The 288,358-nt window shown below is 38.5% G+C and overlaps 9 protein-coding genes and 1 non-coding gene across 20 annotated transcripts; 7 read left to right on the top strand and 3 right to left on the bottom strand.

The window, feature by feature from the left end:
- Positions 1–11,013: 11,013 nt before the first annotated feature.
- LOC131327264 (GDSL esterase/lipase At5g33370-like) lies at positions 11,014–16,370 on the top strand. Its single transcript, XM_058360331.1, has 5 exons — positions 11,014–11,485; positions 11,610–11,737; positions 12,735–12,977; positions 14,421–14,673; positions 15,928–16,370. The coding sequence occupies exons 1-5, from the start codon at positions 11,239–11,241 to the stop codon at positions 16,158–16,160; spliced, it is 1,104 nt and encodes a 367-aa protein (XP_058216314.1). The 5' UTR covers positions 11,014–11,238; the 3' UTR covers positions 16,161–16,370.
- A 14,084-nt stretch (positions 16,371–30,454) lies between these two features.
- On the top strand, positions 30,455–104,499 carry LOC131327263 (lysine-specific demethylase JMJ25-like). Of its 4 annotated transcripts, none has more exons than XM_058360328.1 (14): positions 30,455–30,753; positions 32,013–32,186; positions 32,293–32,408; positions 33,826–33,925; positions 34,017–34,158; positions 34,725–34,788; positions 34,875–35,787; positions 42,193–42,522; positions 50,808–51,650; positions 52,066–52,138; positions 52,232–52,317; positions 59,690–59,809; positions 60,340–60,393; positions 104,330–104,499. In XM_058360328.1, exons 1-14 carry the CDS (start codon positions 30,526–30,528, stop codon positions 104,345–104,347), a joined length of 3,261 nt encoding a protein of 1,086 aa, XP_058216311.1. In that variant the 5' UTR covers positions 30,455–30,525; the 3' UTR covers positions 104,348–104,499. The 4 variants fall into 4 exon arrangements, with proteins under 4 accessions (XP_058216311.1, XP_058216310.1, XP_058216312.1 ...); XM_058360327.1 differs by lacking the exon at positions 104,330–104,499 and adding an exon at positions 67,727–68,026 and having other exon boundaries at positions 60,340–60,392; XM_058360329.1 differs by lacking the exon at positions 104,330–104,499 and adding an exon at positions 61,971–61,992 and having other exon boundaries at positions 60,340–60,392.
- LOC131328151 (small nucleolar RNA snoR100) lies at positions 40,232–40,337 on the top strand. The gene has a single exon (XR_009200429.1). It is a non-coding gene; the product is annotated as a small nucleolar RNA snoR100 (small nucleolar RNA).
- Positions 81,594–112,903, top strand: LOC131327262 (lysine-specific demethylase JMJ25-like). Of its 6 annotated transcripts, XR_009200251.1 has the most exons (16): positions 81,594–82,320; positions 82,980–83,153; positions 83,260–83,375; positions 84,728–84,827; positions 84,921–85,062; positions 85,673–85,736; positions 85,824–86,769; positions 87,666–87,995; positions 90,712–91,554; positions 92,076–92,148; positions 92,240–92,325; positions 96,081–96,200; positions 96,755–96,807; positions 103,055–103,146; positions 105,439–105,608; positions 112,336–112,475. XR_009200251.1 is itself a non-coding variant. In XM_058360323.1 (15 exons), exons 1-15 carry the CDS (start codon positions 81,709–81,711, stop codon positions 112,430–112,432), a joined length of 3,696 nt encoding a protein of 1,231 aa, XP_058216306.1. In that variant the 5' UTR covers positions 81,594–81,708; the 3' UTR covers positions 112,433–112,903. The 6 variants fall into 6 exon arrangements, 4 of the variants coding, with proteins under 4 accessions (XP_058216306.1, XP_058216308.1, XP_058216305.1 ...); XR_009200252.1 differs by lacking the exon at positions 103,055–103,146; XM_058360323.1 differs by lacking the exons at positions 103,055–103,146; positions 105,439–105,608 and having other exon boundaries at positions 85,824–86,124; positions 86,185–86,769; positions 112,336–112,903.
- Positions 112,904–124,159: 11,256 nt separating this feature from the next.
- Positions 124,160–129,731, top strand: LOC131327261 (GDSL esterase/lipase At5g33370-like). Its single transcript, XM_058360321.1, has 4 exons — positions 124,160–124,720; positions 125,891–126,018; positions 126,965–127,207; positions 128,945–129,731. Exons 1-4 carry the CDS (start codon positions 124,306–124,308, stop codon positions 129,431–129,433), a joined length of 1,275 nt encoding a protein of 424 aa, XP_058216304.1. The 5' UTR covers positions 124,160–124,305; the 3' UTR covers positions 129,434–129,731.
- Positions 129,732–135,549: 5,818 nt separating this feature from the next.
- LOC131327259 (uncharacterized) lies at positions 135,550–168,056 on the top strand. Its single transcript, XM_058360320.1, has 13 exons — positions 135,550–136,013; positions 137,239–137,410; positions 137,503–137,720; positions 141,399–141,459; positions 143,495–143,567; positions 144,342–144,419; positions 147,393–147,550; positions 150,425–150,593; positions 157,145–157,607; positions 157,758–158,147; positions 159,565–159,768; positions 160,844–160,977; positions 167,623–168,056. Exons 1-13 carry the CDS (start codon positions 135,591–135,593, stop codon positions 167,792–167,794), a joined length of 2,715 nt encoding a protein of 904 aa, XP_058216303.1. The 5' UTR covers positions 135,550–135,590; the 3' UTR covers positions 167,795–168,056.
- A 1,675-nt stretch (positions 168,057–169,731) lies between these two features.
- On the bottom strand, positions 169,732–245,567 carry LOC131327258 (protein PIR). 2 transcript variants are annotated; one of them, XM_058360318.1, is made up of 30 exons: positions 245,346–245,567; positions 244,081–244,153; positions 242,569–242,633; positions 242,254–242,331; positions 240,451–240,570; positions 240,293–240,363; positions 238,682–238,774; positions 236,292–236,361; positions 236,085–236,149; positions 234,608–234,803; positions 234,358–234,516; positions 232,578–232,664; positions 230,085–230,300; positions 227,706–227,917; positions 226,401–226,548; positions 225,157–225,325; positions 223,656–223,732; positions 221,145–221,315; positions 219,199–219,275; positions 219,000–219,102; positions 217,349–217,468; positions 217,106–217,249; positions 216,287–216,436; positions 213,458–213,601; positions 200,968–201,055; positions 199,063–199,190; positions 180,095–180,302; positions 178,289–178,461; positions 171,849–172,055; positions 169,732–170,126 (listed from the first exon to the last, which is right to left on the bottom strand). In XM_058360318.1, the coding sequence occupies exons 1-30, from the start codon at positions 245,397–245,399 to the stop codon at positions 169,932–169,934; spliced, it is 3,861 nt and encodes a 1,286-aa protein (XP_058216301.1). In that variant the 5' UTR covers positions 245,400–245,567; the 3' UTR covers positions 169,732–169,931. The 2 variants fall into 2 exon arrangements, with proteins under 2 accessions (XP_058216301.1, XP_058216302.1); XM_058360319.1 differs by lacking the exons at positions 236,085–236,149; positions 238,682–238,774; positions 240,293–240,363; ... (3 more) ...; positions 244,081–244,153; positions 245,346–245,567 and having other exon boundaries at positions 236,292–236,317.
- A 4,033-nt stretch (positions 245,568–249,600) lies between these two features.
- On the bottom strand, positions 249,601–254,695 carry LOC131327256 (probable serine/threonine-protein kinase PBL25). Its single transcript, XM_058360316.1, has 5 exons — positions 253,949–254,695; positions 252,145–252,338; positions 251,848–252,037; positions 251,040–251,425; positions 249,601–250,820 (listed from the first exon to the last, which is right to left on the bottom strand). Exons 1-5 carry the CDS (start codon positions 254,055–254,057, stop codon positions 249,792–249,794), a joined length of 1,908 nt encoding a protein of 635 aa, XP_058216299.1. The 5' UTR covers positions 254,058–254,695; the 3' UTR covers positions 249,601–249,791.
- Positions 254,696–255,592: 897 nt separating this feature from the next.
- Positions 255,593–266,536, top strand: LOC131327257 (protein LUTEIN DEFICIENT 5, chloroplastic). The gene is made up of 16 exons (XM_058360317.1): positions 255,593–255,868; positions 256,146–256,311; positions 258,303–258,519; positions 258,628–258,699; positions 258,832–258,942; positions 259,156–259,347; positions 259,484–259,645; positions 259,762–259,857; positions 259,942–260,043; positions 261,222–261,254; positions 261,330–261,410; positions 261,522–261,604; positions 262,748–262,879; positions 265,471–265,531; positions 265,655–265,720; positions 266,099–266,536. The coding sequence occupies exons 1-16, from the start codon at positions 255,775–255,777 to the stop codon at positions 266,267–266,269; spliced, it is 1,839 nt and encodes a 612-aa protein (XP_058216300.1). The 5' UTR covers positions 255,593–255,774; the 3' UTR covers positions 266,270–266,536.
- Positions 266,537–268,926: 2,390 nt separating this feature from the next.
- On the bottom strand, positions 268,927–274,723 carry LOC131327255 (auxin efflux carrier component 5). Of its 2 annotated transcripts, XM_058360315.1 has the most exons (6): positions 273,933–274,723; positions 273,570–273,655; positions 271,526–271,683; positions 270,621–270,697; positions 270,386–270,463; positions 268,927–268,943 (listed from the first exon to the last, which is right to left on the bottom strand). In XM_058360315.1, the coding sequence occupies exons 1-5, from the start codon at positions 274,634–274,636 to the stop codon at positions 270,391–270,393; spliced, it is 1,098 nt and encodes a 365-aa protein (XP_058216298.1). In that variant the 5' UTR covers positions 274,637–274,723; the 3' UTR covers positions 268,927–268,943; positions 270,386–270,390. The 2 variants fall into 2 exon arrangements, with proteins under 2 accessions (XP_058216298.1, XP_058216297.1); XM_058360314.1 differs by lacking the exon at positions 268,927–268,943 and having other exon boundaries at positions 270,206–270,463.
- Positions 274,724–288,358: the final 13,635 nt, after the last annotated feature.

Genomic DNA, 288,358 nt, shown 5'->3' with positions numbered 1-288,358 from the left:
AGCAAAAGATTATTTCCTCTCAATCAACTAGACATATGCTGCGAGTTGTTTCATTTCATAAACAAACTCGAACGCTAGGAAAGAACTGTTGAATGAACAAGCGGCTCCCTCTATTGCATATTATTTAGTTATTATTTTAGTATTGCTTATAAGCATGGCAATAATATTAAATGTCCAATCAATTTTTTTTCAACCTTATAGAATTAAGAGCTTATTTACACTAATGACAAAAAAATTAACTTTCTGATATGTTTTGGTCTTTGCTATTTTTTTTTTTTTTACTTTTGGTCATAATTTTTAATTTCTAAGAGTCCTCTCATCGAGACAATTGATTAATTCAAAAAATATGACACGAATCTAACAAAAATATAAAAAAAAATAGAAGAAAGGCCCATGAAATTAGTAAATTAACTTACAATTGAAATTAAACATAAAAATGTTTAAGGGAAATGCTTTGAGAAAAAAGGGAAATGTCTAATTATTAAAAGACATAACTATTAATTTAATTATTAATAGATGAGAAGTTGTGACTTCTCATTTAAATTGGCAAGTTATGACTTTTCAATATTTATTTGTAGATGAGAGAAGCTGTGACCTTTTAATTGTAACCTTACATTAAAAGTTTTAAATTTTCAATGGCTCCTTTAAACCATCTAAAAAAACTATTCTTCTCATACACAATCATTTTTACCAACAATTATTATTCCTTCATTCTTTTTTCTCTCCAAACCAGTTTATATAAATTCGTAAAGAAATTCAGCAGGGATTTCTTCAGAATTGCTATCTCTGCAGAATACGTAGGGTTAGCATACTCGATTCGAGTAGGGGCAAATATCAACTTAAAGAAAATGATTCCATCGTGCCTCAAAGCTTAAAATTGCTTTGATCTTTCCTTCTACTCTGTCCTAATTTATTTGCCCATTAATGCAATTTATGTCATTTTTTAATTGCTTATATCGATAATATTTTTCATGATTTTAAAAGTCTTGTATAATAGAACTGATCAGGAATTATCAAACAAGAAACATACTGATTTTGGAGATCTATATTAAAAGATGTAAGCGATTGATAGTGACACAATTATCGAAAATGAACAAATAAAATGGGATGGAGGGAGTATTTTGCTATAATTTCCCAGCATCACCCTTATTTATTTTTATTTATAAATAATAAAATGAAGAGGATTAGGATCCAAATCAGTTTGACAATGGTCAACCAAATACAACGAAGTCAACTCAACACATACATAAATAAAAAAAAGAAAGAAAAGACAAGTCAACTCAATATGAAAAAATCATTACATCATATATGAATTATAAAATACAAATCACGGAACACTATGTCAATTATGTGAGAGTCCACGATATAACTACACTCAATAACTCAGTCACTGTAAACCCAACCTAACTACAAGCCCCCATCAGGAAAAGAAATAATCCAAACGGAAGAACGCTCATACGCAAATCCGAAACTCAAACTTCTAACCTCTCTGTGAGACAAGTCAACTCAATTATTTGAATGGGTTTAGTTCCGAAGTTGGAGAAAAAGTAAAGAGAATGCAAAGGTAGTTGGAATTGGAATTGGAATTAATTGCTATTCCCATTGACAAAAAAAAAAGGGTTGGTCTGGTAGTGTTATTGCATACCAATAAAAGACATACATCTAATAATCCAAACATTAATGCATTCAATGGCCGAAAAAAAAGAGTTGGGCACACCGCTTTTTTTGGGGTAGGAGAGGACGGCCAGGGCTCAAGGGTGTCTAGGTCAAATTACGCACATATTGATTAATTTTTTTCAGTTTGGTTCAAGACAGGTCATTCGAGTGGAATAGGGAATTTATAAAAAATTAATTTCTTGTGACTTGTGCCCAAGAGTCGAACCTTGAGCAACTATGTGGAGAGCCACCCGAGCTAACCCTTCAGCCTTCAGGCTACGCTCCACGATATGTTCAATCTGTACCTTCCGGCTTATAGTTCGCTTGAACAGGATGGTTGGTTGGTGGATTTGATCACCACACAATTGATTGAAGTTTGATCATTTGGGGTCAGGCTACAAGAAAATATTTTTATGTGAATTCTCTAGTCCCGGCGTGGATGGCTTGCCTTTGACTGCACCGGAGAGAAGATTAGTTGACATGAGTGTAACCTGAATACAACCCCACGGATCCAAAAAAGGGGAAAAAAAAAGTTCGTTCTCCCATAGTATATGAACAGTATACCCCCTCATCTGACAACATATGGGTCCCACATGTGTCCCCTGTATGGGTCCCATATGTTATGTAAGAGGAGGGAGCATACTATTTATATACTTTGGGAGTATTGAGTAATTTTCGTCGTGGGAGTAAATAATCGTAACCTCAAACTGCAGGAGTACTTCGTTACAAGTCTGGCTGTGCCTTTAGTTTTTGTCACATCTTTAAACTTTTTGGCAATGAAATTATTTTCCTACCGGTCAATGGTGAGTACCTTCATCAGATTTCTTTCAAAGAGAAAGTCTTCTTTACGGAGGTGCGGTAAACACTTATTTACAATACTCAATCGTGATCATCCAAAAGTGTTTTGGACGGTTAAGATGTTAATAAAACTTTTTCGGGGAAGAGTTAATTATGACCGGTCATAATTAAAAACGAATTTCAGCCATTGATTACGCGAATAGACGATTGAAATTGGTTGATGCTGTAAACAGGCTATTTACAGCACTTCCGTAAATAAGACAGTCTCTTCTTTCAAACTCCTCCAATAGCAAATGCAAGCTCTAATCTCTCCAAAGCCTCGGCAGCCTTTAACATTGTCTCTTTATTTCTCTCCCTCCACATCAATAAATAGCTGCAGCCAAGGGTAACTTTTAGAATGTAATTTAGAGCTGAAATTCCCTCAATGTGGCCACAAACTAGGGGTGCTCTCAACGGGTAAATCGAGCTGCCCAAACCGAACCGATGTATGGTACAGATCTTAATACGTGAATTTTGGTGGATCGGGTTTGATTCGATTTGGACGGTTTGGACAGTTTTCTACTATATGAACAGCCGAAACCACTCAAACCGTAACAGACCCGGACGAACCCGACAATACTCATAGACGGGTGCGGATAGAGAAAATGACGAATTGCCCAAAACCGTCTTTGGGCAGCCGACCACAAACAAACTCCATTTTCCTCGATATTTTTCTTTCCCACCATGTAGCCCCAGACTAGATAAGAAAACCCACACTCTTGACAACATATACTAATGGGATTCATCCCCAACTTGGCACAATAGCAAATCTATTGCTAGCTAATGAGCCTATCCTTGGTTGATAACCTGCCAAGTCAAACCATCCAACAAATTAAATTCCAGTGTGGGACATGATGAGCAAAGTAGACACGTTTAGGCTGCCTATGGACAAATTTTTGGGCTACCTTTTTGGGCTTTTTGAGCGTCCCGAAATACTGAATGTTTGGACTACATGTAGATAGCTTGTCTAGATGCCATGCCCGTCAAATTTTGGACCTTTCTCAACCGCCAAGAGAACTAGAGAAGTCGAACATTACCTAATCACCAATACATTATCCACGCACCTTGTTTTTATCAAACGCTGAAATTAGCCCAAACAGTTTATCTTCTACTCCAAGACAACTTTTACAAAATAAAAAACCCTAAAAAGTTTGTCCAAAGACGCCCTTACGCAAGAAACTCAAGGATATACGTCTTTCAGAGCCCTCCAGGCTGATCTAGCAAAGTAATTTTCATCCCCATTGGCACTCTAACTAGTACAGTAATACAAGTATTTTGGTGGGAAGTGTGTTATTAGGAAATAAGTGTCCCCTGTGATGGCAAACCTAGGTCTAGGTCAATTCAAACCCACTTTGATGGATAATGGAATCAACATAATGAATTCAATTATTGGTCGTCACAAATCAAAAACTATAAAGTGTCCCCAAACTTTCTTGTTGTTTAGCAAGTTTGTACCGATTAGGGCGGCAAACGAACAGAACTGCTCACGAGCATCTCAAAGCTCGGCTCGATTCGTTTAGTAATCGAGCTCGAGCTCGAGTCTTAGACTCGTGCAGTAAATGAGCCGAACTCAACACTCTAAAGAAAAAACTCGGCCGTGTCTGCATCGACTCAGCCCGTTTGACACCTCTAATCAAGCTTACGAGATGAACGATATCAATACTCCATATTTTTGTGTGGATTCAGATGGATTCACAAAAGTCCAAATGTAAGCAGGAGAGGTGCCGTCAAGACGCTTTGTTCCTGTATGGTTGACATTATACACTCCAAGTCAATATCGATCGAAACACATAACTTTGTTCGCTTGGAGTTCTCGGAACCATCCGTCAATAAATTTTTTCTCCACTTATTCCTCTCATCTCTGTCTATCTATCTACGTATCTATCTATTTCCGTTTATTATCTCAAAAATCTCGCTCAAAATCTCTACCAAACAACTTCTATAGTGGCGCCCCCCTACTTCTCTACAATTTCATCTTTCAGGAGCACATTAGGTACTTCGATCATGTAACTTCTCCCGATAAATTTAGCACAAAAAACCCACCACTTTTTGTTGAGAGAGAGAGAGAGAGAGAGAGAGAGAGAGAGAGAGAGAGAGAGGTGGTTCTCCTAGCCAATGGGGCCAAAATCTTCAACTGGTCCGCAGTAGTAGCTCTGTAGCAGAGTGAGAAAATTCCCTTCATTCATTTCGTTGCCTTTAGGCAGCCTCAGCCGCTCTGTACTCTACTTGTCGACCAAGTGAACCTTTGTACAAATTACTTACCGTGAAAAGTAGAGAGTTTTCTCAGAAAACCACTCCCATTTTTATATGCCAAAAAGTCTACAGCACAATACTCGACACACAACTGTGGCTGAAGCCGTTTCGAAATTCCCCATGCAGACAACTGGCCGCCTAGCCCAATAAATCCATAGGCCACACCACATCACCCAAAATGGTTAAGTTCAAGGTACTAGTAGTACTCCCTCCGTCCCCTTTTTAATGTCCAGTATTCTATTTTGGGCTGTCCCTTAATAAGTGTCCATTTTGTAAAGTTAGTGGGTAAAAGTAGGTACATTTCCCATTTTGCCCCTAAAAGTAGATTCCATTTTGAAAAGTTAGTGAGTAAAAGTGTAATGATGATGTTTCCATAGAGGGTAAGTATAGAAAGTGGAGGTAAAAGTTGATGTGAAAGATGTAATGATGATGCTTTTTTAATAAGTTGGAGTTACGAAGCGGGACACTTAAAAAGGGACGGAGGGAGTAGTTTAGATAGTTCCTTATATACCCAGGATCACCCATGTAGATTTTTGATATGGGACAAGGTGTTACACGTACGTTTGATGTATGTGGACATTCAATAAGCCCTTCCTTTGTGGTTAGGAGGCATTGCGGATCTAATAAAGATAGCATTTCCTAGCGAGATCAAGGCGGTTTGGACCGTGAGTATAATCTAGTGCAAACCCATGTGTATTGAACGGCTTCGAATTTGGTTGTGTCCAGAGCAGTGTTTTAAAGCTGCGTTGGTAGCATTGCTGCATATACACACAAGTGCACAAATACTAAGAAAAGTATAAGGTCCCACGTACATTGCACAACTAAGTGCGTGGGACCCACACCGGTGCGAATGTGTGTAAAATGGAGCGATTATTCAGTGCTTCTGGAGCACATTCACGTGTTGTTCCAGGACCTTCTTCACCACACATTGGCGTGAGGGCCACAAATTTGGTGGTGAAAATGCTTTTGAAAGCACCACGTGGCAGTTACTCTACCGACAAGTAATAAATTGTCGTGTAAAATGGGTGGGATAGTAGTATAACTGAAAATTTAAAAAAAAACTCTCAAGGCAGCCTCCCTGTAGTTAGTACTTGTCAGCAAAACAAAATAGAGACCAAAGGTACAAATGTCTGTTTCATTTTTCTCATAATACAACTATTGGAATTTAAGAGCCTGATCAAATGGTTGAAGAACCAAAATTGACAGCTCTAGGGGGTTGAGTCTTTAGTTCAGGGAAAAGCACAATTGGATTTTTTTTTCAAAATTTTTTTTTTTTGGGGGGGGGGGGGGGAAGGGGTGGGGTGGGGTGGGGGTGGGGGTGGTGGTGGTAGTGTTATGTTAATGCCATTGCTGTAAGAGTGGTTGCCATTATTGTTGAGCTTCATATCCCCACCAAACTCTATGATTCCCTTACTTAATTTACATTATCTTACATGGGTGTAATTTCCAAAAAATTTCTTACTACTTTTCTTTTCCAATTTTAATTGGAAAATTCAGTGTGGGGCTTTGTAGTTTGGTTCATCAATTTCACAATTTGGAGAAATAAACACATATTTCATTCAAGTGTTATATAGGGAATGACATAGAGTTTATCGTAGTGACACGGATTTTATTAATCATGGAAACAAAAACTAAGTTAGCTTCAAACAGATATAAATCACGTGAACAACGGCAAAGTTAATTAGCTTGGTTTTTCTTAGGTGCTTCGGAAAATGCCGGCCTTTCGTAGGTGGCAAAGTCAAAAAAAGGGGTAAATAGGTCAGAAATTTCTTTCCGTGGGAATAACTATTAAATGCAACAAACAAATGCTAAGAAGTTAAAATTAAATGCAATAAACCTGGTGGGGACTTATAGGTGGATGTTTTTGGGGAGACAAATTAAGAATACCATTTAAAACCTGAGTTCAAAGTTTGGTGATGGAAAATATCCTGAAGGGCGGGCTGCACTACAGAATTTCTAAATTCAATGTTTTAAGGGAGATTTTTTTGGATGATAGAGGGTAGTTTTCTAAAAGTGCTAAAAGTTTTCTTACAATAGTATATTGTGAAGAAAAAAAGCTCATTTAGTGATTAAAAAAACACTTTTAATGCTTTTAGTACTTTTAGCAAAAATGAAAAACTAACCTTAAGTGGGGAGAGATAGATAGAGAGATAAGAGTAATACGTGAAAAGAAAATGTATTAAAAACCGTGTAGAGAGTGAACAGGGGGGTATTTGCTCGTTTTGGGTCTCAAATCTCTTGCGCAAGGTCCTCGATATCCAAACTGAACAAAAAGATTTTGGTTTAGTATTTTAAGAGTCTTTTTGCTGGGGGGGGGGTGTTTGCTCGTTTTGGATCTCAAATCTCTTGCGCAAGGTCCTCGATATCCAAACTGAACATAAAGATTTTGGGTTAGTATTTTAAGAGTCTTTTTGGTGCGGTACAGTTTTGGTTGATTTAATTGGATATAATCGAGGAGGAAAATTGAAAAAATATAGAGACATATACCAAATTTGAAAAAAGTTCACTACCGATGATCTTCTTTGAATTTTTTTTTCCAACTTTAGTCTATGCTTTATATACCTTTTCGATTTTTCACATTGTGCAAATGATGTGACATAAGAATTATGAAATAAGAAATTTTTTTAATAAAAATTAAGAAATAATTTAAAAGACAGGTACTTTGAAAATCGGTGAAAAGTTTGTCCAAAAGGAAATCTTAGATTTGTACCATCTCCAACACCATGAAAAGCAGTACTTTGCACTACAGATCTCCCAAACCAATATCGTGTCGGACGCAGCGGGATTGACCTCCAGAATTAGTTAAAATATACGTAAATTGATCCAAACACCTAATTGTCAAACATTAATATTGCCTTTGTTGCACTACACGGTGTAGTACGGCGAATTCACTACAGCCCCTCTCATCACGAGGGTAAGATAGTACTAGTAGAAAGTGATGAGACTGATTCGGGAGTAGCTGAAATCCAACCCCACCTCATTTATTTGGATCACATGGCATCTTTATTAAGGACCTCCTATATGATATTTATTCAAGGACCTCCTATAAGTTCCTCACTCATAAATCAGTTTTTTTTTTTTTTTAAAGAGGAAAAACTCTACAGCCAAGGCACTAATTTGACCCGATTGAGTAACCCAAATTTTCAGGGAAGTTAGCTCGGCCACAGCAGTCACGGCCCCTTACTCACTGCAAGAGTGCAAGGTACTCATCCTGTGAGAAATTGAACTCCAAACCTTGAAGAGTGCTCTCAAAATCTGTACATCCGCCCGAACTACTGGAGCAACCCCTAAGTGCATATAAACTTTCTCTTTAAGGGGAAGCTGGGCGTAGTAGGGTCAAAATCTTCATTTAATTGCTTTGGAAAAAAACCTTGCCTATCAAAATGACAACTATTGCTCCACAAGTCGTGAATTAAAATATTCAATATGACTAGTATTATTACTATTTTTTTTTTACCAAAGTATTATTACTATTTCATATGGACGAATAGATAACTTGATTTCTGTACTGAGAGGATGTTGGACGTGTCATTTAACCATGTCCTTCGTGCTGGGTCTGCTGTGATTTTTTGAGGGTCTAAAGTGAAAACAAAAGATAAATGATTATTTGTATAATTTCATATGTATGTGCATATTACTACTTTTTTTCCTGGACGCGAAACCACCACGCCACCATTAGCCAACCCAACGGAGAAAACCCTCAGTGCACAAAGTCACAAACCATCCAACCTGCCGCCTGCTCAACCCAAACCGTTAGGCAAAGATCAAGGCGCCCAACAACGACCCGGCAGGAGCCACGCCGACCATGCCACCCCACCGTCAAATCTACCTTGCTGTTAAGCGAAAATCAAAAAATCCAAGAGTAAACCGACCGGAGATCGATACGGGAAAGGAAGCACGACCAAGAAAGGAGCGCGACGGGGAGATGCCGTGACAGAAAAATCCCAAAAGACATAGACCATATGTGTTGGAAAAAAGGAGAGAGGGAGAAACCATACCAAAGCGTCAACCTCGTCGAGACTTAGGGACATTTCCGCTAAACTAAAAGTCGACTACTTCTTGTAGCTATTTGTAGTCAAGTTGTTTCCAGTAAAACCAAAAATTGTAGAAAATTTGTTGGGGTTATAGGAAGAAAATGTGTTGAATTTTTAAGTTTAGTGAAAACAACTTAACTTTAGTATGAACAGCTTCGCAAAAGTCAATAAATTATAGTACTGAGGCGAAATTTTTTCAAATAAGGACAAAAACCAAAAATCCCCCGAACAACTCTATGAAACAGGGCAGTATAGTACTCATCTGTTTTCAGCTAAATTTAATCCAAAATCATGAAATATTTCAGTTATCCCTATAGTAAGAATTTAGAATTTTTAAGAGTTCTTTTTTATTTTTCTTTTTTTTTAAATAGCAAGGAACCAAAAAGAAGAGTTCAAAATGGACCGGATTGGTGCACCCCGCCCCCGGCCCCACCTCCCCCCCCATCCCTTTTTGTGTAGAGATCTAGGCTAGCTATATCATATTCCAAATCTGGACTATCAAATAATCAATGAGGTCCTTTTAGCTTTCTGGTAATAAAAATGATTTGAAAGATCATGGAAACAGTAAGAGTAATCAATGCTGGAAGAAACATCTTTTGGCTTAATAAAGCAAGCAAGTTATGTCACAAAATGGAGCTGTCACAAAGCAATATTCATTAAACAAGCTTCTGACCTTGCAATTTGCATTATCTAAAAGACCTCAAAACCGCCCTACAAGGTCAGATGGAAGGGTTCAAGACCAAGTCAACTAAGGTTATTTGGCTAAATAAGCTGGATGGCTTATTTTTTTGTTCTTATTCAAATTTTTTTCGCATTTGTTAGTTTTTCGTCAATTTTTTTGGAGATTATTGCTTCGTCTAGACAAAAAAAATCTAAAAAGTAAAAAATTACGATCGAAATCTAATTTTTTTAAATAAAAACAAAAATGAACCAATTTTTTCATCTTTATTAAAAAAAATTTGGATTTCGATCGTAATTTTTTACTTTTTAAATTCATCTTGTCATGAATAAGCTATAATCCCCAAAAAATTGACAAAAAACTAACAAATGCAAAAATAATTTGAATGAAGACAAAAAAAATAAGTCATTTAGCTTATTTAGCCCAACGGGGCATATACACTCCCTCCGAGCTACATGTCTTGTCCATCTTCCGACATGCGTGTTATTCGTAAGTTAGAACTTACTTCCTTCGTCCCCGATTTTTTAGTCCCTTTTCGGGATTTAATTTCAACTTAATAAGAGGACATAATTATTGCTTGTGTTGGCCAATTGGTTTTTCAATTTTATCCTTCGATCTTTTGGGGAGTACATTGATGCACAAAATTATGCCTTTATGATATCAGTCGATTTTGGTTGATTTTTCAGCCATTTAGGCGCCTAGATAGGAGCCTACAACAAGATGAGACTCTCACTCCGAAAATCAAGGCGCCAGCAAAAGAGAAAAAGCGGGTCATTTTTAAATTCAAGGTTTCCCTTGGAATTAGAGACGAAGGGTATAATGGGAAATTCCTTGACATTTACCCATCTAGTTTTAGAGTGGGACAAAAATTTGGGACATCCAAAAGTGATAGCTGGGAGTAAAAATGGGGACGAAGGGAGTATATATTTTCCATTTATAATGTCTTTCATGATTTTGAATCAAATCCGTATTGCATATAAAACTACAATATGACTTTAAAGATACGAACGGTTTCTTAAAATTGTCCGGGATAATTGAAGTGGACAAAATTTTGGGATGAAGGGAGTATTATGGTTCTCTCCAGAAGGAGATAAAACCAAAACTCTCAAGAATTCCATTTTGAAAATTTTACCATTATTGTTCTTAAGGAAAATCTAAATGTGTCTATTTTTTATCGGCAGAGAAAAATACTCCATCTAAATGCGTCCTTGAAGGAGGATGAATGGTTTTGGCCTCTCTATATTTTTTATTAGCTGCTGAATATGCATAATTAAAGTTGCTTTTGGAGAATTTTATTCAATGTAAATCTTGAGCAGTATAGGCATATCTACATATCTGTTATCGGAATTAGCCACCGTACCTCTGGTCTATAACTATGAAACGCTTACACGTTCGTTAGAACAAATGCACATTCGTTTGTTATTTCCAATGTGGTAGATAGATAAAAGCATCTATCTATCTGCACGGACCGACTAATCGTTTATCATAGTATAATTATATACAAATCAAAGCGTGATCCATTTGCTTCTGTAATGGCCTTGCCACATCTGACCTGATAGCATTTTCCAAAAGCAAGTTGCACTCTACACAAGTCTGTCATGGTGATGAATTTAAGTCTGCCAAACAACCCCTGCACTGGAGGTAGGAAAAGCAATAAATATATGGTCTCTCCTTTGCAACCCAAACCTTATATATAAGGGGCACCCCTCCTTGTTACATCCTCATTACAAGAAGTTTTGCAAGAGCTGTTTCTAGGGTTATATCTCCAGTCCAATTAAAATGGAGAGTTCAATGACTTTCAGCTCTTGGATGGTTTTATGCATGGTGGTGGTGGCTTTGGGTACTCTTGCCCCTCGTGTTGAAGCCAGGGCTTTCTTCGTTTTCGGAGATTCTCTGGTCGATAACGGCAACAACAACTATCTGGCGACCTCTGCCCGTGCCGACTCGCCTCCTTATGGCATTGACTACCCGACTCACCGCCCAACTGGCCGCTTCTCTAACGGCCTTAACATACCCGACATCATTAGTTAAGTTTCGTATATTTAATTGCTTTAGCTAGCTAGGGTGTATAATTACCCTTTTCTTTGATTTATTTTACACCAATAAGCCACATTTTTGTTGTAAATAGTAACATTGGTGACTACTTTCAGGTGAACAAATGGGAGCAGAATCTACATTGCCGTACTTGAGTCCTGAGCTCAGGGGGCAGAGGCTACTCGTGGGTGCCAATTTCGCATCGGCCGGGGTTGGAGTTCTCAACGACACTGGAATTCAATTCGTACGTAAATTCAAACTTGCTAGTCTCAGACTCTCAATACGACGCATGTCGCCATTAATACTCCATTTTTTATTTTTTTTTATCTTCATTTCATGTCCCAGCTTCCTTGGATATTTTGGATTAGTACTTCTTAAATTTAGAAAAGACTGATGAGAAAAAAACTTTAAAGAAAGATTTCTTGCCATGTGCCATAAAAAGATAGACCTGTCATTATGAAAAACGATGATTTTATTATTATGTTAACTACGTTTGTTGACCATCCATATTTGGAATAGACCTGTCCTTATGAAATCACGGAATAGACCGTTCATGTCACGTATTTTGCTAGGAGGAGTGCTATAGACAAAGAAAATAGACAAAGAATTGACCCTTAAAGTGTACTTGAACGGCTCAGATTTACTGTGCAGTGCATCTGAACCGTTCAAGTACACTTTAAGGGTCAATTCTTTGCCCATTTTCTTTGCACGTAGCATTTCTCATTTTGCCAGTGCGACAAGGACGACAATTGACGTGATACCCGAAACATGATCACCAATTGCGGTAACTTCCGGCGCGTATGAATTGTCCCAACCTCTTTTTGATTTTAGAACCTAATATTTGCTTGACTGTTTTTTCTCAAAATCTACTCGAGTCCGGTATAAAAACTTTACGGGTGTGGAGATAAGAAAATATTTCAATATGAAGTCGATGCGAATGTGATAAAATTCTTTGAAAATTGACCAAAAAAACATCGTCAATATTGGCTTAGAAATGGTAGGATCGCTCCCCAATGCAATGCCATTTGTCTTTTCAAGTTAAACTATTCTCTCCGTTTGCTACATGTCATTTCTCTAATGCTAAGAGTACAATGAGGCCCACGTGACAATGTACACCCTTTCGTTTGTACCAATAGTAGGGCTCTAAACTTGTTAAATACATGCACGAGACATATACATGGAAAAACCCAAGTACGAACATCGATTGACTCCATGAATTGATGTTGTGATGGATATTGCAGGTGAACATAATCAGGATGTACAAGCAACTGGAGTACTTCCAGCAATACCAGACCAGGGTGAGTAGTCTGATCGGAGCCGATCAGACCCAGAGGCTCGTGAACCAAGCGCTCATACTCATCACCGTCGGTGGCAACGATTTCGTTAACAACTACTTCCTGGTCCCCTTCTCCGCCCGGTCCCGCCAGTTCTCCCTCCCTGACTATGTTCGCTACGTTATCTCCGAGTACCGAAAACTCCTCGTGGTATATATGCATTTTCCTTTATCACTTTCACCATTTTTTCTTTACGAATTTTTCGGAAAATGCAATAGCGAGAACAACCCAAAGCCCAATATAGTTCCTTTGGCTCGTCGGTCAAGAGTTTTCGGGCCAGCTTACCCGAAACTTATCGTTCCGAGTGATTAATTGCCAACCTTCTTTATGTCATGGTAGGGATAAGATTGTCCCTTGACTGAATGACTGGTACAGTACTCAAAATTAATACTTAACAACCAGGCATTGGGACCAATCCAGTATGGCAAAGAGTTTTAAAAATTTCCCCCACTGTGTATTTAAGTAGAAAGCGTGTTGGGCATGTGGGTATGTCAGGCTCGAGGCAGTACGGGTTTTGCCATTTCACTTGTGCATGTTTTGGTGGGTGTGAAGGAATAGTTACTTTCCACTGCTTCTTCACGTGGTTAATTTAGTGCTGCTGCCTCCGTACCGAAATGTTTGTTCGGTCCGCAAAACAAAAACGTGAAATAATAATATTACTTTTTTTTCAAGAAATATTCGGAAAAAAGTCAATGATTTATTAGATATTGATGGGTTATGTAGATATCAATTTACGAGACATCAACTTTTATTTTCAAGAAAAAGTTTGATTTTTTCTTAGAATTTTTTTTTAAATTTTCGTTTTACAGGCCGGATAAAGATTTTGTGACAGGAGTATCACTCATTAATTAACACATTTATGAAAGTTTCTCTCTCTCCAAATCTGTTAAATTTACCTACCGAAACTTTGTGAAGTTAATGAAAAAGCACATGTATAGATAGGTAACAACTGCATAAGAAAATAATATTCGTACTTCAAAATTAATGGAGGCACTCTAAAAAACAAAAGAAAGTGGCTTTGAAATTACACTGATTTTAGAGTGCACCCATCAATTTTTGAAGTGCCAATATTATTTTGGATAATGGAAAGTGCAAAATCAGATAGAAGCACACTTGGATTTGATACTTAATGTTAGTAGAAGGGAAGAACTGGGACTAGTTACTGTTCTTAACAAGTCCCCTCACCAATTTACAGAACTAATTCTTACGTCCACTGGCCCGCGGTGAAAAGACTCAATTGTGGATTAACGGTGTTCCGGATTCTTAAAAAAGAAACTTTTAGAAAAGAACGATAATTTCAAGTTCAAAAATTATTTATTTATGCAAATAATTTTTCTATCAATATAGATTGTGTTTGATAGATCACATTGAGATCTTTTAAACGATAAATAAAAAAATTTATTATATTTGAACTTGAAATTACATTCTTTTAAAAAAAAAGATTTAAAGAGAAAACGGAACGGCACAACATATAAAAGGGACTGTTTTTTTTACACCTCAGATGCTCAGGCCAGCACGGTACTTTATGTTAGCGATACAAGCGTACTGCTTTCGTTGCTCCAACATTTGTTATTTAAGTCTTGAAAACTGCAGAGGCTGTATGAACTGGGGGCTCGACGGGTTCTGGTGACGGGCACGGGGCCGATGGGATGCGTGCCGGCCGAATTGGCGCAGCGGAGCAGGACGGGTGAGTGCGCCGTGGAATTGCAGCGAGCCGCGGCCTTGTACAATCCGCAACTTGTACAGATGGTGGGTGGAGTCAACGACGAAATTGGAGCTCAGGTCTTCATAGCTGCAAACACAATGCTGATGAACACCGATTTCATCTATAATCCGGCAGCATATGGTATGCAGTTCATTTCTCTCTATCACTTCACGATTTGGATACTATGCATTAACTGAATTATTCGATACGCATGAGTTCCACACGAGAATTTGTGGAGTCGCACACATTGTTCGGTCATGGACACATTTGTTTGGATCTGTGCACTCTCGTCACTGACAAGTATCAATTTGACGACATAGAATCATAGTCTTACATCCCCGATCCAAATAAGGAGCTATAGTCTACCTTCTAAAACGAAAAGAAAAAGGAAGGAGAAAGTGGATCCATGTTCGATGGAAACCTACTGTCAGACAAAAAAATCAACACGCTTTTACGAAAAAATAAGGATGTTTAGGGTGCGTTCTCCCTTCTTTTTTTTGGGTAGAACGCACGCTTATCTTGTTTTGTTTTTTGATTGTACTGGTAGCCAATTTATTGAGATCTGATCTGTATATCTAACAAAAGGGTTAATAATTGATTGGCCATCAGACAGAGAGAAGAGGGACCACGGGATTTTATGTCATTTTATCTTTGGATGTCTCTTCCATATGAACAATACGGACCCCATGCAGCTACTGCAAAATTAATTGACAAGGATTATTGCAGCTTCAAGGGTTCTCTATGCCCTGTTATTCAATTGAGAATTATCTTTTTGAGAAATGAGTCTATCCCAGAGTTTTAACTTGTTGTATAAGGTGACGTAGCCGTATCGGTGATACAGCCATATATCGGACTGTACTTGTCCGTATGGACCGTATCTACTAATATGTAAGTAAATAGCAATGTCGGAAGTCTAAAATCCCGGTTATGTAACGACTGTTATGTAATGTCTGCTGCGATACATAACAGCAATTATAAAAAGTCCTGGTCTATTCTTATTTTTCCATTGATTCGATAGGTTACATTTCCAAAATAATGTCCTTATTTGAATTTTTTTCACATTTGTTGGTTTTGCACCAAACTTTTGTGGGTTAATGATTTGTCCCCACGAGAGGAATCTAAAAAGTAAAATTTTGGCACTTTACCCAAGTATTTTGAGAAATAACCATTTTTAAGCAAAAGAATACACAAAAATTTGGCGCAAAATTAACAAACGCGGAAAAATTTTAAATAAAGACAAAATTTCCAGGTTTAAGTTAAATCTAAGAGAACGCAGCCCGAGCCTGTGCTTATTCCTTGCACTAACAACTTATCTCTCTCCACTAATTTTAAATACTTCAAATTTTGATGATTGGCTACCCAAATTTAGTAACATGAATTACAATGACTGTGCAGGGTTTGTTACATCACAGATAGCATGTTGCGGGCAAGGCCCGTACAACGGGATTGGGCTTTGCACGCCCCTCTCCAACTTGTGCCCGAACCGAGACATCTACGCTTTCTGGGATCCATTCCATCCGTCCGAGAGGGCTAACAGAATCGTTGTGTCCCGGATCCTGACTGGCTCGTCCAAGTACATGAACCCGATGAACCTCAGCACCATCTTGGCGTTGGACTCCAACACCTAGCCGTCTTCAACTTTTTTCTCCCACTTTTATTTCTTACTCCATTGCTATTATCTCTTGAGTGATCTTTTCCTCCTATTCATATGTTGTTTGTTGGTTTGTTTGGTCTAGTAGAATGTGATAAAAACTAGAGGGGTGTGATTTTTAATTGCATCAATATGGCTATCATTTTGTTTTAATGAATAGTACTCGTGGTTTGGTCTTCGAATTCAATTGTATTTCTCTAGAAGCCTAATCAGGCCGCCTTCGGGGTTTTTTTGTTTTTGTTTTTTTTTGGGTCTTTTGTTCTTGGTGATGTTGAGAAAGTACTTGTTTGGAACTGTTATGATTGTGATGGATGGACAAGGCATAATTTATGAGGAAAAATTGTGATTATCCAAATTGGGTATGTGTCTCTTTGAAGTTTGAACAAGTGCAAGCAATGGAATATGATAACTGGACGGTAAATTTGCTTGGTTTTGGTGACGAGGTCACGACGTATGTATTCCAATGGATCCGGGGATTCTATAATGCACCCTTGTGGTTGCACTGCAGAGTCTACGAGTTCGTATTTCAATATCAATCTGTTGGTGGCTATCACACCGCGGCCACCAACTGAATGAAGTGAGTGTTGTTGCCTAACTTTTCAACCCACAACTGATTTTGTTTGAAGTTGGTTTGAAATCAACAGTTATTGCTATAGAAGCAGAAAAGTCTGCAAAACTGAATGTTTGGATGAAAGGGTCTAACCAAATTTTTCAAAAATAAAACATCAACAAAGATTCTCTCAAAATAAAAAATATCATCGCATTGTTATTTTTAGCATGATTTCGTGTACAACTTTGATCACAATCGTCGAGGATTTCGAACAACGGAAGACTTCCCGAAAGAATTTCAAGCATTCCATTCTAAGTTGTCGAAAATCACCAAAAGCCTTGCTAGCAGCAAATCAATCGATCAACGCCCACGGCAGTTATTACTGAGAGCTACAAAGCCTGGCGTTGAATCAAATTTGGTACTAACCTGTAGGCCAATAACTTGCCTTCGTTTCAACTTCATTGTTTTTTTTTTGGATAAGTTCATTTTTCATTGAGAAAAAAACAACCATACCAAGACCAAGGGCATTCCCTTGTAACCTAATATACAAAGGTAGTTACTGACAAGCTAAAAAAACACATCAGAAGAAAGCAAGGACAGGAACTACTCCAGAGCTAGTTCAACTTCGATCATTGTTGCTCACTCTAAGGCCGACAGTGAAGAAAGATAACCGCACCATTTGGACCCATGAATACATGTAACACCCGAGGTGTTTAATTACGTTGATCATGATTTCTTAAGTATAAGTAAATCACAAATATTGGCCGGTCACGAGCCGTGATTCCCTATTAAGCGGTTTAGGAATAGCGGGTCGTGACAATACATCCCAATTTGAGCCCTTGTGATTCCTTAAGTAATAGATTGGATGTATTCCCAATGATAAAATAGATGATGATGTCTGAAGAAAGTCATTGATCAAGTACCGATTCTCTAATGCTCAAAAACATTTTCTCAAACAAGCCTTCAACCAAAAAGAGAAGAGTCGCACACCATGCTTGATTAAACTAAACCTCGCGTGCACATGTTGCGAGATCTGGTGGGCACACAAATATATTTCGAGGACCTAAGATGAACTTCGATCAAAAATAGGTTCCTAATAAATTTTTACGAAAATCAAATAAAAAATCAATGAATTAAATTTTCAAAATCAAATACATGTATTCAATTCAATGCGGAAGAATCCCGAAAAAAGAGAATAATATATTACTCCTACAATATTAAATGAACATTTTTTTTTACTACTTATAAACTTATCGAGAGCCCCCGCTTGAGACTGAATTAATTCATCTACTTTTTTCTTTCGCTTTATTTTTTCAAATTCCAGGCATGATTCCTTAAAATCTGCAAATCCAAAGAAAATTCCACTGTCAATTTTGCCATCACTTAGAAATAAACATATATAAACATTAAGCTCTGGACCTTCTGGTCGTGGTCCCTTCTTCCAAAAAAGGGGATTAGAGTTTGTTTGTAAATTTTAAGGGGAAAAAATACGCATTAAAGTTATTAATACACCAACCACTTTGAATTATTTACAGGGGCCCCAAAAATCACAGGATTTAGTTTGTTTTTTTTGGATTTTGAAGAAAGTTTTTTGGGTAATGAGTGAAGAGAAATAAATAGAGAAATGAGAGTAATACTCTCTCTGTCCCAATTTAATTGTCCCTTCTGGGGGTTCGTGTCACTTTTCAATTGATTATATCTTTTAATTTATAATATTTTATGTGATTTCGAAAATATTGTATTATAAAACTAATCGAGATCTACCAAAATAAGATCCATATTCGATATGAAATTCATTACTAATTTAAAGATATACTCCCTCCGTCCCTAAATAAGTGTCCGGCGCGCAAAACTAGGAGTTAAAAATGAAGCATTTGTTTCGTTAAAAAAATCAATTTTTTTCACAAATCAATAGATGGCAATGAGTTCTATTATATTGTGAAAAAAAATTAAAATTTTTAATAAAAAATATGCATGTTTTGTAAAGCTTAATTTTGCGCGCCGGACACTTATTTAGGGACGGAGGGAGTACTAATTTTTTACCCGATTAGAGTAGGTTGTTCTTCTAAATAAGCCACTTAACTTCTTCTTTTTTATCCTTATTCAAAAAAAAATCGCATTTGTTAGTTTTTCGTCAATTTTTTTGGGAATTATTACTTCGTCATGATGAGAGGAATCTAAAAAATAAAAAATTACATTCGAAACCTAATTTTTTTGAATAAAGACAAAAATAAGCCAAGTTTTTCATCTTTATTCAAAAAAAATTGGATTTCGATCGTAATTTTTTATTTTTTAGATTCCTCTTGTCATGAAGAAGCAATAATTCCCAAAAAATTGACAAAAAACTAACAAATGTGAAATTTTTTTGAAGAAGAACAAAAAAATAAGCCAAGTGACTTATTTAGAAGAACAAGCTTGAAAAGAAACTTTTACCGGGGACCATGCGCAAAGAGTGAGGTTGGGCGTTGAAACCCAAAACGAACAAAGTCTTTACGTCCCGTGTGATCTCCATTTACTCCAGTTTTTTTCTTCAGAAAATTAGAGGCCGGTCCTAATTTTTAGGTTCGGTTTCATCTCAATCCTGAATATTATTGCCTAACCTAGATAGGCTCGGTTATGTTACGTATTGACTTTTTTGCCCGTGTAAACTTGTTAAAATAATATTCTCTCTCTCCTTTTGATCTGCAGGAGAATCGAGATCATCCCCAAACCCACCACCTCGATCTCCCCCACTGCTTCCCCTCCTCCTTCTTCGATTGCGGGTTCAGTCTCGAAAACAGCCAGCATTCGAGAGAACCGAGAAGAGATTAGAAAGTTCGACCAGCGTCATCGAACATAGTCGATTCGATAAGGAATATCACGAAGAGAGTTCAGTTGCCAAAGAGCATTGATGTTCGCTCGAGCGGGTACCTGAAGATTGCTCTTCGCGGCGGTGGAGGGAATGGAGATCTGAGTCGAGGTAACCGACGTGGGTTCTTGCTACTCTCGGTTCTACAACTTCGATTTCGGGCCTGATCTCAAAAACCACGGTGCATCGGAGTGCTCGGAAGACGATGTAAATCTGGGGGAGGTAGATGACGATGGAGTGAGGCATTGCCTGATGTAAATCTGGGGTTGGGATCGATTAGTTTTTCTTGCACTTTGTATCCGGGTGAGATCAGTGGAGATAATTACACCATTTATCTTAATGGTGAAATACGTATGTAGTTTTTTTTTTTTAAAACTGGAATACACGTGCACTTGAAATGAGTTTTGCAAATGTATTTTTTGAAATGTGTTCAAATCGCACTACAAATAACTATATTTGATGATTTTTTTTTTCAATTTTTGTTGGCGTGTGTGTTTTTTATAAGAACTGTATATTGTTCATGAGAACTATATATTTTTCTATGAGAACTGTTTTTGAAAATTGTGTATTGTTCATGCGAACTGTGTATTGTCTATGAGAATTGTGTATTTTTTACGAGAGCTGTGTATTTTTCTATAAGAACTGTGTATTTTCCATGAGAACTATGTATTTTAGTGTGTGGTGAGACTATTTGACGGTGTATTTTTCAATTAACATAGCCATTTCAAATGAGAACTGTCAATGATAATTGAGTTTTTTCTATGAAAATTATGTTTTTTTTTTATGAGAACTGTTATTGTCCATGATAATTGTCTATGAGAACTGTGTATTTTTCTATGAGAACTGTCTATAAGAACTATGTATTTTGTATGAGAATTGTATATTTTCTATAAGAACTCCCTATGAGAACTGTATATTTTATATAAGAACTGTGTATTTTCTATGATAATTGTGTTTTTTTATGAGAACTGTTATTGTCAATGATGATTGTCTATGAGAATTGTGTATTTTTCTATGAGAACTATGTATTTTCTATGAGAACTGTGTACTTTAGTATGTGGTGAGACTATTTGAACGGTGTATTTTTCAGTTCACATAGCCATTTCACATGAGAACTGTGTTTTTTTATGAGAACTGTATTTTTTCTATGAAAACTATGTTTTTTTTCTATGAGAACTGTTATTGTCCATGATGATTGTCTATGAAAACTGTTTATGAGAACTATGTATTTTCTATGAGAATTGTATATTTTCTATGAGAACTCCCTATGAGAACTGTATATTTTCTATGAGAACTGTATATTTTCTATGAGAACTGTGTTTTTTCTATGAGAATTGTCATTGTCAATGATAATTGTTTATGAGAATTGTGTATTTTTTTAATGAGAAATTATGTATTTTCTATGAGAACTGTGTATTGTAGTATGTGATGATGCTATTTGAACTATGTATTTTACAGTTCACATAGCCATTTCACATGAGAAATGTCTATGAGAACTCTGTTTTTTCTATAAAAAATGTGAGCCCAATTATTATTAAAGCCTTCTCTACCATAGAATTCGGCCTTCGGGGTCAACCCGGCGGCTTCTATGAGGAAGGTGGCGCAAAGGAGGCTCGAGGGCTTGTTAAGGAAGGCGGCAAGGGCCGACGAAGGGGAGAAAACGAAAGGCCTTTTCTGGTCCCCCTGAGCCGGGGGTGCTTGTGGGGGGTGGGGGGGGGGGGGGGGGGGGGGGGGGGTGTGCCACGATGAAACAAGGGAATGATAGGCCACCTTTGACTAATAAAAAAGAAAGGAAAACGTCACTAAATCGACAACAATGGCCCTCGTCCGATATCATTTAGTATAAAGCGCCATATTCCTCCCCTAAAAGTCGTGAAATGCTTACTCCAGTTAAGCAGCAGGGATAGAAGCCAGCCCTTAGACGCTACTTCTTTGATGCCTCCCGAGCAAGATCAGATAATTGTGTTATAAGCTCGGGAGAACTGGGTCTTCTTATTATTTTCTGCTACGCTTATACACAAGTTCCATAAGTGTGAGCAGTACGAGCGGAAAGGCTCCCATACTGTTTGGTGTAGGGTAGGGGGCATAGATGCCAAACAAACCTCACCCCTCTCTATCTTAGTAGAAACGAGAAAGCGTTGCATAGGAAGCCAAGAAAAGAAGCGGCAGAGGCAGCAGAACAGAGATGATTCCCTAACGCTCGGCGGCTGCCATAAGAAAAAGTGTATTTGTGAAGGCAAGGAATAAGCTTGACTAGGGTATAAGAGAAGTCGGTAAGTCCTAGCCAGGCCCAGGAGGTAGTGTAGGTTAGAGCCCTACTCATCCCAGTCCGTTAACCAAACATTGAATAGATAAGAAAGACGCTCCGGGAGTAAAGCATGTATCGAAATAGACAGAATATTTGTTTTCCCTAACCAACGATTTTGTGGTACAAGCATTCGTTCGGAATCCGCCCTGTTGAGATGATAAAGCACTTGCCAATGCCTGTAACACGGACAGCCACGAGAGGAAGATCAATCACCAGCCGAGACCAACTCCTTCGCCCGCTTTTTGGTTCATCTCTTCCATATTGCGTCTTTCGTTCGGTCTTTGCCTTCCCGACGGCTAAAGTTCGGTTAAGAAATACTGGATTGAAGAATCATGGATCACAAAATCACATAACAAATTGGGAATGTCTTCCTCGCCGGTTTAACAACTGGTCATCTTTCGGCAATTCACGTCACCCCAGTTAAGCCTCACCGTGGTTGCTCACACAAGAACTCGTTGCTCGAAAGATTCTTGAAAAGATCGAGAAAGTATTTACACGCCTCAGGCAGTCTCTAATCTTCTCTCACGAAGTACTATGGAAAGTTTATCAATCGGCGAGTGATTGTCCTTTCACTACCTTCGTTCCTGTCTGAGATGTTTTTTTTTTATGAGAATTGTTATTGTCCATGATGATTTTCTATGAAAATTGTGTATTTTTTTATAAGAACTATGTTTCTATGAGAACTATGTATTTTAGTGTGTGGTGAGGTTATTTGAATTGTATATTTTTCAATTCACATAGTTCTCAGAGAACTGACTATGAGAATTGGCAGTCCAGTTCACAGAGCCAAGGGCATTTTTGTCCGAAATAATATCGGTCAGAAATTGTATCTAAAAATATAAATTTTACTAAAAATGGATACGTAGACAAAAAATTAAGAAGAATGGGTAAAATAGTAAAAATGTATGAAAAGTCAAAAGAAATTACTAAAATAAAAAATATATATTTGTTAAGACTATTTGAAATCCAATCTTAGAAAACTGGGCCGGCTTAAAAATTTCCCTTTTTTCTTTTTCTTCTGCCCCTGTTTCATTTTGACCCGCCCATTGGGCCTGTGGTCCGTAGTGTACAATACAATGTTTGGGTTTTAAAATGGAGCCGAGTGTTTTGCACAATTTTTAGAGGGCCTAAGAGCATTTCCAGTAGCTTCGAGCGTATTCTAGTCAAATTGGCTAGGAACTAGAGTTTGTCCGTGTTCGAAGGTAAGACGCAACGCGTTTTAACACAACTAAAATGAATTGCAAAACTATTGACCACCCCCCGCCAACCAAACTGTTTTCTTTGCCCGTGTCCAAATGTACGGCGCAATACATTTTGAACACAATTAAAATGAATTGCAAAACTATTGACCCCCCGCCAATGAAATTGATTTATACTGAAAGATTTTTTCTTAAATTAGGATCAAACATATTTTTTTCTTACCCTTTTGTTTAGTTTACCGAAAAACACACACACCAAAAAAATTGTAATTGATCAACCGATACGATTGTCTAGCAATAATTTCATACATGCAATTTTATTGCTTTTTATCTTTCCATAGCAAAAAAATAGTTGGAATATGAAAGGTTAGAGAATATTGAAAATATGATAGAATTTTCTAGCCCTTTGACTCTTCTCAGCGATAGAATTTATGAGTGATAAGTTTGAGCCGTTAAATTTATATATATAGAATTCAAATACTGAGTTGTTTTATTATATAGATTACCTCAAAAACTAATTTAGCTAGCCATCAAATAATTGAAGTGCTCAACAGCCAAGGAAATTGAGCTAGGCAAATCAAAAAAACATTTTTATACAATAGAAAAAAGAAAAATTCCAGACAACTAAAAAAAAAAAAACCCGAGACGACGTCTTCATCTCCTTTTACCGCCACCACCGTCTCCGGCACTTGAGCACCTCCATAGCAACAACCATAGCCATACCCACCTCTCTCTCTCTCCAAAAATCACCAGGAAAAATCAATAGCAAAAATTATATACACACAGAAAAAATCACCATACCCACCATCCATATCCATCTCTGGTGGCAAATGACGGCGACGACGTACATACACCAGACTATAGTAGATCGTGAAAGCCCAGATGGCGACAGTGACAATCGTTAAAGCCCCAACGCCTTCAGATCTGTGGGAGAGAGCGAGAACCGAGCGAACAATGCCTCGCCCCTTGTGGCATGGTACTGTAGCTCTCGATCAAAGTACCGAGCTCTAAGCTAGTCTGTTGGGTGAGAGCTTTTGAGGGTTTGGCTCTCCTCTCAGGCAAAGAATACGGAAGAGAGGAGGCTATTTAAGATGCTCTAAGGTGTGGACCTTTTGGGCTACTTAGCCCAAGGCCAACCCTGGGTGGTGAAAAGTGCGTGGGTTACAAGTAATGGAGGCAGTTTTTTTCAGGTGGTGATGAAGGAAGAAAGAGAAGAGCCGGAGTGCAATTTTGTTCATCATCTCTCTTATTGATTGAAATGATGTAGGTCTCACCCTTGTAATACACTTTGGTGAATTGTTTTTTTGTTTTTTGATCATAATTTTATTTTAAAAATCTATTTCATCAAGATGCATCTGGTACAAACACAAAGGTGAGGGGAGATGATTGGGATCATATAAAAATGGGCCGATTAAATACAACTGCGAATTTACTGCATATAACTCTTGCTACATAAAACACCAAAATCTTATAACAATTTGCTACACACAACCCAACAAATACCCATAAACTTCCTAAATTATCCTTTCCACCTTGCTAGTCATCTTCCTCCTTCTCCTCCCCTTCCCTCTTCCCTCTTCACCCTATACCTGTTCTCTCTTCTCTAACAAATGGGAAATATTTCAAATAAAGACAAAATTCTCATATTTAAGTTAAGTCTGCGTTCTTATGAACTTAAATTTAACTTAAATATAGAAATTGTCTTTATTTGAAAATTTTTTACATTTGTTAGTTTTGCATCAAATTTTTGTAGGTTATTAATTCGTCTCGACGAGAGAAATCGAAAAAATAATTTTTTTCGTTTATTAAAGTATTTTGAGAAATAACCAATTTTTAGCAAAAAAAATCAAAAGTGATTATTTCTCAAAATACTTTGGTAAAAGTAACAAAATTTTACTTTTCTGATTCCTCTCGTCGAGACGAATCAATAACCCAAAAGCGATGGGGCAAAATTAACAAATGCGAAAAATTTCAAATAAAGACAAAATTCTCAGATTTAAGTTGAGTTTAAGTTAAGTTCATAAAAAGACAGAAAGCGATGAATGTTTGAGCAATGGAAGTTGGTTTTGGTTGCATTTTGAAATCCTTTCAAATACGGAAAGTTTGTTGACACTAGAGCTGGGCAACAGATGCGAAACACGATAATACGACACGAACCGGACACGAAATTAATGAGTTAGGGTTGAACATTTATGACACGAAACACGAAAATGACACGACTCGAGAACATGAATTCTAAATAGGTCGGGTTCGGGTTGAACACACGATACACGAAATTGACACGACCAACACGGTTATTAATCTGTATCACTCATTAACACGAACACGCACACACATATATATAATATATGGTATATATGTAATTCTATATAGAGTTGGGTAACAGACACGATAACACGACACGAACTGGACACGAAGTTAACGTGTTAGGGTTGAGCATTTCTGACATGAAACATAAAAATGACACGACACTATTCATTTGGCAAATACCATTTCTTTTCACATTTGGCAAAAATTTAAGAAAAAGTTACCATTTGTGATTGAGAAAGGGAAAAATAGCTAAACGGGTGCAGTACCCTTGCCATATTTTTTTTGGCATACGACACTATCCATTGCTCAAAAATGACAATAGTATTTGAAAAATAGCAAACATGGGTGTTGTAACAACCCGAAAATTTTATTAATAATAATATCATTTAATTAGTGTTATTAATAATAAAATTAATTCTTTTCCTTAATAGGACATATATACAAGCATAATTATCATATTCTAATTATCATGTTTTAATTTCTTTTTAATTACAAGCATGCATGCATGCGAACTCCTCCCATCTCTCTCTTTCCTACTCAGTCTCTACTTCCTCCCTAGTCATAAATTCGTCCGTATTTTCGTCCATCTCCAACCCAAGAAATAGAGTTTTATTTAAATACAAACTTGTCACCCTCTTCCAAATTCTCCTATAAATACCCCATTGACTCACGAAATTCACCACCACGATATTCCCCACGCCCCACCAGTCCAAAAGAGAGAGAAAATTCGAAAGAAACAAAGCTCCAATTCATGGAGTTCTAGAGAGAGAAAGAAAGAGAGAGAAAAGTGGGTTTGCGTTCCAAAATCAATTGAAACTTAATCCGACCATTCCAATCCCTTCCTACAACTCCTAGCATCACCAAACGTCGGCTAATTTGATCCCAAAGTTCCCCGATCGAAAAAAAAAAATCGAAGTCGTCTTCCCCGAAATTCCAAGTTTCGTTTTAAAATCAATTCGGCCCGAACCAAGGTATTATAATTCATTCCAACCTCTCCTCCAAGTATATTAAGTGTTTTTAAGCTTAACCCTATGCCCTTTATGGTCCCATGCATTGGAAACGTGAGAAAAATGAAGAAGACCAAAACTGTCCCGAACCTTGCGGCCGCAACCTGCGGACCGCAAGAACCAGAGCGGAGTTCGCGGCTGAGGTCCCAACCGCAAGGTCAAACCGGTCCAACCTTGCGGTTTGATTTGTTTTGGTTTGAAATGATTTTTCGACATCCCGAACACCATTTTTGACACCCGGATTATTTTTCCTAGACTTTTCACACCTCAAAGATCATAATTTGTTAAGATCATATTTTTTTATTTAATTATCTATTTATTAAATTATTTATTAGTTATCTATCAAAGTTTATAAACGAAAAATCTTTGCGACCTTCCAAACAACGTTTTAACACCCAAACTAATTTTTTCTAGACTCCTTGCATCTCAAAGATGATATCTTGTTAAATTAATATTTTTCTTATTTAATTTACTATTTATTGTTATTTCTATAGCGTTTCCAATCAAAAATTCTTTACGACCTTATATAAACCTTATTATTAATGCCCGAGTAATTTTATTTAAACTCTCTACATTCTGAAGATGAAATTTTGTTAACCGCAACATATTTTAATTAGTAAATTATTTATTATCTATTTACTTCACTTTTGGCCACTTTATTTAACGTTTTTATTTAAATTAATCCCGCGACCTTTCGAACCCAACTTTTGACACTCAAGTGGTTGCATAGGACCTCTAGGACTCTTATTCAGGTCATGTTAATTTTTTAAATATTTTTTACCTAATTAATGCATTTAATTAGTTTTTAATTAATTTAATTACTTAGAAATAATTAATGAGAGCCTAGAAAAATATTTTTTTTAAATTCTTTTAAAAAGCTCTTACTCTTATTATCATATTGGCCATACGAGATTAAGGGCAACGACCCATTTATAAAAGGTTGTGTGATTGTTTGCTTGTAGTTTGTTTTAATTATTATTCGTTTTAATTATATATTGCACTATTATTTGATTTGAATGATAGATTGGACCCTAGAGACATGAGGTAGTATGCAAGTAGAATTTACCTAGACGATGCTAGGTAATGGATGAATTAAAAAGTTTTATTTTTAGATTGCCTGCAGGCTTGATTTTGAGATGTGATGAGTTGGATGTGATGATTTGAAACTGGCAAAGTAAGCCTAGTGATTAATTGAAACTGGCGGGTGTCCAGTGATGAATTGATACTGGCAAAGTAAGCCCAACGACGAATATGATGATTGTGAAGTGGTATATAAGATAGGCGAACCCTAGTTATTATTCGGGCATGATAAGCTTTCTTTTGTTGTAATGAGAGGGATACACACTGGGTACATAACTTAGGTGCAATCCGCGACAGCAAAAAAAAAAGTGAGCTCATGGGACAGGGCATAGCTAGCGGTTGGGGAAGAAAGATCCCGCGGAGGAGATCTTAGATTACACGTCAAGTTAATAGATAGTAATAAACTGTTTATGTGGAACAAACTCTGTTTTATTTTTCGCACTACTATTATCCTGCTGCTTGCTAATTGTAAAGTAAGAGGGGTAGTTGGGTTGGATTATACTATGGGGTGAACTCTTTCACTCAGGTACGGATTGCCTGGCTTCCGTGCCAGATTTTGCAGAAAATCAGGAAGAGACATAGAATCCCGAAAGTGAGCAATTCTATGCAGAGGAGAATCCAGAGGTGGGAGTCGAGCCAGAATATGCTTAGGATCCCTATCAAACCTAGAAGACGGCTCGATTATTTTGTTTAGTTTATTACTACAAAGACTAATTTCAGTATTTCTACTATGATTTGTAATAGATGAATATTTAGGATGAATTATCCGTTTTGGATTTTGAATTTAATTTAACTAATTTTCAAAAATTAATATTTTGTCTCCGATTTTATTTCCGAAAATCGGGGCGTTACAAGATCTATCAAATAAGAACCATATTGGATATAAAATTCATTACCGCTTTAAAAATATAACTAGTTTTTTAATCCAGTTATAATAGAACTGGGACAAACAAATTAGGACGGAGAGAGTATTTGTTTGGATTGTTTTTTGAAAAAAAATTCTCCACTCAAAAAACACTCATTTCCCTTACTTTCAATCATTATTCACCCCTATCTCTAATCATTATTCTCATTTCTCTCTATATCTCTCTCCAATCATTACCTTTACTTCCAATCATTACTCTCATTTCTTTCTCTACTCATAACTCTACAAAATTTCTCAAAAATTATCTTAAAAACTCATTCAAACACAGCATAAATGATTTTATTGAATACCTATATGTATCGGTTTGACCTAATTTTTCGCGGGAAGTCTTGAAAAAATATTTTACATTTAATAAACGGTTCGAATTATTTGTATGGAGCCCGTTGTGAGCCCTATAAAAAATTTGTGCGTGATCTATGTTGATTTTGCCTGTGTGAATAGCACAGTTCTTTCAAATACTAGTTTTTTTTTTCATCATCAAAGAAAAAAACATTCCTTTTGGTGGTTTCGATTGCAATTTGAAATAGTGGAGTAGTAAAATTCAGCACCAAAACCAAAAACAATGGTTTCGAATTAAATATCAACATGCCAAAAATAAAAAATGAACTTTGAAAATCCCATAAAAAAATAAAAAAACCTTTCGGTTCATTGGCTCACCACTCCCCTCCCGCCCAATTTCCCCATCCCAAGGTAAACTCTTCCCCCATCCACCGGCACCAATTGGCCCCGTTCAAGAACCTTAAATAAGTGCTGTACTTATTTTTTTAAAAGGTAATTTTAAGTTCAAAAATAATGTGTTTATGCAAATAATTTTTGTATCAATATGAATCTAGTTTGATATATCTCATTGAGATATTTTAAATTGTGAATAAAATCGAAAAACTATTTTTTATTTTACATTATTTTTGAGTTTGAAAATGTGAAATAAATTGATTATTTTTTAAGAAGGTTTCTGGTTAGGCTCTGTTCCACTTTCTCAAATAAATATTTTAAAAATATTTACTTATCTTCAAACTTAAAAATAATGGGCTTACGAAAATAATTTTTTAATTTTTTTTGCAGGATTTGATAGATCCCGATCAAATAAGATCCATATTGTATTTTTTATTTTAGTAAGCCTGTTATTTTTAAGCTTAATAAAAATTACAAATAAGTAGTTAGGCCTCATTTGTCTTTAAAAGTGGAACAATAACTTCTTATTTTTTTGTCTTTGTTCAAAAAAAATTTGCATTTGTTAGTTTTGCGTCATACTTTTGTGACTTAAGCTCCGTTTGTTTCGATGTAAAATGTTTTACAATGTAAAATATTTTTCCATGTAAAATATTTATTAAGAAAACAAATTTTAAATTTTTATTTTTTGGTGTTTGGTTGGCACTTGAAAATATTTTCAGAAATCAATAAAAAAGCGTAGAGAGAGAGAGAGAGCACTTAAGCGGAGCATGACTGACGATTGAGGAAACTAAGTAGTGAGAAAATTGCAACAAAAGACAACGGGTTCGATTTGGAAAATAACTTACGGAAGATTTAAGGGTAAGTCATTTTCATCCAATTAATGGAAAATGTTTTACATGTAAAATATTTTCCTCATTTTTTACATAAGCAAACACCGAAAAATAGGTAAAACATTTTACGTCCAAACAAATGGAGCCTTATTGATTCGTCTCGGCAGGAGAAATCGAAAAAGTAAATTTTTTTAATTGAAACTTATAATTTTTTTCATAAAGACAAGAATAAGTAAAAAAGATTGACTTATTGACTTATTTTTTCTTTATTTAAAAAATAATGAGTTCCGATCAATTTTTTTTTATCTTTTCGATTCCTCTTTTTTAGACGAATCAACAAGTCATAAAAATTTGACGCAAAACAAATAAATTCAATTTTTCTTAATAAGAACAAAAAAAATAAGTCATTCAATTTTTTAATCCAAATCGACATTATTTGTAAGGGGTAAACTGCCACGGCGCACGTTAGAACAGGTTACTCCGCTAGTGCCTTCACTCCAGTTTATGCTATAAAACCCTAGTGAACCAAACTTTTTTTGTTTCCCTAAAAACCATTTATCGCTCCCAAAAACCCTAATAACTTTCCATTCATCAATTGCTCGACACGCCATCGATGAGAGGGAAAGACCGAGGGGAGAACAGCGATACGGGGATAGGGAGGTCTACTAGGGCTAGGGTTATGGTTAATGTATCAGGATATGGCGATGAAGAGGATGATGAGGGGAGTAGGAAGAAGGGAAGGCGGAGGAGAAGGAAGTCGAATGGCGTGGGTAGGGTTCCGAAAAAGAAAGGGGGAAACGATGAGGAAGCCCGGGATGGTGGTGGGAAGACGGATGAACAAGTACAGAATGTGTTTTTTTTTGCTTTCGTTTTTATATCCGCACTTACCCTGCTTGGAACTCAAGAAAAAGAAAGGAAAATTAAATTAAATTTTTTTTTCTCCTTGTGTTGTTTGGTTGGAAGCAAAAGAGAAAAGAAAATAAAAATTTCAAGTTTATTGAATAGGAAATTTTCCCACCAATTTTCTCTCTTTTTCCTTCTCTTTTCCTTTTCTTTTCTTAAATTCCAAACAGAGCTTTTTGTCTTTTTTCAAAAAATATAGGTACTTGCTTTTTGTCTTTTAGCAAAAAATATAGGTGATACTGAAAAAAGAGTATAGATATAAAAAAAACAGAGTTTTTTGTCTTTTAGCAAAAAATATATGTACTTACAAAGACTGAAAAAAGAGTGTAGATATAAAAAAAACAAAAAATATAGGTACTTGCTTTTTGTCTTTTAGCAAAAAATATAGGTACTTTCAGATATTGAAAAAAGAGTATAGATATAAAAAAAACAGAGCTTTTTGTCTTTTAGCAAAAAATATATGTACTTTCAAAGACTGAAAAAAGAGTGTAGATATAAAAAAAACAAAGCTTTTTGTCTTTTAGCAAAAAATATAGGTACTTTAACCCTAAAAATGGAGTGTAGATATCTAAAAAGAGTGTGAAAATCACTCCCTTATAATATTGTAATATTGTTCTTTGTAGACCGCACCTGCATTGTACACCGTAACAAGTGCACAAACACGTACGCTGACACACTGAGATTCACGGTGGGTCGGGTCGCACATATACCGCTCCCGCTGTGCGTAGGACTCACATTTACACTTGCATACATTGCACATTCACTGTGATGGATGAACAAGTACGGTTTTTTTTTTGCTTTTATTTGTGATATTTTGTCCCTTTTTCGGTACGCCATGCATTTGGGGACCTCATTTTGATAGCGATGGGCAATGAGGCCATGTGCCTTGGTGACACGTCATAAGTCATCATCAAAATGTGGTTTCCAAATATTGTCACCCTATCATTATAATGGTTAGTTCTGATTTTCTGATTATTTCTTACGTTTCATTAATGTAGACATGTAGTAGTATAATGTGCTCTACTTCATGTCAAATGAAGCATATTCTACTGTTGCAATGGTGATAAATTACATGATCACATAATCACCTAAGTGTAGTTGCCAAATATGGTCACAATGGCGTTGTTCTTTTGGGTTACTGAATAAATTTTTAGTTCTGGTTTTCTGACTATTTTTCGACATTGTTTAATTCGATAGGGGAATTTGATAGAGGCAAAAAAGAAAGGAAGTGATGAGGAAGAGGATGGTAACTCTGATCCTGCAAATGGGAGTGGCACAACGAGTCAGTTTGGTCGCAAGGTTTCAAGAGCTTCAAGGGAAGAAAAGGAAGATACCAAGCGACACAGGGCTGGTTCGAAGACTGATGAACAAGTACAGAATGTTTTGCTTTCATTTATGCTATTGTCCTTTTTAAGGAACTGAAGGGTTACTAGTTCTGGTTTTCTGACTGTATATCTGAACTTTCTGGGTTCGTTAGGGGGTTTTCATAGAGTCAAATATGTGTCATCAGTGCCAGAGGAATGACAAAGGAAGGGTTGTTCGGTGCACCAGTTGCAAGACAAAGAGATATTGTGTTCCCTGCATGAATACATGGTAATATGTGATATATTTTGCTTATTTTAGGGCTAGTTCCTATTTGTCACAATTCACTCTGTAATTTATCTATGGTTGCTCTTAGTCCTTGAATTTCGTTTGTGGTACTTGTAGCATTTCCAAAACTCATACTTCAAATATTTCAACTTAAAGCAAGTTCACCCATTGGTGTCAAAATAAGAGTTAGGGGTTGCTCCCTCCTAAAGTTTCATGTTCGAAACTTCCTAGGTGCTTTCAACTCTTATGGGGGGCCAAAGCATCGGGAGCTTTGCCCCGGCTTTAATTGGACTCCCCGCTAGTGGATGATGGGTTTGGACCCCATGAATTAGTTGTGGTGTGCGTAAGCTAGCCCGAAACTTTGCCAAATGTATTTTTTGGCATCAACTAATGGTAGGTTGGACTTGAATTTTGCCATTTTTTTTTTCAAATTAGCACCTTCAATGACACTGGGTGGACTTGCTCATAGAAAACACGAAGCACAGCCCCCCCAAATATGTTTCAAATACCCAAATCTTGCTTTAATTCTCTCTTAAAGCCTTTCCAACCACTCTCCAAAACTCCAAAATGTATTCTTTAGTTGCTCCAAGCTCCTAAAATAGTGAAAAAGGTTGAGAGAATTGTCCTCCATTTTTTTCACTTTATTTATTTTCTCTGCTCTAAGCATATCAGTTTTCAACTATTTGTTGTGCAATGATAGAATGTCAGTATTGTTAAAGTTATGTCGACCATACCTTTTAGATGTGACCAAGTCTAACTACAATCAACAAAGGTTGAATATATTTTTGAATTTTGGAGGGAGATTTGTAAAATAGTTTTTGACAGAATGTGGAAAAATTTCTGAGGGAAAGTTGGGGAACGGGTGAACTTGAATAGTAAATTGAAATGGGGAGTTAGAAGCAGACGATGAGATTTGTTTTTGGAGATGGGATGAGTTATGAGTAGAAAATTCAATGCCCATGTTTTTGAATTAGACATTATATTTTGCATGTCAGAGACAGATTGGAGGTGCTCTCATTTTTGAAATTTGAAGTGGGAGATGTGTCCTTCAAGTATTTAAGTAATAGTTTTTATTTGGTCTATACCACTTTTTAATGTACATTGCATTGCCTATTTATTTGGAAATCCAAACTCTTTAGAGTCAACCACATATTTTAATAAGTTACAGTTCACGATGCAAAAGTATAAAAGTGCAAATTTGGTGCTTAATTTTGATATATGTGCTGGCGATGCTCTTAGCAACATGAATTTCTGCAGTGCAAAACTGGCATTGCCATTTCTTCTTTAGTTAGCAATTATAACTTGCATCTGAAAGTAAAGCTCTTGTCAAGTATTCTATCTCTTGAAGATATTATCTTTTTTTTTTTTCTGATACGGAAATTTTGATTGTGGATATCATTGGTTAGTTAACTGTATGTAGGTATCCGAAGATGACGGAGGAGGATTTTGCCAATGCTTGTCCTGTTTGTCAATACAAGTGCAATTGCAAGTCTTGCTTGCGTTTGGAAGTGCCATTCAAAGTCTGTCTTCAGCGTACTCGTGTGCTTTATTGTTGTCTCTTTCAGATGTATGTAAATGGATCTTCACATCTTTTTCTCTTTTATGGTGTAGTTCCTGAAGAAGTCAGATCTGGTGCTTGAGGATGAAGAAAAAATTCAGCACGCCAGATACATTTTACAGACACTACTTCCATTTCTCAAAGATTTCCACAGGGAACAATTGAGGGAGAAGGAGATTGAGGCTAAGATTCAAGGTATCTCCTACAATTCTGAGATATGGTGGGCATCCTGCTTGAGTGGGAGGCAAGCTTCTTTTTTTAGCATCGTAGTTACTCTTGACCTGCGTGCATCGAGACAATTTTGTGGTGTCAATGATAAGTATGTTTTTTGGAAGTAGGATTTTTTTTTCCTCAAGTTTAGATGGCTATAGGGCTCTATTGGGAGTTGGGACGCCAAAAAAGTAACTGATTTTGATACCTTTTACGGTTTGTTGGAATGCAAAGAACTGACAAGGAAGCTGCATCTTTTACACATATTAGAGTTGCCTATGCACTTTATTGTAAGAATGTTTCTGCGTTGGTGTTTGTTGGATGTAAAAGCCATTTTTCTTGGAGAGAAGTGAAGGGATCTTGAGATGGAAAAAAATGTTCTCTAAGTTACATAATCATCCACGGAATTTGGATATTCTGTTTTGTCCTAGTAATAAAGTTCTGAATCAAGAGTTGGTGTATCGAGTAATGGGAATGTCTAATGTTTCAATGTCTGAATAAAATCCTGATATATTCTTTATCAGCTTCATATTTGTTGTTTGTGTGAGCAGATTTATCATTGTCAGACACGAAGGTACAAATTGCTGACTGCCCTGAAGATGAGCGTGCCTATTGGTAGGTTGTCAGGAACTAAATTAGTTATGCTTGAGCTGTTTTCATTATTTAGTAACTAGCTTGAGGTAATTGCATGGATTGTGCAGCGACAATTGCCAAACTTCTATCGTTGACTTTCACAGAAGCTGTCCACACTGTTATTATGACCTGTGCCTTATTTGTTGCCGGGAGTTCCGTGATGGCAACCTACGGGGAGGTGAGGAGGAAGTTGTCATGAAGTACATTGACCATGGACTGTCTTACTTGCATGGTGGGAATGATAAAGAGAAGAGTGTTACGCGGAAGAGTTGTAGGCGGAAGATTGGCAAAGACAAAAACCTTGAGTGTAGGCAGAAGAGCGGTGAGGACCTTGAGGGTAGGCAGAAAAGCGGTAAGGACCTTGAGGGTAGCCAGAAGAGTTGTGAGGACCTTGAGGGTAGCCATTTGCCGTCTTTAAGGAAAACAGAAACTTCAGATATACCTGCCGGGCCGAGCAGCATGGACGATGTTAAGTTAACATTTGAGTGGAAAGCCAATGAAAATGGTAGCATTCCTTGTCCTCCAGTAAGGATGGGTGGTTGCGGTTGTGGAAACTTGAAATTGAAGTGTCTGTATCGAGAAGATTGGGTCGCTCGGTTGTTGATGAAGGTAGAAGAGATCGCTAACTCAAATGACCTTACTGATGGGCCTGAAAGCTCTTCACTAGTGTGCCGCTGTTCCAATGAGGCGGGTGAAATTGACGTGTTTAATAACAATTTAAGGAAAGCATCTTCTCGAGAAAATTCTGCTGACAACTATTTGTTCTGTCCAGCTGCCAGAGATATCCAATGCGAGGATTTGAAACATTTCCAGTGGCATTGGCGTAAAGGTGAGCCTGTGATTGTCAGCGACGTGCTTGGAACTACTTCTGGTTTGAGCTGGGATCCGATGGTTATGTGGCGTGCGTTCCGTCAGATAAAAAATGTCAAATATGGCCAGCTTTTAGATGTGACTGCCCTTAATTGTTTGGATTGGTGCGAGGTCAGTTTTCTTTTTCTACATCGGTACTGCTTGTAAACTAGATGCTATATAACTGATTTAGCGATGGGATTTTATTGTCTATTTGATTTGATTCTTAGGATTTAGTAAGAGCATCTCCACGGGTTTGCGCTTTTTATTTTTCAAGTCAAATACATTTATTTGCTTGGTACAGTTCTATTTTGTCAAACTTTGGCAAAATTGCTCCAATGGGTCCCAAGCCATATTATTTTTTCCCTTAAACCATCATGGCTTTTGGATCACCTGAATCATTGCATAGAGATTTGAAAAAAAATGGTAGCAACACACAACTGGTGATATGGCTATGAATGGCTTTGCCATTTGCCCATTTCTTGTGCCAATTTTTGCTTGAGAACTGGCAAAGCTATTTTTTGGCTTGAGAAATGACTGACCATTAGAGGTCGTTTTTTTGAGGCCTCATGTCAAATCATGGGTTTGACTTGAGAAATGGCTCATCCATTGTGATGCTCTAAGGCTACTGGGACAAAATCCTAATCCGAGAAGGTGCATTGGTCAGGCCTAATTGGTTTTATGCTATGTAATTGTTTCGGATTTGATATTTCACAAGGATATGCCAACCAGTTTACCATGGCTTCAAATCTGAACTAGCTTATTGCTTTCTGCCTTCCGTTCTTTACATCCTAATTGGGTAAACCCACGCAACGAAATGTTATTTTCTGCACGCAAAAGATTGCCTCATGTCAGTTGCAACAGTAAATTTGAGATTCGGTGGCAATTTGAACTTCGTTATGCTGATTGTTATGATAGCGTCATTTCTGTCTTATGTTTCAGTTGAACATACTCCCTCCGTTTCTAATTGTTAGCCCACTATTCCATTTGGGATGTTCCAAATGTTAGTCCCATAGTTATTATAGGCTTGACTAGGGGCAAAGCTCAACCAGGCACACCTATGGTGCTGTTTAGGATTCCAGACGAGGCTACGTAGATAAGAGGAATAGGAAGAGCACATCTCTTCACCTCTTTCAATCTTGCAAAACTGCAAGACAAGGGCTTAAAAAAACCCTAGTAAGGTAACCAACTACTGTCAACTCCTCCAGTCGATCCTAACCAGTGACGTGAACTCCACCGTTAAACCAATTACTTTGACGATTTAATGTTCCAATCTTCTCTTCTCCTTCTTTGATCTCTTTCTTCTTCTCCTCTTTCTATGTTTGGTCTTTGCTCTGTTCTTTTCTTCTTCATTTTGAACTATTGTTTGTTCTCTGTTTTGGCCTTTTGGGTATATTCTTTTCTGTCCCTTTTTTAGGCCAGCTCTTTAGGCGTATTGGATACGCTGCCTTTATTATGATACAATCGAAACTTTCAAATCATTCCAAGTTTTGTAAACAGTTTAGATTTACGACTGTATATGCTTTGGGACCTTGGAATATTACTGGAGCCTAGTTTTTTAACTCTACCTTTTGCACTATGTATTTTCTGTGTTTTCTATTTGAAAGATTATTGTATGCCCCCTCACTTCTAACAGCTTAAACGCAAAATTTATGTCAATTGTATTTTCTGATGCGTAGAAGAACAGATATTTTTTTGGTAAATTACTGTTAAGGCAAAGTGATTTTTGATTTGTAGAAAAGTAGATGTTTTTATGGCCTTTTAAATGGTGCATTTAGTAAATTTTATTGTCTTAGTGTTTGTTATTTGAAAGTATTTGTGTATACTATTTTTGTTCTATATTGCTATTTTTCCTTGCCTAGTTGCCTCTCTTCAGTAAAGCCCGCGCCTTGTAGAACGTTGCAGACTTTGTGCTACTGTGCGCCGCCCTAAATAACTGTGGTTAACTCGTCTTGGGAATTCTAAGCATAAAACTGGTAGGTGTTGTAACCTATCTCATCAGTACCTGTGCTTGTATTTCTTGAGTTAAAATAAGGGGCCATAAAAGAAATGATGCCTTAAGATTTTATTAGGTGCAATGGTTACATGTCTCTTTAAGAGGTGGAATTCCTAATATTCAACCAACAATAAGGAACAATTTTTTTAATTTCTAATGGTATTATCTGTTTTAAATATACTGCATTCCTTTGTTGACGGCAAAATCATTAGTTTGTTCCTATTTAGTTGGTAGTTTCTTTCTTTGTTTCTTTTTACGTATTTTTGTTCTCAGTTTCCGGTTGCTCGTCAAGGGAAAACCTAAAATTTAGGAGACGGGTACAACTATTATAGGTTTATTTGAGTATTTCCTTTTTTTGGAACTGATGTTTATTTCAGTACATGGTTATGATGTTTTTAGTATTGGTGTTACACAAAAGCTGTTATTAATGGGGATAAATGATTGCAATATTCAATGCAAAATACTAAGTTTTTAAGAATTGAGTACTAGTTTATGTGCCTTTTTTTTTGCTTGGGGCTGGTTCCGCTCCCACAACTTTTAACACAAATTTGGACACTCTATCTCAACCATTGAAATCAATGGCTGAGATGTTGCACTGTCTCCCCTCTATCTCACTCACACCTAATCTCTCTCTCCCTACCTCCCTCCCCTCTCCACTCCGCACTTCCATCTCCGGCCAGACCCATCTCCGGCGAACCCCAACTTCGCTCGACCCGCTCCACTCCCCCACTGTCCCCCACCTATTCTATTCGGTCTAGGCTCGAGTTCTATCTGAGAATCACAGACCCGAAAATCTGACCAAAACTATTTTCTGATTGCCGAGTCTTGTGCGGCTTCGAGAGAAGATTTCAACGCATCAAGACCCATCGACAACGGAGGTGTACAGAGGTTGCTAGCGCCATTCGACGGAGGTGCTGCTTTTCTGTCCGTAAATTTGCAGTGACAAAATCTGGTCAAAAAATCTTTCTGATCTCCAAGTTTTGTGCATCTCGACTAGATGAAGAGATTGGTACCCAACCTATAACGGAGCAACGTAGCCACCACACGAGCTGTTCGACTACAGCGTGTGTATGACGTGTTAGATGGGTTGTAAGCCCATCTTTGATTTCACCCGCTTTAGATTCAGAGACCTGACAATTAATTGCATTGGGATTTAAGGGGTTAAGGTCTTTTCTTGACAAGTAATTTATTGAAGATATCTAATTTTTCGAAGTGGAAAGTTTTTTCCTTCACCCTTTGCTGTAAGAATTCAAGATGCATTTGAACGATTTCTGTAGCTTTTGGGTATTTTGATAGCTTGTGCGGTGCCTTCTCTATTTTATTCAGAAACATAAAGGTCAGGATTTCGTTTAAACACAATAGTGGAGTTCATCGGAGATGGAGGTGGGGAGGGGTGGGAGGGAGAGATTAGGTGCGAGTGAGATAGAGGGGAGAGAGTGCAATAGCATCTCAGTCATTGAATTCAATGGTCGAGATTGAGTGTTAAAATTTGTGTCAAAAGTTGTGCGAGCGGAACCGGCCCCTTTTTTCTTTTTGTCATGTTGTATATAAGTGTTAGTTTTGGTATTAGATCTACAATCTGTATAGTGGAATATCTAGAATGTATGCCATTATCTATGTTACATGGACTCGGGTGCGAGTGTTGGGTGCGGGTGCGAGTCCAAGCGTCAGACCTTCCTAAACTTAAATCTTAGGATACGTGGATATGTATCCCCAACTTGGGTATGGGCACGGGGACACGTCCTGAACTCTTATTTGTATTATATATTGCATAATTTTCTCAAATTATGTACCATAAAACTATGTTTACAAATGTATTTAAACAAGAATGGGTTAAGAAAATTGTGTTTTTGCTATTTCCCTATTTCCTGTCTATGTGAAATACTTGAAATATTGCTTTTCTTGCTAATTTGATATTCCTTTTCTGTAAGTATCTTAACAACTAGAGGATCCGAGTGTCCAAAAGGATACGGGTGTTCAAAAGGATACGGGTGTCGGACACATCGACATGGGTACTTGAGCCAAAATGAAGGATCCATGTAACATAGGCCGCTATAGAACACACATGACTAGGTTAATTCAGGCATTGTTTTTAAAATAGTACCAGTTTTTTTTCTTCTCTAAGGGATAACTAGTAAACAAAGAATCGGTAATTCGTCTATTTTTATTGATTAGCATGAGTTGTACTTTGATGTTAGGTTAGAAATGCCTTGTGCCTTGTTTGGATCAAGATTTTGAAAAAATTCCCCAAATCCAAAAACACTCATTACTCCTACTTCTAATCATTACTCTCATTTCTATCTCCACTCATTATCCCTATTTCCAATCATTATTCTCATTTATCTCTCTATCTCTCTCCACTCATTACCTCTATCTCCAATCATTACCCTAATTTATCTCTACACTCATTACCCCAAAAAACAAAACCAAAATTTTTCAAAACCCCATCCAAACAACCCATTAATTTCATGCCTAATCTAGACAATTCAAGGAGTATAGAATACTTTGCAAATAGGAAGAAAATTATTTTCTAATTATGGACAGTGTAGAAGTAGTGTGCATACCGTTACTCTGGACTATCAATGAAGAGCATGGTAATGTACACAAAAATTGAATTGGATCTCTAGACCTGCCCTCTTTGATGCCATTTGGCTTTGATTTGGAGGCATGGTTCTGCAGGAAAACAGGTATAGTGGGGCTCTGGGAGTAGCCACTTTGTGCATATTTCCAAAGGTTTGGTCTGTCTTCAATCCTCCCCCGCCCATACCCCCAAAGGTTGGGGACTACATGGGCTCTGTTGTTGTTGTGGACAGTGTAAAAGTATCAAATACTAAGCTATGAGTATCCGACAATTATTGGTATTTCGTATGGGTATGTGATATGGACGCAACACCCTTCTAGAAGTATCTGTGCTTCATAGGACATACCTTGTTAGCACCATTAGCCCGAGGAAATGTTTAACAATATTCATTATTCACCATTAGCCCACTCTTGTATATTTTTTGACAACTTAAGTCACTGCCATATTTCCTACATCAAAACCATCAGACCAAGATGATTGCTACAATAATTTCCGCTGAACCTTGGAAAAAAACAGGGGCAGTGTTACACATTTCGAATGTCTCTTCATATGAAACTGTACTTCGTGATAAATTGGAGACTATTAATGAGTTGGGTATGGATGACGAGGTATTGTAAATTAAAATATGTTGTAGAGCAAGTTAAAAGATCCGTTAAAGAACAAATGAATGAATTTAGCATGTTATCTATTCCAAATTCTAGAAAAGGGGAACCCAGTTTGGCAACTCCATTTTTGTCAAAATTTTGCCTTTCCAAAATTGTCCAATAGGCCGCCTATTCCCCGCCTATGCGCTAGGCGGTGGTCCAACGCCTAGAGTAGGAAGCTGACTAGTTTGCGACTAATGCACTAGGTGCCCCTTTTCCGCTCGACTAGCGCCTAGCAATTTTTAGAACATTGTTGAAAACTATTTTTTACATTTTTACTTGCCTTTCCAGCGAGTAGCAAAACTACCAAAAACCACAACGGCAACAACTCAAAAACACACTTCACCAGTAACTGTCCATAAACACACTTAGGGTGGTTTGATTCATCTGTCATTTGATTACATTTGATACCCCCATCACTAATTTGTCTAGCCGTGAACATGGTTCTTAATTTTGTAAGTTGCTCTTTCCAAATTGCTAAGTGAAAGTTTCATTGATTATTCACAATGTTTTATGTATTCCACTGATCTCAAGTTTGTAAAACTACGGATCACTTCTACTCTCCTTTTTGGATAATTTATATTCTTGATTGTGTTACTTCATTGCATATTTGCATATAGATAGTTGAAGGTTTCTGTATAGATATGAGACAAAACAATAAATAAGGGGGAGTGACCTATTGATTATACTTTTATTGGAGTAATTGAACGGAGAAAGAAGGTTTCCGATAATCTGAAAGTAGGAAAACTTGGTTACTGGGTAGTTTTTGCGGAACAAAAAAATGCATTACAGAAGTAGTACCTTGGCTTGTGGACACTCGTACATGTATGCACGCACTTACGTGTGCGCCACGCTTCAAGATTGTATGGGAACATCAAATATGGAGTTTCTTGTGCCACCTCAGAAGTAGTACCTTGGCTTGTGGACGCTCGTACATGTATGCACGCCTTTACGCGTGCTCCACGCTTCGAGTTTGTATGGGAAAATCAAATATGGAGTTTCTTGTGCCACTTGGGTTATGTGGTCATGTGGTGAAAGACATGTATGAGTATTTGTGGTGTTACCAATTATGAATGAAGGTTACAGAGTGTAATAATTGACGCAAAACACTAATTGTGTAAAATTGAATAAAATTACTATGATAGAGGTGATGACACAAAAAATGGAGATCAATGGCAAACGTGCAAATCGCTAATGTGGTTGCATGTTGCAAATCACTAGTATTCTATTGATTGTTTGACTTTCCTTTTTGATGAATTACCGTTTGTATTTTGTATCTTGTGTGTAAATTTTGTTGACTTTGGTTTAATATCTAGGTTGAGGTTAATGTCCATAAATTTTTTCGAGGCTACCTAGGGGGTTTATCTGATGGTGAAGGGTGGCCTCAGATTCTTAAGTTGAAAGCCTGGCCCCCGTCGAGCTTATTTGAGGAACGATTGCCTCGACATAATGCTGAGTTCATCAGTTGCTTGCCTTTTAAACACTATTCACATCCTTGCGATGGCTTTCTAAATCTCGCCACAAAGTTACCCAAGCATTCTTTGACGCCAGATTTGGGACCAAAGACGTATATTGCCTATGGAGTTGTTCAGGAGCTGGGTCGTGGGGACTCTGTCACCAAGCTTCACTGCGATATGTCCGACGCGGTATGCTTTATTCATTGTGTGCCTCATTATCATTCAAAGTTGCAAATTCTTTGTAGGTAGGGTGGGTGCTGCTTTGATTTTCTTACTGACTTATTGGAAATAGAATGGTTCTGCATCTGAATAAGTTAGATTAAGAACGTCAACCTAGCCTTTCATTTTGGTTAACTGGAACTTGACGTAACAATTAGGATCAGGGCTGGTTTCTGAAAAAGTCCAGCCACAAACGTGGCCTCATGTTATGTTTTAGAAAATATCCCACTTCGCTGGAAACTGAGGCTCAAGTTGGTACTACCTTTACTAGAAGTTGTTGAAATCCCTGTATTATTATACATAACTAGATAAATGGGTTGTGGTATCAGAGGTTGACAATATAACGGACAAGGTATGGTTGATGATTTACACTTTTGAATTATCCTGTCTCTGGACCATGAACCATTGCTGGTTACTGGTTAGTTGGCCGTACAGGGATATGGAAAGAAATGTAAATGGTGTAAGCTCGAAATATAAATTTTCAGTAGTCTCAACAACGAACTAGGGGGGTAATCTCTTTAATAGGGCAATGCTAGTACTATGTTATGAAACAGTATGTGTGGTTACCAGCACATGGTACATGGGCTCAGGTACGAATATCAGTTGCTAGTGATTGTCCAAGCATATGACCTTTCCTAATGTCTGTTAGGATGTCTGTATGGGTACAAGGACATGTCATGAACACACATTGGTGTTATACTGTATACAGTTTTGTGGTGTGAATTATTTAGAAGTACTTGAAATTAAATGTATTAAGGAAATTATGAAATTGCTATCTCACATGCATGGAAAGTTCTGAAATGTTTCTTCTTTAAGTAATACTCGTTTCGTTTTTTTTTCTTTAAATATCGTAAGAATTTAAAATCAAATTGTTTAATCTGGTTAAGGACGCAGTACTTACCAAACCCAAGCAGCAAGTGCCAAACACAATGCAGCCAATTCCCAGTCAACCAATATTTTGGACATTATACGTGAATAGCGGTTACACAGTTCCCTTTTTATAGTTATGGGTGATGGAGACTCGTGAGAAAACATATATGTTTTATTATCTAGTCTATCTTCATTTTTCCTAAAGAGATAAATGCGCACCATGTCAAAGTTGACTTGAGGGAATATTCATTTTTTTACTAGTTGGCAAGTTGGTTGATTTGATTTGCCGTAGGATTTTCAACTTAATGACCCTAACATTCTTTACGTGTGACAATCTATAAGAATCGGTACGTAAAATCCCCATGAGACAATATATACATGCACTAGTCTAAACTCACACCTCGCAATGGATAAATTCCACTTAATCATTTCTCTACTATTTGTCCACTGGCACATCTATCTAACATCTCGTAAGATGGTCAACCAACATTTTAGAGGTGCCACATGACAATCTCATGTCATACTTTCCCTTTAACATTACCTCTGTTTTTCCTTGTTGAGTTATAATCTGGCCCCAATTCCCAACTATATTTAGCCTCCCTCATGATCACCCAAATATTGTTTAGCATCTCAATTTTATATCCGTATCTTTTGCTTGTAGGCAGATGAGGTTAATTTGATGAGAATGCTTCATATCAGGCTTTTCTGTTTTTTTTTTTTAATTTAATTTAATTTTTATTTTATACTACAGTTTGTATCTTTTTTCGTGAAGCTGTGATTTGTATATTGGATCCTTAATCTACCAAGTCTCCCCTCTTTTGTTGTGTAATTGTTACACATTATGAATAAAACGTGGACACCGAAATTGAGACCCAAAAAGTTAGGGTATTTTTCTCATTACGTTATACTTATACAAATATAAAAAGTAGTTACACATTAGATCCTTATCTCCTAATCTACTTACATAAGAGATGTAAACTACAACTAATTACATATAAACCAATAACTTAACACTCCCCCTCAAGTTGGTGCGAAGATATCTATCAAACCCAACTTGAACTCAATGGGGTGGAAACTCTTGCTACCCAGCCCTTTTGTGAATATGTCAGCCAGTTGATCTTCAGATCTCACAAAAGGCATACATATCAAACCCGCACTCAGCTTCTCCTTGATGAAGTGCCTGTCAATCTCTATATGTTTCGTTCTGTCATGTTGAATAGGATTATGAGCAATGTTGATGGCAGCTTTATTATCACAGTAGAGTTTCATAGGACCATTATCAGTAATTCCCAAATCACGTAACATGGTTTGGAGCCACAAGAGCTCACAAACGCCATGAGCCATAGCTCTGTACTCAGCTTCTGCACTAGACCTGGCGACCACTGATTGCTTCTTACTTCGCCAAGTAACTAAATTTCCCCAAATGAATGTACAATAGCCAGAAGTAGAGCGTCTATCATCCATAGAACTAGCCCAGTCAGCATCAGTAAATGTCTCCAATCGTAGGTGTCCATGATTAGAGAACAAAATTCCCTTTCCTGGAGCTGATTTGAGGTATCTGAAGATACAATAAACTGCATCCAGATGCGAAGCACGAGGGTCATGCATAAACTGACTAACAATGCTCACTGCATAAGTGACATCTGGTCGAGTGTGAGCTAAGTATATCAGTCGACCCACAAGTCGCTGATATCTCTCCTTGTCAGTGCACTCCCCCACATTACCACTAAGATGGTGATTCGCCTCAATAGGAGAATTTGCAGGTCTGCATCCCAACATACCTGTTTCTTCCAAAAGATCAAGTATATATTTCCGTTGAGAGAGAAAAATACATTTATCAGACCTTGCCACTTCCATGCCAAAAAAGTATCTTAGTGATCCCAAATCCTTAATCTCGAAATCTTGAGCCAGACTAGATTTGAGATTAAGAATTTCATTCACATCATTGCCTGTAATTATTATATCATCAACATACACAATAAGGACAGCAATCTTACCAGCACCTCCTTTGATGAACATAGTATGATCTGCATGGCTTTGTTTGTATCCAAACCCTAACATAGCCTTGGAAAATCTGCCAAACCACGCTCTAGGTGATTGCTTCAGCCCATATAGGGCCTTCTTCAATCTACACGCTTTCCCTTCAGCCTCAGAGGAAGAGAAACCTGGTGGTACGTCCAGATACACCTCCTCTTCTAACTCACCATGGAGGAATGCATTTTTCACATCAAACTGGTGAAGGGGCCAATTCAAATTAGCAGCACAAGAAAGCAGAGCTCGCACAGTGTTCATCTTTGCTACTGGTGCAAACGTCTCCTCATAGTCAATACCATGGGTTTGCGAATTTGATTATTATCAGGGCTTTCAGGCTGTTTGTGCTGTGGATGCTACTAATTGGCTAAAAAGGATGGAGAAAGAGCGTGTTTATGACTTTCTTGCTGGTCTTGATTTGGAGGTTGATCCGATTAGAGTGCAGGTGTTGGGTCGTGTTCCGTTTCCATCATTGAGAGAGGCCTATTTTATTGTTCAGCAAGAGGAGAGTAGGAGGGGTGCTCCCTCCTAGTTCTGATCGTTCTGCCCTGGTTGCTACTCCTCAAGGTCATTTTGGTTCTTATAGTGGGCTTATTCTCCAGGGTGGCAAGTCCCAGTCTGGTACTAGCAGCGGGCCTCCTGATCGTGCGTCACTCCAGTGTGATTATTGCCACAACACTGGTCATACCGGGGATTTTTGTTGGAAGCTACATGGCAAGCCATCTCGTGGCCGCGGGGGTGGCCGCGGTGGCCATGGTCGTGGTTCGGTGCGTTCTCGGGCCTAGGCCCATGTTTCGGAGTCTACAGTTGGCACCTTGCCTGATTCTGGGTTCAGTTTTGGGATTCAAGCGTCATTTGATCATGTTGGTGGTTTCTCTCAGGGGGAGATACAAACTCTCAGGCACCTTATGGCTCGGGCTGATTCTCCATCTACTATAGCTTCCTCTTCCACAGTAGCTCCTACTTCATCCTATTTTGCTCACACAGGTATCCCGGCTAGTGCATTTACTGCCTCTTCTGCTATTCTTTGGATTATAGATTCTGGTGCCTCAGATCATATGATTGGGTGTTCCTCTGTGTTTGATTCTTACTCTACTTATTCTGGTAAGGATAAGGTTCGAATAGCAGATGGGTCATTCTCTGCTATCTCAGGGAAGAGTTCCGTTCGCTATTCTCCCTCGATTTCTCTCTCTTCAGTTTTACATATTCCCAACTTTGCCACTAATCTTATGTCTGTTAGTAGCCTTACTCGTTCTGCAAATTGTTCTGTGACCTTTTTTCCTACTCATTGTGTCTTTCAGGAACTGGATACGGGGAAGGTGATTGGCAGTGGTAAATCACATGGTGGCCTCTATTTTTTGGAGTCTGCGCCTCATCCACCCATGTCATGTGGTCTTGCTTTGCAAGCAGATACGGGTGCCACTCTTACTGTGTTACATCAGTGGCACCGTAGATTAGGTCATCCCTCATTTGGAATTTTAGAGAAACTTTTTCCTCATTTAATAAAGTATTGTCCTAGGAGTCGGTTTTTTTGTGAAGCCTATAAGTTTGGAAAACATAAACATTCATCTTATGCACCTATTAATAAACGGAGTGCGTCTCCTTTTACAGTTATCCATTATGATGTTTAGGGTCCTTCTCCTGTTACCTCTCTTAAAAGTTTTCGGTGGTTTGTCACTTTTATTGATTGTTATTCTCGTGTTACTTGGGTGTATTTAGTCAAAAAGTGACGTCTTTTCTTGTTTTAAATCTTTTTATGCCATGGTACGCACTCAATTTGATACGAATATTAAAATTCTCCGTAGTGACAATGGGACTGAGTATATAGATAGGAATTTTAAGGCATTCCTAGAAGAAAATGGCATTCTTTATCAGACGACTTGTGTTGACACTCCACAACAAAATGGAGTTGCTGAACGCAATAATCATCATCTTGCTGAGGTAGCTTGCTCTCTTTTATTCACCATGAATGTTCCAAAGTTTTTTTGGGGAGAGGCGATTTTGACTATTACTTATCTTATCAATCGTATGTCATCTAGTGTTCTCAAATTCAAAACTCCTATTGAGAGTCTTCCTCACAGTTCTCGTGTCACCACTCTCCCACCGCGGGTGTTTGGTTATGTGTGTTTTGTTCATGCCCCTCACCCCTCTGGGGGCAAGTTAGGTCCTAAAGCCTATAGGTGTGTCTTTATTGGGTACTCTCCTACTCAGAAGGGCTATAAATGTTATGATCCTCACTCTAGAAAGTTTTATGTCTCTATGGATGTTACTTTTTGGGAAACAATGTCCTTTTACTCTCCCTCCACTCCATCTCTTCAGGGGGAGCATCGGCAGGAAGAGATGAGGGAGGAAGAGATATTTACCTCCTTTTATAATCATGGTGAGGGGGAGAGGAAACATTTTAGAGAGGAACCAATATCTGCTGAAAGAGCAACTCATGACATTGGTGACAATATTGAGGAACTACCACAACGGTTGAAAGGGTCTAACTTAAAGACCTACATTAGACAGAAGAAAGGAAGGTCCTCATGTGTAATACCACCTTGTCAATTACAATCCCTGCTCCAGTTTCGGATTCCTCAGCTGACTGATCTGGTAATGAATCTTCTCCTATTGAACCTCCCTTTATTGAGTCTGATAATTTTCCTATTGCTCTTCGGAAAGGTGTTAGGTCATGTACTCAACATCCTATCTCTCAATTTGTCTCTTATGATCGGTTATCTCCTTCGTACCATGCCTTTGTTTCATCTATTTCTTCTATATGTATTCCACAGAATTGGTAGGATGCATTCATAATACCTAAGTGGAAAGGAGCTATGGTAGAAGAGATGACAGCTTTGAAAAAGAATGGCACTTGGGAGCTAGTACCACTTCCACGAGGAAAGAAATCAGTAGGATGCAAGTGGGTTTTCACTGTTAAGCAGAATTCTGATGGTACAGTTGAGAGATACAAGGCGAGACTTGTTGCCAAGGGTTCTACGCTCCACTCAAGTTAGCAAAATACACAGCAATAGAACGATAATTTTGTTCCAATGTTCGGAGCCTCTTCCTCAACTCAAAACATTGTGCATCATTACCTTGCTGAGAATAGGTCTGAGCTGCAGTAGTCCAAATCTGATGTGGAGTATCAAGCAGCAGGAAAGTATGGCGAATATCAGCTCTCATAGAGTTAAATAACAAGGTCATGACTAACGATTTCCGAGATTTAAACTTCTTGAGTTCGACCGCCTCAACAGGTGGAGTAACAGGGCCCTCAATAAATCCTGACATTCCTTTGGCCTCAATAGCCAAAGTAAAAGTACGAGACCAAATCAAATAGTTGGTACCATCCAACTTAATATGGCAAATATCCAAAGAAAAATTATCTAGAGTCCCTAAACGACTCAACTCGTCATTTGTACTAGCGGAAGCCTTTTTGTTTATCCTCTGACATTTCAACACACCCAGATTATGACAAACGATGTAGAATAATACAAATAGGGTTCCGAAAATACTTGATTATTCTGATCCAAACTCAAACCAGTGTAAATAACTCTTACCCAAGCCAAACGAAGACAACCAGATCTGACCCAACTCAAAAAACACAAAATAAACCTGAACTGGAGGTATGGAAGTGTAGAGCGACGTCGGAATTGATTGTGATCAACCGGGGTAAAGTCTCGGAGGTCTGGCGAAAGATGGAACTGTCTTGAAACTTCAAAAAAAATAGAACGGAAAGGTGTTCTACGGTGGCCGGAAAAACATGAAGCAAAGGTTGGTGATTTGCAGCAAAGGTCGGTGATTTGCAACTGGGTCTTCAAACAAACGTGGACTTCTGAATGAAGATCTGTCTTGTCTTCTGGGTCTTCAAACAAACGAAAAAATCTGGTGATCGACAAACAATAGCTTTTGATCGATGTGGATCAACGCTGATAGATAGTCAAGAATCAACAAGTCGTCTACTGAATTCGGTATGACTGAAAAGCTCTGATACCATGTAAAACATGGACACCGAAATTGAGACCCAAAAAGTTAGGGTATTTTTCTCATTACGTTATACTTATACAAATATAAAAAGTAATTACACATTAGATGCTTATCTCCTAATCTACTTACATAAGAGATGTAAACTACAACTAATTACATATAAACCCATAACTTAACACTATTGTTTCCATACCATGCTTCTTTTTGGGCTTTCCGGACCAGCTTACCTTTAACGTATTCGACCTAGGCCTTTCAATGGACCGGATCGGATCTAAATTCGAAACTGCTTGAATCCGTTCCGAACTTTTTTTACTTCCACAATTTTTGCAGAAAGGTAAAAAAAAAAGATTAAAAATGGGGGGAGGGGATCCCCCACACCACCTCCAATCACAACCGCCACCACTTTCCACCTCCTCCTCTCATCACCACCTGAAAGGCTGAAACCCCTCTCCTTTCTCTCTGTCTCTCTCTTAAAGCTCTGGTGACTGGTGTGCAAAAATCAAAGGCAAACCTATTTTCACCACCAGCTGCTATGATATTTCTGGGAAAAAAATTCAAACTTTCGAGCTGCAAATTGAGACAGTTAATAGTTTACAATTGAGACCATCAATTATTTGGCCAGACAGTAGATTGAATCAAAAGAAAGACAAAACCGCAGCTCGATCGGATTGTTAGATTGGGGTTATGCATAGGGCTTTTAAAATAAAGTTTGGATCAGATTGTTAATGGATTTAATCCGATATAATCCGTATCTGATCCGATCTGCGTTTGAATTACCAGATCCGTTTTGGTCCTTTAGAAACTCCAACCATAACTTGAAAGATTGCTTCGAATGAGGGAGCACTAACGTGAGATGGTCAACTGAATTAAAAGGAATATTAAGTGAGGTTTTGGTATGTCCTAAGGAAGTGGGGCCCCATCAAAAGAACATTTCATGCTAGATGGAGATGCAATGCTAGGGGAGGGGAATACTTAAATTAAAGTGAGACGCTTCAGTAAGGAGATGAATTTATTAAACCTCTGTGATCATTCATGCATGCCTGGACACGACAAAGAGTCGAAAAAGAATGTGTAGCAACCCGTATTTGGTGCAAACACAAATCTCGGTGTAGGTCCTGCAGGACTAAGGATTTTTATTTATATGAGCCTGGAAGGTATGTAGTTAAAATCAGTTACCTATAAATTTTCTGGCTTAACAAGAATAAGGTCTTTGCAGTCTGAAATGGTAAATGCCATCTTTTTGGGCAGGAGCAGTTTCTTCCACCCCAACCCATAAAAAAGAACCTCAAAACATGGGCGATAGTTTGTGTTTAACCTCATCACATAGTAGATTAGTCTTGATTTTTGTTTTAGGGGGAGTTAACTAATATTGGAGCTCTCTGTTTCAGGTGAATGTCTTAACGCATACTGCAGCAGTGATGCTTAATCCGGAAAATAATGCCACAATTGAGAAGTTAAAGCAACAACATATTGCCCAGGATCAAAGGGAAATTTTTCAAAATGGTCAGATATTGGACCCAACAGTTGAGGAGAAGTGTGTGCCATCATGTATGGAGAACCATGTTTCAATTTCCTCCGAAATTGAGTTGGATACAACTTTTACTGCTGAATTATTTGATAGTCATGATAACCCGAAGGGTTGTGAAGTTACTATTGTTGATGCAGCTTGCCAGCAACATGTGCAAAATGGTACATCTGTGCTAAAGGACCAAGAGTATACATCAGGATCAAAGGTAGAAGATTTTGGGGGTGTGAAGGAAGAAGCCAAAGACGCTAGTATTTGTTCTACCTACTCAAGGAGCAAGATAAGTCTACGTGGTAGAAAGAGGAAGAGTGGAACATCTTATCCAGGTTTGGCGAGGAAGCGTAAGAAGGGAAGTGCTGAATTTGCTGTTTCAGAATCTCTAATAGGGGAAAATACTTTCACTGGTGAAAGAATGGAAGGAAATGGTGAAATGGAATTGAGAGAGAGTAAGGCTGAGATGGGTCCTGCTGTCCAGCAAAGCATATCTGAAGCTTCTGACACAACTGAAAAGGCAAAAGGGGATTGTGATGAAGTTGTGGATTGCTGTGGGGTGGCATATTTTGGAAAGGATTTCGAAGGATTGGAAGATGCAGATGGAGGTGCTGTTTGGGATATCTTCCGACGACAAGATGTTCCCAAGTTACAGGAATATCTTAGGAGACACTTCAGGGAGTTCAGGCATTTTCATTGTTGTCCATTGCAGCAGGTTATTTCCATTGTATTTCATCCATAACTGCACATATCATGAATTGGCGGCATTTCTTGAACCTTCTCCTTCCTCTTTTGAAATTGTAAAACTAGACATGAAATGGATGAGATGGATTACCAGAAGAATTGATAGTTTGTGGATGTAATATGTTTTTAATTGATCGGTAAAAGTCAGTATGGTTAAAATAGTTCGATTAACACCTTGGAAGAGGAGTTGAATTCCTGACCTCGTTTCCCCTCGCAACTAAGTGGACCCCCTGATGCCGTCGGGCCAAAGGCCTCTTGGCAATAGCAAAATGTGTTCATGTGCTGTCTTTGTTCTCTTGTCTCATTCTTTATGAAGTAGTTATTGTTAATATCCCTGTATCATTGTCAGACATTTTGAAATTATATTGACTCATTTTATGTAACAGGTTGTGCACCCAATTCATGACCAAACATTTTATTTGACTCTGGAACACAAAAGGAGGCTCAAGGAGGAATATGGTTTGTGTCTCATGTTTTCAACAATGGTGTTGAACTAATAATTTCAGTTTCTTTGCTTAGGCAAGTCTTTTATTTTATTTTTTTGTGTTGAAGGGATTGAGCCGTGGACTTTTGTGCAAAAACTTGGAGATGCAGTCTTTATTCCAGCTGGCTGTCCGCATCAATTTAGAAATCTGAAGGTAATATAGATTTTCTGTGACGAGTGACGACCTGAATTTTTACAAAGCAACGAAATGACACAAAGAAGTTGGTTCCGTTTTTAATTGAGGTGATGTGGTCTCCGAAATATATGGTTCCTCTAAAAAAGTCTAAATACCCACCACGAAATCTGCTCAGTGTAGTAAAAATAGATTGAGCTGTGAAGTATAGAGTACGATGAGAATTGAAGGTCTCAAATAAAGATAAGATCGATAGGTGCAGCTACGAGTCAATCAAATTGTGAGAATCTCTATACCAAGTCAACAAATCCTCGTACCATGCAAATCTTGGTAACATGCCAAGCACCAGCTGGGATCAAACTACATGCGTCACCTGTATCTCCTTCAATTAACTGACTCTCTCTGTCTATATATATTGGTCTAGTTTTCGGAGTCAACAACATACATGGAAACTGCCTAATTTTTTTTAACACCTTTATATTAAAGATGCTGAAAGCTGTTCAATCTCAGATCTACATAGATCTAGTTTTCTCGTATGAATCGGGTCACAGTGGCGGAGATCTGGGAAAAGAGGGCATAACGTGGTCGTCAATGTCCGAAGCAGATGAAGAGGCTAACTTGGGTGGCCACTTTCTCGCTATCTCTTTCTGCCAGCGAGGCAGTTTCAGCAAAGAAATAGTAGGGTCTGCTCTAGTTTCCTTACCGGTTGCCAGAGTGAAACAGACTCATCAACAGAGATGGACCTTTGTAGCACGGAGCGGGAGCGGGAGCGGGAGCGGGGGCGGGGGCGGGAGCCGAAGCGGGGGAACGGAGGCACCTAGTAGCTCCTAGGATTGGAAGCACCTAAGGAGCGTATATAGATTACATATAAATACATATATTAAGTATCTTTAAATACTTAACCATTGAAGGAAAAATAATTACTTATGAGAATTTTTACGATCTTAAAGGGTAACTATAGGAAGTTAGATATTTTCAATTTGCAAAACTTGTTGACTGATATGATTTTCATATTTTTATTTCTAAAATGGCATAACTCCTTTAAAAGTAAGAGAATAGTTGCCTTAACCGCTTGATAAGCTCCCATCTTAGTTAGGAGCGAACTCCCATCTCGAGGGGATCGAGCTCCTGTCAAGCTCCCATATTGGGAGCGCCGATTCGAGCTCTTGTCTTGGGAGCGTGCCCATTTTAGAAGGATACTACTACTAAGAGATGGACACACATGTCATACAGTCGTTCCATGACAATGTTTGGAATAGACTCTCTTTTGTTTTTCTAAAATAATTTTTTTCTTCCTAATTTCACTTGATGTGGCTGTAGTTGGAATGCCATGTCATTTTTTTCAAGATTTCTATATAAGTTCTCCTTGCATATCACTGTTAAAGACAAAAATATGATTGGTTTTTTATTTATTTTATTTTTATACTTTTGGTAGCAGCATCCTTAGTCTCACCTAAGTGGATAGTTTAAGGCTCCATTCTTTTTAAATTTTATGTCTAAAACTTTTACTTTTCTAAACTTGTTTAATCTTTTGTCGTAATTGTTGGGGCTAATCATTCGTCATGACGAGATGAATCATAAAAGTATAGAAATGTGGACAGATGTTGGAGAAAGTTCATATTACGACACTCAAGACAAACTGAAATAATAATATTACAAAACTACCCCTATACACACACACACACACACACACACACACACACACACACACACACACCAAGCTCCTAATGAGGGATCCCTCATTTTGTTAAAATGAGGACTTAATCAGAACAATTTTTCATAAAATTGCATTTAGAGCGCTTTTATGAAAAACTGCTCGGATCAAGCCCTTCCCGTTCATATTTTTTGCCGATTTTGCCGCGGGTACCCTTAAAATCACATTTTAAACACATTGAACGATTGATATCAGAAAATTTTGATCGGGAACAATGTCAAACTCATGAGATTCTTAACTTAGCAAGTTAAGGGCGCCCTTAATAGAAGGAGACTTTATGTGTGTGTGTGTGTATATATTCCACTTTTTATGAGGGATCCCTCACTTTCCATAAGTGCGGACCTCATAGTTACCGACAAAATTTTGATGATCCAAACCATTCAATGTGATTAGAACATGATTTTAAGAGGTCTCGTGAAAACTCAGCAAAAAATATGACCATGAAGGGCGCCCTTAACTTAATAAAATGCGGACCTCATGAGTTTGACATTGTTCCCGATCAAATTTTGATGATCCGAGCCATTCAATGTGTTCAGAAGAATCAAAACGTGATTTTAAGAGTATCCGCAAGAAATCGGAAAAAAATATGATCGGGAAGGGCTTTATCCGAGCAGTTCTCAATAGTGTTTTTTATGAAAAACTGCTCGGATCAAGCCCTTTCCGGTCATATTTTTTGTTGATTTCTCGCGGATACTCTTAAAATCACGCCTGAACACATTGAATGGCTCGGATCATCAAAGTTTGATCAGGAAAGGGGAGGTCCACATTTTACAACTCTAAGGGCGCCCTTAGGTGAAGTTTTATATGTATAGTCCCCTTCTTATAAGGACATTCTTAACCTGTTAAAATGTAGACCTTCCTTTTTCCGATTGAATTTCGATGATCTGAACCGTTCAATGTGTTTAAAACGTGATTTTAAGGGTAATCGCTAGAAATCGGCAAAAAATATGACCGGAAAGGGCTTGATCCGAGCAGTTTTTCATAAAAACGCTATAAATCCATTTTTCTGAAAGCTGCTCGGATCAAGCCCTTGTCATATTTTTTGTCGATTTCTTGCAAGTATCCTGAAAATCACGTTTTAAACACATTAAACGGTTTGGATCAATACCATTGAATCGGGAAATGGGTGGTCCGCATTTTAACAAGTTAAGCACGTTCTTATAAGAAGGGGACTATATATATAAATATGTATGCTTTTAGACATTAGTTGCCCTTAAATTTCTAGGTTTCCGTTCCTTACTATTAGAAATTCCTTGGGTCGTTCTACACAGGAGCGCTGTGTTTCAATTCATTGCCCTCTTCTTCGGCGATCTCTCTTCCCCGTCGCTCTAAGGTTTCTTCGTCGAAGAAGTTCTCTCAATCGTTTTTTACTCTTTGCGCCTGCTGCCCTTTCAATTCTCCATCCGATGACTCCGATCTATTTGTCCCCGTCGCATCCTTGTCCAATTCCTTGACCATCGGTGATTGTGGTCTCTCTCTCCAGTGATTGAAAAAGCGCAACTAGGCAAGGGTAGGCGTGAGGCAACCCTGTCTCGCCTCAGAGGTTCAAGACGAGGCAAGGTTGCATGAGGGGACCGACTAGGTGATAGGTGAGGCGTGAGGCGTGAGGCGACCTTCTTTTCTTTTCCTCTCTTAGTTCCTTGAAAGATTAAGTGGCATGCCATCACTGCCCACTGCCAACCAACATAATATATATATATCGGGGCGGTTCCGAGGATATCTAGAAAAACATCTCAATCTCATAATTTTCGATCAAATTTTTATGATCCGAACTGTTCAATGTGTGTAGAATGTGATTTTAAGGGTGCCCGCGAGAAATTAGCAAAAAAAATAACCGGAAAAGGCTTGATTTGAGCAGTTTTTATTTGAATCATTTAATAAAAAAACTTTTCGGAACTGTTCCGATTAAAGCCCTTTCCGGTCATTTTTTTTGCTGATTTCTCGCGGGTACCCTTAAAATCACGTTCTGATCATATTGAGCAGCACGGATCATTAAAATTTGATTGGGAATTATGAGATATTTTTATAGATATCCCCGGAACATATATATGTGTGTGTGTGTGTGTTGAATTGTTGGTTGTTATGCAATATGGTGATGATAAGGAGTGAATATTTGTCGTTTATGTAGTATATCTTTGTTTTTTTGAAAAGCTTGTCTGGCTTCAATGAGGCGCTCTCCGCACCTCTTCTTTTACGGGCTTTGTCGCCTCACATTTTTTTAGTATGTATTATGTAAGTTTTTTTTGCACAAATATATGTTTTTAATTTGCTGGTGTTGTCGAGGGATAGGTATGCTATGGAAAAAGGGGGAAATTGTTTTTATCAATGTTGATGTTTTGGGTTTTTTAGTTCTGGATAACTAAAGGATTTCAAAGCATATTTCAAAAAAAAAGAAAAAAAGAATTTTGTATGTATAGGTGATTGATTGTCTTCTGCTTTAGTTTGTATTTATCTCTAGATGGGTACCTTATCGATTCAGGGATACCCCAACCCATTTGGTTCGGTTATGGAATAGCTCTCCTCTCCTTGTTCGGTTATTGGGGTGGATTCGGGTAGCGTAGAATTTTTGGTATCGGGTACGGATATCCCAATATCCGCCCCGTTGCCATTCCTATTTTCCATGTTTTGCGGGTTTGCCATTTTTTATCCCGACATGCCACTTTGAAAGAGCACAAGGGGGATGCAAACTGTATACAATATAAGGAAGTTTTTGTTTTTGAACAAATTATAACACAAAGTAAGGAACTAGCCCGTCGCAAAAGGTGGCCATACAAGCGAAAAGACTCACTCCATCTAATGTGAACACCTAATGTAAGGGGCTCAAAACACAAGGGACAAGGATGGCAAGAAGCCAACCGAGAAACCTGAACACCTAATGTGAAGCGTAGTCCCACATTGCTTTGGTACCAAAGCAATATGAAGTGTATTAAGCATGAGCGTGAGGCCACCCTCACTTCAATAGTTAGCTTTTGGGATTGAGTTTCACCCAAGATCGTGTACCATGGTATCAGTGCTAGATTTTCGGATATTTTTCCCCTTTGTTTGTGCCATAGTTGCACTTTAATTTGTTATGATCCATATGTTCTGGATCATTTGTTGACTCTCTGTTTGCAAGTTGGGGGTCACACGTGCGAGGAGTGTTGGAATTTGTCCCACATCGATTAATTATCACCTCGAAAACTAGTATATGAACCTTGGCGGCTTCTCCCCTCGTTGCTAATTGGTCTTGAGGTGGATGCTTTAACATGGTATCAGTGCTAGGTACCAGATATGTGTACGGTGCGTGTCTTTAGCCTGCATGCGTCAGGTGTTGCCGAGTGAGTACGATGCGCATAAGGGAGTGTTAAGCAAAATCCCACATCGCTGATGAGCGTGAGCCGTGAGGGCACCCTCACTTCAATAGCTAGCTTTTAGGGTTGAGTTCTACCCAAGACCGTTGTAGACACCCCAATTTGGCTTGACAGATATTTCGGGTCCCACCTTGCGGACCGTCCCAATGATGAGATGAATCACAATTGTTGTGATTGACTTCACATAAGCCCGAAGGGCTTTGTATGTCTTTGTTGCCCCTTAGCATGCTGAATCCAGAGCCAAAAAGCCTAAAGTGTCAAAAATCAAGTTCAAAGTAAGATAGATCCCGCGGCCAGTAGATCGTTGTGCCGGCCGCCACTTCCTTTCTTCCCTTGTGGAATCTGTGTTGCTAAAATCTCCCTGAGAGATTGTTTCCTCGCCCGCAAGATATTTCCTTCAGCTGCCACTTCATTCTCACGGCCGTGAGATTTGCTTGCTCCAGGGAATGTTCTGTCGGAGTTTGATCCAAACCCTAGCTCATACACGCTGCCGAATATACTTTGTGCGCACGAAAGCTATCACTTCAACCTAGTTTTCCATATCTAATACTCCTAATCCAATGGTTGTGATTGATTCGTGTGCCCTCTTTAAAGGGGTTAAGCCTAGGCTTTCTAGACACATTCATATACTTCAACCTCCGAATTCCCGTAGCTCATAGTACTCCATACTCCCAAATTTCGCCCATACACTCTTACAATCACCCTCTACAAAAGCCCTAACTCTCCGCGAGCCATTGTAATTCGAGGGATCAAACCCCCAAAAACCCACATTGTCCTAGGGTTTTGTGAAGCAAGTCAACAACAATCACATCAATCCGAGCCCCGAGGCCTCTAAGGGATCAAGGTGGGAAGGCCAACCGGCTTTCGGTATTGTTTAATTTCTGTATTTCAATTCATAGTTAATATTTTTGTATTAATCTGACTGTTCGAATTCTGGTGTGGGGAGGAACACCGGCCGGAACATGGTTCCCTCGGCCGGTATATTTATCCAGTGACATCTGCTGGCCGCGAGATGTATTTGCTGGCCAACAAATGTATTTGCTGTGACAGTGTTGTTTATATTCTGTTGTGTGAGATGCATGATCCTATCCCCCGGTATCCCGTGTGTTTTTTTCTGTTATTATTATACACGCTGTTTAATGGCTTAATTAATCAGATTACTTGCGAAATTAAATAAAATAATAATTAATTTCTAGTTGAACAAGTATGGGCCAACCTTTGGTTGGGCGGAGAGGGGTGCCTAACACCTTCCCCTCACCGTACCTTTGGCTTCCGAACGTGGAATCTCTGCCCGGCTTCTTGGTTCCGAAAACCAAGTGGCGACTCTTAGATTGTGATGGTTACTATGTGGCGATGCCTCTAACCATGGGGGTGTCCTCAGTGCCATAGAGTTTCGATGCCTAGCTGATCACTGAATGGCGATGCCTCTAGCCATGGGGGTGTCTGCAACCGTGTAACACCCAAGACCACTGAAAACCAAAGAAAATAATCTTAAAACAGCACAAAAATAGAACTATGAAAACACAACTATGACACCACCCACCTGAAGCACCCTAAACTAACCCCCTCAAAGCAAATGAAAATAAGAAAAACAAGAACAAAAAACCCATAAATCCGCAGCCAACATGGCTCTGTATAGATCTTCATCGGTTTCCTTCATTTGAGCTTCTGACCAAAGCATTCTTGTAGGACACAAACGTGCAATTAATCAAACCTTTCCCCTCTCCTTACGAATGTTACCACCCTCATTCACATTTGGGATCACCATTTGATTTAAAGGTAGTTTGGACTTTGGTGGTTGGAGGATTTCAGTGAAAATTGATGAGATGAAAAAGACCTTAGGGGTTTATGGGTTAGTGACTTCCTCATATTACTAGTACTTTGTCAGATTAGATGCTGTGTGAGTACCTACCCCGTATGATATGTATATGGGTACCTTGCACATGCCCAGATTCATCTCTTTTATTGTATAATAGCTGTAAGCAGGGCAGGGGTAGGCTGTTGCTGAATATTGGGGTAGTATGTCCTGTTTGGGGAGGTGGGGGAGGAGTTTTCTATGGGAGCAGGGTGGGGTTGCGCAAACGAATATTAGACCTGTCCCATTTCTTTCCCTAAGCTTGCATGGACGAGCATTGAGAATTGTTATGCACCTCTTGAATTGAAAGACTATCAAGCAATCAAGTTGGGAAAATCTTTCTTTACTATTCAATTTTGTGCCTGGAGTTGAGAGAGAGCTCATATGTTTAAATTGTCTGCTCTATGAACCTGTTTTGCATTTGCATACATTTCCCAATTGGTTTTCTGATTTCCTATCTTTTCATTTTTACAGTCATGCATAAAGGTTGCACTTGACTTTGTGTCACCTGAAAATGTTCAAGAGTGCATCAGATTGACCGAGGAATTCCGCATACTTCCAAAGAATCATAGGGCTAAAGAAGACAAGTTGGAGGTATGCAATCTCATTCCGTAAACTTTATATGAATTTTAGTTTGTTTTCATGTTTCCTGTGTAGTAAGAAAATTCTTATTTCTTATTCTAGGTGCTTGTCTTTTGAGACAACTGTACAGTTTGATTCTGATACTGAATGCAACCCTGCGTAATGTGTATCGTTAATTTTATTTTGGTTCACTATAGCATCTGTATTATGTCATTATGTATTTGGGTTTACCCTGATGATCCCCGCCACCATTTATCCATCATGACCGCTTGTCATCATGTGGCTTGTGTTGCACTGTTAACAACAAAGGCTCTCAATTAAATTCGTTACTGCATTATAAGACTGGAATACCACCTTCAAAAATTCTTTACTTTATGCATGGATATGCACCACTTCCCTGAACACACTGCACACCTATGCTTGATAATGTGTTTGATTACTTTGATAAGGTATGCGGTCCCACTATGACATTAGAGGATTGTAGTTGCATATTTTGTATGTTCATGTTGTGCAAGAGCTAAACATTTGAGCCTTTGGGACAGGTGAAGAAAATGAGTCTTCATGCAATGAAAGAGGCTGTGAAGATTTTGAGTGGGTAAGTGATGAGAAATGCGTTTGTTGCTTTTTTTTGGTAGTAGATTATGTTATGTGTCTCCATTGCCCGATTCTCACCTCCATTGTATTACGTGACGCCTTTTGTTTTCATATAGGTTTATTGGAATGTTGAAATTATTTCAATGTGCATTGTTGTTCGTGATGTTGATGCCCTGTTGTTAGATTTTAGTTCTTTGAGCAATGTCTCACATACCTGGAAATCATTTTTATTGAGAATGTAGGAATTTCCTATTCTCTAGATTAATTCAGCAACTTCCAAATGGGAAAGAAATTACATTCCAGCATTGTACTTTCTTCCCCATCTGTGTGGAGATTCTTGTGCTTTCTTAGGATAAAAACCTACATGGGCGCAAGGAATGGGAGGACCTTAATTAATTTCTTAGCGCGTTGTCCAAAGGGAGCAATGTCATCATCAATGCCCCAACCTATTGTATAGATGGAATATAATTGTTTGGACTCCTTGACAAGTATGTTGAACTCGTTGGTGAATCTGATTTGGTCCAAGTTATCATGGACATTGCTCAGTCTAACCACACAGTAATTGTGCGCAGATAGCGGTGTGGGGCCCACTCCAGGTCCCACACAAATGATCCGAGCCGTTCATTAAATGTAAAATATTTTTTCATGGGCTTTCATGAAAAATCAGCTCAATCCGACACCTATAGATTCTCGACCCAATCATCTAACCTTTCATTATCCTGAAATCTGAATGAAAAGTTAGATGATTGGATCGAGCACCTATAGGTATTGGATTGAGATGATTTTTCGCGGGGACCCTCGAAAAATTGTTTACATCTAATGAACAGTTGGGATCGTTTATGTGGGATCCGTAGTGGGCCCCACACCGTGATCTGAGTACAAAATCTGTGTGGGTAGCAACGTTCTATATATATAGGCTGGTAAGAATCTTTTCTCTTCATAACGAAAAGTTTCTACGTTCTAGATTATGCGACCCATTGCGTTGACTTGATGTTGGACGATATATTTAAGATAGCACATGGATGATATTTTTAAGATAGCACATCTTAAGGTGGTTTTCAAAAGGGGCATCACCTTGAATGGTCTTATTTATGCCTGTTTAGCTCTACTCGTGGAGGCATTTTACAGGAGAAAGGGATATGATTACGCATGTAAAAATGAGATTTGCAACTCTTTTCCTCACTTCTTCATCTATGATTCATCTGCAAAAGAACAATTTGAGGAAGATGTTCATTTTGGAAGAATGGACAACTAGCAAATTGGCAGAAGAGCCACAGGGAGAAAATGTGGCAAAATACATTTTGATGCGTTCTTGAAATAATGTTGTCTGCGCTCTTATGGCCTCAGTTCCTATTGTTAAGGTGTTGAACTTGGTTGATACGAGAAAAAGTCTGCCATGGGATACATTTATGTGGCTATAGAAAGTGCAAGAGAAAACATAACCAAATTATTATGTGAAAAAGTTGTGAAATATAGACATCTTTGAGATTATTGACCGTTGGTGCTCCAGTTGCATCGTCCTTTGCATGCAGCTAGACATTTTTTGATTCCGGAGTTTTTTTTTTTTGTAAAATCCCAGAAGCTGAGCAAAATTGTGAGGATGTGACAATAATGAATAGTTGAATGACAAAGATGCTTGCAGACCAAAGATACTCAAAATAAAATTACTTATGAGATGATCATTTACATGAAAGCTGAGGGACTCTTTGGAATTCCACTGGTAGTTCGGCGAAGAAGTACAAGGGCACCAGGTTATCCATATAAATGATATATTCAATCAAAAAACCAATATTTATCGTAACATTATGCCTAATTAGTTGCATTTCACAGCTGATTGGTGGGTTAGGGTTGCATTCCCAAAAAATTTCTCAAAGAGTTCTTAGCTTTACATGGTGTTCCTCCGGCATTGAACAAAATTGGTGTGTGTTTGAACATGCGAGTAACTACCTCAAATTTTGAACATTCTTATTTTCTGGTAATTGTTTTTACTTCTTTGTAAAAAAATAATATTTCTCGTTGTTCCTGCTACGCCACAGCAGAAAAGAAAAGAAATAGGCTACAACAAAAATGTGTCAATGATCCGGTGTTTAGCAATATCAAGTATAATAGGGCATGAAAACGTTATGATATGTCTAATCCCATATCTTTAACGGATGATAATGAAAGTAATCAGTGGGTACGTGGGAGGATGGAATGATGGATGGACCATTAGATGGAGATGATGAACCAAGTGTTAGGTGATATGATACTTTAACATGGGGTGATGTGGCTGGAGCTTCTAGAGCATGAGATAGTAAGAGCATCCGCAATAGGTATGTGATATTTGTGTGTCGAAATGTTTGTTAAAGTGTGTATTAGGATAAAAATTAGTCCCACAAGTGTGTGCTAGACATTGCTAACTTAGGAGTGTGTTAGAGCATCCACAATGAGTTTGATATATTTGTGTGTTAAAATGTGTATTAGGACAAAAATGGGTCCCACAAGTGTGCATTAAGAGTAGTGGGCATTTATGTTTTATGGTTGATGTTTGTATTTATAGAGATGGGACCCACTTATTGTTTGTTAGCTTCTTTGCCAAACTTGGCACACATGCCAGCACACTACTAGATTTACCACACTCTAGCACACAAACTAATTCAAGCATTATGGCACAAAAAATGCATTTTTGTTGGCTAAGTCTTAATACACACAATTAAAACACAAGTTACTAAACCCATTGTGGATGCTCTAACTAAGTAACTAAAGCAACATCATGAGCAGGGCCGGCCCAATGGGGAGGCCCAAGAGGCCGCCGCCTTGGGCCTCCACATTTTGGGCTAAAAATGGGGCACCCCTTTCCTAGATAAGTATATATATTTTCTGTGTGTAATAATAATACAAATTCCTTTGATGGTTCAATGGTAAAGTCTTTGCTCTTTTACATAAGTTGCCTAGGTTCAAATCCTGATAAGGTACTTTTTTGTAGTGTCTTTTTGCCAAAAAAAATTTCCTCCTATCACACAAATTGGGGCTGCTGTGATTCAAGCTTGAGTCTACTGATTATTATTGCAACCGTACAAGCCATTAAGGCCAAAATATTTACCATGTTAAATAGTATGAATGAAAATTATATAAAGAAAAGTATTTTTGTTTATTGTTTTTAAATTAAAAAATTTATGTAGGGCACTATTCCACCACTTGGCCTAGAGCATCCAAATACCTTGGGCCGGCCATGATCATGAGCAAGATCAAGGTTTGCCACATCAAATACATTTCAATTGTTAGATAAAAAGAGTTAAATTCTGAAGAGACGGAAGATGAAGAGGGATACAAATCCGTGGATGATGATGAAGTAGATGTGGATTTACTAGGGGTTTATAGTCAGGATGATTACTCAATCCTCCTTAGGATGAATGGAAGTGCAAGTGGATACTCTATTGCTTAATTTTATTCCAACTATCGGAAGCCTGTCTTTTGTTGAAAGTTTGTCATTTATTTCTCCTCTATGCAATAAGTGTTGGCTATTTGACATTCGTTGATGTTTTTTTTTTATGCATTGGCTTATTATTTGGTATTTGAAGTATTTGGTGTATGTTATTTTGCTATTTTCTCGCCTTAATGTGCCTCGTTTTATTAATTCCCGCGCCTCAGCTTGGACCTCATGCCTAGACGCCGATAGACCTTTGCACCTTGGCGCGGCTCTCGCTCGTAACAACTATGGAGTAACAGGACCAAAAAAGGGTTGTTCTAAATCTATGAAGAATGGATACTCAGAAACTAGTCACGTGCAAGGCTCGCTAGAAAATAGTTTGGCTGGGTTCGAGCTCTAAATGTTAGGCTCGAACTCGAGAAGTGTCCGATCAGCTTGAGCTCGGCTCAGCATAACTCGGTTGAAGTCCCACGCGCATTGGCGCGTGGTGTGATACAAAGGAGTTGCTTGGGCTCTTGTTATAAAGGAAAGGTGGCTTCATCATGTAAGTAAAACTTCCGATGTTGGACTAAAGGCCAAAGAGGAAGAGGAAAGACACCTTTGTCCCACATCAGTAAAGGCAGAGAACAAAGGCATCCCTTTCCTTTGTAAGTAACCTTCTTGCTCCAAGTTCCACACTGGTTGAATGAGCCAAAGCACTTCATTCCTCATTAACCCATATTAGCAATAATTTATTACCAATAGTAATTAAAAAGTTTAAATCCTATGAGTCTTAGCTCGTGAGCCAACTCGAGCCGAGCCTCTATTGGCTCGCTCGTTTACAAGTAGATCTATAAGTTCAAGCTCGAGCTTGTTCAATTAGGTTACGAGCCTTTTTCGAGATGAGCCTTGAGCGGCTCGTGAGCGGCTCTGTTAGTTTGCAGCCTAGTCATGTGTGTGTATTGGGCATGTATTGGATACCGATACACTCCCAATATGCCTCGGTACATATCGGATACAACAAAGAAGTACTTCATCAGTCCCAAGTTGTTTGTCCAATTTTGGGAACCCAACTTTTTTAGGAAACACAATCTTTGAACCTAGAAATGTTCAACTTTCCAAAAATTGCTCCTCAATTTTTTTTTAAAGTTACATTATTTTAGAAAAGCAAGGGTAAAAAGGGAATTTCCACCATCCAAAAAGTCAAATGAACAAACACAATTTGAGACATGCAAATTGCTACGGAGGGAGTATCTGCTATTAAAATTCAATATTTGTAATTTTGGATACTAATGGGATACAGAAAGGGGTAAATTAATGATTATAGGGGGCAAAGCGTAAATATAGTTAATAAATAACCATTAGATGAAATACAAACATAGTATCAAGTGAGTAAACAAACCCTAAACCTAGCCATGTCATTTGTTCATTCATCGGCTTTGCAGATCTCTCTTAGTGATGCTATGTACTTGTAGCACGCATACTAGCATAATTTATGTGCACTGTTACACAATCACCTTGGACAACATACCACTTATTCACTGTTTCTTTCTTTGTTTGTAGTTTATAATAATGAGTGTAATAATAATAATAAGAAGAAGAAGAAGAAGAAGAAGAAGAATAGATATATTTACATATAGACGTATAGATGTATGTAGGGCTGCAAATTAGCCGAGTTGTTCGCAAACAGCTCGGCTCGAGAAAAGCTTGTTCAAGCTCAACTCGGAATATAAATGAACGAGCTCAAGCCCTACTTCCCAAGCTTGTTTGATAAACAAGCCGAACACAAGCCATTTAGAGCTTGGCTCGGATGAGTTCACGAGTTGGACCATTTATGTAATATTTACAAATATTTTTCGTAGTTGGCGAGGTTTGGACTTATGTACTCTAAAATTAGTTATCCAACACGTTCAACTGCTAGGTGTTGCTTTTAGTGCAAGGGCACTACATGCTTGATGTACAAGGGAAGAGGCGGGTTTATATTAATGTGAATGCGAGGAGTCCTTATATTTTCGATGTGGGACAAGCCGAAGAGTAAATGCAAGTGAAGAGCTCCTCAAAAAATTCTTTTACATGAGTTCCACATCGGGAAAATGCGTAAGTGGCATACGAAGAATTCTCCATACGTAGAGCTCTCAGCCCATTTTTCCACCAACTTGTTTTCCACGTGAGTACCGAGCTCAAGCTGCGACATAAAATCACGTGTTGAGCTCATACCTAGATTTTATAGGTCGTTTTGAGCTCAAGCCGGGGTTGAGGCAACATATTTTTCTTCGTGCCGAGCTCGAGCAATGTAAAACTCAACTCGGCTCAGCTCGTTTACAACCCAAGATATATGTATATATACTACTGTATTCATGTACTAAATAAATGGTATAGTAGTGTGTGTGTGTGTGTATATATGTATAGATATATTCTTTATATTCCACATAGTATATATTACACCACACATAATACATATTGATCTTTATTTTTATTTTTTTTGGCAAATTTCAAGTTCCTATGATAATGACTTCTCGGAAGTTTATGTTTGTTTGTATTCTTTTTCTTTTGACTAGCTTTTGGTTATTAACATGGGCTAAATGCTTGTTTTTGCAATTCAGCTACTCTTTTATTTCTTCTAACTTTATTCTTTCTATGCCTAGTACATGACTCATACTCCCTCCGTCCCAAAATCTTTGGACTTTTTCGATATTTTTGCCGTTCTTTAAACTCTTATATCTTCCAATATGTTTCTCCAAAAATATGCAATATGGATCTTGTTTGATAGTTCTAGATTAGATCTATAATACCAAATTTTCTAAGTTATATAAAAATTATCATAAATTGGGAGATATACGAGTTTAAAGAACGGCGTGAATATGGAAAAAGACCAAAGATTTTGAGACGGAGGGAGTAATTAAAAACTATATAATTTTATAGATTTATCCCCGCCATATATGTGTCTTTTTATATGACGTTTTTCTGTATCCCCGAATTTGTATTGTGGCACATTTATAACCTGTATAATTAGGGCTACAAATGAACTTGACTCGTTTAGTAATTGAGTTGAGCTCAAGCTCGAGTTTTCAAGCTCGTTTACTAAACGAGCCGAGCTCAACACTCAAAAGCTAGGCTCATTTAAAGAAATTGTCTAGGCTCGGCTCGTTTGCAAACGAGCTCGAGTTTTTGGCTCATTTAGTAAACAAGCCAAGCTCGTTCACTATAAAGCTCGACTTGCCTCGACTTCAACCCTGCCTGCATTCGTGTCAGTGCTGCCTGATTCTAGGTTCTGTGAACTACCCTTGGAGAATAGGTTTAAATGTACTCCAATATCTATGGAGCCTTTGGCATCACTTCTTGGGGTTGATTGTGTAACGTACCTTATAAAAGAGGTTCAAATGTACTCCAATTTCTTTGAAGTCTCAACTCTATTAAATTGGAAGCATTACATTGCTTATATAGGTTTGGAGTTTCTAAACAAATAAAACGGTTGACTTTTTAAACGAAAGGGAAGTGTTAATTCTTTGGACTTCTAGAACTTATATGATACTAAATAATACTCATGACTGCATAGGAAATAAATAACTTAACCCATGCAAAAACCTGTGGGTGACCCTAACAGCCCATATCCAGTCTACCTGCGTAGGATTGAGATAATGAGCTTTGAATTGGCTAACTGTGTGAGGGAGAAAAATAAATGATAGTAAATGGTTGTGTAGAGACAGAGTAAAGTTGTACGTTTTTGGGAAAAGTAGAAGCCATGCTTTTTGTCTAAGCATGTCTGTTACGATCTTTGTGGGGATTTTAGCTAAGTGATTCGTATTTTAACTTCTGGCTTCATGTTTATTTTGCCTACAATTGCTGTTGCAGCTGTTTGCTGACCATCTAAATTTTCTGATGTTGCAGCTGTTTTTCTTATCTAACTAGCATAATTGCTGAGTCTAACTCCTTATTCTGATCCGTAGGTCTCCGATAACTGAGGAAGTCAACCACCAGAAAGAAGAAAAGAAAGAAGTAAAGAAAAATGGGAGGAAAAAAAGGACGAGAGCTAGAAAGTTGTAGATGAAATGTGACAAAAAGGCATATCCTTGTTCTGTATTGACTCCGAGGACTCCTTTTGCTGGAGAAGAGCTACTTTGTTGTCTGTACTATTAGTCTATTACCAGTTGGGCTGTGATTTGAAACGTGTCTTGACCACTAGGTTGTTTTGGTATCAGTGAACTGCTGAGTTCCAAAGTTCTATACCCAGCCTGTTCTATGTTTAATTTGCCTTTCTAATTTTTGGGTGTGTTTGGAAGGGTGGTTGGGGATGTTATCATGTGGCCTTGTACTTGGGAACTCGACTTAGCAGACATTCCCAGAAGGAATGCGTTTAGTATTTTGGGTAGTTCTTGGTTCCCAGCATTCAAATTTTTTGTGGTTTGTTATCATCATATCAACAGATCAGAATGCGTCTTGTAAATTAATTATTCGAAGTGCTTGAATTTCGTATATCATGTAGAATTCATAACACCACGATCTTCACATAGAAAAACCCCAAACTTTTAAGCTTTCTGTTCGGACTTGCTTAAGCATACGGGATGTGCCTGAGGGAAATTTTCTGTTATTGATGGAGAGAGGACCTCCTCAAATACTATGCATCGGGCCATCGGCCCTTCATAATGAGAATTGAACTTGTAATCTGGATCTATACAATATCATTCATTCTGCAACCATTTTTCATATGCGCTTTATTTGCGCACATAATGTCGTGGGTTTTCTTTATGGGTTCTCACAGTACTCACTAATGACGTATATGTTGTAGATTCGGAAAGCAGCATGGGATATTTCACTGTTAAAGCTTCAGCAACTCCAGTTTTTTCTTCACATAGGAATTACTTTTTCTCCTTCCTTCTATAATAAGAGTTGATTTGCCGCATTCTTTTTATCATCACCACCTATCAAGACAGCATTGTATTAGCCCTATTGGGCAATTCTCAGTTAAAGATAGAAAGACACGAACAAGTTTTCATGGTTGGAAGAAAAAGGGGCAAAAAGGTGAGACGGAAGAACTTGGAGGGTGAAAGTTGATAGTATAAGATGACTGATGGATGAAAGATGGTCAATATTCGAGCTCTGGGTAAAGTGATAAGAGCAATGCTAGGAACACTACTTTAAAATACAACTTCGGACACAACTATATCCAGAGTCATCCGGACACAATTATATCCAGAGTACTTCGATGCATATGGATCCATATACATCGAACGTTGTGTATAGGATTGTGTTATGAAGTTGTGTTGAGACTTTTTGAAGTGATAATGGATTTTTTTATTTTGTGATTAGGCTTGGCCCGCACGAGGGTGGGAGTTTAGGCTCAGGCGTATATTGGTTCGTTGAATCGTGGATGGATTCCACGTCCTTGGTGTTATTTTCGATTTACCATGCATGTGATATTACGTGTTCTTTTTTCCACTGATGGGGAATTTTCCCCAAGCTATCCTCCAAGTGGAAACGCCACCCACTGTTTTAAACAAATCTTTTGGTTTGAATTGCCAGCTTGTAGCCCAATGTATTTTCTGCTTGTAGCCCATTGTTTTAAATGCCACCCACTGTTTTTAACAAATCTTTTTGGGGTTTAGGCTCAGGGTTCAAGTCCTATTGTGAGCATTTGTGGGTTTAGGGCTATAGACAGCATTTGAATTTTCCGTAAGCTAACTTATTAACTTCCCTCTAATTCCAACTGATGTATAACGTGTGTGTGTGTGTGTGTGTGTGTGTGTGTGTGTGTGGGGGGGGGGGGGGGGGGGGGGGGGGGGGGGGGGGTGAGGGGGGGGATTAGAAGAGGAATTATCACTTACATCTAGGAACGGAGTCAGGAATTTCATCATGCAGGGGTGACTGTGCATGCGAGAAGAAAATATAAATACACATGCATAATCATGTAAATACATTAAAACTTAAAATAACGTAAATATATAAATCAGTTTAACTAATTGGATCAATCTTGATGTATGTGTCTTATTTTTCTTTATTGTTCATTCATCTTCTTCTTTTTCATTCATCACAACTGGACGAATTCGGTACATGGCCTTTCATGTTACTTGATTTCACCAGTCGAAAAACAAAGAATTAGTAGAAGTCAAGAATAACAATTGGGGACAGTCGAAAAACAAAGAATTAGTAGAAGTCTAGAATAACAATTAGGGGAAAGACATACCTACAACTTAAATTTCACCAAAATTACTTAGGATTTCCAAAATATCTTCTCCTTCGTCACTATTTTCTCGAAATTGACTTTGAAGTCTGAACAATTGGGGATGTTTGTGCCAAGAGAGAGAGGGGGGATTTGGTGTGGCATTGAGATTTTAGGGCAAAAAGAAATAAAAATGTAAAACTCTAAACCCATCTAACGAAAGGTGGAAGTTTATTACTTGAATATTCACAATATTAACCCTATGGTTCTATTTTTTGTTATATTTTAACCCTCAGCCTTTAGTAATTAATGTTAGTATCCTTGTATTTCAAAAGTTACTATTATATTTTTTTTTCAAGATTCTACAAAAGGGCGAGCCTATATATTTTCATAGGATTTTTTATTTATTTACATATAATAGTAGTATTTCTTTTTCTTCTTGCAGGGGCGACCGCCCCTACTGGCCCCTCCCTGGATCCATCCCTGCTTACATCACGACAACTTCAAAAATTGAACTCTTTGACCCCTGTACTCATGTTAGAGTAAAGGCCTGGTTGGATGCGGGGAAAGAATTGGGGGTATTAGTTATGAAGGGGGATAAGATAGTAGTAGGTATTATTTAAAAATGGTGGGCTCACAATGATGTGACTTTAATGGAGGGAAGATTAAATAGTAGTTGGTTTGGATGAAGTATTTGAGAAAAGGGATTAAATAGAACTTGATTTAAATAGGGGGTATAAGGAAGGGTGGATGATGTAAAAAGCTATCAAATGACTATTTTGCCCTTACACAGTCCCAAACTTAATTATGTATTACGTTATATATATATAATTACAAATATAATTAATCTCTCACACTTTAAACCGTAATATTCAATTTTACTAACAAATTAACTAACTGAATAATATTAAAAATTAAAAAAATCATTTTTAATTTTATAAAATTTGGTTATTTTAAAAAAATCAATTTTTTTTTTTTGGGAAAAATACATTGTTTAGTAGTTGAAAAATGTGTCCAACAAATTTGTTTAGTGAAAATGTGTCCAACAAATATGTTTGGTAAATTTTTTTCTTATAAATAGCAAGGTATCTCTTCTTCTCATCTCAAATCTCATCTTCATTCACAAAATTAGTTCTTTCTCTTTTTTTTTAATCATTTCCATGGCGCACATGGGCTTAGACCGAGGTGGAGGAGGAGATCTTACTAACAAACCTGACGACCCTTGTAGATGATGGGATTTGGAGAGGCGAGCATGGTGGGTGGTATCCCACCTACTTGGAATATCTTGAAAATTAGATGCGAGCTTCTTTTCCCCAAGCAGGTATCTAAGGAAATCATATCGTAGGGAAGATGAAGAAATGGAAGCGGGATTATTACTATGTAGCCGATATGCTTTGCCGTCCTGGGTTTGGGTGGGATTCAAATGAAAACAAACTTGTGGTAGAAGATGAAGTTTGGAATGAATTAGCTCGAGTAAGTAAATATTATATAAAGTCTTGTTCAGTAAATTGAATTTTATATAAAGTCTTGTTCAGTAAATTTTCTAAAATGTTTTCCCTTACTTTATATAGGATCGGCCTCAAGTGAGACGTTATCAGGACATGCAATTTCCCAATTTCAATTGATGGGGCTATATTTTTTGTCGTGAGAAAAATTATAAATTTGAAGTTGAAAGCAGGTGTTCGAATACAAAATTCGCAGTTGTGGAATAAATAGATTTGCCTTATGGCCTCCTATAGATGTTGTGTGAAAAGTAGTGTGTTTGATGTTAAATTAGCTCATTAACTTTGTAGAGCTAATTATATTCCTTCATTTTTATTTTATTTTTTTGACAAATGTTCGCTTGTATTGAAATAATGGCACTTCAATTTATCCATTGTTTGGAAACATGAGTTATCTTGATAAAGTTCAAACTTAGCCAAAATGAAACAAGTGCATTCCATTGAATTGATCCATTGAAAATCTTAAGAAGGGATGAAATTAATACAATTGACATTTAATTATAATAACTCCATAAACAAAAGCCACTATTTGCATCTTGTTCAAATATTCAAAACCAAATATTATTACAATACAATTCTAACCTACTAATTTCATCACAATGAACACAAATCAGTGCACCAACAATGATGCCCACAAGGAATGTGATAAGCACCCGACAATACAATTATGGGTGCTCTAGTTATCTAGTTTTAGTTCAATATTTTTGTTAACTTTATCATTTTTAATTACTTTTGTGCGTAGGACTTGTTAATCCTGTTTTGCAGGAAAATCACTTAATAGTGAGGTGTTAAAGCATAAAGCATATCCAAGACGTGTCAAGACCCGGAGGTGACCTGACGGCTCTCAAATTGGCAAGGCAGAGCAAGAGACCAAGGCCTGGACTTAAGCACGTTGGTATCGGTACCATTTAAAATTTGGTATCGGTACCGACCACTCTTAAAGCTAGCTCCTAACGCCTTCGGTATTGATACCAAGTAATTTAGTCTATCGGTACCGATTGGCTCAGTGGCAACTCCTTAACTGGTTCGGTATTGAAACCATTCAGTTTCTCCTATCGATACCAAGGGCTTACGAGGGAACCTTCAGAGCATCTCTTGAAGAAATGCTGGGCGCGTACCAAAGAATAGATTAGAATAGATTTTGCTTACATCATTGTAGATCTAGATTTGGTTTTGTTTTTGAATGTTCTTCAATTTCAGTCTTGAATCTTTATTTTCTGTATTAATTAGTTAGATTTTGATATTGTCGTCTTTATAAAAGTTGTAGTGAATCTTCCGATCTATCTTTCAGTCCAATTTTCTTCTAGTGTTGTTAATTTAATTATGTTAAATAGATTTTCGCTTGCTCCTATCTCAATAGATATGTGCGAGTAGTTTACCAAGGTTAGGTCATGGGGTGATTAGCACCTCATGGCTCAAGTAGAATTGCGTTTTTCATCATAAAGTTTAAACCTTTGGTTCAATCATCGATGTGGGGTTCGGGTTTATTTGTCAAATCGCTAAGATGTTAATCTCCTTGATCATGTGTAGGTAGGAGCATCGCCTACCTACAACACATGATACTTGGAGCTCTGTCGCACGAGGCATTTGCTAAATAAATTCTAGAGCTAGCTTGGTATTCGAACCATTCTATTTTCCGATTCGGGAACCTTAGTTGTGTATCCTGAACCGCGTATTTGGGTGAGAAATGCAGTTTGACTTGAGTTGTGAGTGTTAGTAATTCCTAGACCTAACCTGTCTTTTATCTTAGTTTATTAGCTTTTCAATTCAGCCCATTTTCATTTCCACTACACACGTAAAACCAAGTTGGCTGTCTAAAAGCTGAAAGCCCTCGCTTGCATCTACAAATCCAGCAAAGCCGTATTAATTATTCCCTTGGGTATGATCCCGGATTTCCGGATTATCATGCTTCAACTGACGTATTAGGCCCTACGCTTGGGGCGTTATCGGATATATCGGAGCGAACGAAGCAGAATGTAACAAACCTACGTTTACATTTGTTAGTATCGCTTGATATGCCTTTTTATATATGTTGGATTCACACTGGATTCAATCCAGCCACGACCCTGGGTTCTGGGTTCAATCGGAACAATGGAGCGGGGGGGGGGGGTGTTGTTCATATTTTACAATGAAAAATTTGTGTTACATGTCCAAAACAACAAATCCATGAGTTAACACACCAAATCGCAGGTACAGTAGAAACCCACACATCAATGTACTCGAAAACCAACAAAAAAACTCATTACACAACATTATATCGGTTAATCGAACATCATACCTGAGTTAATCGAAGCTCAAATCAATTGCACTCACCAAATTGCCACCAAACCCTCTCGTCTAACAAAACCAGATAGGGTAGTGGCAGAAATGGGTAGCTAGGGGTGGGAGAATGGAGATAAGAAAGGGTGGAATCGTCAAGTTTCAAGGGAGATAAATTATGGGGAACTCAAACCCTAGCCGAAAATAATTCTGCCGAATCCCATCTTCTTCGGTATTAGCCAAAAAACAGGATAAATAAAAACCCCTTAGTTTAGGCTTCCCAAACTAGGGTACAAAGTGGGGTCCAGGTGCTATTCAGTGGTGAAAACTAATCCCCCAGCTAATAACGCATCCAAACGAGCTTTAAGATGTTAAATTTTTTCCCCCAAAATAATGGAAAGTGGCCCATACACAATTAATGAAGACTAGACCTTGTTCGGTTGTGGGATTTGGATTTTGAATTTTAATCATTATTCTATTTCTCTCTCTACTCTTTACCCCTATCTTCAACCATTACTCTCATTTTTCTCTCTATATCTCTTCGATCATTATCTCTAGTTTTAATCATTACTTTATTTCTCTCTACTACAAATCCAATCCAAAATCCCAAAATGAACGTTTTCACTTACGATGTTCGTTTTGGGATTTAAGATTCGGAATTCTTTCTTTGTGCATGGTTTTTCAATAAAAAAAATCAACTATTATTCTCATTTTTTTATCTATCTGATCTCTTCACTCATTATCCAAAATTTCAAAATCAAAATCCCAAAACGAACATGGTCATGAAGAGAGAATTCCAAATCTAAAAAATCTCAAAACAAACATGGTCCATGTGATCTCTATTTATTACTCCTGTTTTTTCCTTCTCTTTCTTGGAAAAATGACGGCCCAATACGTGTTTTGATAATTAATACCAGTCAAGGACATGCTGAGAACATTTGTTAATGCTGAAAAAGCCCTTAACAGGTATTAATTATCAAAATACGTCATTGGCCATCATTTTCCCTTTCTTTTGCCCTCTGTTTCACTTTGACTAGCCTGTTGAGCCTGTGGTCCTTAAGTGTTCAATACATTGTTTTAGGTTTTAAAATGGGCCCTAGTGTTTTGCACATTTTTTAGAGGGACGTCCTAGGTGGTGGAGAATCATTGGGTTACAAGTACTGAAGGAAGTTTTTTTGGGTGCTGATGAAGGAAAAAATTTCAGTGCCGAGTGGGTACCATGTGGTTCTTGGTTGGCACATTCAAGCCGGCCATTGCGTTTTTGGACGGCTCTTATTTTGGAGAGAGAGTGTTGGGGTGAGATGAGAGAAAGAGTTTCAATCCGAGCCGCCCAAAAGTATATTGGACGACCCAGATGTGCCGAGTGGGTACCACGTGGGATATACCCACCCGGCACCTAAAAATTTCTCTTGATGAATAAAGGAAGAGAAGAGAAGAGCTGAGACAAGACAGGTGGCTAATGGAGGAGGTGGTGGCATTGGTGGAGGTGATTGGATGGTGGTGCCGGTGGCAATGTGCTTGCTAGTCAAGTATGGAGTCATGGGGATAAGTGGAGGCGGTTGACACCACAATAATTTTAGAAGATTATGTGATTATATATAAAGGCAAATGCTAACCAATGGCCTCGGGGCACAAGTTAAGTTGTACTATATATGGAAACATTTCTCAACACTTTCCCGTTTTTCATTTCCGATGCTTTCCAAAAAATTATGCCCAGCCAATTCCTAACAAGGTTATATGGAATGAAGATTTCCTTGTGCAGATTTGGAGGGAAATAAATTTTGATAACCTTGTTTGGCAAAACAATGGAGGGAAGACATAGCTTATATTTTCTGTAACCAATACAAGTGATTTTGTATACAACTTGGAATTTTAAAACAAAAGTGCTACACACATAACGGTTGTGTAAAACACAATACACAACCAATCTCTAACCGTCCAGTGCTGTAATAAATGGCCAGGATTCACTCAAACTCTTTTCCATAAAAGTCAGACTTTTTCTTGGAAGAGTTTGTTTAAAATCTAGACCATCCAAATACATCTGGACGGTCAGAATTACGCACACAATCAACACAACGGTTGTGCAAGTAGCATTTTTTATTTTAAAATACATCTTTTTTCTACTTCATTTATTTGTACAGATTTGGGAGGGAAAAAAGTAGAAGATGAAGGAACGATTCCTCGTATTACCAAACATAGGTTTTTGTTTTTAGGTAAAAGGATGGGGGGGGGGGAATTTTGTGGATTCTATTCTCATTCATGTCCTTGTTGACTTTCTTTTTACAAACTTTTATTAATATTTAATAGTAATGAAATCTTATTGTTGAAGAATATTCTATACTTAACGTACCTTAACATGTGCCCGGGGGCACTTGTTAGCCGGACAGATATACAAAATTATAAAATTATCTTCAAGTTATATAGGCCGACTATCACTAGATATTTTTTCATTACTCCTTTCATGTAGAAAGATAGATTCTATAAGTTCTGTTTTGATACATGAGGAAAAATAAAAATAAAAAATAGTTCAAGGTCACGTTGATGGGCCAGGTGACAAAAGGTGACAAATAATGAAACATGAAGTCTAAAATGCGAATATGCAAACTTAACTTTGCGTTTTATGCAAATTTTATTGTATTTAAGATGTTAGATCAACACAAAAGGAAAGAAACCTAACACCAAACCAAATAAAGGAAATCAATGTGCCAAGGCAATTAATCTTTTTTGTTTTTTTAGTAATACTAAATTTTCAGAAAACCTGTTAGTACCGACCACAATCCCACCAAAATGGTACCGAGGGCCTCGCCGGATCATCTTCGGCCACCGGACGGCCGATTCGAGCTGTCCAAAAATTCTAAAAAAAAATATGAGGGGGTTAGTGCGAGATTCAACAGCATCCGATATGTGTAGTATGCACGAAAAAATAGGATGTTTTGGATCGAGCATCTACACACATCGGATGCCGTTGATTCCCGCGCAAACCCCTCGTTTTTTTTTTTTATAAAATTTTTGGACGGCTCGGATCGGCCGTCCGGTGGTTAGAGACTGCCCGGCGAGGCTGTCGATACCATTTTCGGTGGGATTGTGGTCGGTACTGATAGCAGGTCTCCTAAATTTTGAAACTCGTAAAATCGTTTAGGACAAAAAGGGGGAGAGAGAAAGAGAGCGAGAGGGGTCAGGACAAAAATGATTTAATCCGAGCCCCTATAAATCTTAGCCGTTCATTTGTTCGGATAAAAATCTAAGCCATATCTAATCCAACCTGCTATCACCTTTTACGTCGGCCTAAGTCTTAACTTGGTGTCATTAGCAGCCAAACACAAAATTGGTTTTCGGATTAAAACTCGGAAAAAAAATTATTCCAACTAAGGCTGCATATGAACCGAGTAGCTCGCGAGCTTAGATTGGCTCGACTCATTAATCCTTGGCTTGTTAAGGGAGGCTTGGCTTGATTAAAGAGGCTTGGTTAGTAAATGACTAAGCTCGGCTCCTTAAGGCTCGAGCCAATATCGAGCTCAAATTTTTGACTCGTCTAGTAAACGAGCTGAGCTCGACAAAGCTCGTCTCGGCTCATTTGCAACTCTACTTCCCGCATTTTTTGTTGCATTTTGAAAGGGAGCCGATAATGCCACGAAGCATTTTTTTACTGCCACGACCATTAAATGCTGTCCTTGACAAATGGACTTCCTTGTCCTTTGCTCTCAAAAGTAGTCAGAGCCTTAATTTAACATTCCCAAATTGCCCTTTCCTAATTCTAAAAATGCATGCCATTCTTCTAGCTATACAAAACGTCAAAAGTGAAGACCCCAAAGTCTTTTGACAATGACAGCTAAGCAAATCCAACCTTACATAAAAACTCGGCCTTTTCCGTGTTTCAATTTTTTTCTTTTCTATTGTTTCCCACTTTTTTTTTCTTTGATTGGTATTGCCCCCACCCCTAATAAACAAACACAAGATCAAAGGAGTCTCAATTTTAACTTTTCTGTTCAATTAAAAGAGAACAAACATATCACAATAGGAAAAATTTCATGAAAAACATCTCACAATAGGAAGGCTATTTTTTTTCACCAGAAACAACTAGTGTAATCATTCATTCCAAATTCAGACTAAAATTCTGAAATCAAACCTCAAAAAACATTACCCAACAAAGTATCAACTACTAGTACTTTTAAGCTCAAGAAAAACAGAAAATATCATCTCTCTTGAAAATATAATCCTAAGCACAATCCTCAAAAAAAAAAAAAACATTCCCCAATGAAATACCAAATTCCAGTGCTTTTAAGCTCAACAAAACAAAAATATCTCTCTCCTGGAAATAATGGAAGCCCATTTCAAAGACACATTCTTCAATTGAGCACTTCGTTTGTCTTCAAACCACAAAATTCATTACCTGCAATAATAAAATTCAATTTAGTTGACTGATTTTAAAGAAATAGTACAACAAAAAAGTGTACAAAAAAAAAAAAAAACTTAACCTCAAGTCATCAATCCAACAAAAAGTAGTCGAGGGAAGTAGGAAGTGAATTTCTGCCGAGCACATCCACATTACTCTCGTTGTCTTCAAGAGTAACTATATGATCAGAATTCATGATATTTGCCTCACTTTTTCCCTTGCATGTTCGACTATTATGACCAACACATTTACAAATGCTACACTTTCTTGTTGCCTCCACAATCTCAAATTGTGAAGCGTTCCGCCTTGTAGAGGTAGTATCTTTCTTGGACCCCGATGGACGCCCTTTATGAGGTAGAATATTTGGCTCAAGAAGCAATGGAACAGATGGATTTATAAGTTGAGAAATTTGTTGCTGAACACATTCCTTTTGACTTTGAGGCCACTCTTGATATTTATCTTCTAAAACATGATCCAGCCTCTTGAATTCCCCCGCATTAGTTTCTCTAACATCAGGAACAACCAAATATCTTTTATCAATCCTCCACTGTGTGTGTATTTCATCAAGGGGTATTACCTTACCTTTCCAACCAATCATCTTATGCGCACAAGGAAGACCCATACTTGCCATGAAATGTCCTGTACATGTTGAACGCATTGTCCCATACTTGACCATTTCATATTGTTTAAGTAGTTCACCCAAAGCAAATGACGACACATTAGTGATAAGTTCCTTAAAAAAAATAGATATCGCATTTGTGGGGTATTCAAATCCTTTCACTTGACAGTTGCGCCTTTATCTCATTAAACTCATTGTCAATTGCAAGGCATATCTTGATCTTTACTTGATGGAGATCACCGGTTGAAACTTGCAAATATTGTTTCAATTTTGCATGTGCACCTTCTGCTCTTGAAGAAACACGATTTCCAAAATGAGAACAATTTTCAGTCCATGCATGCACAAACCGCTCCTTGAATGGAAGCCATGTCTTTCTAATGTAACACAACACTTTTTCCTTCTCCCTGTACAATAGCTCAAATAATTTCCAAGCTTCGTTGAATGCTTGTTCATCTTGAGAGCTTATCACTTGGTTCCAAGTAGTCAAAAATGTGGTCCAGTTGTCTTGAGTTTCAAAGTAAGACTTGCAATTTGCCAAAATATTTTTTTCAATGTGCCACACACACAAGAGATGTACAGTTGATGGAAAAACCACTTGTATTGCATTCATCAAGGCCAATTCCCTATCCGACACAATCACAGAAGGATGGTATGTAGGACCCAATATCTTGCTGAAATTTTGCAAAGCCCAAATATAGTCTCCTTCTCCCTTCTTTGCCAAAAAGGCGAAACAAGAATAGAATGAACTATTAAAACTTGAAACTCCAATTATGTCAAGTAGTGGCATCTTGTACTTATTTGTCTTGTAAGTGCAATCCATCACAAAAACATTTGAATAGCTTTTGGTCATTGTGATTGAAGAAGGGTGTGCAAAAAAAAGATGCGTCAAATGCCCATTTTGGTCGTATGCAACATCAAAAATAAAATCACCTTGACAAAACTCTTCAAACAATGCCTGGATCACACTTCGCCCTGCTAAGTGTTCCTTTCGAAGTTTCACCTTCGTGTTGTAGATTGTTCTTGATATTGCTTGAAGCTTTGGATTCCTTTGTCTCAGTGAAGAAAGAATTTGGCGCGGTGGCACTCCCGATTTAGTCAGATCTTCAATGGTTGTAATCTCTTCTTGTGACAAATGACGGCAAGAGGGATGTCCAGACATGTCACTTGAGGGTTCGTGATTGTGTGAGCTATTTTTTTCTTCAACCTTCCAAAATCCATCCTCTCGTCTCTTACAACGAATTTCAAAAGGACAATTTATGAGACAAGTTGCAGTTTTTCTTTGTCGATGCTCTATGGGAACCTTCCATTTATTTCGATAACAACCACCCCTATCACACCCAATGGTCAAATATTTATCCATTTTGGAATTTTTGATAGATATTGCATATCCTTGCATTGAGAAAAACTCTCGAAGAGTATCAAGTAGTTCATCACGAGACTGAAATTTCCAACCAAACTGTCCAACCAAATTGATTCCTTGTTGATCAATTTGATCACAGGAATTTCCACCAAGACTTTCAATACGTTCGTCAATATCCATGATTATTCACAAAATCGACCTACATAAGAAAAATGTTTTAAAAAAAGATTATGGTATCTTATGATGACAAAGAAAATTGAAGTACATGCATAAAGACGCACAAAAAATAAGGTTTACTTAAACATTTTTTTCACAACAATAAAGCCATAAATATGCATAAGAAAGGGAAAAAAGTCTCATAATGGACAAGTTTAGTACAGACCCAAAAAATTGGTACCCTATTCCCTTTGTATTCTGCCGCCCCTGGGGCAAGCTACCGGAGAATGTACCACGCCATCCCAAGTTCAGTATAGAATATGAATGGGCCACTAATAAAAGAAATAAATAGGTTTCTGTACACAAAAAAAGAAAAGAAAAAGAGAGTACTCCAGTAGAAAGTACTGCATACCTTGAATATGATAAGGGCTCCTGTCAATTTTGTACTCCTAAAACCCTAGCCATGGAGATGTCAAATCGAAGAGAAAGAAACAAAACGTAGAATAGGAATGGCAAAAGCCTGTTGAAAGGGGATACGTAACAATTACTCCATGTAGGAAAGAAAATCAATAAAAGGGCAATTTGGGAATATTAAATTAAGGCTCTGACTACTTTTGAGAGCAAAGAACAAGGAAGTCCATTTGTCAAGGACAGCATTTAATGGTCGTGGCAGTAAAAAAATGCTTCGTGGCATTATCGGCTCCCATTTTGAAATCCTTTCAAATATAAGTACGAGGGGGTATTTTCACTAACAAAATACATTAAAAACTTAACGCATTTTACCATATCGTTTCCACTAATAAAAAGGTTTTAGCATTTTACCATATTTTTCGGCTATAGTAACGTTACTCACAAACCTGTCAACAACTAATTCACTACTAGAAATAACTTGACCTTTCTCAATAATTTATTCACTACCGGAAATAACTTTACATTTCTCAATAACTTATTTATTATCGGAAACAGTTAACAAATTCTCAATTACTCCTACAAATTTTTCACTACCGAAAACATCCCTAATTCAACACCAAAATGTTTTTTTTTTAATTAAAAGAAAAAACACATCCCTTTTGGCGGTTCTGATGCAAATTTGAAATCCTTTCTGTAGTAGTACTATATTCATCACCAAAACCAAAACAATGGTTTCGAATTAAATATTGAAAATCCCATCAAAAAATTTTAAAAATTAAAAAACCCTTTCGGCTCACCACTCCCCTCCCGCCCAATTTCCCCATCCCAAGGCAAACCCCTTCCCCCATCCAACGGCGCCAGTTGTCCAAGTACCCTTCCAGAACACATACGTGCGCACCACGGCGCACGTTAGATCAGGCCACTTCGCTCGTGTCTTCACTCCAGTTTATATATAAAACCCAAAGAACCAGACTTTTCTCCCCCAAAATATTTATCGCTTGCAAAAACCCTAACTTTCGATTCTATTGCTCGAGAAAACCCTAACTTCTGTTTCCCAAATTTGGTTCTTCCAATGGATGGAAGCGCTGATGTAAAAGTAGAGGGGAGAGAAGAAGCCGGCGGTTTGGATGAGAGAGACAAAGTGGGTGGTGAACCGGTGGTTAACAACGGAGAAGGCGTGAAGGAGGAGGAGAATAGCGACCCGCCGTCGACGGGAGAGGAAGACCGAGGAGTTGGCGGAGACGCCGATGTAAAGATGGAGGAGAGAGGAGACGGCGGTTCGGATGAGAGTGACAAAGGGGATGATCAATCAGTGGATGATGATGAAGAAGGGCTGAAGAAGGTGAATAGTGACACGCCGTCGATGAGAGGGAAAGACCGTGGGGAGAACGGCAATACGGGGGTAAGGAGGTCTAGTAGGGCTAGGGTTACGGTTAATGTATCAGGATATGGTGCTGATGAAGAGGACGATGAGGATGAGGGGGGTGGGAAGAAGGGAAGGAGGGGGAGACCGAAGAAGAGAGCGGGTGGCGACGAGGAAGCCCGGGATGGTGGTGACGATGAGGGGAGTGGGAAGAAGAAAAAGAGGGGGAGAAAGAAGTCGAACGGTGGGGATAGGGTTTCAAGAAAGAAAGTGAGGGTCGGTGAGGAGGAAGAGGATGGTGTTGGGAAGACGGATGAACATGTACAGATTTTTTTTTTTTTTTGTTTGTAGTTGTGATATTGTCCTTTTTAGATATATACGGCACCAATAACAAAGTCCGCAAGCACGTACATGAGTCCCACATAGACTGCACCCGCATTGTGTGTGGGCCTGTGGGGCTCACATTTACACGTGCACACGTTGCACATTCACTGTGGGTCCCACACCCTCATACACTGACACACTCGCATTCACTGTGGCTCCCCCCCCCCCCCACACACACACACAGTGCATTCCCTGGGTACACTCATAAGTTGGTAAACACATTTGGGGACTGCGTTTTTTATATCATGCGATGTGTCGTTGAAGTATTGATAAAAGGTGCTCCAGTTGTCATGGATTTGGCACATTTTATTAATTGTATGATGACACATCTCATGATTATCAAAACATGATATATGACTCTGTTGGGTAACTAAATGGTTACTTGTGGTTGGATATTATGACTGTTTTTTTGTTTGATTTTGTTTTGGTAATTAGTTTTTATGACTGTTTGTCATGGCGTGGACTACTTTCTACTAAATGGTGACATGTTTATCAAATCAAAATGTGGTCACCAAAGATGGTCACCTAGCATTGCTTGTTTAAGTAATAACTGGATGGTTAGTTCTGACCTTCTGACATTGTTTTAATTCATTAAGGGGGGTTTGATAGAGGCAAAAAGAGAAGCAAGAGATGAGGAAGAGGATGGGAACTCTGATCCTGCAACGGGGAGTGGCACGACGAATCGGTATGGTCGCAGGGTTTTAAAAGCTTCAATGGAAGAAAAGAAGGATACCAATCGAGTCAGGGCTGGTGGGACGACTGATGAACAAGTACAGAATGTTTTGCTTTCTTTGCTATAGTCCTTTTTGGGTAACTGAATCGTTGGTTAGTTCTGGTTTGCTGACTAATTTTCTGATCTTTTTGGATTCGTTTTAGGGGGTTTTGATAGAGTCAAATATGTGTCATCAGTGCCAGAGGAATGACAAAGGACGGGTTGTTCGGTGCCACGGTTGCAAGACAAAGAGATATTGTGTTCCCTGCATGAATACATGGTAATATGTGATTTTGTTACTGCTTATTTTAGTGTTTGTTCCTATTTGTCATTAATCATAATTCACTCTGTTATTTTTCTGTGGTTTCTCTTATTCCTTGAATTTCGTTTGAGGTTACTTGTAGCATTTCCATAGAAGATACTTCAAATATTTCAACTTAAATCGAGTTCACTCATTGGTGCCAAAATAAGAGCTAGGGGTTTCTCCCTCCTAAGGTCTCGTTTTCGAAACCTCCTAGGTGCTGTCAACTCTTATTGGGCCAGGACATTTGGGTCCTTGCCCTGGCTTTAATCAGACTCCCCGCTAGCGGACACTAAGATTGGACTCCAGGGATTAGTCGAGGTGCGAGTAAGTTGGCCAACTTTGCCAAAAATTATAACTTTGGCACCGTAAATGACACTTGGTGGACTTGCTCTTAGAAAGTATGAGGTACAACCCCCAAAAATGTCTCAAATACCCAACTCTTGCATTAATTTTCTCTCTTATAGCCTTTCCAACCACTCTCCAACACTCCAAAATATATTCTTTAGTTGCTCCAAGCTCCTAAATGGAGACTCAACCAAAAATAGTGAATACGGTTGAGAATTGCCCTCCATATTTTTCACTACATTTATTTTGCCTGCTCTAATGTAGTGTATGACTTTTAAATTATATGTTGTGCAATGATAATTTGTTAGTATTGTTAAAGTTATGTCCACCATACCTTTTAAATGAAACAAAGTGTAACTACGATCAACAAAGGTTGAATATATATTTTTGAATTTTAGAAGGGAGATTTATAAAATAGTTTTTGATGGAATGTGAAAAAATTTCTTGGGTAAATTGAAATGGGGAGCCAGATGCCGACGATTGAGATTTGTGTTTGGAGATGGGATGAGTTACGAGTAGAAATTCAATGCGCATGTTTTTGAATTTGACATTATATTTTGCAAGTCAGAGACAAGCCGGAGATGCTCTCATTCGTGAAATTTGAAATGGGAGATGCGGCGTTCAAGTGTTAATAGTTTTATTTGGTCTTTACCACTTTTTAATGTACACTGCATTGCTTATTTATTCGGAAATCCAAACTTTTAAGAGTCAAACCACATATTTTAATATGTTACTGTTCACAATGCAAAAGTATCGAAGAGCAAATTTGGTACTTAATTTTGATATATGTGCTGGCGATGATCTTAGCAAACATGGATTTCTGCGGTGCAAAACTGGCATTGCCATTTCTTCTTTAGTTAGCAATTATAACTTGTATTTGAAAGTAAAGCTCTTGTCAAGTATTCTATTTCATGCAGATTTTCTTCTTTTTTCTGTTACGGGAATTGTGATTGGGTTATCATTGATTTGTTAACTGTATGTAGGTATCCGAAGATGACTGAGGAGGATTTTGCCAATGCCTGTCCTGTTTGTCAATACAAGTGCAATTGCAAGTCATGCTTGCGTTTGGAAGTGCCAGTCAAAGTCTGTCTTCAGTGTACTCATGTGTGCTTTATTGGTGTCTCTTTCAGATATCTGTAAATGAAACTTCACATCTTTTTCTCTTTTGCGGTGTAGTTCCTGAAGAAGGCTGATCTGGTGCTTGATGCTGAAGAAAAAATTCAGCACTCCAGATACATTTTACGGGCACTACTTCCATTTCTCAAAGATTTCCACAGGGAACAACTGAGGGAGAAGGAAATTGAGGCTAAGATTCAAGGTATCTCCTTCAACTCTGAGATACGGTGGGGTGGGCATCCCGCTTGAGTGGGATGTAAGATTTTTTTTATAGCATCTTAGTTTTACTTGACCTGTGTGCATCATTTGAGACAATTTTGTGGTGTTGAATGATATGTATGTTTTGTAGAACTTGGATTTTGTTTCTCATGTTTAGATGGCTTTAGGATTCTATTGGGAGATGGGACTTCAAATGAGTAATCAATTTTGATATATTTTACGGTTTGTTGAGATGCAACGAACTGACAAGGAAGCTACATCTTTTACATATATTAGATTTGCCTACGCTCTTTATTGTAAGAATGTTTCTGCGTTGGTGTTTGTTGGATGTAACTGTCACCTTTTCTTTTGTTTGGCAAAAGCTATAAAAGACATTTTTCTTGGAGAGAATTGAAGGGATCTTGAGATGGAGGGAAATGTTCATGAAGTTAAGTAATCATCCATGTAATTCTGATATTTTGTTTTGTCCTCGTAATAATTAATGAAGTTTTGAAAGAAGAATTGGTTTATTGAGTAATGGGCATAGTTTCAACGTCTGAACAAAATCCTGATATATTCTTTATCAGCTTGATATTTATTGTTTGCGTGATCAGATTTATCATTGTCAGACACTAAGGTACAATATGCTGACTGCCCTGAAGATGAGCGTGCTTACTGGTAGGTTGTCAGGAACTAAATTTGTTATGCTCGAGCTTTTTTCATTAATTTGTAACTAACTTGAGGTAATTGCAATGTTTTTTGCAGCAACAATTGCCAAACTTCTATCGTTGACTTTCACAGAAGCTGTTCACACTGTAATTATGACCTCTGTCTTATTTGTTGTCGGGAGTTCCGTGATGGCAACCTACGAGGAGGTGAGGAGGAAGTTGTCATGAATTACATTGACCATGGACTGCCTTACTTGCATGGTTGGAGCCCTGAAGACAATGAAGATAAGAGTGTTAGGCGGAAGAGTGGTAGGCAGAAGGGTGGTCGGCGGAAGGGTGGTAGGCGGAAGGGTGGTGAAGACGAAGACCTTGAGGGTAGCCAGAAGAGTGGTGAGCACCTTGATGGTAGCCAGAAGAGTGGTGAGCACCTTGAGGGTAGCCAGAAGAGTGGCGAGGACATTGAGGGTAGCCATTTGCCGTCTTTAAGGAAAACAGAAACTTCAGATATACCTGTTGGGCCGAGCAGCGTGGATGATGTTAAGTTAATGTTTGAGTGGAAAGCAAACGAAAATGGTAGCATTCCTTGTCCTCCAGTAAAGATGGGAGGTTGTGGTTGTGGAAACTTGGAATTGAAGTGTATGTATCGAGAAGATTGGGTTGCTGAGTTGTTGATGAAGGTAGAAGAGATAGCCAATGACCTTACTGACGAGCCTGAAAGCTCTTCACTAGTGTGCCCCTGTTCCAATGAGGCGGGTGAAATTGATGTATGTAATAACAATTTAAGGAAAGCATCTTCTCGAGAAGATTCTGCTGACAACTATTTGTTCTGTCCAGCTGCCAGAGATATCCAGTGTGAGGATTTGAAACATTTCCAGTGGCATTGGCGTAAAGGTGAGCCTGTGATTGTCGGAGACGTGCTTGAAACTACTTCTGGTTTGAGCTGGGATCCGATGGTTATGTGGCGCGCGTTCCGTCAGATAAAAAATGTCAAACATGAACCTCTTTTAGAGGTGACTGCCCTTAATTGTTTGGATTGGTGCGAGGTAAGTTTTCTTTTTCTACATTGGTACTGCTTGCAAACTAGATGCTAAATATAACTGATTAGCGATGGGATTTTATTGTCTATTTGATTTTATTCGTAGGATTTAGTAAGAGCATCTCCATGGGTTTGAGCTCTTTATTTTTCAAGCCAAATATATTTATTAGGTTGGTACAGTTCTATTTTTTCAAAATTTAGCAAAGTTGCTCCAATGGGTCCCAAGCCATATTATTTTTTCCCTTAAAACCATGGCAGCTTTTGGATCACCTGAATCATTACATAGAGATTGTGTTACTTCATTGCATATAGATAGATGCAAGTTTCTGTATAGATATACAAAACAATAAATAAGGGGGAGTGACCCATTAATTATAGTTTTAATGGAGTAATTAAACGGTGAAAGAAGGTTTCCGGTAATCTGAAAGTAGGAAAACTTGGTTACTGGGTAGATTTTGCGGAGCAAAAAAATGCTTTACAGAAGCAGTTCATTGGCTTGTGGACACACGTAGTCATGTACATGCATGCACGCTCTTATGTGTGTGCCACGCTTCTAGTTTTTATGGGAACATTAAATATGGAGTTTCTTGTGCCACCTGGGTTATGCGGTTGCGTGGTGAAAGACATGTATGAGTATTTGTGGCGTTACTGATTAGGAAATGGAGGTTACAGAGTGTGATAATTGACACAAAACACTAATTGTGCAAAATTGAATAAAATAACTGTGATAGAGGTGATAACACAAATAATGGAGTTAAATGGTGAACGTGCAAATAGCTAATGTGGTTGCATGTTACAAATCACCAGTATTCTTTTGATTGTTTGACTTTCCTTTTTCATGAATTATTGTTTGTATTTTATAACTTGTGTGTAAATTTTTGTTGACTTTGGTTTAATATCCAGGTTGAGGTTAATGTCCATAAATTTTTTCAAGGCTACCTAGGGGGTTTATCTGATAATGAAGGGTGGCCTCAGATTCTTAAGTTGAAAGATTGGCCCCCGTCAAACTTATTTGAGGAACGCTTGCCTCGACATAATGCTGAGTTCATCAGTTGCTTGCCATTTAAACACTATTCACATCCTCGCGATGGCTTTCTAAATCTTTCCACCAAATTACCCAAGAATTCTTTGAAGCCAGACTTGGGACCAAAGACGTACATTGCCTACGGAGTTGCTCAGGAGCTGGGCCGTGGGGACTCTGTCACCAAGCTTCACTGCGATATGTCTGATGCGGTATGCTTTATTATTCGTATGCTTCGTTATCATTCTAAGTTGCAAATTCTTTGTAGGGTGGGTGCTGCTTGGATGTTCTTGCTGGCTTTTGGAAATAGAATGGTCCTGTATCTGAATAAGTTAGATTTAGAATGCCATCCTAGCCTTTCATTTTGGCTGGTTTCTGAAAAAGTCCATCCCCAAACGTGGCCACATGTTATGTTTTGGAAAATATCCCACTCCGCAGGGAACTGAGGCCCAAGGTGGTACTACCATTACTAGAAGTTGTTGAAATCCTTGTATTATCATTTATACATAACTAGATAAATGGGTTGTTGGATCAGAGGTTGACAATATAATGGACAAGTTATGGTTGATATTATACACTTTTGAATTATCCTGTCTCTGGATCATGAACCATTGCTGGTTACTGGTTAGTTGGCCGTACGGGGGTATGGACAGAAGTGTAAATGTTGTATCTTGAAATATAAGTTTGCAGTAGTCTCAAGACTCTCAACAACGAAGTTCTGAATGGGCTCAGAGTAATCTCTTTGTTAGGGGGATGTTATTACTTTGTTGAGGTACAGTATGCGTGGTTACCAGCACATGTGACATGGGCTCAGGTACGAGCATCAGTTGTTGACTTGCTGGTAATTGTCCAAGCGTATGACCTTTTGTGTTGTTTGTTAGGTTGTCTGTATGGGTACAGGGACACGTCGACGTCGTGAACACATCATGTTGGTGTTATATTCTATACAGTTTTCACAGATCATCTGGTGTGAATTATTTTGAAGTACTTGAAATCAAATATGTGAAGGAAAGTATGAAATCGCTATCTCATGCATGGAAAATGTCTGAAATATTTCTTCTTTAACTATTACTCCTTTAGTTTTTTGCCTTTCGATATATTAAGAATTTGAAAATCAAATTGTTTAAACTGGGTAAGGTGTTAGACTCAGTCCTTACAAAACCCAAGAAGCATTTGCCACACACAATGCAGCCATATCCCAGTCAACCAATATTTTGGACATTAAGTTTGAATTGCGGTTACACAGTTCCCTAAAAGTTGTATGTTTTATTATCTTGTCTATCTTCATTTATCTTTAAAGAGAGAGATAAATGCTTTATACGAGTATCTTTTCGAACACACCAAGTCAAAGTTGACTTGAGGGAATATTCATTTTTTTTTACTAGTAGGCAAGTTGCTTGATTTGATTTGCCCCAGGCGAACTTGATGACATTGACATTCTTTACGTGTGACCATCTATATGAATAGGCAGTCGTACCTTTTCTTGTTCTTTTGCCACTTTGCACACAACTTTCCTCCCCATGAGACAATATAGATATGCATTTCTACTTAAGCATTTCTCTCCTATTTTATCCACCGGCACATATATCTAACATCTGGTAAGAAATGTAAGATGGTTAACCAACATTTAAGAGGTGCCACATGACAATCTCATGAAAAACTTTCCCTTTAACATTACCTTGGTTTTTCCTTGTAGAGTTATAATCGGGCCCCAATTCGTAAATATATTTTTCCTCCCTCATGATCACCCAAATATTGTTTAGCATCTCAATTTTATACCCGTATGTTTTGCTTGTAGGCAGATGAGGTTAGTTTGATGAGAATGCTTCCTAAGCTTATCAGGCTATTCTGTAATGTTATTTTCTAAAGTTATACTATGGTTTGTACCTTTTTATTGTAAAGCTGTGATTTGCATATTGGATTCTTAATCTACCAAGTCTCCCCCCTTTTGTTGTCTATAATTGTTGCACATTATGAATTTCAAGAATGTTTTTTTTCCCCCCGACTGGCTTCTCTCTGGTTTCTGTACCATCTTACCTTTATGTATTGGACCCATTCATAATCTTCATGGGTGGCCATTCGTAGGTGGTCATTCTGTAATTACGTTTTGGGGCCGGATGATTAGGGATGTTCATTATTTGCTGAAATCTGCATGTCTGTATCTATCAAAGTCCTGTTTAAAGTCTATTATCTGTTATTTTGGAGTAACTTTTTCAATGGTACAAATTATTTAAAGTGTGCAAAGGGAAATGCATGCCCTGGATTGTCGTTGTCGTGACATACACCAAGCAGCCATGTGATAGAACTCGTTCCCGTTTTGGACAGTCCAACCACAACTTGAAGATTGCTTTGCATGTGGGACAGTGGGAGCACTAATGTGAGACGGTCAACTGAAATAAAAGGAATATTAAGCGAGGTTTTGGTATGTCCTTAGTAAGTAGGCCCCCATCAAAAGAACATTTCATACTAGATGCAATGCTAGGGGAGGGAATACTTAAATTATAGTGAGATGCTCTAGTAAGGAGATGAATTTATTGAACCTCAGTGATCATTCATGCATGCCTCAACACGACAAGGAGTTGAAAAAGATTGTGTAGCTGACTGTATTTGGTGTGGACAAGAAGCTCGGTGTAGGTCCTGTGGGACTAAGGATTTTTTTAATCCTGACGTTATATGATCCTGGAAGATAATGTAGTTAAACTCAGTTATCTATAAATTCTCTTGTTTATCAAGAATTAGGTCTCTGCAGTCTGAAATGGTAAATGTCATCTTTTTGGGCTGGAGCAGTTTCTTCCACCCCAACCCATAAAAAAGAAACTGAAAACATGGGCAAGAATACTTTCCGCATTGTGCTTAACCTCATCACGTAGTAAGTCTTGATTATTGTTTTTGGGGGGAGTTAACTAATATTGGAGCTCTCTGTTTCAGGTGAATGTCTTAACGCATACCGCGGCAGTGATGCTTAAACCGGAAAATATTGCCACAATGGAGAAGTTAAAGCAACAGCATATTGCCCAGGATCAAAGGGAAATTTTTGGAAATGGTCAGATACTGGACCCAACAGTTGAGGAGAAGTGCGTGCCATCATGTATGGAGAACCATGGTCCAATTTCCTCCGAAATTGAGTTGGATACAACTGTTACTGCTGAATTATTTGATAGTTGTGATATCCAGAAGGGTTGTGAAGTTACTATTGTTGATGCAGCTTGCCAGCAACATGATCAAAATGGTACATCTGTGCTAAAGGACCAAGAGTATACATCAGGATCAAAGGTAGAAGGTTTTGGGGGTGTGAAGGAAGAAGCCAAAGGCGCTAGTATTTGGTCTACCTACTCAAGGAACAGGACAAGTTCTTGTGGTAGAAAGAGGAAGAGTGGAACATCTCATGCGGGTTTGGCGATGAACCATAAGAAGGGAAGTGTTGAAATTGCTGTTACAGAATCTCAAAATGGGGAAAATACTTCCAGTGGTGAAAGAATCGAAGGAGATGGTGAAATGGAAGTGAGAGAGAGCAAGGCTGAGATGGGTCCTACTGTCCAGCAAAGTACATCTGAAGCTTCTGACACCACTGAAAAGGCAAAAGGGGATCGTGATGAAGTTGTGGATAGCTACGGGGTGGCATATTTTGGAAAGGATTTTGAAGGATCGGAGGATGCAGATGGAGGTGCTGTTTGGGACATCTTCCGACGACAAGATGTTCCTAAGTTACAGGAATATCTTAGGACACACTTTAGGGAGTTCAGGCACATTCATTGTTGTCCATTGCAGCAGGTTATTTCCTTTGTATTTCATCCGAAATGTTACATATCATATTTTCTTTTTGTGCATAGGACAGAAGGGATATTAATAGGAAAGGAATGTGGGTAGTTGGGGAGCTCTCCAAATTGTTGGTAGGGGTGAACCATTTCTCTCTTGCATCATCAATTGGCGGCATTTCTTGAAACTTCTCCTTCCTCTTTCAAAATCTTAAAACGAGATATGAAATGGATTACTGGAAGAAATGCATAGTTTGTGGGTGTAATTATGTTTTTTTATTGATCGGTGAATGTTTGTATGGTTAAAATAGTTTGATTAGCACCTTGGAAGAGGAATTGAATTCCTGACCTTGTTTCTCCTTGCAACTAAGTGCAACCCCTGCTGCTGTTGGGGCAAAGGCCTTTAAGCAATTAACAAATGTTTGTTCATGTGCTGTCTTGGTTCTCTTGTCTCATTCTTTATGAAGTAGTAGTTGTTAATATTCCTGTATCGTTGTCCGACATTCTAAAATTATATTGACTCATTTTATGTTGCAGGTTGTGCACCCGATTCATGACCAAACATTTTATTTGACGCTGGAACACAAAAGGAGGCTCAAGGAGGAATATGGTTTGTTTTTCATGTTTTCAACGACGGTGTTGAATTAATAATTTCAGTTATTTTGCTCAGGTAAGTTTTTCTTTTATTTTTTGTGTTGAAGGAATTGAGCCGTGGACTTTTGTGCAAAAACTTGGAGATGCAGTCTTTATTCCAGCTGGCTGTCCGCATCAAGTTAGAAATCTGAAGGTAATATAGATTTTCATTGATGAGTGATGAGCCAAATTTTTACAAAGCAACGGAATGACGTAAAGAAGTCTGCTAAATTACAACTGCAGGGCCTGTTATTAATTGAGGTGATGTAGTCTCTGAATATATGGCACCTCTAAAAAAGTCTCTAATACCGGCCACTAAATCTGCTCTGTTTCGGAAAAATAGATTAAGCTGGGAAGTATAAAATACAATGAGAATTGAAGTTCTCAAATAAAGATAAGATCGATAGGTGCAGATATGAGTCAATCAAATCAATATGACACAATATCTATACCAAGTCAACCAAGCCTCGTACTTTGCTCATCAACAACATACATGGAAACTCCCTAATTTTTTTAACTCCTTGATATTAAGGATGCCGAAAGCTGTTCAATATCAGATCTTCATAGACCTTTATTTTTCCGTATGAATTGGGTCATAGTGGTTGAGATCTGGGAAAAGAGGGCACAACATAGTCGTCAATGTCCGAAGCAGATGAAGAGGCTAACTAGGGCAGCCACTTTGTCTTACCGGTTGCCAGAGTGAAACGGACTCATCAACAGAGATGGACACCCTTGTGATACAGTCGTTCATGACAATGTTTGGAATAGAATCTCTTTTGGTTTTCTAAAATTAAATTTTTTTAGTTTTTTTGATTTCACTTGATGGTGACTGTTGTTGGAATGCCATGTCATTTTGTTTAAGTTTTCTGTATAAGTCCTGCCTGCATATGATTGTTAAAGACTAAAATATGGTTTTTTTTTTGATACTTTGGTTGCGGCATTGGTAGTCTCACGTAATTTGAGAGTTTAAGGCTCCATTCTTTTGAACTTTTTTGTCTAAAACTTGTACTTTTTAAAACTTTTTGTTTAGTTTTTTATCGTAATTTTGGGATTGATCATTCATCCTAACAAGATGAATATGAAGACTATAGAAATGTGGACGGATGTTGAAAAAAGTTCCTATAGGACGATACTTGAAACAAAAAAGATAGCTGTTTCATATTTTTTTCGTCTTTAGTCATTTTATTTGTTTTTTGCTTTTGGTCATAATTTTTTCTCTTTTGACTCCTTTCATCGACGAATGATTAATCTAAAACTACAACATAAATCTAACAAAATTTTTGGAAACAACAAGCATTACCCACGAGTTAAGGAGAGTTGAGCTTAAGCGTGTAGATGTCCACTTTTTTAGTTGATGTGGTGTCATTGATAGTTGCCTAAAGTTCAAAGGGTCCTACATTTTATCATGGTTATTGAATTTAGGGAAGAAGAAGTTGAACAATGTTTTATGTCTTAAGCTTCAGCCCTTAGATTTGGACTCTCTGCATTTGGTGTATTGTAAAATCTTTAATTATTTGAACCTAAACTCCACTTAGTAGAAAGGCTATGCTATTACCATTCTGCATTTAGGATGTAATCCTAGTTTTCAATCTTACGGGTGGGAGAGTTGGGTAAGTTGGATACTTAAGCTTTTGTTTTAGCGTGTAAAATTTATTCTTTTCCATCTTCTGTAGGTTTGCGTTTGTTATCCCGATTATAGTACATGCCACTTTGAAAGAACATCATGCAAACTGTATATAATGTAAGGAACATTTTGTTTTTGAACAACTTTATAACAAATGCAAAGCAATGAACTTTAGCCCATCACAAAAGGAGGCCATACAAGCAAAAAGACCTATTCCATCTAATGGTGTGGGAAATCTACAAATAAACAAGAGGATCCATGTGTGGGATCACCTTCCCCATTAACCAACCATGCTGTTACTTGACCATGAGAAATTACCAAAAACTTAATTTTTGGGTTGGTAGGCGTGTTTGAACAGAAAAAAGGAGAATTTATTAATCTTATAAGTAAAATATAAAGATTAAAAGTACCCGGGGCCCAAAATATAAGGGACAAGGATGACAAGAAGCCAATCGAGAGACCTCAAGCACCTAATGTGAAGCGAAGTTCCACATCGCTACGGTACCAAAGTAATATGAAGTACATGAAGGGTGAGCTGTGAGGGCATCCTCACTTCAATAGCTAGCTTTTGGGGTTGAGTTTCACCCAAGATCGTGTCCCTTTGTTGTGCCATGGTTACACTTTTGTTTGTTCTAATGTTCTCGATCATTTGTTGACATCCCTGCGTGGGGTAGTGTTGGAATTTGTCCCACATTGATTAAATTATCTCCTCGAAAACTGGTATATGATTCTTGGCGGCTTCTCCCTTATTGCTATTTGGTCTGGAGGTGAATGCTTTAACATGTTATTAGTGTGAGGTATCAGAGATGGGTAAGGTGTTTGTCTCTAGCCTGCATGCGTGAGGTGTTGCCGAGTGAATACGCCGTGCGTGAGGTAGGGTGTTAAGCGAATTCCCACATTGCCTGGGTATGATAGTAAGCCAAACGGAGCCTCAAGTCCCAATCAGTTGGGGTCAGTTACATGAATCTTTGTTTTCCATTGAGCTCTATCAAGGGCATCGTGTTCCATAATTTCCAATAAGCCTAGATCCTTGTGCACTACCTCTTCTAAGGTCAATTTTGGACCTCTCCCCTTAGTGCTATCATCTACGGTAATTATATTCTCCTCTTAACTATTATGTTGATAGGTCTACGGTAGACATAACCAAACCACCTTTGTCTATCTTCTCCCATCTAAGCTTCTAATGGTGCTACTCCTACCATTCTACGAATGTTTTTGTTATTAATTCTATCTTGCAAAGTCTTACCACACATCCATCTCAGTATTCTCATTTCGGCTACACATCTTATTCTCATGTTTCATTGCTTCTAATGGGTACGAAAGTAATATGAAGTATGTTAAGAGTGTGCCGTGAGGGCACCCTCAATTCTATTGCTAGCTGTTGGGGTTGTGTTCTATCCAAGACCGTGTATCTTCTTAGACCACCCAAAACCAAAGAAAATCACCGTAAAACAACCTAGAATAGAACTACGAATACCCCAACATAATTATGACACCACCCACCCGAAGCAACTTGAACTCACCCCCTCAAAGCAAATGAAAAAAAGAAAAAACAAACCCATAAATCCGCAGTCAACATGGCTCTGTGTCGCTCTTCATCGATTTCCTCCATTTGAGCTCCTGACCAAAGCGTTCTTATAGGGCACAAACGTGCAATAAGTCAAACGACTCTAACATTTACCCTCTCCTTACGAGTGTTACCACCCTCATTTGCCTTTGGGATCACCATATGACTTAACGGCACTTTGGAATTGTGGTTGGAGGATTTCAGTGGAAATTGTTGAGATGAAAAAGACGGTAGGGTTAGTGGTTTCCTCTTATTACTAGTACTTTGTCAGATTTAGATGCTGTGTCAGTACCTACGTCGTATGATTTGTATACGGGTATCTTGCGCATGCCCAGATTCGTCTCTTTTATTGTATAATAGCTGTAAGCAGGGCAGGCATAGGCTGTTGCTGAATATGGGGGTAGCATGTCATGTTTGGGAAGGTGCAGGAGTTTTCTATGGGGAGCAGGGTGGGGTTGTGCCAAAGAATATTGGACCTGTCCCATTTCTGTCCCTAAGCTTGCATGGATAAGTGTTGAGAATTGTTATGCATCTCTTGAATTGAAAGAATAAACTATCAAGCAATAAAGTCGGGGAAATCTATCTTTACTATTCAATTTTCTGCCAGGAGTTGAGAGAGAGTGCTCATGTGTTTAAATTGTATGCTCTATGAACCTGGTTTGCGTTTGCATACATTTCCGAAATGGTTTTCTGATTTCCTATCTTTGCATTTTTACAGTCATGCATAAAGGTTGCACTTGACTTTGTGTCACCTGAAAATGTGCAAGAGTGTGTCCGTTTGACGGAGGAATTCCGCATACTTCCAAAGAATCATAGGGCTAAAGAAGACAAGTTGGAGGTATGCATTCTCATTCTGTAAACTTTATATGAATTTTAGTTTGGTTTTCATGTTTCCTGTCAGTAGTGAGAAAATTCTTATTTCTTTCTCTAGGTGCTTGTCTTTTGAGACAACTGTACAGTTTGATTCTGAAACTGGAATGCAACTCCGTGTAATGTGTATCGTTTATTGTATTTGGGTCCACTATAGCATTTGTATTATGTCATTATGTATTTGGGTTTACCCTGATGATCCCCGCCGCCATTTATTCATCATGACCACTGGTCATGCTGTGCCTTTTGTTGCACTGTTAACAGCAAAGGCCCTCAACTAAATTCGTTACTGCATTATAAGACTGATATACCACCTTTCAAAAATTCTCTATGCATGGATATGTACCACTTCCCTGAACACACTGCACACGTATGCTTGATAATGTGTTTGATTACTTTGATAAGGTATGCGGTATGCCTTTTTCTGAAAATTGGTAGTCCCACTATGTCATTAGAGGATTGTTGTTGCATATTTTGTATGTTCATATTGTGTAGTGCTAAACATTTGAGCCTTTGAAACAGGTGAAGAAAATGAGTCTTCATGCAATGAAGGATGCTGTGATGATTTTGAGTGGGTAAGTTATGAGAGATGCGTTTGTTGCTTTTTTTGGTAGTAGATTAAGTATGTGTCTGCATTGCCTGATTCTCACCTCCATTGTAGTTACGTGACGCCTTTTATTTTCATATACGTTAAGTGGAATGTTGATGCAATCAAAATGTCAAAGGGAATCAAAGATTCAAAGAAAGGAGGAAAATCTCATTCAAGGGGATAAACCCCAAAGGGTAGAGAGAGAAATTATGTATCAATCAATATATTCAATATTCTTAATAATCAAAAGGTACCAAATGAAAGAACAACACATCTATTTATAGACTCAATACCCTAACAACACTAAGGACGCAAAAAGACACAAACGACCCTAAATCTTACTGCATCAAATGTTGAAATTATTTCCATTTGCATTTATGTTTTCAGAAAGCATGAAATAACATCTATGTCTTGGACTATCAGATAATGGTTGTTCTTCATGTTGATGCCCTATTGTGAGATTTTAGTTATTTGAGCAATGCCTCACATATCTGGAAATCAATTTATTGAGAATTCCTACTCTCTAGATTAATTCAGCAACTTCCAAATTGGAAATGGATTACATTCCAGCACTATACTTTCTTCTCCATCTGTGCGGAGATTGTTGTGCTTTCTTAGGATAAAAACCTACATGGGCGTAGGGTTAGTGTTGCTGAGATGGGGATGGTAGGATGGATGTGGTAAAATTAGGAGCGAAGCAGAGATACAATTAGCACAATGGAAGATAAGTCGGAGAAAAATAGACTCTGGTAGTTTGGTCACATACTAAGTTGATTAGTAGTTCCAACAACATGGAAGTGTGAGTTGGATTAGGGGTAGTGTAAGACATAAATTGGCATGAGATGTTAAAAGTGGATATAGATCCATTGAATTTAGTTTAAGTAATAATTACCTTGGCAGAGCTAAGGGAAAAAAGAAGAAAATATCGTGTTGCCGATAACAATTGATGGTCAGCCAAGTCTTGGGTTGTTTTATTTGAGTTCAATTGTTTAAGTTTGTTGACCCTTTTATAAAGGACATTGCTCTCGTAAATTAGGCGAGATTTGGAGGTAGAATTAGCAACAATTGGAGATAACTTGAGAAAAATAGACCAAAGTGATTTGGTCACATACTATGGATGTCAATACATGCTATAGTAGGTAAGAGTAATCTTAAAATACTTCCATTTTTATTAAGTTGTGGAGGTGATAGTCTTTTATCAATGTTTTGTTTTTTCGTGAAACTCAAAAGTATTTCATGTTTTAGCAATGATTTGGAAGGAAATTAACGTTTGGGCTTTTTGTATTTCAAGATTTTGCTAATATGGAAAACTTTGACCTGTCTTCTTCAATTCTTGCTTGTTAGAAATTGATTTTTCTGTCTATAATTCATTAGTTATGCAAGCACATAGCTAGGAATTTTTTTGTTTGTACTAACATTTTGTTTTCAGTCAGTTATAAGGGGACGTCAAAAGATAGCATGCATGAGTCTTGAAATAGTCTTAAGAGCTTAAGGTAATTCGGAAAACCACTCAATTATTTGCACGTGGGGCCCAACCCAAGAAAGGAAATGCGGTGTCAGAGGGGATAAAAGTGCTCAAGGTTTTAATTTTCCTGAACAAACGTATGGCTTTTATATAAATTGAGAGTTTAAATGACCAAGACTAACCTACTCTCACTCATTAGTAGGAAACACACAACTCCTAACGTTCTCCATCAAGCTGGGAAGTAGATCTCACAAGTACCTGGCTTGTTACATAGGAACTATAACCATAGCTTGTCCAATGGTTTGGTGAAAACATCAGCTGATTAAGGACTAGTGGACACAAAAAAAGTAGCTACCACACCACTATCCAACTTTTGATTGAACAAGTTAGCAATCTACCTCAGTGTGCTTTGTCCTCATGGAAAACAAGGTTAGATGCAATATGGATCGTGGCTTGATTATCATATAACATATTCATGGGTAATTGCACACTAAAACGTATCTCTATAATGAAGGATCACATCCATACAATCTCACATGTAGTGTGCGCTGGAGATTTGTATGCTACTTCTGCACTAAACCTTGTAGCAACAATTTGCTCCTTACTGTTTCACATGACAAGATTTTCACCAACGAATACACAATTTCAGAAGTGGATTTTCTATTGGATAGTCTTCCTGCATAATCTCAAGGAGTAATGGTCTCAACAAGCAAATGACCACTTGCACACTAAAACAAACTACATCCTGGAGGTGCCTTGAGATGCTTAACAATTCTAAGAACCACTTTCCCATGTGGAAGTCGAGGTACATACAAAGACTGATTCGCAATACTAATGGTAAATTAAATGTATAGACGTCGCAAGTGGACGGGTAATCTTGTGGTAGAGACCGTATACTCATGCATTTGATTTCTTTTAACAACTGAAAATATTTTTGCCGAGCAAAAGAAAAAAGAAATATCTAGACGTGTAGTGGTAAGGTAGTTCAACTTACCAACTAAGCAATGATACTAATTAGGTTTAAGATTTGGATTAGGAAGAACTCTCCTTGATCAAAACGAAGTTTGACATTGGGATCCATAGGTGTATCTATGGGTCTTGCTCCTCCTAGTAAACTAGTCTCCAAATCTCCAAAACATACTTTTTGTGAGGCAAAGAAATTCCATTCTTTGACATCACCATACCATGAAATATCGAATTTGCCCACTTCCTTGGTATGAAAGTGACCTTGTGTGAAGTAGGGGTAAATTTTAATCGTCAAAACCAAACGACCAAACAAAATTGACCTAGAAAATTTCCAGTTTGGTTTGTGTAACGTATTCAATTGAGTTCTCGGTTTTTATGAGTCGAACCATCACGCACCATACCGAACCAAATTGACATGAGGTAAATACTAGCAAATTGCCCGTGCCTACGGCACTACCCACCCCAATTGGGATTACCTTTAGAATCTTGATGGTGGCTCAAAACACTAAATCGATTTATTAGTGAGTAGTATGTGATCCACTTCTTAGTGGCACAAAAAAGAATCAGTTGGGAGAATTACCCATCCATGTTTTAATAACTGGACTGGCCCGTTGAGCCGTCAATTGGTCCTAGCTTTGGTCCGGACAACCCCAAAAGCCTGTCACTATCGAAAAACGGGTCTCTATCCTAAGAACTGGTAGGATGCAGCGGTTGAACCGCTGAACCGTTCAAAGCTTTCTGGATTTAGTGATCCAGACTGTGGAACTGAAGCATGGCTGCCGAGGGAAGCTGATAAATACATGCTGCAAGCTTTCCACCTTTTGTCTCCACCTGATGTGGGACTAAAGGATTTGTGAAGCGTACAGCAAGTGACGGATGGGTTTAAATCATGCTGAAATCCTTCGACCTTTTGTTTCAACCCAATGTGGGACTAAACTGAAGGATGTGTGCAATGGTGCAAGCGTAAGGCAAGTGACTAGATTTGGGTTTCACCACTTAACATTTGTTGCATTTACGTTTAAAATACAAATTCAAAGCCCTCTCGCACTCTCCAAACTCCTCACATTCTTTGTGTTGTAATTCAAAACCTGATTGTAAAGCAATGTCAAAACATAGTTTAATCAAAATGGTATTTAGGGAATTTTTAGGATTTTTTTTGTAATTTATAACATATTTATCTTTTGCCGCACGCGCACACACACACACTCACACACACACACACACACACACACACACATATATATATATATATATATATATATATATATATATATATAACATAATTATGACAACGGTTTGATAGCAGTTGAATTGGTGACCCATTTGCCTGGTCTCTTCTCCGGTTCATTCACCAGTCCGGGGTTCAAAACATTGTTACTCGTGCCTAAGGCACTCACCCGACTAAAATCTTTAGGTAGCTACCAAATTGCTTATGGAATGTGATAAACAAAGAAGTATCAATTTGCTTTTGGGATCCAAGTAAATACTAGGTAAAAAGTTAACCCTGAACAAAGTACTTAGCTATGAAAACTATCTTTTTCAATTTTCATGAAGAAGGCAATAACAAAGTACAAAATCACCAAATATAACAAGAAAAGTCAACTTCAATAGTCCAAATTTGTCACCTCCCCTTCACATCTTCACTATTTGCTACAAAGATAACTTGACATTAAACACTACTACATACCTTTCAAATTGAACAAAAGGAAATACTAAACTCCAGGTGAAAACAACAAATGCAGACCAAATTAGAATCTGACACCACCTGGATTCTACTATAGAAAGAGCAAAGTTTTACTTGTTACAAAAAAATTAAGGACAAAGCCATAGACCATTGCCTGTGTCTATTGCACTATCAATGATGATCCAAACCATACTGACATGATAAACACTTGAACACTTGGGAATATTTTTTGCACAACTTTGACTATCATTCGTGCCTCATGGATACACTTGAAATCAGGTCCATAATTGAAATGCCAACAAATTGAAATGCCAACAAAAAAGTGGTGTTTTATAATTCTTTACTTTATACTTTTATCTTTGAATTGAAATGCCAACAAAAAAGTGAAACTTAGTTAGAAACTAATTTGATCAAACATATAGTGTGCATAGGGCTAATGATCATAAACAATGGAAACTTCCACTTTCATCAAACAAACTCAAAGCAAAAACAAGGCACCATTCAACACAAAAGTAAAATAATTACTTTTAGTCTATCAAAGTTACAATAGAATAAGGCCGTTAAAGCCCATGAAAATTAACAAATTCGTCTATTTTTTTGACAATTTACTCTTTATCTCTCTCCTCTAAACCGTCTATTATCCTATACACCACTTCATACCCAAATCACTCGTAACCCGAATTTTTTTCAAATAACTCACCAGTGAATAATGAACCCAATGGCTTGTGAGTTTTCACCACTATGCATTGCTTTCGCATAATCGGCGGTGGTACTCGATGTTTGCTTGAGCTTCACGTCATGGACACCCAAATCCCTCTTTTCAACCCCCCACACAACCTAGGCTTAGAACCGTTACTGAAGTGTAGTAATTATAATGCCTATACTTGTCTTGGAAGGAAACGAACGAATGTGTGCCTAATCTATGGAACAGAGGAAACCCAAAGCAACCTCCTAATCCGTAGAGGCATGGGTATCAAATTATAGTTTCTTACCTTCTACGTTGCTCTTCAATCTAATTCTTGGCCTAGACTTAATGATCATCCTCGATGGGATTTGATTGGTGGTGGATTTGCTGGTGTAAATCCAAGAGAGTGTGCGGTGGTGTAGATTTAAGAGAGCTTTCAAATTTCGAAACAAATGGGTGAAAGTGCTGCAGATGAAGAAGGAAAGAGATACGCTAGTTGGATCGGTTCCCAATGTTGTCTTGTAGTTGATGGTAGTTGTGTAATATATTCAAATAGCGTGGGTACTTTCTTAAGAGTAGGAGGACACACATCAGCCATTGGATCAATTTAACCTCAACCATTGCAACTTGTCTTTTGGTGGGGTCTACACCCTTGTGTTTTGTATAATACATCCTTTAGATTTGGTCCGTCCACCTACAATATCTCAGTGGAATCTCTACCTTTCAAATCCTCTAATCCTAGTTCATGTCCATACTTAGTCTTCACCCTTCCAGAAATCTTTTGTATAATGTTTACCTCTCTCTACAAGCACTAGCAAGAACACAACGCTTTGAAGCATTGTAGATATAATTTCATCTCTGGCTAGTGCGCCCTTGAATATTGATCACAAGGGTCCTAAATTTTTGGGCTTTTGTTTTTTGTCCTCGTAAGATTTTAACGATCTATTTGTGCTGATCGTTATATGATCTCAGAGTGTTTTTGTCTCATCTTTGCCAATGTTTTAAAAATCGGTAGGCGCTAGTCGGGTGGAAAAGGGACGCCAACGCCTAGGCACTGACTAGTCGCCTAGTGCCTAAGCGGAGACTAGGCGTCGGACCACCGCCTTGTGCCTAGGTGGGGACTAATCAGCCACCTTTTAGAACACTAATCTTTGCCTATTCTACGATCTATGATAAATGACTTGCAGTGAAGAAGGGACGGGAAGAAGTTTGAGAGATGTTCCTAGTTGTCTGTGTGAATAGTTTCGGGAGAAAAAATGTTTCTAGTTTGTTTATTCCTTAGGGTTTAAAGAATTTTCCAGCCCAAAAAAGGCCCAATATTCCTTTTTCTTTGTTCTTGCTATGGATCCATTACTTTTACAACTTTTTTGTTTAAGAAGTGTGGCCCAAATAAGCAGCAAACTTAAACCGAATAAACCTGTTGGTCGGTGTAGGTGGTTCATATCAAGCCTGTCGATTTGGTCATGAAAAGGTTGACCTTTTCTTTTTTCGATAAATCGAACCGGGGTGACGTCTTCTTCTTTCGGTAAATCTTCTTTGATTAATTTGCTATTTTTTCCAATCTCTCTTGCTCTCTCTTGCTCTCTGTGTGTGCTTGGAACATGGATGAACAACTGGCTCTTTTTTGTTCCTTCTTTTAGGCATCTAATTGTTTGATGATTTGTTTAGATTTGCCTAAACAAAAGAACTCCATAATTTTTGAGGCTTTGTTGATTTCTACTCTTTACTCATGTCTTGTCCTTGCTCTCACAATGCTCTTTGTTGATGGAAACAACCATACATGTATTGCTCATTAGGGGCTTTGCTGGCATTTTAACTATTTTTTTCTGCCAGACAATAGGATGTTAGTAGATGTAAGGGGGTTATTAGTTATGACGGGAACCAAGCAGCTGCTCGATGAGGACCTAAACTCAAGAACTCTCCCTTAGAAGGGAGAGGGAGAGAGTGAAAAACCAAACTATCGGATTGTTCTGGCTCTCTCTTAACTGTTTATTGCTGATAGGAATGGGAATTTCTTAATGCTTTGTCCCAAGGGAGGAATGTCATCGATGCCTCAATATTGTAAGAAAATGGATTATACTTGTTGGACTCCTTGACGAGTATGTCACCCTCGGTGGTGAATCCAATGTGGTCCAAGTTATCATGGACATTGCTCAGCTAAATATATTAGAAAGTCTAACTGCACAATAATTTTGCACAGATCGCGGTGTGGGGCCCATTCCATGTCTCGCAAAAACAATCCGAGCCATTCATTAAACGTAAATCATTTTTGTAAAAGCTCTCGCGAAAAGTATTAGATGGTTGATTAGACATTCCAACTTTTCATTAACCTGAAATTTGAATGAAAAGTTAGATGATCGGATCGAGCACTTATAAATATCGGATTGAGTTGGTTTTTGAGGGAACCCTCTAAAAAGTGTTAGACATTTAATGAACAACTTGGATTGTTTGAGTGGGGTCTTTAGTGGACCCCACATCGTGATCTGTGCACAATCATTGTGGGTGGCAGCATTGTAGATATATTGGCTAATAAGAATCTTCTCTTCATAACTAAAAGTTTCTACGTTCTAGAATTGCGTTGACTTGATATTAGAAGATATTTTTAATGTAGCTCATCTTAATATGGTTTTTGAAAGGGGCATTACCATGGATGGTCTTATTTGTGCCTATTTAGCCATACTACTCAATATGATGAGGCGTTTTACTGGAGAAAGGGAAATGGTTAGGGATGTAAAAATGAGATTTGCAATTCCTTCCCTCACTTCATCAATGATTTAGCTTTCATTTTGGAAGAATGGACAACTAGCAAATTGGCAGAAGATCAACAAGGAGAAAATGTGGCAAAATATATGTTGATGAGTTGTGCTTGAAGTAACTTTCCGTGTGTGGGGCCCACTTCGGGTCCCACATAAATGTTCCAAGCCGTTAAATAAACGTAAAACATTTTTTCAAGGGTCTCCGTGAAAAATCAGCTCAATCTAATACCTATAGGTGCTCGATTCAATCATTGAACTTTTCATTATCCTAAAATTCGAATAAAAAGCTATAGATGATTAAACCAAGCACTTATAAGTATTGGATTGAGCTGATTTTTCACTAATAAATCTGTCCACACAGATTTTTCACGCACAAATTGTGCACAGATTGGGATGTGGGGCCCACTACGGGTCCCACACAAATAATTCGAGCCGTTCATTAAATTTAAAACATGTTTTCAAGTGCCTTCGCAAAAAATCAGTTCAATCCGCTACCTATAAATGCTTGATCCAATCAGCTAACTTTTCATTCAAGTTTTAAGATCCTAAAAACTTTACTAAAAGTTGGATGGTTGGTTCGAGCCTTTATAGGTAGCGGATTGAGCTAATTTTTCATGGGGCGCCTTCAAACCATGTTTTAAATTTAATGAACAGCTCAGATCGTTTGTGTGGGACCCATTATGGGTCCCCACATCCCAATCTGTGCAAGATCTGTGTGTATAAAATCTGCGTCATTAGCACTATTGATTTTTCACAAAGGTCCTTGGAAAAATATTTTACAATTAATGAATGGTTCGGATCATTTGTGTGAGACCCGTAGTGGGCCACACAAAAAATATGTGCACAAAATTTGTGCATTTTTGTTGTAATTGTAAGATTGCTGATACATTTGTGAGGGTATGGAGAGTGCGAAAGAAAACATAACAAAATTATTGTTTGGAAAAGTTGTGGAATATAGACATCTTTGAGATCATTGACCATAGGTAGGAGATCCAGTTGCATCATCCTTTGCATGCTGCTGGATATTTTTTTGAATCCAGAGTTCTTTGTGTAAATCCCAGAAGCTGAGCAAGATTGTGAGGATGTGACAATTATGAATAGTTGCATGACAAAGATGCTTGGAGACCAAGATACTCAAAATAAAACCACTCTTGAGATGATTGTTTACATGAAAGCTGAGGGACTCTTGGAGTGCCACTAGTAGTTCGAGGAAGGAGTATTAGGGCACCAGGTAATTCATATAAATGATATATTCAGTCAAATAACCTATGTTTATCATAAAATTATGTCTAATTAGTTGCATTTCACAGCTGATTGGTGGGTTGCATATGGTTTTAAGACTCCTAATTGGCAAAAATTTCTTCAAGAGTTCTTAGTTTTACATATAGTTGTAAACGAAATTAGAATGTGTTCGAACATGTGGGTAGCTACTTCAAGTTTCATACGTTTTGATTTTCTACTAATTGTTTTTACTAAACTGTAAAAAATAATATTTTCATTGTTCCTGTTGCTCCACAGCAAAAAAAAGAAAAGAAATACTCCATTCGCTCCCATTCTTTTGTCCCTCGTCCTACCCAACCAGATAAAAAAAACTAATTATAACTTTTAATTGGTATTATCAATCTTGTTTGATAGATTTCAATGAGCTCTTCTCTACTATGTTTTCAAAATTACCTAAAAGATTATAGATTGCAAGATATAATCAACTGAAAAATGACACAAACTCTCAAAAAAAACTAAAGAATTGGGACGGATGGAGTAGGCTACAACAAAAATGGGTCAATGATCTGGTGTTTATCAAATATCAAGTACCCTAGGGCCCGAAAACCTTATGATATTGAGATCCCATGTCTTTGACTTTAACGCACGATAATGAAAGTAATGGGTGGTTATATGGGAGTACGGATGGACAATTTGGTGGAGGTAATGAACTCATATCTTCCGGCTATCGGAAGCTTGTCTTTTGGTGAAAATTGTCGTTTATTTCTTCTCTATGCAAGAAGTGTGGGCTATTTGACATTCTTCGATGCTTTTTGTATTGGCTAAGTATTTATTATTTGAAGTATTTGATTTGTTTTATTTTTGTATTTTCTTGCCTTAATGTGCTAAGCTTTATTAATTCCTGTGCCTCGGCTTGGACCTCGTGCCTATACGCCTATAGACCTTTACAACTCGGCGCACCTCTCGCTCGTTATAACTATGGAGTAATAGGGTTAAACTAGGGTTGTTCTGAATCTTTGAATGATGGATATTTAGAAACTAGTGACGTGTGTATCAATTGTATATTGGATACCAATAAATTCCCAACATGCCTCGGTACGTATCAGATACAACAAATAAGTGCTTCCTTTGTCCCAATTTGTTTGTCTAATTTTGGGAACTCAACTTTTTAAGGAAACACAATCATTGAACCTAGAAATTTTCAACTTTCCAATGATCTCTTCTTTTGAAAAGATACATAGCAAGGGTAAAAAGGGAATTTCCATCATCCAGAAAGTCAAATGCACAAATAATTTGGGACATGCAAATTGCGATGACGATAGTACCTTTTTTTTTTTGAACGGCGATTTTTATTAATATTAACCATTGAAATTGTTACAAAGATTAATAGGGAAAGGAGAGAATGTACGGTCCAATACAAGACCCAAGCCCATAATTAGCAAGATGCCGACCAGACCACACCTAATGGCAACAAAGCTCCAACACCTAAAGACCTAAAAGCTCAGATAAAGTATTTGAAACACATGGGACACAGCCAAAACACCCAAGAGGCCTAAAAGCCCAATTAATAAAGTACAAACAGACAATAAACTCTAGCTACACCCAACTACCAACCCCAAAACATCACCCTGACCCCATTGCTGCCGCCCACAGCTAGAACTCCAAAACATCACCCAGACCCCACTGTTGTCGCCCACAGCTAGAACACCTCCAAAACCACCACAAGGCAAGAAGCTAAAGATCCCATTAGAACCACTGACCACTGCCGATGCCTCGCGAGCTTTTAGGCCAAAATCCGATCGAACCCTAGAGTAGGAGAGGCAGAGACGCACGAGCATCATCCCCACCGCCACGGAGCCAGCCTAGTCGTTAAGCTTAACTGGCAAAAGTAGTACCTATTATTAAAACAAAATATTTGTACTTTTGGGTATGTTTTGGATATGCATGGTATAGTAACAGGATACGAATTGGATGAAGTATTGGTTACAAGGGGTAGAGTGTAAATATAGTGAATAAATAACCATTAGATAAATACAAATAGAGTATGAAGTGAGTAAACAAACCCTAGACCTAACTAGTCATTTGTTCATTTAGTGATTTTGCAGTCTCTCTCACTGACACTATGTACCAGTTGCACACATACTAGCATAATTTTTGTCAATGTTCTAAAAGTCGCTTGGCGTTTGTCACTCGGTCGACCACCTTCGAGCTTCGAGACCTATTAATTGCCGATTAATCGGCTTGTAGCAATTAGTCGAGTTTTTATTTATTTATATATAAACACTCCCCAATGACAACTCTTATAAAAAATTGAACATTCATCTATCAATCCATCAACATCAATTGTTTTTGAAATATGACGTAGAAATATCTCATTTACGGAAAATTGTTAACATGATTATAACACCAGCTGGTACTGGGCATGGGCCGTTCATTTATTAGTCACTTACCTATTATAATAACTTTATATATATACACCAAACAATACTACACTTCGTGTTAAGATTTAATAAAAAATATTACTACACTTTGTTTCCAGAATCACTAATGTGTCAATATGGGTATGGGCTTTTCAAAAAAAATTGTTCGAGGTTGGTGTAGACGTGGAGTGGGGAGATCTCGATTTTGAGAGAGAGGGAGAGGTGATAGGCGGCTCGGAGATCTCGTGTTTTAGGGTTTCACAGTGATATGACAGGTGACTCCGAGATTGATCAATTGATGACTGGGTGTTGAACAAGCCCTAAAAATTGTGATTCAAAGCCCTTAAACTGGTATGAATATATAAGAGTTACACCCCTTCATTTTCCAAAATTATAGATTGTACCCCTATTAATTGTCGACTAATCGCTGGTTAATTGCCGACTAACTCCGATTAACCTGCTGACCTACTAATTCAACCGACTAGGCATTAATCTAATTGGTTAGGCCAAATTTCCAATTAATCGGCGATTAAATCCTTCTTTTAGAACACTAATTTTTGTGCACTATTACACAATTAAACTAAATGACGTATCACTTACACATTGTTTCTTTCTTTGTTTGTAGTTTAATGAGTCTAATAATAATAATAGTAATAAGAATAATACATTTATTGATATATAGACATATGTAGGGCTTCAAATTACACAAGCTGTCAGCTCGAAGTTCGGCTCGAGATAAACTTGTTCAAGCTCGACTCAAAATATAAATGAACGAACTAAAGCTGTATTTTCCAGCTTGGAGCTTGGCTCGGATGAGCTCACGAGCTGGACCATCTATGAAATATTTACAATTTTTTTTCACAGTTGGCAAAGATTGGACTTATGTACTCTAAAATTATTTACTCAACACGTTCAACTGCAGTGTTGGCTTTTAGTGCAAGGGCACTACATGCTTGATGTACAAGGGAAGAGGTGGGTTTATATTAAAGTGGATGCAAGGAGTCCTTATATTTTCGATGTGGGACAAGCTGAAGAGTTACCTCAACAAACTCTTTAACAATGAAAAAGTGCTTAGGTTGCATACGAAGAATCCTCCATACATAGAGCTCTCAGCCCATTCTTCTACCAACTTGTTTTCCATGCGAGTACTGAGCTCAAGCGGTTCCCCTCACACATTTTGACATAAGATTTTAGTCATTAAAATCAATGGTTGAGATTAGAACGCACTCCACTCACTCTCCATCTCCTAACAAGATCCCTCCCTCTCTCCTCCCTCGCAACATTACCCCCCACCCCACTCTGACCAGTACCTCAGTTATCCTCTAGGCTCATGGCGATTCCCTTCTCCTGAGATCCTCTACACCTGGCCCTATCGGTCCTTATTTTTAAAGCAATGCAATGCAGCGGCGTCCTTGGCCGCCACCGCGGCTGCCACCACCCATATCTCTCTCCTCAAAAAACTAGAATCTTTTGCAAACTCTTCTTTCTCTGTCTATGGCCTCTTCCTTTTCTGCAATCTCTCTCCTTGTCTTCACCCTTCTCTCTCCTCTCCCCTCCTAACCTGTCTGCCTTAGTCATAGTGGGTCTCAACAACTTACACCCACCACCAAACTTCAACACCAACACAAAAGTCAAACAACTGCAAAACCAACCCTTCTCCCAAAGACTGCATCAATTTTCCCAAGCAAAACAAAAATATGAAACTTAATAACAAGATTAGAGGTTAAGCACTTGATTGGAAATTCCCCAAGCTACGGAGACCTGAGACTTGCTGATTAGCCATTGTGACATGAAATTTTTTCCAAGAGAAATAAGATATTCTAACCCCATTTTCAATCTTTGCCATCAAAGATTGGACAGGCTCGCTAGAGAGGAGAGTCACCGCCGAAGATGGAGAGGCTAGAGAGTGTGTGTCGTGTTACAAAGGGGCCATTACTTTGAGGGGAATGAGTGGGAGGGATCTTGGGAAGAAATGGAGAGTGAGGAAAGAGTGTTCTAATCTCAACCATTGATTTCAATGCCTGACACACAGACACACACACACACACACACACACACAGAGTCTGTTTACCATTAGGGGGTCTTCATTTTAGTTTAAATACAGACCCTCCCTTCCCGATCAAATTTCGATGATCCGAGCAACTCAATGTGTTAAGAACGTGATTTTAAAGGTGCCTGCGAGAAATCGGCAAAAAAAATGACCGAGAAGGATTTCATCGAAACAGTTTTGAACAATTTTTTATTGAACAGTTCAAATAAAATTGTTCAAATCAAGCCCTTCTTGGTATTTTTTTTGGCCAATTTCTCGTAGGCACCCTTAAAATCACGTTATGATAACATTGAGCAGCTTGGATCATTGAAATTCGATCGGGAAATGGGAGAAATGGGGAGGTACGCATTTTAAATAAAATGAGGACCCCCTCATGGGAGATGTATATATATGTACATATATACAGTCCGGATCCTACAAAGGATCCTGCACGGGTTTACCATGCGGGACTCCTCTTTTCCGATCGAATTGTGACGATCCGAGCTGTTCAAAGTGATCAGAACGTGATTTTAAGGATATCAGCGAAAAATCAGCAAAAAAAATGATCAGGAAGGGCTTGATCCGAACTGTTTTTTATTGAACGGTTCAGTAAAAACTGCTCGGATCAGTAAAAAACTGCTCGGATCAAGCCTTTCCCAATCATTTTTTTTTGCTGATATTGTCGCTAATTTCCTTGAAATCACATTCTGAACACATTAAGTGGCTCAGATCGTCGCAATTCGCTCGGAAAAAGGGAGTCCCGCACGGTAAGGCCGTGCGGGATCCCTCATTGGATATATTCTGTATATTCTGTATATATATATATGTATGTATACACACACACATAGAGAGAGAGAGCGCTTCCATTAAGGGATCCCTTAACTTAGTTAAATGCAGACCTCTCCTTTTCCGATCAAATTTTGATGATCCAAACCGTTAAATGTGATGAGAACGTGTTTTTAAGGGTCCCCTCAAGAAATCCGGAAAAAATATGATCGGGAAGTGCTTCATTCAAGTAGTTTTCATTGAACGGTTCAATATATATACCTATTGTTGTCTTCTTTATACACCACGCATAATACATATTGATCTAATTCAAGTTCCTAGGATAATGACTTCCTGGAAGTTTAGTTTTGTTAGTATTCTTGTTGTTTTGACTAGCTTTTGGTTATTAACATGGGCTCAATGCTTGTACTAGCAGTTTAGCTACTCTTTTACTATTTCTTTTTGCTTTATTCTTACTATGCCTAGTACATGACACATAATTACAAACTATATTATTTTATAGGTTTATCCCAGCCATATGTGTCCTTTTTTTTAAAAATGTTTTTCTGTATCAACGAATTCATATTGCGGCGCATTAATGGCTTGTATAATTAGGGTTGCGAGCAGCTCGTGGCTCGGCTCAGCTTGATTCAACTCGTTTAGTGTCGAGCTCAAGAGTTCTAGTAAACGAGCCGAGCTGAACACTCTAAGGCTCGGCTCGGCTTGTTTAAGGAAAAATTATCTAGGCTCAAGTTCCGGCTCGAACACTATGAAGCTCGACTTGGCTATATTGCAGCCCTACCTGTATTTGTATTGGTACTGCAGGATTCTAGGTGCTGTGAACGGTATATCCTTGGAGACTGATTAGTATTTTCTTATGTAGAAAAATGAGAAAGAAAAAAGAGAAGATAGATCTATGAAGTCTTAGGCATCACATCTTGGGGTTGATTGCATAACGTACCTTATGACAGAGGTTTAAATCTACTCCAATTTCTTTTAAGTCTCAACTCTATTAAATTAGAAGCATTACATTGCTTATATAGGTTTGGACTTTCTATACAAATAAAACCTTTGACTTTTACACGAAAGGGAAGTGTTAATTCTTTGGACTTCTAGAACTTATGTGATACTAAGTAAAACTCGTAACTACAAAGCAAATAAATAAGTTGACCCATGCAAAACCTATGAGTGATTCTGCCTGCGTTGGATTGAGATAATGAGCCTTGAATTTGCTTACTATGTGATGGGGAAAAATAAATGACAGTAAATGGTTGTGTGATGACGAAAAGTTGTACGTTTTTGGGAAAAAATATAAGCCTTGCTTTTTGTCTTAGCATGTCTCTTACGATTTTTGTGGGGATTTTTGCCAAGTTATTTTTATTTGAACTTCTGGCTGCATGTTTATGTTTCCTACAATTGCTGTCGTAGCTGTTTGCTGACTGTCTAAATTTGCTGATGTTACAGCTGTTTTTCTCATCTTACTAGCATAATTGCTGAGTCTAAGTCCTTATTCTGATCCATAGGTCTCCAATAACTGAGGAAGTCAACCACCAGAAAGAAGAAAAGAAACAAGTAAAGAAGAAAGGGAGGAAAAAAGGGACGAGAACTAGAAAGTCGTAGATGAAATGTGATAAAAAGGCATATCCTTGTTCTGTATCAACTCCGAGGACTCCTTTTGCTGGTGAAGAACTATTTTGTTGCCTGTACTCTATCCAGTATCCAGTAGGGCTGTGATTTGAAATGTACTAGGTTGTTTTGGTATATCCGTGAACTGCTGAGTTCCGAAGGTCTATACCCAGCCTGTTCTATGTTTAATTTGCCTTTCTAATTTTTGGGTGTGTTTGGAAGGGTTGGCTGGAGATGTTATCATGTAGCCTTTTACTAAGGAACTCGACTTAGCAGACATTCCCGTAAGGAATGTGTTTAGTATTTTGGGTAGTTCTTGGTTCTCAGCATTCAAACTTGCCAAGAGGTTTTTGGTTTGTTATCATCATCTCAACAGATCAGAATGCGTCTTGTAAATCAATTATTCGAAGTGCTTGAATTTCATATTTTGTGTAGAATTCGTACGATGATCTTCACACAGAAAAACCCTTAACTTTAAGCTTTCTGTTCGGACTTATTTAAGCAGACAGGATGAGCCTAACGGAAATTTTCTGTCATGGATGGATAGAGGACCTCCTCAAATGCTATGCATTGGGCATTGGCCCTTCATAATGAGTATCGAAATTGTGATCCGGATCCATACAAAATCTTTCATTCTGCAACCATTTTCCGTATGTGCTTTATTTGCCTGCATAAATGTCATTGTGGGTGATATTTTCTTTATGGGTTCTTGCAGTACTCACTAATGATGTGTATATGATAGATTCAGAAAGCAGCATGCATGGGATAGTCAATGATCATTTCACTGTTAAAGCTTCGGCAGCTCCGGTTTAGCCTCACGTAGGAATTACTTTTTCTCTCTTTCTATAATAAAAGGTTTTTTTGGATAAGCTCTATAATAAGAGTTGATTTGCAGCATTCTTTTTATCAGCACAACCTATCAAGACAACATTGTACTGGCCCTTTTGGGCAATTTTCAGTTAAGGATGGGAAGACACGAACAAGTTTTCATGGTAGGGGGAAAAAGAGGCAAAAAGGTGAGCGGGAAGAACTTGGAGGGTGAAAGTTGATAGGATGAGATATGCCTGATGGATGAAAGATGAGATTCGGGGTAAAGTGATAAGGGCAATGCTACGAGTGTTATTTTAAAATATTACACCGGACACAAATATATTCAGAATCGTTGGATGCAAATGGACTCTTATATATTGAAATGTTCTAGACGCAATTGTGTCCTAAAGTTGTGTTTCAAGAGCTTTTGAAGTTATAACGGGTACAGTATTATTTTGTGATTACGCTTGGCCCACGTTAGGGTGGGAGTTTATCATTTTGACCTGTTTTATTTTAAGCAAAAATCACTTTTCACTTACATCCCAACAACTTCAAAAATTGATCCCTAGTAAAATGTTCAATTTTTTCCCCCAAATAATGGAAAGTGGCCCACACCCAATTAATGAAGACTATGCATGTTTAAAAGTATCTCAGATACGTGTTATACTCTTTGCATGTCCTCTAAGAGCATCTCCAACCCACTCATCAGACATTATATCTTAAGTTTTATATGAGCAATGTTCAAAAAAAATCCTCAAACCCGCCACATAAAAAGAAAGCGTCAAAATTGGTGATACTTTCTCTCTCTTCAAATATAGTAACTCCTTAAATGACTAATTCAAGAGTTGCTTTAATTGATTAATCCCCGACTGATTCCTTCTTGTATTGCCCCCAATTTCTAACATCTAGGTCTTTTCAATCGGTTTCAGGATATGATTCCGCAGGAAGTGTTGTAAACTAATTACGGATCTTGGTCAATCACATAAAGACACGCTAAAAAAAAAAGTGATCAGAATTGACTATTCTATTTCATGAAAATAATCGAAGGGACCCCGATCAATCAGATAATGATAGACCCTAAGTGCTTGCTTTCACCCCGGGTCAAGGTCAATCCGGTCTCCGTGTCACATAGGTAGGCCTGTCAATGGGCCGGATCCGATCCGGATCCGACAGATCCGGATCCGGATCCGAATCCGATAAGACACAATCCGATCCGGATCCGATAAGACTCAAATCCGATAGTGAGAATCCGGATCCGAATCCGAAAAATCCGGATCCGATCCGAAAATCCGAATCCGATCCGGAAACTTTTTTTACTTCAAAAATTTTAGCCAAAAAAAAATATTTTTTTCAAAAAAATACAATTTTTTTTTCAAAAAAAAATTATTTTCAGAAAAAAAAATTAAAAAAATTAAAATAAAAAATAAAAATAAAAATACAACTTCTTAAACATTTTTTTTTTCAAAATAAAAATTTTACTATTTTTTTTAAAAAAATTAAAATTTTTAAAAAAAATAAAGTTCGGATTCGGATTGATAACGGATTTAATCCGATCCGATCCGGATCCGACCCGGATCCGTATTGAATTACCGGATCCGGATTATCGGATTATCGGATCGATGTTATCGGATTCGGATCCGGATCCGGATCGGATTTTTCGGATCGGATCCGGATCGAATCCGGTCCATTGACAAGCCTACACATAGGTCGCCAATGAAGTCAGTGAGAGCCCGGAAAGGTGGAGATAAATGTATTTCGTTAGCAAGCCAGCCAAGGGCCCAAAGAGCAGTAGGCTTTCAAAATCTCCTTTCCCTTCTTTTCCTTCCACCTCTACTCCTACTGGTTGGCTACAATAGCAAATTTTTTTTAAAAAAAATGAAGGAATTACATGAATAAAGTTTGAGGAGTGGGTTGGAGTCACCATTTTAAAAACTACAAAAATGAGTCATCAAAATGCCACGTAGGTCACCAGAAGGTATATATGGTAAAAAAAAGTAGATGAGATGTCTGAAGATGCTCTAAACTACTGTATATAGAGGGTTTCATCAAGATTCTCGAACTTTCACCAATAAACCAAACTCTTAGAGAATTTTAAAAAATTAGTCTCAGTGGAGATGTGTTTTTTTTTTTGATCCGCTCATTGGAGATGTTTGGACCAAGGCCTAGTCCACTAAGATTTTTAGCAAGGGCTATGGTTTATTGTTAGTAATTTCTAAAGTGCGAGGTCCACTCCTTATTTGTAAATCTCCGAAGGATTTTCGCGCTCTGCAATCTCAACCTTTGCTACTGTGTAACAAAATGAGAAACCTTCTGTACTATATTTCAACTTGTTTCACACTAAACAATTTGAAGTTGAAACCTAAATATCCCAAAAGAGTTAGATATAAGTACAATTACAGCAACTTTAACCAAGATTTGCCTTGCCTGATTACTTCTCCAACCAAATAAGGGGGTGCTGATCTCCTTTTTTCCCCCCACCTAAAATCATTTAATTCTCTCTCACAACAGGGATCTCTCCAAAGATCCCAATGGAAAATTAATGAGTTTTTGGATATTAGTTGGTCATGCCAACCCTGACTTGGCTTTGCCAAACACATGGTTGACATAACAACATTGTTTATATAACTAAAGGTATCATCATTTCAGCTATAAATGGAATTTATGGTTATCAACTTGAAACTTCAAGAGCATGAAAAAACAGTTGAATTGAGCGTTTTGGGCAATGGAGAATTGGCCATAGCTTAGGTACGTACATCGGGTTGTTGGCCAGCTTTGGCTGCAAAACTTGCTTGATGTGGAGTGTTATTATTGGAGAGTAGTTGGTGTTATTATTTCACACGGCTCTTTTGTTTGGCCTAATAAGTCAAATCACTTATTTTTATTGTCCTTGTTCAAAAAAATTTCAGATTTGTTAGTTTTTCGTCAATTTTTTTGTGGATTATTGCTTCACCATGACGAGAACAATCTAAAGAGCATAAAATTATTATCGAAACCAATTCTTTTTTTGAATAAAGACGAAAAAATTGGATTATTTTTGTCTTTATTCAAAAAGTTTAGGTTTTGATAGTAATTTTTTACTTTTTAGATTCCTCTCGTAATGAAGAAGCAATAATCCACAAAAAGTTGACGAAAAACTAACAAATACGAAAAAAATTTGAACAAGGACAAGAAAAAGCCGTTTGGCTTATTAGGCCGAAAAAATATATGTAATTTTAATCTAACTTTTTCTATTGCGAGTCTGCAATTGTTGAAGATACATATTTTTTATTCTGGCTTCAAATTCTGTTGCAGATTTCACATTTTAGATTTTCTTAAAAGCAGATAAACATGTTTAACATAGCTTTGAAAAGTTCGTACTGTTTATCGCAAAAAAGTTGAAAAACTGTTTTTATAAAACTTAAAACTTAAAATCTGATCTGAAAAGCTCCAGATGCTACCTAAACTCAGCTTTAAGATTTTCAAAATTTTACTCATCTTTTAGCTTTTCAAAATTTGTAGAATTCAAGAATTTTTCATCAAGAATTTTCGGTAATACTCCAAACTGATTCTTAAAGGTTAGAATACCAAAATCTGCAAAAATAATTTCTCGTAAAATACACCTTAGTCTTCCCACAAATGAAAAATTACATCCAGCCCACCCCCCTACGGGGAATTGCATTTATGTTTTCGTGCACAAAAAAAAGGGGTTTTTATATCATAAAATTGACATCATAGTATGCTGTCAAGATGATGTTTTATGTCCGAATATATGTTCGTAATTTGCCTCTCCGTTGGGGTCCATTCTGCTATGTTTAGATCTTTGTTTTAAAAGGGAAATTTGGATTAATGGGAAACAAATTTAAATATATTTCCTCATATTTAATGGCTTTTGGCTTGCAAATCAAATATCCCAATATCTGGGGTCAGCTCCATCTCCGATTCTCAATATTGTAGTATCCCTCTATATCCCTCCACATTTTTATTTTGTCGACATATACGCATTATACAACGTACGTAAGATTATCTAAACCGTTCATCTCATACATAAGTCATGCAAAATAAAACATATCCAAAAAAAAAACGTCTTGATCAAATTCAGTAGATACACAAATAAGGTGAATCTTGTTCTTAAAGTGGACGAAATAAATAAATAAATAAATAAAAGTGTATATATATGTATTTAAATGTATATATAATCTTAAATAATCGTCTATGGTACATAACAGAATACAACTTATTAACTTGCCCATCGATATTTGATCGAATTGCAATTTAGCACACATGTGTGTTTGTACTAGGACTATGCTCAAATGCAATTAGGAGGTAGGGTTGCAAATGAGCCGAGTAGAGCGAAACTTTAGAATATTTTGGTTTATTCGAGAAGTTTTAGTGAATTCGAACGAGCTCGAGCACGATGAAAATTTAGCGAGCATTCACCAAGGTTTCGAGATCGATCTTGTTCATGAGTCTTAACGAGTTAAAAATATAAGATATTTATGCTCTCATACAAGTCTAGAGCTATAAATATAACTTTAATTATGCACATAAATAAGGTTAACTAAAAAAATTACACATAAATACAAGTTCATAAAAGTTTGTGCACTTACAAGTTATACAGTCTAATATTCATTATGTATATATAATTTTATACATATACAAATTCTATTAATTTATGCATATATAAATTTCTCATGGTATATGTATATATATTTTCCTAATATATATTGCATATACATGTTTTTTATTACATAATTTATGCATATACAAGATTTTCAACATATATATACACGCACGCACATTTATAGTCCAGTCATGAGCTTAGTTGAGCTGAATGCTGTCGTGCTCGGGTTTGACTCATTTTTCAAATGACCACAAAATTGAGGCTTAGCTTCGTTTCGTGTTGAATGGATAAATCATACTCGAACGAGCCTAAATGAATCGGAACTCGGGAGAGCGAAAATTCAGATCTTTCGGTGACAACTTTATACTTATCACTGAAATTAGTCTTCCACGACAAATTTTCTGTCACCAAATCTCCTCATTATTTAGCACGTTGCCTGTTGGTTACCCTGACAAGCAGTAAAATTGTTAGTCACCATTGAATATATTCCGTGTCAATACCAATTTTTTGTCACCATTGGTGTTTTTTGTTGTAGTGTTTATTGACTCAAGTCTCGAACAGTTCACAAATGACTCGGTTCATTTGCAGGCTTGCAGCTCTATCCATAGGGGAGTGGAGGGATAGGCTAAGGAGGGGAGCTGATCCCTCAACTTCTCTAAAAATCTCCCAGCAGACATGTAGGTACGTGGGATCCATTAAATTTCCAGTATCTATTACTGGGTAGTAACTAAATTTAAGTTTTTTTTTTTGAAAAGAACTAAATTTAAGTTTGATCGTCAATTTGGGATTGAGTTTAAAAGAGGGCAAAGAAAAAACATTCATGGGCCTCCTCTTCACAGATTCAACTAACATTCATGGGCCTTCTCTTCAGTTTGGGGGTCTGGATAGAAAGATTTTTTTCCCTGATAAAAAAGGAAAGATAACATATTCTTTTGTCCAATTTTGGTATTTAATTATCGATTTTTACATAATTAAAGAATGTAGTTGGTTAGGATCGGCTATTTCTGACACGAAACACGAATATGACACGACACGATAACATGAAAATCTAAACAAGTCGGGTTAGAATTGAGAAAATTCTGACACAAACACGAGATGATACGACACAAACGCAACACGACACGACACGATGCACACCCCTAATTAGGGGGTAAATGTTAAATCTCTAGGTAAAATGTGCTGTCATCTCAAAGTTGTTACCTTTATAGGAGAAAAACGAGTTTTGGGTTCTTGTTTCTGTCTGCCACCTGTTTGGATCCAAAAAAACAGTATTAATTTCTTCATCCTACTTTCAACTAATTCAAAACTTTAAGTAGTTGGCATTGGTTGACACTCATTGATGTTCATCACATGGCCCTTTTATCCCCACCCTCTTATAACCCCATGATTATCAAGAGAAGCCTAAGCCCCAACAACGTTTGTCCGGTTGGTTATTGGGTTTGCTCCAACACAATTGATCAGGCTTCGACTTGAGTAAGACTGTAAGAAAATAATTTCTCGTGAATTTTTTAATCCTGACGTGGATCTCCTGTCTTTCACCGAATTGGGCAGGAGATTAATTGAGGTGCACTCAAATTGACCCAAACACCCCCTAACAGTGGATACAAAACAAACATGAGAAGCCTAGAAGATATTTCAAAGGTTTGATGCTTTGAGCCTTGAGGGATCCAATGCTTTATTTCTTTCTAATGGTTATTCGGTGGTTGTTTCAGGGTACAGTACTTATTAGTCTATTTATAACCAGCCACTAGCCAGTAAACATATTTTGTACTTCAAGATTTTCATTGATCAAACCTAGTGACAGTGACGAAGCCAGAATTTTGATTTGAAGAGAACCGGCTTAATAGATATATATTTTAATCAGAATATATACTTATTATATCATAAAATTTTTGCTTTCCTACATTATATTTGTACAAACCGAACCCAGTAATTAGGGTAGATTACGAGGGAGGATTTCAAACTTTCAAAAATTCTTAGTAACCGTATCCCCATGATTTTGTTTCCATTTTTTTCGGATGAAAAATCATTCAGCCTAGGAAAATCTTTATGAATAATAAATTGCATTCCCACTTTATCTGTATACTAGTGCTAACCCGTGCCTACGGCATTGCGCATTCCTGGTTGGAAGGGGATGGCAGTTGTGTGATTTAGATGAAAACTATGGGCACTTAACCAAGAAGTGGGAGGATGCACTACAGCCTTTGGATCAAATGAATCTAAGCCGTTTCAATAACTTGTCCCCACACCCTTCTGTTTTATAATGGGGATGGCAGTTGTGTGATTTAGATGAAAACTATGGGCACTTAACCAAGAAGTGGGAGGATGCACTACAGCCTCTGGATCAAATGAATCTAAGCCGTTTCAATAACTTGTCCCCACACCCTTCTGTTTTATAATAGAGATTGGCATAAAATATTTTTGATTGATATACGAAGAATAACTCATTAATTCCTTTAAGATTGGTGCAAGGATCAGTTTGATGACGCATCGATAAAAAAAATATATATTGATGACGCGCAATGTAAGCCAGAAGGAAAATGTCTCTTTATGAAATTAGGTTCACAATGCAAATTGAATTTATTGTATCAAAAGAAATAGATGAAAACACAAAAAAGCGTGCATGACGAAAAGTGCAAAGAAAAAAAAAAAAACTTAAGTAGTTCAGAGTTTTAAATCTATTGTAGATTGGAGCCATGCACGTCCAAAATGGTTCTATTTATTTTTTTGGGGAAGTTTATTTGCATTATCCTATGGTACACACCATTTATTAGGGAGTGTACCGTACGCACCGTGATTTTAAACCCTTGGATTTCAAAGGGAATAATCCGGACCACCCATTTATTAAATCAATTAATAAAATAAAAAAAGGGTTTAGCAGGTGACATATTGTTCTCTTCTCCTTGACTTTCTCTCCCTCTCCCTCATATGTAAAATACTACAAATTATATAATATAACCATAATTGTTATAACAACACAAAAAATTGGCACTTTCTTTCCACAATGTGTCGTACCAAAAGAAATCGATCAAATGATACTAGATATAAGACCAAAATATGGCGTAGCACAATCAATAATTATTATTCCCAAGCAAGATACAAATCTAAAATATCACAAATTAAATATCATATAGCTTGACATCCTAAGCCTTGATCGATCGTTCAAAAAATATACTCACTAACGACATTTAGATTGTACATTCAATTTATATATGATATGAAACCTGGTCCTCTGTTGTAGTTGAATGTAAGGTAGCCATGCAACCGTGACACAATAATAACAATTAAATCCGTTGAATTTTTTTTTATGTTTGTTGATTAAGTCATCTACGTAAATTTTTTCCTCAATCAGGTTTAGGAAGCTCTATCATCAGCACGCATATTAAATAATAGAATGATATTTTCCATTCAAGTAAGTGTCTAGCTATAAGCCATCAACTTCATTCTTGGTACGAATGACCTAATTGATATTATGTAAATTGTAAAAGATAGAAGATCTCGATAAAAAAAAAAAACCTTACGTGGGGCTCAGATGGTGCATTATTAAATTTTGATGTTGTATTGAAATTGAACGACGAGATTTGTTGAAGTATAAAATTTCAATGACTAACTATGTAATTTATCCTAAAAAATAACAACATTCTTTTAAAAAAAATAGAAATGAAGGGTGCAAAACTTGAATCCAAAATATTTTAGATTTTAAATAAATGTCCAAACTCCAACACCTTATCACTATGGTACACAATTGACAATTTGTAATTCTAAAAGCTATTAGTTATATAATACTTTCTTGTTCGTAGGGGTCCTATTTCCTGTTTGAAAATTTGAGAAGACAGTGACCTCAAATGCCTCCGTCTTAGTGTTGGGCTTGCACTTGTAGATTATATTATAGCTATGTCATTGGTGTAAATCAATATGTTGACTATAATAATTTTTTTTGAAAGAAAGTATAATGACAATAAATTTACAAAATTATTTAAATTGTACTTCCACGAACTAGTTCCAGGGACCACCATTAAATTTGGATTGGTATGCATAGGGTGAAGGTTTGGCACCGATCCACGTGTCAAATATACAGTGCCAATTGTTAAGTGCACCGCCCTGAATATTGATAAGATTGGGTAGTAATATAATTAATTTTACCAATTACAAAAAGGGGAGTAATTTTCACACTCTATTTTTTGATATTCACACTTATTTTTTTGTACTCCATTTTAGTGTCGATAGTGTATGTATTTGAGACAGTTGGATAATTAATTTTTTTAGTGACATCTCATTTTTCACGAAGGAATTTTGATTTTTTGAATTAAATTTTGTAGAGAAAAAATCTAACATAGACTAATATTTTGAGAGGAAATTGTAGTTGTATTCGAAAATTTGGATATAGTACTTATTTTTTGGCGAATTTCTTGAATGAAAATTTTGTGCGAGAACTTCATTTTTAGTTTAAATTATTGAGGTATTGTGTAGGAAAAATTAAAATTTGAAAAAATAGTGTGGAGGGAATTGAAAATTAAGATAATATGGTGGAAATTTTCAAATTTTGAAAAAATTATGTGATGGGAATTGAAAAAAATTAGGTTAAGTTTCGTACAACACATTGTGCTAAGGTAACGACAATCTATAGTATTGTTATAATATTTGTGATTATTTTATTCAATATTTGGTATTTAATTTACGTATATATTTTGCTTCGGTATAACTATTATGGATTTTTTACGACATATTTTTATTTTGTTGAGGAATATATCATCACAAAAAAAAAATACGACAGGTTGTGGTAAGGTAATGCCACTTTATGATTTTATCATAACAATTGTGGTTATATTATTTAATTATGGTATGCTATTTTGCCGATTATAACCATCGTTAACTGAACAAGCTAATTGAATTTTTTTTATACGACACGTTGTGGGTATAAAAACATCAATTTATGGTGTTGTCATAACAAATTTGGTTATATTACTAAATTTGTGGTATTTTAGACATGTCTTATTATATTTAATCAATTTCCTTTGGTACGACACATTGTAGTAAGAAAACGTCAATTTATGGTATTGTCATAACAATTGTGATTTGTTACATAATTTGTGGTATTTACATATGTTTTCTTTTGATACGACACATTGTGGTAAGAAAATGACAATATTAGGTGTTGTCATAACAATTGTGGTTATTTTATAAAATTTGTGATATTTTAAAAATATTTTTGGCTTGGGTGTAACAATTGTTGATTTTGGTACGACAATTTTTGATTTGTTATGGAATATCATACGAGTCAAAAAAAAATTTGGTACGACTCATTGTGATAAGATAATGCCAATTTATGGTATTATTATAACATTTATGGGTAGCATTATTTAATTTTTGATATTGTACGCATATATTTGGTTGGGATACAAGTATTATGGATTTTGGTACGAATAATTATGGTTACATAATAACAATATTTTCTAATTATGAATAACCTGCTAATGACCTGTTCAACAGGTAAATTTTAAAATACAAGTCATAACTAGCACCATAAATATGCATTAGAAAACCAAAAATCAGCATAATGAAAATCACAAATTCTCGTAATTTAAACATATGGTATACCATGTGTTTCATAGCTTTCTCCTTAGCATTATGCGAGAAAATTAAAGTATATAATGTTAAAAAACGCAAAGGAAAAGTATCTTCATTTTCTTCAAATACGTCTAGACTCTTTAGAGTTTAGATACACCTTAACCTTGTTTTCATTTTAGGAACATCTAGTCTAGGATCACCGCACCATTTCCTCTGCTCTTTTTTACCGTTCCATGTGGGGCCTATTCTGGGCCTACAAAAACACAGAAAAATATTCATAAATTTTAAAATACTTTTTATGGGGCCCTAAAGAAATTAGCTCAATCGCATGTATTTTTTGAATTCGTAGGGGTGAAACTGCTCAACTACTCGGTTTCGCGCCTACAAATTCAGAGAACATACCTGCCGATATGCGATTGAGCTGATTTTTTACAGGGCCACATAAAAAATATTTTAAAATTTATGGATATTTTTATGGGCCCCGCATGGAGCGGTGGAAAAAAGCAGTGGAAATAGCGTGGTGATCGTCGTAGCACTCTCTGTTTCACGAAGCGAAACTTATATATTTTAAACTAAACAATACAAACTACAAAGAAACTCACCGGTCTCGAAAACAAAAGAAAACGAAAAACAAAACACAGAGAGAGAAAAAAAAGATCAGCAACCCGCAGAAACTGTCAATCATTTGAAATATTTGTATTAGGGTTGATGGAAAAAGACTGGGTTTTAAGGTCACCCTAGCCATAAGGGAGTATATAGAACAGGTTGTTTTAATTATTGCACACTGCCAAACAACTGCCCAAATTGAATATAGTGTAACCACTAATTGTACTGGCAAAAAGCTTTCTGTATTTCTGTGTGGTCCATTGGGACTCATCAATTTAGTCTCATGTGTGTCTTTAATCTTTCTACAAATATAAAAACCCATCACTTGATAATTTTCCAAGCACACCACCACTCCTCTCCAAGACCAAGCCCTCCATTTTTTCCTAGCAAAAAAGAAAGGGGAAAAAAGACCATAAGAAGAGTTGGCAATTGTGAGTTAAGGTCTTTCCTAGCAATGGCAGGTCCTAAGTTTGTGTGGGTCATTGTCCTGGGGCTTGCATTGGGGGTGGTATGCTCTGTCCCTAAGGCCGAGGCGGTGCGTGCGTTCTTCGTGTTCGGAGACTCCCTCGTCGACAACGGCAACAACAACTTTCTGGCCACCACGGCCCGCGCCGACTCACCGCCTTACGGCATTGACTACCCGACGCACCGACCCACCGGCCGCTTCTCTAACGGCTATAACATCCCCGATCTTATCAGTTGAGTACCTCGTTCTACTTCCTTTCGTCCTTTATAATTTGCAAACATGCAGTATGCTGACTACATATTGATTTCATGTACACTAGTGAATGCATGTGGTGCGAGTAAATTGGCCCAAACACCCGAGTTATCGGAAAAATGTGCATTGCTACAAGACCGCAGAAAAATGTTGAAAACGTAACTTGCCTTTGATTTTGTTGTCATTTAAGGTTATCCAAATATTTGAGAAAAACTTGGTGCCATTTTAGGAAGCTTTGAAAAAGTATGCATTTTTTTGTCAAGGAATGCATGCGTGCATAAGTAAATGAACACCGATGTTTTTTTTGTTTTTTTGTTTTGGAAACATGGATGTGGAGAGAGAGAGAGAGAGAGAGAGAGAGAGAGAGAGAGAGAGAGAGAGCAATAACAGCACCTAGAAAACTCATTGTTCTCACGTGACATGCATCAACGTTTTCGGGACCAAAATGGACACTTCTATTTTATTTCACATTTTTGTGTACATGTGTGTGCAATAAATGGAGCAAGTGCATCAAACCATATCAAAAAGTCTAGAGGGTAGAAACACATCAGTAAAACACAACTCCGGACATGATTATGGCTGGAGCCGATTAATGTATGTGGGTTCATATATACATCCAACGGCTCGGGAGATGTTTGTGTCCGGCGTTGTGTTTAAAAATTATGTTTGTAGCATTATGTATTCAAAATGATAGGGACACATCCAATTGTATATGATTATATCCATTCTTACAATCTCTCTCACTAGTATGTTCGGAACCACGACACTGAGATGAGGGTCCCACCATCACTTGAGAGAGATGTAAATTTGGATGTGTTCCTAGAAAAATACTCGTATGTATTTTGTTTTATCTTTACATTTTTTGAACTTCAAAACTTCAAAAGAGTTTATTAAAGAAAAAAAATATTAATATTATACATATGTTTTAAAATTATTTTGTTTTTTTCTAAACTTTTGCAAAGTCCGTTCGTATTTGTTTTACAAAAGTGATCAGACGACTATAGAGGTTGCTCTCGTTTGTAGCCTGGACATTTTCAATCGAATCAGCTCTGTTTAAATATAGGCGCTTAAAACATACACGCAAATAACTTTAAAAAAAAATATGGAAAGATTTTTCTCTTATTGTAATTCTGCTTATGGATTGCATCAGGTCAAAATATTGGCGCAGAAACAACATTGCCGTACCTTAGTCCGCAGCTTACCGGTCAGAGACTACTCGTCGGTGCCAACTTTGCTTCTGCTGGAATTGGTATTCTTAACGACACCGGAATCCAGTTTGTAAGTTTCAAAAACCATCATCGGACCCACACATACTCTCCTCCGTTTGTATTTCAGGAAGTCACGACTTTAGAACACAATTCCGGACACAACTGCGTTCAGAACCGATCATGCATGTGGACCCATGTGCATTGAATGGTTTCGGACACAGTTATGTCCGGAGTTGTGTGGCACATGTCCATCGAACGGTCTCGTACACAGCTGTGTCCAGAGTTGTGTTTTTAAGTGTTGCGCGTAGCAGACTAATACTCTCTGTTTTTTTAACTAATTTGTGACAGATTCTATTCATTTTCTTGAGTCAATAAAAAAGAGGTAGTGAAAATTAGCTTCTTTTCACTTCATTTTCCTTCTCTACTGTTTTTTTTTTATAGGCAATTTATTCAGAAATCTTGAATTTTCCTTCTCTACTGTTAATTGTACTGTTTCGTGTTTTTTTACATACTCCCTCCATTCTTTACAATAGTCGATTACGAAAAGTCGTCCGTGTTTTAGATAGAAAAATAAAATACTTCCATGCATAATTTTTTAAAGAGAAAATTTTATTTACGGAGGTGCTGTAAACAAGTGTTTAAAGCACTCAATCGTGACAGTCCACGGTCGAGATGTTAATGAAACTTTTCTGGAGAATAATTAAAGTTTCTCCGGAAAATTAAAATCCGGACCGTCCAGAACATTTTTAGACGGCTATGATTGGTTGGAATTGCTTTATTTCGTTTATGGCAAGAATAAACTAAATTGGTAATAGACTATCGTTGTGGAACGGATGGAGTACGTGGTTGAGAATGACTGATCGATCAAGATTGACAACAATAGCTGAAACGTTAAATCACTTGGAAAAATGTCGAGAAAAATACTTATAAATTTTCATTACCCCGGGACATCCGATAAAATCGGAACGATACAGCGAGGGAATATTTAAATTTTCCGCTTTCTGGATCATGTGCAGGTAAACATTATAAGAATAGCACAACAGTTTCTATATTTTCAACAATACCAGCAAAGGTTAACCGCTCTGGTAGGAAGTGCGCAGGCAAATAGACTGGTGAGCCAAGCCCTTGTGCTGATCACACTGGGAGGCAATGACTTCGTCAACAACTACTTCTTGGTGCCCTACTCTGCTCGGTCTCGCCAGTACAATCTCCCCGACTACGTCCGCTTTGTCATCTCCGAGTACCAGAAAGTCTTACAGGTATATTTATATCCTACCTAGTTACGGATATAAGACTGCGTACATTTGACCCTTTTCGCGTATGTATCGCACAGAAGCGGGAGTCTTGTGTTTATGAATAGCCCGTTTTTCTGTTAATTTTATTCTTCCCTCTTTTTCAATTCGATTTTACGAGAAGCTTTTTGGGTGCTGGGCGGGTACCACACACGTGGTACCCTGTCGGCCATCGTAGCCGTTTAGACGTGTTTTAGACGGTTTGGATTTTAGAGAGAGAAAAAGAAGAGAGAGAGGGAATAAAATCTGAGCCGTCCAAAATACATTCGGACGGTTGAGATCGCTGACGGGTACCGCCACGTGGTATGTAGCCGCTCGGCACCTGAAAATTTCTCCTCTAATTTTACGGTCCGGATAATAAGAAAAATTACAATTCTAAGGAATTCAGCAAAACCTAAATATTTCCCCGTCAGGTTATAGATATTTTCTGGCCCTCTAGCATTTCTGTTCTAGAGGGAAAATATTGATCCGTCGCCACGTCGCGGGCTCAATCAGCAGGCCGGCTCCTGTCAAAGTACAAGTTAAATTTATTAAAAACCCCTCTATCGACCACCGATCTTAAGTATCGAACTCAAGACCGGTGAAAAGAAAACAACCGTATGTTAGCTGCTCCAAACGCTTGAGCTACCACATCGGTGGTCAAAAAGGGTGTTAATAATGACAGCATAATTGGTATCACTCTTATTATTAGAAGTTGGTGCTGTTACATTGACAAGTCACAGGAAAGTAGGTGGAAAGGACGGTACCCTTTCCTAGCTGGTTGGGCTTTTACACTCCACATTTAAGAGACACACAACTCCTGCATGCATGCATGTGGACATAAAAGAAACTAGTATGTGTCTCTATCTGTCAGAACTTTATTATAGTGTTTAATTATTGTCAAATAAATCTCATGTTATTATCATGAGACATTCTAATATTCTATTAGTACGAAAACATATTTTAATTAGAGAGAAAGTGATTTGTGAATCATGCGAGTGAAAGTGATTTGGAGAAGACATAATTAAAAAGATGATATATAATGAATCAGGAGGATGATATATAATGATTATGTACCACATTAACTTCTTGGTCAACACTTGGATTTAGGATTATTTCATCTTATAGATCTCGTACTCGAAACTTTTTCGGCGGTATCAATTTTTGTGGGGTTAATTCATATAATTAAAGCTTTGCTCGACTTTGAACGATCATTCGCTAGTGAACAAGAAGACCGAAGATTGGTCTTCCAAAAATTAGTACCAGTTGTAATTTGACAAGAACACCCTAAGATATCAAATAAAATTGTGTATCACATTTAGGATGACAGTTAGTATATCACTCATGACTTAATACTAAACACTTCATCTAATAGTTCATGTCAAACAATATTGGGTCCACATGAGAACAATTGCAAACTTGTCCATGTGGATGAGTGCTTGTTTCAAGTTCATTTAGTCTTGTGTTCAATGTGACTGATCACATACAACAATACTACTGAAGAAATAGGGCTCTCGTAATTATTAAGTGAGTTTTTAGTCTTAGGTTCAACGTTAATATTGAATATGTGAATGTGAACCTATATACATATAGGCTCCGTTTGTTTCAATGTAAAATATTTTACGTTGAAACAAACGGAGCCATATAGAAAAATGATAATGAAAAGCTATTTCTGTTAATGGCGAAATTTTAGTGCATATATAAACGGGTACGTGGTGGATGCAGAGACTTTATGACTTGGGGGCGCGGAGGGTGCTGGTGACGGGTACAGGACCATTGGGCTGTGTCCCGGCTGAACTGGCGATGCGCGGCAGCAGAAATGGGGAATGCATACCGGAACTCCAAAGAGCAGCAGCCCTGTTCAACCCACAAATGATCCAGATCATCAACAACCTCAACAGAAGAATCGGGTCCAACGTCTTCGTCGCGGTTAACGCTCGGGAATCGCACAACGATTTCATCAGCAACCCTCAAGCCTATGGGTTCGTGACATCCAAGATAGCATGTTGCGGGCAGGGGCCGTACAATGGTCTCGGGCTCTGCACAGCCGCATCCAACCTGTGCCCGAACAGAGACTTGTACGCGTTCTGGGACCCGTTCCATCCATCCGAGAGGGCTAACAGGTATATCGTGCAGACGATCATGTCGGGCTCCACCAGGTACATGTACCCGATGAACCTCAGCACCATCATGGCCTTGGACTCCATGGCATGAACAGACAAAATGATCATCAATCCAACAAAATAATATGTCTCATTATTCAAGGAAAATCGCGCCTGATCGATTGTCCTCATTTGTGTTTTCTCTTTCGTCAAGTGTCTGATACTTTTGAATGTGTGTTTGCAAGAGGTACCGTGTGATGCCGCCTCTTTCTTTTCGGTTTTTAATTTGGACTTTTTTTGGATCGGTGCTAGGTATACAGCAGCAAATTGAGCAGCAATGCTCGATTAAAATGCTGGGAAGTGTTGTTGAAATTCTTGCTTGTTGTCAATAAATAGAATATCTTGTTTCTTGTTTTTATTTATTTATTTATGAATTCTTCTTAATTTGCATATTAGAGCAACTCAACCGGTTGCTATATTGGCTACCAACGCGATAATTCGAAAGGAGCTGTGTGAGGGGGAGAAAGTACCAAATCGTAAGTCTCCAAAACAAAAATTCGAATCACAAGTTTCACTTTCACTCAACCTAAATTAACAAACTAAGTTATACCCCTAATCTCCTCAAAATTTGACGATTCTACCCCTCTTTATTCCCCTTCCCTCACCCCCAACCTCCTATTTCTGTAGACCTCTTTATCACACACATGCAATCCCAGATTGGGGAAAATGGAAAATAGAGAGAGAGAGAGAGGGGGGCGTACAGTGACGACGACGAGGGGTCGCCGACGATTGAAGACGAACTGGGCTGCTGCTATTGCGCTTCTTCTTCTTTTTCTTCTTCTTCCGTCGTTCTCTCTCACTCTCTCTCTCTACGACGGTAACAAGGAGATTAGGAGAGTAAGGCCCCGTTCCACTAACCTTCTTGAAAAATAAGTAGCTTATTTCACATTTTCAAATTAAAAAATAATGTAAATGAAAAATAATTTTTTAATTTTTTTGCATCGTATAAAGATCTCAATGAGATCTTTCAAACAAGATCCATAGTGCATATTTTTAGATTTCAATAAGCCCCTCATTTTTTAGCTTGAAATTGCCTTCTTTTTTTAAGAGCTTTTTTTGAGTTCAAGAACCCACCCTAAAAAAGGACTAGGAAAAATTATTCAGTGCATGTGTGCCCATGCAACCCCACCCATCCACTGTGCTTAAAAAAAACAAAATTATTGCTTGCCTTTGATCCAAAATAAACGAAATTATAAAATAAAACGCTTTAAAAAAAACAAATTATAATTTTTGATACTTATTAAATTAACTAACTTATTAGTAAAATAAATTATTACGGCTTAAATTGTGAAAGAATAATTAAATTTGCAATTATACATAAAACGTAATACATAATTAATTTAGGGACTGCACAAGGGCAAAAAGGTCATTTGATAGCTTTTTACATCATCCACCCTTCCTTATACCCCCTATTAATCCTCCATCCAAACAAAGTAATATTTAATCCCCCTTCTCTAATATCCCATCCAAACAACCTACTATTTAATCCCCTTATTAACTAATACCCCCAATTCTTATCCCGCATCCAAACGGGCCTAAGTGGCTTATTTTTTTGTTTGTAACAAACCAAGTGAATCGTGACAAAACCAGTCTGTAGGAAATCAGACAGTCTAAAATTTTAGTGATCGAGCTTCATCTAAAATTTTAGATTGTACTCAGGCGGGCTGATTTCCTACAGACCGGTTTTGTCACGATTCAATTGTTATAACCCAATAATGTGATATCTAGATTAATTACTTATGAACTATGTGCTAATCAAAATGATATATGCAACAATGGAAAGCATGTCATTATTCAGCCTAAAAACTTTCTTTGCACAAAATAAACAGTTTATAATCAGCTATTAACACAAGTAGATCATAATTGCCTAATAACAAGAGTGAAAAAAGGTCATTTCATCTGAAAATCTTGCACTGTGGTACCAGCTTTAAAAATTCATACAAACCAATATTCAAGTCAAATGTCATAAAAAAAAAAATGGAAATGAAGGAGTATTATGGACGTATTTTCAAACGCTAGACCTCGTCAACCCTGGGATCCATTCCGTCCATCTGAGAAGGCAAACAAGATTATTAATTGTGTGGCAAATTATGACAGGCTCTACCCAGTACATGAACCCCAAATATAACAGGCCCTAGTGGCGGAGTCAGGATTTTTGAGAAGTGGGATCGAAAATTTGAACTATGTGTAATTAATTTTTCTAATTGCTAATTGAAAGAAACAATTAGAATTAACTAGTTAATCAAAAAGTAGATATATATTAATAATAAAATGCAGTTTCGATTTACAATTGACCTCGACGATTTTTCATACTTTGGAAGCAATGGATGATAGCCTCATTTGTAATGGTTTCAAAAACATCTTTCTCTATATGCACAACCAAATTATCATGCATCAATTGGTCACACATTCGATTTCTAAGCCTACTCTTTACAATCTTTATAGCCGAAAAATGCTCCGCCTCTGAACGAAACCCTTGATTTGTTTTGAAGAACGAACAAAACTAGCGCTACGTGTGGGAATTTTATGGGTGGAGATTCTATTTTGACTCATTTTTTCCCTAAGTACAAAATCCTTATATGAGCTGGGGCCAAAATGAATTTAAAGAGAGGTCAAATTAGTAAAAATTGGATAAAAATTATACCCATCTCTATGAAAATTTGGTAGCCAGTGGGGTCGGTTGCCCACCCTTGTCTCTATGCCCCTTGCTTAGCCAAAGACCTAGCCTTCAAATAAGGTTGAAAACCTCAGGCGTAGGGCTAGATTATTGTCAGCATAATATCTGGTAAGACCGGGATCGTACCACTGGGAATCGGTAATAGCTTGCTCGGATTGTAAGTTTTATGTGATAGATTTCGGCGTTTAAGACGGTCAACTTTTGATTTTGCCTTGAAAGTGGAATGACTAGCTTTGTAACGACCCGGATTTTTGCCCTATTTTTTTTTAATACAAATTTGAAATGTTAAAACTAATTCAATAATTAGTTAGATTTATTAATCAAATTACATTATTATGTGTATATTTGATATTACAAAAAAAATCGTATTCGAAACATATTATACTTTAGAGATATACATTCATCCCTTATCCTTCGTATCTAAACGCTAATTAGAATTCTATTGAAACTATATATCTCTCTCCTCCCGAATTCCACCACCTCTATACTTCTCCTCTATAAATACCTCTCTTCTCTCTTACAATACAACACTCCTGGTCCTCTACAAAAACAAAAAAAAAAAAAAAGAAAAGAAAAGAGGGATCACACCATTTCGATTTTCGTCCATATCACGTCCCTCTATTCATAGCCTGTTTCCTCGTAGTTGCTGTCGTTTTTAGGCCTAAGTTTCTTCACAATAGTTGTAGAGGGCGTCGAGAGCTTCAATTTCGACTCAAGAATCGCCCAAAACGGTCAAGAATTGATAGAGTTATCGCCATTCAAAGTTAGGTAAAATTCTCGGATTCTGATTTCCAGGCAGATTTAGCGATCCTTCTAAACTTCCATTTTTCTACTACTTAGATTGGTTTTCGGGCTTAGACTTCTTCATGAAAGTCGTAGAGCGTTTCAAGATCTTCGCGAGAGACACAAGAATCATCCAAAACGGTAGATGTTTGGTCAAGTTATTCCAGCCGTAAGTTGCTGCTAGAATATCAATCTTTCGCCACCAAACGAAAACTCACCGGACTCCACTGAATCGCCTTGTCCGGATTAAAGGTATTATAATCCTTCTCCTACTTCTCCCTAAGTATATTAATGTACTAAGAGGTTAGTTTTTATTATTAGAATCGAAAAGATTCGAAATTGAAATTGAACGAACAAAACCCAGATTTTTCCGAGAAGACACTGCTCTGTTATTAACCGTGATTGCTAATCACGTTTTTGAAACTGTTCACCAGTTGGAAGTTTTAAAACAAATGGCACAACAATTACAGTTATCCCCCTGGACTTCTTGAATTTATAATTTTGGCCCCAAGAGATGCGTTTGGGTGGTTTTAACTTACGTGTTATATATGAACGATAATGAAAATAATTGAGTTGCCTTAGTTTAGTGTTAATTGAATATGATTCTTATAATAAATAAATAGAATGATGAAGGATTACTAGTTAAATTATTTATTTGATAAAATTTCTCATTTATTTAATAAATTAAGGGCATTGGCCCAATTATGAAACTGTACGTGCTTTACTTACTCGCACAGTACCAATTGCTATGTTTGCTTTCCCATTAAAATATATCATGTTTACTGATTATATTATTATGGATTCATGATTGTTGTATTGTTGGGTCGGACTTAGATTCGTTTGGTGATTTCAATGAGAAATTATGTCGATGTTGTTATGGTTAATGAAAAAGGAAAAATAGATGAAAGTTGTGGGCTTAACAAGACCTCAGGGGTAGCCTAGCAGGACCTCAGGGTATTGAGGGTAGCCTGACAGGACCTTGAGGGTAGCCTGAAAGACTCGGTGTAGCTAGGGTGGCCAAGCAGGACCTCAGGGGTAGCCTGGCAAGACCTCAGATATTGAGGGTAGCCTAGCAGAACCTTGAGGGTAGCCTGATGGACCTAGAATTGTGAGGGTGGCCAAGCAGGACCTCAGGTATTGAGGGTAGCCTAGTAGGACCTTAAGGGCAGCCTGATGGACCTAGAATTGTGAGGGTGGCCAAGCAGGACCTCAGGGGTAGCCTGGTAGGACCTCAGGTATTGAGGGTAGCCTAGCAGGACCTTGAGGGCAGCCTGATGGACCAAGAATTGTGTGGATAGTCTACTAATACCCCGTGATATTGAAGGTAGCAGAACGTTTGAAATATGTTTAACGGAATTTTGAGTTTGAAAAAGTGATGGATACTATGGTGCAAGTATGATTATGAAATGTGAGATTCAAAAGAAATTAAATTAAAGGCTTGCTAATGGATTTATTTATTTAATGCTTGTCGTTCTATTATGAAATTTTCATATGAATTGTGATAAAGCTGCTTAGCTGTAAAGTAAGGGGTTAGTAGGGTTAGGATTATTCTACTGAGTGAATTATCACTCACGGATACGTTTGTATCCTGGTAAATCGGTTGCTTTGGCGATCAATTTACCAGAGTATGCAGGTTTCAATGGTGGAGCAGTTTGACACAAGAAGAATACTAGGGGCGGAGACCGAGTATGCTTGCGATCTATATCAAGACTAGAGTCGCTCTGAAGTTATTTCAATAAATTGCCAGATTTTATTAAGGTTAAATATATATATATATATATATATATATATATATATATATTTTGAGTCAGTATCTTTCATGAGAAGTCGGCTCAATGCTTGTCAGACCAATGTTTACCTTTAAATAAAAATTTTGTATTTTCAATTTGAGTTGAAATAAAAAAATCCCTATGTTGATACTTCTGTGTTTATTTGATTGACTAAAGAAATTTTTTTCGAAAAATAATAATTTATGCTGCTGATATTCGTTTAAAATATCGGGGCGTTACAAGCTTAAAAATAATAATTTATTCTATTTCCATTTGTATACCATCAATTGCTAGAAAACCTTGAAATGTGCCAACATTTTCATTTTAAATGGAAGGAGAGGAAACTTCCACTGATACAAGATTCAATCCTCACCAGTTCTATTGAGATTAAGATGACCATGGGAGGAATTAAGAAGCTTATAAGAGATGATGGAGAGCGAGAGGAAGAAGGGCCAAAATTTTGAAGCTAATACGTCAGGGGAGAAGGGGGAAAAATGATGGGTTGTATATGTAGAGTAGTGGGGAGAATTTTTTTTTTTGAAAGTTTTAAGTGCGTGGGTTGTGTCTAGAATATTGTAAGGGCGATTTAGTCATTACGCATTAGGATATTTTGGTCTGTGTAGAAAAAGATTGGCTTATTCATGGAGGCTTCGTGAACCGCGCAATCACATCCGTCCGTTTCAGCAATCAATAGTTGAAATATGCTTTTAAACTATTACCTGTAATAAATATCTTTTAACAGTAATAGTTTGTTTTCAATCCAAACCGTCCAAAATTCTTTTGAACTTGCGAGATTGAGTTCTATAAATCCTATTTATGAAAACACCATAAATAAGATTTTCTCATGGGGAAAATAGTGGGTTGCAAATGATTTTTAATTTTTAATTTGGAAAGGGGACTGCCCCCTCTGTTTAAAGAGCCAAATTCTACTTTGTTTATCCACTCTAGCTCCCCCTTCTGTTACTCCAAAACTGAAAAGAATGTCAAACTTCTTAACAACCTCTTCACATTCCCCATTAAAATTACCCTACCTCTCTCCTCCTCTTTCCTCCACAACCTTCCCATTACTTCCGAGCCCGCGAAATGCGGTGGCGGTGTTCGCATTGGCGGCGGTGTCGTCGCCGGCTAGGAGGACCAGCAGGAGCAGGAGCAGGAGGAGACAGAAGCCCGGCAAGGACGACGACGGCGACGCGGCGGCCGCGATGATGGCGGCCGTGTCGAGCGCCGAGAAAGGGCTGAGGCTGGTCTTCATGGAAGAGCTGATGGAGCGCGCTCGCAACCGCGACGTCCACGGGGTTTCCCAGGTCATTTACGACATGACCGCCGCCGGACTCACCCCCGGCCCGCGCTCCTTCCACGGCTTGGTCGTCTCCAATGTCCTCGTCGGTGACGACGACGGTGCCGTGAGTTTTCCGTTCCCCCACCCTCCCTCCTAAGTAGTGCCGATAATTTTAGTGCTTGCAAGCAGCTCATGGCTTGGCTTGTTAAGGCTCGGCTCGTTTAGCAACGAGCCACGAGCCGAGATTAACATTCAAAAGATCAGCTTGGCTCGCAAATGCTCAGCTCGATTTATAGGCCCAGCTCATTAAAGAGGCTCATTAAGTAAATTAGCCAGGCTCGAGTTTTAGGCTTGTTTACTATACAAGCTGAGCTCGAACCCTACAAAGCTCGGCTCAGCTCAGCTCGATAAACGAACCAAACTGCTCTAGTTCGAGCTCAAGTTCGGTTTGTTACATCTATTTATCTATCTATCTATCTAATATATATAAAGGGTGAGCATCTGTTTGGTGTCTCCCTTTTTCAAGCCCCTTCAAAAAAGTGATTTCCATAGTTGCAGCTCTAAAAATTAATTATTATGACTATTTTTAACTTGCCATTAACTAATTGTTATGAGCAAAATAGTAATCAATTTAAAACCACCTCCATAACCGCCGCTCCACTATCTCCACCATCCTAAAAAAGTGCACACAGATGGGTGTGCCTATCCTCTAGTACATAAACTAAGCTTGAACTTCTTCTTGAAGCTCGTTAAGCTTTCTGACTGACCTCCAACAAACTACTGCTCGGCTAGTGATGGCTAAAATGATAAAGCTACCCAAAATTGGTTCTTGTTTGGGTCGATTAGAGCTCCTTTCTCATAAACAAGCCAAGTTAGAGCATATTTAAACATCAAACCAAACTCGAATAATGATATCAGCACACATCTGACATTTCTAGAGCATATATATATACAATTATCTTACGGTAACTGGCATGTAGTGTCATGTGGAATTGTGATTAACTACAGGGATGGATCAGTGCTGTTTGACAACACAGAGCTGGAGATGGATTGACAAACTTGAATTGCAACTAGTTGAAGCCTAAAAGAAAAATTGAATGAATTTACAGGTTTAAAAAATGAAGTCATGCACAAATCTGACATTTCTAGAGCTAAAAGTTAGTTATGAGGCTTTCGATTTTCAAATGTAAACATAAAACCAAAAATAGTACCCTTGTAGATTTTTAGTTAACCAATATCGCTTTCACATTCGAGCCAGTAGTTTAGTTATCAAATTCAACTATTTTTGTGCTGTATTGTATGGGTGTATCTTGGTATATACTCTTTTGTGCATTGCTACCTAAATGCAGATGCATGCATTGAGGAGGGAGTTGAGTGAAGGCCTTCGTCCTCTCCATGAAACATTTATCGCTTTGATTCGCTTGTTCGGTTCTAAAGGTCGTGCTATTAGAGGCATGGAAATTCTTGCAGCAATGGAAAAGCTGCGCTTTGACATCCGCCAAGCTTGGTTGGTGCTTGTTGGTATGGTGTTCCAAGAACATTTTGAATGCCTACATTTATGTCTCGTGCACTTCTATAATATGACATAAGTTGATATCTGTAAATGTATCCAGAGGAACTTGTTAGAAGCAATCATCTGGAAGATGCCAACAAAGTGTTTCTGAAGGGTGCTGAGGGTGGACTGAGAGCTACTGATGAAATGTATGATCTTCTGATTGAGGAGGACTGTAAAGTTGGGGATCACGAAAATGCTTTGACCATAGCTTATGAAATGGAGGCAGCTGGGCGGATGGCGACAACATTTCATTTTAATTGTCTTTTAAGCGTTCAGGTAAATCAGTTGCAGTTCTTTTTATTTCTCAGATTTCTTTTTCTGAGGTTCCTCTTGCATTAGTTGTCTATGTGCCTTAGAATTCATTTCTTGTCCTTCGTTCTTTTGTTGATTACCTGGTTTATGTAATTGAGTTTGTAGACTCACTTTCAAGTTGCTGCTTCTATTAGCAAATGTTATTGGTGGGAAACATTATGGGTTTAGCTAAGTTAATCAAGTGGAGTCTTTAACATTATTTGCAATGACTATACCCTAGTTGTCAAAGGCGATGCCTAGGCGAGGCGCAACCCTAGCGCCTTGCATGTACCCAGGCGAGGTGACTTTAACAGGGTAGACTAGGCGCGAAAAGGTGACGAGGCGCAAAAAGGCGCGCTTCTTTCAAAATCGATCTCAGCCCTAGGATTTTGTTGTGTAGTTTATAATTATTACCTTGGCCTTCAGATCTCAAACACAACAAAAGGGTCCATCGATCGTATCCTGGTCTACAATATTTCTCTCATCTATCTCTCTCAGCCAACTTGAGAGAACTCAGCGACCGAGAAGATGATGAAGCCCAGCTACTGATTGAACTCATCGAACTCATCGATCTCGTCTCCTGTGTCAATCTATCGTCTCCTGCATCAGTCGTCTCTCCTCTCCTCTCATCTCATTCGTCTCTCTCAGTTGATGGTCTCTCCTCTCAGTTGTCTCTCTCATTGGTTTAGTGCTTATTATTTGAAATATTAGTGTATGGTATTTTCCCTATGTTTTTTCCACATAGGTGCACCTCGCTTCAAAAAGGCATGCGCCTCACCTTGCCCCTCTGGCCTCCGGCCCAACAAGACTTTGCGTCTCGGTGCGCCTTTTGCCGTTGACAACTATGGACTATACTGGTGCTATAGCAGAAAATGATGATTGCTGGCACAACGAATCAGGTGAAACTGAGGCATGCTGCCCAACATGTAATAGGCTAGATATTCTGGAGGAGGCAGTTTCATTATTCAGCACCTTAGGAAATTTAATCAAGTGATGTTGGATGGCAATGGATATGTGAAAGGGTGGGAGGTTGGGTCTGTAAGGAAAACTGGAAAAGTAAGGTTTTTTTGAAGGCTTGGGCTCTGGAATGTGATTCACAAGGGATGGTCATTCCCTTTTTGGAGGCTTTTCTAAACTTGCTTGATATATTATAATATGAAAAATGTTTTATGTTGGTTTAGTGAGGATATCCAAATGGAAAATGGTTTTGGGAAACAGTGTTATTTGGGCTATTCAGGGTTTGGAGTTTGGGTTGTCGATGAGTATCTTAAGCTTCTTTATTGACTGTAGATTTATGAGGATATTGATGAAGCAATATGATGGAGGATGTATGTGTGAGATTTAAACGAAATCCTTATCTCCATTTCTCATTCGTGAGCAAGGGACTTCTTTTCCTTGAAAGACTATTTGGAAGTTAAGTGTCTTGACAGAGGCATCTTTTCTTCATTTGGACAACTGCTTCTGACCCTTCCCTTTCTGTCGACGACTTACACTGAATGGTTTCATGCTTCCTAATCAGTGTTCCATGGCTGAAAAGTCACAGAGATGGGGCTGTTAATACCATATCATACCAGGCCATACTGGCCGGTACATCTCGTTTTGGGCATAAACCGGAACGATGGAACCTTCAGTTCCATTCTGAAGTAATAGGTAGGGATGACAGGATTTGAACCCGCGACATTTTGTACCCGAAACAAATGCACTACCAAATTGGGCTGCATCACTTTGATTGGTCTACAGTGTCATTGAAAATTCCTGTCTTGTTTTCCGCACCCTTTTTTCTCCATTAATATACATAATTTAGCATGCCATTTGTGTGTGAGAGAGAGAGAGAGAGAGAGAGAGAGAGAGAGAGAGAGAGAGAGAGAGAGAGAGAGAGAGAGAGAGAGAGAGAGAGAGAGAGAGAGAGAGAGAGAGAGAGAGAGAGAGAGAGAGAGATCTATCTTGTTTTTCTGCACCCTTATTTACTCCATACATAATACATAATTTAGCTTGATACATGAGAGAGAGAGAGAGAGAGAGAGAGAGAGAGAGAGAGAGAGAGAGAGAGAGAGAGAGAGAGAGAGAGAGAGAGAGAGAGAGAGAGAGAGAGAGAGAGAGAGAGAGATTCAGTCATCGGGAATGACAAACTTTAACCATGGTTGTATGTTTGTGAAATCCTGTATTTATATTACCATGGTTGTATGTTTGTGAAATCCTGTATTTATATTACAGGAATATGCACTAGTTAATCCAAACGTATGCATGGAGCCATCGGAGGTCATTTAGGATGTGGCATTACGAAAACATACATTTTTCTCCAATATGTATTGATATCGAGTATTCAAGCAAACTATTCATTACAGAAAAACGAGACGGTATAAGCTACTTACATAACATATAATAGTAATACAGTGTGCAACGACAACTGTAGTACAGTAGCACCAGTGGCAATAGCAGCAGCAAGAACCACAGCCAAAAGTTAGTTCATTACAATTAGAGTAAAATGTAAAGCATTAGGAACTGCCAGGTCCGAAATAAAATTATAGTCAGTGCCGCCTTGATAAAGAAAAACAAGGAGCGAAGAAATAAACAAGCTCACAAGGGAAGAAAGCCTTAACAAGGCATCTTCTGGTTTAGCAAATTCAGGCACCTATCAATACTTTCTTGTCAAGCGCTCTCAACCATTTGGACAATCTGTAAGGCCTCTGAAACCCTACAATCTCGAATTCTCGCTTACCAAGAACTGAAAACTTCCTTAAGGAGAGGAGGATAGCTCTACTAAGAAGCACCAATGCAGATATGTGACCCGACCCTGTTAAGTTATTAGTAGTCCCATAAGCGTAAGTTGTTAGGAAATGTGCCCAAAAATGTATATCAAGCTATTCAACAGACCCGACACTGACACTTGTGTATGTTGGTTTTAAAACTATTAGGACACAAACGCAATAGGGATCCATTGAGAATTTATATTACACGATTATAAAATACAAAGTATATTACAAGATCCCATTAGTATCAAATTAGGATACAAAGCCACATACTATTACCACCATAAAGATATCAAACATCAAGGACAATTTTTATCATGGTCTTACTTTTTTACATTGCACTCCAACCTGATAATGTCCCTTGCGTGTGCCCAACGTGTCCGATATACAAAAAATATAAAAAAAAATTGGAAATGTATTTTGGCACTCGTGTCTTGTCGTGCGAACGTGGATACGTGAGGCCAATAGACCCGTTTGTGCTTCTTAGCCGCATGGCCCGCATCACCTGAATAATTGCTAGCAAATATGACCATGAATGAAGGTATTAATATAACATCACTTTGCTGGTACATGAGCACTATTTAATATTGTTTCTCACATTTATAGAAAGTTTTCTAGCATCATATGAGATTGTTTAAACTTTTGGCAATGGCTGACTTAATCTTGTGGTTTCTGTTGTGGCCTACTTATAGTGGACCAGAGCTTATGGTGTGGATAGTGATGTTTGTGAATTTCAGCAACTACTTGATTTGCAACCATTTTGTTTAATTACACCTTTTTACTTGTAACAACAAATTAATCTCTTTTCTTGGTTTTGTAGGCTACTTGTGGAATACCTGAAATCGCTTTTACCACTTTTGAGAATATGGAATATTACTTAACAACAAATTGATCTCTTTTCTTGGTTTTGTAGGCTACTTGTGGAATACCTGAAATCGCTTTTACCACTTTTGAGAATATGGAATATGGAGAAGGTTACAATTTCCCCTTTTGTGGAATACCTGAAATTCACATTGATGCATTCACATTGCATCAAATCCAGTTTTTCATGAAAGAACTAAACATATTGAAGTGGATTGTCATCTTGTGCGGGAAAAGTTAACTAGTGGTGTGATAGCTACTCCTTTTGTATCCACCAATGTTTAGTTGGCTGACATGTTTACTAAATCATTGTTCAAGCCACGGTTAGAGTTGTTATGTAACAAGCTGAGACTTTTTGATATCTACTCTCCAGCTTGAAGGGGAGTGTTAGAATATCGTTAGTCTTGGTCGTTGTCCCACATTGGTTAGCTAAGCCGTGTTATGAGTTATCTTTTAATATGAATAAAGATTATTTGTGTTAGCGTTAATTAACACCCTACAAACTTTTCCCCAAACAACAACATGCAACTTTTTTGTGACTGGACTATAAGATCTATATTGCTTTTGAATATTGCCATACCCACGAAGAATACATAGAGGAGAGTGTGCCCTAAGCTTAGTACTCTCTTGCCTAGGAAGCACGGCACACCATGTTCAATCAAAAACTCGTATTAAGAGTAATTGGAGCTTGGCCGTACAGTTTTTTATAGGGTGAGATCCAAGAAAGGAAAGGAGAGGACAAACGATTAAAGAAATAAATTGTTGTAAGATCAGGCTCACCCAAATGACTAATGACTTCGGGAACAGATGAAGAGATAAGAAGCGATGTGGGGGTATTAAGAACATGCCTTTGTGTTCTTTCAGCTTTTCCATTACGTGCCACTAGCATCTAAGAAATATGTCAACTCATTGAAAAAAAAATCTCCACCCAATCAGAACGAAGGATTTTAATGGTATTAAAAAATTGTGTTTGGGCCATGGAGCAAGGTTTGAAATATTGGTATCGGTTTCCATAACGCTACCTGCAATGCGTGGTTAGGGATGTAACAGTTGTAGCGTAACGATAGCGGTACCTGCAGACATTGTTTTTTTCTTTCTAAAAATTCTACAGTAACATAAGAAAAATGGTCAATGTTTTATGCTAAGTTGTGTAGATTTTCCTTTGGTAAGTTCAAGGACATTGTAATTTGATTGTGGTGTAATCTCTCCAAGGAAGAAAATTGAAAATTCTAAACTCCTACATGCCAATTTCCAATCCACCAACCCTGCTCGTTGATTCTCCTCTATTTGTTGCTCCCTCCCTCAAAACTCACCACGTTTTGCAATTTCATTTAAATTTATATTTGGTATGTGTGACACTCCAGAGGGGAGGCTTGTGTAGAGCCCATGGTTTTTAATGAAGACACTTTTATTATTTGAGAAGATGCTCCAATTCCCAGTAAAAAAAGTAGATTTCTAGGTGAAATAGTGGTCATTTGCTCTTGATTTTGTTGAGACATGTTTGAAAATTACTGATTTTGGGGTATTCTGTTGGTTAAAGCCGTGACGGGCCGTTACCACCATTATGTAATGGGTGATAGCGTTACGATTTATTTTGATTTTGATTTTCAAGGTAATGATTTATGAACAAATATCTAAGACTTGTCTTATCAATCACTAAGTTCCTGGTAATAATCACTGCTAATTGTTGGCCTCTGAAATTGTAATTCACCACCCCCACCCCCCCCGTCCGTAGTGTATATATACCTAAATGTCAACCTTGTTCGATAACACTTCCCTGTTGACCAATTCAATCGTCAAGGGTTGACGCTAACAAACTCTTGTCGACTTCTAATGCCAGGAAATCGTTTGTCGTTGTCGTTGCATATTGGCAGTACATCTATTCGTTTCTTCTTTTGCTTCATTCTAGTGCAAATGAGCATCTACCACTATTTAGGCTAATCTGTAGGCTCATTAGCATCTACCACAGTTTGACCAATTTCTTTGAATCTTGTTTCACCCTTATTTTATTTTATTTTTTTGAGATAGTGGTACAGTTTACGAGACGCCAATGAGATTAGAGAGGTCAATCTGCTGTACAACTTATCTGGCTTTATTTACTTTCGACGTCATCTAGTGGTTTATTGATTGTAGACTTTTGGTTGGCAGACTATATGAAACCGGATGCAGATTCATATAATTGGGTTATCCAAGCATATACAAGAGCTGATGAATATGATAGGTGAGTTTTGTGGCGCATGTCTGACTATAATGATGTTTTCTTGTTAACCATGTTTTATTAGCACCACTATTGTGTATTTGTTTGTTTATTTATTCGTTTACTTCTTTTGGGGATGGGGTCAGTCGCATAAATTGGCAGCTGCAGTTCAGGTTGACCAATTAACTGTACCGTAACTTCACTAAGCTGGAATTAAGCTGATTACTGCTCATATTCAGCTTCAATCATAACTTCTCTGTGTGGGCTTTTTGTCGGGACTCCGTAATGGTCCGAGTGTATGCAGTGTATTGCTTTGCTCTCTTGTTTCCAGAATATGTACCAATTACGAAAAATGTGTCATGTCCACACATGTATGCTATTAACCTATGCATTCTTTTGCAAATGGACTTCACATATTGATATGAAGCAGATTCCTGTGACATTTCCTATTACAAGAGTATACAACTTCTGCAAGGAGTAAATGGATAGGTTACAGATTACAGATATGGCTACTAGGGGAAGGCAATGGATTCTTACTTCTTAGGCTCTATGAAAGTGGGCGTTCTTATCAGAACCACTATTTGGGTCATGGATGCCTGCTTACCGTGCCTACTTTCGAACCATTGCTTGTTTAATGTGAATGCTACCACCATCTGTTACTCTAGTCCATTTGTTTTCTATGTGACTTGTGGTTGAATTTACTGTTTGGATATGGTAATGTTGCCAACAATTTCTATTCCAATTGGTTGTTTTGGTATAACACGTTTTCTGTTGGGGCGTGGATGTGCTGACATATAGGGTACAGGATGTTGCTGAGTTACTTGGCATGATGATTGAAGACCACAAACGCGTGCAGCCTAATATGAGAACCTATGCGTAAGCGCCAAAATTTGTTTTGTTAATGGAATTATTGTCTTCGTGTTATTTTGACATATTTTGTGTTATTTTTCATCTGCTTCCTCCCCCTCTTTCGCAATAATGACATAGCCGATAGGAATCTTTGTTACTTAGCAGTGTTGGTTGTCTATGGATTTTCAGTATTTATGAGCCCAATGGCAAGATAGTCATTTTGCGTAGGTTGATTGAGTGCCATTTGGGGCCAAGTCCGGTATTTGTGATCTAATATTCATATGTTCATCACATAGGTGTCATGTCTCCCACTGTGTCTGTGTCCCTATTAATCTAGAATTACTGCGTCAAGTGTTCATACTTGTCTGTATCCGTGTCCGTGTTTGTGCTTCTTAGGGCATCTCCAATCCACCTTTATTCCTCCAAAATAGAGGATGGATGTGACACATTAAGGGAGATTTTGTAATTTACTCTCTTTTTTCTTCACTTTTTGGAAGAATCTTTGAGGGACCCACCGTCCTCTTTAGAGTTTGGTCCTCTAAAAGTAAATTTGGAGTACAAAATCTCTCCAAACTCTAAAAATGACGATGGGTCCCTTAAAGATTCTCCTTAAAAGTACAAAAAATGGAGAAAAAATGGGAATCAATTACAAAATCTACCCTCAATGTGTCACATCCATCCTCTATTTTGGAGGAATAGAGGTGGATTGGAGATGCCTTTAGGGTGTATGAATCGCTTCAAAGGTACTTGAGTAGGGGTTTAAGATCAAGTGCTTGTAAAGCCTTTGGAATTTGTATTGTTAACGAACAATTTACAGTTTCTGTATTTATTCTCTTACTCTCTTTTCTCTTTTCTGCTATTCTTATTTTTCCGCTATTCTTATTTGAAGTCTCAATTTTAGCATTTATTGAATAAAATACTCCTCTTCATTGCGGAGGAAGGACTTTAACACATTTGCTTCGTTAAGTTTGGCCTGTTTTAAAATTTCAGAAAGTGTTATGCAACCCCTTAGGGTGTCCTCAATGGCATAAGCAAAATTGGATGACCAAAAGTTGTCATATCAGCTTTTTTGTGATTATTCATTTAAGGGATTGCTAAGCTTAACGATGTTGAGGTCCACAATGGACCATAATCAAGAACCCATTTCTAGTATAGAGAGAAAGAGTTGGGATTTTATGTAAGTGGGTAGGCTCATTGATTGTGATGGGAGGAGAGAGAAAGGAAATAAAGGGTGTGGTCTCCATTAAATATCCAAAGAAAAAAAATTTCTAGTTTTGGTCATCCAAATGCCAAAATTTGGTTATTGGTTAGGGGTAGGGGTGAGAAAATTACCTGCCCACCCGTGGACCCGACCCGTCCCGTCCCGTCCCGAAGGGTTTCGGGCTGGTTCGAACATGTGATTTGATCGGGTACGGGTTGGGTTTCCTGTAAAAATTGATTTTCGGTTCGGGGTTCGGGTTAGTACTCATCCAACCCATCGGGCCCGACCCGACCATTTTAATACATATATATATATATATATATATATATATGTATATATATATGTATGTATATAGACACACACCACGGTTCACATGAGGGATCCCGCACTTTCTTACGGTGCGGGACTCCCCCTTCCCGATTGAATTTCGATAATTCAAGCCGCTCAATGTGTGCAGAACGTGATTTTAAGGGTACCCGCGAGAAATCAGCAAAAAAAATGACCGGGAAGGGCTTCATCTGAGCAGTTTTTTTTGAACCATTCAATGAAAACTGCTCGGATGAAGCCCTTCCCGGTCATTTTTTTTGCTGATTTCTTGCGGGTACCTTTAAAATCACGTTCTGATCACTTTGAGCGGCTCGGATCATCGAAATTCAATCGGGAGGGGGAGTCCCGCACCGTAAGAAAGTGCGGGATCCCTCACCGGAACCTGACTCTGTGTGTGTGTGTGTGTGTGTGTGTGTATGTATGTATATATATATATATATATATATATACATACATACATACATACATAGTCAGCCACAAATGAGGGAGTCCTTATTTTAGTTAAAATGCGGACCTCCTCATTTCTCCCATTTTCCGATCGAATTTCGATGATCCGAGCCGCTCAATGTGTTCAGAACGTGATTTTAAGGGTACCCGTGAGAAATCGGCAAAAAAAATGACCGGGAAGGGCTTCATTCGAGCAGTTTTTGTTTGAACCGTTCGATAAAAAACAAGCAAAAACTGTTCGGATGAAGCCCTTCCCGGTCATTTTTTTTGCTGATTTCTCGCGGGTACCCTTAAAATCACGTTCTGAACACATTGAGCGGCTCGGATCATCGAAATTCAATCGGGAAAAGGAGGTCCGCATTTTATTAAAATGAGGTGGTCCTTACAGGAGACGGACTGCATACATACACACACACACACATCTCTAGCGTCCAGCCCTAGCCCACTTTCCACTTCCTTGCTTCCCATCCCACCCAGCCGCCCCAAAACACCCACGTTCCAGATCTGAAAAAATGCCGCCGGCGATGGCCTCTGCCGCACATCGCTCACTCTCGTCGTCCACCCTCCACTCTAGTCGTCCACCGTTTCTATCGCACACCGTCCAACGTTCGCACTCCACCGTCCAGATCTGAAAATGTCGGACACCGTCTCTCTCGCTCTCGTGTCCGGCGTCTCTCTCTCAAATAGGTAAATCAGTTCTGCTCTTGTTCTCTCGTAATTTTTTGTGGGTTTTGGTGAGATTTGATTTGACCCGGGACGACCCGTGCTCACCCCTAGTTAAAGGATTGCAAAGTTTGGTTATATCATTGTGAGCTATATTTTGGACCAACATTGCTAACTTTAGAAATCTTTTAGTTTTGGTTATGCCATTGGAGACACTCTTAAGACAGACCAACTTAATGTTGTTTCTTAGCAGGAAATTTGGTGCCAACAGAATGAACTTGAGCTTATCTCTTTCCTCTTTGTTTGCTTGATAGCCATGAATTTTGCTTTTTTCTTCTATGACAATTTGCTTTTTTGTCCAGGCTACTAGTCGAGTGTTTTACCAAGTACACGGTAGTACGAGAAGCTATTCGTCATTTTCGTGCTCTTAAGAACTTTGAAGGGGGCACTGTAATTTTGCATAACGAGGGGAAAGACGGAGACCCACTTTCACTCTATCTTAGGGCACTATGTCGAGAAGGTATGGAAAAATTTCTTGTCGATCTTTTCTTTTAGGAGAATGAACTTGTTTTCTTTTACAATCCTTGTGTGTGTGTGTGTGTGTGTGTATATATATATATATATATATATCGGGGAGGTTCGGGGAACCCTTAAAAAAACCTCCCAAATCTTAATCTCATAGTTCCCGATCAAATTTTGATGATCCAAGCCGCTCAATGTGTTCAGAAAGGGATTTTAAGAGTGCCCGCGAGAAATTGGCAAAAAAAATAACCGGGAAGGGCTTGATTTGAGCAGTTTTTTATTGAACCGTTCAATAAAGTTCAATAAAAAACTGTTCGGATGAAGCCCTTCCCGGTCATTTTTTTGCTCATTTTTTTGCTGATTTCTCGCGGGTACTCTTAAAATCATGTACTGATTACATTGAGCGGCTCAGATCATCAAAATTCGATCGGGAACTTGGGGCGGGGGGGAGGGGTTAGAGGTTTTTTTAAAGGTCATATATATATGAGTCCCCTTCAGGTAAGGGCGTCCTCATTTTAAATAAAATGCGGATGTCCTCGTTTCTCCCCTTTCCCGATCAAATTTCGATGATCCGAGCCGCTCAATATGTTCAGAACATGATTTTAAAGGTACCCGTGAGAAATCAGTAAAAAAAATGACCGGGAAGGGCTTGATTTTAGCAGTTTTTATTTGAACCGTTCGATAAAATACGAACAAAAACTGCTCGGATCAAGCTCTTTTTGGTCTTTTTTTTTTTTTGCTAATTTCTCGCGGGTACCCTTAAAATCTTGTTTTGAACATATTGAGCGGCTCGGACCATCGCAAATTGGTTAAATAAGGACCTCCCCATTTCTCCCATTTCTCGTTCGATATGTTCACCTGCGGGCACCCTTAATTAGAGAAAATACGGACGTCGAACACCAGCCGTTGGATTGTGTTTTGAATGGTTAGGATCCGCGGACGTATTCTTACAGGGAAGAATATATACGTCCGCGGATCCAGACCATTTAAAACACAATCCAACGGCTGGAGCTCGACGTCTGTAGATTGTATATATGCGGGCGCCCTTACCTGAAGAGGACTATACACACACACACACAGAGTCCGTCTCCCATGAGGGGGTCCTCATTTTAGTTAAAATGCTGTTCGAGGGACATAACATTTAACACAACTTTTGGCAGAAAATGTAATCGGAGCCCCATGCTTATAATTAGAGCTGTACAATTTGTTTAAAACATGTTTTTAAGAGTTCCCGTCAGAAATCAACTCATTCGGATATCGGTAAGAGCTTGATTGATTCATTCAATTTTTATCTTCCCTTACCGATATCCGAATGAGTTGGTTTTTTACAGAAACTCTTAAAAACATGGTTTAAACAAATTGAACAGTTTTTGTCGATCGCCAGTGATTGTGGCGATCGCCAGAGTTTTGTTGAACAGATACCTTGTTTTCCTATTTTCTGCATGCTTCCCCTGTTCCCTTCCCCGTTTGTGGTTTTATTACTTGTTCTCACCTATATCTGTTCAATGGCTAATTAAAACGTACTTGCAAAATCAACGGAATAAACTGAAACGCTTTATGTCAAACAATTAGAGGTCACCCTTTTGGTTGGGCGGAAAGGCGTGCCTAACACCTCCTCCACACCGTACCCTTGGCTCCTGAATTCAGAATCTCGATCTTTTTGGTTTCTTGGTTCCTAAAATCAACTGGTGACTCTAAACAGAATAAATGCGCCGCAACGGGCACTTCCGATCAAACAAGGCATGCCGCAACGGGTGTCTAAAAGAGAGTAGTTCACTAATTGGTCATCCTGTGTGGTGAGACCTCGAGAGGGGGGTATTCACACCTGGGCCATTGTCAGTGGTAGGCTAGCACAGGTTCGCAGTTTGATAACTTGATATACTACCTTTAACATTTGTGTCCTTGAGTGCATTTCTACACCGATGGAGTGCAAGTTCAAAGATACTACGACGACGACATTGCATTTCCATCTCAAGTTTCAAATGTCCGCTCTTCACTTGGTGTTATTTGTTATTGGCACTTGTTCCTTCACGTACCCACATTTTGGTTTCACATAGCAACACCCTTGAGGCCCTTGGTTGAGTTCTTTCCCCATTTGGGTGTTATGTTGTGATTATTGGTTTGTTGATTTGGGTTTGTGCCAAGGAGATCGTGAACTTTTTTGTGTGTGTGAACCTCAGGTAGATTAGCTGATGAAATTCAAATAGGATAACAGAAGTGGATGTAGGCACAAGGGAAATCTATGTAGATCGTGGTTTTGATCTTTCTTTTATTTCAGATCTGGTACTTTGGTACCTACATTAGATGAATCTTTGGTTTGCATATTTTGAATTATGGTTAGAGTGCTGTCAACTGTCAAGTGGATGCTACTTGGATGGTAAGGGGGACTTATGAAGTGGCTTTCCTTCAAATGCTCAATTCTTTGCCGTAACATGGGGATTTACTGAAGCTTTTCGTCTGAGCCAAAGTTCTTTTTCTGGACTCCTGTGCCTTGTAGTTATATCTGATGGCTTTAGCCTTTATGAATCTTTGCTGCTGCACCTTCATTCAAATTTTATAACTAAATCAGCATATCTTCTCATTTCATAGTAGCTAATTTGTTGACCATCGAGGGATGTGTAACCCGACTCTTGACCAATTCCTTAGTTTGATTAATTCAATTGACATGCATAGCTGCCTTTCGTTTTGTGGTATTTTGTTTTTCCCCGGTACGGATGGCATCCCTTGATGCCTTATTTTAATAAATGCTACTGCTCTTATCAAAGGAAAAAAGGAATGAAAAGATAAACTCAAATGTTTCTTATCTGATTCTTTAGGAGCTCTGATAGATCCAAAATTAGATGTTACTGAGTTGGTAGTCATTTTAAACCAGGAAGGATTATTGAGTTGCTCGAAGCTTTGGAAGCTATGGCCAAAGATAACCAACCAATCCCACCCAGAGCCATGATCTTGAGCAAGAAATATCGGACTCTAGTTAGTTCTTGGATTGAACCTTTGCAAGAAGAGGCTGAACTTGGATATGAGATTGATTACATTGCCAGGTGTGGAATTTCTGTTCATCTATAGATTTGCTGTTTCCATATGATTTAAATAATCTATCCTGAGGTGTTGAGAATGCGACATAATAGTTAAAAAAAAAGCGTCTAGTTCATGACTTCATTCTAGGCTTTTTGGACCAAAAGCCGATAAAAAGAAAGCTGGTTCGGCAACCGGCTTATAAGCCCGGCCGAAAACAGAAAAGCCTACTTTTTTTTCTTTCTTTCTCAAACATTACGATTGCAAAGCTAGCTAGAAGCTCTTGAGCCAAACAGAGTGAGCTCTTTGTGTTTGGCTTTGTCTAATTTAGTAAAAAGGGAATGATGCAATCAAAATATCAAAGGGAATCAAAGATTGAAAGAAAGAGAGCAAAATCCCATTCAAGGTGATAAACCCCAAAGGGTAGAGAGAGAAACTGTCTCAAAATGCTCTGATACCCGAGTTTGATGCAGTAAGATTTAGGGGTATTGTTGTCATTTTAGTGTTTTTAGTGTGTGAGGGTTTTGAGTCTATAAATAGGAGTCTTGTGCCCTCATTAGACAGTTTTTTGATTATTAAGAATATTGAATATATTGATAGAGACATAGTTTCTCTCTCTACCCTTTGGGGTTTATCCCCTTGAATGAGATTTTGCTCTTTTCTTTGAATCTTTGATTCCCTTTGGTATCTTGATTGCATCATTTGGTATCAGAGCTTTTAGGCTCGATCCCCACCCTTCATCTTGCCGGAAACCCTCGCCTGAAACCTAACCTCGCCCGAACCTCAAAATGGCGCCGAAATCTTCGCCGGAGACTCGTCGGAGCCCGAAGTCTCCTCGAGTCCACTCAAAATCTCCATATCTACGCAACCCAAAGCCATATAACTTGATTTCAACCCTTGAAACTCATAAATCAACCATTTTTGGAGCTGATTCTGGCTGTTTTAGACAACAATACCCCTAAATCTTACTGCATCAGACTAATGATGCAATCAAGATACCAAAGGGAATCAAAAATTCAAAGAAAAGAGCAAAATCTCATTCAAGGGGATTAGAGAGAGAAACTATGTCTCTATCAATATATTCAATATTCTTAATAATCAAAAAACTGCCTAATGAGGGCACAAGACACCTATTTATAGATTCAAAACCCTACGCACACTAAAGACACTAAAATGACAACAATACCCCTAATCTTACTGCATCAGACTCACCCTCTTTAAAAAAACTTGTCCTCAAGTTGGACAACTAGACACGAGACACTAAATAAATAAATAAAACATAAAGCATGCAAGCTTCGGGTTAGGCATGTAGCCTCATTTTATTGACCATCATTCATCACCCCTTATGCATAACCCATCTTGGCTACAGATCTGTCCATTTCGTCACTGTTCACACTCGACCCAGTGTACGAGTCACCATTTTCGAGGCTAGATCTGCCTGTTTCAACCCTCACACAGGTGATTTCGACTATACCCAGCCCCTTTTTGAACTTGACTTTTGTCTTTCTTGAGCTCAAAATCCATTTCGGCACTCAAGACAGTGACTTACACCTACGAACTACTATTTTAGCACTTGAATCTGTGTTTTTAGGTTCGATTCTAGTTGGGTTTGTCTCGTTTGTTGCGATTAGTGTCGATTTCCATTGTTTTGTTCGGTATTTGAGGCTATTTGGTGATTGAGTTAACTTGGTTTAAGTATTTTGGCTGAGTTGACTGAGTTTGGGTTTAAAATCACTGATTTGATTGAGTTTTGGTCTAAATCACTAAGTGGATTGAGTTCGGTTACTGAGTTGACCGAGACTAGTTTTGATTTTGTTGATTAGCTGGTGAATTGGCTCATAGAGCAATGGAAAAGAGAAGAGGTAGAGGTAGAGATGTTATGGGAAAGTTTGGTGATGAAATTGATACTTATGGCAATTCAAATTGCAAGAGGAATGAGATTAAAGAGTTGAGTGAAGAAGTATCTATCTTGGTTGAGAAGATGCGGCATTTTCAACTTCCAACCAAAGGTATGAATTGCATTCGATTTGAGAATCGTTTTGGTGCTCCGCATTGGCGTAGAGCATGTTCGAACAATATTGACTATGAACTCCTTAAGTTTGATGGAAGTTTCACTCCTAACGTGTTTGTCGATTGGTTGAATACTCTTGAGAGAGTGTTTGAATGTCATGATATTGTTTCTAAACACCTTCGAAGAATAGCCTTCGATTGGTGGGAACAATTACAAGATAGTAGGAAAAAGAGAGGTAAGAGAAAGATTAGAGAGTGGGAGAAGATGAAGAAAACATTCAAGGAATGGTTCTTACCTTTCCCTTCCTTTGCGAATGTCGGTTCTTTGACTAATGCTCGTAAGTGGTGGACTCAAGAGAAATCCTTTGGGGTGACGGAACTTGGTTATTTTAAGGATTTTTCCATCTTTGATGAATATTTTAGTGACAAGCTTGAGGATGTTCTCAGAGATGATTGTGTAGTTGAGGTTGAAGATGAGTGTAAAGATTTACTCATCTTTGATGAGTCTCCAAATGAAGACTTTGGAGGTGATTTTGAAGGAATTCCCGTATTTGACGAGTTTCCATATGAGGATGATGAGGATGATAGTGTTTCTATGCTTGATGAACTTTCACATGAAGTGTTTGAAAATGATTGTATCGTTGAGACTTGTAGTGATTTTGAAGATGTTCCCATATGGGACAAGTTTGAAGAAGAGTTGGGTAATGAAGGGCTTGAGCACATTGGTGGTAATAATGAAGAACAAGAAATGCCTATTCTTGTGAGCAATGAGCCTTGCTAATTGCAGTGGGAAGATACCCAACAAGTGCAAGAAGGGAATGGAGTTGATGTTGCATTGAGTGTGCTACCAAAGTCCGAAGAGGTTGTCTTTGATTTCCCGCCGGTTCTAGAGGATTTCATAGAGTCGAAGCTTGATGATTGCTTCCATAAGATGCCTCCCAAATCATCTTTGGTGTGAAATAGTGAACTTTGTGTTGAATTCACTCTTGGCAACTTGAGACAACTTGAAGATCATTTGGGGATGGTCTTCACTCGTGAAAGTCTTGGGCGTGATTTTGGGCATGAGTTGAGGTTGAAATTTCTCTATGCGATGGTTGGTGATTCTTGTGACGCTTTGGATCCAAAGGTAGTCACCTATGCTGAGGAAGTGTTGAGCCTTAAGAGGTATGGCAAATGGATGATTTCTTGGCACATAAGCTAGGACGCGGTGGATGTACATAAACGGAAGCTCGTATTGAAGATGGGTTATGCATAAGGGGTGATGAATGATGGTCAACTCCATGCCATGCCTCCATGCCATTCTTCTTGTATTTGTCCCCTATCTTCCCAATGAAAGAAGCAAGGCTCATTGCTTACAAGAATAGGCATTTCTTGTTCTATACTACTACCACCACCATCTTCAAAATCACTACAAGTCTCAAAGACAGAATCATCCTTAAAATATTCGTGTGAGAGCTCATCAAAGATGGGAACATCATCATCATCATCACTGTCCTCCTTTGAAAACTCATCAAACTTGGGAATGCTTTTGAAAACACCTCCAGAATCTTCCTTTGGAGACTCATCAAAGACGGATAAATCTTCACACTCATCTTCAATCTCAAACACACAATCATCTCCAAGAAATTCTTCATTAGGATATTCATCAAGATGTAATAGTCATCCAGGATGCGATCTTCTTCAACTAGATCACCTCCATGTTCAAAAGTAAGATCATTTTCAAGAGCAACTCCGAATTCTTCACTTGGAGGCTCATCATAGACCAAAATGTCGTCAAAATAACCTTGTTCCTTCCCCACATCAAATTCATTTGGATAAAGACTCAATTCATCCTCAAACTTTTTCCGAAGGAGATATGCAAAGGACTTGGAAAACTCATCAACGTTTTCCTCTTTGTAGTCAAATTGATCCAACTGTGAACTACACTAACTTGGAATATTAAAAGGAGTTTCAAGTGGACTTCGAGAATCATCACCACCACCTTCGCTTGGAGGTAGCAAACGTTGCACCTTCTCCTTCAAGGTAGCAACTTCTCTTTTCAACAACAATAGTTGCACCTTGTTTTGCAAGGTAACAACGTGTTTACTCAACTCTTTAATCTCATTCCTCTTGCAATTGAATTGCCATAAGTATCAAATTTATCACCAAAATTTCTCACATCTCTACCTCTTTGAGCCATTTGTTTCACAAGAAACCCAGTTAACTCAGCAATTTCCAGCCCAAACTTGGTCAACTCAGCACAAAACCCAGCAAACTCAGTCACAAACTAGATCTATCACACCCAACAATCAGGTTAACCCCAAATAATCAACACCCAGTCAACTCAGTCAGAGAATTCAGTTAACTCAGCCCCAGTGAACTCAACAGTCTTCCACAACCCAGGTGACTCAGTAATACAACCCACTCAGTAGTTACAGCAACTAAGCTAGGGCTTACACTATACACAACATCCAAAATCAACAAACAAAGGCAGAAAACTGTGCACAGAAACAGTAGATCTTACCAAACACGGGCCGAAATCACTTGCATGGTGCGAGTTGAGCCTTGATCAAACAGATTGCAAACTGGATGAGGTCGAAATCAAAGTCACAGTCGCCTATGAGACTCGCAACATCAGGTTAGGGTCTCGATTGAGGTCCATCCATACTTTAAGATTTCAATTGTGTGGTTTCAAGCTCGGTTTTGGGTTTTCAAGGTGTGTATAGTCAGATTCGAAGGTTGTTTAAGGCTGAGAAAGAGTTTTCGAGGGTCGAATAGTACAGATCAAAGGGTATTAGACTCGAAATCGAAGGGGTTTTGGAGCTACTGGTTCGATTTTGGGTTTTCTGAAAGTTTGCAAGTCTAGATCTAGGGTTTTAAAGTTTGAACAGGGCTGAATAGGCTGCGAACCGCTTGAAACCTGTTCGAAATGCTTAGAGCTAGCGTGATTAGAGCTTGAAAGTGAGAAACCCGAGTGATTTGGGCTCCGGCAAAGTTACGGCGAGGTTTTAAGATTCCGGCGAGATTTAGGGTTTCGGGTAGGTGAGAAAAGAGCCTAGGATCTAAGTCTAGATGCTCTGATACCAAATGATGCAATCAAAATATCAAAGGGAATCAAAGATTGAAAGAAAGAGGGCAAAATCTCATTCAAGGGGATAAACCTCAAAGGGTAGAGCGAGAAACTATGTCTCAATCAATATATTCAATATTTTTAATAATCAAAGGCTACCTAATGAGCACTCTAGACTCCTATTTATAGACCCTCTGCTACAAAGGACTCAAAATGACATACATACCCTTAAACCTACTGCACCAGGGAAAAAGGAAACTTTAAGCTTCGATGTGAACGGGGCCTTAGACGTCAAGAGATCATTTGCCTAACAATAAAGCGCTGAAGCATGCAAAACAACTGCAGAGCTTAGCATTTCAGATGCAGTCAATTTATCAATGATTCCCACATATATACTGTGTGCGCAAGCTCTATTCCAACTAATGTAAACTATGGGTCCCAAGGACATGTTCGGATAGTTCAAAAGGTGTCGTCAATAGTGACTGATAAGCACTCGAGGTCTCGTAGGTTTGAGGATCATGAACTGCTGAGCAAGCTAAGGGTATCTCCAATGGCATAACCAAAATTGGATAGTCAAAATTTGCCACTTCATCTTTTGATTATCCATTTAAGGGGTAGCTAAGAGTAACAATGTGACGTCCCACAATGGTCCATACTCAAAAACCCATTTTTAGTAGAGAGAATGGAAATAAATGTAAGTGGGTGGGTCCATTGATAGTGGTGGGAGGAGAGAGAAAGTAGAGAGAGAGGGTGTGGTCCCCATTAAATTTGGTTATCCAAAAAGATAAGGTTGATAGTTTTGGTTATCCGAAGGCCAAAATTTGGTTATTGGTTAAGGGGTTGCTAAGTTATACCATTGTGAGCCATGTTTTGGACCAACATTGCTAACTTTTGAAATCTTTTTGTTTTGGTTATGCCATTGGGGGAACTCTAAGTTGTAGCCTAGAGGGGTCTGTTACAGACATTAACGAATCTGCCAATTTCAGTATATGATTTGTTGGTCTTTGTAAAATCTACCAGACACTAGAACTAAGTTGCTGGATCACGGAGATAGGGAATGACAATGCTTGAGTGTGACCATTCTTGAACTAAGAGATTTTATTAGGCTTGATATTTATTTTTCAGTCTCAAATTTCAGCTAGATCATTATGAAATTGCCCATGTTAGGAGAAATTTTCAGTGTTGGAATATATTGAGACCAAGGTTCTTTTCCATTCCGATTAGAACTAGAAAGTGAAAGCCAAGCATGTGAATCCCATTATCAAGAGTAGAGATAGCCAGGCTGATTATGGCACACATCTTCACAATATGCCGTTTGTTTTTTGATTTGTTGGTCTTGGTTTGTGACTGATATCATCTAATGCATCACATGATGCAATTCTCGCACTGATTTGTTTTTGGTCGTTTGATGTAGCTTCTTAGCTGGACCTTCGTCTCCTTTATGTGAAATTCATAATACACACAAAGACCAATTTTCTTTTCTATTTCCAGCCATGACTAACAGTGCACAACAAACAGGTACATTGCAGAGGGGGGGCTTACAGGTGAGCGCAAGAGATGGGTTCCTCGGAGAGGGAAGACTCCTTTAGATCCTGATGCCCTTGGGTTTATCTTTAGTTACCCAATAGAGACCTCCTTCAAACAAAGATGTCTCGAGGAATGGAAGATATATCATCGGAAACTGTTGAAAACCTTGCGCAATGAAGGACCTTCAGTTTTAGGAGACGTATCTGAAACTGACTACTTCCGAGTTGAGGAGAGACTTCAGAAAATCCTCAAGGGGCCTGACCAAAATGCCTTAAAGCCCAAGGCTGCTAGTAAGATGTTAGTATCGGAGTTCAAGGAGGAGCTAGAAGCACAGGGTTTGCCTACTGATGGAACCAGGAATGTTCTGTACCAACGTGTCCAGAAAGCAAGAAGAATTAATCGCTCAAGAGGTCTTCCCCTTTGGGTACCCCCTGTTGAAGAGGAAGACGAAGAGGTTAATATCGTACTTGTGGTTCTTAACTCAGATCCTTGGAACATTAACACATATTGGTGCCTTCAGTTTACGGTCTTTTACCAACTGTTTTGTTCATAATAGTGACTGGAGTTTCACTATAATTGATATGGATTGTAATTCTTTCGACAGGTTGATGACGAGCTGGATGAGTTAATTTCACGAATCAAGCTTGAAGAAGGAAACACGGAGTTTTGGAAACGTCGTTTCCTGGGAGAGGGGTTAAACCATGAGCATGAGCATCAAAATCCCATTGATGTAGAGGATTCAGAGAATGCAGATGTCTTGGAGGATGCCACTGACCTTGAAGATGTTTCAAAAGAGGTTGAAGATGAAGAAGCAGATGAAGAGGACGATGATGCGCCACAAACTGAAAGCCAAGTAGGGGACAGGGTTCTGGACAAAGAAGTTGAATCTGCAAAGCCACCTCAGATGATTGGAGTCCAGTTGTTGAAAGATTTTGACGTGAGAGCTTTCACATCAAGACAGTCAAGGAAAAAGTTTGCTCAACTGTTAATGGCGGTAAGGCAGTTCTCGAAATTGTTGGCGATCTCTTTTTTGTTTTGTAAAGTGTATTTCTTGCTTTAATATTTGTCAGGTAATACCTTAATCTTGAATTGGTTGAAATCAGGAACATACGGTTAAGTTTTGCAAGCAATGCATGAAAAATCGTTATTCCACTGTAACTAGGATTTGGTTTGCCCTGTCAGGTTAAACTACTAGTCTACTTTTCTTACTTAACTAAAACCCAACCATCATTTTTGAAAACTCAAACTCTGAAAACCACTCATCTAAACACTGAGCCCTAAACTGATTGTTCTAACCTTGTTTTTTTTAATCCACCATTGTGGATAATGATAATTAATCTTTTCAAAATTTGAAACTCTGAAAACCACTCATGTAAACACTGAGAGCCCTAAATTGAATGTTCATACCATTTAGTTTATCCACTATTCTGGATAATTAGTTTCAAATTCCCCATTCCGTAAACTGATTGTTGTGGATGAACTGACTGAAAGTATTTAGCATGGCATTCCTTAATTCGTGTTGCTGGATGTTTAATTTGTAAGGGAAAAAGAAAAAGGAGGAACATGACAACGGAAATCATTTTTTATATGCATCTCGAAGTTTTAAATGCTTAGATTCGGCAATTCCTATGAAATGACTACAGACCATGAAAGAAGGAGACATCATCTCATCCTGTGGTACATAGACTTGGATACGGCGTTGGCTTTGGGTCATGTCTAAGTGTCAGAATTATCTAATTTTTATTTCCTGGACAGCTTAATTTCATACTGAGTATATATTAAAACCTTTTTTTATTTTTTCAAGGGTAAAGATGATCTGTATAAACTAAATAGAGCATTTTATGTAGACCTTATAAGTCGTATTTGTAGTAATACTGCAATAGTAGTATTCTTAACTTGACTACTTATACATGTCGGATGCATGCCCAACTAGGCATGTCAGATAATCTATCAAGCAGTTTGTACATGCTTTTGTTCATCCAATACATTAATGTTTTGTCGGGGAGTATTGAATAGCTGCCACATTTTTCTTAAGTTCATTACATTGTTAAGTCAAGCAGCTTGCACATGCTTTTGTTCATCTTATATGTAAGTTTTTATCGCGGAAGATTGAATAGCTGTTATACTGTTTCTTAAGTTATCTTATACCTTCAAACCACATCTAAAAAGCTGTTATACTGTTTCTTAAGTTATCTTATACCTTCAAACCACATCTAAAAATGAGGCTTCTGTAATCATTTTCCTACTTGTTTCATAACCTCTTTAACATGTGGTACCTGCAATTCCAATGCCAAATTCAATTTCCTTTCTGTTTCATCAATCTATTATATGATACTTCTAGCCAACTTTTCTGCCTCTCCACTTCTCCCCTGCAAACTTGATAAAGCGGTAGCTTTTGCATATGAATTCAGATTGATGCTGATGAAGACTGGTTTCCATTAGATGTACACGAGGCCTGTAAGGAGCTGAGGGAGAGGGGATTTTTTGATGTATCTGATATGTACACTATTGCCGATGCTTGGGGTTGGACTTGGGAAAGAGAACTAAAGAACAAGCCTCCACGACGATGGTCACAAGAATGGGAAGTCGAGTTGGCAGTAAAACTTATGCTGAAGGCATGCTTCCGTGTCTTCCTCTTGCAATGTCAATAAGAATTCCTGTGATTACAAAAGTGCTCTCTTGCATATATGTTTAGCTTGGGATCTTGTAGATTTTGAGTTGGCTAAATTACACTGCCTTTCCTGAGGTTTCTAACAACTATTGAGAGTTCCCTTGTAGTTACCAAACTTACAGTTACCTCCTGTGTTGGTTATCTAGTAATGCAAGTTGGCTGTAGTTGTAAGAGTTACCATTTTTCGCATGTACAATGTAGTATGTACACATCAATACATTAGTAGCAAAAGAAACCCACCCAGGCAATTCATAAACCAACAAGATTTCTATTCCCTATCATATCTACTCACTATCCAGTTGCTGGCTGCCGCCCGTTGCCCACATGAGTCACTTTTAGAAACCTCTCTTGTGGCGAAATCAACATGTCCCCCAGCCACTATTCTCTCTTTTTGCGCATGTACAATGTAGTATGTACACAGCAATACATTTGTAGGTAAAGACACCCAACCAGACAATTCGTTACCCAACAATATTTCTATTCTTCTTATCTACTGAGAATCCAGTTAATGGCTGCTGCCGCCGCCACCCACTGTCCACATCAGTCACTTTTAGAAACATCTTGTCTAGTGAAATCACCATGTCCACCAGCCACCATTCTCTCTCAATACTGCCACCTCTCAATGGCGACTCCCAAAATCACCCAAAAAAAGAGTTATCCACACCCATTTCTAACAGTAAAAAACGTTCCCCTTCTGGCAAACATACTTCTTCACTTCAATCCATGATGACCGCAGGACTTCATGCTCCCTCACCAAAAATACCCCACCCACTCGATGACTACAACACACCGTATCCCAACGGAGTTTTTCTTCATTGTCATAAGCTGCAGGGTTATCATTCTATTTGTATTCTTTATTGTCATTTGTAGTTTAATGTCGATATCGAGAGAATTCATTATAAGCCTCTGAAGTGGGACGCATTTTTAAGCATTATCTTTTTGGTATTCACCATCATTAAGACCCTGCAGGAAACTTTATTTTCTTCTTGACTGAGTAAATCATTAATTGATATTTTCAGGTCATAGAATTGGGCGGGACACCAACTATTGGGGATTGCGCCATGATACTACGTGCAGCTATACGAGCTCCTATGCCCTCGGTTTTCTTGAAAATTTTGCAGACAACACACGGTCTTGGCTATGTGTTTGGGAGGTAAGAGCAAGTTCCATAGTGGATATTACTTCAAGGATCGGTTTTTGAAAATTAAAAATCTTCGTTGCTGAGAGTGACCTTGCTTTTATTTTATTTTTGCATCACATCAGGAAGTCTTCTAGCATGCACCACATATCCACTAATCTATTTTCTGTTAAAATTTCTGGGCACTCTTTGAAATATGTTATGTAGATTCTCCTAAATGTACAGCACAGATGGCAGACCCTCAACACTTAGGTTAGGGTATGGCGTATGTGTTTTGAATGTGTAAGTGATCATTAGCAAATCAAGCTTCTTCAGTAATTCGAGTTCATTATATAACCATGCATAGAAAACATGTATTATGTTCTATGAAGCACCACTATGGGTTAGGCGGTAGGGCCAAACTTAAAAAAAAAGAACAAACCTTGAAAAAAGAAAGAGCCACGGGTACGGCTGTATGTTCTTAATTTACGTCATAAATATTGAGTATTTTCGTTAGTAACAAGAATTCAGAAGTACTTCATCTTGATCTAGGTAATGTCAAACCTCTAGCCTTCATCTACCCTCTCAGGCACGTTTTGATCTGTTCTCCAATAAGTTTAAGCAAATGTGCATTAACTTCATTCTAGAACTCCTGTTCTCTGTTTGAATTTGGTAATTCGGAAATCTCTCCTCCTATGTTGTCTTTATTTTCATAATTATCCTCTTCCTTTTCTGTTCTTACTTTTTCATTTCCTTTTCTACATTTTCATAACTTTAACTTTAATGAGAAACATGGTCGTCTTGAATTATGGATGTCTACAAAACGTAAACCTCCTGTATTCAAAATGTTTTCCTTTTTTATGAGGGTATTTAGTTCTTTTGCAAATTTTATAATCATGGTAAGAGCCAGTGTTCTAAAAGTCCCCGCCTAGGGCCAATTAGTCCCCATCTAGGCGCTAGGCGGTGGTCCAACGCCTAGGCGATTAGGCAATTAAGCGCCTAGGTGCTAGGCAGTACCCAGCCGACTTGGGAACACCTAGCGTCTTTTAGAACCTTGGTAAAAGCAACTGAAAGACGAGAATTTGAAATTGGAAGGGCAAAAAGCATGAGTTGTTCATATCGAGCACCTAGGGCATAAAAAAACCATGCGTCCTGAAACTGTACCTGCAGAAGTACATGTTCCATACCCATTGCGTAACGATGCAGTACCCGATGCCAAAATCTACTGGATATTTTTTTGGTGTACCAGGTACTTATTTTTCTGTACCCATACTGCACCATTGCTTGGTACTTGTATGTCAACATTTCCGGGTACCGATGCTTAGTGGATTATGGATGAAATACTCAATGGAACCTTGGACACTTTTACCTTCGAAAAAAATGAAGATTGCAAAGAACAGTAACTATTATTTGGTTTCCATTTGTCATTTGACATGAGCTAAGAAGCACATACACGTCTACGGGCCTCACGTATTCGTGTCCGACATGTGTCGGTCACAGACACGACACAACACTCTCCAAACACGTATTGGACATGACTAAATACTTGTCGAATGTTTTTATTATATTTCTCTTACTTAGACACATTGTGGGCACTCTAGGACATGTTGGAAGCACTCTTCAAACATGCTAAGGACTCATTAAAAGGTCTCCAACGTTTATAAATGATAGCATACCTAATACACTTTACATTTGACGTGTCCGTGTCCTAATTTTCAGAGAAATGACGTGTCCGCGGGTCTATGTCGTGTCGTGTCCGTATCCCGTATCCATGTCGGTGCTTCTTAGGGCATGACAATCAGATGATTTTGGAGTACTAGAGTCCATGTAACATAGCCAATTTGAAATTGATGAAACGGATTGAAAAGAAATACGTGCAAAAAGAGATTTGAAACTGACATAGAACATCAAAACCACATGGGTGTGGGTCGCTAATCCAAATTAAACACAAAATTCTGTATGGTAAACTTGAACCTAGTTTAGACTAAGGGATTGACTTGGTGGATGAGGCGCGTCCTCATCGGGCATGATACCAGGTTTCTAAGTCTCACTGTAGGAAACTCTATTTTCACCTTCCCTTTCTCCCACCGAATGTTATTACTACAAAAAGTGGTTGAGCCTAGTTGCGATAATGTCCAGTTTGTTTGTTGTTGGTATTCGGTTAGAAATGGATTATTTTCCCATCTTTTATCTTTTCTGTTTTGTTGGAGGTTGATGTTTTTAATGGGCTTTTAGGCCACATTTTGGTTCCACAAGCTTTTTGTCCCTCTAATATAGGGTACCTCTTTGAGATTGATGGATACGGCTAGCTCTTTGTAAGCTATCCTCGTTCATAGTGTATCCTCTCTCGCTTTTTGCCGGTGAAGTATGCTTAAGCTTACGTGTAGGCGGAACCATGCAAAATTTATGTGTTCTTGCGTGATTGCTTGTTAGTTTGTTTCTCTTTTTCGTGGTTGTCATAACAAATTGGTGTCAGAGCTTAGGGCTTCATCCCAGGCATTTGTTTATTCCGTTGTGTTTGTTTTTTTGTGATCGATTTGATTGCAATTATGATGGCTAAATATGAAGATTGATGGGCAAAGTAGTAGCTCCAGTCCATGGTGTGTGATGATTTTGGCTTTGCTAGTTTAACAAGGATTATACAAGGTTCTGTTGTGGAAGGAGAAAAAACCTGAAACGATGGAGGAAGTTGTTTAGGAAGAACTTGATGCTAAAGCACCCTATTTGACTCACTTAAGTCTGACTGTTGATATGCTTCGTGAGGTTGTTTAGTACTTGAAGCAATGCCTATATACTTTCCGTATAAGGGATAGTACGACCCTTAACAACCATTCAGATTTTATGAATAGAAATATTAGAGTATTGATCTTAAGATTCATGATGAAGATCAAAACCCTTGTTGTCTTACGTTCTTTGTCTGCATAGAGCATTTCGTTGCTACCCTATTTTATGGAAAGGATACTATATCTATGGAGGATGTTAAATCCATTTTATATTCTACAGATTTGAGGAAAAAAGTATCCGGTGAGTGTGATGCTATGTTTATTTATTTTTTATAGGCAATAAAATTTTATTAGGGAAAACTTGACAAAGGGTACATCAAGTTGGGAGAGAGGGGAGGGGAATCCAAACTTGAAAAAAAAAACACACCTGATCCTGATGGGACAAAGCCCAAATACACCTAGGGGCGAAGCCCGCAACACCTAAGGGGGCAAAAGCCCTAACACCCCAAATGGGCCAAGCCCAAAACCAAAAAAACTCTCGATGGGCCAAGCCCAAACCTAAACAAACTGTGAAATTAGACGATTGAATTAAGACCCAAAAGTTAGGGTTATTTCTGATTAACGTGAACTATGTATACAACACAATAAACTAATTGCACTATGGTCCTAGAGAATGAAACTAGTTACACAATAGAACAAATAATACACTAATTACAAATACACATGTAATCTAACACAAACCCTAAGAAAACCTATGAAGCACGGGTACTTCAGAAATGTCGCCGTACGCATACCGGGTACGGGTACGGCGCCTGTACGGCAAAAACGTACTGGGTACGGCAAAAACGTACTGGGTACGGCAAAATATAATTTTGGGTACGGCAAGGGTACGGCATGGGTACGTTTTAGCCCAAAATGATTTTTTTTTCAAAATTTCAGGGATTTTTTTGTAAATAATTATAAAATATGGGCTTATTGTGTAATTTTTTTGTCTTTTATATACACATACACGTTTACTGAGTCACTGAGAGAGGCAGCGGTCTAGGGCTCCAAATCGGAACAGAAGACGTAAGTTCTCTCTCTTTTATATACACATACACGTTTACACTGAGTCAATGTTTGTAAGTACTATTGGTATGTAAGGAACAAGGAACTCGTCTAGCTTTGATCTAGGCACGTTGAACTTGATGTATGAACTTCAAACTTTTATCTATGTTGCTTTTTGTTGGTAAAATGGGTTTATATTCCATTTAAAGCAATAAAAAATAGAAAAAAATTATATATCTATTCGCCGTACCCCCGCCGTACCCGTACCCTACTTTTTTGGGGTTTTGCCATTTCCCGTACCGCATACCGTTCCGCGTACCGCGTACCGGTACCCGTGCTCCCTAGAAGAAAACAGAACTCCAACACAGCACAAACCAAACCGCCGCAGCCCCAAAGCACTGCCACCACCCATCGCCCACCAACAACACCGCCCTGTCTCTACGACCGCCACCAACCTGCCAGAGACGCAGTAGATCCAAAACACAGCACCCAGTGGACCAACACCACACTTCGCCGTTAAGCCAGGATCAGAAGCACCCATCATTGACAACCGGCGGCGGTACAAGCACACCGAGCGAAAACATAAACAGAACAGCAAAAAGGGGAGGCAGGAAAGGAAAGAGCCGAGCAAAGAAAAGAGAGGAAGAAAGAGGAGGAAGAAGAAAGAAGAGAGAGAGAGAGATCTAAACCAAAACCACCTCTGGCCGCTACAAACACCACACGCCGTTAGGCCCAGCTGGAGTCACCCAACAGTGAAAACCAGTGGTGAACTGGTGATTGAGGTAAACTGAAAAGCAGAGAAGGCAAGATCGGCGATGGAGGATGAAGAGAAAAAGTGGGGAGAGGAAGAAGGGAGAGAGCAAGAGAGAGGGAGGAGGAGGAAAGCCAGGGGGAGAGGGAGGGAGAGAGAGGAGGGGGAGGCAGGCAGCCAAGCAGCGCCCCCCACCCAAATGGAACCCTAGAAGTTGAAACTTTTTAGAGAGAAGGGAGAGGGACGGTTTAGAGAGAGAAGAGAGAATGGCTAGAGAAACAGTCTGACGCTATGTTGATGGTTTATTTCTGTGAGGAATAACCGTTGAAAGGGATTATGGCAATAGAAAGATTTTTGGTTCACAGTCCACATATCATGAAATTATAAGGTGTTTACTGTAGGAGAAATGGGCCCACAAAGCAAGATTGTCCTAAATTATGAAATAAGGGCAAGAAGGAAGAGAAGTAGTTGCTCGTATTGCTGAAGGAGATTCCAATAGGTCGGAGACTGTTCTTTTACTGACCATCAGTTATATCTATTAGTGGATTATCTATAATTCGGTCAATGGAGGCACAATTCTCATTGGAAACAACATGCCTTGCAAGATTTGTTGGGATTGGACGATTGAAGTCACAGTGCATGATGGTATGGTGAGGACATTGTTTGATGTTTGCATATTCCAGAGTTGAAGAAAAATCTTCTCTTTGGGTACTCTTGACCCCAATAGCCTACTGAAGGTGGAGTTTTGAAGATTTCTAAAGGTGCTATAGTTTTGATGAAGGGTCAGAAATTGGTTAATCTCTATGTGCTTGAGGGCAGTACATTTGTGAGTGTTGCATCAGTGGTTTCCTCATCGAAGGTCATGCTTTTGAATTTAACTTGATCGTTGAGTGCAGGGGTTGCACAGAGGGCTCATGTTTTGCCATTTTAAGTGTTGCTTGGACTTGTTTGGTGCTTGCAAGTTTTTGTTGTCTCTTGGGGGTTTTCGTGAAGAGTGTTATGCGAGGGCATCACTCCATGGTGTTGAGTTCCGGTGGAATTCAAGTCAAGGTGGGGATTGATTGTCTTTGCCTTGAATTGTACTTGTGTGTTTGGACAAGAGTCATGTCCGTTCGGTCAGCCAAGTACATGAAATTAGTGCAGAGTGGGCTGTTTTTTCCTTCTAGCCAAGGAGTAAGTCTGTCTGGAAGGTCGGACAAGGAAGTAATGCATTTTCAGTGGGTTTTGGCTTATTTTTTTCGCTCTCCTATATAAAGAGACATTAGGGAGTTCTAGGGTTAAGTTCCTTGCGTTGTTCAATTTGGGTTTTGGATTTTTCTATAGGTTCCACTAGGGTTTTGTTACCCTCTGGATTCCATTGAAGTTTTGTCACTAATATTGGGTACCTTTTTCTTTTTCTTCAAAAAGTGATGGATATGGCAGGTTCTTTGTAGTTTCTCTTCGGTCATAGGGAATTCTCTCGCTCTTCGCACGTGGAATACTTTTAAGCTTATGCTTAGGCGAAACTACATAAATCTTTGTATTCTAGTGTGATTACTTGTTGATTTCTTTTTCTCTTCTTCATAATTGTCCTAGCATAAATATATGTGACCAGAGAATAATGCAAAGAGTGCAATGTTATACTTTTTTTGTTACTTAACTGAATTTAGTTGTGTGTTTCTGGTTATACCATGTAAGCATAACACTTCAACATGTTGAGGATCGCTATACCATGTAAGAGGTTTCTTGGTTCTGTGCTTTTGACAATAAAGGGAGACCAACAATAAGAATGATAATACTACATTACTACTAATAGCGATGAAGTACGTGAGCAAATTAATGTTTTCTGATCATATTTAGCATGTCACTTGTATTGACTTACCATAGCATCATTTATAGTCTGTTCTACTGAAACCCAGTTTAACAATGCATTACTGCTTCTGTCCCGAAAGATTGTTCGGTCCATATTTAGTATGTCACTTTTGTTGAACTTATTGTTGCTAGTTACTTGTAGATATCAATGAGTTCTTTTAAGTTGTGATCTAAAACAGTTTCAATTTTTCTTGACAAAAATGTACAAGTTCTCGTTTTGCAAACCGGATAATCTTTTTGAGACGGAGGATAATCATGTGTCATTATTATTGGCTAAATCATTTCTGATGGTGTTCTTGTCTTCCGCAGTCCCCTTTATGATGAAGTAATCACATTATGCCTTGATCTTGGGGAACTTGATGCAGCCGTTGCTATTGTTGCAGACTTGGAAACAAGTGGAATTACAATGTCAGACCAAACATTGGATAAGGTTATTTATGCTAGACAGGGAGGCGATAGTACTGCTGATGATGCACCATGACAGGTGTAATCGAGATATATGTATATATTACAGTGTCTACTGTATTCCAAAGGTCATGTTGGCAATGTATTGGAAATGTGAAGAAATGTCTTGGCCTCTGTTATACTCCCAATTTTGGCTCTTTTCAGCTATGTTAGGATTTTGGAAATGTCTAAAGGAATGGGAATTAGAATTAGTTACTCAGAAAATTTCACTGGGTTCTTTTACATTGGTTTATAGGTTATTTAGAGAAGGGGTTGGAATCCTTCATAAAGTTTCATGTTCGATTCTCCTTTCTAGTAAAATTTGGAGTCACCTGCATTACCACCAAAAAAAAAAAAAAACTGAATTTTCCACAATATATATACAGACATGTATATATGTAGTGGAGGGTTGAAGGGAAAAAAATTTGACATAAAAATAATTGAAGACTTGCACAAATGATCAGGGAGCCGTTCAATTTGTTTAAAACATATTTTAAGAGTTTTCACATAACATCAATTCATTTAGATTTTGATTTAGGGCTTGATCGATTTATTTAGTTTTATCTTGTCAAATTTAGGGACAAATATCAATCAAGCCTTTATCTATATCTGAATGAGTTGATGTTTTGCGAAAACTGTTAAAACATGTATATCCAAATTAAGCGGCTTTGACTATCTGCGTGAGACTCCAAAATGGGTCCCACACAAGGTATTTACATTTTGTGTCAAAAGTTGTGTCAAATGTTGTCCCTTGACCCGTTTACTTTTATTTTTTTAATTTTGTGTGGAAGAGCAATAAGTGCATATATATAAGCAAATAGTTCCTCTTTCCGCCTCTTTTTTAGAGTTCGATATTTTATTTTGGGTCATCTCTTAATTAAGTGTTTATTTTGTGAAGTTAGTGAGTAAAAATTAGTACATTTTTCATTTTGCCTTTAAAAGTAGATTTTATTTCGAAAAATTAATGAATAAAAGTGTAATGATGATATTTCCATAAAGGGTAAGTAAGGAAATGAAGGCAAAAGTTGATGTGAAAAATGTAATAATAATGTCTCCTTAGTAACTTGAGTTTCGAAACTGGACACTTAAAAAACAGAAACGAAGGGAGTAAACATAATACAAAACCTGTAAATAATGCTAATGTATGACATCTATTAGAGTTATAAAGATTGACGGAGAAACCTCTGTTGACAGGCATAGTAGAGCATGCAGTGAAGATTTTCGGTCTAAGAATTGAAGAGCAAACTAGAAGATAGGATGGAAAATCAAGTGCGTTATGTTTCGGGTTACAGAAATGAGAAGTCGATGTTTTGTTTGGGTACCAGAAAAAATTGATTGATTTAACTCGTTTTTTCATTCGTTTTGTTTACGTTGATAAATCCACATCAGTAAATGACCCTCCAACTGAGTGTCTATTAAAGAATCAACTGAAGGCGAGTGTTGCCTGGGGAACAAACTTTCCCCAAACCTAGAATCCAAATACGCAACAAGTACTCCATACATCTACACAAGTTGTCCCGTAATGTCATTTTTTTCCTGGTACGAAATGGATATGCAAATGGGCTACTCCATGTATCCTTTAGAGAATACGGCCTTCAGCACCACATAGCCATCAGCTGGGTACCCTACCAAACTTATGCCGGGGCCAAAACTAAGGTCCCCTGCTTGCTATGAACACAAAAGAGTTTAGTGTCACTAACCGGTTATACAGTCTAGAACCCAAACACGTGAGCAAGGAATACTCATTGAACCAATCACTTGGCGGTGTACAGATTGTCCTTGTAGCACATGTCAACAAGTAGTATATCTGTATCTACTTCATCTTTTGAATTGAATTAACAAGTTCTTTTTCTTGCCAAGAAAATAAGAAGTAGAAACACTGAATTGCAGACCACAAGATGAAATACCAATGCAAATGATTTTAACCTGAGCACCATGGCTTCTCCAAAATTGGTTGTGGATGTAAAAGCGAGGAGATTGTAATGGTGCCACTTTAATAAAAACAATACACCAGTGCTGGAAACAGCCGCTTGCCTATACTGAGTTCAGAATTTGCTAATTTTGATGTTTCAATTCTTCCATCAGATACAAAGAGGTAAGCATATTCAACAAGATCACAATTACAAGATCTAGGAGACCATAAAAATACAAGAAGGATCCAAGGAACGAGCAATCTAAGAACCTTTTTGTGGCAATGTTTCAAATGCAGACACTGTGTTCTCAAACTTGACGCGATGTAGAGGGGCGCCACTTTGCTTGATGGCGCATGCTTGTTTGTCTTCCAGCGGGCAGCGTGCTTTCAGCATAGAAAATACGTGATTATTCAACCTCCTTGCTTTCTTCATTGCTTCTAACAATGCTTGCCACCCCTGTTTCAAACGTAAAAATGAGCAGAAATAATAGACATTAATGCTCTGTTTGTTTCATCGTAGATTATTAATAGGGGAACGATTTATCCATTTTCTAGTGTGGTACTTCAAAAAATAAGCACAGATCTCTTATCTCAATTTCTGTTTCACCCAAACTGGACAACTCGGTAAGTCGATTTTGTAGAGGAGAGCTTCCCCTTTCAACAAAGAATCTAACTACAGATCTCTTAATCACCCAAATTGGAAGATCGCACAGATACAGTCCTCTCACTCTCTCTCTCTCTCTCTCACACCCCATCCCATATCGGAAGTCTACATGGGTAATCCTGAGTATATAACAATGTGGGCTACTACTAGTACCTTGGGCTTAAGCATTCTAGGCCATGAGGTGTGGCATGTGGATTTATAATCAAGGTACTAGGCTAGTGGTTTGCTTGGGGCGTTAAATGTAGTATCAGAGCAGCCCGTGTATATGACCGAGTGGGCTCGAGCTAGGGAAAAAACTTGTGAAATACTCTGTGACTCTAGGCTCGGGGCGCATGTGGCCACTAGAGAAAAAAACTCGTGAAATATCGTGGTGACTTTGGTCATTAGGGAAAAGACTTAAGAAATACCCCGTGACTCTAGTGCTCAACCCCTCGCGATGTGACGTCTCACTTTTTCCTTAAAAACAATTAATTTAAATATCAAAAATTAATTCGATCATTGCTTGTGTTATCAAACTTCCTTATGGTAAAGAAACATAATATATTGTTTGTTGTGTACTATATTATTGGACCGCTAATTTTTGTACTATGGGTTAGGCTTAACCTTTAACATTCGGATGGGTTATTTAGCAAGAGTGTATTTAATTAATAGGAGAGAGCTTCCCTTTATTCTTATATGTGTGAGAGCTAGGGATATTCTCATGGGTTGAGTTGGTGCTTTGGTGGTCATGTTTGTCTTACTTTAAGGGTTATATTAGCTGCTTATGTTTAAAGTTAATGCTAGTGTAGGTTTATACATTATAGTTTATGAATACTAACTGGTTTCAGTAGTAAAAGATGATTATTATCATGTGACTAATTATAATTTTGTACACCACTTGCGTTGAAGATCGGTGATATCATCTCTCGGATTTGAGGTGAGTGGTTAAGCATGTGATCTGATAAGTATTATTCTTATTCGTTGCTCTCATATTTATTGATAGTTAACATACCCTTTGGCATACAAGGTTCATTGATAATAGTTTTCATTGTTGGATTACCCTTATTTTTCTTCTTGTTTGTTCGTTGACTCCATAATATTGTTGAGACTATGCAGCGGCACGAGGAATATTCCTGGTCTAGATGACTCTGGTTTGCCATTGTTCTTTTTTGTTTGGGACCATGTTTATATATATTTGCGAAAGTCCAAGGAAAAGGACCCATGAAATATCGTGGTGACTTTGGCCGCTAGGAAAAAGACTTGTGAAATACCCTGTTAGTGCTCAACGGATAGGGAAAAAACTTTTGAAATACCATGTGACCCTAATCCAACGGGCTAAGCCCTGAGAAAGTACTTGGCATTTGGTGATTGGTAGTTATGGTTCCCATACTTGTCACAAATATAAATAATGAGGGCATGCTGTCAAGGCTTTAGAAACTTTCAATTAAGTTTCCCAATTGAAAGATGAGGGACAAGAAATCAACATTCAAGCTAGATAACCATAGAACTGACTGTAAATCAGAGAATTGGCGATACCTGTGCAGAAGGAGAATTCTTCGGAGTCTGTGTTATTGATACAGCTTCCACTTCAGCAATATTCAGGACTTGATAGGAAAAATCAAAAAGTTCAAAGTGCAGTTGTTGGCCAAGCAGGTATATTATAGTACAACCACCCCAGGCTACTGAATCCCCCAGCACTTCATGATGGCTTGGTGGTACTTGAACAGATTCCTCCAGATATTCCTGCAATTAAAAGAGCCTGATCAGATTACTAATAACTAAAGATGTCTATTTATGTTTTATCTTACCGTCAAATACAGCAGAAAAAAGTTTAGTTACTTATTTACTTACAACTAAACACAACCAATTATGTCATGACGTGAAAATTTCCATCCAAAGTAGATATTTTTTAACCGTCACGACGAAATGCCGAACTTACTTGATAATTACACACGGGCGTGCATATGGCCAAGTTTTGCACGAATGGAAGTTTTGATTATGTAAGTGTGAAAAGTACTCATAGCTCTATTAGCATAAGGTTTTGGAGAAGTTCTACGTTCAAAAACAAAACTCTACCAGCAGCACTATTTGAAGTCAGCTGATATTTACCCTCTATATCTCCGAAGTCAGTTCATAAATTGCCAAAAACTCAATCCTAGTGTGTATCCCATACCACTGTTTAGAACTTAGCTTGGCTTCTTGCTGTTAGTGGTCTAAACATGCCAAACACGAGAATAAGCTGAACATTAAATCAGTATAAAAATCAACTTCACTGAAAAATGTAACTGTCAAATGCGGATATGTTACGAAATCGTCCACGTAACCATGTTGGGGTTGCTCTAAGCAGCAAAAGAATACATAGAATGTGTAAATGGAATCAGCGGGTCAATTATATCCTTGGTTGGAAAAAATATAACCAATTAACGTGACTACCATGTTCAATTATTTCCTTGGGGGTTGAGTTTGCAATATGATTATTAATAGTGGAAGTTGTGAGAATTTAGTCTCTCAAGAGGTGGTGGACAAATTACAACTCCAAGTAGAGGAGCATCCCCATCCTTGTACACTTTCTTGGTTCAAGAAGGGAAATGAAATTAAGGTGACTAAAAGGTGCTTGGCATCTTTCTCCATTCGTCAAAAGTACTCTGATGAAGCTTGATGCGACGTGGTTCCTATGGATGCTTGTCATAGACTATTTGGTCGCCCGTGGCAATATGATAGGCATTCCATCCATGATGGGAAGAAAAATACCTACACCATCCTTAAGGAGAAGCGACAATTCATTTTGTTACCTATGAAGGAGAAGGTGATTATAAAGCCTCTTCCCACTACGTTGCTTGCTTGTAAAGGATTTCTCAAAGAAAGTTATGACACCGGGTATGTTCTAGTGTTGCTTCCTATGGCGGATATGGGTGTGTTGGATGTTCCTGATGCCATTTTCTAAACTTTTGAAGGAGTATGTTGATGTGTTTCCTCGAGAGTTGCCTTTCGAATTGCCTCCTTTGAAAGACATTCAACATTGTATTGACTTGGTATCGGGGCACCCCTTCCTAACAAGCCCTCCTATAGAACGTCTCCAAGGGAGTCGAAGGCAAGTTAAGGATCTTCTAGACAAAAACTACATAAAGGCAAGCCTTAGCCCTTGTGCGGTGCTGGCTCTTTTGACTTCAAAGAAGGATGGTTCATGGAGGATGTGTGTGGATAGTAGAGCTATCAATAGATCACTATCAAGTACCGATTTCCCATTATAAGGCTAGATGATATGTTGGATTGCCTTGCCGGTTCAAAGGTCTTTTCCAAGATTGATGTAAGAAGTGGTTACCATCAAATTGAGTCCGCCTTGGAGATGAATGAAAAATAGCTTTCAAGACCCCTCATGGCCTTTTTGAATGGCTTGTAATGCCTTTTGGTCTTACCAATGCTCCTAGCACTTTTACAAGGGTAATGACTCAAATGCTTTCAACCTTTCTTGGGTATGTGTAGCTGTGTACTTCGACAATATTTTGGTGAATAATCAGCGTTTAGAAGATAGATCCACCTTCAACAAGTCTTTGAAATCTTGAGAAGAGAGAAGTTTTAAGGAAACTTGAAGAAGTGTAGTTTTGTTGTCGATAATGTTGTATTCTTGGTTTATGTTGTACTCCCTCCGTCCCGATTTGTTTGTCCACTTTTTGACTTTGCCTTGTCCCAATTTGTTTGTCCGTTTGACTTTTAAATGGATAAAATTTCCTTTTTTCCCTTGCTTTTTTGAAATAGTAATTTTTTTTTAAAAGATGAAGGGTAAATATTGGAAAGTAAATTACTTTTAGATGTAATCATTATGCTCTCTAAATATGTTGGATTCCCAATATTGGACAAACAAATTAGGACGGAGGGAGTATCTTCTAAGGGGGTTCACATGGACGAAGACAAGATTAAAGCAATTGTGGAATGGTCAACTCCTACTAGTGTTCAAGAAGTGAGGAGTTTTAATGGGTTGGCTACTTTCTACCGGAGGTTCATTTGCAACTTTATTAGTATTGCGGCTCCTCTTACCATTGCCTCAAGCAAAGGGTGTATGCATGTGCCCAAGAAACCGCGTGAGAGTTTCAAATTATTGAAGTTCAAGCTTACCAAAGCTCCTATCTTGGCCTTACCCAACTTTGACAAAACTTTTGAACTTGATTGTGCTGCTCCGGGAGTGGGAATTGGTGGAGTCCTAAGCCAATGAGGTCAACCTATTGCTTTCTTAAGCAAAAAGTTGAACTGTGCTAAACTCAAATACTCTACTTATGACTTGGAAATCTATGCCATTGTTCAAGCCATCATGCATTGGAGTTACTATCTTGCCTACAAGGAGTTTGTTCTCAACACCTATTATGAAGCTCTTAAGTACATCAATAGCCAACAAAACCTCAATAAATGACATGCCAAGTGGGTGGCCTATCAACAACAATTCACAATCTCTTTGAGGCACAAATCGGGGATTCTCAACAAGGTGAGATGGTTTAAGTAGAAGAGTGGTTCTTTCGGTGGAAATGAAGAACAAGGTTGTTAGATTAGAATAATTTTGCACCGTCTATACTAAAAATCCTTACTTTGGAAAGATTTTTAATGCTTTGCAAAGAGGTGATAAAGTTAGGTATCCATGTTACATGTTGAAGGATGAATTTCTCTTCAAAGGGTTCAAGTTGTGTATCCCTACATGCTCTTTGAGGGACCAATTGTTCATTGACAATCACAAGTTGGGTCATTTTGGCATGGATAAGACTCTAGGATCACTTCAAGATGAATACTATTGGCTGGGAATGACGAAAGATGTGGAAGACTATGCGCAAAGGTGTCAAACATGCCAACAAAGTAAATGCATAAGCACGGATTGTATTTGCCTTTACTCGTCTTGGAAAGTCTTTGGAAATGCATAAGTACGGATATTTTCTTGGGGCTTCCTCCGACACAAAGGCAGAGTGATTCTATCATGGTGGTAGTGAATCGTTTCTTAAAAATGGCTCATTTCATACGTTGTAAGAAGATTGGATGCAACTAACACTGTCAATCTCTATTTAAAAGAGGTCTACAAGTTGCATGGCATTCCTACTTCTATTGTCTCCGACAGAGATGCTAAGTTCCTTGCCCACTTTTAGAGGTCCTTTGTGGAAGAAGATTGGTACCAATTTATACTTGAGTACTTTTTATCCTTTAACCGATGGCCAAGAAGTGGTTAATTGAAGTCTTGGGAATTTGTTGCGGTGCTTAGTTGGTGAGCATCCAAAAGGTTGAGATGGAATTCTTTCCTTGGTGGTGTTCGCTTACGTTTTTTTCTCTAAACCGCACCATTCACACTTCCCCATTTGAAGTGGTTTACGGGCCTTCTAGTGTGGTTGATCTCGTTCATTTGCCAACTCCTAAGAAGGGGCACTCCAAGGCGGAAGATATGGCTACATTTATGAAGAATATCCACACTCAAGTCAAGCTCCACATTGAGAAGTCTAATGTGAAGTATAAGGCAGCCGTCGATGCAAACAAAAGGGAGGTTTCGTTCAAAGAAGGGAATCTTTTTTGGCTTATCTTGAGCAAGGAAAGACATCCTCATGGTGCTTACATGAAGTTGAACGATTGAAAAGTAGGCCCTTGTGAAGTCTTGCATAAGATCAATGATAATGCTTATCAAGTCTGATTACCCTCTCATTTGAGTATCTCCCAACACATTCAATGTGCAAAACACTTGGTGCCATATTTACCTAAGGACACTACCGTAACTCGAGGACAAGTTTCTTTTTAGTTGGGGACTCATTATGTAGTATGTAGGGTACTTTTGTCATTGACTATAAATAGTAGTTGGAGTCATTCACTTAGTCGTTTTTATCATTTTGAAGAATATATTATGAAGAGCTAGTCTCTTTGTATATCCCTTTTGGGGAGTTTCTCTCTCTACAATATTATGGATATTTTGGTTTGCATCACAGAAACTCAAAATGATCACAAAAAGGAACAGGAAAAAGGGCAAAGCACACTCTGCATATTGACAATCCAAAGCATTCCAACCTTGTACTGCTATTTGCCTCATTCATATTTTGGTAAATAGAGAAACTAACTTCCAGAAAGTTTAAAAACAAAAAATATAAAGCAAAATTATGCCTTCTATTCTTGTGAAAACCAAGATATGGAATGCAAAGGATACAATTACAGCATCACACTCTTGCTCAACATAAGTGAGATACTTTTTGTGTAGAGACCCGACATAATTTTAATTATTCAAAGGTTATATAAATGCTAGAATTTGAGAAAATGTGAAATGTGATGTGGTTATGTGATTTGAGGTTAAAATGATAAGATTGTTAGTGGAGGGGTGCAAGTGTGATTTGTGTTTGAGCATGTATATATAGGTGTGTGTGTGTGTGTAGAGAATCACAACACCCACCTCATTCTCTCTCTACTCTCACGTCTCTCTCTCTCTCTCTCAATCTCGCCCCCGAACTTGAAACCCATGGTAATCAACCTCCAATCCACCTTCTATTCGCGATCTTGAGCTCGTATCTCGTTGGATTAAGCTTGGAGTGGAGTATTTTGGTTGATTCAAGCTTTTGGAGCTAGGGCTCGTTTGAAACTCTTTGATTTCGGCCATTGATCTTCGAGGTAGAGATTTCTAACCATCTTTACGTGTTATTGAGTTGAATTCGTGCCCAAAAGTTGTGCTTGATCATCCTCTTTATGCTTGGGTAAAACCCTTGAAATCTGAAAATCGCGTGCTGAAACCCTGGCAGGTATCGTTACCCTTTCAAGGGGTATCGATATCCCATTCTTCTCTGGACTGAAATTGCTTCGGTATCGATACCCAAAATGGGGTTATCGATACCACTGCTCTCTGGAATCTTTTTTTCAAATTGCACTGGGGCCTTGTTTAAAATGTTTATTCTCTTCTATTGTTTGGACCCCCGCTCACTTCTAACACCTTCTCAACACCTCCAAATCACTCCATAGCATCGAAATACATATTCCATTGATCATTGGACATTCTTTTGTTTGTAACTTCATGTGGGATGGAACCTGGACATCATTGTGCTTTAAGTTGATAACTTTCTTACGTGATTATGTTTCGGATAGCAATGTTATACAAGCGGTACCTTGAATGTAAATTGTTGGATAAGTACGATACGTTAAAGCTTAATTTGAGGAATTTGAAACGTGTTATGCCTGAATTACAAACGTTTGAGGAATAACAACACGTAAAGAGAAAAGAGAACGTGAGCTAGACCCACCAACGGGTGTTGTGCTAGGCATGGGGTATCGGGATCCCTAAATAGACCCAGCAAGAGCAATCGCTCATGAGAAACTCAAAACCACCAAATGGCGAGGTGCCTGGCAGGGGGTATCGGGATCCCTAAAGTGGCCCGGCGTGAACATATTGACCTTAATACAAAATGAGAGAGAAAGTGATTAAGCCGCCTAGTGAGATTGATGAATATTGAGTTCATAACTGCTTGGGACTTGCTATCTTTTCTTCATGTTTAACTTGATATCTTTTACGCTATTCTCCTACTGGGCTAGTGTAGTTCATCCCTTCATTTTCAGGTGCAACTTCGGCACATTAGCATGGTGTGCTTGATGTGCATGACCAAACATTTTAGAAGCTGACATGAAGAGTTTCTTGTGCATCTCTAGAAAATTACCTTTTGAAGATGTCATTGTAACTTTAAATTTGATTTATGGATGACTGTAGAACACTTTAATCCTTTTCTCTAGTATGTACTTATTCTAAATGGGGCCGGAGAGCCATGATGTAATCTTTTTGGAACTTTTGGGCTTAGGATTGTAATATGGAAATACGGTGGTGATAACTCTTTTGGGGATATATTGTGAGTATTGAGAGGATCTTTATTTGTAGAAAGATATTATATTTATGTTTAAAATTGAGGGCTAGACATTTTGTCTGTGCAGTTCCATTTACACAAGATAATGCCATAAAACAAAGGAGTTTTCTTAAAAGTTTCACTTACGATTTGAAGGCCACTAAATATGCGATAGAAGTCTTTGGAAGTTGTAATGTCAATAAACCCCGTCTTTGGAGCTGCACTCCATTTAGTACAATATTTATCCAATGCCGCACTTGTAAAAGCAAGGGCATATTCCAGCACGCTTCCAGTGTTCATGTTCGCTTTGCACAACAGATCTGCAATTGAAATCAAGAAGCTTAAGACCCTTAGATTGAAGGATAAATGAAAAATTAGAGAAGGATAAAAAACAATGGAAAACAGCGCAGGACGTTAACATAATTACACACAAACACACATGTATAAATATAAATAACCATATGAGTACACATATAAATAGAAAAGGTAAATCTCACTCACAAACAACCCTTGGATTTCATTTAAATCACATTCATACCTCTTTAATTTCAAAATTCACAATGACACTACCTGTGAGACAACTCTGGTTTGCTCTATTCAAATACTCAATGAAGTTACAAAAATAAACTCCAGTTATATTTCATTTTCTTACTCTCTTGCCCTTCTCCTTCAAACCCTCTACCAGCACCCTAAAAGGACCAGAAACCACATGACTGTGTTTCCATTGTCTGCAACCCACGACCACCGTCTATTGACGATGACAACGACGCTACCACCACCCACCAGTCCTCCACCAGATAGAAACCACGAAAACCTATTCGATAAAGATCAAAACCCACAAACTACCAGCTCCACCTAATTCAACTCTTAGTGGGAGTCTATCTCTGCCACCATTGATGCCACAATCTCTCTCTGACTCTTGCTCAATTATAAATACCATCAGTTCGAGTTAAATACCTACGATACGGGATATGTATCCTACTATTTATCATCTCCTTTCAAAAACTATATGTATACCATGCCATATCCTTTATGTATAGAAATCCTACAATACGAAGACATATATTACGATATATTCGCATATCCTCATTCAATACGTATCCTGCGATTACTTATTGAAAAAAGTCATACCATATTTTAGGAAGCAGAACCCCAAACGTGTTCTAAATCGCTTCATCTAATGACATTTCAAACCATTTAAAGAAAACCAAAACTAACCCATTAGAGCTTGAAAAGAAGAAAGAACATATTTCAATCATGTTTTGCATTCATCATATAAGGACACTTCTCCTCTCCCTTGACCTTCCATTTATTTGTGAGAAACAAAATCCAAACCTTGCTAACAAAAATTCCACATTGCCATAGTAGAAATAAGTAATGTATAGTATATATCAGCAAGCATGAGGGTACCCACACTTCAATAGCTCACTTTAAAGTTTTTCTACTCATATTGAATAGCATGGTATTAGAGCTAAAGCAAATGGGGATGGACAGGCATGTCTTTTGCCAACACGCTGTATGTATTGCACGTACAAAAGGATGTGCAATGTATGAGCATGAGGGCACCCCGGCTTTAATAACTAGCCTTTGCGGTTGAGTTTTACCTAAAAGTGTGTAACAAAGCCAACTTCTTATCCACATACGATAGGCTTCCAAACATTAAAAAAGGAGGTTTCTCAATGTTTGCCAAGCATTGCACAAAATTACTGCTGATCAATCAGACTTAGTTCATGACACATTAGGATCAATATATTTCTCCAAGCAAATAAACATGTATGATGTCATTTAGCGTCAAAGTTGAAGACCAATTATTGGGGCCAAAAGTAATCTACCATATACATCAAGTTCTACCAACCTTTTTGTTGTTGTTTGGAAGATGAAGTTCTACCAACCTTATTAAATCAATTTAACACCAACACACCATTCATCTAAGAGGAGAAGGTAGGAACGCACCAGCAGCTTCTGCCTGTTTTGATATGGTGTAGAATGATGTTTGAGTTGAGAGCCCAGGATTTGACACAGTTGCAGCAGTTGCTGATTTGAAGAGAGTGACAATAGGGCTATCTGCCCCTTCTTGGGCCTGCAATATTTGCCCATCTGCACCAGGAATCAAGCCCAACCACGGAGCTGTTTGCATGAAATGAGTGGTATCTACTTCTCTCTGTTAAACAATTTAGACAAGAACTGTGAGGAGATAGCAACCAAAAAGTCGATACATATCATTATAAAAAAAAAAAAACCAACAAGTTCAGATAAAGCCACTTATAAATGTTAGAGATCAGTGTGGTCGGCCCAATTAATCATGTTGACCCTCGCACCAAGAGCCCTAAATATGATGGTTTTGATTAAGAACATTGTCGTTGATTTCATACATTCTACCCATTGTCTGTAGTGCAGCAATAATGATATTTAAAATAAAGAATGGAAATGTCGTTGCTCTATATCTTCATGATTCCTGCCATTTGATTGCCCGTTGATGACATCCCGAGATGGACAGTCTTGTCATCAGGGTCATTTGAGATGACAAGTAATTGTGATGATGGCATAAAATTTTGCAGTATTGCATTGAAAAATAAGTAGAAAAGGGTGTTGAGGAATGATGAATTGAAATGAGATAAAGGGATGGATATAGGATACTAAAGTAACCAAGAATCTTTCTTCCAAAGGGTGAAAGCCCCTAAACAAATTGAGGCCCAGGTATTGGTTAAATGTACTGCTAAGACAAGTGCGTTGCAAATTGTCCCCGGATGAAATAACCTATATCTTTGTGGCTGACCCTTAAGTTCCGATTATTCCCAGGAATCAAATTAGAAATGAGAATTGAATGAAAAAAAAAGAGGAAAACAAAGGTAGTCTACCAGTATGTGTGCTCATCATTATCCTTTGGCATAATTGTTGAGGGTGACGTCACACGTCACGCCACGTCACCATGGGGCAAGTCAGTTTCTTGCACGTGAGAGCACTGTCCTGCGCCGAACCTAAAGGTTCATCTCCAGGCGAGCAATGCAAAGGTTGGAGCATTCAGTCTGAGGAACATCCCTTATCCGAGCTCGGATGTGGCTAAGCTTAAGAGCTTAGCAATCAGTCGAGCCAACCATCAAACATAAGGATGTATCCCTCGATTGTCGGCATGTGGCAACTGGCCTAGCCCCATGCCGACCCAAAGAGATCCATCTTCAACCTGATCGGCCTTGGTGGTCCAAGCCGTTTAGTTCGGCCCACTACAATAGCCCCTCTACTCTTGCTGATACTTGGTATAGGAGGTAATGCTGAGCTGTGGCCGAACATCCTCAAGGAATCCGAGCCTCTGCAGCTCAGATTACGTCCCTTCAAATCCCAAAAAGAATAACTGCTAGAAACATAGGCCAACAGGTGGACGCCACATGTCACGCTCTGCGTCGGTTGAGCAGTCGAAAGGACACACTCTGAAGTTCTGAACAGCTGTCCCATCGTGGCCACGTGTTTGTTGGTTGGATGGTGGTTTGGCGGTTCAATTATGAGCGGGAAATTCAAACCGTTTTTTCCACCCTCTATATATAGTGTCCTGAGAGGAGAGAGAGGGTTACAAGTTTCTCTCTCTCTCCAGAACTCGACTCCAGAGCTTCTCTCTCCTCTTGTTCGTCATTTCCAGGCACTAACCAAGCGTCCGATTTGCAAGTTTAAAGCTTCAACCCCGCAAAAATCTGCAGGTATGTGATCAATTCTCATTTCTCTTCACTTTTAATACCAAACCCGAGATCTCCTACACCTCGGATAGATTGATCGAATCCGATACTGAGTCATAGCATGGGAATGAGGCCGAGTCACTGTTCAATCCAGGAGCGGGGACGTCTGCTTCCGAGCCTTATGAGCCGAACGCTGAGGATGACATTCCTCAGGGTGAGGCCGATATGTATGACAATGGTAGAGTATACCCTCATGCCCATTACTTCAATGGCGAAGATGTCGAGTACCAAAACTTCCTTTAGGAATACAATAGCCCTACCTACGTTTCCCTTAACCAAGTCCCGAGCGATAGGATTAAGGATTAGGTTGAGGATAACCCTCAGCATAGCAACGTCCCATTGATGGCGATTTGCGAGGCCGGGCTTCGATTTCCCCTTCACTCGTTCCTCAGGGAGATCTTATGTAGATATAGCCTTGCCCCACATCAGTTGGCAATCAATAGCAATAGGATCATCATGTCTATCATTGCCTTAAAGGAATCCCATGCCTTAATTTTTAATGTCGCCGACCTTCTCTACACTTACACCATGTCTCGGCATGGTGGTTCTGGACGTCGGAACCTTTCTACCCATAGAAATATTGAACCGTTGATGACCGGCCACCCCAATACGGACAAATGGGCAAGCTTTTATGTTGAGGTTCAATGAAATTTCGAGATAGGCAACATGACGAACATAAATTACTCCGTGCCGAGAGTAGCAGACACCAGAGGTCTGTCCCTTGTCATCTTTATGCATTTTGCCTTTACAATTAGCTCTATTTTTGTCTAATCCTGTTACACTGTTTTTCCTGTAGAGCTCGGACCAATCTCCACGAATCTACAGCTACTTGCCGATGCTGGTCATTCATATTTTTTTTTGTCGGAGATTCAAGAATTACACTTTCGTCTTGAAAGGAGGTCAAGCAGTTAACATTTTCTGGATTGAGTAGTCGAGCCACTCCACTCTGCTTGGCCAAATCAAGGATTTAGGGCTTCTTGTATCTTAAAGATAGTTCACTTTTTTATCCGATCAAAAGGTCAGCTTCAAGATATCCCGTCTTCCTCTTCAAGTCGGGGTAAGTTCTATTTGGATAGATTGATTCGATTAAGTTATGTTATAGAAAAAAGAGGATTCTTTACTTTTAGAAACAACTGCAACTCTCCGATAGGATGTAATATCGCAAAAATCCTACTCTATTCTTACGTAGCAATAGAAGTCTGCTTATGCTACTTCGACAGCGCTTTTTTGCCTCCTCTACGCTCGGGACAGACAAGGCCAAATGGCATTATTGTTTAAGCAGCTGAAAAGATATCTTAATGTCTTTACTGGGTTACAAGAGAGAAGTGAGTTGGTCTCGATGAGAGCCCAGGCGAGTCTCGTCTGTAATTGTCTAACCCGGATTAAGGATCTAGTTCTCTTCTTGGTTTTGGGTTAGGGTTCCAAACCTGCCCTATCCCTTAAAGCCCCAGAGCTCGAGATCTACTTAGCCATGTCAAGATTTCAAAGGTTCAAGCTTGTGGAGACGCGCTGACCCATCTCGGATATGTTCCGTCATACAAAGGTGTCTTGAAGAAGAAACCTAGTGTTAGATGATGGATCTATTTGTATCTAGTGTAATTATGTGTTTTATCATTTAATTAGTTTAAGTATCTAGGACCGCAGTGCAATTATTATACAACTTGTATATATATATTTTACGTTGAATGAAATTAACCCTAATGGGTTTTCTCCCTATTATGATTACCCTAAAACTGAACATGGTATCAAAGCGATAGAACCTGGCAACCTACGACGTTCTTCTCGTCGCTGCGTGAACAGTACTTTCGGGGGAACAGTGTTTTTGTGAACAGTGCTTCATGAACAGTACTCGCGTGAACAATGCTTTTGTGAACAGTACTCCGATCAGTCGGGGTTTGCCGTCGCCGTCGATCAGATCTGTTCTCGCCGATTAAATCTATTTTTTTTTTCTTTTTCAACACTGTTTCAGTCAAATCCGAAGGTATTCAGTTGATTTTTTTTCGAGGTTCTAGGATTTTTGGAACATTTATTTATTATTTTTGGAGTTCTAAAGTTGCTGGGAACATTGTTTATTGTTTATTTGGCATTATTGTTCTACTTTCAAGATGTCAAAAGAGAAAAAACAGGCTTCCGCTAGTGGCAAGGATGAGTTGAGTCGTGTAGGGACTCTGGATAACTCTCCACTGGATATTTGTCCCATCAAACTGGATGGCACAAATTATTTACTTTGGTCTCGTACTTTTACATTAGCCATTGAAGCTAAAGGGATGTTTGAGTTCATTGAAGGCCCTGTTACTGAGCCTACTACTGATGTTGAACTCAAGACGTTTAAGTCTCGTCCATCTTTAGCCATGACTTGGTTGTTTAATTCTATGAAGGCTGATGATATTCGTAGTCCTTTCTTGCTTCTTAACACTCCATATCAGATTTGGACTATTGCCAAACAGACTTATTCTCAGCAGGGCAATGATGCTCAGTGTTTTGAGTTGCGAAAGTGACTTCGTACTATGGATCAACACAATCAATCTGTTGCTGTTTACTTTGCTGATCTCAGTGGGGCCTAGCAAGAATTTGATTATTATCAAGGGTTTCAAGCAGTCTGTTCCGTTGATGCTGGTGCTGGTGCTTGGTTAAAAAAAATAGAGAAAGAGCGTGTGTATGACTTTCTTGCTGGTCTTGATGTGGAGTATGATCCAATTAGAGTGCAGGTGTTGGGTCGTGTTTCGTTTCCATTTTTGGGAGAGGCCTATGCCATTGTTCAACAGGAGGAGAGCAGAAGGGGTGCTATGTTACAAGCTCCTACTTCTGATCGTTCTGAATTGGTTGCTATTTCGCAGGGACAGTTTGGATGGCTTTCACTGATCTGTGAAAGAAAGCAGTGTTCTGATCGCCAAGACAAAGTCATTGAATGTGAGCTTTTTGCTTAAGGAAAGCTTCCTTAAGCTAGGACATAAAGCCCATAAGTGTATTTTTGTTGGGTACTCTCCTACCCAAAAAAGGCTATAAGTGTTACGATCCTTATTCAAGGAAGATGTTTGTCTCTATGGATGTTACCTTTTGGGAAACAGAGGTTTTTTATTCTCCCTCCAAACCATCTCTTCGGGGGGAGCATCAACAAGAGGAAGAGATGTTTACATTTTATAATCATAGTGAGGGGGAGAAATTTTTCTATGATCATAGTGAAGGGGAGAAGGAAAACATTGGAGAGGAACCAGTATTTGTTGAAAGGGAAACACATGATATTGGTGGTGACATTGAGGAACAACTACCTGCACGACAACGACTGTAGGGAGCTGGCTTACAGAGGTATGGTAGACGGAAAAATGGAAAGTCTTCATGTACGTTACCACCTTGTCAATCACAATCACCCAATCCAGTTCCAGATCCTCAGTTGACTCTTCTGGTAATGATTCTTCTCTTATTGAACCTCCTCCTATGGATCCTGACAATCTTCCTATTGCTATTCGAAAAGGTGTTAGATCTTGTACTCAACATCCTATTTCACAGTTTGTTTCTTATGACCGTTTGTCTCCTTCGTACCATGCATTTGTCTCTTCTTTTTCCTTCATATCTATTCCTTGGTAGGATGCATTCAAGATACCTAAGTGGAAATGAGCTATGGTAGAAGAGATGACAGCTTTGAAAAAGAATGGCACCTGGGATCTAGTGTCACTTCTAGGAGGAAAGAAACTAGTGGGCTGCAAGTGGGTGTTCACTATTAAGCAAAAGGCTGATGGTACAGTTGAGAGATACAAGGCAAGGCTTGTTGCCAGAGGTTTTACTCAAACTTATGGTATTGACTATGAGGTGACGTTTGCTCCGGTAGCGAAGATGAATTCTGTGCGAGCTCTCCTCTCGTGTGCTGCCCACTTGAATTGGCCTCTTCAACAGTTTGATGTGAAAAATGCATTTCTCCATGGTGATTTAGAGGAGGAAGTTTATATGGATATTCCACCAGGTTTCTCTTCTCCTGCAAGTGAAGGACAGGTGTGTAGATTAAAGAAGGCACTTTATGGGCTGAAGCAGTCACCTAGAGCCTGGTTTGGCAGGTTTTCTAAGGCTATGCTGAGTTTTGGTTACAAGCAGAGCCATGCAGATCATACGATGTTTATCCGGCGAAATAATGGTAAGATTGCTGTCCTTATTGTTTATGTTGATGACATAATAATGACAGGCAATGATGTGAGTGAGATTCATAACCTTAAGTCTCGTCTAGCTCAAGAGTTCGAGATTAAAGACTTGGGATCATTGAGATACTTCCTTGGAATGGAAGTAGCGAGGTCTGATAGAGGTATCTTTATTTCCCAACGCAAGTATATACTTGATTTTTTGGAAGAAACAAGCATGTTGGACTGTAGACCTGCAGATTCTCCTATTGAGGCGAATCATCATCTTAGTGGAGATGTGGGGAAGCGTACTGAAAAAGAGAGGTATCAGCGACTTGTGGGTCGACTAATATACTTGGCCCACACTCAACCAGATATTACTTATGCAGTAGGTGTTGTTAGTCAGTTTATGCATGATCCTCGTACTTCACATCTAGATGCAGTTTATCGTATTTTGAGGTATCTAAAATCAGCTCCAGGAAAAGGAATTTTGTTCTCTAATCATGGCCATTTGCGATTGGAGGCATTCACTGATGCTGACTGGGCTGGTTCTGTGAATGATAGGCGCTCTACTTCTGGCTATTGCACTTTCCTTGGGGGTAATCTGATTACCTGGCGAAGTAAGAAGCAATCGGTAGTCGTCAAGTCTAGCGCAGAAGCTGAATATAGAGCTATGGCTAATGGTGTTTGTGAGCTCTTGTGGCTCCAAACTTTGTTACTTGATTTGGTGTTTGCTGATAGTGTTTCGATGAAACTTTACTGCGACAATAAAGTTGCCATTAACATTGCTCATAATCTCGTTCAGCATGACAGAACGAAGCACATAGAGATTGATCGACACTTCATCAAGGAAAAGTTGAACGAGGGTTTGATATGTATGCCGTTTGTGAGATCTGGAGATCAGTTAGCTGATATATTCACAAAAGGGCTGGGTAGCAAGAGTTTTCATCCTATTGTGTTCAAGTTGGGCTTGATTGATATCTTCGCACCAACTTGAGGGGGAGTGTTAGATGATGGATCTATTTGTATCTAGTGTAATTATGTGTCTTATCATTTAATTAGTTTAAGTATCTAGGACCGTAGTGCAATTATTATACAGCTTGTATATATATATTTTACGTTGAATGAAATTAACCCTAATGGGTTTTCTCCCTATGATGATTACCCTAAAACTGAACACCCAGGAAGAAGCCGAGCGAACGAGGAGATCAAGCCGGACCAAGTGAGCACCTGAAGACAAAGAAGACATAGCGAGGGAGGGCCGAGGCTAAAGTTGCCGACAAAACCCAATAGAACGTTCGACTACTGGCTCGGGCTTGAGGTCGAAGTTCAAGAGCCCATCCTCCCAGATTTGAACGTACCCCTTCGATCCGTTGCTCCAATTTTTGAAGAGACAATGGCGTTGCGAAGGTCAGTCCAGAGGCAGAACATCAGAGACAATAAGCCTGTGGGCCGGACAGGACAGGAACCAGGAGAAGAGGCAGAACGACTCATGATTCTCAATCTCAAAGAACCGCCGAGCACCAGGGGTTTGGGAAAGACAAATAAGTTGGTTAGTCGGCAACCTCTGGTTCAGCCCCACTGGTCAACCGTGAAGATACAACAATGGAGACTGTCATCCAGCAGTCGTTCTCCCCGTCGCTCGCCGATGTCGACGAAAAGCTTGTGTTGCTGGATGACAGTGTGAGGGCTGCTTCAAGGGCTTGCACTGCCGAAGGATATGGAACAGGTTCCGAAGGAATTGACACCGAGCTTCGTGGACATGTGCTCTCACATCGTTCAGGTATACCTCGCCTTGGTTGCTTTTCATTCGTTTTGCTTTTGTTCAACTTATATCATTTTTCTTTTCTTCAGGCCGGCCAAGCTGCTCTCAATGCCTAAAAGAAACTCACTGTCCAAAATGTTGAGAGGACATGCTAGAAGAATGAGGTAAAGGCCGAGCGTCGGAAGACGAAAAAAGTCGAACAGAATCTTGAGGGGGCTGAGTAGGAGATTGAAAGGTTGAAGAATGAGGCGGCCGATGCGAAGGGAGAGGTTGAAAATGTCCAACGTCAGATGGCAGAAATGGAGAAAAAGGAGAAGAAGAAATTGAAAGCTACCGATGCCAAGGGCTACCAAGATGGCATCAATCGAGCCGCTAAGGAATACAAGAGAACTGCCCGAGGAATGGTGAATGAAGCGCTCTCTTGGAGGATCCCGGATGCTTTCAAGGTGGGGTATGATGCCGACACTATTGCCAAGGCTGCTGTGATGTAGATGGAGCCTAGTCAAGGTTTGATTAAATAGTTGACCAAACCTGTTGTCCCCAAGCTCAACTTGCCATATATAGCAGAAGAATGGTAAGGATGAAGAAGATGAGGCGGAGGAGGATGTGGTGATCGCTGGGAGTCAAGACAAGGTTGTTGAGGCCGAGACTCGTGACCCCAATATTGAGATTGATGACTGAAAAACAACCCTTGCAAGCGCCAACTCCAGGGTGGTCAGTTGCTATAGTTGATTTAACCCTTTAATCTTTTAAAAATCTTTGACAGACTTGATCACTTTGGACTGGGCGGCTCTGAACTACGCAGAGGCCATGCCAAGTGTAATAGTTTAATCTAGGAAGTTTGCCGAACTTGCGCACATGACTGTTTGAATGTACTTTGGCTGCACTTGAATGCTTTTTGAATGATGTTTATCATGCCTTAGAATTTTTTCAATTTTGTACATTGCTTTCGCATAATAGTTCGTACCCCCACTTTGGTAAAGGGCTCGGCCACGTGCCAATCCTTAGCCAAAGTAAGATAGACTTAGTAATTTTTTTGAATGCTGTGATGATTTACTCACCTAAGTGTGAGTGTTACTGAGCTCTGGCCAACTTTAGTGTTGTGCCGAGCTGAGGTTCGAACTGCAAAGTGTCCGACCAGAACTGAAGCTTAAGCCCAAGCCTTAGTGTGGGTCTTAGGTTTGGTAGGGACGCACGTCCGAGATGCTTAATGGTTGTTGAAGCGATGGCGCAAGCGCCGTTGTACCGTTGTAATTGAGGTCATCGTTATTGTGTTGGGCCGAGGTGAGAAAATAGTTGGAAAATTTTCTAAAAATTTCAAGTACAAAGAAATTTGAAGCCGAGCAAACTGTTGTACCAATATTGAAGAAACTTGCACTAAGTGCTTTGAGAAATTAAAATGACTTAGCTAAAACTTGGCTGTACATAGGATAGTTGTGGCCAAAGCCGAGACAAGAACATAAAGATAGATAAAGCCATGTTAACAAACTTGCTTTTACAATAAGTGGCCGAAGTCAATGTTCCTACATGTAGGCCTTTTTGAGGTTTCGGGTGCCATTCATGTCTTCTAGCTCATAAGCCCCTTCACCTGCTATCCGAACAACTCTGAACGAACCTTCCCAATTGGGCTTGATCTTTGTCTTTTGTTGGCCTGAACGACCTTTCGTCAGGCTTGAAAGTCTTGATCTGAACATTGCGATTGTATCCTTTTGCCACCTCCTATTGATAACTTGCCAATTTAAGCCGAGCGACTTCACGCTTTTCTTCAGCCAGGACCAACTCCATTTCCACTGCTTCTGCATTTGTTTTGGATCGAAATTCTCAATTTTGAGGGTCGGAAATTTTGATTCTAATGGAATTACAACCTCCATGCCGAACGCCATGCAGAATGGTGTTTGGCCAGTTGAACGTCTAGGGGTTGAACGATACGCCCATAGACCCTTAGCAGTTCTTCGGCCCATTTACCACGTTTGGAGGATAGCCGACACTTTATCCCTGAGCAGACGGTCATGTTAGTTGCCTCGGCTTGTCCGTTCTCCTGTGGGTAGGAAGGGGTGGAGTTGAAGAACCTAATCCCAAATTCTGCACAAAGACTTGTGAGGTCCTTACCAACGAACTGAGTTTCATTATCCAACACGATGGCGTAGGGGACGCCGAACCTGGTCACAATGTTTTTCCAAACAAAACACCTCATGTCAGCTTCTGTGATCGTTACGAGAGGTTTAGCTTTAACTCAACCCATTTGGAGAAGTAGTCTATTGCAGTGATAAGGTACTTAAGACCCTGTTCGTTTTGGGATTTTGGATTTGTAGGTAATGAGTGTAGAAAGAAATAGAGTAATGACTGGAAATAGGGGTAATGATTGGAGAGAGAAAAAAAATGAGAGTAATGATTAGAGAGAAATAGGGTAATGATTAGAATCTAAAATCCAAAACCCTTAAACGAATGAGGTCCCAGGTGCCGTTGGGAGTTTGCCGACGATGTCTTGCCCCCATTGAGCAAATGGCCAAGGGCTTGTGATTGGATTGAGGTTTTGGGCCAGCTGTTTTGGAATTGGGGAGAATAGCTCACATGGTCAGCATTTCCTGACTACTTCTTCTTGGCTTAAGACCCTTTGGTAGAGTGATCGGCCACCGGAGTGGCAACCATAACTCCCTAAGCGAAGCTCTTCTAAGATAGCAGGGACTTGGATCGGATGAACCTGTTAGACTTGTCCCACATCGCTCATCTAAGCCACCCAAGCTTGGTTAATAAATTCTAGAGGCTACTCCACCTATTACCAATTGGTTTTGGGCTGGAACCCTCCAAGAAATCTAACATGGTATCAGAGCTAGGTCTTGGGTGGCCTCACCTCTCCTGAGAAAGTCTTCGTTATTTCTGTCGCCCGAGTCAGTCAGTCAGTTCCTGGTCTGTACCTCCACGTGCATCCGGGCTGCACGTGAAGGGGAGTGTTAGACTTGTCCCACATCGCTCATCTAAGCCACCCAAGCTTGGTTAATAAATTCTAGAGGCTACTCTACCTATTACCAATTAGTTTTAGGTTGGAGCCCTCCAAAAAATCTAACAGAACCAGGAAGAGGTACAGCCTATAGATAGATTTCCTAGAGTTGACCGCTCTCAGATAGCCAATAGTACGCAGCCTTATTCTGAACCCTGAAGGTTTCTTTTTTACCCTTTGGTAGAGTGTCACTTTTGAGGAAAGCAACAATTTCAACCATCCAGCTTGAACCGAGCTCCACGTTGAGCACTTCTTGCTCGACTTCGAAGGTTGGTTTCTCGATATTGCCGATGTTAATAGTCCAATACTCAGAGGTCGTGCATGCCAAGGCCAAACCGGCCATGGCGTCGGTGTGCCAGTTAAGCTCCCTGGTAATTTGCTACATTTTGAACGTCTTGAAGCTCTTGATCAATTCTGTGGCCGTAGCTTGGTTTTTGAGCATGCGCGGATCCCGAGCTTCGTAGTCCCCTAAGACTTGGTTGACGATAAGTTGTGAACTATGATACACCGACACGGACACGGACACCGAAATCGACACCGAAACACGAGAATTCTAAAAAAATGGGGACACGGACACGGCGGGGGACACGCCACGTGTATATTATTTATTTATATAAATAATTAATTAATTATAGTTTGGCACCCAAAAATTTTAAAAATATTATAATTTTGCCCCAATTTTTTTTAAAAAAAATTACAATTTGACTCCAAATTTTTTCAAAAATTACAGTTTGGCTCCCAAAATTTTTAAAAAAAATGCAGTTTGGCCCCTGCCGTGTCCCCATCGGTGTCCCCAGCCGTGTCCCCACGGTGTCCACGCGAAAAATTCAAATTAAATTATGGGACACGCCACGTGGCGTGTCCCGTACATGTCCCCGCGGTGTCCCCGTGTCTGACACTGCGATACCTCGACCTCTAGAGGTGTCGGTGCTTCATAGGTTGTGAATCACAGAAGACCGAAAGATCCTCGAGTTTCATGTGGATGGCGGACTGAAGTCCGGCCAAAAGAGCCTCGTATTCTGCCTCGTTGGTTGCTAGGAAGTCGATTGTGATGGCACTTTCGTGGAGAGTCCCACACGGTGAAACCAAGACAACCCCAGCACCAACCCCATTGTTTGAGGCACCATCTACGTGCAAGTGCCAAGTATCTCCTTGGAATAGGTGCCAAGTCTCGTTGACTTCAGGTCGTTCAAGAGTAATGATCGCATGGAGGTGCCTTGATTGTCGCAAGCCCCCAGCGTTAATTCCACTATAAAGTCCGCGAGCACTTGTCCCTTGATAGCCGTCCGAGGTTTGTAATGAATGTCAAAGTTGGCCGGTTCGACGACCCACTGTGACACTCGGTTAGAGAGGTCGGCCTTTCGAAAAAGTGTTTTCCACGGATGCTCAGTCAAAAAGATGATTGTATGAGTTTGAAAGTACAGGAGGAGCTTGCGTGCAGCCGACACTAAAGCCAAAGCTAGCTTTTCCAAAGGTAAATACCATGTTTGCGCAGGAAGCAAGGTCTTGCTGGAGAAGTAGATAGGTTCCTCCACAGCCCCTAAGTGTCTGACAAGAGCTGAGCTGACAGCATGTGGAGATACAGCTAGGTACAAGTAAAGGTCCTTGTAATCTTTAGGTGTAACCAAGAGTGGTGCCGAGCTTAATACGGTCAACCAAAGCTTTGTCACACTCCGGAGTCCATTGAAAATGTCGTCGACTGCCCTTTAGGAGTTGAAAGGTGTAGCATTTGTCGGAAGACCGACTGATAAAGCGGTTGAGAGCGGCAGCCATACCTGTCAGCTTCTTGACCTCCCGAATGGTTAATGGTGCTTTAAGGTTTGTAACAGTCGTGACTTGGTTTGGGTCGGCTTCAATGCCGCGCCTTGTCATGAGATGGCCAAGAAAAATCCCAACACCTACGCCAAATGCACATTTCTCAGCGTTCAAGCGCAGCTGGTGCATTTTAAGGACTTCAAAGACGGCGGCAAGGTGTTGGATGTGTCATAATGCTATCTTGCTTTTCACGACCATATTGTCGATATAAGCTTCCATTATGTTGCCGAGCTGGGATTCGAACATTTTAGAGATTGCCCGTTGGAATGTTGCAACAGCATTTTTAAGCCCGAAGGGCATCACCTTGCAGTAGTAAATTCCCTTGGGAGTTAAGAATGTTGTCTTTTCCATGTTAGCTGGATCCATGGCAATCTAGTGGTAGCCATAGTAGGCATCTATAAAGCTCAGCCGAGCATGCTCGACTGTAGCATCCACTAGTTTATCAATTCTGGGGAGAGAAAAGCAATCCTTGGGATAGGCATCATTGAGGCTTGTGTAATTGACAAAAACTCTCCATTTGTCGTCCATCTTTTTGACAACCATGGTGTTAGCCAACCATGTGAGGTACTGGACGTCATGTATGGTGTCAGCTTCTAAGAGTCAGCCAAACTCTTCAATTACAGCATCTGCATGGTCCGGTGCTGAGCGTTTCACCCTTTGCACAACTAGTTTTTGGCCAGATTTGACGTTCAGGCAATGGTAGATGAAGTTCTAATCGACACCGGGCATTTCGTATGGAGTCCACGCAAACATTTCAATGTTTTGTTTGAAGAATGCCACGATTTCCTCTCGCTCGAGCCGACCAAGAAAAAACGAGAGCCATCCTCATTGATTGGCACGCTAATGAGATCTTCGGTTGCTTTATCCTCAACCGTGGCTCCAACGTCTTCCAACACTGCCTGATGAGGGGCTTCGACCCAATGAACCTGCCTAGGGGTGCGTGAATTGTGTACGGCCGAGACGTAGCACTTCTGGATGCTATTTGATCACCATATAGGTCTTCCTGCCAACCAATGTATCCAATGAAGCAGACCACTTGGTGGTAGGTGGAAGCAATGGCCTTCATGCCGTGCAACCAGCTTTGGCCAAGTATGGCATTGTATGGGCCTGGCACATTTACGACGACAAATTCCACGCTTAATGTGACCGAGCCAACAACGATGGATAGAAAAGACTCGGCCGAATGGCCAGACCGGGGCTCCATTGAAGCCAATCAAAGGGACTTCGGCCGGTTGAAGGGCAGATTCGGGAAGGTCGAGCTTTTTTCAAGAGGTCGTAGTGCATTACCTCGGCAGAACTGCCTTGGTTAACGAGTACTCGCCAAACCTCATGGGTGCCGATTTGGATAGTTACCACTAGAGCGTCGGTGTGTGGGGTTTGGACCCATTGGAGGTCGCACTCAGTGAAAGTGATTGTCCATTTCGGGCCTTGTTCTACCCTTGGGTGCTTCGACGTGGACGCGACCGAGAGGAGCTATTTGGCGTCGGTCGCTCAGTTGAGTTCACTGCGAAGCTGAGCCTTAGACTCCTTGGTTACCGGTCTGTGGATCACGTGAATGACCGGAATCCGTTGCTCGTTAGGGTTTGGATGGGTGGCAGCAACGGGATGGCGAGCGGGGTCAATGTACTGATCCAAATGGCCCTGGGTCACAAGTTGTTCCAAATACGCCTTGAATGGGCCGCATGTTGTTGTGTATTGGTCGAGCTCATTGTTGTATGAACATCTTTTCTTGGGGTTCTGATCCGGTAACCCAGTGTCTGTGTCAAGCCTTCCCTCCGGCCAACGGAAGTATGGTTCTCTCATGATTGTTCTTAGCACAATATAGATTCGGTCCTTGAAGACGGTGGTCTCAACCACAAAGTCGAGTTCCTTTGGCCCTCGTTTTTTCCCCCCTTGATATTGTTGACTTGCTTCATTGGTTGAGCAAGGGAGATAGCAGTTGGCGTTGGTGGAACAGAACTCGGCATTGTTGCTTGGGTGGGTGGGGTACAGCTCTTCAAGTCCACAGAATTTCTCAACCATCGGCATGAGTTCGTCCATACCGTGCGGGGGTTGGATTGCAAGCTCATCAAGGATCTTCCTGTCGGACTCCAGGCCATTTTTGAAACTGCGCGCGGCCCAATACTAATCCACCCCAGGGATTTCATTGAAGAGTTGCCAATAACAGTAAGCATATTCCCTGAGTGTCTGGCTCCTTGGCTGTCTTGTTGCTCGTGATGAACCGAGAGTTAAAGGCCTTCTCGAGCTTGGCGAAGTTCCTGATTGAACCCAGCAGGTAATTTGTTAAACCATTAGAGCCCCAAGGGTCCGAGGCTCGATGAGAATGCCTTGCACTTTATTTCATCTTTGTGGGTACAAAGGCCGATTGTTTGGCGAAATTGAATTAGGTGTGTATAAGCCTCGCATTCTTTTGGGTCGAATTTTGTGAACTTCGGCAAATGGAATCCGGGCTCAGGGAGCTCGGCCTCGATTTCAGGCGTGAAAGGTGAAATGTCGAGTTCCTTGAGTCAATGTTAGTAGCTTGGCTGCGGCCGTTGGCCTCTTGTGTTCTCTGTGCTTCAACCCCTTGTCCGAGGGCTTTTCATGGTTGCATGGCTCGAACGCTTCTTCATCTCGGTGTCCCTTTGTTGCGGGATTTCCTTTGTTCAATCCCATTCGTGCCAAGCCTGCCGTTCACCAATTTTGCCATCGTTGTGGATTTCGACGCTCGTACCCCTACTAGTTCGCCGAACGTCCCTGCCGCTGTGTAGGCTCCCCTAAGGGGCCTTTCCAAGTCTTAAAGCAATGGGTTGTCTCGCGGTTTCACGGCGATATTCACCCACGCCTTCGTACTCTACATCAATAGTGGTTCTGCGATCATAATTGGCCGTGGTACGAGAGTACTTCACGCGTCCGGTGGAATAAGTGCTAGTGTAGGACGCGCTAGTCGTCCGAGAGGTGCTTCTGGCCTGGTCACTTCCCAAGTGACGCTGGGTTGAGGGAGCAGGTTGTCTAAAAACAACTACCCCCCTTGCCCTGTCATCCCCAGGTAGTGGTCCGAGGCGGTTCGTCACTGAACCACGGTAGGCTGGCTCTTCGACCCTCGTTTGTGGTGGTGTGGGACCCGCCGCCATGGCCCACCAGTGGATCTAAAGGTGGCTGGAGCAATGCGGTTCATGTATTCCTTCATCTGCGCCATCTCCGCCTTGAGGGCGCCAACTCCCCGTCCCTTTCCTCATCCCTTCTTTGCAACAGGCATACATAAACTGTCGCGTCATCCTTCGTTGGCGATAGACTGGGCTTTGGCGGGATTGAGATGGAGATGTGGCTGAGCGGTTGCGATTGTTGGAGCAGCGGAACGGTAGGATCTTCGAGCCAGAGATGGACTCGTCGATGAGTTCTCCACCCATTTCCGCCAAATTTTTGAGGTTAGATGCTAATTTGGTGAAGAGGAGTAAGGTGGAGGTGATCTGAAGCCGCCGCAAATCGGTGAGGATTCACATTGAGTTCACAAATTGTGGGGTTGCTGATCACGGAATGGGAATCCTCTTCAATGGATTAGCGTAAGTGGGATCCTAGCTCTTTGCCCTAGCCCGCATAGGTAACACACGGCTAAAAGACCTAACCAAAGGAACTCCACCAAGGCCCTCTGGCGAAAGGATAAAAAAGTGCAGAAAGAGAGCAAAGCACTAGGGTTTTGAGTGTGAGTGAGAATGCACCTCTTGTGAGTCTACCAATGGGTATTTATAGGGAACTCTTGACTTGCTCTCCAAGTTCACTCACGCACCTTGCATGCGTCGGCTGACATCACCTATGACATCATAGATAGGGTTTAGTAACCGTTTTGGCTATGAGCTGTCACCCCGTGTGCGCTCATCATTATCCTTTGGCATAACCGCTGAGGGTGACGTCACACACGTCACGTAACCATGGGGCGAGTCAGTTTCCTGCACATGGGAGCACTATCTTGCCGAACATGGCCGACCCTGAGAGCGCGACATCACGTCACGTAACCATGGGGCGAGTCAGTTTCCTGCACGTGGGAGCACTATCCTGCCGAACATGGCCGACCCTGAGAGCTCGGCATCACGTCATATAATCATGGGGCGAGTCAGTTTCCTGCACGTGGGAGCATTATCCTGCCGAACATGGCCGACCCTGAGAGCTCGGCATCACGTCACGTAACCATGGGGCGAGTCAGTTTCCTGCACGTGGGAGCACTATCCTGCCGAACATGGCCGACGCTGAGAGCTCGGCATCACGTCACGTCACCATGGGGCAAGTCAGTTTCCTACACGTGGGAGCACTATCCTGCCGAACATGGCCGACCCTAAGAGCTCGGCATCAACTACACGACTGTTGAAGAAGGTTGATCACGAGGATACCTCCTATCCGAGCCTGGCTGTGGCCGAACCTAAAGGTTCATCTCTAAGTAGGCAATGCAAGGGTGGACATTCCTTGTTCGGGCTCGGATGTGGCCGAGCTTAAGTGCTTAGCAATCAGTCGAGCCAAACATCAAACATAAGTATCCCTCGATTGTCGGCGTGTGGCAACTGGCCTAGCCCCAGGCCCACCAAAGAGATCAATCTTCAGCCGGATCAGCCTTTGTGATACGAGCCATTTAGTTCGGCCCACTACAGACTATTTGAACATTTGGCACAACGCTATTTTATAAACCCCTATAAATCAAGTTGTTACGTTATAAATTTTTTGATTTTGCACACACTGTAACCCCAAAAAAATAAACACTGCACAGGAAAATTAGATGGGACGATCCGTGCATCAACACGGTTTGAGCTATGAGCTATGCCGAGAAATAGTGAATACTCTCTTGGCTATTATTAATAGGGATTGAAAGCCCTCGCAATAATCATCACTGATTTGGTTAATAAACCGGATTACATAGTTATGCAGTGGTGGTGGATTCGAAACCCTAGAAATCTTTCCTTTCTGTTTATTATTTTGTTTAATTTAGTTATAGCTATCATAAAAAAACTTCTTTTCTCGAACTAAGTGAGATCTATCAAACAAGATCTATATTGCATATAAAAATATTATAAATAAAACATATAGATTATTTTATGACGTGTGAATAGTGATTTTGGACATCCAACATCCTTTGTGGGACGGAGGGAGTGTTAGCTAACTCCGAGGTTTCTAATAAATTTATTTCGATATGGACCACGATCGAATTTTGGCGCCGTTACCGGAGACTATTTGCACGGTTACATAATTTGAAACCATTCCAATTTCCATATTATGCATTATTGCTACAAAACAACCCTCGCTTGGTCAAATTTCTCCAATTTAGTTGAGCCCTACCCTTGTCCTCCATACGCTACAAAAACCCTAAAATTTTGTTCTGCTACATGATATTAATGTAGTATTTTGTACATGAATTAACAACACTTTCTCCTGACGGAACCAGCTTTAACATTGTACAAATAGTCTTGAGAAACAGCCCCATTCTCCTCGAAAACAAACATGGCTCATAATCCTTCCCATTAAATTACATCTCCAGCCTAGAATTCTTGCCATCAATTGGATCTCAGTCCAAAATGTGAATCCAATGTCCCTTAACGTTCCTAAAGAATACAAGCTCGAACAAAGAGTACAAGTTACAACATACTTCTTTTGACTCTAAACATAAGCAACTCTACAAAGCATCAAAACTGTTATCCTCTTCTTTTAACAACATTTTTTCTTTTTGGACGAACTATTTTGATTTTTGGAAATTAAAACTTAATTACTAGCTCCGAACATACCATCCTACAAGAATCATCAAGCCAACCTCTCACCTCTAAACTGCCCAGTTCTAGATATCCTTAACATCTCATTTTCACCTATTTTAAATTCCCCCAAACTATCTTATTTGAAATCTTTAAATGCACTTCGTCGTAGAGTCTTCTTAGAAACTTTAACCCTCCAAATGAGGGCTTGAACTGCACTTTACCTCCACTTAGCGTACATAATCAAATTTAGGGTACACTCTATTTTGAACATTATTCTTAGCTGGAATTACTTAGATGTGCCTTCTTTGAACGTCGTTAAAGCTTGTCCCACATTGGTTAATTACAACCTCCACAACTAGTACATGAGCCTAGGCGGTCTATCCACTCATTTCCAATTGGCTTTGAATTGGATGCGTTAAGAGTTACATAACTTTCCAAGTCAAGATTTCTACCATATGCTAGACAAGAGACATCTTCATTTTGTATACTCGTATGCGTTGGTATATTTATGTAACACCTCTAGTGGGAAATCCACTCACTAAGCACATTCAACTATCGTATAACATCCAACTTTCTAGTCACTGAAAATCCTATGATGAGAAGGTCCACGCCTAAAACTTCGATTGTAGCCTGCATGTCAATGAGTGGATTCCATCCGAAAAATCAAACTAATGATAAATATGAAAAAGTTCTGCAAAATATCTAAGATGCAGGACAATCTTTTTACCAGATGCTTCTGTCAAAAGCTTCATGAACCTCAATTACTTTCCCTTAAAAGGTTTTGAAACATAAGAAACTCACCAGAACAATATCAAGAAGCCCCATCAAGTATAATACACTTCCGATCTCCTTTATTCCACGTAGAACCTCTGCTTTAAGTTCTGATTTTGACCCCAAATTCAGATGTTCTTTGACAATCCTCAAACAACCTAAGTAAAAACAGCTGAACTTTAAATCCATGGAAATCCAACATGATGCATCATGCTAAATATTAAGAAATAAGGATCAAGGCTTAAGATATTTCTCTGAACTCTAAGATATAGTTACCCATCAACATGGGATGAGAAATATTGTACCAATCTTATCTGTCAAACCCAATGTTTATTACAGAGTGGCTTGGAATACAGGAAACGAAAATGTGAATGTGGATATCATGGTTTTTGCGTTATCGTCATTTATGTCATTTCCCAAGGGTAGCTTAGTTGTTCTAATCCTAGGGTATATGAGAGTTTCTTTATTTAACCTTATTCTAGTTTTGTTTTCTATTTATCAGTTTCAGTGGCAATAGCACTAGACGTTCTCTTTTTTGCAACCTGAAATAATGACATGTTTGTTTAGGTTGGATATTGGATATATGTAGATTAATTTAGGGTACCTCTAATTGTACAAGAATAATGGTGTATTAGTTAAATGTTCCTGAAAATTACTAGAAAAGATCAATAACGTGAAAAGGTAATGGCATTATAAGGTGGGTGTGTCGTTTAGTGGAGCCCATGGGGCTTTGTGATTGGTTAGTGTGTGCATTGGGGTCCACTTGTGGTTTAGTGATCGGGGGGTTGTGTGCCAGGTTGAAGGGTTGGGCATGCGTTCATTTTGATGGTATTAGAAGATAATAATAGTTATAAAAAAAAAGGGTCAATAAGCGAGGGACAGCTCCTAATCTATCCATTCTGGCATTCTACGCTTTAAGCTCAATCCGGTAAACCTTTTTTTTATCCTTAGGTTGTAATGGGCAAGAGGGACAAATGGGATAAAGATGTGTCAACCAGAAGGATAGATATGGCAAAAGAATTTTGATGGGGTTCGAGTACTGGTACCTTAAGATTTATAGCAGAGAATATTTTGGAATCAATGCATGCAGAGAGAATTAATATACAAAACCGGAAAGCCACTAAGAGCAATGAAATGTAGAAGACAACACACCAACCTTGAGGTTTTTACCAGGATATCAAATGGAATATCATAGTTGACCTAGACAAAATTCCAGTATGTTGTTATTCGCAGTGAAGTTATTCATCTAATATTTATAGTCTTGATTTGATGTGCGTCGGATGTATATGATATGCGACTAATCTCTAGATCACTTTTGGTACTTTTCTATCATAATCCCTTTGATCACATGGTGGCAGTTATAAAATAGAATGAAATATGGGATTGTGCTTTCTGTCATTTCTTAATTGTACAAGTGGTGGCTACATGCCATTGACCGGTGTGCATTCTGAGGTTAACAGAACTAGATTTCAATTTGAGTGCATAGTGAAAGCGTAAAGTTATTCAACTGTAAAGTTGGAATTAGATCAAACTTTGAGAACAAAAGTTTATAAAGGTGCGGAGCTACAATAATATCCCACCATAGGATCCCATCTGTTTTGCATGGGTGTTCCTTAGATCAATTTTGGAGTACTTATAAAAATAGAAAATAATTGTGTACTGGTTCATAAAAAAATGAACGAGGTTATCCCATAAGCTTGAACTTTCCATGTTACGGTTTAGTAAATCAAAATCCAGTAAGGTGTAACAGATCCTTCAATGCTAACTCTATATCTGCATAGCATTTTTTTAACAAACTTCCACAAAAAAAGAAGAAGAAGAAGAAGAAGAATGCATGACCCTTTTGACCTATTTGCATCTCTAGCTAAAAGAAATTGACATCTGTAGAGAATTCAATTTAAAAAATGAAAATGGAACTAATGTATCCTCAACTACCTGTTACTCCACCATCGAAAGGAAGAAGCCCAATAGACTTCGGCAGTGCATCTTGCAATCCTGTAATCAATGGTTCAAGGGTAGTTATCTGGAACAAGGAGAGAGAGTCAGAAAAAAACTGTGATTGTATTTGGATCACTGACAGAAGCCAGACCAACACAATATAAAAGCACATGCAAATAAGAATATTAAGTGCTATAAGGACATTATGAATTAAGGATGGTAATAAAAGGAAAAAATTGATGAGAATTCATAGAACACACAAATGGTAAAGAATATGAGTTATGTATAAACTTTATATCCAACTCAAAAGCTTACGCTATTAGTTGGAGAGGTCCCAACATTATATTAAGTGATCACCCATTCTATACCCAAGCAATGTGAGATTGTATTTCCTTAACATCCCCTCACATGTAGCCCGTTTTGATGTCTGCCACATGTAGCCTCTTTTGATCTATCATCGTCCAGCCTTTTTGGGTCTATCATTGTGTGCAGCCTTTTTACTGGTTTTGTCATCATGGGGTGTGGATCGTGAATTTTAGAATGTTGCGTAAAATGAGCTCCGCTCCCATACCATGGGGAAACTTTACATCCAAAAAACTTAAGCTATTGGGTAGAGAGGTCCCAAAATTATATTAAGTGATCACACATTCCAAACCCAAGCAATGTGATTGTATTTCCTTAACAGGTTATATAGTCCGATCAAGCTACACGCTCAGAAGTTATGATAGGAGATTTGATATTACCAACATTTACAATAAAATTTAACAGATAGGAGGATTCGAAAACAAATTTATCATCATTAGGGAGAAGAGAGGTAGAAAGAAGTCATAGATTGTACTATTGCCAATTGAACATAGTTTTCACCTTGGAGAATCAAAACCATCATGCACAACAAAAGACTACACATGTGCAAAAACTAATTGAAACATAAGTGACTAAGAAATGCTCTAAATACTTGACCTTTTAACCGAAGGATGTAGTAGAGCACTAGTAAGGGAGCACACAGCTCAGTTTTTCAATTAAAAAAAAGAACCATTGATTACTCAAACTCAGAGCCATTACAATCTCAACATCAGAAACAGAAAGAACGCTTCATTGGTAAGCTCCACAGAAACAGCAAGAATCTTTGCATGGAATGAACCCCAAATAACAACTTCCAAATGAATGAAACTAATGACTAAGCGGTACGATACGAGTGTACGACCAGTGAAGTGCCAAAATGAAAGATGAAACGAGAGAGAGAGAGAGAAATGTGAATGGGAACCAGAACTTAGGGTTATTTTCTCATTAGAATAAACTGATTACAGCATGAAATAGTTATACAACACGCTAAACTAATTACACTATGGTCCTAGAGAATGAACTAGTTACACAATAGAACAACTAATAAACTAATTACAAATAAACCCATAATCTAACACTCCCCCGCAATAGTTTCCACCCCAACTTGAACACAATGGGGTGGAAACTATTGCGACCAAGTCCTTTTGTGAATATGTCACCTAATTGATTTTCGGATCTCACAAAAGGCATACATATCAAACCCTTGTTGAGCTTCTCCTTGATGAAGTGTCTGTCAATCTCGATATGCTTCGTTCTGTCATGTTGAACAGGATTATGAGCAATGTTTATGGCAGCTTCTATTATCACAGTAGAGTTTCATAGGACCATTATCAAAAATTCTCAAATCACGTAGCACTGTTTGGAGCCATAAGAGCTCAGAAACTCCACGTGCCATAGCTCTATACTCTACTTCAACACTAGACCTGGCAACAACTGATTGCTTCTTACTTCGCCAAGTAATCAAATTCCCCCCAAGTACAGTAGCCAGAAGCAGGTGTTGCAGGCATTTACTGATATCAACTGGGCTAGTTCTGTGGATGATAGACGTTCTACTTGTAGCAAACTTGAGATACCTCAAGATACGGTAAACTACATCCAGATGTGAAGTATGAGGATCATGCATAAATTGACTAACAACACCTACTGCATTAGTAACATCAGGTCGGGTGTGCACTATGTATATCAATAGACCCACAATTTGCTTCAGTACGCTCCCCCACATCTCCGCTAAGATGATGATTCGCCTCAATAGGAGAATCTGCAGGTTTACAGCCCAACATACATGCTTCTTCCATATACACCTCCTCCTCTAACTCAACAAGAAGGAATGAATTTTTCACATCAAACTAGTGAATGAGGCCAATTCAAATTGGCAGCACATGAAATCAGAGCCCGCACAAGGTTCATCTTCGCTACTGGAGCAAACGTCCCCTCGTAGTCAATGCCATAGGTTGGCAACAAGTCTCGCCTTGCATCTCAACTGTATCATCAGCATTCTACTTAAAAGTGAAAACCCACCTGCATCCCACTAATCTCTTTTCTTTCCTCCTGGAAGTGATACCAACTCCTAAGTGCCATTCTTTTTTAAAGTTGTCATCTCCTCTAGCATAGCTCCTTTCCACTTAGGTACCATGAGTGCATCCAGCTAATTCTGTGGAATAGATATAGAAGAAAGAGACAAAACAAAGGCATGGTACGAACTACGAAGGAGATAAATGATCATAAGACATTGAGTACATGCCCCAACACCTTTTCGAAGAGCAATAGGAAGAATATCAGAATCAATAACAGGAGATTTAATGGGAGAAGATTCATTACCGGATGAGTCAATTGAGGGGTCCGGAAGAGGAGCAAGCGATTGTAATTGACAAGGTGCTATTACAGAGGAGTTTCAATTTTCCATCTAGTTCTAGTGTAGACCTTCAAGTTAGGCCCTTGATGTTGTGGAACTACATCGATGTCACCATCAATATCATGTGTTGCTCTTTCGGCAAATATCGGTTCCCTTCCGGATTCTCCCTCTCACCACGATTATAAAAGATAAACATCTCTTCCACCCTCATCACGTCCTGCCTATACTCCCCCTGACGAGATAGAGTGAAGGGAGAGTAAAAAGACTCCTTTTCCCACAAAGTGACATCTATAACATTTATAGCCCTCCTGGGTAGAAGAGTACCCAATAAAAACACATTTATGAGCTTTATGACCTAACTTGCCACCAAAAGGATGGGGGGCATGAACAAAACAGACACAACAAAAAACTCTCGAAGGAAGAGTTGTGGCACGAGAACTGTCAGGGATACACTCAATAGGAATTTTAAATGGGAGGACATTGGATGGCATACGATTAATAAGATAAGCTAAGTCAAAATCACTTTTCCCCAAAAGATTTTGGGAACATTCATGGTAAACAAAAGAGAGCGAGCGACCTCAGCAAGACAATGATTTTTGCGTTCAACAACTCCATTTTGTTGTGAAGTGTCAACACAAGTCATCTGAAAAAGAATACTATTTTCATCCAAAAAAACCCTAAATTTCCTATCTATATACTTGGTGTCATTGTCACTACAGAGAATTTTGATGTTCATATCAAATTGAGTGCGCACCATCGCATGAAAAGATTTAAAACAAGAAAAAACTTCATTTTTTAACTTAAGTAAATACAACCAAGTAACACAAGAATAACAATTAATGAAGGTACCACCGAAAACCTTTATGAGAGGTAACAGGAGAAGGACCCCAAACATCAAAATGGATAACCATAAAAGGAGAAATACTCCGTTTATTAATAGGTGCATAAAAAGAACGTTTATGTTTCCTAAGCTCACAGGCTTAAAAAAAAACTAACTCCGAGGACAATGCTTAATTAAATTAGGAAAAAGTTTCTCTAAAATCCCAAAAGAGGGATGACCAAATCTACGGTGCCACTGGTGTAACATAGAAAGAGCGAAACTCGTATCTGCTTGCAGAGCTAGACCATTTGACATGGATGAATGAGATGGACGAGGTGCAGACTCCAAAAAATAGAGGTCATCATGTGCTTTATCACTACCAATCACCTTCCCCATATCCAGTTCCTAAAAAACACAATGGATAGGGGAAAAAAGCCACGGAACAATTTGCAAACCGAGTAAGACTACTAACAGACAGAAGATTAGTGGCGAAATTTGGAATATGTAGACCTGAAGAGAGGGAAATAGAGGGAGAATAGCGAACGGAACCTTTCTTTGAGACAACAGAGAATGACCCATCCGCTATTCGGACCTTATCCTTATCAGAACAAGTAGAATAAGAATCAAACACAGAGGAACAATTTGTCATATGATCTGAAGCACTTGAATCTATAATCCAAAGAATAGCAGAAGAGGCGGTAAATGCACTAGCTGGAATACCCGTGTGAGCAAAATAAGATGAAGTGGGACTTGCTGTAGAAGCAGAAGCTATAGTAGATGGAGAAACAGCCCGAGCCATTAGGCGCCTAAGAGCTTACATCTCCACATGAGAAAAACCACCAACATAATCAGATGACGCCTGAACCCAGTACTAAACCCAGAATCCGGCAAGGTGGCAACTGTAGACTCTGAAACATGAGCCTGGGCCTGAGAACGCACAAGACTACGACTACGATCACCGCGTCCACCTCCTCGCCCACGAGGGGGACGGCCATGTAACTTCCAACAAAAATCCCCAGTATGGCCGGTGTTGTTGCAGTAATCACACCAGAGTGCCTCACGATCAATAGGCCCGCTGCTAGTACTAGACTGTGACTTACCACTCTGCGGAGGAGGAAAAATCCCACCACGAGAGCCAAACGAACCTCGTGGAATGGCAACCAAGGTAGAACGCTCAGATGTAGGAGAGTGCAACATAGCACCCCTCCTACTCTCCTCCTGTTGAATAATGGCATAGGCCTCTCCCAACGACGGAAACAGAATACGACCCAACACCTACACTCTAATCGGATCATATTCTATATCAAGGCCAGCCAGAAGTCATAAACACGTTCCTTCTCCAATCGCTTTAATCAAATAGCAGCATCAACAACACAAACAGCCTTGATAATAATCAAATTCCTACCATGCTCCACTCAAGTCAGCAAAATATACAATGGAACGATGATTTTGTTCCAATGTAGGGAGCCTCTTCGTCAACTCAAAACACTATCCATCATTACCCTGCTGAGAATAGGTTTGAGCTGCAATAATACAAATCTTATGTGGAGTATCAAGAAGCAGAAAAGTATGGCGAATATCAGCCCTCATAGAATTAAACAACCAGGTCATGACTAACGATTTGTGAGATTTAAATTTCTTGAGTTCGACAGCCTCAATAGGTGGAGTAACGGGCCCTCAATGAACTCCGACATCCCTCTGGCCTCAATAGCCAAAGTAAAAGTACGAGACCAAATCAAATAGTTAGTACCATCCAACTTAATGTGGCAAATATCCAAAGTACAGTTATCTAGAGTCCCTACACGACTCAACTCATCCTTTGTACTAGTGGAAGCTTTTTTCGATACCTCCTACATATTGACAGAAAGCAAGCAGAAGACTACAACACTCAGTTACCAAATCAGATCCCGGAAAAGAGACAAATAACCCGAACAAAGGCTCTAATAGCTCCAAACATGTCAACAGACACTGACCCAGTACCAAAGACACGCAGAACAAGACCCAAACTGTTCAAAAAACTACCACAGAAGCCGAAAAAATAGAAAGAGCAGATCGACTACCAGGAGATCGCCGGAGGTCAGGAAGTGATCGCCAGAGGTCGGTGGTGTCCGGCGAGGGCAGCAACCAACTAGGCTGTCCTTATCAGAGGTAGGCGATAGCCGAACATATAGGGAACGGACTGGGTCAGCGTTGTTGAGAAGCAAATAGGGCTGTCGGCGCCTGATACACGTCGGCCAGTTACCAACAAGATGTATCGAGGCTGGACAGGCGATGAGATGCAACGGAGGTGGGGATCGTATGCTCTGATACCATGAAAGATGTAATGAGAGAGAGAGAGAGAGAGAGAGAGAGAGAGAGAGAGAGAGAGAGAGAGAGAGAGAGAGAGAGAGAGAGACGTGAATGGGAACCAGAACTTAGGGTTATTTTCTCATTAGAATAAACTGATTACAACGTGAAATAGTTATACAACACACTAAACTAATTACACTAAGAAAATGAACTAATTACACAATAGAACAACTAATAAACTAATTACAAATAAACCCATAATCTAACACAATAATAGAACACTCCTAGATCAACTACTTGAAGCAGACTTTGGAGGGTCTTTGATGGAAGATCAGGAAATGCAAAACTACTGGTACAGAGGACTCTACTGGTACATATTGGAGTGAGTATATGTCAGAAATGCATCTTAATTGCTATTGGGAGAATATCGACCATTTAAACTGCTGGAGAGTTTGGCCGAAGACTCAGAAAGTCCTGGTCAAAACAGAAACCATTGAAATAATAAATAGATGTGGCACACCTCTGCCAATTTCACAGCCAGAAAATGGGTAATGTAGGAATCCTCTCAAAATGTTCCCACTTATCCTAGTCCACACTGAATAGTAAATAACCCTCAACACAAAATAACAGTCCCAAAACTGTCATAACTTCTATAGCTCCTGCTCAAGAAGAAAAAACTATCATTCAGATGTTAACAATGAAAAAGTGCTCTCTTTACCAGCTGATTCTTTGATCATCAAGCTATGTTGGAGCTGGAGAATACACAAATTGATGATCAGGAAAAAATTCTCTTTAAGTTTAGTGAACTCAGCTATGCCGAGGAATCCTTTCCTAGGCAGAAGTCGAGGATCAAATCATGGTCCATGGGGAATAAAAATTCTGAGTTAGTAACCAAAACATGCTTACTCACAGGATGAGAAACACTGTTACTAGTCTGGTCAGTGAAGATAGGACTAGGCCGGAGAAAGTGGATGACATTAGAAGGGAAAACCCAGGGAACTATGGGGCCTTTTGGGGACAGAATTTCAGAACAAAAGGGATAATGCATTAGCTTTATCTGAGGCTATCACAAGGAAAGTTCCTCTAGAATGGGGGAGTTCTCTCATTAATCCTGAGACCAAGAAGGAGAGTATGACAGCTCTAAAGTCAATTAGTGGAGACAAGGCTCCTGACCTTGATGGAAACAATTCATCTTTTTATCTCAAGAACTGGAACCTGGTTGGGTCTGATTTCATAGAGGCTGTGCAATATTTTCTTGGTAGTGGGTTTGTGTTAGCTGAGTGGAACTCCAATGCTCTCTCTCTTGTGCCCAATGATAATGCTCCTTCAACTTAAGGAAATTAAATTCCCGTAGCTTGTTGTAATGTGCCCTACAAATGTGTTACCAAGATCCCAGCTAATAGGTTCCAAGGCATTCCTTTGATCTGATAGGCCTGAATCAAATAGCTTTTACTGAACGGAGGTCCATCATTGATAGCATTTTGTTTACACAAACACAAAGAGAAGGGTATAACTAGGCGTGCATTGGAGTTGCACTATTGAAAGATATGGACTTTCCTGAGTTGTTAAATGGGTAAATTCCAAATACACCCCCTGTACTTTGGTCGTTTTTCAACTACACCCCCTCTATTTCATTTTTAATCACTCGCACCCCTTGTACTTAAGACTGGTTTGGAACTGTTAGTATTTCTGTCCAAAGTAACGAAAAGACTGAAATACCCATTCGTATTCCCCTTTTTTCATTTGCATATTATCCTCTCTCTCCAAAGCTCTGAGCTCTGGTTCTGCAATGGTGGAGAGAAAACATAGGAAAACATCTGCACCGTTTATACTGTAGGAAAGAGCCAGCCAGCCAGCACACACACTCTCTCTCTCTCTCTCTCTCTCTCTCTCGAACTCGAACTCGAACCTGAACCTAAGGCAGACAGCTGAGACAAATATCAAAACAAACGATCGCCACTGCCCTCATCTCCAAATCAACCAACAACCCATCTTCCTCCTATCGCGTTATCATTGATTGAAAAACTGATTGAGACCCAGCAACACCAGCACTCCGACTTGATGACGCCAATCTTGGTATTTTGCCGGCTTTACTAGATCACAAATCCAATCCTTAACGGTCAGATTTTCACTCTTTCTTGATTAACTCTTTCTGGGTTTTCTTCAATCAAGGCTATTGATTATGTATTCATCGAATTCAAATACAGAGCCTTCTTCTAGGTTTCCCAATTTAAAAGAAGTTAACCCAGATATTGGCTTGGGCGAGCCGTTAGCATTTGGAAAGCCGCCATTTGGCTTGGCAGCATCGGGCCGTTTGAGGCCGAGACTGGTGAAATTGAGAAAACCAAAGGGTAGGATGAAAACTGGTAAAGATGATTCTGGGTTTAACCCGTTTCAACCCGTTTCAGATGATTCTGTTCCAGGAGTGGGTTCTTTTTTGGGGAAAAAATTGAACTTTGGAAACGTTGGTAGTGAGAATTTTGTGTTTGTAGGCAATTCGGATCCTAATGTGGACAACTCTAGTGGATTTGTGGGAAATAAAGTTCTTGATGACATGGGGAAATTGAAAATTGGAAGCAGTTTGAACACCAATGTTGAGAACTCTATTGGGTTTGTGGGAAATAGAATTCTTGATGGCATGGGGAAATTGAGATTTGGAAGCAATCAAGAGTTTGTGAGTACTGCAAATCCCGGGTCAAATGTAAATGCAAATGATAGAGAGAATTTTAGTCATGTTGAGGGCTCTGATAAAGTGATTCCTGTACCTGGAGGTGTCTTTAAAGGGATCGGCATTGACAAAAATGCGGTGTCTAAACTCCCGGAGGAGATTGGTAAGTTGAACATTGAGGGTTCAGCAAATTTGGAAAGGTCTAAGAATCTGAAAGATGTGAGTTTTAATGTGTGCAGAAAATAAGACCCATTTCAGCTTTGGAAGTAGTGACAATGCTGCAAAATCATGTGTTACGAGCGTGGCATCAGAAAAGAAGAGGAAAATTGGAGTCAACTAAAGATGCCATTGCTTGGAAAAGATTTTGTCTTTACAAAAAGTAGTTAACAAGAAAATCCAGACTCCTTTGAGGTGTATTCTAGTATGTACGTTTCTCCATATCAGGAGATATTGGCCGATAATACGCGTTCAAGAGATACTTTAGTGACATCAGAAGAGGCCTTCCATCCTTTTATCAATGATGCCTCAAGCAAGTCGCGCCCAACAGTTTTGAATGATGCAACAGAAGAAGCTTTGATCTTTGCAACTCAACGAATGGATATTAACTATGATGAAAGAAGAAGAGGCCATGGGTGGGTGATGCTCTGTTTTTCATTCTAACCTGTGGAAAAATGGTATATATAGGATGTAAATGGGTTTTGGGGGCAATTTGGTCTTAGAAAAGATGTTTTAGGAGGGAAAATTCCCGCCAACAAGCCATTACCTGCTTTTTCGTTACTTTGGACAGAAATACTAACAGTTCCAAACCAGTCTTAAGTACAAGGGGTGCGAGTGATTAAAAATGAAGTAGAGGGGGTGTAGTTGAAAAACGACCAAAGTATAGGGGGTGTATCTGGAATTTATCCTTGTTAAATTCACTGGATTAGGCAGTGGGTAATTCTCCTACATATTCCGTTGTTATTCATGGTGAAATGCATGGCTATTTCCCAGGCAAAAGGGGATTGCGAAGGGTCATTACCCCATATCTCTTCTTGTTGGTGATGGAAGCTTTCTCTGCTTTGCTCAAAGTCGAGATTAACAGAGGTCAGTTTGTCTATCATCCAAGGTGCAGAGAGCAGACATAAATACGTCCCATTTGATTTTTGCAGATGTGGGACCTTTATCCTATGTGGGCCAAACTGTGGGACGTTTAGCACAATCAAAGCGTCTCTTACTGAGTTCTAGTGCTTCTCTGGGCTGCACCCAAATTTAGTAAAACTGCTGTGTTTTTTCATCAGCTATTGAGGAGAATAAGATGATGTTAAGAAGAATCATGGATATTCCTGAAGCTTTTTGCCTGTCAAGTACTTAGAAGTTCCCTTTATTTCTACTAGACTTAACTAAAAAGGTGCCCTTCTTCAAGAAAAAATTCGTTCTAGGATCCAGTCTTGGTCCAACAAAAAAAGCTCTCTCATGGGGGAAGAGCCCAGTTGATCAAGTCTGTCCTTCATAGTATTCAAGTGAATGGAGTTCGATTTTATCCTTCCTCAAAAGTTGCTTGAAGAAATTGAAAGTATCTTGGGTGCATTTCTGCAGAATGGAGTAGAGCTGAAATCGGCTAAGATCAGCTGGGCTACTCTTCGTTACCGAAAAGAGGAGGGAGGTTTGGGGTTCAGACTCCTAAAGGAGTGGAATAGGGCCTCCGTCATGGTTTTAAATCCTGGTTGTGGTTGGCCTAACGGTCGCGGTCGCGAGTAATACGTATCGGGAGTAACGGTCAATGTGTAACGGAAATCGGAGACCACAGTCGTGAATTTTTTTAAAGCAATAGCAAATGCTAAAAAAACCACTAATACATATATTCTAACCTTACTTTTGAAAAAAAAGAGAGGATGTTTTTAGCTATATCTTACCAATATTTTACTTTTAGAAGTAGTTTTGTAACTTGTAAGTAAGATTGGATCAAAAGTCGCATTTTGAGGCAATAAATGCTGATAAGTTCAGATCCCATTTAACTAATACAGATGGCGCAAATCCAAACCATATAATAAAAGAATAGAGCCCAAAAGAAATAGAAGGATAGTGGGCCAACCTAAAAAGTACTAGAATCAGCCCTCCATTTGATTTTAATCCCAACCGTTCATTTGTTCAGTAGCAGGTGACTATTTGCTCTCCACGTGCCCATCCAAGGAGTAAAGTTAGAAACCCATATCAGAGAAAGCTAAAACCCATATCAGTCGACTTCACCTCTGTCTTCTGTCTCTCTCTCTAGCGGCCATCAGTGGCAGCGATCTTTGAGCTCTATCACAAATCAGAGTATCTCACCTATTCAATCCCTAATCTCATTCTTATGCCTTGAAGACCAACAAGATTTGCCATTACTTGCCGCCAGCAGCAGAGCAGCAATCGCTGCTTCTCATCGTCGGCACATCAGGTCTCTCCCTCTCTCTCTATCATTCACACTTGAAGCCCAGAAAAAGGAACCCAGTTACACAGGATATCATTGCTAATACTCAGACAGGGGTCCCCCCTAGTGCTACTGGGAAATACAGCTCTACCTCTGCTTAGCATGATATCATTGCTAATACTCCTGCTACTCTGATTACTCAGCTCAGAGTCAAGTCTCAGACAGGTTGGTTTGGACCACTAGTGCTACTGGGAAATACAGCTCTACCTCTGCTTGGCATGTTATTAGAACTATTATTCCCATCATCCCTTGGCTCACCTGATATGGTTTACTCATCATGTGCCTCGATGGGCTTTCATAAGTGGATGGCTTTCCATAGGAGGCTGGCTACAAGAGAGAGACTGTGGGGTTCACAGGAGCCCAAAAGGGATTGATGAGGTAATTTCTTGGGCCTTATGGGAAGTGTAAAACTAGGAGAGCTATGGTTCTCAAAGCTGCTCTTGCTGCTTCCATTTACCGCATCTGGGGTGAGAGTAATAACTGTGTTTTCAAGAAAATCAGTAAGGATATACTAACAAAGTAACAATAAAGATGGGAGTTGAGAAGGAGGTTAGGCTCTCTATGGCTTCTTGGAGGATTCAGCATGGGGGGGGGGGGGGGGGGTGTCTACACACATATTTTTCCCTTGACTTGTTGTTTTGGTCGGATTTCCCTTTCTTTTTTCTCTCCATGGTAAGAGTTGTTGCTGGCCTTGTTGGGCTTGGTTTCCAGTTTTTACCTGTGTGTTTCTTATTTTTGTTGGACTCTCAAGGCTACACCCTTGATCCTTTGTTATTGGTTTGCTAGTTCTTAATGGATTATCTTATCACAAGAAAATGACCACGAATTTATCAGTTTCTAAAAAGGAATGGACAAGTAAACTATCAACTACCTTTGGCTGTACGAAAAAATTAGAGAAACTTCAACATTAAAAATGAGCAAACTTGGTAGGAATGTTGGTGGAGGAGAGGTCAAACTTTTATTTTGGAGTAATGCAAGTTAAAGAAAGATTTCAAACTGTAAATAGCAACAAAAATGAAAAACAAAAAACAAAATTTGGAGTCACAGATGCAATTTGTAGTTCCAAGCCAAGAAAGTGAAGTCTACAAGACAAAACACTAGATTTTGGATATTTAAGTGACCTGCAGCTTCACCTCCAAACCCACTTCAATCTCAACCAAAGGGTTGGATCTTAAACTTCCAAATGCAGAAAAAGCAGACTCTAGGGCCAAAAATGGTTTCTTCAGTTCATTTTCGATTTGGCATTCACATTATGGCCATGATCATAAAGACCTATGCTATCAGAAATGGAAATCCACCGCGAAAGTGTGTAAATTTAAGGCCCATCGAAAACTGTGATATCACATATGTCAGTCATACAATAACTAAACCCTACACCCATGTACAGAAATTATATTGACAGAGATACTGAAACCATAAGTTTGCTGTACATTTGTAAGAAAAACAAAATACAATTAAGGAAAAAACAATCCATTAACTTTCATGGAATGTCAAACTGACCATTCAAGTTAATAACCACCATTATTCAACAAAAATACATAATCAGAAGGATTACACAAAACCACATACCTTATTCGATACATGATCCAGTAGAGCACGGATGAGCCAAGGTAATGATCTAGATCCTAAGAGCCTCACGACGGAAAACATGTGAGGCATTCCAAAGAATCCACTATGCAACCGCGCAGAGCTTTGGTGTGCAGAATTTAGATCCTACAGCCACAATAAAATGTAAGGAACACTTCTAAAAAACCAACCTAGGAAGATAATTACTCATCATGTCAGATCGATGTGTAAAACTGAAGTCAGCACAGACCCATGCGAGATGTAACATGTAACAAACGCAATGAGTTACAACATGTACATAACTGTCGACATGAGTTACAAATGCAATGCAATACTACAAGATGACGCATGGGTGTGTACTAACTAGTCTTGGATAGCTTGATAGATTGTGATTGTAGATATCATCATTTTAATGCTGTAGTCCTTTATGTTATTTCACGAGGGTAGTTTAGTTGTCCCGATTGGCAATAAAAGTTCTCTCTTAACAATCTAACATGATATAAGAGCCATAGTAGATAATGGTTTAGTACAGGACCCACTCGCTGGAATACTCATCTCTCTCCTTGGTCTATGTTTCTCTATGCCTTCCTATGTAGATCTACTTATGTCATGATCTATCTCTTCACCTGCTGTTACCTGTCTATGAATTCTACCATAATTGTCACAACTCTGGCAGCCTCACAACCCATCGACAACATCACCCGAGTTTCCCCTATCCGACAACACTCTTCAGTGTCTGGTTGATTGCAGAAGACATATGTTTGGAAAACCCAGCAGTGTTTTGTCTCATTGATCTGCAACTTCGATCACCGCCGAAACATTCCCTACCACGAGAGACATCCACACTTGTCGACGATTAGTGGCGTTCAGTTGCGCCCCAAGTCCTCTGATCCGAACTCAAATCCTGCTTATCTGCTTCGTGTGTTTTGGACCCCGATGTGTTTGAGTTTGTAGCACCTCTATTTGACTTTGCCAAACCTCTATTTGACTTAGACAGGCCTCCGCTGAGCTCTTCTTGTTCGAGCCTCTACAGATAGCCCTCTTTCAGATCTTTTCTGGTAACTGAGTTAAATTTTTTTTAATATTTCTCATGTCATCATGATGTCAGAAGATAAAGCAATTAGCATCCATTTGAATGGCGATAATTACTATTATTGGTGAAGTGTCGTGAAGAATTTCATAGTCGGTAAGGAACTACTTCGCAAAGTATTACTTGAAGTGTTATGCATCTTGAGTCCAACTTTGCAAGGGAGTATGAACTTGAGATGTCTATTCAGCATGCTACGCAAGTACGCAGCATAATAAATCTATTTAGGAATTTTATAATGAGATGAGAACTTATTGGGATGAATTGGCTCTTGTAGAACCCACGACATTGCAGTCACTTGATTGCTAAAATGTACAGTACTGTGAGAAACAGCAACTTGTACAGTTTTGCATGGCTCTCCATGATCAGTTTGAGATACATCCTTCTCCCTTACCCTTAGTACACGGTGCAATGAGAGAACTCATTGCTTAGGAAACTCGATTGAGGTGACTTCCGTTGCATCTCCTTCGCAGTCCGTGTTTGCAACCCCATCTGCTCTACCTAATCTTATTAGGCACCTCTCTTGCCTACCCCAACATCACATTTGATCAAGTTACGGGCAAAGCCTAAAACTTGGGTTGCTAGGGATGAGTGTAGTTTTTCCCAGCAAAAGGGGCATTGGAAGAATGCATGCCCTCAACTTTTACAAGGGACGCAATTCTCATTCGAGTGCTATCTTCCCCTCTCCGCGACCGCAACAATCTTCTTGCCCTCCCGCAACCTTTGCAGCTCCTACCGTCAACAGTGTTCCACCTTCTCCCTTGTTTGACCAACTTAAGCACTAGCTGGCCCACTTCTTCACATAAACTCACATTGCTGCTCACTTTCATTTCTTTCTTGGCAAAACTCCTGATGCTCTCTGCCCTTGCTTTCTTAGTTTGAGAGGGGGTGGGAGTGAATGTGGATATGATTGGTTTAGTATTCTCGTCATTTATGTCATTTCAAACATGGTGTAGTCATACAATTACCCAGGGTTTATCGTGGTTTCCCTATTCAACTTACTTATTGATGAATTGATAAGCAATACACATTTCGTCTTTGCAATCTACAAATGGGTGAATCAGCTTGGATCAGAGATTTCTGAAAGGTCTTGAGTTCAAATCTCTCTTGAAAGCAGAAGAAAAAGCAATTTGTGGTTTATCTCTCCTAGCCAACAGATTAAGTTTATCGAAAAACCAACAGATTTAATTTCCCTTGAATTACCAAAACCACCTCCCACTTTTGCATTTCGCTTCTCCCCTTTGCATTTATGTTTCACTTAGTATATGAATGTTAGCATCTAAATGTGCAGGACGGGAGGGTGCTGACTAGCAAGACATACATTCTTCGACCCATTCCCTAAAAGCTTAAACTTTTGTGAGAATTGGTGGATCAACAAACATAAGAGAAAAACATTTGTACACATTTCTAACACAAGTATATCCTGAGAGAGAAATAGAGAGTATTTATAACAAAAAAATCTACTTAAGTCATAAGGTTTTAGGAAGAAATTCATTTTCATGTCCAGAAAAAAATATTTCTTCTCGCTGCTAAAGATAATGCAATGCATCTGACACCCAGGTACAAAATTTGCAGCAGAAGATGGGTGACTAATGAACAGTCTGATTGATATTTACAAAGAGATATAAAATAATTTAGTTTATTCCAAAATTAAGAAAAGGAACAAATATTCTGCACGCAATAAGTAAAATGCAGTGTCAAAAAACATCAGCATAAGAGAGGATGTTGAACAGAGGATTTTCTACCTGAGTACCACAGTAAAAACTCGGCTTTGAATGTGGAATTGTAGGCTTCTGAAGAGAAGCAGGGGGTACTTTTGATGAACGAACATATCTCTGAGTAGTATTACAGAGCGTGAAGTTTGGCAAAAAATCAATTTGCATCTCCGACCAAATCTAGAAAACAAACAACCTAGTTCAGGAAATTAAGCATCAACAACTCAAAAGGCATGCAATTCTATCATATTATCCCAAAATACGGAAGCACGCTCCTCCGGAAACCCAAAAAATAATAATAATAACTAATAAACTTTCTTTTATGCTTCTTGTGCAATATATAGAAATATGTTTAGTTATATATGGATATACACATGGGGAAATTAGACATCCTTTTCCCTTACTTATATATGGACAAGCGTCGGTACCCCATTTATATTCAAGTTCTTATAATGATAGGAATAGTATTCAATACCTCAAAATCTCCACAACACTATAGAGAGGGGGGGAGAGGGAGAGAGGAAGAGAGGTAACAAAAACTTTTGTAACCTTATCCAATAAGTCAATAACTTTTTATTACATAGTAACATTTCAATATTCAGATGATATTTTAACTGGTCAATGTTGATATCCTCCTAAAGAGTTCACGTAACGCAAAAACAAGAAGGCCGTGCTGACATAGATTTACCAATGATATATAGCGAAAGCAGGATCTAGTATCATTACAAAACTGACACTCTCACAGAGCACATACTTCACAAATTTATGCCATGTACCAGATAACTACCATGTATGCAAATATGGTAAAAAATAAAGGAGTGGAAATCCACCAAAACAACTTCTCCAAACCTGAGAAGCAAGTCTACTGGAATATGACACGATAGATATATTCTCCTGCATCTCATTTAACATGAGACTGAATGAGTCTATTGAAAGATCTCTGGACAGCAATTCATGACCAAGTTGCAAGATATTCAGAAGCTTTTCCAATTCCTGAACCAAAACATTGGTTTGAACATTTCAAAATTAATATGAGAAACAAGAAGGTTTACTATATGTTTAGATGAACCCGACTAGATAAAGGTTACTAACCACAATAGCACACAGGTCCTGAGACTCAAACCTGTCAAACAAAAATTCAATATTCTCCCTGAATATTTTGTTCATCTTTCCAGCAATCAGACTTCTTAGGTTAATTGTCCTTCCCAATAACTATACACAATAAAACCGGCATCATTATTAAAAGGATAGGAGGAAATAGAAGAGTAAGAAGATCAAAACAAGCACTCACAAAAGAGAAAAGTGTGGCTGAACAATATAAGTCAAGAACTAATCAAGAATTAAAATCCATTGTTTAAACTGTTAAGAGCATCCAACTCAAAACTAATTGGCAACGAGAGAGGCCACCCAGGCTCAAATACTAGTTTTGGAGGTGATTTTTAATCAAAGCGGGAAGCAGGACAAGCTCTTACACAACTTTTTTCATTCTAAAGCATGAATAGTATATCACGAATTATGCTATTTTCTGCACCAACCAATCATTATATGGACAACAAATGGTAAACAAACATTGACCACGTGATGCAATATGAATGTGCTGTAAGCAAATCTCAAGATTCATTTGAACAAAAGCTTAGCTAAAGATGATATTATTACGATGGATACACATTCAACACAACCTACTACTCCCTCCATCCCAAAATTTTTGTCCCTTTTTGGGAATCCAACTTTTTAAGGGAACACAATCAGTACTCTTCTGAATAAATGAATTTTCAAAGTTTCCCTCCTATTTAAAATGCAATGATTACTTTTTAGATTCCAAAGCATTTCCCTCCACTTCTGTCTTTGAATTTTCAATATGGGAATAAAGGGCAAAAAAGGACATAGTTCAATTACTTCTCATTGACTAGTCAACATGGACAAGGATTTTCGAATATCCAAAAGAGGAAAGATGGGCAAAATTTGGGACGGGAGAAGTATTTAACAAACTTGGGAGTTGGACTGGTAATAGCCGAGGAAAGAAACAACGAAACAGAACTTTCAAATTCCTAAACATCCAGCAGCCATATCTCAGTTGCAGAAGAGCTGAAAAACACCTCATCTTTCGAAGAGTAAAATATGTGTTTGGATTACACTAAATCTACAGGATGATGGGAACTATCTCATCCACAACTGCTGTTGAGTGATCATATTCCCATTTCTTTAGTTCACACAGTAAAAGGAACTTATCATAAAAAAGGGAAAAGAAAAGTGTTTCTTTGGAGGACTGAGGTAGGATCCTGTTCCATTGTCCACTTTGCCAGCTTTATCATTTTGGCCTGCAACAGAGTTCATACTGCTGAAACTTCTTTAAGTCAGCTTGGTAAAAATGCCTTCCAGGTACAAAATTTGTTTTATTTTCTTGGTCCATTTATTGTAATTCTTACAAGATTTTCTATGTTCTGCGAAGAGGGCAAACTGCACCGACACCAACACCACCTCTTAATTTTTCATTTTAAGTACACAGAGAAGCAATTATTCATTATTTGAAAAAGTAAAACAGAAAACTTACAATACTTTTGCTCCTTGAATGCATAATAATATGAAGAAATTGCAGAAAGACACAGAAAAAGTGAGAAATAACTCATAAGTAAACAAACAAGAAACAATACGCATGCCCAAACCAAAGCCAACAAACGACAGCACTGACAGATTGAAGAAACAGATTGTAATCAGATATGACTCGATGTAAATATATTCTCACCTTCACTCGAGTCATCTTTAGTAGAGCAGTGAATCTCATAGGTTGGACAGAAAACTTTTCCCCATTCTCTACGGAGAAAAGAAATGAGGAATCAAGTAAACTACTGCAGATTTCAACAACCAAAAACAAAGAATATCAGTTTTGCAGCATTTTAAGTAGAAAAAAAAAAAAAAGAGAAAACCAGAGAGCAAAGGCAAACCTTGCAGCCAAACTTTTGTAGTAAGTAAAAATAGTGTCACACAGTGTGGAAACAAATATATCGAAACAGTGATCAACCTGAAATGAAAAAGAAAATTCAGAACTGAGTAAAAGGCACGTCATTGATCATGTAACACCATCCACATTATCATCAACAAACATGTACTTCCATCTTCCATGCTTATCTAAAATTCCATTCCATGAATCCTCCCTGCAGGAAAACTTTGAACACCAAAGTAAATGGAAAGGCTGAGCCAGGTATAGATGGGTCCGAAGCTTAAGTTAGGATTTGTTGTTTTAAGAACACTCGTCCTTTTTTTTCATAACTACAACAAATAGAAATACTTTTTTCTTAGCCTTTTCTACTTATTTTAGACACTCAACCCAAATAAACCCTTAAAATATGTTACGTTTTGTATTTTTGATATTTATCCAACCTGCGTTTAACATTTCCTAACTTTTAGCATTAACAAAAGACCTATCTCCACTTGCTTAGAATAAATGCCCTCCCACTACTTAACTTCTTCTGCTTTGTTAATCTATTGACTTTGACAAACTTACCAGATCAACTGTAACCTTTAGAAACATTTACACTTGTGCTTGATGACATCAATGAACTTCATCTTAGGTTGAGAATTGTTAGACGCGTTAGTTACACAGTCTTGGGTAGAACTTGGTATTAGAGCTAAAGGAATAGTCTATAGGGTGTTAATGACCCTGACAAAACCACTATTACTTATTATGCGATTCGTTATGACAAATTTTCTAAGCGATGTGGGACAAAGTCTAATAGTATTCTAACAGAACTCAACCATAAAAGCTAGATGTTGAATTGAGGGTGCCCTCAGGCTTATATACTTCATATTACATTGGCTCACAAGCAATGGGAGACTTCGCTTCACACCCTCCCCCTCAGGCGCAGCATGCTCACTCAGAAGCACTTGTTGCATTCAAGTCAAAGACATGGACCCTTCTCATCTATGGTGCCTAGCTCTCATCTATGGTGCCTAGCTCTGATACCATGTTACACGGTCTGGGTAGAACCTTAGTAGCAGGATCCTTTTAAAATGGGTGTGCTCCCTAGACAGGAGCTCGAATTGGCGCTCCCAAGATGGAAGCTTGACGAGAGCTTGCTCTTAACTAAGATGGGAGCTTCTCGGGCCGTTAAGGCATTCTCTTACCTTTAAGGAAGTTATGCCATAGTGGAAATAAGAATATAAGAATCATATTAGCCAAGAAGTTTTGCAGATTGAGAATATATAACTTCTAATAATTACACTTTAAGATCGAGAAAACTTTGAGTACGTTTCAATTTTCCTTTAATGGTTAAGTATTTAAAGATATTTTATATACATATTTTTATATAATCTATATACACTCCTTAGGCGCTCCCAACCTTAGGTGCCTCCGCTCCCCCGCTTCCGCTCCCGCCCCCGCTTCATGCTACTAACGGTAGAACTCAACCCCAAAAGCTAGTTGTTGAAGTGAAGGTGCCCTCATGCTTATATGCTTCATATTACTTTGGTCCCCACGCGATATGGGACTTCACTTTACAGCAATCACATCCAATATGAAATTGTAGGCATGCGCTCTTTATAGGAATGCACGAGAAGACCTCATATATTTTCAGTTAATCCGTCATTGGCTCTTGTATGGACTTTACTTTGAAACCTTCCTTGCATGTCCAATGTTTATGTCAATTCCCGTAAATTAGAACTTAGAAACTAGGTTAGCGAAATAACGCTTTGATCGTTTCGCTCTTCAAATAAATATTAATGTTGATAATGGCAGGGACCAAAAAGTTTTAGTCACTCCGTCGAGATAAACCATACTAACGTCGTAATTTAAAGGAACTTGACATCACAGAAGTACATGAAAAACTTACCCAAAAGGGACCACAATCATTAAGCCATCTTCACCAGAAAAAGTTCACATAAATAAATTTACCTCAGCTTCAATTTCATCATAGAGGAAGCGTTGCTTGAGAACAGCCAGCGCTTGCCGAGCAGAATCATTATAAATGTCAAATGGCATTAAAACACTCTCCAAAAGGCCAGTACTATGCGCCTCAATCACATGATCCACCAGCATCCAGGGAAGAGAGCATTCAATAGGAAACTGCAAATTGTCAATATACGTGTTTCTGTCAATTCCAGAGAGAAAAGTCATAAACAGTTAAGGAGGATATGCAGAAAAAGAAGATAAGATAAAATAAATTAGTTCAGATTCAAGATAATAATGTTATTTTCTAATCTTATAATAGTGAAGGCATAGGATCTTCTTGGTAGGAAGAGTTTACCCATTGAAACTTGGAAGAACAAAGTTGTGCGCTAGCTGTGTGGACGTACATATATGGGTGCGCGTGCTTTGTGTGGCGGACAAAGCGGAAAACATTGTACTGGGAAGGATTGTTGGTGTCAGAGCCACTTGGACCCATTGCACAACTCCATGGTAAAGGCGATGGAGTGGGTAGAGGACCTGGGGAGTATGATTCTGCCCGTTTATGAGGTGCTATTGTTAAGTTACTTGTAGTCCAAAAGCTTAAGCTGCTAGGAAATGGCTCCAACAATGTATATCAAGCTATCTAACACCATCCCTCACGTGCAAACCCATCTTGCAACGTGGAGATGTAAATTTTCATGGATAGAGCGAACATAATATTAAGGAAACGCATATGGAGAGACTTGAACCCAAGACCTCTCAGAAACCAGAGCTTTGATACCATGTTAAGTTACAAGTAGTCCCAAAAGCTAAAGTTGTTAGGAAATGGGCCCAAAAATGTATAGCAAGCTATATAACAGTAATGTGGGTGCTTCTGACCCCCTATCCCCCCCCCCCCCCCCCCGCCAAAAAGAGGTGGAACCTGGGTGATGCAACGGTTTCCCATATATCCATCTGTATTTGGATAAGCATGTTCACATGGTATTTGGCACGTTGTATCTATTTTAAAATGGATGGAAAGAATGAGGATTAAGACGATTAATTAGGCCGACTAAGGATTAATTAGGTACAGTATTGGTGAGCGGAATAAAAGAATTCTAAACGTCTGCCATGTATGTGCACTTGTATTTGGAGATGATTTTGGATCGTAATCGAGAAGGATATGAGTATTAAATGCATCAAAGACAAAGGATAAGGTAGTAGGAGGAATTCAATTCAATTAAACGAGGAAAAATAAAGAAGATATGTATTGGTGTATGTAAAGCATCCAACTCAAAACCAATTGGCAATGAATGGAGAGGCCACCCAAGCTCATATAACAGTTTTGGAAGTTATAATTAACCAAAGTGAGACTTGCTTCAACACTCCCCTGCACGTGCAGCCCTAGAGCCACACGTGAAAGGTTAAACAGGGGATCCATGACATAAGGATCACAACGAAATAACGTGCACATAAGGCACAAACAACGGGGCAGTCAATCAAGAGATCTCCGAAAGCCTAACTCTAATACCATCTTAAAGCATCCAACTCGAAACCAATTGGCAAGAAGTACATAGGCCGCCCATGCTCATATACTAGTTTCACATGTTATAATTAACCAATGTGAAATTACCTCTAACGGTGTAAATGGGAAAAGTGGTCGGCCCATTGGGGGAAGAGGAAGAAAGGAAAGAGAACATAATGAGTGCAAATTACTCAATTGATGGCACATTTTAGCATGCGAGGGAATTGTGATCTTAAATCAAGTAGTGAAATCCTAGTAGCATGAATTTTGATCTTCTTAAATCAAGTAGTGAAATCTTACTTGTAGGAGCAGATGCGGGGGAGCAAGCGGATATCGAATCCAAGGTTGGGAATGTCTATATGAGCGAATGTGTGTGTATTTATGTGTATATATATACACACACACAAACATTGAATGTAAACACAAGTATTAAATAAAACATATAAACTAAAAGAGATCATTTCTTTGTTAGTTCTACTATGCATGTAAATGAGTAATTAGTGTCAATTAGAAAGGTGTTTTTTCCACAAGAAATAGTAAAAGTATGTTTGTATTGAGAGGTTTATGTTTCCAAATATCTTATAGTAGCTGTTAGAGATTGTCCCACATTGGTTAATTATAACCTCCAAAATTAGTATATGAGAATGGGCAGGCTCTCCACTCATTGCCAATTGGTTCTGAATTTGATGCTTTAATAGAAGCTTTATACTTTCTCTTCCTGGCAACACCTTTTTTTTGTTTCAATTGGGATTCGTATGCTTAAGAAGTTCTGTCCTAGTTGGGACCATGCTCCTTTCTTGATGGGACGAGGTTCCTAGTAGATTCTAATTGGGAGCGCGAGAGAGAGGCTTCAGTCGTCGTGCAACTTTAATAGTTTAGTGTACCACAAACTCTTTGATGGATGTAAACGAAATAAATCACATTCCAAGCTCAATACTTATTCATCAAGACAAGGAACCATACTACCTAAATAAACACATGTATGAAGTCATAAAACTTTCTAATTTCTTCACCTGAATAACACGAGAAGACTCCAAATAAAACTCTCTGAACCACAAAAAACCAAGATCTGTCAGACTTGCAACAGTTTCTGCAAATACCATAACAGCAATTGTTAACTTCAAAGATACAGGAATACAAAGAATGATGCAAACCTATCTCCACCCTGCCATAAAACATGTTAACAGAAACTGTTGAGATTATAAGCAGCAACATCGAATTATGAATCTAGGGGTGCTCCAGAGCACACAACCCACTTTGGTGTACAAGAAGTTGTCTCGGACAAGTCCAAGGGAAAAAGGCAAAAAAGCATATTTTGCCACATTTTGTCAAAAAGCCAATCATGCAGCATATTTCACAGGGACAAAGAAGAGGACGGGGTTCAAAGGGGCCTTTGAACTTGAATGCCACATTTTGATGATATGTTTGGAGACAAATACAACCAAATAAAAATATTTATGTACTTGTTTTTTGTATGACAAGAAGAGACATAAGAGCTACTCATCACGAAATTCATGAACAGCTTTCACATCTGTTAGAGCTTGTCCAAATTGCTTAATTATCAAATCCAAAACCGTTCTATGAGCCTGGCGGCATCTCCACTCATAGCTAGTAGGTTTTGAGTAGGATGATTAGACAACGTAGATCAACAGCAACTTATAAGATTACCTAAAGCTGTCGATCAACAGCTCCTCTTGAGCGTTTCTGACCACTAGGAGCAGATGTCTGACTAAAACCTCTTTGATATCATTAGGGTTTTAAATACAGGATGTTACGTAACAGGAGTTCGGATCCCCACTACTAATAGTTACCTAATCATCTGCCCATACGGTCCCCTCATTGGACAGTATAGCGTTGTGTCACTGATACCATTACATGTTTTGATACCGTGGATTTGAACCAGATTACTATACTAGAGGTAAACCTATTAGTAGGTAGGTCAAATGACTCACTTCTGACAGGACATTAGTTTTTTAAAACATGCATCAGCAACTCATATTGAATCTGGGGAGGTTCACAACCTCAGCAACGGCCTCATCGAATCTGGGGGCCTTCACAACCTCGGTAAAGGCCGGTCAATGAAGCCTGAATAGCAGATATAGATAAGGAAAACATTTTGGGGTCTTGGGTGTTTATGGGGCCATCACAGACATCTTCATGGAGGGTAGAATTCTTAGTACTTGACAACTTGTTTTCCCGAGTTCAACATTTCCTCTTTCAGAGAGGATATAATTCAGGTCGATGTTTGCTCTTCAATTTAATAAGTGCAGCATTACACTCCTCCCATATACAGCAACAAGAACACATTTAAGTGCGAGAAAGAGAAGAAAGTGAAAATTTCAAAAGAGAGAACGAATGCTAGCACCATTTTACGTAACTGTAGATGAAAATTTTATTAGTTTAATAACTTGCATGGTCTTACTCTTAAACGTCCAAAGGGGAAATCCTTTTTAAATCAATATGCCAGAAAAGGAACATGCCACATTTTGAAATTGAACAGGGAGATAATAAAACCTGTATAGTCTAATATATGCAAGAAAAAGCTAAGCTTGTAGAAGAAAGTTTCGAGTTGTTTCAAATCATTAACAGGAATCTCGGAGCTGCTATTCCCAAAGAGCCCCCCAGGCTTCCTCAGATTACCACCTGAGACGACCTCATATATCAGAAACTGCAAGCAGTGCACCTATAGCAACAAGAAAAGAAAAAAATGATTTCCTTTACTTGAAAAATATATAATTAAGCAGGGTATAATTGATGTTCCAGATCCAGAGCCTAGCAAACATATCGACCACACCACCAATACACTAAAGTGAAATGGGAGGCATATTACTGGTAAACACCAAGAAAAATTATACAATGCACATGTTTGGCTCCCTTATGAAGGAGAACTAGGATAAAAAGAAGCCAAAACCCGAAAAGAAGCTGATAAAAGAAATCAGTCTTATCCTCAAAACTTCTTGTATTTTGTTGAAGCCAATTTACCCTTAGGGTCACCAACATGGCTCTCTTCAGAAGGTCCCTTGCCTTGTCAATAATTCCAAAGCCCCAAAATCAAATTAACAAATTTTCTCTAAGATCTGGTATATGGTGCTTAACATTTGTTAATGGTCACAGTTTTATTGCTGCTCGGTGCAATTTTCTCTAAGCTCTGATATTATCGTGAATCGTACGATTCTAACAACCATGCGGGTGGGCCATTCTGAAGAAACTATACTGTCATAGGAAGAGTAACTATTAACAGCATGAGAGGGAAATCTTGAAATCCTTGCGACCTTAGTAGTAGGTAGCTCCTAGAATAGAGTTGCTTCCACCTTGGAGCCCGCTTTCGCGCTCCCAACGAAGGAGCTTGACGGGAGCCGACTCCCATTGAGATGGGAGCTTGCTCCTTACAAAGATGGGAGATTTGTATAATCTTTGTATAGAAAACAGGGATTTATCACTTGGCTTTATTAATTGGTCTTTGATGAACTCATATATCTAGCCCAAGTAATGAATCATGATATCTTAAAAAGAAAATCATACTATATTGTAACACTAGCCCATTTCTTACACTTATGGAGGACTTGGCCCATAATTTTACTTTCTAAAAAGATTGTACTTTTAAAGTAAAAACTCTATGCAGCTATGCTACATCATTTTCGTAATACGCTCCCAACCTTGGGAGCTTCTGTATTCCCTCGCTCCCACACTCCCTCACCCACTCCCGCTTCGTGCAACTAAGCCACATACAGAACAAAGAAAACGGAATGAAGTAGAACCTGTGCAGCAGTGGGTGCCACTGGCCTAGGATAAAAGAAGTTCCCTTTGCTTTCTTCGCCTCCATGTTGTAAGGGTTGTACCTCAGATTCAGGTTTGCTTGTATTTGCCATCCAGTCCGCTGAAAGTGTGCGCATATCGGAAAGAACCCTGAAATTTATCAACCAGGTCACATTAAGTAAATGGGAGATCACTGCAAGAAGTTCTACATACGCAGATATAAGCATTCACTCAAAACCATGGTGACATATGAGATGCAACAGATAGGCATCGTCTGATGTTTATGAGGCAAAATAACATCTAATTGCCTTGTAACAGAATAGAGAAATCTGACCACTCCTTTTTACGCTGGATTTAAAGGGGTTTTGAACATTACATCTTTGCACTTCAGTACCCTTAACAGAAAATTTATTTCCCCGGTAGTACAGTTCCCTTAAAAAGACAGGTAAACCCTTCAATATGGTGTAAGGTAAAGAACGGTGTCAGCAAGTTAACTTGGTTCTTCATTCACCTTGCACCTGTGGAAACTAAGAAAACTGGGGCAGCATTATGATGCTCAGCTGACAAAAAAACAATAAACTATAAAACAGATAAATGTCATCTTAATCGGCCAATAGCAAGGTAAATATCCTTCTACTCGTCAGTCGCAGGACACATCATTCTCTTACAGAAATTGGTAGTCCATCCTGATAAATGCACTCAAATATTTTATCCACTTTAGGGAACAGTTAACATAATAAAAATATTAAAACTGTTATTAGAGATAAGGAGAAGTGTTTAGGGTTTGATTAACCCTAACACAGAAATACATTTTTGCATACATAGCAAATGAGAAAAAAAACAAAATAACAGCCTCACATACTAACTCTAAACACTTAAATCCTACCAGTATCCTCAATCTTGGAAATATCACAAGAGTATTGAAGCAAACGATTTACAAGATCAACAGACAAACATGGCTTTTACAGGGTTGTAACAACCCTGTCCAACATCCACAGTTTACATGGGTGATGTCGGTTAAATAGCTATAAGCAATGAACCCATGTGTTTTATCCTTGGACAGCCCTTTTGAGTCAGCTCATGTGGTGGTTGTTAGCATAACCATTTGACCACAAATTGGTTTGGTTTTATGATGTCACAAACTAACACACTCAACACTACAACAAATATGCCTTGTCTCCAGCCAGAGTGGGATTAAAACCCTTTCATGCCCCAATTTACCAAAGCACTAATAAATTTTGGAACATTTTCAAGAGTCATAAAATCAAATGGTTCTAAAGTAGAAAATCTGCAAAGCAAACACCCACCTACTTAGGTCCTTCTTCTTTCGAAAGGTCGTCCGCAACATAGTGGCTAATGTATTTTGCACAAAATCCTGGACTTCTGCATGGATTGTTTCCCATACAGCATTAGCTACCAATGTATCACATCGTTGCATCATTGATGCAACGCTCTTAATGTAGCTAACAAGTTCAACCAATGCTTTCCTTTCCTCTGAACTGTAATTATATCGTACAACCTACATTGAGATTCAAGTGCCATCATGTTCAAAAAAGAGAACAAAAGTGACAAAATCGTACTAAACAACAACCAACTTCAATTATTGCTAACTTGTGGATTATTTCCCATTTAAATTTGAGACATCAATTCAATTTGATTCTTAAAAATTCATATTTCAATTGAACAATAATTAGAATGTTTCATAGAAGGACAAAAATTAGAAACAATTGTCATACACGAATTTTGCTATCCCACAACTTGAAAACTAGGGGAAAAACTTGAAAACTAGAAAATGATGCATACCAATTACTAAGTTTTTTTTTTTTGATAGGCATACCAATTACTAAGTTCAAAACACTTACTGCCACACCAAAAAAATCACTTTTGTCCCAAAAAATGAAACTTATGCAGTTATGCTAAAACTCAACAAAAACACATTCATAAGTCTTCTATAAATCATGCAAGAATAAACCCTTAGGCCTCATTTGATAACAGTGATAGATGGTTGGGATTCGTAAGGAGATGGTGTTAGGATTGGAATTGGTAATGAGAAGGGATTGGTAAAGAAAAGGGATTGGCCGATTGGTAATGATTATGTTTGTTTGAGATGGGATTAGATGATGGGATTATTAATATCATGTTTGTTTCACATGGGATTAGGATTGGATTGATAGTATATATTTCCATTTTTGCCCTTATGCAAAACTGATTTATTCAATACCTAATCAAACCCAGATGAATATTTTCCGGATCCAACCAATTTTCCAGAAAACTATCACAACATCAAAAAAATACTGTTAAAAATAATTATTACCTCGATGAAAATTTTAAAAATATATCGAACATAAACTTTTTATTCATGTCCCGTAAAAACCATAACCGATAAAATTAAATGCACTCTCAGAGTCTCAAATAAATATGATTAAGAAAAATGCATTCGCATAGTCATTAGAATACCAAATTCCTACCTCTATGGTTGAATAGTGCTTAAATGAGGAATTCAGTCATTGCCAATGATAAACAGACTAACATACCATAGCTGGCATGCCAAAAGCAGCCAAAGATTGAGGTTGTAAAAATGGCGGACACAAATACACCACCAATCTGTGCCACCACAGTACTCCATGATGGTCATTAGTTGGTTTAAGCAAGGATAGAAAAGTAATTTCACATGGCTTGTGTTGGGATTGGATTATGAATACCAAGTGTGAGAGGGTATTGTGTATACCCCCCAAAGCTCACCTTGGTAGTCCATTGGACTAATAGTCCCAACCCATTTTAGATTACCAAACAAGGTATTGGTAGTCCCTTGGGATTGGTAATCCAATCCTAAGGGCTAATACCCTTATCAAACGGGCCCTTAAATTGTAAAACTTATCGACACTAGAGAGAGAGAGAGAGGGGGGGGGGGGGGGGGGGGGGGGGGGGGGGGGGGGAGGGGCGGGGGGGCACGAAAGGTTGAGAGAAAGAGGGAACAACAGCGACAACGAAGTCACCAGCAATTACCTGCCGTTTTGATAACGATTCATAGTCCAACTGCTAGATCCCCTCGACCGACGGCTGCTCAACACCCCATCCTTTTCAGTCAAATAGTTTTGATCCACATATTGGAAGTTTTGGACATGGAGCCTTAGATCTGAGCAACGTGGGCACACGAGAGTGCGATCAAAGTCAAAATCGGGTACGCATTTCACCTATACCACTAGTCAAATAAGCGTCTAAAGGCTGTAGCAGCCCGTTACACACTGTTTCGCTGCGTTGGGTGAAGCCACTACTGTTACATAACGACAATAAGCCTGTGCATGTCTGTCACACTGCTATATCCTCTGTCTCGGGCATTGACAAGCACTGAGTTGTATCTCTACGACTTGGCATTCAGTCAAAGTTGAAGATTTGCTAGTTGTTTTTATTACTTACCCCATGTACTTGTATTCGATTCTCATGAAGAAATTTACCTTCATTATTCCTCAAAATTGTAATAAAAATACTAAGAATTGGTAAGTAATACAAAATTTAACTCAAGGGCACAACAAATTTAACAAATGTTATTATCACATCAAACAAGTCCTTTGCATATAGAAATATCAAGAAGGAAAATAAAGCAAGAATGACAAAGGAACAAGACACAAAATCGAACCTAGAAATATGACACTCAAGAATGGGGAACAAGAAGTCACAATGAAAACCTTTTCATAGTCAGAAGATGATGTCACCATCTCATGTGACATATTAGGAACTGCATCCTTGCAGGGACGAGAGAATTTCCATGCGCATTGCTCCCAAATTCGAGCAGTCCACTTGCTTAAAAGCTGAAAACCTTCAACAACTATGTCATACATGTTCCCTTTGACTTCCTTGCACCACTCAACATCTGCACCATCCATTGATTTCAGTAACACTAGCTGCACAACATGGGCAAAAGCATCATGAACTCAATAAGTCAAAGTGAAAAAATATAAAAGGACAAAAAACTAACAATAAAACATGGAGGAAAAAAATAACCGAAACAACTGAAGGAAAGTCAAAACGTAAGGGTCTGTTTGGTAACAATGCCAAGTTCCAGTTTTCAGTTTTTTATCTCACGTAGACAAGTTTCCACGTTTTTGACATAAAATACCGAACAAAAAACAGCTGCGTGCACACTTGTGTTCAGAAACTAAATTTAATAGAGAGGTAGCCCCCGTGCGAGGGTAGCCAGATGGTCACCAACGGCATTGGAAAGTCTCTGCATGGTCACTGGAAACAATGTGGTAGCAGCGGCCATGTGGAGGTGGTGGCCGGAGGTGGGGGTAGCCGGAGGTGGTGCTAGGGGTGGTTGACAGCGGCAAAGTGTATGTGGAAAATAAGAGAATGAAAGAACGAAAAGTATATTTATTGGAACATTAAAAAATCGATACTTTTTGTGACGCCCCGTATTTCTTCTGATGTTAATTTTCCTTAAGTGAAGGATTTATTGTTTTGCTTGGAAAGCACTGAAGCTTTAAGGGGAAAAAAAAAAAACAATATCATTCTTGGAGCATAAAGTGTGGTACAGTGGTTTTGGAATTATTGTCCTTTATGTTGAAATTACTGGTCTTCTACGTGGGAGTAATTAGAGACATTTGCATGTGGTAAATAATTTTGTGAGAGAGTGTAGTTCTTAGTTGCAGGAACCTTCAACTATGCCCACGTTTCTTCGACGGAAACGCGTTTCCGCGTTCCCGTCGAAGGAAACTCCAAGAAACCCGTCCCAATGACGACGGGAACTCGTTCCTTACCTATACGGGAACTTACACCCAAAAAACGGTTGAGAGACTTACGATTCAAGTTGCAATTGGTACCTTTAAAGTGGTTTTGATCTTGTTAGTGAGCACATCTGATATTAACCTTCTAGAGTCATATTAATGCACTTAACTTTTACGCCTACTTAATATGCACAAGAGCTCTATTGTGTAATCATGTGCTACAATAAAAATGTTGAAATATAACTAGAAACTTATAATTTTAATAGTAATATTTTATGTGGTAGAATAATATTTTTATATTGACATTTAACAATATAAAATTCCAAAATATATTTATAATTTTAATAATTTTTCCTAACCTCTCCCAATAGCGCTCCCACGCTTCTGTGATCATCCGCTCCCCCGTCCCCGCCCCCGTCCCCGTCCCCACTCCCGCTTCGTGTAACTAAGGTGTAGTTTTCGGAGAGAGAGGGAGGAAAATCTTTGTGCAGAAGGTGTGTCAATATGCTTTTATTTGGTGGTGACAACTGTTCTCTCTTTAAGGCAAAAGACATGTGTCTATTGAGGTGCCAAGTGTTATGCATGAGGTGGTGGGACGTGTTAGCAACAATTCATGCATGAATAAGCTTTATAAGCTAGTATTATTAGTCATCAACTATTTGTGCTAATATGCGTCCTTTAAGAAGATTCTCAGTAGGATCCATTCAAGACTTGTTACTTCATTTATATTCTGCGCATTTGAGAAGGAAAAAAATCAGCTACTAGTAGGAGACTATGTTCAACTTTAGAGATGTGAAGAAGGAAATTCAAAGGAGACTCAGATTAGTTTCAGTGGTTGTTTTGACAAAACAAACGGTCAGATTATGCCTATTTGGGATGGGAATTCTGGATGTTATTTGTGGCAATAGAACCCAACAACCTGTACAATTAGTGATCACGATTTAAGGTACCAAAAGCATACATTACATTTCCAATCTCCCGAGTATTTTCTTCATATCCCAATGTCGTACTCTTTATTTGATCTTATACTATCTTTGAATTCAATGAACTTTCTTGGAATCGAGACTCGTTGTTTATTGAATATGAATTATGGCTCTATGCTATCTTTGAAATCTGTGATGGATTTGCTTGCTAGTTGGAGCAGATGCAGGCAAGGCGGTAGGGGAGGCAAGTTGCAGGGAACAAGAAGAAGGTGGCAAGTATGGAAAGTGAACCTTCCCCTCACCATGTTGGTTATTTTAGTGTTGGATGAAATGTACAAGCAACCAATGTAAATGCCTGTACCAGAAACTAGTAATCCCTTGATTATTTTACTTCGTTATTTTGGTGAATTTGTACCTGAGATGGAGTTCTTCATTATGTAATATTATTTATTAAGGCAACAATATATGGTATTAAATGAGGATAAACACAGACACAGTCAAAAACATAAAGAGACGCAAGGAAGAGGAGCACCTGGTTCATAGCTGAAGCGAAACGGACTATGAAGTCATCATGTTCAGCGCGAATTGCTCCAATATGATTGATGATCAGATAATGTCGGTGGTAAGTGGATATTGAGTCAAGGTATTCACCAAAAATATGTAACACCTAAAGATTCTTGACAAAACTTCTTAGGCATTTCCAAATAGGATACTAAAGATATCATGTATGGTATGGATTCTAAATAGGATACTAAAGATATCATGTATGGTATGGATTTCAAATAGGATACTAAAGATATCATGTATGGGCTAGCAACCACAGGATAAGGTTTATAAAAAAATCTTGGGACTGAACTTATCACACAGAATGAGAACAAAAAAAACTAATCACACAGAAACCACGTGATCTGGCTTCAGTCAAATATGGGCAATGGCATTGCCCATATACCACACAAACAAAGACAATGATGACAAATATGCAACATTGAAGTCATATAGCAGACAGCCACCTTTCCAGAAATAAAACAAACAGAACTGATCAAAAGAAGAGAAAGATTAACCAATGATCTCTGTCTGTGCTGCTCATGGAACTGAGCTTTGCCACATCAAGGCTGTGTTAGTGAGAATATAAGTAACCGATTACCCCTCTCTCTAAAGCTGAAGCTTTTGGTGGTGTTGGTGATCAAACAATAGAGTCATAAGTACAAGCTCATATGTTTAAGAGCTATCTCCAACAAGTTCCTCAAATCCCAGAAGACAGGAATTTGAGTATCCAGCTAGAATTTATGTCTTCCTGCAGACAGTTCAAACACCAATCCACCCTTCAAATTTTGTAAATTTGAAATGTGGGAAGCATCCATCAAAGTAGCCAGGTTTAAATTTTTACCCTTTACAATGTACATTGCACGCTACTAACTAATCTTACTTCAGCATGTGAGAAAAATAAATTGGCTAAAGAATCAAGTTTGAAGAGTCTCATGGTGTGCTGTGCACAATCACATAATTCTGTTCATCTTTACCTGTTACTGATATATAACTCAGAGATGCCTTGGCATTCTCCACTCCCTGGATACCACCTACAAATTGGTCACTCTAAATCTCATTCAACTTCCTTACATGAGCTGATGAGCTTTATTGTTATTTAGATGCTAACTCATACAATTGCAAATACTACTTGGACTGCTCTACACAGGTACTTATGTGTGTCTGAAGATTCGTCCAGAACAGCAACAAACATTTTTTTGACTTATTCAGTTGCACTCGACATTTCAATATTGCAGTTATTTCATTGTGATGACCCACCTATTGAAAACTTCGTGAATTCCAAATTATGCTCCAGCCTGGTTTGTTTGTCAGGTGAACTAATCTCAAACGAGCTTTAATCAAGCCAATCTTGAGTAGCTTGAATTGTTTAAATGTTGTAATCTTGTCGAGCCAAGTTGTAGATAATTCAAGCTTGTCCGGAAGCCTAAGAAGCTTCAAAAACATGTGCAACCTTGGCTTGTTTATCCAACAAACCGATCCATACAAGCTTTTAAAAAGTCAAACACAAGCGCTCAAGTAGTATTTCGTTTATCAACTCTACCTAAAAGGACATGCCGCAGTGTGACAATTCATTAGATGCCCTGAAACAGATGTTACACTCATATTGGCACCAATAGCAACAAGTATAATTTGAGGCCCAGTCCAAATAAGAGATGACATGATGTAAGAAAAAGTCCACAAGAAAAAAGAGTAAACACAGCAGGAGAATCATGTAATCAAATGATTAGATCCGGTAAAATAAACCAATTAAAATGAAAACGATTAAGAGGATATTCTTGTGCTTCACGGATTGGAAGCTCATGAGGGGCTGGAAGAGTGAGAAGACGAGTTTGGGCAGTGAATTTGGGGAAATACATAGACAACTCTTTCAAAATTGCAGCAGGAGAAAGATGAAGATCCGGGAATGCAGGTATGACTGGATCATTCTACAAGAAAAGAACAATTACTACCACAGATAATCACCAATCTCCACACTTAACAAACTAAAGCTTTTAGTGATAACGTCATCTTATATACCTTGAATATATTGATCAGTCTATTGATTTTCACCCTCCTATATAGTGACTCACTGTCTTTCTCTGATGACGTTGCAAGTACAACAAGAACTGGCAAAACCCGAAGAAGGATATGCCGCTCTGGAAACAGAAGTGCAAAATCCAACTCCAGTGACTCCACAGCAAAAACTATGAGGACCTGAAGAATGTCCTCTACACTGTTTAAAGTGAAGGATCATCAAAATGATGAACAAAAGTTACATATATTTTATAGGGGTCCAATCAGCAACGCAAGGCAGCACGAAACATGTATTCCAAATGTGAAAAAAAGAAAAGTTTGAACACGAGCACAATAAATTTCTCATGTTTTGCTAAGGGGTTTTTTGATAATCCATTTCAGTACTTAAAACTGAATGTACTAAGTGATGAGTAATTAAGTAGGTTTGATAACTATTATGCCATTCCTTAATATTTCAAGTGCCTCTTGAAATATAGTCTAAAAAATTCATAAAAATTAAGTACCCTGGTGCTTTCTTCCACCATCCACGATCATTGCCACCACCAACCCACAACCACCATTTCCCTGCCCTCTACCACCACTCCACCGCCTCTAACACAACCACAACTACTACACCGCCACCGACACTAACGCCACTCAACTGCCGACACCAACCAGCAACACCACATCGCCACTTCATCACCACCGCCACCACTCCAACTCTGCTACCATCACAACCATCACGAGTCACCAGACTCACCACCACGCCTACACCCCCACTTCCTACCGTCATCACCAGCACCATGCCCCACCACCATCTTTCTACCACCACCACTACGCCGCCACCATCTTTCCACCACCACCACCACCGTCTCTCCAGTCTAGACCACCTCAACCAAACCAAACCGGACTAAGCCGTAAGTCCCAATCAATAGGAATCAGCCATATGTATCCGTTGTCTCTATTGAGTTCTTCCAAGAGCATAAATGCCTTAACATGACTCATATCCTCCACCTTCTATAGTTATAATCAACCTATCTCCAAATCAGCATGACTATACACTACTCGATACTGTCATCAACGGCACCACCCCTCACCACTGCTATTTCTTCATCACTATATCTGCTACAACCAACACATGCCACCACAACCACCAACACTATCATTTCTCCACCACACCACTTTATGGAGTCACCACCTCTCCCCCAACACCATAAACACATAGCAACCACTAGTAAAACTGAAAAGAGAATAATTCCAAGTAACATAATCAAGTGTTCTCTATATCTTCGTATCAAATCATTTGTTTAATTCAGCTCCTAAAAAATTATCAAGCAGCTTTTCAGCTTGAAATTTTCGGCATTCAGTTTTTAGTACTTAATTTTTAAGCTTCCAACTTTCAGTTTTCAGTTTTATCAAACAACACCTTAGTAAAATTATTCTTCTCCTGTCATAAAAAGTGAATGCAACAGATAGTTCACATAATGTATGGGAGGGATACTTGTTTACGCGGAACATCTCGACATGCAAGTTCAACAAAATCGCCCATCTTGTGCTCAAGAAAATCTGGAAGACAAAAATACATAGGGTATAAAGTACTGATATGCTAAATCATACAATAGAAACTGTCCTAAAAAATGAGAAAAACAATAAAATAATAGGCATTGTTTGCAACTCTTCTATGACGAAGAAAAGAGGACTGACACACCTGAAGATCATCTAACTCTTCTCTCAATGAGTCATTGTCTTGCCACTGCATACTGACTTGAGTGAAGGTCCTGGTAAATTCAAATACCACAGAGATAGTTCTCATGTATTCTAGAAGCATCTAATATTGAGGCAAGATAAACAACAGAGAAAATTTTCTTCTTTGCTAGAAGCAGCTAATACTGGGGCAAGATAAACGACTTCAGAAACAAATATGTCATGACAGCAAAACAAAAGATCAAGAGCATCAAATAACACACATAAAAGGCTAAACTAAAGTTGTACTAACGAATTTTTCTTCCATGCCCCATAGTGGTATTGGGGCATGGATGCCCCCCTTAAATATGAACCTTTAGATTGAAAAATGGATAAATCTCAGCCATTGGATCAAAACCAATCACAAAAACAAGGTGGTTTTATGATTTTCCCAGGAGAAAAAACAAGTTTTACTTACAACACAAAGTGGCTTTACATACCATTTATTATGGCCACACTTACCACAATGCATGGCTGCAATTTATACCCACACTTACCAAAATGTATGGCCACACTTATATGAGTGGGATTCAACCAATGGTTAAGATTGAAAAAGAGAGATCCAGCGGTTGAGGGAAAATGGGGGCATCAAACCGGGCTGGGGCATCATAGCCTGATCCTGTACTAACATGTATATGCAGCAGAAATCGGCCATGCCCCCCAAATCAGACAGGGGCATCATAGCTGGACCCTGTACTAACATGTATATGCAGCAGAAATCACGTGGCGGAATACTTGAAACTGAAGTATTCTCAAAAACTTTGGTAGAACGGTCAGGAAACATGTCAAGAAGTCTGAATTCAACCCAATGAAGCCACATCCCATTATTTCAGACACCATCGGGGTTATGCCGTAGTCTTTTGTGAATGAATAGCCTATCTATCATGCACAAGACAAGGTTTAATTTTTTGGATTTTAGCGTTCATAAAATTTTCTGCAAGTGCTGTATGAAATGTCTACAAATGCAAAACCACAATTCTAGGGGCTTGCGGAAAGTTGCTACAAAATAAGACTGCTATCATAGTTTCAAAGCTGAATGGGGCTTTCTTTTTGTTTCATGTCTTTGCATTGGGAAGGCTCAAAGAATTCTAGACGAGATGAGGCGGTGGTTAGGTAACTTGAAGCACCTCCACTAGTGCACGATGATGGCAAGCCACATGCAAGGCCTCTAAGAAGTTTGGATTATAGTTGTTAGGCCTTTTGTTTCATCTTCGTTGGAATATTCCAAAGTTTATTTATGCTTTGCATTCTTTAAAAAGTTGCATATTTCCAAGTGAATTAAGATATAAGAGATACTCACATCTCAAAGTGTAAAATGACACATCCTAAACCACTAGATTGTCGAATTCTAGAGCCAGATACAAACTTGTTAGGATCGACACACACACGCACATGATTTACGAGTATAAACAGTAAAGAATCAACACAGAGATATACGTGGTTCCCCAAAACCGGGTACGTCCACGGGAGCGAGAGCGGCTGCTGTTCTTTTTTATCACAGTATGAATTAGGGTTTACAACATAGAGTATTTATATTGACTCTATTCTAACCCTAATCTGGTATTTGGTCTGTATCCCAAAAATACCCCTGTATGAACCCTACCGTACAACGCCCCCCGCACCCCCCAATAACATATGAGCCATAGTTCTAACAAAACTAGTCCTTGTGGGTGGTTATGGTGGTTAAAAGTGGTTATTTGAATCCAAGAATTATGACCTGTAGAACTTAGAGGTCATGAAACCTCCCCCGCCTAGTTAATGCAAAGGTTGGCAATTCAATTGGAGAGAACTTCCGTTTTAGATAATGGAACTTATGTTTGTATGAACCATCCATTTGGGCATCATAATACTAACTCCCAGGTTCTCCTCCTAGAATTCACAACCAGCGTTTAGTTTCCTTCTTGGCAGACTTGAAATCCAGACATACTTCTGGTCCAATTTCATTTGTCATAACTGACTCCGATGAGTGCTTCATTGTATCCTGGATGTTTAATTCATTTTTAACCCCATGCACACTAGATTCATTGAGTTAGAGTGCAAATATCATCTTTAAGGCAGCAATCATTGTAACTGCCCACGGCGAAAAAGCAATAAAGAATGAATATGTACAACTCATTTCTACAATAACATTAAGGGAAATGATTTTGCCACACCATTTTTTGATAATGCCACACCCTGCAAGTGTATTTTTTGGTGCCCACACCCTGCAAGTGTATTTTTGCACCAAAAAATACACTTGCATGGTGTGGCATTAACAAAAAATGGTGTGGCAAAATCACTACCCTAACACTAAACATCAAAACATAAATTAAATTCTGCAATTCATTAAAAAGCAAAGCGATATGGTAAATATACCTCTTATACCAGGAAAAATCATTTGGTATGCTTGCTTTTGCATTTTTAAGATGATCCAGTTGCACTAAAATATCAAGTAACTTCAACATGGACCTGCAGCAAAACAATATGGTGCAAGTTTGCTAATAGCACCATCAATAAGCATGCCAAAGGACATTGGGAATGTGGAAAACAGGTTAAATAAATAGTACATAGCACAAGGTTCTATTGGCACAATCAGTAAGCATGGGCAAGGAAATTGAAAGTCGCGGCAATTAGGCTTACATTGTTAGTTGTATAACAAGACATGATTAGTTACTATACAGCACAAAACCAATGAAAACATGACTCCCTACAACTAATCGAATAACTTGGATAGTTTTAAACCATTAGTTCCGTTACATCTTTATCATCACAAGCCCCGATTAGGCATGGGCATGGCACAGTAAGGACACGACGAGAATAGGCATGGTACGTTAAGGACATGAGATTAGGCACAGCGCGAATTGTTGCATGAATGGGTCTGGACTGTGCATAGCACTCTATGAATAATAAATGGATAAGGCTAGGCAGGAGGCGGAGCTCGTTAGGCACGGAAAAAAATGAGCTGGGCAGCAAGGCCCATTTGAAACTTGTCTTTCTGAGGTGCAAAATGTTCATAGTTATTGCAGAGCACAGTTTTCCGAGTTTTTCCTATTTTCTAATTGATGGGCAGGAAGAGAACCCTGGACTGTTCCTCTTCTTATTCTCCTCCTCTCTGGTAGAAATAACCAAGGTGTTGCTCCTACAAGCCACTAAAGTCCTAGGATATCAAAGTCAAATTAACCTTACCCTTTTCTCTACATTAGGCTTTTGCTGTAACCTGAAAATCCAGCAACCAAACTCTCTTTAAAGTCTTGTAACCAACTGATAAAAACAACATGCTAGAAAGATTTTTTTTAAATACACTCAAAGAGAAGGGAAGAGCTAGATTCAAGCACAATGCCACGAGAAAGGACTCCAATTTAGATCTTGCTATGACCTTAATTTCCATTAAGTTGTATTATTTCTATGCTTTAAGTATTTACGTACATATTCTTTATTACCATTCTAGCCTGTAGAATAAGTTAACATGGAAAATTACCATAAGTCAGCTAATTATGGTAAGCTCTAGAATTAGCAAGTAAACCTGTTCCTTCAAACATCTACAAAATAACGAGGATTGTACAAATACAAGGAACAGAAACGGGAATGAGGTACAACACATGCTCTAACTGTTGTATGATAGGAGTACGTTTCTATGGACAACAGAATTAGAACTTACTTCTTTCAAGCAATAAACATCCAATGAGACACAGTACTCTTTTGCAAAATATTCACGGGAAACACATTTCTAGGAGCACAATAATTAACTTTTTTTACATTTTCTCTTACCCTAACCCTGCTGCTCTCTAAATTTTTAGCTTATCATGTATGATCTTTTCGGAAAATTTCCGTGATAGCGTTGGATCGTTAAATTCACCCTTTTGATTCAAAACGTGCATACCAAGACGCAAATTGCTAGGATATTTGCGTTCCCTGGTAATTTCCAACCATATAGATAGTTATCTGATCACAACTTATGACAAACAAACAAAGAAAGAAACAACACACCAGAGATGAGTTATAGTAGGGCCGTTGATACGCCTCTCTGGCCTAGAAAAGCGTTGCATATCAGCTGCTAGCTGCAAATAGAATACCATGTCCTTGTGACAGTTGTGAGACCTTAAAAGCTTGAAAATTGAGAAGATAAAGGAAATCAGAAGTCATACTTTAGATGCAGCTGATCCTTGCCAGCGCTGAATTTCACGCAGTCGACTCATTTCCAGGTCTAGAACTTGATATGTTTCTAGATATAAGTCAGCCTGGCTTTGCTTCATGGAATCTGGAAGCTGCCACATGATGACTACCTCTTATTATCTCAAATCGAACTCATAGATGCAGCAAATGTGCCACACTTCATCAATCAAGTGCTCTTAACTTGCAAGTTTACCAACATCCACATGTATGATAATAAAATAAGTTTTGTAGCTATCAAAGACTTGTGTAATTCTAAGGAGATGAAGCTTCCAATGCCCAGCTATCTTGCTGGGCTTCTTCTGGTCAAAGCCAGAGACAAAAGCGGCTTCAAGCTACCAACGCCAAACTTTGAGTCAAGCAAAAAACAAATGTAGCATGTTCATGAAATGAATAACCAATGTGGTTGCTTCAGATGCAATAATAAAGCATGTGATTTCTGATCCCTACAAAGACCTTTTCAAAGATCTTTGTCACTTCAAGCTACCAATGCCAAACTTGAGACCAACAAAAAACAAATTTAGGATAATGTGGATGCTTGAGATGCGATAATAAAGCATGTGATTTCTGATCCCTACAATGACCTTTTCAAAGATCTTTGTCAGAAGGCTACAACCAAACAAAACCACACACACAAAAATAAATAAATAACACACAAAATGAAAAAAAATAAATAAGATTTCACAATGCTTATGCCACATCAACTTAGAATCTCAATTAACCAAATACATGGGAAAAGATTTGAATCTCTTTATAAGGAGATTCCCAGCTAAATGCACACACAATATGATATCTCATGTTGATCCAACCTTCTAATACATCTCTCATATATACCGGCAAACTCCAATGGTTTCAAATAATTATCAATCCATCCAACTTGTAAGGCATTTCCAAAACCAGAAGATATATGAACCTGTAATAACACAAAGCTACAGCCATCTGAAACAAAAACCAAGATAAGGACCTTATATGTATGACCCTGGTGAGTACAATGGGAAGAGATAAGCACAATGGGAAGAGATATACAAACAAACCAATTGAACCGTGAAAACATCCTGAATGGACCAAGTATACAGGTTGAGTCCTGGTTCACAATATAAAACCACAGGATCTGGTTTGTCATATGATTTTGAGCTCATGAATATATCGTTAAATATAAAGTATATATGATAGTGTTACATATATCATACTCCAGTGTTATCAATTTCATCACGTTTTAGTGTGTGGTTGCACGCCTTCTTGAAATTAGCTACTGATGAGAAGAGCCCAGAAATCGTGAAACCAAACTGAAACTGATCCATGGTTTGGTCTAGCTGTTTCATAGATTTCAATGGTCCGGCTTGGTTTTCCATTTTCTTGAACTGCTAGGAATGGTCCGGTTTATGGTTTATATCGGAAACTCACATCCAAGCCGTGAAACCACTAACAACGGCCAAATGCCAATCAATCAAAAACAATCCCACTTAAGCTTTCTGTTATCCCGAGAATGAAATCCAATTCCCAAGCTCGCAACATGAAGGGTTGCAGAGGGCTTGCTTCAATACGGTTTGGTTATGCACCTGATTGCTACTCAACAGTAATGTCCTTTCAATCAATTCAAGGTGGTCTACATTTGAAGGGTGCCTTGTCAGAAAGAGAATATAAGCAATTAAAAAGTAATGTCTTTGATTATATCACTGTTATGTCTATAGAAAAGCATACAATTTGAACAAGCTAAACATTTTCCCACAAGATGATAAAATTAAATATATTTATTCCAAACCTAGCACTGTTCTAACCTGAGGAAGTGCTTTGACACAACTTCGATAAGTATAGAGCACTGATGCCATATCCTTTCCCTCATGAATAAGGGTGTTCTGCACAGGTCCCATTGTTAAAACATTCAATATAGTACCTCGCAAACAGAGTACGTGAAAGAAATCAAAGATATGTTTTTCTTAGATGGTTTACATGTTTCAAGAGAAGGGAAAAAAGATAACCACAACCCTTTTTTATGTTGTGTAATTGAGGAGTAATTGAATACTTATATATTTAACAGTCCAATATCTCAGAGTGGATCTAAGTACAAAGATAGAAAAGGGAGCATGGCATACCAGTTGATTGAGAGCCTTGGTATCTTCTGATAATGATAGGCGGTACGCAGAAACATCGGTATACTCTACACCAGAAAAGCATCCATAGACTATCATAAAATTACGAGAGAGGGGGGACAGATGGGGAGGGCGAAACAAAAGTGCTAGAGAGAGATACATACACACATGCGCGCACATAGTGAGAGAGAGAGAGAGAGAGAGAGAGAGAGAGAGAGAGAGAGAGATGCTATTGTAGATGACCCTATTGGCATATAAAATTCTCACAATAGACTTTAGATGAGTTGGATTTTACTACGGCCAAACAACTTCTCTAGATAACAAACTAGCAGCTCCATGAAAGCTTCTTCAAATATCTTGACAATATCTTGCATTTACGTATGCACATTGTGTTAAGTTACCAGTATTCCCAAAAGCTTAAGCTGTTAGGAAAGATGCCCAACAACGTGCAACCCTGTCTTGCACGTGGAGCTACAAATTTTCATAAATAGGGAGAAACAGGGTATGAAAGGGAGAAGTAGAATGCAAGCGGGATACAAATGCAAACAGAGATACTTGAACCCAAGACCTCCTGCCTCTGATACCATGTTATGTTACCAGTAGTCCCAAAAAAAGCTTAAGCAGTTAGGAAATGGGCCCAACAATGTATATCAAGCTATCTAACACATTGCATGCCTCCCCTCTTTCCTTTAAGAAGCTCAAGTCGAATTTACTCCCGTTATCAACAGTCTCTCATTCTATCAATTATTCAAGATTTAGATAATTTTATGCTAAAATACACAGTGACAAACAGGAAGATCATAGGCTTGGCCATTTCTGTTCACTCTCACCTTAGCAAAAAATTTATCAAATCCGGAAGGACTGAGTTTGAATCAACAAGAAGTCGTTGAGGGTATTTTGGTCATCTAAAGTGCTCTGGTCTAGAGCTGTTTAGGTCACATACTTCATTCAAAACCGAGGAAAAGAAACTTATTTACCACAAAGAAATTAAAACTGGATAAGAGCGCCACACAAATTTGACTCTGACAATTATTGAATAAGGGTCCAACGGGGAAACCATTCCCATAAGTACATATTTCTTAGACATTTCAAACTTCCCATTACTCTTATTGATCACATTACAAACAATGCCTGGAATTGCAATGGGGAAACCATTCCCATAAGTACATATTTCTTTTCAAACTTCCCATTACTCTTATTGATCACATTACAAACGATGCCTGGAATTGCAGCTAAAAAATACGTATTTCAATGATGCACTTCCACGAATAAAAATATTATAAGTCTGTCATAAGCAGCTCAACATTTAGAGTATTTTTTTGTGCAAGTAGCTTTTTTTTTCCTTTTTTTTTTTGGGAGGGGGAGTGTGTGTGTGTGGGCATTGTCATATATTTTGAGCAGGCAAAGGATGCTTGGTAAGATATAAGACCATAAAGATATTGGAGTCTCCAAGATTGATGAGAAAAAGCCACTCACAACCTAAATCCTACACAATAAACATTAACAGATGCATACCAATTGGACTATTTGTTGCACCTCTCTCAGTTGACACCCAAACTCCTGGCCCTTGAACATCTGGTTGCTCATCCTACAAAGTTATAAGACAAAAATATTAAGCGGAAAAAAGTAGAAAAGGAATCAAACAATGCTTCAAAAAATTCATCGAAAACGCAGCATGGATAAAACTGTTGTTTAGGAGAGTGAAAAGTGTATAGGATGTTTCAAACCCTAAAACATAACAATCTTATTTATATAGATGACTCACATATTAAATAAGTAAACTAAGCAATGTGGGACTACTACTAGTACTATACACACATTGAAAATCACATCCATTAGACATGTCACATTAAACAAGTTACTTTATGAATTAGTTCACATGTACCCAGTATATATGTCCATCCATTTCCAAGCTACAATGTAGGCATTGTTGACCCAGATAATTGCAGAAAATAACCACACCAGAAGAAAAGAGAAGGGAAAAGAAAAAAAAGAAAAAAAAGGTACCCAATTTGTAATTCTATGTGCGAAGCACAGTCCAATGATTTAGTAGAGCAGATTATAAACACAAAAACATAAGTAGGTATGTACTAATTTCAAAAACCCTATAAACCAAGTTGGAAACCCTAGTCGAAAATCACATCAAACAGACATTAAACAAGTTACTTTATAAATTAGTTCACATCTACGAGTATAGTGTAGGCATTATTCATCCAGATAATAACACACACACACACACACAGAAAAAACCAAAAACCAGAACCCAGTTTGTAATTCTATGTCTAGGAAGCACAGTGGAATGACATGGTAGAGCAGATTATAAACACAAAAACATATACATCCGTAAAGTACTAATTTTAAAAACCCTATCAGCCAAGTTGAAAACCCATGTAGAAAATCAAATCAAATAGACATTAAACAAGTTACTTTACGAATAGTCCACATGAACGAGTATAGTGTAGACGTTATTCATCCTGACAATACCAAAAAAAAAAAAAAGAAGTAGGTATGTACTAATTTCAAAAACCCTATAACCCAAGTTGAAAATCCATGTAGAAAATAACATCAAATAGGCATTATTCATCCAGAAAATAACAAAAAGTAACCAAACCAAAAAAAAGAAAAGTACCCAATTTGTAATTCTATGCAGGAAGCACAGTGGAATGACTTAGTAGAGCAGATTATGAACACAAATACATATACACCCGTAAAAGCAGGTATGGGTACTCATATATTTAGGGTAAGCAAGTTGAATACGAGCAGATCTTGCAATTTTTTACCTCCAGCGAGAAAGTAGACAATGCTGCAATGGCTTCTTCGACAGGAACCGCCATTGCAGTCTCTCTTGCTCTAGTCGTCTGCAATTCGAACCGTTGAGACCTAATCGCCCGTTACCATCGGTGATTTAAATGGAGGATCTGCCGTGGGATTTGATTCAGGATCCACCAGCACACGCACGTTTAACCTTGCTGCTTTCCTTTTCCGTAACTTGTAAGTAAAAAGATCAGTAAATAGTGGACTGGGGAGTATAAATACTCATTAGGAGTGTATAGTACAGGGTGTTAAGTTTTCTAACGTCATTTTTTTCAATTTTTCAACGCAAGTTGGACGATTAGGGGTGGGAGTGGAACGACAATAATGCAGTACGGAGTATATTTGTTTCAAAATTTAACGGATCTGTTTGATAAAGTAGTCAATTTTTTATTTTTCAAAAAAATGAGTTTTTTATATTTATTTATATTTATTAAAAATTATAAATAAAAAACATGTTTGGTGATCAGAATAATTTTTTTTTATTTATCTTTTGGACTAGCGAAAGTGTATTCTCAAGACAAATGAAAACGCAATTTTTGTGTTTCTAGATTTTTCGTAAACTAGTGGAATTAATTATGTATTTTATAAATAAAAATAGTAACACGAATATATTTTATTTATGGTGCCTGTTTCAAAAAATATTGGAAACAAAAACTGAAAAATAAAAAATTTTCCAAACATAGCCCGAAAGATTCATGTTTGGTTTGTTTAGAGCATCTTCATCATCCTCTCTACATTTTGGACCAAATTAACACTTTAAAAGTCATTTTATTACTTTGGCTATTCACTTTTAAAATATTTACTACATCAAACTTTTTACTTTCACTCTCTACTCAATTAAATATTCATACTTTTGTTCACACTTCATCTCTTAATTTAATTTTTTTTCTCTTTGTTCATCCTTAATATGTCTATATATTAAAATATATAGTTAAAAAACTAAGTGCTCCAATTTTCAATTCGTTTGAACAAGTGCGAAGATCTTCTTTTTTTAATCATTTTATTTTAAAATGTTATAATTAATTTGTCTCTAAAACTTTCATAATTAAATATTTGTTCTTCATTTGATTCGATGACTATCTTAGAGCTCGTACATGAGAGCTCTAATGCCAAAAATAATTATGACTTTTTAAAATAAAATAAAATAAAATAAAAAAACCAAATTGTGTCCTTGAAACAAAACATTAAAATAAGAGATAAAGTGTGAATAGTGTATCGTCTAAACAAAGAGCCACCGTAGCAAACACTTTTGGAAAGCAATGAGGGAGGAAGCAAGGCTGGTGCAGGAGGGACCCGGGGCTCTGCTGCCCCGAGAGGCGCAGCAGCCCCTACCCCCAGTACCAATACGTCCCCGTTTTGATTGAAAAAAAATTCAAAACCTTTCGTTTGCAATTTTATGGAGCAGAAACGTGATTATAAGAGCTTTAAAGACAAAATTTAATTATGGCTCTTTAGAATAATATGATCAGAATAATAACATCTTTATACCGGTTCAAACGGAATGAAAATTGGAATACTTAATTTTTTATCCATATATTTTAATATATAACCGTCTAAAAAAACTTTTCACTCCGTTTGAATCGGTGCAATAATTTTGTTATTATTATCATATTATTCTAAAAAGTCATAATTAATTGTTGTTTATAGGGCTCTCATAATCACATTTCTGCTCTACATGATCCTTAATAAAGAGTATCTATTTCATATAAGAGCCCTAGAGAAAAATGAATTACGACGTTTTAGAATAATATGATCAGAAGAATAAGATCTTTACACCGATTCAAACGGAGTGAAAATTTTAATATTTAATTTTTTTGATACCGTTATATATTAAAAAATATGGTTAAAAAATTAAATACTTCAATTTTCACTTCGTTTGAACCGGTACAAATATGTTATTATTCTGATTATATTATTCCAAAGAGCCATAATTAAATTTTATCTTTAAGGCTTTCATAATCACGTTTCTGCTCCATAGGATTACAAACGGAAGGAGTTAGGATTTTTTTTTTCACCAAACGGCGACGTTTATTGGTACTGGGTAATAGTACTGGGTAGGGGCTGCTGCGGCTCCTGCGCAGCAGAGCCCCCGGGTCCGTTCAGGAGAGAAGCTTGGGTTTTGCTTGCTACTTTGATGGAGCGAGCATGGTGCTTGGTAAAAAGCCGGATGCAGATGCTCTTAAGCCTCTTATAAGGCAAATCGATCTCAAACAAATTTTAATCGAACCGATCTCGAGTTGCTTAAACGAGTTGAACAACAATTTGTTCGAGTTTGGTTTAAAAGCTTATAGAGTTTTATCTCCACCGCTTTGGGTTGGGGTTTGGATGCTTTTTTAGCAGGAGGAGCTCCCTCCAAAAGTTTGGCTGGCGTGCCTTTTTGGATTCTATCCATTATCCAAGGTGCGGACCTCTTGCTTGTTCATGGTCGTGTCCTGATTTTCATCGGTGCTTCGAGGCTATCTTTGATTTGGATTTTTGCCACCCGAGGCAGCTAATGTCTAGGTACTAGCAGCCATGTGCCCGCCCCATGGTGGTTGGTATGGTGAGCGCTCAACTCAGCGAACGCTAAGTGTTTAGTTTTGTTTCACTCATTTTCCTTGTAATTTTATTGTTGGGGTTGGTATGTTTTCTTATCATTGTAATCGGATGGAAATCCTTGCCTTGAAGGCTTGATTAATGAATCGTGCTTCGTGCTTCTAAAAAAACAAAAAAAAGTCCAATCTTTATGTAATTTTTAACAAGCAAAAATGAGCTCAATCCCGAGCATCTAATGGCCCTAATTAGAGAGCGTTCGAGCTAAATTTAGGCCTCCTCCGATCTAAATTTTTAAAACATTGTGATCGAAAGTAAAACAAAAGTTGTTAATGACAAAAACAATTATAGAAGTTGTGTTCAGATCCTCTTGTCTTTTAACTTTTGTCAACTTCGTCTATATAACTTATATTTCTTTGATTCTTTTTGTCAAGACGAAGATAGATCTAAAAAATATAATGAAAAATCTTTAAAATATTCACCAAACAGCAACGCTAGCGACTGTTTCTACATAGTTAATGTAGTCCAAAATCACCCTTACTCCTATAGAAATTCTATTTGCACTCGTCTCTCTCTTAGTTCCACACCAAATGCAAAAGTTTTGTCACAAGTTCTTAAAACGCTAGTCTCTAAGACTGCAAGTGTGATTCAAGATAATCATGGATTGCATAACCAATAAAAGTGAAAGATCAAGGACAATAGATATTGTAATACTTCATAACCAATATACTAGTATTCAAGTGCCCCACGTCCATGGATATCAAATCAACAGACAATCACAGAGATTTCTCATGTAAACTTCTCACTTAAAGGTCCACAAACTAACAAATTACCCCAACAACAACATGGGTTTTTCAGATAATCCCAACGCAAGCATAAAAAAAGACGCAATCCTTGCATCACCAGGCACTAAAGCAAATACCCCAACATGGGTTTCATATGTTGGTTGTTTTCAGGTGGTGGGACAATCTTTTGGAGTTCACATCCCAGTGCAAATCTATGAAGCTTGTGGCCTTTAGCCATTACAGATCATTGGTCAATCTTTGAGAAGAGCTTTTTTGAACAAACCCGAGAGATAGAAGTCGATTTTAAAGGAAAAACAAGGCACCTCTAGCTTCACACATCATATTTAGCTTTCCAGATAGTATATATTTGGCCTAAGAGTCGGGGCAAATATATAGTTGGCTTTCCAGGTTTTGCCTGTAGCTGTGGGTGTGACTTGTGAGGTTGTGTCTGTGGTGGTTCGTTTAGGCTCTTGGGTGTTTTTAGTTACGTTTTTCTATGGCTTTTTCTTGCTATCTTGGTTGGCATCTTGCTGTCCATCTTCGGTCTTGGGTGGTGCATGCCAATGTGCTCTTGCCCGTTTAATCTTTGTAATCCTTCATAAAGATTAATCAAATTCTTTTTGCAGAGAAAAAAAGAGTCCGGGCAAATTGGCTTCCCCGGATTCTTTTGTTTTTCATCTTGCCATTAAGAACACCATCATGATTAGATCAGGGAAAATACACACATGCTCGCGCATAAGCATGTAATTTCCTTCAAATGTCACCCATCATATGGTAATCTTTTAGACTCTCACTCGCTTATATACCACCACATTTTCATCTTCAGCCCATGATAGCTGAAAAAAATGAGAAAAATACCACAAGATTCAACCATAATCAAAACAAAAAGCCGAAGCAAACCACGTTTGAAATCCTGCTTCCCATGTACAACTATAACTCAATCAAAAACATGTCATTCAATTCCAACTTCTCATCAAATTCAATGATGCAACAGATGTTGGACTGATATCTCCGCGGTAGAGAGAGGCCAGAGGTGTCAATGGGTTACCAAGTAGACGATCGCATACAATTTTGGAGATGACCGGATGGAGATTATTACGATAAACCATCTTCATCATGTTCGGCTCCCACATTGCCGTAATGCCCCGAATCAATATCACTGCTTGAATCCGAACAAAGACTTCCATCCCGTGACTCTGCATTGCTGTCGCGCCTTGAACTCAAACCAACGCTTCCATCTTGCGAATCCACATTGCTGTAAATTCTTACTTCGAAAGCCAAACTTCCATCCCGGGACCCCACATCACTGTCTTGCCTTGAACTGGAACCATAACTTCCGTATTTCGGACCCATACCTCTATTGGACCTTGAATTATTACTAGACCTTCCATCTTCCGATTCAGAATCGCTACTCTCGCTCGATGAAGTTGAGCCAACACTTCCACCCTCAGATTTCACCTTTCTTGAGTGTTTTGAACTTGACCCGCATTTTATTACCTTCCTGCCGGAACCTGAACCCCTTGTTAAACTGCTGTTGGAGTTCAAATTCTGACCAGGGCTTTCGACATGAGGCTCGGTGTTACTATTGTGTCTTGCAATTGAATGAGCACTTCCATCCTTACAATCCCCCTTGCTTTTGCATCTAGAAGCCCATTTTACAGATTTTTTTACTTGTGCTTGGTTCTTTTCTGAATTGTCTTGTTCTTGCTGATCTTCTACGCTGCCTCCATCATCAGAGTCTGAACTTTTCGAACCAAAAGGATCATCATGGTCTCCATCATCATCACCATCGCTTGAGCTGTCACTGTCATTGTCGTGTTCTTCTTCTGGCTCACCGGCGTCTCTTTCTTCCTCATGATTATGATCATTCTTGGGTGCACTTGAAATTTCCACCTGGGAAGGTTGGTTGGGAACCGGGGGAGCATGCTCGTCTCGAGCAGCAATCGCAAGGAAACTTAGAGCTGCAACGACATCGCTCATCAACGGACGAACTGAAGGCTCCTCCTGCAGGCACATTGCTGCCACTCCAACAGCTTGGTTTAAACTTTTCACTGGGAATTTGCTTTCAAGAGTTGGATCTGCCAAGTCAGGAAACCTTTTTGGATCCCTGAAAAATGGTTGTGCCTGTGAACATAAAAATAAGCGTCAAACATAATCACTCTTGAATGGCTCCCCAACATGCTATAAAATCAACAACAAAAAAAAATAAAAAAATGAAGCAAAATGAGAGACGAAATTACGTTAAAAGTAAAAAAGGCGAATTATTCTCTTCAATATCGCAGAGAGAGAGAGAGAGAGAGAGAGAGAGAGAGGGAGTGGGAGAGAGAGAGAAGGATTATTTACCCAACTAACTAAATTTTGCTCCTCCATTGGTCGTGTAGTATCGATGGCTCTTCGCCCGGAGATTAGCTCTAGCAACACAACTCCAAAACTGTATACATCTGACTTCAATGTGAGCTCACCTGTTCTTTCGTACTCTGGAGCACAATAACCATAACTTCCCATCACCCTCGGCGATACATGCATCTTATTCCCACCAAGCTTAGCAAGCCCATAATCAGATAGCCTTGGATTGAATTCTTCATCCAACAAGATGCTTGAGGATTTTAGATCGCGATATATAACAGGTGGATTTGCCTTCTCATGCAAATACTCTAGACCTTGAGCAGCACCAGAAGCTATTTTAATTCTTGCTGTCCAATCTAATGGCTTTTTATCTTGCGAGGTGCCTGAAACATTTAAAATCTTATTATTACAGCTTGTTCAATCAAGCGCGTATTAACATGCTCAAGGAAAATGCCTATAACGCCAATCACAAAGCACAAAACCTCTTTTGCATAAACTATTTTTTGAAAGCACGGGGAAAGAAAATAAATCCAAAGAAATATGAAAAGATGTACCAGAAAAGGAAAAAAGGGTGCCGGCTAAAGAAAACAAGCGCTATTATAATCGAGGGTAGATATTTCTTTCTGTTAGCTCTGATTTGATTTGGTGCGAGGAAAAAAGATTCTCACACCAAATGAAATCAGAGCTAATTGAAAGAAACTAATCATGGTGTTTATGCCTATAAGCTTCAAAGAAGTTCTCATAGGATTTCAAAACAACAATGAAAATGGACAAAAGGGGAAAAAAATGACAAGGGAATGTGTACCAAGTAGATGATCTTCTACTGAACCCAATGGCATATATTCATATACTAGAAGTCTTTGATCTCCATCAGCACAATATCCGACGAGCTTGACCAGATTCGGGTGATGGAGGAGACTCAAAACCAATACCTCAACAAGAAACTCCTTATTTCCTTGCATTCCATTCCTGTCCAGTTGCTTCACTGCCACTACCTATTCACAACTACCCATAGTTAAAGCTGAAGTGTGCGCGCAATGACTCCACATAAAACTACAAATCATGAAACTAAGAGAAATGTTAATTAGTTGAAAACAATCACCTGCCCACTAGGCTGAAGTTTTCCCTGGTATACCCTACCAAATCCACCTTCACCTAATAGACATTCCTGCCGGAAATTCTTTGTTGCAGCAGCCAGCTCACGAAAATTGAACGCATGCGCTGCAATAGTCTTGGTGTCAACTGTGTTATCTTCATCCTTTCTGACTTCAGCCGATGGATTTTGCTTACCATTTACTGCAAAAACAACATTTGATTGTAAGAACAAGCACAAAATTTATGAATTGATGGAACTGACAAAGAACTTGGAAATTTGTATAGGATTCAAAATACTTGATAGCTAATTCTGAAATGCAAGAGGGAAGCCAAAAGGGAATTTCCATGGAGCTATAGGGATTCTAATGTTGTAGCACTCTGCTATATTCCTCATGGTTCATATCATTGTTTAATGATTAACTGCTCGATCTCTTCACACTTGGAGTTTATTATTCAACAAAAGTCACTCATCTCCCCTCAGAGGCCGACGCTGCAGATCTTTAATTGAAGCAGTCTAAGCATGGAAAGCAAAGTTTCAAACCATAAGGGAGAGAAGTGCTTCTTCCATCTTTTCATTGTCCAACCGTAGCAGCTACAATAACCATGTGGATTCTGGTTTTATCAGGTATTCTACTTATGACAGCAGAAAAGCATACAGATAAAATATTGATGCGGTTATGAAGGAATAAATTGACAGTGTACTATAAGGAAAGATTCTTGGTAGATAAGGTTCACTACCAAGAAACTGCTAGGTATTTGGCGGAAAACAACTCTAAAATGAAATTAATTTCATTAGTCACCCATCTCTAATTTTTTTTTCAGACTGAAATGTGGCGAAAATGTGGAAAAGGGAATGAACAAATATTGCTGGAATGTAATGTTTTCACAATTCATGTTATTTAGTTTTCTTTATGCAAGAAAAGTGTTCCCTGAGATAAGAATCCAAAAACTTAGAGATCATGCAAGAGAAAAATCAAGTTTCTGCGACAAGTTGAAACCTGGATTATACCGGAAGGTCAGCTGTTTTTATTTACAGAGTTATTCTCTGCTTATCAACTAGGAGTAATAAGTAAAAGCACTAAGAGGAAATATGTCTTCAACGATGCACATTTGTTTGGTTTCTGCTCCACATTTTTTCATACAAACCAGAACTCCTATTTTCAGAACTCGTTATTTACCCTGCCAAGGCGAGTCACAGTGCTAATCTCTCTCAGCCATTGCAGCATGGCAAAAGACGATTTTTACCTACTTCTCCCCTCGCATGCTCATAACTGTGGTGCTGTGGCTTCGCAAAGCCATGTTTCCTATTGTAGAGGGTAATAGGATACACACAATTATATCCCATTTCTACACCTCCCACAATGTTAAGATCATAAGCCATAGTAACGTTTTCTTGTTCTTTTTTCCTTTGTTGAGGCCATTATATAATAGTTTGTCCCTTCTCTAAACAATAGGAGGAACAACATACAAGTGGCGGGCGTGCCATGACCGAAAACCGATGCAAAAGTTGATTGTGATGCCCGGATCCAATCTCCTTCAAGCGACTGTGAACGGCTTGAGGGAACGTGTAGCTCGTTTGATTCTTTCTTGCCTCAATTAAGAGAGCGCATGAAATAAAATGGGAAGAAAAGATGAACACATTTGGCAATGACTTGGGGTTTCTTTCCAATATTGTTGTTTGGAGAAAAATCTTTTTGCTTATTTTGATCACACCAAACAATGTTTTGGCTTCTTTTTTCCTTAAAAAAAAATAAAAATAGTTTCATGGTCATAATATTTCACCGAGAAAAAATAGGCAGGAGAGTAAATACCTGGTGGGGGTGGCGATGCATCATCAGGGCCTGTAGCATGAGCCACAGGAATCTCCCTGCTATCTGAATCCTTACTTTTCTGAGAAGAAAAACATGGGAAGCAGCTCATCGCGCGGTTCCTTCGAATGAAATCTTATAGGATGCATAAAATGAAAATGCATTTATATATCCAGGGCAAGTAGAAAGAACATCAATGAGATGAGAAAGAAAAACCAACCAACCAACCACCCTCCTTTCATAAGTTATACACATGCAATAAAAAAGGGAGAAAAGCATGCAAGGAGAACAGAAGAGCTATATATTGAACATGTTGGGAGGCCAGGTGGTAGAATTAATACATTTAAGGGGTTTGTAGATTCTAGAAAGGAAAAAATAAATTTATCGGCAGATAAGAAAGATAATGGTAATATATGGAAGGGAAGGGGACCCTAATGGAGCCGGGGAGGGAGCGGTGGTGGTGGCGGAGGGTGGCCACGCGTGGTGGAAAGGGTCCCCCGAAAGGAAAAAAAAGAAGAAGCACCCCCGGGCCGTGGCGCCTAAACAGCTACGGAAGGAACCTGGAAGAGGATTGTAACAAGCACCACAAAAGAACATAAACAAGGAACTTGAAAGTAACAAATCATTAGGAGAGGGCAAGGAGAAAGAGGAGGAGGTGGTGGAATGCCATGTTTTGGGGGGAAGCAGTTGAGGAGAGAATTTTTTTTCACTCCTAAAAAAACTCTCCCCAAAAAAGGGGAGTTTGGAGTGGACAAATTTGGAGAGTAAAGGCTATTAAAAGAGGAGAAAAATTTATTCAAGGCTGCTCCGTGAATGAGTCTTTTGCATCAACAAATTGCCTTTTGACACCTTAGGCAAACCGGCCCAACACATGGGACAAAAACATCCATGAGTGACCACCAATAAGTGATTTTGATTACCGAAATGGAGCTCACAATATACAAGAGGAAAAACGGTAAATCATATTAGGTCTTATTACTTATCTAGCAATGTTACATCATATCGGAGAGTTGCATTTGTTTCTAAACAATTGCTATTTTGGATGCCTATGAACAACTGTTATAACGTAGGATGCAATTCGACAGCTGCCAAAACCCGGACATACAGAAAGATGTGGAATGACTGCTTCAGTGGGATCGCTTATCCTCATTTCCAGACATGAATGCCTAGTGCAACCTCACGCTAGGATCCTAATTTAGAAACCAAATTAAAAGAAAGACTGTAATTAAAAATAATAATATTGGGCCCTACTTTGATGTGGATGAGCCCAAGAGCAATTTGACATTCTTAGTTGATACTTTCACAATATTTTTTTTAGAAAAAAACGGATTAATCTTACAATATTATTCAAAAAAACCTAAAGGAAATATTGTGATGCCAGCAAGGAAGCCCAAGATTATAGAATTATTAATTGTCTTTGGCAAATTTCAAAATAAAAATACTACAACTACAACTTGACCATTAATTAATTTATTACCGGTTATAGATCATTTATAATCGATCATAAATGAAATGAATCATGACCGCGTTTTGCACAATATTTATGCTTGTAGCATTTTTGTTTGTTAAGTCCATCCACGTAGCCACGTAGGTATGAATAAAGATCGCTTGTTATGTTAATGATTGCATTTTAAAATCTGTTGCGTTTTAAAAGACTCTAGTTGGACAGGCGCCACTATTGTACTCCACCGTCACCGACGTTATCACTTGCACCTCTCTCCCCCTCTCTCTCTCTCTCTCTCTCTCTCTCTCTCCTCTGGAAATTCAGTTCAATTCCCAAATGTTACTATTAGGTTTGTAGTTATATCCTTCTCGGGCAGTCTCTGAAAATGGCTGCCACCGTTCCTTTCTTTCAAGCCCCATCCTCATGGTCCATCAAAAGCAAGCATCAAACCAAGATACACAACTTGAAGCCCAACCTTGGTTCGATTCATTCTTATATATTATTTTATTTATTTTTTGGTTTTGACCGTAGTCAGCGTATTGGGCCAGCTTAGGCGCCTCTCAGTCCGTCCGGTGACATCTACGCAGGGACGAGGGAATTCTAAGTAATTTCTTCCGTGCAGCCAGCAATAAAAAACCCACCAACCAACTGGACTAACCCTGGCTAATTCATTCTTATTTATGGTAGATTCAGATTCCAACGTGTCTTGCAATTTCAGATTCTTTCAATCTTTCGAATTTAGCTTTGGTTTTGCAGGAACTTCTCGACGACGCCCGGTGATTAGATGCTCTTCTTTGAATGGCGGAGAACCGGAATCTGTGGATAAGGAGACCGAGAGCGTCCAGCGGTTACTTGAAGAGAAACGCCGTGCCGAATTATCGGCTCGTATTGCTTCCGGGGAATACACAGTGCAGCGTTCTGGGTAGGTTTAGGTGAAAAAATCTTCAACGCAATGGGTATTTCACGCAATGGGTATTTTGTAACGCTCTCTCACATGATTTGGACTTGATTTGGACTGATGCATTGATAAAATTTTCAATGGTTATTTGTAAGGCTTCTTCCACATTGGTCCTACTATACATAGGGTCTTACATGGAACCCTATTATGTGAGAGAGTGTTACAAAACCACGTGGGTCCTACTATTCTTAGGGTCTTACATGGAACCCTATTATGTGAGAGGGTGTTACAAACAAGTGTTGTATTGAAATTTTTTCATCCGTCCCACCCCATGTGAGAGACCCATGTGAGAGAGACGTTACAAGTAACTGTCATTGAATATTTTTCTCGGTTCAGGGGTCCAAAAGTTTTGAGTACATTCCTAAAAAAGCAGACCCCTATTAATACTCCATCCGTTTTATTTTCATTGTCCATTATTCAGTTTCTCTTTTGCCTTGCCCAAAAGTTTTGAGTACATTCCTAAAAAAGCTGACCCCGATTAATACTCCATCCGTTCCATTTTCACTATCCATTATTCAGTTTCTCTTTCATGTCTTTTGCCTATATCTTTTAGTGCGGATCTTGAAAAATATGCAATATGGATCTTGTTTGATAGATCTCGATTAGTTCTATAATACAAAATTTTTAAAATTATGAAAAATATTATAGATTGAAAGATATAAACAATTAAAAAATGATACACAATTCAAAAATGGACAATGAAAATGGGACGGAGGGAGTATTTATTTTTCTTTTGCTCACTTTAATGTTCTTCATGAACATAGGCTTCCAAGTTGGAACTCGGAAGCAAATAAGGAGTATTAAATGATTTCTTTAGAAAAATAATGTGTCGAAAAAGTTCTTAATTTTGGAGGTATCTTGAATGACTCGGGAAAATTGAAGGAAAAAAAAAGCAGACACCCTTTATTTAAAATAAAATTTGAGAGGTCCAAACCATTGTTGGGAATTGTTGAATTTTAATTTGGAGCAGTTTCGAGATTCATTTGCGTGTTGGTAGTGTTGAAATATGATAAAAAGGAGAAATGTTTGTTGGATTCAATGATCATTATGTACAATGAGTCCTCTATTTATACAAGGAGACGACACCTAACTATGGAGAGGTAATCACTCATCCTAATTATAATCAAATCTTTGATTACAAAATCACAATCGATCACAATATTATTCTACCAATCACGATAATATTCCAACATCCTCCTCAAACTCAAGGTGGTAGTACCAACTTGAGTCATCCAACTCAATACCAATTGGTAATACAATGTGTGCTATTGAAAGGGGCCACTTTAGGAATTAGGATGATTATTTCTATAATCACTATATGAGACAATTTCCATCATATGATTAGTATGAGTGCTTATAATCTTAATCTGAAAAGAATAAATAGACACATGCATTTAGTGTTGGTCAGTTTGATTCATAATTGGGTGAGATTCTTTTTGATAGGTCAATAAGCTTGGTGGATTTGGTTATGACATTACGTGTATGGTGGACATTAACTTTTTACAGAATCCTCATCTCAAGTAAAACAATTGGCACGTCCGTAAGGGTGCTTATAAGTTATTACATCATACCCTGCATGTGAATTTTCCATCCGACGTATCAGACAAGTTAAAGTTGAAATTATAATGATGTCAAAAAATAGTAATGTCAGTAGTTTATTAAATCAATGGGTATTTGTGATCTTAACGTGAGGATAAATATAAGGCTTAGAAACGTGGAGCTTGAAATATAATTTTAAGATTTGGATGGAAGTGAAATCATAATTCTTTAGTGGTATGACGTATAACTTATGAACTTATAAATTCTAATCCAGTTTGCAATATTCTAACATAATATTGTCTAATGCCTTTTGTCCCTTGTGTTTTCCTGGAAAAAAGGCATGTTTATGAATTGTTGTAGTTCCTTATCTAGCTTTAGTTATTTCATTTTTTCTTTTCATTTACCTATGGGGACAGTTTTATATCGCTGTTAAAGAATGGTTTATCAAAGTTTGGAGCTCCTAGTGGCATGCTAGAGTTGCTATCTCAGTGGACCGGTCCACGTGAAGATTATCCAAAGATTCCTGAGGCTAAAGGAGCAATTAGTGCTATTCGGAGTGAGCCATTTTTTATTCCCTTGTATGAACTTTACCTTACTTATGGTGGCATCTTCAGATTGACATTTGGGCCCAAGGTTTTATTTCTTTTATTTATGTACTTACTCAAATCTTGTGAAATTTTGAGTGGGCAAGCTCTGTCTACTGCAAGTGTTTGATTAGTAGTTTTTGAACTTCTGCTGCAGTCTTTTCTGATAGTTTCTGATCCTTCCATTGCTAAGCATATATTAAGGGACAACTCAAAGTCTTATTCAAAGGTGAAGCAAGCGAGTTGCCACTTACTTCTTGATATCAGTTCTTTCTTGTTTTTCTCCTATAGTTTGATGTATTTCACCACTATGAATCTGCTTTTATTTTCCAATAGGCCTGTTCAACTCCTTGATTTACAGGGCATTCTTGCGGAAATTCTAGAATTTGTGATGGGAAAGGGACTTATCCCAGCTGATGGGGAGACATGGCGTGTTAGACGACGTGCGATAGTCCCAGCATTGCATCAGAAGGTATCATGATGGCTTCATATGTTCACTTCTGTTTGGTTTGATCTTTTTCCTTCCTGTATTAGTGTTTAGTGTCTTTTTTTCCCCTGTTGGTTGAAAATTCTTACTTTCTGAAATTCCCTGAGTTTGAACTATTTTGGTTCCAGCTTATTTTCAAAGATGAGATCGCTCTAACTGAGTATTGTGTTATCCTTATATCTATGGTTATACTTTTAGTATGTAGCAGCAATGATTAGCTTGTTTGGGCAAGCTACGGATAGACTATGCCAGAAGCTCGATGAGGCCGATTCAAATGGAGAAGACGTAGAGATGGAGTCACTTTTCTCCCGTTTGACATTGGACATTATCGGAAAAGCAGTTTTCAATTATGATTTTGACTCTTTAACAAATGATACTGGAATCGTTGAGGTACTTCTTTTAGTTCTAGATTCTCTTACAGTTGAGGTATTGAAAAGCTTCAGTCTTGTTTAACTGTCCACATTGAGCTAATGGTGCCTTAGTATGTACTGAATCATGCTTTTTTCTTCCTATTTTGCTTCCTCAGGCTGTATACACAGTCCTGCGAGAAGCAGAAGATCGAAGTGTTCAACCAATTCCATTTTGGGAGATTCCCATATGGAAAGACATATCACCCAAGCAAAAGAAGGTCAAGGTGTCCCTCAAGCTGATCAATGAAATACTTGATAACCTGATTGCTATATGTAAGGTGAAGTTCTTTACGTGGTTGGGAGCATCACATAGTGTCGATTGCAGTGCTTCATTATTGCCAACTTGATGCTTATTTGCATTTTGTTTCTAAATTACTCCTTGATGCAATTGCAGAGGATGGTAGAAGAAGAAGAGTTACAGTTTCATGAAGATTACATAAATGAACAAGACCCTAGTATTCTCCACTTTCTCTTGGCGTCAGGAGATGATGTATGCCGTATTTTGACCTGGAAGTTTCTGTTGCCTACTTGATGGACTCCATATCTTCTGATGTGTCTATATGTAATTTTGTAGGTTTCTAGCAAGCAACTCCGCGATGATCTGATGACAATGCTTATAGCTGGACATGAAACATCTGCTGCAGTACTCACATGGACTTTCTTTCTTCTTTCGAAGGTATGGAGATGGAAATGTTGAGTTCGGTTTAATTAGTGGGTGGATTTGCATTTTATTTATGATATTCATATTGGTTACTTACATGTGCTGTAAAATTGTGGAAGTTTAGCTTAGCTGCTCTTGCATGATTTATTTAGGAAATTTCTATAGAAAGAAATTAGTAACGCGTCAAATTGCTGTTCTCAACTACCATGGTGACTCTTTTATGAGCGTTTGTGTATTTCTATGTCAGGGACCGTTTGTTAATTAGGTTCTATTATTTGCTTGAAGTCCTGATCTGCATGATTTATTGAGGAAATTTCTATAGAAAGAAATTAGTAACGCGTCAAATTGCTGTTCTCAACCACCATGGTGACTCTTTTATGAGTGTTTGTGTATTTCTATGTCAGGGACCGTTTGTTAATTAGGTTCTATTATTTGCTTGAAGTCCTGATCTTGTCTAGGTTTATGGGACAGAGTTGGATGTTTTGTGGATTGACTTGCTCTTTAAGGACTACTGGACTTGTATTCCCTGTCTAACAAGAAACCTGAATTCAAATATCTATAACATTAAAATTCGTATATCGTCGGGGCTTATGAGTGCTAATTGTTATAGAAAAGATCTATGGGGGTTTCACGTGCCTATAGAGATGAAAGAGTGAGATGGAGAAACACCATGAATTGCTCAAGGCCTGAGAAGGGAACTGGGCTTGCTGAGGTTTCGTGCGTAGTTGTCTGTTTCACAGATCTTGTTTTTTCCTCCTCAACTTAGCAGATTTGTTCATCTTTTTCTCCCCAATTTCTGTACCTGCGTTAAGGGTAAAAATCACCATACACTTTCGGCTTAACATCTGTGTTTGCTGCTTGACTATTTGTCCGCTCTTTTTATAACTTGAAAATGTTATTTCATATCTACTGCAGGTATGCCATATTACAATTTACAGACAATCTATCAATATTTGTTTTTACAACAGAAAATATGCGATTTATTCTCTACTTATTTGTTATCCACAATGATAGATATTACTGTGTTCGTGGCAAAACATTACAATATATTTTTCTGGTTCATTCGAAATTGTTTTCTTTTCGTTAGAGTTAAATGAGTTTGTAAACTCACCATAAAGATTCCAGTTTCTTATCTTGGAAGGGATTTTAGCTTTTGAAGGTATACTCTTACTTCTCATTCTTTATGGTTACAGGAACCTAGTGTTATGAGCAAGCTTCAAAATGAGGTAAAGTTACCTTGTGTTTGGTCATTTGGCACATCTTTTGACCACTTTTTTCTCAAACTATATTCTTTTTCATAGGTAGATTCAGTTCTAGGAGACCGGTTTCCAACTATTGAAGACATGAAGAAGCTTAAATACACGACACGAGTAATCAACGAAGTAAGAACACGCATGTTGACCTTTCTCCACATACTTAAACAATGAACAATGTATGTTGTTCTTCGCATTCATACTTGTTTTTCTAACTGTTTTGTCTTTATCTCTTTGCAGTCCTTAAGGCTCTATCCACAGCCTCCTGTTCTTATTCGTCGTTCTCTTGAAGATGACATGCTTGGGAAGTACCCAATAAGAAGGTTACGTCAGCATTAATCACAACAAATATGGTTCTTAGTCAGTAGCTTATTTTTACATTGTTTATGCATGTGTTGTTTTGAAGCTGGTAGTACATAGACCAAATTACATCCATACAAGTAATATTCATTTCTGAACTATGAAAGAAAAATGTATTTCTCCTTCCTAACTCATTTACCATATGTGAGCTTGATACATATTTTTTACCTGTTCCTTAATAGCTTAAGCCTTTGGGTGAGCATTCATCTAATACAGTATTAAAGCTGTGGTTTTGAGATGTCAGACTCAATGCTCTGTGTGTATTGTGGCCTCAATAGCATCATTTTGTTATTTCCATGGTTGGATTACATTTTATTTGGCTAAATTCATAAATTTGTCATGGACTAGGTCACTAGAGGGTCTGGTGAAGTGATACCAATTCGGTGTCAGATGTAAGAGTTGAAGGTCGCGTTAGTGCATTAGAGGTGCAAAGCATAACAAGAGCACAGAAGCAAATTATGTGAACAATTTTTTTAGAGATAAAAAAACTGATAAAAAATATCAAATGATACAGAAATTGGTGACCTTGTAGCATTTGGGCATACAAGTATTCGTAGTAGAGATTGAAAACTGATGACCAGACCAGGGGTGATGGGTTGTACTATTGCAGCAAAAGTAAATTGCGGCTTCTTCAAATTGTTTTAGGAACTTTTGTATTTCAAGCGAAGGGTTTGGTGACTCTGATGCTCCAGCTCATGCAGTTGGGTTCAATTCCCAGCATCTCCTTTCCCCTACCTTCCAATTATGCTAGTAGGCTTTCTCCAAGGTCAGAATCATGAAACTTGGGTATTTGGATGCTTGTTCATTTTTGTGTTGCAACTCCATCTTTACTAGTTGACTCCTGACCTTGTCCTTTCTACTTGTGGAAACTATGCAAGGCCGTTGTGTTGGGTTTGTTCCTAATGTTCTATTCTATCTGTTGTTACTAGCTGATCGAGCCTAAACAATATATCCTTGCTCCCACGCTGTATGACAAGTGCTATTGCTCAATCTGTTTGTATGCAGTTGCCAAATATTTTCTTTTGTGTGAGAACTTCTCTGTGCTTTTATATTATGAGTAGGTTAAGTTTCCTTGTTAAATGTTGAAGTTAATCTCTTCTTGACAGAGGCGAAGATATTTTTATATCTGTTTGGAACTTGCATCGTTGTCCAAAGCACTGGGAAGATGCTGATAAATTCAATCCTGAGAGATGGCCACTAGATGGCCCTAATCCAAATGAGACGAACCAAAATTTCAGGTACATAATTATTCTTCTAGTTGCAGTTTATGAACTCCTAGTCTATGTTACCTGAAACGCAGATCGTACTGGTAAGGGAATGGAAATGTGGTGCGCCACATGTCTAAATTGTGGAACGCTAGGGGTGGGCTTGTATAGATAACAAAATAAAAACTTGGCCTTCCAAGGGATAAACATCTAGTAAAACTAAGTAGGAGTATTATTTTCCAAATTATTTATGCAAAACACATTTCTAGGAACATAGGGACCGAGTTTTTACATTTCCTTTCAACAAATTCCAGTCTCTCTAGGTTTTTATATTAGTAAGCTAAATTTTTTGGCAAGACTCTGGGGATCGCTTTGGATCGCTAGATTTATCGTTCGTACCAAAATGTAATTCACTAGGTTAGTAGCGTTCGTTTGTAACATAGCTACTAGTTGATAGTAACATCTCATTTTTTGTTCGAGCTGGTTAACTAGGTGGTACAATTATATTGCAGACTTCTTTCAGGCGAGTTTTAGTAGAAAACGAGTAGTTAAACATTTGTAGACAATCATGTGTGCAGAGTCTGCAGACAAAACACAATGTAAAAAAACAAAGAGTAGAAGAACTGAAAAAAGGACAACCACTTTGTTTGCCTCGAAAAGCATGTGGAAGCCACCTGGACACCATGTTCTTGCGAATGCCTGGAACAAACAAGACATTGTTCAATGTGAGCCCTTTTCCCGAGGTCATCTTCAGGGCCACCTTGCCTTGACCCCTCAACATTGGATGTCGCCAAGTTGCCCATGAGCAACTTCTAGTTGTCTGTAATCAGCTCTAAGGAAGTGAACATCTTCTTGTCTTAGCATATGTGGCTAATAGCTCCAGTGTCCACCCGTCACTCCTGTGGGTTAGAACACACCAAATTCACTTTGGAGACCACTGCAGAGAGGCTAATATCAGAGATATCTTTGGAGAGAACCTCCAGCTCTGTCATATTTGCCTAAGGTTGTTTATAGGGCTTCCTCTGCAGCTTGTCATGTTCCTGGTGTCGAGTCTTGTCACAGTTGAAGCACTTGCCTTGAAACTGAACTTTTGTTTCTTGGCAATGCCTCCTAGAGATCCCAACTTGAACCCTTCGCGAGACTACTTGGCCGCTTACGGACTCCTCACTTTCCTTTCAGTGCCGTTGTTATCCTCCTCGATATGTAGCCATCAGTGCCGTTGTTATCCTCCTCGATATGTAGCCTGATGATGAGACCCTCAATCTTTGTCTTCTTGCGCTTATGTTTCAGATAGTTCTTGAAGTTCTTCCAATCAAGGGGTAACTTCTCAATTATGGAAGCCACTTGTGGAAGGTTTCACTCATAACGCATAGATATCCTGCAAGATCACTTGGAGCTCTTAGACTTGACTAATAACGTTTTTGAGTCCGCCATCTTGAAGGACACTCACAGTTCCCTGGCCGTCTTCCTGCCACTATACATGTTGTAAAGTGTATCGTGCAAGCCATTGAGTACATTATTTCAGCACAAAAGGTCCGAATGACTACAAACATCCAATGCTCTGACCTGCCTGCCTTGTTCGTTCCCATCAACGACAGGTAGATGCCTAATGGCTTCAAAGACTAGTTTCAGAGATAAAGTTATCAATCATTAGCTAAGAGACTATATCTAGAAATCAACAACGGAACACAATTATAGAAACTTTAAAAAACAGAATCAGAAAAATCGAACAGAGGCCCCGTGTATCACATGGTGTAGAAACAGATTTGCCGCCTCACCGGTGGAAGATAATCGGCCAGCATCACATGGTGGTTGTACGGTGCCACCATAGGAACTGCTTCGGCAAACCAACTGTTTTACACTCTTCCACAGGAACGAACTGAACAAAATATAGATTCTTGAGGATTCAAGACTTTGGAATTTCTGGTATTTTGGAGTGTAGTTTGTAATACCCCTAAAGAAAAAGGTCAGCCCACATCGGTGGGCTACCAAATTGTCGATGGATATATAAGGGAACTCACACAAGCTACGTGGTACATCTGAGCTGGTGGGGGTGGTTACAGTAGCAAGGTGTATTAAAAAGTGAACAAGGAAGCTAATTTTTCTTGTCCTTTTCAAAAAGTAAAGAGAACTTTTTCTCCAACTGAAAGACACATTCCTAGTGGATAGATTAAGAGATTCAAAATTACCTTCCCATCAAGATTGATCTTGGTATGTACAAGGCCGGAGGCGCAGCTAATACAGCAGAATTGCTGTTCTAATCCCATCTAGTTTCTTTAAGAGTTCGAGTTTCAGTAGGCATGTATTTTCCCACTTCATCCTTTTATGCAAGGAAGCTAGCAGAAAAAGTTCCCTGCCTAAACCAAGCAATATTCAACGCTCAATTGGTTGCCAGCAAGATATTGCGCAGCCAAAAAAGGTGACCACCACCTGCGTCACCCTGTATTCTTCACGCTTACATCACTTGTCTGAGGTCTTATGCACTGTGTTCCTTGCTTCGACCTACTGTAACAATTTCTGCCTTCCAAATATTTGTGTTTGTAATAAAAATGTCAATGATCTATTTCGATTATGCTACCTCACTGTTCCAGATCGTAATTTCTTCCTGTGATATACTGTTTCAGTTATTTGCCCTTTGGTGGAGGACCGCGAAAATGTGTTGGCGACATGTTTGCGTCATTTGAGGTAATTTGTTATAGCTTACTATGGAACTACTCTTAAGAAGCTAATGTCGCTGCCATGGTTTGTGCAAAATGTACATGTGTTATTCTTCTTGAACTTGCACACTAATATAATGCTGATCTGCAGAATATAGTAGCAGTGGCCATGCTAGTTCGACGATTTAATTTTGAAGTGGCTCTTGGGGCTCCTCGTGTAAGTCAACTGTTTCCTATCGGTATTTTGGTGACAGTTCATTAGCACCTTAGTAACCAAATCAGTGTTTTAGATCCATCTTGAGAACATGGTATAAGGAGGTTGAGAGTTGGATAAACAGATTAAAGGCTTTATCCCTTCAGGACTTTCTCAACTTGACTTAGTACATCTACTTTAATTGTTTATTTTGTTGAAAGCACATAATTAAGTGATGCTAGTCAATGTTTTAAGTGAGCCATGGACTTACATTATTGAAAACTATGTTTTAGGACAACTTAAAGCAACAATAAATTTGTGGAGCTGGGTTAATCTGTGACTTTTATATGTCTTGACTTTTAACCTAACGAAGTCTAATTAAAGAATCAATCTGTCTGGCAGGTTGAAATGACTACTGGGGCAACAATACACACAACAGAAGGGCTGAATATGAGAGTCACGCGTCGGATAAAGCCCCCAATAATACCTGAATTGGAGATGCCGGTGTTAAATGGAAATTCCGGGGGCCTTTCTGAAGTGGAACCAGAACTTGCTCAGAGAGGTAATTCCTAAGTAACCTTGCTTTGCAACATTCAAGCAACTAAAATATGAGTTTCTATTGCTAGCATGGAATGTTGTACAGAAGAAATTGCTGTACCTCTGTAGCCATGTTTGTCATTTTTCAGCTGTCCTAATAAACGGGAAATAAATTTGTTCTTATCTTGTTCCCTTCCAAAGGCTGCCAATCATGAAAAGCTGTATTCAAACTACTACCTTTATTCAACAAATACTAGTCCCTTCCTGGAATTCCAGATGGCGACATGCACTCATTTGAATCCACATCTCTCCACATCTACAAATATTCGCAACTCTTCGCATTGTATTTTTCTAGGATGTGGCTAGTCTGCAATCCAAAGGTTTGGACTGCAACTGTCGGTTAGCATTTTCAATGGTCCAAATTTGTTTGAATCTTTTACCGGTAATACTATACTTTTACTGGTAAAAAATTCAATAGATTTGAACCATTAATTGTCAATATGAATGGTTCAGATTGGACTGTACACCCTTCTCTGCAGTAACTACAGAGAAGCCGGATCCTTTTTCTACGGTCCACCAAAGTGGTTTTGGTTTACGGTTCACCAAAGTGGATCAACTTTTAATCCACCAAAGTGGTTTTGGTGTACCATGTTTAACCTAAGCAAATGGATCAACTTTTTGTCAAAATTTGTCCAGTGGGTTCGTAATGATGAAAACCTGGCAGGAAAAATCAAGTAGTTTGGCAAAAAACAAGGTTGTTTCGCTGTATTTTATTTAGCTTAAAATTTCATCGCACCCAGCTAAAATTTTTAAACGGCATGTCTGCGCCAAGGAATCGAGCTGCTCGGAAAAAAAATCTTGGCGCAACATCTCTGTCTTGGAATATTAGCTTTGATCAAGCTATGTCTGGATGAGTCGTGCGTATATAAGGTGTGACGGATAAGGACTTGGGAGAAATCGGTCGTATCCGCAGGATCTAGCTTTTATGAGATTGCAAGCAAAGAATGTTTGGCTTATCATAAGCCAATCGTATCACTAAGATCCTAACATGCTTACCATGGATGATTCCAGTATAGTTTCTCCCTTCTAGGCATGAATTAGTCCATCGAAGAATTAGTGTCCCAACACTAAAGAAATAGGGGAAGTGAAGGCGATTTCTTGTGCTTCAACAGTAGGAAGCCTCACATATGCTATTCTTTGTATTAGAGAACATATTTATTTTGTCATACCCGGGCAGGAGCATTGGACCACTGTAGAACATATACTCGAGTATCTTAAAACAACTCGAGGTTATGTGTTAGTCATCCAGGCATAAAGTCTTGTAACTTTTGGGTACATTGGCTCAGACTTCACGTCAAATAAGGAGTCCATAAAATCTTCGTCAGGATATGTATTTTACTTCTGGAGGCAGAAGTATAAGTTGGAGTAGTATCAAGCAATCTTCTATTATTGGTTCCACCATGGAGGCCAATAATGTGGCGGCCTTAGAAGCAACCAAAGAGGTTGTTTTCCTCATAAACGTAATGACAGATCTAGAAGTTGTACCTTTGTTAAAGTGGGCTATTACCTTTCTACGATAGTAGTGGTACGATTGCAAGTTCGAAGGAACAATGTAGCCAAGACTGCAACACAGAAATATGGCCGACCCTTACACGAAGAACTTACCGGCGAAGACGTTTGATAGTCACGTAGAGGGAATCGGAGTGAGATGCATGACAAAATCGCTTGGCGTCTAAGTAGGAGTCCATTAGAAAATTATGCTTTTTATGTAATGAAACTTGGTATTTTTTTTTTTTTATAAGTTGTTACTGGAAATAGTTATTTCAGTTTTAATGCGAATCATTATGGTCAATGTTTCCATCAAATTATCCATTGGATATTAGACATGTACTATATCTTTTGTTCTGCACAGTACATGATCCCGTGTATTGAGTTCGACTTGACATACAAAAGATCATACCCTTGGTTCTGCACAGTACTATCGTTAGGACTGCATGACAATCTAGGTTTGTATTGACTACGCAAAGGGGTATGAAATGAGCTAAGTGGAATAGCTTAAGGAATTATCAAGATGTCGTTTGAATAATAATGTTAAGTAGTTTATTTGATTGATGTCGCAATTGTAATTTAATGCGAGAAAATACGCAAGTATTAAATAATGTGGCGTTCGAAATGTAATTTTGGGATTAGAATGGAAGTACATTGATAATTCTTTTGTGATATGAATTATTCCCACTAAAGAATTTTAATTCATGGGATTCGGAATACTAATTATTCATGTTGAATTAGGCTTTCCTAATCTCATTAGCCGACCCATATTATTTACTCCCTCCGTTCCAATTTGTTGATCCTCTTTGGGAGTGTGTTATTTTTCAATTGATTATATTTTACAATCTATAATTTTTTAGATGATTTTAAAAACTTTGTTTAAAAGAGCTCATTGAGATTTATTAAATAAGATCTATATTTGATATAAAAAATACAGAGTATTACTCTCTCCGTCCCAAATTTTTTGTTCGGTCCGCAAAACGGAGTTTTAAAATAATACAATTTTTGCAAGAAAAAATCAAAAGTTTTTCAACAACTTATTAGATATCAATGAGTATTTTTAATTTGTGAAAAAAGTTTGAATTTTTTTTTGAAAAAATTGTATTATTTTTAACACTTCGTTTTGTGGACCGGACAAAGAATTTGGGACGGAGGGAGTATAAATTAAGAGATATAGTCAATTTTTTGAGACTTCCAAAAAAGGAAAGATGATCAACAATTTGGGACGGAGGAAGTAACTCATGATGGTTCCTGCCACGGCCTATATATACGCGTTTTACGTTCTCTAGTAATAAGTCAGAACAACTCGTAGACACCATATGTAATTTTGGATTCGGAGAACAAAATAAAGTTTACAACTACAACCAAACGTTTACACACATTCACAATAGAAGTGCGTCCCACACATACTACAATGTAGTCCGCAAAAACGAGAACTTAAAAACAATGTTTAAGAAAAAAATGAACTTTTTTCATAAGTTAAAAGAACTCATGGCTATCTAGTAAATTTTACAACTACAACCAAACGTTTACACATACACACACTCACAATAGAGATGGGCCCTACACACACTACACTGTAGTCCGAAAAAACGAGAACTTAAAAACAATGCATTTCTTTTAAGAGAAAATTGAACTTTTTTCACAAGTTAAAAAAACTTATGGCTATCTAGTAAATTATTGGATTTTTTTGAATTTTTCTTGCAAAAATTGTATTTTATGTCTTCGTTTTGCGAACCAAACAAATACGGTAGAAGATAGCGAGGTGGACTTTAAGTTCGATCTGTTCATGTGGGGTGTCGTGTTTTTCAGTGCACTCTTTGTTCTAAATTCACATTGTCATATGCCCTATAAAAAGCTAATCTTTACCCTGCTCATTTTTATTTTCGTTCACGTTACCCTTTTACCATTTACATTCCTTCTTTTGTTTTTTTTTTGTCTCTATCCATTCGAATTTTATTACATTGTCCTTTTTCAATACACTTTTTCATACATCCAAGGGTAAAATTCAAATGGATAAAGACAAAAAAAAAAGGAGTGTGAATTGTAAAAAGAAAAATGTGAAAATCATTTTCCTTCCTTGGATGTGGTACCTCGTTCTTGACAAGAATACCATTGAGGATCCGTACATGTTTGTTGCATGGTAGTGAACTCAAAAGTTAGCAACAAAACTAGTACTCCCTCGGTCAATTTTTTTAAGTGTCAAACTTCATAACTCCAACTTACTATAGAGACCTTATCATTATACTTTTCACATCAACTTTTAACTCCATTTTTCATAAGTACCCTACATGGAGACATCATTATTACCCTTCTTTCCACCAACTTTTCAAAGATGAATATATTTTTAGGGGCAAAATGGAAAAAATACATAATTTTTTTTCACTATTTTTACAAAATGAACACTTATTAAGAGACAACCCGAAATAGAATACTGGACTTTAATAATGAGAAGGTTATTATCAAAATTTTCAAGAAGTTAGGAGTAGTAATTAAGACATTCCAGAACGAGCAGAGTGGGCAATATCAATTATGGGTACCAAGATGATCCCTATAACAATAATATTTCATGTAACTCAGCTTTCTTTAAGCTTCGTAAATATTTAGGATCAATGTAGAAACTCTAAAATTGCAAAATATGCTATCAACACTGGAAGAGAGACCATCATGCCAAATATTACCCTGCCAAAAAATGAGATAAAGAATTAGTTAATAGAGTTAATTTATATATAACCATCGAAAAGCACGTATATATGTTGTATTGAATTTCGTCGCGATTTATATTTTTGAAAAAGATCGATCATTGCGTAACATTAATAGTTGTTCTTGGATAACTTACGCGGTGCTAAGCACATCAGCGTGCAATCCATATTCTTTGGCGTATATGAAAGAGGTAATGGATTGTGGTAGGGCTGCCTGCAACAAAATTTAAGAATGATATTATTAGAAGAAAAAAGAAGAAAGCGCTGCTATTCGCAGCCCTTTATTTTCTCTCATAGCCCGTTAAAAATTTTCAATTATACTCGACAGTTAGTTACCGAAATTGAGATATATTTTCAGCATTCAATTACTGAAATATAATATTTTTTTCAACAGCTATTTACTGAAAATGTATGTTCGGCAATTGTTTACCGAAAGTTGAACATATTTTCGACATGTAGTTACCGAAATATAATCTTGTTTTCAACAGCTATTTACCGAAATGTTATGTATAATTTTCAACAACCATTTACCGAAATGTAGTGAGCTATGGGAGAAAATAAAGGGCTGCGAATAGCAGCGCGCATAAAGATTTTGAAGGAGGAATATTTAAGAAAGTGAAAGAGTAAATTACAAAAACCAAACAGAGGTTTCTATAAATAACAAAATTACCCCCTCATGTTTGAAAAATTACAAAATATTCCATGTCTCATAGCAAACTACTTGCTTGTAGTGATTTAGCGGCTAGGAATTTTGATGGAATTCGTCAGACATCGTCAACTCCTAATTACAGTGGACCATACTATCCTTTTATAACTTGTGAAAGGCTGCAAATGCGTGAAAATAGCCTCTCCCAAGCTATAAAAAAAAAGTATAATAATACTCTGTAATCAGGATTTGATGATACTATAATAGCTCTTAGTTGTTCCAGACTCGTAGTAGAGGCCGTCATGTATATATCTCACGTAAGTGAGCGATTAATTAATATATACAAACCCTAGGGGGACATGCATGATATAATATGATGATATATACAAACCCTACCTGGATGATAGCAACACGTAGAACGTTGCCGTGCAGACCTACGGCAATAGCACCGATGGCCATGGCTGCTGGTCCAGCTATGAACTTCAACACCATCCCAAATGCTGTTAAACTCATCCCGCACGCTATCAATTTCTCCTGCGACGCCATAAACATTCCTATGTATGCAACAAACAAAAAGCATTCACATAAGACAGGAATCGCAGCCAATGGCGGATACAGGATTTATGCCAAGCATGAGCCTAATCCACGTGCATGTATTTTGTATCGATTATTAAAAATGTATTTTATATGTATATATAGCTACTTGGGAGGCCTAAGGAAGAGACAAGATTGCGTATATGTGCATAGCCTCCACTACAAGAAAATTTGCATTGGGTGACGACTGAAAATCGTCACAAATTGCATGTTTTTCGTCACAAATAATATAGGTGACGAAAACTAATTTGTCGACTAAAGGTTGTCGAGGATTCCTACCTGGTGACGAAATATACTTTTCGTCACCTATATTGCCTTTTGATGACGAAATATTTCGTCACCAAAAAGTGAATAATTTGTGACGAAAATTTTTTCATCACTTATTGTGCTTTTTGACGACGAAATTTTTTGTCATCAATTATTTTTTTTGGCGACGAAAAAATTCGTCACCAATGAGTCTCAACAGTGACAAAAAATTTCGTCACTAATATAAGAAATCGGTGACGAAATTTTTCGTTGCAAAAGACGTTTTCATATGGAAAAAAAATCCTTCTTTCTTGCTCCTACTGGGTTTCGAACCCAAGTCACTTAAGTTTTTCGCGCAAGCTTTGACCAACTGCACCACACAAACTTTTCAATAAATATTTGAAATATCTAATATATAACATATAAGTTTAACATGAAAATATATTTCGAATATAATGTTGAACCTTTAAACATTAAAATTAGCAATTTTGATAAACATGAAAGTTGTAGGCAATTGAGTTATTCTTCAAACCCAATTTGAATTATTTCAATCAGAATTTTTAGTAAAGAGTTATGTCCGAAATACATTTAGTGACAAAGCGCAATTCATAAATTTCGTCACGAAATGTACCCATTTGCCGACGAAATATATTTTTCGTCGCTAAAAGTGTTATAATGGTGACAAAATTATTTTTCGTCACTAAAGTTAAGCATTGGTGACGAAAAAAATATTTCGTTACTAAATTGGTTTCATTTGGTGACGAAATATATATTTTGTCACCAAATGATTATCTTTGGCGACGAAAAATAATTTTGTCACCTTTATTAAGCTTTCGGTGATGAAAAATGTATTTCGTCGCCAAATGAGAACCTTTGGTGACAAAAATATTTTTTTCGTCGTTAAACAGGTATAATTGATGATGAAATTATTTTGTCACGGAAGTTGTCAAAACAGTGACGAATTTATTTTTTCGTCGCCAAATATACTCATTTAGTGACGAAATTAAATTTCGTCGCCACTTTTTCGTCACCAATTTTCATTTTTCTTGTAGTGCTCCATGCAATTGTGTACTCGCGATCTAAAAAAGTTTGAAAAACTCAAAATTCTAGGAATCTTTTCCACACATAGAAATTTGAAGAATTTTTTTCACTCAATGGACTTGCAGGGCCGGACGTTCCATGAATTTTTTTTAAAATTAACTTGAAAAATTATCATTGTATATCAAAATATTTAGAGTTGTGTAGGGGCTCAACACCCCTTGTGTTCGCCACTAATTGCAGCAGAAAGACTTTTTTCTCTAGGAGTGGGCCATATTTGTATGTGAATAGTGGACAGTGAGACACAAACACAATATATACCTTATTAAGGAATACAATTCCACGTTGCTTGGAAATGAAACGAGTGATCACTTAATATAAAGTCGGGATCTCTCTACCTAACAGCTTAAGCTTTTAGGTTGAATATAAAGTTTCTACATAGCCCATGTATGCTAGCTCTAATATCGTCTCTCAGGATTAGCATATAAAGAGCTAAGATGAACTGAAAACAGGACAACATGAAAGTATAGTTCACATTAACAAGTATGATAGATAAGCATACCCATGCTAAACATGGCAGTTCCAGTTCCAGCTTTAGAGATGATCTGCACAGATCCTTCTATGATAGGAGGCATTTCAAGATGCCACCTAAAAGCACCCACAAAAAGAAAACAAAATCAACTTATAAGTTAGCCGAACACAACGACCTGATCATCGGTGTGCGGGATTGTCATTTTTTGGTTTAACTCTTTGCCCCGTTGGGATCCCTTATGCTTAGAATCTCTTTAATCTTTGTAATTTGTTTCCAAAGATTAATAAAAAAAATTTTGCTCTTAAAAGAAAAACGGCCAAACAAAACGACCATTTTGCTGCTTAATCACTTGGAAGAACATATATTTTGCTGCAAATTAACAAACAAAATTACCTTTTGGACAAGAAAGCCCAAGTGAGTCCAACAATGCAAGCATAAGAGTTAGGATTCATAGCAAGTTTAAGCCAAACGATCTTCATCAAACACCAGAATGCTGGCCGCCTTGTATCGCTCACTGCTACCGCATTACCATCAATACTATTCCCGTCCAAATCTTTTCCGAGTTCAATGGACAGGACGCGCGAATCTCCCACAACAGTTTCATGATCCGTTGAGTAGTCGGTCTGACTCCGTCTGATCTCCAGAACAAACAGTAGAACCGTCAACCAGATGATTGCCTGGATCACTGATGCCTGGACGACAAGGTCGACGCCCAGCTGGCCGTACATGGCCTTAATAAGAGGAACCCCCACAACCAAAGAATTGGTTAAAGTAGTCAAGGAGAAGCTTGTTATGGACCAGCAATAGCTCCCTTTGCTGCCGCACTTGGCCCACAAAGCAAGCACAGCCACTATAATCACTTTGGAGATCGCATCCCCCGCGATAAACATGTAGTTCATCTGGAACGGATCCACATGGGCCACGAACTCAAAGGCGAAGAGAGGGAGGGTGAAGTAGCAAACCAGCTGGTTTATCGCGTCGCACTGTTCGCGCGCAAATATCTTCCACCACTTGACCGACGCGTACCCCAGCATCAGCGCGACGTAGAGTGGTGTCACGGCCACCACCACATTGTACACATCTTCCCACCCTATCATTTTGTGCTCGGGCAATACGAAAACGAGAAAAAATTTGCAACTTTCTGTAGCTTCGGTTTTGAGAACTACGCAAAAAGACACAACATGTTGATCAACAGAAAGGGGCATGGCTGGGCTATTTATATGCATGCAAAGACAAGTTTGGCCCCGTTTCAGGAAGGAAAATAAGTCTTTATTTTTTAAGAAGGCAATTTTATGCTTAAAAATCATGTGCTTACGCAAATTATTTTCCTATCAATATGGATCTTGTTTTGATAGATCACATTGAGATTTTTAATACGGTGCAAAAAAAATTGAAAAATTAATTTTCATTTACATTATTTTTGAGTTTGAAAATGTGAAATAAGTACTTATTTTTTAAAAAGATGTTCTGGAACGGGGCCAAAAACCCTTTTTTTCTTTTTCTTTTTTTGGGTCTTTGGACGGAATTGATTTTTGAATGCAGTTTGCATGGAGGATGTGTAAAATTCTCTACCATGCTTCTGAAAAGTTGATACTCCCTCCCAGAGGCGGACACAGGGGTGCAAGTGGGGTCTGAGTCCCCATAAACCTCCCAATTATCGCAATATTTTTACTGGAGTATATTTTAGGTTTTGTATATAAAAATTATGAAGAAATGTCTCCTCAAAATTTTATTATTGCTATATTAGGGTGATATTTTGTTATTAATTTACGATTACATAAGATTCGGTTCCCCCATATCAAGAATCCTGTGTCCGCCATTGCAATCCCTTCGTCTCAAATTGTTGGACCCTTACGAAAAGACGTGCAATTTTGAGACCAAAAAATAAAATACTTCCGTGCATCATTTTTTAAATTTCTTTGCACCATATTAAAGAGCTCTTGAAGTACTTTAATTTGGTGTAAATTAAAGAAACTTGAAAAATAATGCTCGGAAATACTTTATTTTTCGAACCGAAAATTCGCACGACTTGTCGCAGGAGAAAGGCAATTTGAGACGGAGGGAGTACAAGTTTTGTGGTGTCCAACGAAGTCTGTGTTGCTGTTAGTAATGGGTTTCCGTTCAAGTTGTGGTAAGCAATTAATGAGTAGAATAAGGAATAAGGTCCAGCGAATAAGCACCCAACTTTGCCAAAGAGGGTTTACTCTCTGATTATTGGTTATTATACTTTCCTTTTCTTTTTAATACTCAGGCCTATGGGCCAGCTTACGGCACATTGTCTAATTCCGAACTTTTAAAGTTAACGACCAAACAAACCTCCAATGGTCCTTGAGAGGTTAATAGCATCTGAGAGTTTTCGAACCTAAAATTTCAAGAAAAAGCAAACTCCTAAATCTTAGCCCAACTCCTAAAACTTTTTCTTTTTGGCTTATTATATGTAGGTTATTCCCATGCACACATAGGGCTTTTTTTGTTTATTATATTTAGATTATTCCCATGCATTATTATATACCTACGTACGTTATTCCTATGCACACATCCTTGTCGTACACTCCTAAAAACGTGTGGAACCAGTGTTCAATATAATCAAAATTTTCGAACTATGTACATCGTCCTGCTCCCGATCGGGTCTTGTTTCTCATAGTGCAAGGGGTTGGTAACTTGATTTCGTTATGTGTGCTTCATTTGATTTGGCCTTCTCTATCATTCGATTTGAGCGTAATGTTGCAATTCTCTATGACATGCTCTTTTACACAACTGTGTGATCCGGCAAAGACATTTTGCTACTGAAGGGTTAGATTCCCCTCCCCTCCCTCCCGGCTTGATGCACCCTTAGGCTCTGTTCCGGAACCAAAATTAAGTCCTTATTTTTTAAGAAGGCAATTTCAAGCTCAAAAATTATGGATTTATTGAAATCTAAAAATATGCAATATGAATCTTGTTTGGAAGATCTCGATGAGATCTTTTATACGATGCAAAAAAAATTGAAAAATTATTTTTCATTTACTTTATTTTTGAGTTTGAAAATGTGAAATAAGCTGCTTATTTTTTAAGAAGGTTTCTGGAACGGGGCCTATAATCCAATTTTTTAATAAAGTGTTACTTTTGCTGATAAAAAAGAAAAAAGAGACATCTAGTGCTGCATCTATGGGTTGGTGTTATTTTTGGTTCTGTAGTTTCACTAGTTTGTATGTTCGAAAGGATAAGTTCTTGGTGCAACATTTTTGTGTATGGTTGGCAACAGTTTTTTTCAGGTCCAGTTGCCTGAATTTTTTTATGGTCAGGATTTCTCATTTCCCAATCAATTTGCGATGATCCGAGTCGCTCAATGTGTTTGAAACGTGATTTTAAGGATACCCACGAGAAATCAGCAAAAAAAATGATTGGTAAGGGCTTGATCCGAGCAGTTTTTTACTGAACCGTTCAACAAAAAACTGTTCGGATCAAGCCCTTCCCGATCATTTTTTTGCTGATTTCTCGCGAGTACCCTTAAAATCATGTTCTGATCACATTGAGCGGCTCGGATTATTGAAATTGGATTGGAAATGGGAGGTCCGGACGGTCCGGACCGTAAGGCGTCCAGACCTAAAAACAACTGTGGTTGGCAATATGCTACCATGCAATAGTTGGTTAGTATTTTCCATTTGGGTCCTAAGTGGCATATGAGTGTCAAGTCGCGGGGTGCCAAAGTATATAGTTGGGATGTTGTGTTCCATTGTGAGGCCGTCTTGCTTAGGATCCGTTCAATCTTTCTAATATGAATTAATTTTTTTTTTGCCGATAAAAAAAAGATTTATTTAACCAAAAAAGAATTCTATGTACACCATTACTAATTCAAAAGGAAAAATCATTCATCCTTTCGTGGATTCAAATAAACAAATGCAATGCTCGATAATTAACAGAAAGGATGCTCATCGATCTGGAATAAATTCTATTCTCTCATCAATTAGTAGTGACCAAGCGACCTACCGCGGCATATATGCACCTCCTGAAAGCTTAACATCATCTACCACTGACCAAATTCCCAGCCCTTCGTTTGTGTGATTTGATGGGATATGCTCACCAATAGGCAATATGCATGCGGATATTGTTTTTTTTTTCCGTTATTCGAGACAAACCCTTAGTCGCATAATCCTTCATAATTTGCATACGATGGCGCTATTGATTCCCACTCTGCGCTTTGAAATATTCTTGTTCTTGCAAAACTTAAAAGTTTAATTAGGGAGTTCTTGAAAGACGTTTTTACGCTCGCGCTCTAATTCTCGCATCCCACACTCGCACGCGCCTTATGTGACTTAAGAAGCAACTACATACAATGCTACAAAGCCGTATTGCGATGTAATAATGCTAGAATCACACTTAATTTTACACACACATGAACACTCACCAAGTCCACTTACAAGTTTTAAGAAATTTTTTACTCTTTGCAGGATTCTTAACAAAATTTCTCTATTAATTTATCTCTCTTTATTATTACCATTCATTACATCAAATTTTTTTCTCTAAACACAAAACCAAACACTTACCTTTTTCAACAATAAGGGTTTATTCTTCTAAAAAAGCCATTGGCTTTCCCGCCAAAAATGAGCCAAATAAACCTACATAAAAATAAAAATAAGCCAATAAGCCACTTTTTTCGTCTTTATTCAAAAAATATTGGATTTCGATCAAAATTTTATACTTTTTAGATTCCTCTCGTCATGAAGATGCAATAATCCCCAAAAAAAAGGAGGATAAGTCAAGTAATACAAAAAAAAAAATTGAATAAGGACAAAAAATAAGCCACTTTGGCTTATTTGTCCGAACATCCCCTAAATGAGTATTGCCGAGCAAAAAAAAAAACCAATAATGAGTATTATTGGGGCAAAGTTGTCAGACGATAAGAAAAGGATGTGGCATTAAAACAATGAGCCGTGGCAATAGGGCCTCCCTAAGAGAAACCCTTCGAATCCTAAATCCGGTCACCACTTGGTGGGTTTTTTTTTTTTTTTTTTCCGTTGATCCTAATCTACTCTATTCTAGGAGACTTGTGGAGGGACATGGATATTTATGAGAATCGAAGTCTGCCCATATGCATGAAACTATAAGAGATGCACCAACTGGACTTAGGGCTGTAAATGAACTGCGCCATTCGTGAACTGTTTGAGGCTTGGCTCAGTAAGAGTTCATTCAAGTTTGATTCGTCTATTATATGAACCAAACCTGAACTTCAATGTTAGGCTCATTTGATAAATGAGCCGAACCTAAATCTCACAATATTCGACTCGGTTAGGCTCGCGAAACTATACTTAAATATAAATAATAATTTTTTACGGGTCTATATGCAAATATAAAAAGATTCAAGGTGTTATATATATATCCCCTTCTCCTAAGGACCACCTTAACTTAATAAAATAAGGACCTCCTTTTCCCGATCGAATTTCGATGATCCGAGCCGCTCAATGTGTTCAGAGCGTGATTTTAAGGGTACACGCGAGAAATCAGCAAAAAAAAAGATCGGGAAGGGCTTCATCCGGGCTGTTTTTGTTTATTTTTTATCAAACGGTTCAAATTAAAACTGCTCGGATGAAGACCTTCCCGGTCTTTTTTTTTGCCGATTCCTCGTGGATACCCTTAAAATCACGTTCTGAACACATTGAGCGGCTTGGATCATCAAAATTCAAACGGAAAATGGGAGAAATGGAGAGGTCCTTATTTTAACTAAAATAAGGACCACCTTATTTGAAAATGACATTATATATATATATATACACACATATATTAATACTTATTTTTCTTCTAAATTCTATAAGATCAATGAGAGAGTTTGGGGTTGGTTGAATTTAATGAACCGAACCGAACAAAACCCAAGCCTTGACGAGCTAAATTCAAGCCTCTAGATTCGGCTCGGCTCGGTTCATTTGAGTTTAATGAGCCAAACCCGAGCTTTGAAAAATTTTAATGAGCCGAACTCAAGCCAAGTTTTTCAGGCTCGAATCGAATCCAAGCCGAACCAATACTTTAACGAATCCAAGCCGAACTTAACAAGGTTCGGCTCGATTCCGTTCATTTACGGTCCTAACTGGACTCCACCCAGCACTTGAAAACATACTTTAACAAGAAAGTACACAGCAGGAGGAAAATAATTCGGGTTCGTATATCAATCAACAATAGCCATCCATGAATTGAGATTTATGAGTCAAAGCAAATCATAAAGCAAAGTATAGACATCAAGACAGCCAATACTTCTCTGTCCAAGGCTTTTCTTAGGTACTTCTCTACATGATCATTATCAAGGGACATGCTAACACCAGTGCTTGAAGAATCTTAGGTGTTTCTTATGAAATTGGTTACAGATACCTTTTTCGTTTTGGGGTTTCCGAACTTATGTGTACGGTTTCTAATAAATTCTATCTATCTATCTATCTCGTTCCGCTCATTATTCACAAAAAACTCCCTCAAAACTCAAAACGAACAAACATTTTTAAAACACAACTCCAGATACAACTGCGTTCGGAACCGTTCAATGCATGCGTACCCATGTGCATCGAACGACTCCAGATGTAGTAATACTCGGACTTGTATTTTAAAGTTGTGTTGGTAGTATTGCTCTCCTGAAAAGTGAGTTCTTCTATGGGTAGACCATTTGTGATATACAATTTGTACACCGCGTTATGTGAGACTCACCTCGGGGTTCCATACAAATGATCGGAACCGCCCAATTTATTTAGAATATTTTTTAAAAAATTATTGTACAAAATCAGTGCAGTCAAATATCTCTACCAAATTTTCTTTTGTAATGATAATGGAGTTATAAGAGTTCTCCCCCAACAAGCAACTAGAGGTATACAAGCATCACCCTAAGGTGGATTTCAACAAAATCAACACAAGTTATAAGCTTAGGTCTCACCAAATGGATATCCCAAACTCGTAGATCCCGAGAGAAATTCGACAATCCGCTCCGATCAACACGTAGAGCTCGTCAAATAATAGACATATCGAAATCTCATCAAAATCGGAGTAGCAACGGACGTCGGATTAATTTTGGCTTGCAGGTTGAAGCAAAACCCCCCTCTTTTAACTCTCTCGCTGCTCTCTGTATGTGTTTTTGACGGGAATTTTTTGGGTGCAAAAAGAGTATTGCTAACGTGGCATCCGTGCAGCGCATTCAGGCTGTCTAAAAATACAATCGATGGTCCGAATACATAGGTGCCGAACGGATTTTTAAAAAAATAAAGGAAAATGAAAATGAAAAGACTGTTTCGATCAAGACCGTTGGTTTCTCGGTTTGAATGGCACAAATGTGCTACACGAGTACCACGTGGTACCCGATTTGCAACCAAAATTTTCAGATTTTCGACGTACAGGACTCTCCAGATATTTCCTTGACATTTGTAATGAAATTACAAGTTTGCTCCCTTATCATTTGTTAAAAGATAAGATTATCCCATAACTTTGTTGACCCAATAAATAGGTCCACGTGGAATTCCTCATTTAAGGAGGGACCCACCCAACAGATTGGTACAAGTTCAAGAGATCCACCTGGGACCCCTACTAGGTAAGATACGTTGATATTCGTCAAGGGCCTCGTACCAACCACAATGGCTTTTGAGTTAATGGCCAAAACTCCAAAACGCTAGATCCTCAAAAGTAGAGGTGTCGAACACCGGCCCGGCCTGTTTAATTTCGTGTCAATCGTGTGTTGTATTGTGTTGTATCGGTTCATTTATTTTATTGTGCTTTATTATTTTGTAATCGTGTCATATTGTACCGGTCTGTTTAATATATCGTGTCGTGTGATATTGTGTTTATGTCGGCACATCTCTAATCGAGTTTCATTGAAAAGAAAAAAACTTCGAAAAGTGTCAAACATGTGTAAAATATTATGTTACAGTATAAAATATGAAATCAATATTTTTTTAGTATTAAAATTAGTATTTGGTGTGTCATGCTCTTTCGTGCTCTTCTAGAACCGTGCCCGTCTAAGACTGTGCCGCGCTCGGCCCACTTCTGTGTTGTGCCTGTGCCGTGCCCGTCTAAAACCGTGCTTGTATCGTACCACATTTAAACTTGCCGTGCCCGTACTGTGCAGTGTCGTGCCCGTCTAAAACCGTGCCCTATTTTTTCGCCCTTTAGTCTGGCTTGTTGTTTCCTTTTCTATTTATTTCTCTGCAGCAAGGTTTTGGGTGTCGTGCCGTGCCATATTTAAATGTGTCATGCATGTGCCTTGCCGTGCCGTGCCAGTCCGGCCCGTTTGGCACCTCTACTCAATGGTATAAAGAGACAGCCACTGAAAAACGGACTTGGGATGTTGCCGTCCCAAACAGACGCTGGTAACCCACGAAATGGCACCGTTTCAGGAGTTTGAGGGCTCACTCATTTATTTTTGCTAAGGTCCGTTTGGCATCGCTCAATCCGATTATTGATGTTATTAATTTTTTTTGGGCCCATTTTAGGTCCCAAAAAGATGATTCAAACAACTTATTATTCTTCTGATCAAAAAAAAAAAAAAATCTTATTATTCTTAAAATTTTGTTTATGAGTTCCTGCAAAAAAAATTACTTTAACTCGATATCAGTAAGTCATACTAGTTTCAAGAAACAAAAAGAAGAAGAAGAAGATTGATACGATCCTCTCTTTCTTCAAAAACAGTCATGCTCCCAATCCTCACTGGAAACTCATAGCCAACTTGTGAGTCGATTACAATTTCCAATTTTTAGATAGTGGATTTGTAACAACCCGAAATTCGGGCCAATTTTTTTTAATAAAATTTAACATTTTATTGAATTACTATTTTTTATCGATTCAATTGTTTTGTTAAATACGAAACTAAACCTAGATTTGCCAACCTAGGAAATCCTAACCCTTAAATATATATGCATACATTACATACATATATAGACTTAGTAAGCAAGAAATTAAAGCCAACACACACATACAATCTTAGTCATAAAACCCCATGATTGATACAAGAGATCGAGAAATAGATTCTTCTTAGAGATTTTCCCATAAAATCTTGTACTTCTAGATACGCTAGTACAAAACTCTAACAAGTATTCTCCACCATATCCACCTCCCTCCATCACTAATTCTAGGGGTGTCCACGGGTCGGTTTTGACCCCGAAACCCGAACCCGACTACGTTGGGTAATAATATTTAGGCCCGTAAACCGAACCGCACAGGTGGTAAGAACTGTTCGTGAGCCCGATTCTTTACTTCGGGTTGGGTCTGACCAAAAACTAAATTTAACCTTCGGATTGGCCGGGTCGGGTCGGGTCCAACCCCACGGGTAAGGAACGAACCAACCCGAACCGAAATCTGATTTTTAACAAAAAGTAAACCCGCACCGGTCCGAGTCACATGTTTGACCCCGCCCGAGACCCTTCGGGTTGGGTCGGGTTCACATGTCCGCGGGTTTTTTGCACACCCCTAACTAATTCCATCCACCCATCACGCACCCTAAAATCCAAGAGTAGCTAAAGAGAGATGAAGTGATAGATATTGTGCACAAAATCTTGTACCCGTAGATACACTTATATTACCCACCATTAAAACCCTACTGTACGTAAACTTACAACCGTTTTTTTTTTTTTAAAGCCAACAAGTGAATATCCCTTGAATTGAAGAAGGAATCCTAGAATAAATCTATGTATCTTCTTGTTGTACCATTTGATTTTTGTTGCATTAAAACCCAAGACTAGAAAGAATAAACTAGAACCTAGTATGTGTGTGCACTCCACGATTTACCTCTTCTTCTTCTTTTTTGAAACGGCAAAATTTACCTTGTACAAACCTACATCAAGACCTAGCTAGAATTTTCCATAAGATCTTTCTAGGATTTGCCATGATCTATTGTACCATTAAAATCCTAAGAGTTTAATTAACTTTAAAAACAAATAGATTTTCCCATGGATTCTTAGTGTTGGAAATTTTCAGATAAGTGAATGGAAATTGGGGCACTCGGAGGATCATCGAGACTACCGAAGGGTCCTGATTTTGGGTTCATTGTACCTGGACGACATCCTTTAATTTCCAGCAGTTTTCAGCAAGTTATTGCCCCATAAAAGTGTGGTTTATGGTAGATTTCAATCACCAATTCACTCTGGCAGTTTCAGTATTGAATTATCCTATTTAAGGCTGTGAATTGAAGGCCCTAAATTCATTTCTGGAAGTTACAAATCCTTCCAGAGGTGTATAAATAGGGCAGTCCCGTATTCGATTGAACACAGGTCCACAAAAATACTCCAAGTATACTCTGAGTTCGTTCTTGTGTGAGAGAGAGGCAGACGTAGTATTCAGTTCGCCAAGACGGCTTTCCGGTGGTGTTCCGATAGCCGTGGTCTAACCGTTCTATCCTGGGAGACAGACGCCGGTCAATCTCCAAAACACCCAACGGTGAGGCGGTGAATCTGTTTTAAGGAGACTAATTCAGGGCTCGGTTCGGTGTATAACAAATTTCTGTATTATCTTTTCTTGCACTGTTTCTGTTCATGAAATAACAATCTGTAATTCGTTTTATTATTAGTGGAATCGTACTATGAAATTTTCGATCATATTGCATATGTTTTCCTAACACTTAGTACATAAAATAACATGGATTGGAGATCAAGAAAAACCTAGGTGCATGTGTGTACCTGTGTTGTGCCGAGAATGAGAGGGAGAAGTAGGAGGGAAATTTCCTCATGTACCTTGCATATCTCCCTTGTACAAACTCTAAAGATTTGCCTAAGACTTGTTGTACAAAAAATCCCTAGATTTGATTTGGGAAATTAAATCAGAGAGAGAGAGAGAGAGAGAGAGAGAGAGAGATGTGGGAGAGATGATGGGATTTTGGCCCATAAAATCTTGTACCTCAAGATTCAGGTACATAAAAACACTACTAAAAACCATAAAAAAAAACTCTAACCTAATAGCCATGCAACCCTAAAGATTGTGTGTACCCCAAATCCCCTAATTGGGAGAATTTAAATATGAGAGAGAGAGAGAGAGAGAGAGAGAGAGAGAGAGAGAGAGAGAGAGAGAGAGAGAGAGAGAGAGAGAGAGAGAGAGCTCCCTTGCCTATAAATACCAACACCACCAACCATTTCATCACACCACATTTTCATCTCATATATCTTGTCCCATTGTTCAAGTATGTCACTCCGTTTCGACCCGACGAATCCGTAATCTGTTACCGCCAAGAAGAACGGTAGAAACCTCCTACATACTTACTTAAGTATAATGTTGATGTGCTATATGTTTGAATATTGACATTAGAATTTTTAGGATATTGCATGATAAAATTAAGGGTAAATTTCACTTACCTCCCCTGAAGTTTCTGACAATGACAGACACCTCCCCTCACGTTTCTGAAATTGCACTTACCTCCCCTGTCAGAGTTGTCGGGTAACTTTTCCTAACAGAAGTTGGGCTTTTACTTTTTTACCCCTTCTCAAATTTTCTTATACTTTTGTCTATTTGACTAAATAAATAACTCAAAAAAATAAACCTAATCACCTCAACATTTGATTAGTCACCTCTGCTCTATATGGGATCTCAAAAATTAAAATTTTGAAACTTTTTATTTTCATTTATTCTTGTCTAATTCTTTACCAATTTCTTTAATCATTCGAGGGACAAGTATAAAATTGAACCAAAGAAAGTAAAAGTTTCCTAACAACTAAAAAATCAAAAAAGAAAAGAAAAGAAGTTATAGAGTTAAAAAACTTGTTTAGTAGTTTTTTTTTTTGTCTTTGTAGCAAAAATTAATTTGAGATGCCAAATATTCTTTTTGTTTTTTCGTTGGCTCAAAAAAATTAACATACTTACGCAGAGCTTTTAAGGTGGGTTTAAAAGAGTTATGTTGGGTTATTTTTGGAGACTTATTTATATTTATACAAGTTGAGAATACAAGGAAGTTTTTTTCCTTAAAACACAAAGAAATAAATGTTCGTTCATGCCAAACTAAGCTTAATTTCACTTAAATGCCAAAGATTTATACATGTTTATGTGTAGCCTGAAACTAAAAAATTAAATAAGTAGTTGAATAATAATTAACAACCACCCCGTATCTTAAAACCACCCATTCACTTATTACAAATCTATGAATCCTATTTTTCTTGGTTTTTATCTCGTCATTAGTGAACCTTTTTAAACTTTGAGTAGAATAATTAACAACCACCACGTATCTTAGAACCACACATTCTAATTTCAAGGTTCGTCTCAATGAGTAGAATAAAAAAATTAAAACACCATGGACCATATTTTTCAAACTTTAGAAAAAAAACCCAAAATAATTAAAACAAGTTGATTTATCTTGTTTATTTTATTTATTTGGTATTAAATTAAAATTTTTAAATTGGTCCATATTTTTCTACTTCATAGATTCCTCTTATGTAGAGAAACTAAAAGAAGTAATAATTTTTTTCCCAAAATTAAAATTAAAAAAATTAGAAAAGACAAAAAAAAAAAAATCACTTTTGGCTAGCCCAAAATGTTGAACATGTATTTTCTATTGTTGATATTCATTGAACATATATCATCAACATATGGTGTTTTGGTATATGTTTATTGCATTTTTTGGAATGAAAAAGAGGGTATAAAAGGCTAAAGACAAGAGATGAGGGCAAAATGGGAAATGAATCTTCACTTTTGGCTGACCTCACCATTTTCCGTCACCTTTAGTGACAGTTGACTAACGGCTGGGGGAATCTGCAGCCGACAAGTAAAGCAGAAGGGAGGTAAGTGCAATTTTTGAAACGTGAGGGGAGGTGTCTGTCATTGTCAGAAACCTCAGGGAAGGTAAGTGAAATTTACCCTAAAATTAATGTATTGATTTTAGAATTTAAATGTTGAATACCGTTATCGTTAAAATGATCACGAGGTAGAAACCTCTCTATCTACTTGCCTAAGTATATTATTATAATTACTATCGAATATCAAAAATTTGTTATCAATGATAATTGCATGAAAAGAAATATATATATATATATATATATATATATATATATATATATATATATATATATCAGTCCATTTTCCATGAGGGGGTCCTCATTTTAGTTAAAATGCGGACCTCCTCATTTCTAGCTCCCATTTTCCGATCAAATTTTGATGATTCGAGCTATTCAATGTGATCAAAACGTGATTTTAAGAGTATCCCCGAGAAATTCGCAAAAAAATGACCGGGAAGGGTTTCATCCGAACAGTTTTTTATTGAACGGTTCAATAAAAAACTATTCGGATGAAGCCCTTCTTGGTCATTTTTTTTGCCGATTTCTCACGGATATCCTTAAAATCACATTCTGAACACATTGAGCAACTCGGATCATCGAAATTCGATCGGAAAAGGGGAGTCTGCATTTTAAGAGGTCCTCATTTGAAACATTCCTTATATATATACACACACCTACTGGAAAACTTTGGATATGATATTCACGATAAAAAAAGAGAATGTTGCTAGCTACTGTTGTGTTTTAGAAAAGCATGATTTAGGATTTAATTTGATAATTGCATTAGTAAAGCTACCAGGGAAATGGAGATGATATCACTTATTGTAGCTAGGAAGAAAGGTTTTTTTTTTTTTTAATCTATCAGATGCCGTATTGATTTATTTAGAAAAGCATGATTTGGGATTTAATTTTGGAAATAGAGTTTACCGATATTGGCGTGCTAGATTTACAAATGATTAAGTAGAACATGTTTATCGATGAAGTGCTAGAAATGTTATTCCTCATTTAAGTGCCGTTACACTTTCTGATGATAGAATAGAAAACATGGTAATTAGGATCAATTTATTATCGCGTGTTTTAGCAAGCATTGAAAGAAAAATGTGAACGCGAGAAAATGATACATGATTACAAGACACAAGATATGAGAAATGATTTACGAAAAGAGACAAGAAAATGAAAGGAATGGAAAGAAAGAAACGAATCGAATCAAAATGGAAAAGATTAATAAATGTGTGAAGCCCAGTAGGTCTTGAAAGAAAAGTCGGCGGAATCATGGCTCGGGTGTACGTGTGTAAACTTGGGAGCCCGGGATAGCAGAACCAGTGTTTATGTGTGTGTAAAGCTTGGTCGACCATCATTCTGAAAGAGAGAGTAAACGGAACCAGTGTTTTAGGCTCGTCATTCTGAAAGAGGATGTAAACAGAGCCTGGGTGGCAAAATCTAAAATTAGCCTGGGAGCCGGTAGGTCCTGAAAGATGAACAGCGGGCCAGTGCAACGCCAACTAAATTATAAAATGTTGACACTATTTACAAAGCGTTGTGAATCCATAACCCTGAATTGACACTGACACTTTAAATCTGTGATGTGAAATTTTTGTGAAATGATAAACTATTATATGTTACTTTTGTTAGTGTATAGGAGTTAGCTACTGAGCTTAAAAGAGCATGGTGCTACTTTTGTGGCCTTGGCATTTTATGCCAGACCTAGAGGACGAACATGGACAATTTTTCCAGTTGGAGGAGTATGGTACTGTTCAGAGACTTGTTGAGGAAGAAGAACGACGCGAGGAGAAGATTTATCTTAGTGCCATTCCTATCATATTTATTAAATGTATAATTTGAATTTTAGGAGAATTTAGTTTGTAATGACTTTATATTTGATAAATGTTGAAAATTTATTAAATTAACATTCTCAAAAATCAGAGCGTTACGGGATTGAATTTTGTTTTTTTGCAAATAATTTTCGATCCCTGAAGAGCTTGAACTATATCATTAAAGGTAGAAGTCCAATTAGTATAGAATATATTGTATAAGTCGCACATAGAAAACAACGATTTTTGCCAACCAAGGCCCACCTAACCGATAGGGAGAGGAATCAGTATAGAATATATATTGTTCAAAATATCTTGC

Source organism: Rhododendron vialii, chromosome 5a, assembly GCF_030253575.1.
Source record: "Rhododendron vialii isolate Sample 1 chromosome 5a, ASM3025357v1".
Classification (NCBI taxonomy): domain Eukaryota; kingdom Viridiplantae; phylum Streptophyta; class Magnoliopsida; order Ericales; family Ericaceae; genus Rhododendron; species Rhododendron vialii.
Note: the sequence above shows the minus strand (reverse complement) of the source record. Positions and strands in the feature narration are given on the sequence as shown.

Bases quoted from the DNA above. Each gene is read 5' to 3' on its own strand.
- LOC131327264 (XM_058360331.1), top strand. From the start codon at position 11,239: ATGGAGAGTTCAATGACTTTCAGCTCTTGGATGGTTTTATGCATGGTG. The intron at 11,738-12,734 runs GTACGTAAATTC...TGGATATTGCAG, and splicing joins ACGACACTGGAATTCAATTC to GTGAACATAATCAGGATGTA. The intron at 14,674-15,927 runs GTATGCAGTTCA...ATGACTGTGCAG, and splicing joins CTATAATCCGGCAGCATATG to GGTTTGTTACATCACAGATA.
- LOC131327263 (XM_058360327.1), top strand. From the start codon at position 30,526: ATGAGAGGGAAAGACCGAGGGGAGAACAGCGATACGGGGATAGGGAGG. The intron at 33,926-34,016 runs GTCTGTCTTCAG...TTTATGGTGTAG, and splicing joins GTTTGGAAGTGCCATTCAAA to TTCCTGAAGAAGTCAGATCT. The intron at 34,159-34,724 runs GTATCTCCTACA...TTGTGTGAGCAG, and splicing joins GATTGAGGCTAAGATTCAAG to ATTTATCATTGTCAGACACG.
- LOC131327262 (XM_058360322.1), top strand. From the start codon at position 81,709: ATGGATGGAAGCGCTGATGTAAAAGTAGAGGGGAGAGAAGAAGCCGGC. The intron at 82,321-82,979 runs GTACAGATTTTT...TAATTCATTAAG, and splicing joins TTGGGAAGACGGATGAACAT to GGGGGTTTGATAGAGGCAAA. The intron at 87,996-90,711 runs GTATGCTTTATT...TCTCTGTTTCAG, and splicing joins ACTGCGATATGTCTGATGCG to GTGAATGTCTTAACGCATAC.
- LOC131327261 (XM_058360321.1), top strand. From the start codon at position 124,306: ATGTGTGTCTTTAATCTTTCTACAAATATAAAAACCCATCACTTGATA. The intron at 126,019-126,964 runs GTAAGTTTCAAA...GATCATGTGCAG, and splicing joins ACGACACCGGAATCCAGTTT to GTAAACATTATAAGAATAGC. The intron at 127,208-128,944 runs GTATATTTATAT...TGGTGGATGCAG, and splicing joins AGTACCAGAAAGTCTTACAG to AGACTTTATGACTTGGGGGC.
- LOC131327259 (XM_058360320.1), top strand. From the start codon at position 135,591: ATGTCAAACTTCTTAACAACCTCTTCACATTCCCCATTAAAATTACCC. The intron at 144,420-147,392 runs GTAAGCGCCAAA...TTTTTTGTCCAG, and splicing joins CCTAATATGAGAACCTATGC to GCTACTAGTCGAGTGTTTTA. The intron at 158,148-159,564 runs GTAAGGCAGTTC...ATATGAATTCAG, and splicing joins TTGCTCAACTGTTAATGGCG to ATTGATGCTGATGAAGACTG.
- LOC131327258 (XM_058360318.1), bottom strand. From the start codon at position 245,399: ATGGCGGTTCCTGTCGAAGAAGCCATTGCAGCATTGTCTACTTTCTCG. The intron at 238,775-240,292 runs GTGTGTTGTTTC...GTTTTGCTGCAG, and splicing joins CCTACTATAACTCATCTCTG to GTCCATGTTGAAGTTACTTG. The intron at 234,517-234,607 runs GTATATAAGATG...CTTTTCTTGTAG, and splicing joins GACTGATCAATATATTCAAG to AATGATCCAGTCATACCTGC.
- LOC131327256 (XM_058360316.1), bottom strand. From the start codon at position 254,057: ATGAGCTGCTTCCCATGTTTTTCTTCTCAGAAAAGTAAGGATTCAGAT. The intron at 252,339-253,948 runs GTATTTACTCTC...TTGTTTTTGCAG, and splicing joins TGCATCGCCACCCCCACCAG to TAAATGGTAAGCAAAATCCA. The intron at 252,038-252,144 runs GTGATTGTTTTC...AGTTGTGAATAG, and splicing joins AACTTCAGCCTAGTGGGCAG to GTAGTGGCAGTGAAGCAACT.
- LOC131327257 (XM_058360317.1), top strand. From the start codon at position 255,775: ATGGCTGCCACCGTTCCTTTCTTTCAAGCCCCATCCTCATGGTCCATC. The intron at 258,520-258,627 runs GTTTTATTTCTT...CTTCTGCTGCAG, and splicing joins GATTGACATTTGGGCCCAAG to TCTTTTCTGATAGTTTCTGA. The intron at 259,858-259,941 runs GTATGCCGTATT...GTAATTTTGTAG, and splicing joins TCTTGGCGTCAGGAGATGAT to GTTTCTAGCAAGCAACTCCG.
- LOC131327255 (XM_058360315.1), bottom strand. From the start codon at position 274,636: ATGATAGGGTGGGAAGATGTGTACAATGTGGTGGTGGCCGTGACACCA. The intron at 273,656-273,932 runs GTAATTTTGTTT...GGGTGCTTTTAG, and splicing joins TGGGCTTTCTTGTCCAAAAG to GTGGCATCTTGAAATGCCTC. The intron at 271,684-273,569 runs GTATGCTTATCT...TTGCATACATAG, and splicing joins AACTGCCATGTTTAGCATGG to GAATGTTTATGGCGTCGCAG.